Source organism: Micrasema longulum, unplaced genomic scaffold (genome assembly GCF_059751315.1).
Source record: "Micrasema longulum isolate JH-2025_06_02 unplaced genomic scaffold, ASM5975131v1 h1tg000662l, whole genome shotgun sequence".
NCBI classification, from domain to species: Eukaryota; Metazoa; Arthropoda; class Insecta; order Trichoptera; family Brachycentridae; genus Micrasema; species Micrasema longulum.
The window spans coordinates 1-288,358 of record NW_028277858.1 but is presented as its reverse complement, the minus strand read 5'-3'; the positions used below and the strand labels follow the sequence as shown (position 1 = coordinate 288,358).

The 288,358-nt window shown below is 32.0% G+C and overlaps 4 protein-coding genes across 8 annotated transcripts; 1 reads left to right on the top strand and 3 right to left on the bottom strand.

Moving 5' to 3' along the window:
• Positions 1-13,652: 13,652 nt before the first annotated feature.
• On the bottom strand, positions 13,653-78,069 carry LOC148279848 (ATP-binding cassette subfamily G member 4-like). Its single transcript, XM_088229299.1, is given in 13 exon segments — positions 13,653-15,314; positions 16,739-16,894; positions 17,482-17,582; positions 17,862-18,030; positions 18,921-19,108; positions 20,241-20,360; positions 24,853-25,091; positions 26,059-26,204; positions 31,715-31,808; positions 31,810-31,896; positions 37,209-37,332; positions 37,549-37,674; positions 77,341-78,069. Coding segments are annotated over 12 exon segments (1,878 nt in total). The 5' UTR covers positions 37,658-37,674; positions 77,341-78,069; the 3' UTR covers positions 13,653-14,969.
• A 14,358-nt stretch (positions 78,070-92,427) lies between these two features.
• LOC148279847 (ATP-binding cassette sub-family G member 4-like) lies at positions 92,428-191,905 on the bottom strand. Its single transcript, XM_088229296.1, has 9 exons — positions 190,646-191,905; positions 127,528-127,645; positions 108,386-108,572; positions 105,635-105,780; positions 101,221-101,459; positions 97,278-97,409; positions 96,193-96,603; positions 94,624-94,880; positions 92,428-93,335 (listed from the first exon to the last, which is right to left on the bottom strand). Exons 1-9 carry the CDS (start codon positions 191,001-191,003, stop codon positions 92,988-92,990), a joined length of 2,196 nt encoding a protein of 731 aa, XP_088085422.1. The 5' UTR covers positions 191,004-191,905; the 3' UTR covers positions 92,428-92,987.
• Positions 191,906-197,932: 6,027 nt separating this feature from the next.
• LOC148279846 (peroxisomal ATPase PEX6-like) lies at positions 197,933-210,231 on the top strand. 5 transcript variants are annotated; one of them, XR_015822768.1, is made up of 10 exons: positions 197,933-199,256; positions 199,345-199,589; positions 199,865-200,067; positions 200,522-200,579; positions 200,670-200,837; positions 201,113-201,259; positions 203,421-203,594; positions 206,056-206,203; positions 206,309-206,448; positions 209,876-210,231. XR_015822768.1 is itself a non-coding variant. In XM_088229292.1 (9 exons), exons 1-9 carry the CDS (start codon positions 198,104-198,106, stop codon positions 210,016-210,018), a joined length of 3,033 nt encoding a protein of 1,010 aa, XP_088085418.1. In that variant the 5' UTR covers positions 197,933-198,103; the 3' UTR covers positions 210,019-210,231. The 5 variants fall into 5 exon arrangements, 4 of the variants coding, with proteins under 4 accessions (XP_088085418.1, XP_088085421.1, XP_088085419.1 ...); XM_088229292.1 differs by having other exon boundaries at positions 199,865-200,579; XM_088229295.1 differs by lacking the exon at positions 200,522-200,579 and having other exon boundaries at positions 197,942-199,256.
• Positions 210,218-284,564, bottom strand: LOC148279845 (ATP-binding cassette sub-family G member 1). The gene is made up of 11 exons (XM_088229298.1): positions 284,149-284,564; positions 236,174-236,291; positions 229,272-229,470; positions 221,948-222,093; positions 215,342-215,580; positions 214,198-214,323; positions 213,928-214,115; positions 213,142-213,310; positions 212,937-213,037; positions 212,125-212,280; positions 210,218-211,701 (listed from the first exon to the last, which is right to left on the bottom strand). The coding sequence occupies exons 1-11, from the start codon at positions 284,414-284,416 to the stop codon at positions 211,354-211,356; spliced, it is 2,058 nt and encodes a 685-aa protein (XP_088085424.1). The 5' UTR covers positions 284,417-284,564; the 3' UTR covers positions 210,218-211,353.
• Between the last annotated feature and the right edge of the window lie 3,794 nt (positions 284,565-288,358).

Below are 288,358 nucleotides of genomic sequence, written 5' to 3'. Positions count from 1 at the left end.
TGAAAAGGTTGTGATTTAAATATGAATTTACACTGTTTTGTTTTTTTCTTGTAAACGCAACTTATCTTGCCTGCATTGTATTAATATGTAGGACATGTAGGTGCATTAATTTGTCTGGTTGTACAATTATTTTTAATGAATATAATTAATTGACAAATTAATTAATTACAATCAACTCGAATTTATAAAAATAAATTTATAAAATATTTTTTATTCAAAGTTTCGACAGCGGTATTACATTTATATTCGTGTCCAGGTAGATAAAGAACACAATTAAGTTTGTGAAATACAACCAGAAATCTCGTAAAAACCAGCGTATTTTGAACTCAGTGGCTACTCTTCGGTAAAAATCTAGAAAAAGGAAAAGTCCGAGTGGATATTAGTCCGGCTGACGGTCACAGTTAGAGCATTTACATATCATGACTGAAGTCCGCGGTTCGATTCCAGGTATTTACAAAGTGTTTTGTATTTTTTAGGTGGATTTAAACTGCAATATTTTGAAGTCGACTGGTACCTGAAGCCTTAAACTGATCATCTTATTATCATGTATATTCAAATGATACCTGGAATTATTATGAGTGCCTAATGCACTGTAAGGTCCAAATAAGGGTTTGTTTATGAGATTTTTTTTTAATCAATCTGATTTTATTTACTACATTTTTCATTTCAAATTCTCGTTGAATACTTAGCGAAAGGTTTTATTAATTATGTATTTAAAAATATGGCAAAATAAACAAATTTAAAGGAAATAAAATATAAAGGACGGATGTCGAAAAATCACCTTTTTGAGAACAAACGACTAGAAGTTTTCAAACCTCTGGGACATTTAAATAAAATTATAAATATAATGGAACCTGCTTAATGTAAATAGCCTAAACTGTTTTATGTTATTATCTAAAACGGTTCTCATTCACATTTGACTGACATCCATCCTTTATATCCTGTACCCTTCATTTAAAAACAGTTATCAGGGCCCGTGCTTTTGTAATACCTACGTTACATTAAGACATGTTCTTATACTATTGAATAACAAGCTGTTGTTTCCCCGTTTGTCTAACGACGCAATAATTCCTAGATCTTTAACTATCTAGATTCTAGAAACTATGTAGGTTGATGAGTCGCAAATTAATTACTTCCGTTACACCTACGTTTTGTGAAGGACATTTTAATTATTTAAAATCCGCTTTGAGGATGTGAGAGCACGTTACGTGCATCAATATATATCTAATGGCGGTAAACTTATCCCATTGCATTAAGAGGATAGGCGGTGGCTGAGAATTTTGATGAACAGGTATTTGATCATTTTTCGTCTGTCATTTGTCTCCCCATACTGTGCTACGCCTAGCTAAAAGAGATATTTGTTTAAGAAAGAAAATCAGAACGAAATATTTTGTCGGTTTCTTTTCAGTTTTTCAAAATGATTTTTCAAATTTGTACTCGTATACAGTGGTGTAGTCGGGCCGAAGCGCACCGGAGCGGCGCTCCGCCACTTTTTATCTGAGCAGAGCGGCCCTCGGGCTCTAGTCAGGAACAAATATTACTATTCAAAAATATGTCTACTTAAGTCTCTTCAAACAATTCGAAATAACAACAAACGTTTTTATTGCCGATAACTGTCAAACGTCTAAACATGTGTTCCCCCCTCCCCCTTCCCAGCCACTTCACTTCGAATACACCACTGCTCGTATACCGCACATCCGAAAAAGACAGATAACACGGGGACTTTTAAGGATTTTTGGGTGGTCCTAGTTACCATAAAAAAACAGTACATAAAAAAGGCAACAGGGATACGCTAATGATGCTTTTTTAATAATTTTTTTGAGAATGATTTTTTTATTAATTTTTATAATAAAACAATGCCTAGTAGAAGAAGGTCTGTGCTAAGGCAGACTAACATATATGTTTATTTATATCTCTCCATATACATACACACACACACGTGTGCTCCCTTATAAATATTCATACACATACACACATACATACACACCCATAAACATACATACACACATGTACATGTATATATACATACATATATATATATATATACACACATACATAAATACACATACTTACATACACATACATACACAAACATATACACAAACATATACATACACACCCCTACATACACGTATATACATATATATATATAAACACGGTTTTTCAAGGCCAGACCGCGAAACTTCAAAGGAACATTTGTCATAGTAAGCTAAAAAAAAATCCTTGTTATTTTATTCCAAAAAGTCATTTAAAAAAAATTAAAAATAATAAATGTTGTAATTCCTTCGTTTCTCGGACATGCAGTCCCTCCACAAACCCCTACCCCTCTCCTACCCAGCCGCTTCACTTGTCCGCATCTGGTGCGTATCGCTTCGTTGATCAAATACGTTTTCATCGCAATTTTTTTTTTGTCGGGGAAGGATAGGGGTTTGCGGGAGGGATGCTAGTCCGAGTAATTAAAGATTCACGCCATTATGATATCATTTTTTTAAGGACTTTTTGAAAAAAATTAATAAGGTTTTTTTTAAAGCTTACCATGAGAAATGTTCCTCTGAAGTTTCACGGTCTGGCCCTGAAAAACCGTGTATAAATGTACATAAATTTTATCCTTCTTGTCTTTGTATTGTAAAATATTTTAAAGTGTTTATTGTATAGTGTAAATATATAAAGTGTGTAAAATATCAGTGCTCCAGTGACATAATCCAAGGAGGAAGTACAGGAATACGTTTGCATGAAGAAAAGTCAGACTGCCTCTGCTCATGGCTGAATGAAACAATGACAATTAAATCTTGGCATTTACAGGGCGCATGATAATGGCCAGTTAAAATGATCAAATCAATTTTGTACTTATTTGAAAATCGCGAAGCAAAATTTCGCAGCCCGCCTAGGAATGGCTGGAGCAACTTTTAACACGATGCTTGCTGTCTGCAACTCTAGTCTTCGGGGGTACTCGGTCAGGTCGAAGTTCCGATTATATATTCGATTCTTGTATAATGACAGTGCTCCTTTATGGGCGCGAGTCTTGGCATCTATCTTACCAGGGCTTAAAACGCCAAGCTTCTGAGTTTTGAAAGTAAGTGCTTGTGAAGAATATTGGGTGTAAGGTGGTTCGATTTCAAAACTAAAACCATTGACATATTAATACACATAGACATGATGACACTTTACTCATGCCTAAACGGCCAGTCATGCCCAACGCGTATTTAGTCGTTCTTCGGCCGCCAGCTAGGCGTGGCGTTTAGAACTCAAACCAAAATGCCTGCTTGTGTCATGAAAGCGTGTAAAAACATTTCGGATAAACATTGTAAAAATAATTGTGTAACTTTTCATTTGTAAACATTTATTCATGAGTGATTAACAAAGCTTAAAACAATAATTTTTCAAACATAAATATTATTTTTTGTAAACGTCAAACTACGCTTAGCGGCGCAATCGCGAAACTCTTTTTAGTTACAGGGATTATACTACTAATAAGAATACTTTTTTTTTATATAATGAACGCGAGTTAACATTATTTTACAAAATCCTGTGAAATAAACAAATGGGTCAAAATTAAAAGGAATTTATTGAAAGAATCTGGTTGGGATCCACCATAAACTAATGTTTATTGTTTATATTAGGTACAAACTTTTTAACATACCCAAATGAGCATCCTCCAATTTTTATTAGCATATGCATGCTCGTTAAAATGCAGCCCTGGTATAAATAAATTAACTCGGTAATTATGGGAACGTTTTCGTGTCACTACTTTTAAAAATATTTTACATTAAATAGGATGATCTTCATGGATAAACATGATAAGGTTATAAGGCATGTCTAGATATCAGTTGCGAATGGTGATTTTATTTACAGGTAAGCTATAAAAAAATATCATATGTTTGTACCTACACAAAAGGTACATAGTATAATGTAAGTAATATTTACTATAAATTTATATTTTTCTGTGGTTCTGTGTGATACAACAACTGTCATCCATGAAATCAACTCAAACGACCTAACTTCATGATATGTTATATTTTATATAAATATTATCTTTTACTTTAATACATAACTCATTTAAAAATAAATAAAAAAGAGCAGCATGAGTTTAGTCGATATTAGGTATTCCATTGAAATGTTAACTGGACGAATTGTTCTAGAAATTAATAGTGCTAAAAACGGCCGCCTCGAGCGCCATATGTCACGCAATATGACGCATGAAAGTAATTATGGTCTTATGTCAAAAGTACCATCTCAAAGAAAAATAGCCCTTAAGAAAAAAATATTGAAATACTGTTTTCCAAATCAAGAATCTTCAAATAACTTGTGTAATCTCCGAATTTAATAATCTAAGAGAAAAAACCCGCACTGGGATTAAGACATTCAAAATATAGTAAACTTATTTGTATGAAAAGTAATCTAAAATAATCGGTTAGTTTCTTAGCTGGGCGCGCGTTTGTTGATATTAATATTCATATCAGGATAAAAATACAAACGGTGGAAATGATTTAAAATAAATAGTAATTATTTATTTGTTTTTCTGTAAATAAAGGTACAGTAAAACATTATTATGGTTAGTCAAAGATAATGGTAAGCTGCGCATAATCGCTTCTATACACGGTTCGCCCCTGCTATATATTATTATGTCAATGACTGAAACTGAATTTCTGAGAACGTACGCAGCAGCCTCCCATAACGAGCGTTTTGAGAATGCGGCGGTGGACCCGGCTTGGACCCATGTTGAGGATGTATCGGGGGAGCCTTAGTCCAAGTGTACTCTTCTTTACACTGCTATTGATGACGATCTTTCAGCAGAACTAAGGGACACGTTAATGACATGGGAGGAGGCGAGATTGCTGGCTGACGATAGCATCTCCAGGAGGCGTCTATTCATGCCCACACGCTTAGCTTAGAAGCAGTAGTGGAAAAAGGAAGAAAAATGTTCAAATTTTCGGATTTCACCCACTAGAAAATGCCTTAAAAGTTTTTAACTTCTTTTTAGACCAGTTTTGCCCATAAAACGTCATCTCTGTTTTAAAATTTACTTCGTGCGAAATTTGTTTACTAATGACATGACCTCTGCTGAATAAATAAGTAACGAAATCCTTGAAAAGTCATTAAATAATTGACGTAATGGACCAGATATTGTGACAATCTGTGCAGTCAGAGGAATAATATAATTTATGCACCTTGTCGAGAGCAGAGGTCGTCAAAATTCGGACCGTTGCTATTTTTTTCCATCTAGCTTCATCAAATTATATTTTTAACCATATCATTAAGATACGATGTACAATATACATTGAAAGCCCCACACACTTACCCGAATCTGTTTTAAATGTCTTGTAGCCTTTTTTCATATCCGCACATTGCAAAAACAACTTTTTTTTTAGCTGTAATGAACGGTAAATGTATTTTCCAAAAAATTTTTTTTAAAAGATTTGCGTATTTTTTTTTTTTTAATTAACATTTACAGCTTTCAATGCCCCGATCGCCGTCAGAGCAACCAATCAAGTATATACAGTCAATTTCTCTGTCACCCTCAATCAAATTTTCTCAATTCTGACGGCGATGGGGTATGTTAGTTCATTAGCTTGTTAGTAAACCAGAAGAAACAAGTCCGATCGGGAGAACCTGAACCGTTACCACCCCTCCACCAGCCAAATAATTCAAACCGATAAGGCCCAAAAAAATAAAATCATTGATCATAAATTTGCTCCATTCCTAACACCACCCTATTCAAGACGAAAACCTAGTATCAACCTATTCAAAATCTAGCATCCTAGTCAAGACCTATCAACTTAACTATCAACCGACCTATAAACCAACCAAACAACCAACCTTATTAACCACACGCAATATGAAAACCCAATCCTATCCAGGACAGCGTCCCCAATAACCCACCACGGCGGCGAAGGAGCAGCACAGCCCGACCCCCGACCGATACACGCCTCCCAGCCCTACTCATTAGTGTATTAGTAGTTAAACCCTCTTCCCTTTTACGGAAATAGACAACCCGTGACTTAAGTTCGGTTCTGCATTGCCGCCATGAAGATCATCCTATTTAAAATCCCGTTAGAGCCAAAAAATATATTTATAAAGAAACAATGCGCATTTAAATTCCCCGAAGGGCATCTCATTTTTCTACCCATGCGCCAGCAAATTTTGGAAGTTTACTAAAATTGTTTGGATTGTAGAAGAAATCGGAATTCTATGTCGGTCTCATTACCTCCATCAAGCCATCAAGCATTGTTTCTCTTTCCACGTCAAGAATAGAATGTGTTCAGCTGTCTACATGTCCAACCCGCACACGCAGTCAGGATTTTCACCAAGGGCGAATTCATAGAGTTTGCTTCTGAATTCGCCATGACCCGTTACTAGCTGCATTACGTAAATAGATTTCATCTCTCTGTGAATAAGATATACAATATAAAGACAAATATTTACATTTTTATTTATGGTTAATGTTAATAAAATATACTTATGTAAATTATTACAAAAAACAAAAACCTTACACAGCGCCAATTACGTACAACAATATTATGTTAATATGTACAGTAAAAATTTCTAACAACGACAACAATATTTTATGAGAATGCAGATGATATTATTTGTATTTGTGTTGTTGTGTTTGGAATGTGGAATGAGTGCATGTATGTCATACGACGTTTAACAATAAATTTTAATGATACGAACATAAGAAGTGGTAAAAAAAATAAAAATATTTTTATCTTAATGGATGGACGTTAATCCTGGCAAGATCAGATTACTGAAGTTGAAAAGTTTTATCGTACCCTGCACTCACTAAAGAGTCTGCAAAAGTCGTAAAAAAGTCGTTCAAAACGAAGTTATCATTATTCAGTACATACTTTTCTCGCTTATGTTATTTCTTTATGCTTTATTAAGTTAGTTCATAACGTTTTAAGAACAAATATAAACTTTGAATAACATTACAATTTTTCATCAAAATTTCTGAAAAACATAAATATTTTATCAAATTAATTTTTAATTTTAAAATGTTCTGATAACATAATATTTTATTTTCATGCCAATGCTGCTCTTATAAGTCATCTAGAGCGTTTGCGTTACATTCGCTTCATTTAATATGAAAAAAAAACCTAAATATTCTTATACCCGTATGCAGAGACAAAACTTAAGGTGAGGAAAGTACATTCTAATTTTAAATGCAGAGAATAACCCGAATGTGAAGACAATAGAATATACTTTCCTCACCTTAAGGTTTGTCTCTGCATACGGGTATTAGAGTAATACGCCAGAGGGCGAATTATTACTCGGAGATTATGTCTCTCCTTAATAATTTCACCTATGTAAGCAACGCCTGAAAATATTTTAAAATTTTGTGTACTTCTACGACCAGTTGGCTTTAACAACAATGTTTTGAGTTTGTTCAAAAACAACAGAGACGGAGAATATTTAAGAAAGGGAAATATGAAACTCTATTTATTCGTTTATTTCTTTTTCTATTTTATTTACAATATATTAATGTAAAATTGAATTGAGACAAAAATCCCAACTTCATGGAACCAAAGTAATTATTACCTTTCCGCACCTAATTGTGCATAGGGTACTGAATTGGTTTACCAATTGCAGCGTATTTTGAACATTTTTTGTTACGTTAATATAATATAATCAGACTTACGCTTTAGGTACCAGTTCAGGGACCATGAAATATTCTGTTGTGAAAACACCCTTTTAAATCAATCTTTCATGTCAACCATGTCGGGAATCGAACCCGAGACCTTTTGCTTGATAGGCAAACGCGCAGGCATTTATAGGGCTAATTCTATATCATTGCCTGATTTAAGTGACCACTTTACACACTGCGTTAAACTTACTATTCAGAGCCAGAGCTCTGTTTGAATATCCATATTATTTCAATAAATCCGTTCCTTGTCTACAAAAAATCTGACAAGTTCAACATATTGTTGAACCATGTAAAAAAAGGTTTTCTTTTTTGAAAAATGTATGTAGGTACCTAAACGCCATTATGAAAATGTTTTTTTGTTGCTTTATGCGCAGAATCACCCATGGCAATATAGGTACAGTGCGTTCAAACGTTTAATAGCCTAAGTTAATGTGTTACTATTTAGTTGGCTTCGTGGTGCAATGGTCAGCGCGTTTGCCTACCATGCAAGAGATCTCGAGTTCGATACCTGACATGGTTGACATGAAATATTTATTAAAAAAGTGTTTTCATACCAGAATAATTCATAGTCCCTGTACTGGTACCTGAAGCGTAAGACTGATCATCTTACCTTCGTGTAACAAAAATGATCAATATACACTGCGATTAGTGTACCAATGCAGTGCTGTATAGCATTTTCGTTTGCGTTAGTACGCACACTGTGATTTAATATTTTATTTGAAAAACTTCATGTTACGCACATTTACTCAAAGGCTATTAAAGATTTGAGTGGACTGTACTCTAGCTTGCTTCCTGGCTCATTGACTGAAATTTTATTATCTGGCCGTTTCTAAAATATGTTTCTCGACCTCTGCTCTAGAGTATGACCTCCCTCAGTAATAAAGTAAATAGTTATCTTGTTACTTGCTACTTACCATCCGAGTCATGGGCAGGCAGATTTACTGGCCTGTAAATGAATGTAATTAATATTTTACTTAAATTACGTATAATTATATTATGGTGATAGTAAATAATGTCTAATTAACTGGTGTGAAATACGCTCTGAGGTTTAATTGAAAAAAATTGGCGGTGTGCGACATCTGTTGGAAAAATCAATAAACTGTTTATACAACATTGAACAATTTTAAAAAAGGAATTTGTTAAGACATTTTATGAAAGAAGTGTTATAGTTTTTTGTGTTCAAATAATTCTTGGTTAAGATTCGCAATATTTATTTTATTGTAATATACGAGTATGTTTCAATAATATTTATAAGAATATTCAATTTTATTTTCTTATATTTCTTGGTTTGTATAACACGAGCTGAACCCGGCATGCTTTGCTATTCCTAGATTTGAGAACATACTTGTGTATATATTAAATGATCGAAACACAATCGAAAGTTTGAAATCAATAAACAATTGTATTTAATTCAAACTAGATATGTAGGTATACATAATTATTTTTGTGTTTCGGTTAACATAAATTGTGAGGATATGCGGTGACAGGGAATTTTGATAAATAGGTATTTAAAGATTGTTTTTATGTCACTGCCTTGCAGATGCCTCCCCAATAAAGTGCGAATAAAACAACTGCTTGTTGGACCTTTTATGCATAACGATAATAGACAAAATCGACGCTTCGTTGTCCCGTTTTCCGCACCTCAAACTTGAACCGATTTCGTTATTTTTTTAGACGGAATATCAGAATAAATATTTCTGTATTGGTGCGTCTTGCATTTTTCAAAAATAAGTATGATTTTTTACATTTTACATTTTTATATATTTTTTTTTTTTTGCACCACAACAGGCCAGGAGGCCTAATTACAGTGGTGAATTACATCACAGAGCACCCAGGCTTGAGAAAAATCACATTTTAATTTTTGTGTTCTCACCGGGAATCGAACCCGGAACCTTCCGTGCGTAAGTCGAGCGTCTTGACCACTACACCACGGAGGCCGCCGATATTTGAATACCATTCGTTTAAGAAACTGGTTCTGTTTTCTTAAATGGTGTAGCTTTCCGTTAATAAGAAAGAACCTAGGTACTTGTTTATGATTGAATTCCAAATCTAAAATTAAAGTAGTTACCTAAGTACTTTTTTATGTTTGAATTCCAAAACGTCAAATAAATATTTTTTGGAATATATAATTCTTTTTGCAAATTTCGAACTCTGCTCTACTCTTCGGCAGGGGTGCATTGTATTTAGGAAAGTGATTTTCAAAAATGTATCGAATGTCAGTTGACATTATTTCAATATTCCAAAAAATCCAGTAAAAAGAAATAAATGGGTAGAAATTTAAAGGAATTTAAGATCTAAAATATGTTAAAAACTCATTTGTCTTATCGTAGCTGCTCCAAATTTAACAATGTTTTAAGTATGTCCAAATGTTTACAGACAGGCTGGTTTTCCTCCTAGGGTTAGTTATTCAGATCTAAATTTGTTGCAACAGAGAGGAAAAATATTTTTGAGAAGATAAAATAAATAAAAAATAAATAAATGTTACAGTGTGTAAAGTGGCCACGTAAACCATCCAATGACAGGTCATAAGCCCTGTAAATGCCTAGACTTCCATATTCCCCTCTCAAAAATGTTTTTCCTCTCTGTTGCAACAAATTTGGCTCCAAATTTAACTTACTCCGTCCCCATTTAGATATCTTGAATACTAAATTTTGTGATAAAAAAAAAACTTTTTGATGCTTTATTATTATGTTTATTAAATTACATATTCTACCATATGTGTAGATGTGTTACAATTATTACTTTATTGTATTATTTTGTATTTATTTTTACCATCAATTAATTACCGAATTGAATTATAATATTACTGTAAATTATTCATAACATATTGCTATGTATTATTATATAAATTTTCTGCATTCCATTTTTCGACATGTATAAATGTTTATTATTTATATTTTTCTATTATTATTTTGTAAATTATTTTAATATGTTAATAAATGTTTTTGATTTATATATAGAAGAGTCCCGACTTAACACGGAATTCTCTAACAAGTCGGCCATAAAAAAAATATAATTGTGCTCTGTGATAAAATTGTGTATTTTGTGCATTAAATAAATAAATAAATAAAATAAAATAAATTCATTCTAAAATGAAACATTTATCAGTGTGTAATTATTTTTGTACCTTTTAATATGTTTACGTTATTATTAAATTTCGAATTGGTTATCCATGTTATAAAAATCTCTCACCTCCACTTTATTTCCTCACTCCCAATCTTCTTGCGGTACTATTTTTTCCTTTCTTGTATAAAGTGTGTTTGTTTGTGTTTCCTTCACGTCTAAATTGAGCAGTTGATTGATATATGTATCTGTAGGATTTTGGTAGTTGAGGGTTGGAGCTCCTACCCCAGTTAGAGATTGACAGAGAAGACATGAGATAGCTGTTTGGTGTTTATTTATTACATGGCGAATAAATAATGAATTATGTCGTACGAGTGTTACGGCGATTAGGAGTTGAAGAGACTGCAGTTGAACTGGACTGACTAACTGAACTGAACTTGTTGGGCTGACTGACGTTGACTGACTCCTGGGATCTCTTTATAGACCACGATCTTTTGTAGTTCATTTCTTAATTGTAGGGACGATGTGAATGTACTGCAGAACGATATTCTCGATTTTATGTGCAATACTGTTAAATTTACATTAGTATAGGTTGTATTGGATTCTATAGAAAATGATGACATTGCTTTCTTCGGTCATTGCACTATTTCAGGTGAAACGTTTTAGCACGTGTGTGTCATCGATTATGGCAGTGGCGTCTTTGATACCAAATTTATAGTGAAGCTCAGATTTTAAGGATAAGTATAACATGCGTAAATGTTAAGTAGGTACCTACAGTAAAAAACACAGTACGGACCATGTTTGTAGGCATCTTTTAGCATTTTTATATTGGCTTGTAGTTTTTTATCTTCATAATGTGTTGATATAATTCACTGGTGAATAGCAATGATTTCTTAGTGAGGCTCGGCCTCACTTGCTTCATATGCTCCTTCGTCCCTGGATTATGGGCTATGAAAAGGAGAGGTGAGAAGTAAAATAAGGTACTTATTTTTTATCCAGAATAAAAAAAAAAACTCTATGAAAAAAAAAATATATAGTTAATAAACCAAAAGCAACATGGTTTGAAAATGAATATGCGTTAAGGTGGGATGTCAAAACTAATAAATTATAGGTTAATTCTTTAAATTTATATAATTTACTTGGTTTTGGTTAGTTTGCTTAGTTTGGTTACCTTTTCATTTTTGTTCTGTAGTAGGATTTTGTATTTGTGAACAGAATAACGATACAACGTAACCAACAAATCAAAATAGTTCATCGGGAAAATTCTTATTAATAAAACAAATTCTAATTGATAAACCATACAAATAATTCACCATTACCTAAATTATTTCTCCCTAATACCACGTGAGAGAAGCCGCGTCTAAAGTTTTTTTCTCTTTATAGTTTAACATATTCTATAATTTTATTTTTTTAATTATTGTATTTACAAATCATATAACACAAAGTATTTTACAAATTATATATATATATATATATATATATATATATATATATATATATATATATATATATATATATTACATTCCCAGGAATTACTACAACTCAATTTGGGACTTAAATAATATTTACATAAAAAAAACACATATTAAGAAAAAGTATATTTTAATTATATTTTAACTATATTAAAATTATATTTGTGGATAATTTTAACTTCATGTATGTATTTTTTTTTAAAAATCTTTTTTTATTAATATTTAAACATTTGTTGTTTTTCCTTAATAAAAATAAAAATATCATATGCCCATATATTTTTTTTAAATCACTTATTTTATATATGAAGTGTTTATTTCTACGAAATACGTATTTTATGTCAGGTACTGCGATCCGTGTGTGTTAGTACATAAATTAATTAATACTGTAAATTAAATGAGATTAGGGTAAAAAATCTAGGTAATTAAAAACATAATTTATTATTAAGTATTCACTCCTTTGTATGACATTTGAACAAAATAAATATGTAGACCCATTTCACACGCACCGTCTAAACTCACACGGCCCGGTAGTTGTAGGGTGGGTTGACTTTTAATATTGTATGGATGGCAGCTACGTACACTACCAAATTCCACAATAGGTCGAATCTCTTTTTTTTTACAGAAACTTGTAGACAATTACAATAACTTTAAATGCCTTTATTCAAAATTTTAATGTCTCATGTAACAATTTTTCAGTTATAATTCATCATATCGTTCGGTATCGGTTTTGTTTGCTTACACACACACAAATGTTATTACGTTATGTTGAAAATGAATAGATCATCCAGAAATAAGCATTTGAGAGGTCAAAATACATTTGATAAAAAAATCCTCATTTGAATTTTCGACATGAACGACAATACGACTTTAACAATTATAGAAATTTGTTCAAAACTCTCGTATGAAATACATACGATTGTGTACGTTGTTTTTATCTATCTAACACGTACGGGTATTTGATTAGTTTAAAAATAAACCAATTTATTGCAAGTTATACATATGGTCATTTGAATAAATGCAGATTCCAAGTAAAAACCGTAAGTACTATACGGTCTTTTAAACTGATAAGGATCGAGTGGAGATTATTCGGTCTCATGGTGTACTGGTTAGTGCGTTTACTCGCCATTAAATAAATAAAATAAAAAAATAAAAAATGTCATGATACAATAAATATTAATCGACCCTATGTTGTTTTATGGTGTCTTTTTTAACTGTAGTCTGAAATGGGGCTCACACGAATTATTGTACAATGTAATAAAACCCAAAACAAGTCAATATTCTCCAAATAAAAAATGTTAAAATCTCTGCAGCTTGGATATAAAAGGGCCAATATTGAAAGTCGTAAATTGCAATTTTACATAAAGAGAAATAATACGGAATTTGTCAACCATCGTATGACATTATAATAAACAGTTTGAAACGAGTATCATGTTAATTACACCGGTTGGCAAGACAAAAAGAAATCGGACACTCTATTTTATATTATGTACATTTTATTTACAAATATGTATTTCTCAGTTTAAAAAAATAACTTAAAATATCTTCTTAAACAATATTAAGTGTCGTGATTTGATATTTACACTGTTACAAAGTAGACTAGGTTTTGAAATGATTTCCATTAAAATTATTTTCATACCGTTAAAGGCATTGGCAGGTTATTTACATAAAAAAATTTTTTTTCTAAAATAATTACGTCGAATATCGATTACTTGTACATATATACTTGTATATGGCTCTATATTCGGTAAGAGGTTAAACATATTTATTTTTAAGCACCTATGCATTCCCATTTACATTTAAATAACGTAATAATCCACAGGTGATAATCTAATTAGAAAATACGTATCTTCCCCGTTTTCGTAGTACATGCATTCTCCTCGAATGCAGCCCTGGTTTAATTAAATAAACTCGGTAGCTACGTGTACGTTTTCGTGTCACTACTTTTTTTAATATTTTACTCCATAGGGCAGCGCGTCTATGTGTATTAATAAGTCGATTCATTGAACGAACAATCCTTTGGAGGAAAACTAATCATAATGAGTATTCTATAAATAAATATGATACGAGTTCTTTCACAATAGTGAGCGCCGCTCTTCTTTGACGTAAGTTTTAAGTCTTATTTCGATGTATTTTTACTGTCTAGACTTTCAAACTCTGAATTTCAGAACCCCTTTCAGCGTACAATATACTAGCACTATGAAACCCCCCAGGTACATTACATCGCCGCCGCTCTTCTTTGACGTAAGTTTTGAGTTTGATTTCGATGTATTTTTACTGTCTAGACTTCCAAACTCTGAATCTCAGAACCCTGTACAGCGTACAATATACTATAGTCCTTAAAATATAGCTTGATTGAAAGAACAGCTGTCAAACTAACGTGCCCAGTGATGGAAAGTACTGATCACTGACTCAAATCGATTTTATCAGTTTTTTCATTGCAAACGTGAAACTCTGTTTCCGAAAATTGATATAAAAACGCAAAAACAAGCGTATTATAATGGGTTTAAGACAATTATTCACGAAAAAATAAGTCATTTTGTACTTTTTTTCATGAACAACATCAAATGATTTTTTTTTATTCGATAGTCAATTTGGTCAATTTGTCCCATCTCTAACATTTTTGCAAAATGATGTAACCTTGTAAAAACGTCGTTAATAATTAAGTTTATTTTACTTTTAAGGCTGATTTTATATAATTATGTAGATTTATATGTCAAGCATTTAAAAAAAAAAAATATTCATCGCCGCCGCTCTTCATGGACGTAAGTTTTAAGTTTAATTTCGATGTATTTTTACTGTCTAGACTTCCAAACTCTGAATTTCAGAACCCCGTACAGCGTACAATATACTAGAACTATGTAACCCCCCAGGAACATCACATCACTGGTGTAGCTGAACCTGACTCCGAGCTCTTCGAGGTATTTATTGGGTCTCACGAAGTGGCAGTAGGCGTCCGCGCAGTCCAGCAAGGGGCGGTCATGTCCGTACACTGCCTGCATTATGGCCTCGAACCCGTAGCCAAAGTAAGAGATGTAGGAGAGGTAGCTCATGTAGCTGGGGAGCTCGTCAAAGCGGATGAAGAACCCGGAGAACATGAGCATCGGGATGGTCATCGCTGGCAGAACGAACAGTGCCATCTAAAAATTAAATAGTTACATGAAAATATGACAAAGAAATTCAGCAATTTCATGTTTTTTACAACGTAGATAAAATATAACATTTCATATTGATGATACTGACAGAATGCATTAAGTTAACAGTATTTATGTATTTTTGATATTTTTAGATATAGGTGCGAGACGTTGATTTCAAATTTTATGCTTTGCTTAGAATCAAGAGTACTCTTTCAAAGCTTTAAAACAAATGAAAATTGGTCACCTTATCAAATCACTTTCTCAGATTCTATTGAGAGAATTCAGAATAAGTTTCTTAGAAGTATCAATTTTAAGGTGGGTTTTTCTAGTAATCAATTAAATTATAACAAAATCCTAGACTCTCTTAAATTAACTAAATTGCAAGAACGAAGAACATCGACCGATCTTACGACTTTATATTAAATAATAAACCAATGTTTGATACCCCTGATCAACTGAAGCTGATTTAATTATATGTGCCACCTAGGTTAAGCAGAACATCTACAATATTTTACTGTCAAAATTGTCGAACGGTAGCTCAATATAACTCATTTTTATTAGATTACAGAATACCGGAAATAAATATGCATCATATTTTGATATATTTAGTTTATCTCTGCCTAACTTAAAAAATAAAGTGACCAACATATCTTCATTAAAAAAAAGCAAATCGACTTCAGGAGATTGGGTTAGAATAGTTATAATTTGATTGATTAATGTATTTTGTTATTGTATAATTTCTTTGAAATATGTATGTATTTCACTTATAATATGTACAGTATGAGTATATTAATATCCCATACTCGATTTTTTTATATTTTTATTTTTAAGCACTCTTTATCCCACACATATGTAAATGGCAGAATTTCGTATATAAATAAATAAATAAATAAAATAAAATACATTTGTGTAAGAAATAATGTGCTGAAAGAATAAATAAGCTTTAAATGCGATTATCTCCGAACTTGTTTTAATGACTTAATACATTGTCAGTGAAGCCTCGATGTTCATATTCTTCAGACAAACGTATTCCCGTATTTTCTCCCTGGATTATGACACTAACACGATGTTTTTTTACACAGTATAGATAACTACCGCTGGCGAGTCCATGTAGGTTTTTTTTAAAAATAATAAATTGTCTTTTACAGGAGCAAGGACCATCCAAAAAACCTTAGAAGCGCCAAGTTTTATCTGCCGTCTTCGGACATACGGTATACGAATATAAAAACAAATTTTCTTTAAATCAGTTCAATTTGGGGTGCGGAAAATGGGAATACGAGACATAGATTTTATCGATTTTTTAGTAAGGAATAATCTTCGTAAATAAATATCGACTTTTACTTTATTCCGTCTCAATATGTACCGATGAAGATAGCGTTTATAATCGCGGCCCTGGTGTATTTTTTAAATTAGTATATTATGTTTACCTGGGGGTCAAAGGCAATTCCAGACACCAATCCCCACCCCTGGGATATAACAGTGAAGAGAACACAAACTGCCCAAACCATCCCAACTCTGCACGCCTCTGTTGGTTGTCCTGTCATCGTGTACGCCACAATCATGAATAACGTCGGACACAACAGCTAAAACAAATTTATATTACCATTGATAAAATGTGAAGCGATAAAATAAGACCCTTTGCACTGTGAGTTTGGCAAATCATATGGAGGGCTCGTCGGATATTATTGGGACTTAAGTTCTCGCTTTGTTTTCGTAAAACATTATGGTTTGTATATTTTTTTAAAGTAAAGAACATGTCATTGAAAGTATTGTCCATAGCTAGCGACTACTTTCTCACATCTTTCTGACAGCATACGCACCTTTTAAACAAATATTTCATGTCGACCTTCCCAGGCCCGTATTCCAATATGAAGTTAATATTTTCTTCAATTTTATGTTTTCAGTATGAAAAATAGAATATGTATACAATTTTTATTTCATATGTTCAGTTACAGGTTACTGGACGAAGATATCTTAAATTTACATGCAAATTTTCGTACAAAAATGTCGATTTTGCTTCATATCGTCTCGATGTGTACCGATGACGATAAGGTTTACAATAGTGGCCAAAGAATCAAACCCGGAACCTCAAGCATGGTAGGCGATCGCACTTACCACTACACTTCGGTCTTACCCCACCTAAGATATCAAATAATAAAACATTATTTACCTGTAAGGGAAGGTCGGAAATAATTTTAGCGAAGTAATAAGCTGGTATGGAGTACCAATTATTTAAAGATTCTCTTTGGAAAACTGCTGCCTCTTGTGGGACTGAAAAAAATTACAATGTTTTGTACAGTCAATTGAAAGCAGTATAGCATTAACTTATTTAAATTAATAACTCCTACCAAATGTTCAGAATTTTTTAAATATCTTAACTAAAGTTTGAAATCTTGATTCAAGACCCACTAATCTTAATGAGGAACTTCAGTGGTTTTAAACCGCGCCTAAGAATACAGTTTTTATATTCAATTTTTCGTTCCAACAAACTTCCTCATGGGAAGATAAGTGCATGGAATTTAATGTGTCAAAATAATTCATGATACTTACACGAAAGGACAGACGGCATAGCGTTGGCGAAGAAAATAAAGAGCAGGAGAAAGAAAAGAAACGCTGTGTTGCTGACAACCTTAGATGCTTCATTACCAATCTTGTAATATACAGCTCCTAGGACGATGCCAACCAGGATATGCATCAATACTCTCATCTGGGCGAATTGCTGCAATCAATCCGTAAAGGAAAACTTATGGATAAAAACAATAAATCATCACCATTATTTCTCTATCCACACCCAGTGGTACATAAGACACTGGATTGTAGCGTATCTGGATCAATTTTATTACATCGATGGGAAGATGACCAGACGTAAGGTCTAGGTGCCAGCCCAGGGACAACTAAACATTGCACTGTAAAACCACCATTTAATCCAATACTTCACGCCAGGAATCGAACCTAGGACCTCAATCATGGTAGGTGAAAGTACCAATCACTATACTACCAGGTGGATGTATATCAGTTTAAAATCATATTAAAGCAAATCAAAATGCCATGCTTTTAGTAGATACCCCTTGCGTGCACTGCTTAGGTAATGAAAATGTTTGATGTTGTGGGAGAAATAGTTGAAAAAAGAGGGAGGGGATGGAAGGAGGAGATGGAGGGAGGGGAGTGAGTTTAATAGGTATAAGGTGACCGTGACCGTGAGTTTAATATGTGACTATAAAAAAGTCTGCAATAAATTTAATAACATTTGGGAAAATGTTTGACCTGAATATTAATGCTTTTAATGTTAATAATATTTAATACTTTATTTAGCATCTTGAAAACGTCTTCTAAGGCTAATGTAAAAAGTTTTGGAGATATCGTGTTACCCTGTCTTGCGCCTTTTTTGATCTCGTTACGATCTTGATACTAATCTTGATACTTGATACGCGGACATAGTTTTAAAAATTGAGGTCGTGGGAGTCGCCAGATTTTTTTTACTCGTAAAAGGGTTACGTAAAACATTGATTTTGAGGGTTTTATCAATTCACATTATATGAGGGTGTGTGTGAGTGTGCGTTTATTTATTTGCGTGCTTGTGTCAGTATGTAATTACTTTTTAAATCTTACCACGTCTCTAAACGTACACGTAAAGGAACGCTTAAACAAAACGTAGAATTGTCTCCATGTCGATATTGCGTATGCGTGTGTGTGATTTTCATTTTCTATATTTATAATTTCACAATCGTTATTATCTTCGTCAAATTTCTTCTGGTATTCCGAGGATACGCCACTACTTGCATCTTGCATTGCAGAATCTGAAAGACAGAATGGTCTCAATAAATGTATTGAGAAGAAACGCGGTCTCGCTTTTCTTTGTACTAACATTTTCTCGTATTTTATTCCTATATTATAGCACTAAAACATTCTTTTGTTTTTTACCAAATATAGATATTTATCATTGGCGTGTCTCTACTGTTCTGTTTTTTGATAAATTGTTTATTATGGGAACTAGAACCATCCAAATACCCTTAAAAGCGCCCAGTTGTATTTGCTGTCTTCGGACGTACGGTACACAGATATGTTAACTATTTTTGAAAAACGCAAAAACTACTGACATAGATTTTAGATATATTTATTTGATGTTTTACACGGGGCAAAAACAAGTCAGCATTTTATGACTGTTTCTCGTGACACCACCGCCGCGCCCCCGCGCCCCGCCTCGAAACGTAAATATTTTCCAAAATTTAATGATCAACGTTCAACATTGAATATAACGAAATACTACAATAGGGGTGCAGAAAATGTATGTTTTAATTACCTTTTTAAATAATAATGAAATTAATAGACGGCTTTTCGTTATAAACTGAATGAATTACTTTTTATTTATTTTAAATTTACATGTACGTAAAATTTACACCAGCACATGATTATTTTTAAAAAATAAAGTGAAAATGTGTACTAAAAGTGTAAATTTAACACATGTCATTTATAATGACAAGAGAAAACAAAGTAAAATAATCACCAAGAGAGGAAGAGTCTAAAACTGGTAATCCTCAAATGGAAAAAAAACACCTGTCTTGATAGGCTGTTCAACGGGCCAAGGATAAATTTCCATCATCAAGGGCGAATATTTGGTCCTGCATTCAGGAAGAACAAATGGCACGTGTTGCCTTGTTCAGTTCATATAATGTTATGCTTTCAAAAATGTTGGGATTTGGGATTATATATTAACCCGTTCAGATATTTAAACTTCTATATTTTAAAAATTTAGTTTACATATTTGAACTAAACAGTTTATCTATTTTCAATTCTGCGATAATTTTAAATTTCTGACGTGTTTACTTAAGTAAAATACATAAACACATGGAAAATATTAATTTGATTTCAATATTATTTTGGATTAGCCAAAAAATAGGCTGAGATCAAATGATTATGGACTGAACTTACCCATTTCTATATTATGATTGTCCTCTGTACTGGACGTGCTTGATATGGAATTTTGCCTTTCAGCTAAGGTCATCAAGTAATTGAGATTACCTTCGAGCTGATGGCTAGCTACTTCGAGGGCTAAAAAATTAACGAAAGGAGATATTTATTAGACATTAATGAGATCGCTTAGGATTTTAATATATAGTACATAGGTAGATATTATACGTTAATATTTTGAGCGTTAAATACATTTTTTTAATACGCACATAATATTATAAAAAAAGTGTCTGCTTTGTAGTTTTCATCAACAAAGCCATATCCAACTTAAATTTTATGTTCTAATCATTTTTATACATAAAAAAAAATATTTATTGAAAAAGATTCTTGACAAAATAAGTAAAAAAACAATAAAAGTGTAAAAATTGCATTCAATTTTAATTAGTATGAATGTATTTTTATATTCTGTTTTTCCTTTTATATCCTACAAGTTTTTTTCTCTGATATACTCGTATAGTCAAAATTATATCAATTCTAATAAATAAATAACTATAACAGTGTATGTCGCTCTACAAGCACAAGAGTTAGTCTCTTTTTTTGGAGAGTTACAGCTATAATATTTACTAGGTGTATAATACTAGATTTGTATAGAATAAAAAAAACATCTACCATTTATGAAATATATTAATTAATAATAATAATAATAATAATAAATATACACAAAATGGTTAGTACATACATAGTTAACATTTCTACCTATCAAATAGAGTGAAAACTCGTGTTTAGTGAGGGAGTTCGTTTTACATTTATTTTTATACATATATAATACATAGTATCTATACACATGCTTTATACTTTATTTACATTTCATTTTTACTAGGTAAAACAGATTCCTTAAAATTATATATTATACTCTAAAAGATAAATAATTTTATACTGTATAGTGTTAAGGATAGGGTGAGTCTCATGTGTTTTTAAAAATTTAGATTAACATGTTTTAATATTTGATATTGATTTTAAGATTTTTGGAAGATCATTAAAGTTTTATTTTCCAACATGCGAATAATGATTTAAATCTGCAGTTGTATTGCATATTTGGAAATCTATAGTTTCGGGAAATTTGTAAATTAGTAGGTTTGTTTTCTTTGAAAGTTTGTACAATAGATGCTTTTTTGAAGTGTCATCAGATATGTAGGATCGGCTTATGTATAAAACCATATTTTTTGTTATTATTTCGGTGTTTTTGTTGATGTTTTACATCAACTGGTTTTAGCTATGGATGCACGTTCCTTATTTCGGGTTTGAGTGCTCAAACTTTGACAGTGTATAGCTACCATGATGGTTAAGCTGCAGCTGTCAAATTTATAAGTAATTTTAACTAATGTTAGGCAGTATTACTAGAAAAGTAACAGTGTTGAGTAATGCGTGCAAATCATCAAACATTACTATCAAAATGAGCGCTCAGTTTGAGATACGTTTGTTAGGAAAATCATATTCAGCGACAAGCTCCTTTTTCGATGAATGGCTAATTAAACAATCAAAAATATCACATTTGGGGAGATAACAATTAACAATCTACATGAGATCAATCAGTAGTGAATACATCCAGAAAAAGCGACTGGTTGGTGTGGATTTTGATTCAGTGCGGCGGGGTCATTGGCCCGTACTTTTTCCAAAACGTCAATGGCGAATGGTACAGGTTACCAATTATCAATTCGCCTTTTAAAAAAAATGGCACACGACAAATTTCACAGCATTGTTAATGGTTATCTCACGCATCGGCGACGTCAACTGACCACCGAGATCGTGTGATTTAAAGCCATTAGCCTGTTTCTTGCGGGGCTTTCTTAAATCAATGGTCTATGCGAATAAGCCACAGACGATTGATGTCTTAAAAAATGCCATCAATGATATCGAGTCCAATTTATGTGATCGAGAAGAATCGAGAGATGTGAGAAGAATAAAAGACCTCTCGGGTATGCACCGTCCAGCAGAGCCACGGCAGTCGTTTGGCCAATATCAGATTTCATTCATAATGTATTCGAATGTTATGACCGGCGCCCTGGCACAGTTGGTTGGACGGCCAACTGTAAAACTGGCGTTGCGGGTTCGGGTGCGAAGTGGAAAACCCTATAGTATGCTATAAAACACATTGACTATTTATCAGACCCTCGCTATGCTTGATAAAGCGTCGCGTCAGTTCGTTTTTGTCCAACAAACTAAAACACAAATCTGCAGAAATAGAGCTTTGAAGTTTTTTTTTTACGAAATAGGCATAAATAATGACCACAACTTAAGACATAACTTAAACAATTTTAAAAAAAAGTTTTTTTTTAAGAGAAAAGAAATATTAGCGTTCTTATAACTTACCCAAATATTTAAATTTTGGTGACCTTTTTCAACGAGTTGTAAATAACTCACTATTAGAAAACAGAAGACAAGTTGAGTAAAACCTCTGATCCGTGAGTCCGCAACACTAGCCACGGGACCACAACCCAATTTTTTCATTTTAATTTCATAAATAAATTCTTTCTCAGAGCTCCTGTACACTTAACACAATTTCATTTAAAATGGTCTGTTGGACAAAAACGAACTAAAGAAAGGGACGAAATAACTCCTTTATACTGCCGTCATAAGAAATAAAAGACGTAACTTATATATTTTTACAGTATGCTTTGGAATCAATAGATGCACCTTAAAATTTATACCAACATAGAGAAAAAACATTTTTCTAAAGGAATTATGGAGGTCTAGACATTTACAGAACTTTCATTGGCTGGTTTAAGTAGAACTGCATTGGGATTCCAATTGCAGCGTATATACTTTTTTGTTACATGGAATGTACGGTGAGCAGTATTATGCTTCAGGTACAAGTCTAAGAACAATGAAATATTGCAGTGTTAAACCACCATTTAAACTAATTTTTCTTGCTTACCCTGATAGCAATCGAACCAGGGACTTCAAGCACGGTTAGCGAACGCGCCAGCCGCTGCACTACGAGGCGGACGTTTTCAAAATCGTTTTTACGTTTCAAGTCGAAAACTTCCAGGGGTTTGGTTGTATTTTACACTCAGCCCTGTATTCTTTATCTGTCCGCCCACAGATTTGTTCGTTAGTTACATCTTTCTTTCTTCTATCGGCAGAATAATGAATTTATGAATACCTAATAATATGCTAATGTTGTCTGAGAACAATTCAGTTTATAGCTTGCTTATGTATACTCAATGGTTTATAGCCTTTTCGTAAAGGAGTGGCAAACCACTTCAAAAAGAATAAGGATTCCTACTATGGAAACATGACGTAAACAAAGCTTTGGCGACCCGTTTGGTGACCATTTTGGGATCATAATAATGTTGACAATATCATTATAATTATCGTATTCATAAAGTCCATTTTTGTATGATTTTGCGTCTCAACAATTCTGTGGCTTTAAATACATAAGGGCAATGTCGTAAATCGTAAAATTATGAGAGTAATTATTAAGCCAATTTGTGACGTTATGGTGAATTGTTGGACGTCTTTCAAAAACAAATGTTTTTAAAAAAACATTACAACATATGTATGTGTGCATAAAATAGTTCATTGTACATGTTTTTTTTAGTGACATTGATCGACCCTCTACAAAACGGTGACAAGAAAAATATAAAATCTGACATTGGCCGTTTGATATACAAGAGCCAGAGAAGATTATTTTGGTATTAAAAATCATATAATGACGCATTATATCGCATCTTCGCTAGAAAAGTGTCATAAGTAAATAAAATTAAATTTGAGAAAAAAAAAATAAGAACGTTATATTGATTTTAAAGCAAATACAACATTTACACCGTATTTAACAATAAACTGCTATATTACACGTAATTATTTTCAACTGAAATAAAACCCTCAAAATAACATACTTAACTGTAATTCATTGACATTAAACTATTACAAAAAACTGCCACACCACAAAACGTAACAGTTTTTTTACTCCATTTTCATAAGATTTTTAATTAAAAAGATCCGTCATATATCCAATGAGACAGTTTTATACTTGATTCTGATACCAATTTTAGCTAAACCGCCTTCGTGGTTTAATGGCTAAGACACATGACTCACGCACAGAAGATTCTGGGTTCGATTCCCAGTGAGAACGCAAAAAATACATGTGATTTTTCTCAAGTCATGGTGTTCTGTGCTGTAATTTACCACTTTAATTGGGCCTCCTTGCCTGTTGTGGTGAAAAAGAAAAAAAAAAAAAGTCATAATGCCAAATGGAACTGTTTTTTTACTTCTGTATTATTATCTTCTGTAATAATATCACTCACGAAGATCCCGAAAAACTATCCCAATCCAAAATGTAATACTTTTCTTCTACAACCTGTTGCATAAAATACACGTGCTTGAACTCGATCACAACCACAATCAAACGCCATAGATCTATAGTTCCTCCGGTCATTTATGTAGCAGTGAGTAGACCAAATAGAAAAACGACGATAAAAATCAGAATCTAACAACGTAATTAAACCTAAATGTTTTTTTTTTAGTTGTGACACTTTTCTAGCCGAGTTGCGATATTTTAATGGGAGTGAAAATTTATTTTAAAATTCTAAGATTATTTTTTAATTTTCGAAGGCTCGTATGTTGATATTACCAAAGTCTGCTCTGTTATAGTACTGTGGACAGTGGAAACCCGCGGACTGGAATACTGGCAGCATGTTCTTGACGCTGCCCCCATAGATGATCCTCCCGTCAGCCACTACGTGGATGTCGTCGAACATGTCGAATATTCTGGAAGATGGCTGGTGGATGACGCAGACGACGTTACGGCCCCCGCGGGCGAGGCTGCGCAGGTGGGAGACGATCTGGCACGAGGAGACGCTGTCCAGCCCGCTGCAATCAGAAACACAATTAAACTGGGTTTACGCGAGGACAATACAATAGACAGGACAATGTCGTCTCGTTTTAGCTTCGTGAATAGCCTCGGCCGCCCAGGACAGGGCAATAGGACGATAAAATAATTCAGCCGTAGTTCGTACATAAAGTTCGGTAATGAACTATCATCATTCCCTTTCCGCACCTAATGGTGCATAGGGAACTGCCATGGTACGCCAATTGCAGCTTATCTTGATCATTTTTGTTACATGAAGGTAAGATAATCAGTCTTACGCGTGATACTGACTGGAACTCCAAACAACCTGTTTTAAAAGGGCTAAAATGAGTTGCCCGAAATTCCCAGAAACGTCTCTTACATTTAGAAAAAAATGCTTGACATTAAATAAATAAGAACATGTTTAAAAGATGATTTGAAATCTGAAATTTTGGTTCTATACTAAATATTAAGTTTTATTTTTTTGAGTTTGTCAAATTTTTGTAGACAAGGACTTGTCATAAGCCCGGTAGAAAGATGTCTGGACTTCTATATTACCTTAAATGTTCCTCATCTCTGTTGTAATATGTTAAATATTAGGTGTAAACATCAGTTTTGTCCGTTTTACTCCAAATTTAAAAATGAGCACCCAAAAGTAAAACAAAATTGTTAAGTTCTTCGAAATAAAGTTTTCTGGTCTAAAAGATATTGTGTTCTTTCTCACACATCCTGCTGTTTGTGCTCATTTGAGGGAATAAAGCTGCCAAAACTGCTCGCGATATTTGTGCAGTGTGGGGTGAAGAAGCTATGAACTGATTTGTTGTAAAATAATAAAAGAGAATACATTATCGACTAATTTGTTGTTTTTTTTTTGTTTGTTCTTTTGATCTCTTTATTTAGAAAAAAAAACAGGCACAACTTATATTTACACACAATACAAAAAGGGTATTTTTTTTAGCAAGTGCGTTGTATATGAAATAGTTTGTTGACCTGGTAGGTTCATCAAACAGCATTATGGGAGGATTGGTGACGAGCTCCACTCCTATGGACAGCCTCTTCATCTCCCCTCCCGAGAGCTTGTCCACTCTGGTATCCAATGCTTTCTGAAGCCCAACGAGCTCAGCTATATCAGAAACCTGGAGATAAAAAAATAATGAACAATTGAATAAGGTAAAGTATTTTTTCCGTGTCCGAGCGAATGAAGAGTACAATTCCGTTTACAAACCCTGATAAAAATCCTGAAAAAGGAAATTAAGTGGAGATAAGTTTGCCTCGTATTGTAGGATGTGTTTGGCGTATTCGCCTATCATGTTTGAGGTCCCGGATTTAATTTTTGATGTCTTCGACATTATCATATTTGTTTAAAAGGTGCTTTTTCACTATCCCTAAACGGGCATTTGAAGTGTAAGACTTATCACCTTACCTACCTATAAGAGATGATCGAGATACGTTTCATTTGGAGTAGGTGCCAATGCAGTGACCTATGATCCAATCAGGTGCTGATAAGGATACAATGATGATAAGATAAAACCAGGTTATGGTTCCGTTATAAAGTCACGGACATGCGGATTATTTCGATATGGGGTCGTAATAACTGACCTCAATATGATAATCCGAACATATTTATGCTATTAAAAATCAGAAAAATCAGAGACATAAAAGTTTAGCAACCATATGACTAATATAGTATTTATATAATACGAGCTGAACCCGGCAATGCTTTGCTATTGCTAGATTTGAGGACATACTCGTATATATACATATTGCAACGGTAGGAAGTTATAGAAGGTTGCAGATAATTATTTGGTCCCAGTTGGGTGAAATTGTAAAGGTAGGTTATCACAACCTTAATGATCAAATTTATAAGATATAGAAGAATAATGAAGATAACCAAATAAAGTACCTACAAACAACTTACCATTCACCAGTTTCGCTCAATCGGCAAGAACATGAGAATTCTCCAAAAGAATAAGATTATGTTGTATAAATTTAATTTTATTAACGGCATCAAAAACATTATATAAAAAAAAACTTTACTGTAAAATGGAATAAATATGACTCAAAAATCTGGATGTTATGAAATAAACAACTCGTTAGTGAAATACAAAATTTTAATAAAAGAAGCAATCCTCTACAAATGTAAAAGGTTAGATATTATAAAAAATCAGAATTCTGCCTAGCTGGTGTGAATAAATGGTTGACAGTAAATTTATCTAAAAAAGTAAATATTCGTAGTAATAATAATTATAACAACTGAAATAGGTTCTTGATTGTTTTCTTCTCGCCGTAATATGGAATAATTTTGAATTTACGAAATAAAAATCCGCAGATAGAATTTGATATGCGACGTCTTCGGTTAATATGCTTGAAGTCATGATTGGCTCAGTTGATGAGTTCCCAGAAGATTGTTTGTCAACATTTGAATTCGGTAGATGATCGTCTGCTTCATTGCATTTGTTAATTTGTGTCTCGTGATGTTGAAGAAAACTTTAGAATCTGACACTGACTTTTCCAGGTATTTACGAATAAACTTCGTAACGATTTCGCATCCATTAAAATTATGGAGTAGATATAGCATATTGTAAAGTCTTTATCATATGACAAAGTAGAAAAAAGGTGTAGGAAAAATAAAAAAAAGGAGAAGAAGAAAGGGGAAGAAGGGAGAAAAAAAGGGAAACCTATATAAAATACAATCTCATTAGAATATGACATCTCTCTGTACAAGAATTGCGCTAATAAATTAAAAACAAATAGGCTAACGTTACGTTGAACGTTCCCTTTCTTGAAGGACTACATTTTTGAAATGTGTAGTTGCCTGCCCTTTGAGTTTTTCCGCGACAGCTGGACTGCTCGTCCCGAGATTTGAATGGAAAAGAAATTATTTCTAGAGCACGGGCTTCATATGGATGAGTTCCTACCGCGGCCGTCAGATGGCGCTAAATCAGGCAACATAAAATTATTTTCGGGTACTAAAATGTCTTCAAAAACGGGGTACGTTGGGCTTGTTTTTTACAACGTTACAATATATTTATATATATATTAAATGAACACAATCGAAAGTTTGACATCAACTATTGTATTTTGCTAAAATTAAATGTGTACATATACATTATTATTTTTCTGTTTCGGATTACATAAATTGTAAGGATATGCGGTGACGGGGAATTTCGATAAATAGGTATTTGAAAATTGCTTTCCTGTCACTATCTTGAAGATGCCTCCCCGATGATAGCATAGGCATAGGCGAAAAAGACAACATGCATTTCGCACCTTTAATGCCTAACAAAAATAGACAAAATCGACGTTTCGTCGTCCCATTTTCCGCACCTCAAAACTGAACCGATTTTGTTATTTATTAAAATCATCAGATTAGAATGATATTTTCCGTATCGGAGCTTTTTGTATTTTAAAAAATAGTTATCATATTTGTATACCGTGCGCCCGAAGACCGCATATAAAACTGGCCGTTTTTAGGGGTTTTTTATGGTTCTAGTTCCCATAATAAACTATTTATCAATAAAGCAAAACTGTTGAGACAAACCGATGATAAATATTTATAGTGCCATAACCCAGGGTGAAAATACGGAATACGTAAGTGTGAAGAAAAGTCAGACCACGTTTCCTCTCAAGATAAAACATTTTAAAGTCTAATTACAAAGTTTGCTTTATAATGCTTTTATGTAACCAAAGAAACTGGTTCGGATTTTTAAAATAAAACCATTGACCTATTAGTACACATAGAAGCACCCCGAGCTCTCTAAAATTATGACATTTAGCTCATGCCCAAACGCTCTGTCATGGCCAACGCGTATTTAGTTGTTCTTTGACCGCCAGCCGGTTTTGACATGAGCTTGATATTTCATTTGAAACCCAAATGCCTGATTGTGCATGAAAGCGTGTAAAAACTATTCGGAAGGAACTTTTTGTTTACAAGTAGGCATCTAAGTACTTGTTTGTGATTGAATTCCAAATCTAAAAATAATTGATATACAAATATTGAATTTAAGTTAGTACCTAAGTACTTATATATGTTTGAATTCCAAAACATTAAATAATCAATTTTAAAATGTAGAATTATATTTGTAAATGTCAAACTGTGCCCTTCTCACCTGTTGGTGTTGGAATGCACTTTAATTTGGAATGCGATTACCAAAAAATGTATTGAATGTCCGTTAATTTTATTTTAGTGTTACAAAATATCCATAAAAATACATAAATGTGTAGAAATTATAAGGAATTTAAGGAAATAATCTAATTGGGATCCATGAAAAACGAATGTTGTTTGTAAATATTCAAAAACAAACTTTTTTATACTAAAAAAAACATTCTTCCAATTTTTTTGTCTATGCATCCTCGGTGAATGCAGCCCAGCAGAATGCAGGTAAATGATGAAAAAAACATTTAGCCTCCTTGCTTTTTTTCTACTTAATAAGTTAAAGATTTTAAGAGCAATAAATATGGTAATGGCAAAGATCTACATTTCGATGAAAACGGCACGTAAATGGGTCCAGTAGTTATTCAGTATATCGAGGATACACATACAAACATTGTTATTCATATATATATATATGTATATATAAGATAGCGTTATTTTGATATGAGGTCAAAATAACTGACACCTAATTAATCATTCATCACGTCAATACAAGTCAATCAATTTAAACACGAGTAAATATGCATGTTGAATTAACTATCTTACATGCATAAAGACGATGTTTTTAATCGGGTTTCTAAACTATAAAAAGCAAAGGTGCATATTTTAAAGCGATAAAATTACTTTAAATAAATTTTATCATGAAGCTTCATTCCTTTATTTTATAAACTGCTACAATTTTTACATAAGTAATATTGACGGGATTGTACAACAACGACGCAAGTGATTTTCTTCAATGTTAATTTTTTTTTAGCACTTTATGTCACAACTTAGTAAGTACAAAAGTATACCATTTGATACTTGGGTTGGTTATATAAATATATTTTTTTAACCGGGAAAAAAGCCTTCATTTTTACTTTTTCAATATCAAATATAAAAAATAGTCAATGTCGCATTTTTCGTACATCCGTCGTTGTTCTACGATCCCGAAGAATATATTTAGGCAAAAAATACCAAAAAAGCGTAACGAAATATTTATTTTATTTATTTAACTTTTTGTACATAATGTTATTTGTACATTGGCGGGCTTATTACCAAATGGCAATTTCTTCCACCCAACCAATAAAATAAAAGTTTTTTTTTTATAATCTAAGTTACAGAACATATTCAATAGAAAAAAAAAGATTAAAAAGCTAAAGATATAAAAATAGAAATAAACGTATTTGTTTATAAATTACCTTAAATCAAAACTATTGCTCAATGGGAAAAAGGAAAAAAGAGGAAAGAGGGAAAAGGAAAGGAGGAGAGATTAAATACACACCGAAAAGCGGCAACCCTTGTGCTTGGTGTGGGAGGAATAATTTTCCCTTTTTGCTTAAATACTTAAATGGATAGGTATTGCGTTGACTAGATTATTTATTAATGAATTTGAGTGGTCTCGGTCATCAGCTAGCCAAAACATTGCATTAAATTTGTAGATGAATAATGTTCAAATAACATCGTATGTTCCTTATTTTCTAACATAAGTATTGCTATTTGAAAATGGCCCTAAAAGGAAAATCTTTAGCTAAATCATAAAACTACAAATTTTCAAATAATCATCCATCACAGGTAGTACGTCTGGTAATTTACACAGCATATGACATGTCATTTATATTTGCTATCATTTCCATATTCCTTCATAATGAGGTTCCTTTTTATGGATATCTTTCATTTTTTAGAATTGTACTTTCAAGCATAAAAAACCAGCTTCGTAATATTAATGGAAGCTACAAAATTTTAAACCAAAAATGCAGAATTTAAGTTCGAGCGAGTCAGATTTGAACTTTCAACTTAAAATAAAAAATCTAAAAAAGCAATTCCTCAAGTTTCTGGGTAATTTTAAAAACTGCGCTAGACTCTAAGCTTTACTAATAATAAAAAAAAAATAGAACTTAAAAAGCTACTATTCGCTAAAATGAGCCTTTAAAGATACTGAGGCGGAAAATTCCTCGGTCATTCTCACTTTGTGTCTACTGCTACTCGTGTCGCCATTTTACCTGTAACAGTTATTTTTTGTCAGTTTACTTAATTTTTATCATAATTATCCTTAGGATTTTTCCACCTCAGTATCTTTAAAGGCTGAAATCAGCAAATAATAGTCCATTACTTTATACTTTTTTGTAGTACCTATTATGAAAGCATAGAGTCGAGCGCAATTTTTAAAGTTACTCATAAACTAAGGAATTGCCTTTTTAGATTTTTAGTTTTAAGTTGAAAATTCAAGTCTGAATCGCTCGAATTAAATTCTGAATTTTAGGTTAAAACTATTGCAGCTTTTATTTAAACGAAAACGAAACGCTACGAAAAAAAACTACTAGAAATTAAAAAAAAAAACAAAAACCGATCCGGTCGAAAATTTTCAAAACCCCATTTAAAAAATCATAACTCGAAAACTACGCAAAATTGCTGAACGTACATGGAGGTGATTCGGATACCACTTCTCACTTCTTTGGCCACCCGTATAACTGTTAAATACTACTGATCAAACAACCGGCCTTATTGTTTTCTTACAATTTTTTGTTTCTGATGTCTCGGGATTTTGGCGGCCATCTTCAGTTCCGTAGCTATAGTCATGGTCTCCCTTGTGGTGAGGAGTGGAAGGATCCTGCCCTATGCAGCATGACTGCCACCGGAACTTCTCAGCGTTCCGCTTCTGCCCGTTTACCAGAACATTTCCCGTGACGCCCTTGGTTCTAGGAAAAACAAAAAGAATAAGAAATATTTTTTTTTATTTTTCCAAATCTAGAAATAGGGCACACACACGTGCTATAATTATAACAATCCACATATTGTCGGGATCGTAGAATAACGACGAATGTGCGATAAATGCGACATTGACTTTCTTTTATATTTGATATTTTTATTTATTTATTTATACTTTTACATTGTTTGTATTCTTTTTTATACAGAATAATGTTCCCTCACTGGGGTGTCGCGTGCCAAAGGAAATATTTTACAAAATGTGAAACATGCCTTAATTAGTTATTTAACAAATTAACATAATAATAATAATAAAAAAAACGTAGTTAATCCAATTAACCTAATAATCATTAACATGATAAACAATATAAAATAAATAATCATAAAAAACATAACCAATTTATATGGACCAATAGACCAAATTTCATAAACAGGACACACATTTTACCTCTTTGGCTTGATCCACTCATCGATCCGTGTGCAACCCACCTCCATTATCCATTTTCTTAATAGCAATTTTATATTGTGAGAACTTACTAATTGTCCTTATAGGTAATGGAAGTAGATTGTACACTTTAACCAAATAGTAGACCAATCCTGTTTGACCGAAGGTTGTATTTATTTCTTTATTTTTTTGCAGCATCAGGGTGGAGTATCTAGTAACTCTTGTATTTGTAACGAAAGGTGTGAAGGCTTTTTTTCAGATTTGAAAAAAAAAATACAACTAACCCAAATATAAAAAGGTGTAAATATGTTTGTACTTATTAAGTTGTGACATAAAGTGTCAAAAAAAATCATTAAACCGCTGTCACGTAAGTTGAAAAAAATCACATGCGTCGTTGTTCTACGATCCCGACGATAATTCAATTTATATATATTTATTCATTCAAAAATTACACTAGTTTAAATATTAATGAACTTATTAAAGCTTTTAGGCTATGCCCGTGTCAAGCCACAATAAAAATACATAGTAAAATGAATTAGATGAAATTATAATGACATGTGACGCAATAGATAAAATCTAGAATAAAGGTATAAGTAATAAATAATGAAATTCCAAAGAATACATGCAAAAAGGATAATCAGAAATAATTTTAAAATATAAATTATAAAAATTAAGAATCACACATAATCAAATATACAAAATAATGGTATCATTAAAATCAACAAAATATTAGTAAAATATAGTAGTATTTAAAAAAACAAAATACGAGTATCATTGAAATCAACAGAAAAAGAATATATATATAAAAACATAATTGAAGTAATAATTGAGATATGTTTTTTAAAAACAGTCAAACTATAATAAGAAATATAAGAAATAGGAGCAATAAATCATATGCCAAATAATAGTACGTACTAAATTAATTATACAAAAATACATAGTGAAAAAACATAAAAATATCAAGATATATAAAAAGGTAATAAAAGTAAAGTATGGAAGGAAAGCAGATTTGTAAATTTTTGCTAAATGCTAATCTCCAACTTAAAAAAAAATTGACAACCTCGTCCCGTTCTAAGTTGCTTAAAACAAATTCCTAATCTTCTGTTTGAATTTTGATATGTTTTTTCAGTATGGGAGTCTGATTTTCATCTTTTCTCTGATATTGTGATCATGTTCATGTTGGCTTTGATATATTTTTTTTAGTCAGTGTTACATATGGCAATGCACACTCCAAGCAGTCTTACGATTCAGGTGCCAGTCCAGGAGCATTAAATAGTGTAGGGTCTTGTCAGGAATCGAACCCGGGACTTCAAGCACGGTATGCGCCAAATACAATACGATGCGAATTTTCCACCACCAGATCTCCTTTTTTACGATTAAAGGATACATGAGATAAGTCGAGTCGAAAAGACTCCTCCAGGATTCTGGGTCTATTTCACACACAGATCTGTATTTTCATCTGCCTTGCACGGGCAGGTAGAAGCTTGCCTACTACATACCGCACACCGCATCTGAGAACTTAGTCTCCTTGGCGAGGCCCACGTACACGGAAATTTGCTCGTTGTAAAACGAGAAAAGATGCCCGAAGGATCTCTCTGAAATCTGGTAGCCTTAGCATCTTTGTGCTGAAAAAAGTATTGTAAAAGTACTTTTTCAATACAATACTTTGTAAGTATTGTATTGAAAAAAGAGGGAAGTGAATTCTTCACTGACTGGAATTAAATTGATTGACGGGCAGTTAGTAGCAAAATATTTTTTTATATTTAAGATTTTTTATATATAAAATAGTTAAATTCAAACGCTTCAATGGTCATTATATTTACACAAAACCACAGATAAACGCAAAAAATATTGGTGGAAAACAGAAATAAATCAAGCAAATAATTTTTTTGAATATTTTTTTTGGTGAGCTCAAAAAATGTGTGCTTGGTAACTCAATTGATTAGTAAAATAAAACCACGTAGGTAATTAATAAGCTTTGAAAATGAATTAATCGTAGTTTATTGCTTAATATTACATAACATAAAAACGTGCATAAAAAGACATTTATAAATGACGGATATTATTAAAATATTATCTTTTATGTAATTCATTTTGATAAAGCTGTCTACAGCCATAAGGTGTTTGCAAGTGAAAAAAAAACAGTTAGTTACAAATAAATAACAATTTCAGTTGTCGACCTCGTGGTGTAATGGTCAGCGCATTTGCCTACCATGCTAGAGGTCTTGGGTTCGATTCCCGACATGGTGATATAAAATATGATTTAAAAGGGTGTTTTTACACTAAATTATTTCATAGTCCTAGACTGGTGCCTGAAGCGTAAGAATAATCACTGATCACCTTACCTTAATGTAACAAAAATGATCAAGATACGTTGCGATTGTACCAATGCAGTTCCCTATGCACCATTAGGTGGCGGAAAGGGAATGATGATGATGAAATAACAATTCTAAATGTTATTTAATACTTGTAGATAACTACTTACCGACTTTTCTAGTCTATCGGTTTCGAGACGCACCCGTCTCTTCGTCAGGACACCAATCAAACTAACATGCAAACCCTTATACCTCTCCTCCCTCCCCCCATTTATCCTCCCTCTTTTTTCAACTTTTTCTCCCACAACATAAAATATTTTTATTAAATTATCAGTGTATGTAAGGGTATTGAATGCTTATTAAAATGCATTTTGTGATGGTTATATATTTTTTGCAACAACTATGGTAAAGGTGTATAATGGGTTTTGAATGCTGATTTAATTGGTGTCCTGACAAAGAGACGGGTGCGTCTCGTAACCGGAAGATATAGGGAAGTCGTTAAGTGGTTATATACACATATTGTAGACTAAGCCAACTGGTCCAAGAAGAATATTTTTTTTTTCTTTTGTAAATTAAAAAAAAAAAAAATTTCATAAATTCTGTACAGATCTACATTTAAGCATCTAGTAAATGTTATCACTGTAACTCTCCAAAATAACGAGACTAACTCTTGTGCTTGGAAAGTGACTTACACTCTTATAGTTGTTTATTTATTACAGTTTATATAATTTTAAATATACGAGTAAATGAGAAAAAATATAAAAACATAGGATATATAAAGAAAAAAACATAAAACAATAATACATTCATACTAAATAAAATTTAATGTAGTTTTTACACGTGTTCAAAAAATTTCTTTAGATTTACTTTAAATTTATTTATTGATATAATATTTTGAATAGCACATTGATAAGTATTTTCAGGCGTTTCCTCGTAGATGAAATAATTCGAATGAATCTCAGCCGAATCAATAAAGGTTTTTGTTATTTTATTTTGAAAAAAAAAAACAGATGGAAGAATTAATGAAATATGGACGTTAAAAAATAGGTGGAATGGTGAATGTAACACGGTGTGTTAAGTGATCATTTAAAACAATCAATGACATTAACATATTACAACAGAGATAAAGAACATTTAAGAGAACGTAATATAGAAGTCTAGGCATCTACAGGGCTTATGATCTGTCAATGGCTGGTTTAAGTGGCCACTTTACACACTGTGTAAAATTCACCATTCTGAACCATTGAACCATTGAAACCATTGAAACCATTGAAAAAATAACATTTTCAGGCGTTGCCTAGTATGTAGGTGAAATAATTCAATTTGATGAATCCTACCCGCATCAATAAAGTTTCAGTTCTTTAACTCCGCAAACATTAAAAGATGAAAGAATTGAAAGAATATAAATGTTCAAATATGGGCAGAATGGTGAATGTTACACAGTGTGTAAAGTGGCCACTTAAACCAGCCATTGACAGGTCATAAGGCCCTTAGATGCCTAGACTTCTATATTACCTTCTCTTAAATATTCTTCATCTCTGTTGTAATATGTTAATATAAACAGCTCCCCAGGGAGTTGAATCCAGTCCTCGTCTACAAAAATTTGGTCAAACTCAAAATATTGTTGAATCAATGACATGTCTTAAGCAGTGCAAATGCCAAGACTTCCATATTCCTTGAATATAATGTTCTTAGTTTTTACGGTTTTATGTGACTTTGTCAAAGAATTACTATTCTTATTTGGTAAATTAACTAGTTCTTTATTAATTGAGTATTATTAAAATTATTATAATAATATTATATTATGAACGCCCAGGGGGCTTTTATATGAATGGTACAAAATAAAATTCAAACGTTTCATGGTATAATAAGTCCATATACAGGTCTAATAAATATGTATCTAGTAAACAGTTTTTTAAATGTTGTTATTATTTTTAAAGTATCGAATTTCAATGTGCTAAATTAAGGTTAAAGATTGACATAAAAGTAGACAGGTACGTAATTGAATGTTTTTCAAAAATTACAACAGTTTTAGGCAAAAAGCTGAAGTATACCTACAGTAGGTATTATTTAAAAATAAGTAAGTAAAATACAAAAAGTCAAAGTGATTTTTATAGCATTCGAATAATGTTTTAAAGTTACTTTGATTGTATCGCCGCGAGCATTTTTAATCTAAAAACTGACAATGGAAAACGAAACACATCAATTTCTCCATTCTAGTTTCCAAGCCGGTGTAGTCTAAGGATTGGAGAATTTCCAATATAATTATGTCTTCCAGACGCCACAACAAAGGTGCACTGCATTCTTGTACATCTATTTAGTACTTTGATATATCAGTCTCGTAAATGGTAATATTATTAATTTAAATTTATTTCAACAGAGAGGGAAAAATTTTTGAGAAGGGAATATGGAAGTCTAGGCATTTACAGGGCTTATGACCTGGTTGAAATAAATTTAAATATGAACAACTCCCTAGGGAGGAAATCCAGCCAGTCTGCAAGCATTTGGACATAATCAAACATTGTAGTAATATTATTAAGCTTACTTGTAGCCTGCCAGGATGTTGAGAAGTGAAGTTTTTCCAGCTCCTGAGGGTCCAAGTATGGCAGACAGTCTTCCGGAGTAGAATGTTCCAGATACATCGTTGAGAATTATTTTATCTTTTTTTTCTAGAAAGACAGAAAGAAATAAAGAAAGAAAAAAACAATAATTTCTTATCGACCTCATTGGAAATTGAAATCGAACTCCGAGACTTCCCGCAGTGCGATTCTGAATACTCTCTAGGCCCTCTAGTTGATCTAAAGAGTAGACAGCGGATCCCAAGAGCGTTCAGAATCGCACTGCTGACTGCTAGCAACGCATTAAATAATTAAATAGATACTTACTGATATTGCATGTAACTCTGCTAATGATATTCTGAAAACTTAAGTTAAGGGGTGTGCTGTTAAACCGCGTCACATTTACTTCCTTCAAGCTCTCTTTCTGCTCTTCCATCGTGAGGACTTTGTTGCCTGTAAAAAATAAAACTGTAATTAGGTTTTTGAAAGAATTTATTGAGAGATAAAATCTAATAAGAGATATGATAGTATTTTAGAAATGTACGCCGATAAAGAGATCACGTACACGCATAGTACTGTGCAAATGAATTATAACAAAATATTTTAAATGAACGGTTTTTCGGTCACTAATTCAGTTTGTTTTAAAGCTGGAAACTTTTTTTTTAACTGTCAGTAAATTGGACATGTGTCAAATGGATACATTTTCTTTGTACACAAGAAGTTGTTTTTCATTATGAACATTAGATTTATTAAACGTAAGTGTTTTAATCTGTTGCCTAATTTGAAAGAGTTAAAAATATGGATATTTATTTTATTTTATTTTATTTTATTAGGTAATTCAACAAAGATACATACTAGAAAACATACAATTTAAAGCATTCGTCGAAATAATTTAACATGCATGCTTCAGTTATAGAATTACACAAAATAGATTTATGCGTTAAGTTGTAATACATATTTTTTAATATTTTTGTTTATACAGGATACAATGCAATAAAAAATAAGTTGTACGTGTGTACTTATTGAATAAGATTTATTCTTAAGAGATTATTCGCAAAAGCTGAGAGAGTATCATGAAAAATGACAATTTTATTGTTTCGGCAGTATATATTATATTCCCGACACATGCGGGCCATAGGTGTGTGGTATGTAGCATTATTTGAAAAACAAAGGCAGTTTAAATATTTCCCGATGGCTGAGTGTTCTCAATCCTGCATTTATTTGTATTTTATTTAGAAGGTAAGTATCTACTTTGTAGTTTAATATTTTATACAGAAATTTTATATCGAAAACAACGCGGCGTTTTATCAGAGAATTAAAATGAAAAAGAGTTAGAAGTTGCTCGTTATTTGAATTTGAACGTGGGTTAGAAATTTGGAACTTATACAAAAGGTACTTTAAGAACTTTTTTTGAACAGATTCTATTGAATTTATATGGTTTTGATATTGCGGACTCCATACACATGAGGTATACTCAAGATTACTGCGAATCAAACTCATATATAGACATATGACAGTTTTCGATTTTTTAAAGGGTTTGGTTACTCTCTTTAGGAACCCCAGTAGCTTAAGTGACTTGCGAGTTATGTAATCTATATGATGTTTAAAATTTAATTTTGTGTCAAAATAAACCCCGAGATCCTTAATAATGTTAACTCTACTTAATATTTGATCACTGCAAGAAAATGTATTATTACGCTTTCTGAGCACACTTCGTACTAGCAAATAGCGGAGTGTGGGATAAAAACCTATGAGTGCACTTGAAACAAAAAGTAAATAACCCTTTTTAAAAATGCTTTGGGGTTGCTTCTTCTATCATGCAAATGGACTACTTGTGTCAGTTGATGGAATGATAAAATTGAAACCACTAAATTGAAAGCCTATCAACAAGGTCTATCCTACTGGTAGAGGTATATTTTAACGAGATGCCACGCCTCGAAAAAAGTTTTTCACACAGAACCAAATTTCTTCACTGGGATGGCCAGATTACGGCACACTATAAATCCGATCAAAAACCACTGGGTCATCTGCAAAAAAAGGCAGTCTAAAATGAATTGTGTGGTGGTCCCGTAGCTGTTGTAGATCCACGGATCAGAGGTCCGAGGTTCGAACACCACTCTACCTCAACTTGATTTCCATTTCTAAAAGTGAGTTATTTACAACTCATTGAAAATGGCCACCATAATTGAAATATATGGATAAATTGTAAGAACGATAATATTTATTTTTATTTATTTAAAAAAAACTCCAACAAAAACCACTACAATTATTGCGGAAAATCGTGTTTGGTTTCACAATCATGGTGGAACAAAGGAATGGAAGCTACCAAAACCTGATAAGTTATATGCCCATAGGAGTAAAGGCCGTTGTCAAGGCAAAAGAAGGGCCCATCAATTATGAAAAAAATGAATGAGTGGTTTTAATGCTGTATTTTGTGTTTTTTTACTAATTGGGCAATTTTCGATGAAATGTACCCTGTGTTCCAATTTATTGGCACGGTACTGTTTTTGAAATACAGTTTAAGGACAGACCAGCGAAGTTTCTAAATAAAAATCATACATATTATTAAATTGAGTTACAACAAAAGGATGTGTTTATGTGTATTTGTATGAGAGTAAGTATAGTAAGTGTGATCGTATCGCAGCCAAAAATAAATAGTCTTAATTTATTTTTAAATAAATTAAGAGGCATGTAAAATATATCAATAGATGAAAAAAACATTATGGTTAGAGCAAGAACGATAGAAGAAAGAGTGTTGTGCATAGTTAGTGCTACAGACTGGCAGATGGAATAAATACTTATTTCTTGTCACGCGAAAGGGGACATTAAGATTAATTTTGGAGAGTAGGATAAAAGATTCTACTTTATTATTTAATAATTTATGTAAATAGCATAATTCAAATACAGTGCGTATATTTTCAAGGATAAAAAATACATTTTGTTTGGCGGATTGGCTGTAAGTACAAAGCGTTTTATTGTTTTTATAATCTAGGTATTTTAAAAATTTTCGTTGAACATTTTCAATCCTTTCTATGTTTTTTATGTATTGTGGGCTCCACACAACGGATGTTAACTCCAAATTGTATAAAGTTTTTTAAAAGGTATGGAAATTCTTAAAATGAAGCCCAGCATTTGGTAAGCTTTTTCAACAGTAGAATTTATATGAGACCCGAACAGCAATCTATTATCAAAAATAACTCCTAAGTCTAAATGTAGATATGCTCTTTAATATGTTTACACTCATGTTATTAGTTTCATTTTATTTTAAAATGTACTTTGTGCCGCTTAACATACAAATAAACAAATATAATGTAATGATGTACGATCACATACTCGTGACTCGTGAATATTATTTGAAAAGACAAATTACGTAGTCTGAAACACACCATAATTTACTGATTTCATCAATTCGAATTTCATCAGGACTTACTGTATCATTTTCATTAAAATGATTATGTTAACATATATTAATGTTTCTTATTTCTATTTATGCTTAGAGTAATAACACGCCACTGGCTAGTAGAGTCGCCCATATGAACTAAAACCATTAGATGATTATCTACCACGAAGTAAGCTACAGTTTAAGCAACACAACGGACTGTAGGTACTCAGGTCAAGAATTACAAGCGCCAACCGAAACCGCCCGTTACATGTTTATTGTTAAACTGAAAACCGAACCTAACATTTTAAACGTTTTTGTTTTATGCAATAGAGCAAGGCTGCTCAACCGCACAGCAGTCGCACAGCATTACTTTTTACCAATCCAGAGAGACAAAAGTCCAGAATTGAAATGTCCCTAATCACACGAAAGTATTTTTTTACAATACTCTCTTAACTACTGCACTTATTGAGTGCCAGAAGTCAGAGCAATTATGTATACGCGTAGCGACAAAAATACCTAAAGTTGAACTGTTGATAGCGGCGCGAAAAACCAAGCGTCAGTACGCTCGCGGTGTTTAACTAGTTTGCATGTGTTTCCGTTTCATTATGCTTTTTCCCCGATTTCGACATGGAATTGACGTATGGAGGTAAGTGCCTATAATCAACATATTTTTAATGAATAAGGTAAACATAATCTTAGTAATTATAGGTACATGAACTTAATGGAGAGTTTAGTTTGTTGCAAGGAAAGCTAAGTTCTAAATTTTATTTTATTTTGTCTTTACATCTAATGGAAAATTGGAGGCACATACACATTTTCTGAGATTTTATGCGATATCACAGTAAAAAAATATTTTGTCTGTAGGTGAACGCCCTAAACGAAAGGACTTGTTTGACATTTAGGGATCTGCATCTCCAATGAACCGGCTACGTGTTCCAGTTTTTTATGTCTCAAATAAACGAAAAAAATTATACTCAAGATGAGACTAAAATTTTAAGTATTTCTGTGAACGAATGTGAAAAAATTCGACAAAAATGGTAACTGAAACACAGACGAATAGATCAATTCCCTTCTTCATATGATTTATGGCTGAATGAAAAAATGAACTTGGCTTCTTTCGTATCCAGTTCTGGCATGAATTTAAATGACATCAGCAATTCTTTACACACTAGGATGGGTTAACCGGCAAAAACTTTTAGGGAGAGTTCTACTAAGTCAATATGAAGAAAAATAAAGCATTTAATTGGAAATTTGCACCAAATACCGATTAGTTCTTCACGTTCTTCCTGCACAAATTAGAACAATGTAGTGCATTCTGGATATTTGCTACCGTTTGGACAAAAGAAAATAGAAGGAAAGGTTTACACATGAAAAAAAATCTGTGAAGAGGAGATAAGGTGATATTTAAAAAAAATGAAAGGAGTAGGACTCGTAAAAGATAAACCTACCCCTGAATATGAAAATAGCAAAAATGGCAAAACTGTTCGACGCTTTTTTAATGATCATCAATCAACTGCCAAGATAATAGGATTAGATGAAAAACTGATTTACAGAATAAATATTATTCTTCCTACTTTGGCTTCGGGATATGAAATTAATGATAAAAAATTCGAAAAATATGGTAAAAAGACAAAAATGCCCTACATATATCTTTACGACTGGTACAGTATGCCAGTGATCTTGCATAAAATTTTGACACGAGGAACGGAAATTGTGAAAAACTTTTTAATACCTATATGGCAGGTGTCGGCAAAAGCGTCAGAGGCAAAAAACAAGGACATAGGGAGGGTCAGGCAGTACAATACCTTCAAGAAATCTAGAGTATGAACAAATTATGACTTGTTTCTCTACCTGATGGTGTTTTCAGATCCATATATATTTCATCTTTACAAAAAAAAAACACAACCATTCATTTCTTAATTCTAATATGTTGATCTTACTGAAGCAATTAATTTATAATAAAATATATTTTGTAAGCTATTAATGAGTTTTATTTATTATAAATAACGAAATACATAATTATTTATTATAGTTATAAATGTCTGAGCCTAAAATGACTTTTGTCCCTCTAGATTGCTCCAAAGTGATATTGTGAGTCGGGTCAAACGTATGACGGGACAGTTCCTACTTTAGCTACTTTGAAGACTTTTGTAATAAAAAATCCAATACGCGTTATGAAATAAAGTTGTTGTTTATTTAAATTATAACATAAAGAGCATCTTAAATCAAAATCTAAAGGAAGGTAATTGATTATATTAATGTGATTTCTAACATTGCGTTTGTTGCAATAATATTCTTATGTTAGGCACCACGTCTAGATGTTGACAATAAGAATTTTGATTTGATTGACAAAACGATTTTGTAATTTATGGAGTTCTCTACTGAATATTGGCAATATAGCTAATTATTTCAGTGAAACTGATTTTGAAGGGATCGATAAAAATTTGTACATTTTGTTTCTTACTCTCGAAGTGGGCCATTTAAAATTCGTAGGCGGGCCACAGTGTGGCCCGCGGGCCTGGGGTTGAGCAGCCTTGCAAGCTAAAGGGCTTTTCTTGTGAATTATTACTCTGAGTATTTATGCAAATAACATGTACAACATCATAATATTATTATAGTGAATAGCCTAAGTGTATTTTTATTTAAATTAATGTCTATACCAGGCAAAGCAAACGTCATTTTATTTTGTTCACTCACCTTTACGATCTTGGAACTTGTAAGCTTATTATAGAATCATAATCATTAAAACATGTTTCATTTTGCAATGGAGTGTAGTGAAGTCATACATAAATATAAGTTGACGAGTATCGTGTAAATATAATGCAATAGTTTGGTGATGGCGTTTCATGGTTATATTCAATGGTTCATCCAATGAAGATTTATTACATAAATACAAAATTACAATGAAAATAATAAAATAAAACTGCTACCTTAGTTTAAGTAAATTTCCATTAACCGAAGGCACAGTTGATTTTCAATACTTAATTTTATATGCATTTTATGATGGAGAGCTCTTTAATTGTGAAAACAATGGTATTTTTTTATATTTAAATTGTTTTACGCTGAAAGCCTTTTAATATAAATAGAGGAGATGTACATTTTTAGAGCATTTTTTAAAAAGTACGTTTTTTTTATTATTTTACTTTTTGTTTAAATGTTTTTATTATTACATTTTTTTTTAATTGTTATTATTATTTTTACCTAAGTATTTCAAGTATTAAAATCCCAAAGTGATTTTATAGAATAATGTATAAAACAACCGTGTAATACGAGTATGTATAAATATATTGTTATTATATAATTTCATAATGTCGTAATAGAACACTGTTATGTTAAATATATTTATGTTTATGTTTATAAAAGGCATTATTGCCGTGTACACATTAATAAATATATGACATTTGTGTGTTTTAAAAAAATATTTCGATAAAACTTTATGTTTTATAACTATGTTCTCAAAGATTTCTATGCAAATAATTAGAATTTTTTCCTTCGCTATTTCATATGCAGTACGTCTCCTCTATATAGAAAAGGAAACAACGGAGGCATCATTCACATTCGTATTTACCTTCATTAAAAAAAAATAATAAGAGAAATACTTTTGTTTTTATCATTTATTGAATTATTTAAATTTTCAGATAATTTTTCTAAAAGTCGTAAATAACTTGTGTTGGAAAAATGGAAATTGAGTTGTGGTAGAGTGGGATTCGAACCTTGGACTTTTGGTCCGTGAGTCTACAATACAACCACGAGACCACAACTTAAAATGTAATAAATGGTTTATACTTTATTCTCTCGAATAATATTATTTTATCGTTAAAAACAGTATTACCAATGGTAAATGTAGAAGGATGAAAGAAAACAGATTTCGATTGAATAAAAATATGCCGGGAAAACATAGAACCTTTAAAACACTCTCCTGGGTTGGTGTTCCGAACGCAATTATAGCGCGGTATAGCGCGTTTTTACGTACTAAATACGCGTTATAGCGCGCTGTACGTGCGTTCGGGATACCAGCCCATGGCCCCGATTACAATGGAAAGTTAACATATGGAGAGTTATCTTCGACTGTCTATAAAGGAAAATCGATAGTTGTGTACGAAAATGAGTATATTTGCATGAACATTTAAAGTGCTTTCATCTGTAACCTAACATGATAATTAAGATAAAGAAAAAAATGTATGCATATTCTGCTTTTCATACAGAAAACTTAATTTTACTTTGTAGATAAAATTGAAGATAAATATTAACTTCCATTTGTAATCGGGGCCCTGATTATGTTTTCTAAATTGAAATTTATTAAAATAAATGCAAATAGTAAGAGTTTTATTTATTTGTATAATTCCACAGTTTACTAGTCCGAATTTACTGGATATAACACAGAGACGTTTTAACTTTTCTTTATACAAACGTATTTCCTCCTTAAATTGTGGCACTAGAGCAGCGATTTTTTTACACTATATAAATATTTTCCATTGCCATTTATCTGTGGTCTCTATCGTTTATTATATTTTATTATTGTTTCTTATATAAATAATAATGTATAAATAATAAATCAGTATTTAAACGTTGTCTTCTTACCACTCTAATAATAAAAAACATTATTAACTTTTATTTTTATTAGATATTTATTAAATATTTATATTGGATATTTTTATTAGATATTTAGTTCCATTTTTAAGCATCTACACTTTTCACAATTTTAATGCACATAAATAATAACACCGACAGCGGAGGTCGTGGCTACAATAACGAATAACACAGAAATACGAACTAAGGAAAGATGTATGTACATATATGTATGTATGTTGTTTGCAAGTGTGTATCGTTATTTCTAATTGCCTATGCCAACGCAATATTTGCTAAACATGAATTGCAGCTAGTAAGGAGATAACGTGTCTATTTCTTATACGTCAGTGATCGAATACTACCGTGTTATTCAAAATTATTTAAACCCATTTCATACCGCTTTTTTTGCCAGCTCCGACAGCGCCCAGCGAATACGTTCTGGATAATCTCTAACGCTCTTTATTATAAATTATTCATACCTTGTGAAGTGAAACATAAACCTCATTTAAGTAAGTCACATCGTGTATAGTAATAATCATGACCATCATAAATAACTGTAATCAAATCGGGATACTCTTCCAACGGATCATATCCCGACAGTCCACATTCTGTCGGTCTTACGGGGGCGCAAATCGGCACAGAGGATATATGCTTCCGATGTTGGTTCCAATATGGAAGAAGTGAACACTCCTAGTGTACGGTCTATGGAGGTCAGTGCTTTTTCTTCTGGAGGTTCGTAATATAATAGACCATAAATCACCTCTACTAACAACTCTGGTCGACCGCGACCTGCGGAGCCGTATCACAGATCGCAGCTATTATATACCCTAGCCGTGATATGGTTACTGTGCTGTAGTGAACTCGGAATTAAAACGCAAAAACATGTTTCTTCGGCTGTGGAATGAATGCGGCTACCTACCGATTAGATATTTGTCATTCAATTAAAAGGGGTCACATTGCACATTTTTATCCTGCGAATTATTTCTTTCACTAAATATTTTGTCAGTTTTAATTTTCCAATGAGATGATTCAAAACGTACCCAAAAATTAAAGTGTCGGCAAGTTAAAAAAAAAAAATATTTTGTGGCAAACAATGTCTTGGACATTTTTTACTATGATGGCAAAAGTCTACGACTAACTATTCAAAACTTATTTTACGTTAAAAAACCGTAAAAATTATAAAATCATATACATATACTAGTTCAATAATCAAGAAAAACAACGCTAAAATATCTCCCAAATAAATGTTACTACCTGTCTGTTCACGTTCATACAAAAGAGTCGTTGCATTAGTAGTAATATTAGTAGTATTAGTGGAACATAATACTAAACATATATATATATATATATACATAAATGTCAAGAAGAAAATTCCTGTACTGAAGATAGCGTTCATAATCGAGGCACATGTGTATTTGATTGATCTCGAAATTGAGAGTACTGCGGTGAGGGGTGCAATGAAAGCTTTAAAAATTTCTATGTTTTGTTATTTTCGCGGTTTGATTGTAAAGAAATATATAAATTTTCAATTAATTAGTTTAAAAAAATTGATGGTGATTATGCGAAACTGAAGAAAGACAAGTCTTTATAAACCGTTTCGGGAAAGGGGTGTGTGCTTTCATATCGCCTCTTTGCAAGAACAACGTGTTATCTGCACGTTGTTTTTGCAAAAATCCAATTTAACAGAAAGATAAGTATAAAATCTACACCATTGTTTATTTTACTATGAATCTCTAATTAAGGTCCAGTGTAAAAATAAACATTCGCTTTGGTTTTATACTTTTTTAATGTTTAAAGGTCGCTTCCCGTAAAATTGCACTTTTTAAGATTGTTTTGCGTTGTTCTTGCAAAGAGGCGATATACTGTTTGTTTACCAAGTCGCCGACGGAAGAGATCATAAAAAAATGACCTTTTGATTACGTGTCGTGTACACCAAGGCCTGCATTGAATGAAAAAGTAATTATATAGATTTTGTACACAATTAATGTTTATTTACCAAATAAAATAAAATAAGTAAAAATTACAAGCCACTGGTGAAATCTGGTAAATCTTATTTAGTAGTAATAGGTTGGTTGAGGTGCTGACCGACTTTTAAGGAAAAGTTGATTTAAAAAAAAACTTTCCCGTCATTGAAATAAGTTGCAGATAATTAAATTTGCAATAATTCGTTTTTGGATGTATTTTTTACAGTTCAGAATAAAAATCAATTGTTTATTAATACCTCAAAATGTTATTCAATTACATTTACTTTAAGTACAAAACTTTTTACGCACAATTATACGATCAAAGATAATTCCATATCACGGTGTAGCGAGATTAGAGACTTAGGAGTTTTTCTTGATAATAGTTGCTGTTCGGGTCTCATATAAATTCTATTGTTGAAAAAGCTTACCAAATGCTGGGCTTCATTTTAAGAATTTCCGAACCTTTTAAAAAACCAAATACGTTAAAAACTTTATACAACACTTTTGTACGCAGTAATTTGGAGTTTACATCCGTTTTGTGGAGCCCACAATACATAATAAACATAGAAAGGATTGAAAATGTTCAACGATAATTTTTAGAATACCTAGATTATAAAAACAATAAAACGCTTTGTACTTACAGCCAATTTGCCAAACAAAATGGATTTTTTACTCTTAAGCTATTTACATAAATTTTTAAATAATAAAGTAGACTATTTTAACCTACTCTCCAAAATTAATCTTAATGTCCCCTTTCGCGTGACAAGAAATAAGCATTTATTCCATCTGCCAGTCTGTAGCACTAACTATGCACAACACTCTTTCCTCTATTGTTCTTGCTCTAACTATAATGTTTTTTTTCGTCTATTGATATATTTTACATACCCCTTAAATTATTTAAAAATAAATTAAGACTTATTATTTCTGGCTGCGATACGATCCTTCTTACTATTAAATGATGTACACTCCTGAACACTTACTCCCACACTAATACACATAAACACACATCTACACTTACATCTCTCATACAAATTGCGGGCCAACTGTTTGTGACACCTGATTTTTATAATCCGAATCATTTCTATCAAACTTATGTCATTCTTAGTTATATATTATGTAGGTGCATATTTACTGCACTTTGTGGTTACCTACCGTATTGTATAGGACTCGTCGCACATTATTCATTCGATGTGTATCAGTTAAATTTTAATATAAAATGCTTTTTTTTTCAGAATACGGTTTTGAAATTTAACATACTTTAAAAAAAAAATAAAAAATTTAAATCATTTCTTGATTTTAATTTTAACAAAAAGGTTTCTAACTTTTTACTAAGCTCTTTCTTTATTGTACCATTTTTAATACAATTACAAGTTTAAAATAATTATTTTTTATACTTACGCACCCACACACACGCACCCTCTCCCTCATTTATTCCCACACGCACATGTATCCTCTTCCTCATTCATTCACGCATACACACATTCACATACACATGAATACAAACGTCACACAAATACAATTACTTAACTTCTTTTCTTATATATTATGTGCCATTATATTTACAGTGGATTGTTTTAATTGGCTTTGGCATTGTTAAGATTTTACTACTTATTTTGTTTATGTAATAGCTGTAAAAATCCCAAATATTTTTTTTTTTTTAAATACACATAAACACATCCTTTTGTTGTAACACAATTTAATCATATGTATGATTTTTATTTAGAAACTTTGCTGGTCTGTCGTAAAACTGTATTTTTTTAAAAATGTTATTATGTCCTAGGTGAACCTAGGAAGATTTTTGTTCACGACCATCTGACTCCATCTAACAAGAAACTTTTTAAAGACTGTAAATTGTTGTGTAATTCTTTAAAGTTCAATTATATATGGGTGAGAAACTGTAACATTTATGTAAGAAAATCCGACGGTTCACCACGAATCCATATTAGAAACGAATCGGATTTTCTAAAACTAAAATTATCAAAACTCGCCGTATAGTGTTATATAATATATTGTATCACTATTTTATCTTTTTTTACATACAACTTTTTACGATACTTCCATTTGCACAATTGTTCTACACACACTTGCACAATCTACCACATACATTTTTATTATTATTAAAAAATCAAATATTCAATATTTCACACTATTTTATTGTCAGAAAACTGTATCCTTATAGTGTACTATCATTTGCACACTTGTCCTGTACACACTTGCACATTCTACTGCACACAATTTTATTATTAAAAAAACAAATATTCTATATCTCGCACTTTTTTATTGTCTTTAAACTGAATCATCATAGTTATGCGCCTTTACCAAGGAGTTTAGTCACATTATTTATGGAATTATCTAAAGGTATATATTTTTCTCAGTTATATTATGTTTATGAAAGGCGATAAATTACAAATTCTTTATCAAAATATAAGGGGAATTCGCTCTAAATTATCTCTTTTTTATCAGAATGTCTTAAGTAACTGTTATGATGTAATTATAATCACGGAGACTTGGCTACGCGAAGGAATCCTCGATTCCGAAATTTGCGACAGCAGGTACGATATTTTTCGCCGCGATCGTGATCGCGTGGAAAGTGGTAAGCTCGACGGTGGGGGTGTGATGATACTGGTACATCGGAGCCTCAGTGCACGAGCGCGTCCCGAGTGGTCGCGAGTGGGTTCGGAGTGCTTGTGGGTTACCATTCCTTCGGAGTCCTTGCGCTCCCGCATGGGTTCGGCTGCGTCTTCTTCAGCTTCTCGCAACTTACATATTTGCTCTTCGTATGCCCCTCCTGACAGCATCAACTATGTAAACAAGGGTAAGAACCAAGTTTTCCTATCTCAACATATATTGCGTTTAACTTCAATATTTGAAAGTGTTTTTGAACTTGGTGGCGATGATTATTATTTTGTTGCGGGTGATTTTAATCTATCCAATATTCAATGGATTTCTTTTGACTCCCCGGTTTATATCCATAAAGGGTCAGCCGAGTTACAGGAATCAGCCAGGAACTTGATCGAATTACTCATAAAAAATAACTTTCGTCAATACAATTTGAATAAGAACTCTAAAAATAATATTCTCGACCTTGTTTTTAGTAATTTTGCATCGGAAGTAAGTCGCTCAATTTCTCCTTTAGTAAAGGAAGATGTTTTCCACCCCTCGTTAGAAATTTTCATTAATGATATTTTTACTGTCCCTCTTAAGGAAAACAGTTTACCAATTAGAAGGTTTCGGAAAGGAAACTACGATCTGATTAATGAAAAGTTTTTACAAATTAACTGGATTCAACAATTCCTCGGCTTATCGTTGGAAGATACCGTCTCCAGGTTTTATGATTTAATTAATGATTTGATCGTAACACACATTCCTCTCGACACACGTAGTCGCAAACGTTCATATCCTACTTGGTTTAGTGATTCTTTGTTAAAATTAATTAAAGAAAAAAAGAAAGTTCATGCCAAATGGAAAAAGTTTGGTAACCTTCTCGATTACGATGAGTTTGCTCTGTTGCGTCATCGACAAAAAATACTTCAGGAAGATTGTTTTCAAAAATATGTTGTATCTTTACAAAATAACATCAAATCCAACCCCAAGCAACTCTGGTCATATATAAAAGAACGTCGAGGTGGCTCTGCTTACCCTAAATCCTTCGAGTATAAAGATCAGAAATATAACAGTGGTCAGTCTATTTGTCAAGGATTCAATGATTTCTTCAGTTCGGTCTTCAGCAAACCTTGCACTTCATATTCTGTAGAAAATCTTGCACCACCATATTGTGATGACGGTAGTTTAATAGATAAAATTGAAACTACTGAAAGGGAGGTACACAAGTTCTTGTCTACACTCGACGTAAATGGAGGTGCTGGAAGTGACGGAGTACCTCCATATTTTATTGTAAAATGTGCAAAATCATTGTGTATCCCTCTCAATAAAATAATTAATTTATCTCTCAAGCAAGGATATTTTCCCCTGAAATGGAAAGAAGCTCATATCTTACCAATACACAAAAAAAGTTAAAAAATAAAATTTCTAATTATAGAGGTATTTCCATACTCAATACTTTCAGCAAAGTGTGCGAAAAAATAGTTTATTCTCGGATTTATCCAATCATAGTAAAAGGAATACCTCCCCAACAACATGGGTTTCTGAAAGGCAAATCTACTATCTCCAATTTGATAGAATTTATAGATTATGTTTTTCATTGTATGGACAAACTTGAGCAGGTTGATGTAATTTATACAGACTTCGAAAAAGCTTTCGACCGAGTGGATCATATCATTCTTATGAGAAAACTTTTAAACTTGGGTGTAAAAGGAGACGTTCATAGATGGATCTTATCTTATCTCAGCAATAGAAGCCAAGCTGTTGTTCTTGGTGGTTTTCGATCTGAGTTTGCTGATATTTCCTCCGGAGTACCCCAGGGTTCACATTTGGGACCATTGTTTTACAATGCGTATCTCTATGATATTTATGTTGTATTTATGAACGCAAGATTTTTGATGTACGCAGATGATAAAAAAATATACTTCAAAGTTAAGAATCCCCTTGACTGTCTTAAACTTCAAGTTGATCTAAACCGTTTGACAGAATACTATTTGAAAAATCGTATTAACGTCAATGTATCAAAGTGTTTGCTTATTTCTTTTTCGCGAGGTCGACATCCAATCCCATATCATTATATATTATCAAACCAACCTGTTCAGAGAGTTGATACCGTACGCGATCTGGGTGTTATTCTTGATAGCAAACTTACATTTGAGAATCACTTCGATGACATACTGACCCGTGCACATAGAAACCTTGGTTTTGTACTTCGTACATGTCAGGTATTTAATGATATCGCGTGTATTAAAATGGTCTACTTTGCTCATGTTCGCAGTTTGCTCGAGTATGCCTCTTCTGTTTGGTCTCCACAATATGTCACACATAAAGAAAAGTTTGAGAAAATTCAATGGACATTTCTTAGACATCTTAACTGGAGATGCAGGTATACCGATCTCAATTATATGTCTTCCTGCAAAAAGCACCACTTGCTTACTTTAGAAGATCGCCGTCTACTGTTGGACATGGGGGTGCTTCATGACATACTCAGTGGACGCCTTGATAGTCCGGCTCTTTTGTCAGAGTTATCATTAAATGTCCCCGGCTACCGCACCCGTCACACGTCGATCTCTCTATTTCATGTGCCAGCAGTTCGTACGAACTATGCCCAGAACTCTCCACTTATACGTTTTGCTAGTGAATATAATTTGAACTTTCCCCTTATTGATCCATTTGATTGTAAAAAAATAACATTTAAAATGCGCGTCTTAAAACATTCTTTTTTGTCTTATACTTAGTTTCAATAATAAAGTTTTATTTTATTTTATTAAATTTTATCTCTATTTCTTAATATTTTATATATATTTATATTTTCGATACCTGACACCCTCTTTCCAATATAACACCCACACACCCACCCTCTCACTCACTTACACTCACACAAACACACTAGTATGTATTGTACGTGTATTTAATGTATTTCTGTGGATATCTGTCATTGGTTTTATTCTCTGTATATGTTATTTGTTATATTTGTATTACATGTATTACTGTTGATATCCCCAATAAATAAAATAAAATAAAAAAATAAAAAAAATAAATAAAATGTCATTGTCGACTGTTTGTTTCTTTAAAATAAATAAAATAAAATAAAATAAATAAAAAAATATGTAAAAAAAAGTAAGACATAAATTTGTAATATATTTATTACGACGCGGCACTGGAAAAAACATCAACCGACCTGTCTTAAGTATCGTTTACATTTCGACAACACCATAGATATGACAATAATGTCTTGTCCCAGCTCCGCGAACAGCCTCGACTGCGCAGTACAGAACGTTGGGACAATACGAAAATTCGGCCGCAGTTCAAGAGCGCTGCGGAAATGAACACACGACGGCATTTATTACGAGCTAGTTTACGAAAAATACTATTTATTTTATACCAAGATGTATTGGAAATATTAAAGAATTGATTCTTTTCTGCTACCATTTTCTGCAGAAAAAAAATGCCGGAACTACGTGCGCGCGTCGATTAAATCGCTATTGTCATAAGGTCCTGCCGTACGAATTCACACGAGGACTATGCGGCTATGCGCGGTGGTGGGGGTAATTATTGTTCCGCAGAGATAGCAATGGCGTATTTGATACCAAATTTCTAGTGAAGCTCAGATTTTAAGGATAAGTGTAATATGCGTAAATGTTAAGTAGGTACCTATAGTAAATAACGCAGTACGGACTATGTTTGTAGGCAGCTTTGCGCATTTTTTTATTGGTTGCTAGTTTTTTATCTTCATAATGCGTTGATATAATGCGAATTAAAATACATATTAGGTACTGGTGAATAGCAATGATTTCTTAGTGAGGCTCAGCCTCACTTGCTTCATATGCTCCTTCGTCCCTGAGAGATAGCCTCTTCGTACATCTCGGTGAAAATGTTTTGTCCTACATTCACATGGACAATGGTCGAGTTCTGAGACAAAACAATATTGTACATTTTCAACGTGCTAACGGCCTTTTAGTGATAACCGCTTGGGCTTAATTCTGGTGACCTTGAAAGATGAACCGAGAGCGGGTCACCCTTTAAACGAGAGTCATAATTATCAAATTATGGTGAGGATAATATATTCAATTAATTCGCCTGCTTTTTTATGTCATTCAAAAATAAAACATTTAAATTAAATCGAACCTTTTCATCAAGAATCTTTCAAATTCATACATAAAATAGCCATAGATGTAATTGTAGAGAAATAAATAAAACTATAAAAATAAAGCAACAGTCAAGGTCACAATATCAAAATATCAGGTTTTATGATTTAATTAATGATTTGATCGTAACACACATTCCTCTCGACACACGTAGTCGCAAACGTTCATATCCTACTTGGTTTAGTGATTCTTTGTTAAAATTAATTAAAGAAAAAAAGAAAGTTCATGCCAAATGGAAAAAGTTTGGTAACCTTCTCGATTACGATGAGTTTGCTCTGTTGCGTCATCGACAAAAAATACTTCAGGAAGATTGTTTTCAAAAATATGTTGTATCTTTACAAAATAACATCAAATCCAACCCCAAGCAACTCTGGTCATATATAAAAGAACGTCGAGGTGGCTCTGCTTACCCTAAATCCTTCGAGTATAAAGATCAGAAATATAACAGTGGTCAGTCTATTTGTCAAGGATTCAATGATTTCTTCAGTTCGGTCTTCAGCAAACCTTGCACTTCATATTCTGTAGAAAATCTTGCACCACCATATTGTGATGACGGTAGTTTAATAGATAAAATTGAAACTACTGAAAGGGAGGTACACAAGTTCTTGTCTACACTCGACGTAAATGGAGGTGCTGGAAGTGACGGAGTACCTCCATATTTTATTGTAAAATGTGCAAAATCATTGTGTATCCCTCTCAATAAAATAATTAATTTATCTCTCAAGCAAGGATATTTTCCCCTGAAATGGAAAGAAGCTCATATCTTACCAATACACAAAAAAAGTTAAAAAATAAAATTTCTAATTATAGAGGTATTTCCATACTCAATACTTTCAGCAAAGTGTGCGAAAAAATAGTTTATTCTCGGATTTATCCAATCATAGTAAAAGGAATACCTCCCCAACAACATGGGTTTCTGAAAGGCAAATCTACTATCTCCAATTTGATAGAATTTATAGATTATGTTTTTCATTGTATGGACAAACTTGAGCAGGTTGATGTAATTTATACAGACTTCGAAAAAGCTTTCGACCGAGTGGATCATATCATTCTTATGAGAAAACTTTTAAACTTGGGTGTAAAAGGAGACGTTCATAGATGGATCTTATCTTATCTCAGCAATAGAAGCCAAGCTGTTGTTCTTGGTGGTTTTCGATCTGAGTTTGCTGATATTTCCTCCGGAGTACCCCAGGGTTCACATTTGGGACCATTGTTTTACAATGCGTATCTCTATGATATTTATGTTGTATTTATGAACGCAAGATTTTTGATGTACGCAGATGATAAAAAAATATACTTCAAAGTTAAGAATCCCCTTGACTGTCTTAAACTTCAAGTTGATCTAAACCGTTTGACAGAATACTATTTGAAAAATCGTATTAACGTCAATGTATCAAAGTGTTTGCTTATTTCTTTTTCGCGAGGTCGACATCCAATCCCATATCATTATATATTATCAAACCAACCTGTTCAGAGAGTTGATACCGTACGCGATCTGGGTGTTATTCTTGATAGCAAACTTACATTTGAGAATCACTTCGATGACATACTGACCCGTGCACATAGAAACCTTGGTTTTGTACTTCGTACATGTCAGGTATTTAATGATATCGCGTGTATTAAAATGGTCTACTTTGCTCATGTTCGCAGTTTGCTCGAGTATGCCTCTTCTGTTTGGTCTCCACAATATGTCACACATAAAGAAAAGTTTGAGAAAATTCAATGGACATTTCTTAGACATCTTAACTGGAGATGCAGGTATACCGATCTCAATTATATGTCTTCCTGCAAAAAGCACCACTTGCTTACTTTAGAAGATCGCCGTCTACTGTTGGACATGGGGGTGCTTCATGACATACTCAGTGGACGCCTTGATAGTCCGGCTCTTTTGTCAGAGTTATCATTAAATGTCCCCGGCTACCGCACCCGTCACACGTCGATCTCTCTATTTCATGTGCCAGCAGTTCGTACGAACTATGCCCAGAACTCTCCACTTATACGTTTTGCTAGTGAATATAATTTGAACTTTCCCCTTATTGATCCATTTGATTGTAAAAAAATAACATTTAAAATGCGCGTCTTAAAACATTCTTTTTTGTCTTATACTTAGTTTCAATAATAAAGTTTTATTTTATTTTATTAAATTTTATCTCTATTTCTTAATATTTTATATATATTTATATTTTCGATACCTGACACCCTCTTTCCAATATAACACCCACACACCCACCCTCTCACTCACTTACACTCACACAAACACACTAGTATGTATTGTACGTGTATTTAATGTATTTCTGTGGATATCTGTCATTGGTTTTATTCTCTGTATATGTTATTTGTTATATTTGTATTACATGTATTACTGTTGATATCCCCAATAAATAAAATAAAATAAAAAATAAAAAAAATAAATAAAATGTCATTGTCGACTGTTTGTTTCTTTAAAATAAATAAAATAAAATAAAATAAATAAAAAAATATGTAAAAAAAAGTAAGACATAAATTTGTAATATATTTATTACGACGCGGCACTGGAAAAAACATCAACCGACCTGTCTTAAGTATCGTTTACATTTCGACAACACCATAGATATGACAATAATGTCTTGTCCCAGCTCCGCGAACAGCCTCGACTGCGCAGTACAGAACGTTGGGACAATACGAAAATTCGGCCGCAGTTCAAGAGCGCTGCGGAAATGAACACACGACGGCATTTATTACGAGCTAGTTTACGAAAAATACTATTTATTTTATACCAAGATGTATTGGAAATATTAAAGAATTGATTCTTTTCTGCTACCATTTTCTGCAGAAAAAAATGCCGGAACTACGTGCGCGCGTCGATTAAATCGCTATTGTCATAAGGTCCTGCCGTACGAATTCACACGAGGACTATGCGGCTATGCGCGGTGGTGGGGGTAATTATTGTTCCGCAGAGATAGCAATGGCGTATTTGATACCAAATTTCTAGTGAAGCTCAGATTTTAAGGATAAGTGTAATATGCGTAAATGTTAAGTAGGTACCTATAGTAAATAACGCAGTACGGACTATGTTTGTAGGCAGCTTTGCGCATTTTTTTATTGGTTGCTAGTTTTTTATCTTCATAATGCGTTGATATAATGCGAATTAAAATACATATTAGGTACTGGTGAATAGCAATGATTTCTTAGTGAGGCTCAGCCTCACTTGCTTCATATGCTCCTTCGTCCCTGAGAGATAGCCTCTTCGTACATCTCGGTGAAAATGTTTTGTCCTACATTCACATGGACAATGGTCGAGTTCTGAGACAAAACAATATTGTACATTTTCAACGTGCTAACGGCCTTTTAGTGATAACCGCTTGGGCTTAATTCTGGTGACCTTGAAAGATGAACCGAGAGCGGGTCACCCTTTAAACGAGAGTCATAATTATCAAATTATGGTGAGGATAATATATTCAATTAATTCGCCTGCTTTTTTATGTCATTCAAAAATAAAACATTTAAATTAAATCGAACCTTTTCATCAAGAATCTTTCAAATTCATACATAAAATAGCCATAGATGTAATTGTAGAGAAATAAATAAAACTATAAAAATAAAGCAACAGTCAAGGTCACAATATCAAAATATCAGAACAATATCACATACAACATTTTGAAACCAGGCAAAGGACAGTCGATAGTCTAGAGTAATAAATCAAGGACTAAAATGATACAATAAAGTGTCAGGACAAATCAATTAAAATACCCGGAAACCTTTACAGAAGATGTTAAAAATATCATCATAAACAATAGAGTATTTATTGTATAAAATAGAAATTATTATTATTTGCTAAATTCTTGTAATCCCCAAGGGCTAAGAGATTTTTAAAAATAAAATAAAAACATTCTTTAAAAGTTGTGAATTTGTGACTAAACCTTTTTTTTCAGTTTTTGGTGCTGTAGAACAGTGTTTATTTAATAATTAAAAAATATATATTTTTATAATATTTATAGTTGTTATTTTAGTTATCCACTTAGTCTAAAGACTTTCCGGTGACGAACATTAAAGCAGGTTTGTTCTACTTACATGTATATAATATGTATCAACATTCAATAATTATTTACATTTACATAATTTAAGGGCCGGGCCTGTTTTATAAAAATCCGTTAATAGGTTTTATGGAATTTTTAACTAATACCGACCGATTATTGCGTTTTATAAACGTTCATAGTCTTACCAGCCGGTAAAATAGTGGATAAATGGTAACTACCCGATTTTGGCGGTTTAAATGTATTGCGATCCGTTATAAGACCGCCGATGCCATATTCTAACCCGACAGATATTTTGAAACATTGGCATTTGATAATTGAAGACCTCGTTCTAAATATTATACATAAAATGTCCAAAATGTTCAAAAACGATATTATTGGATTTTATTATTCTCTGTCTATGAGTTCATACACCCGTTATTTCCAAATAGTTTTAAAAAACATAGGTACCTTTAAAAATTCGGTGTTTGTGTGAAAATAGCAAATTTCCACATTTATTTGTTTGAAAACAGCAGTTGTTCACATCGATTTGTATGAATGAACAAAAAATACCCTTTAATTGGTTATGTTTTTTATGATTATTTTAGTTTTTTATGTTTTTATGTCAAAAATAAATATGTACGCAAAAGAGTGTGTGTTTAATGGTGGAGATACATTTTTGAGTTTACCTATTTTTGACCATTAGATTTAGTGTTCAATTACTATAGATGTCCTATGACTATAGCACTCTCTCTTGCGATAATTTTCGCGGCACGAAGTCCAGCGCGGCGGAGTATCAGTTTCGACAGTGTTTATTTATTTATTTACTTCTTCTTCTTTCTGTGCCATATCAGGTCTCCCCGACGTTGGCGATCACTCTAGAGTAGGCATTCCGGTCCTGCGCCAACTGGAACAGCGCCTCGACCCCACGCACTCCCGTCCAGTCGCGGATGTTTCTCAGCCAGGACATCTGTCGCCTTCCAACCCCACGCTTTCCCTCGATCTTTCCCATCATAATAAGCTGTAGAAGCGTATATTTGCTTCCGCGCATAATATGGCCCAGATATGCGAGTTTTCTCTGTTTTATTGAGGACAGTAGTTCTTTTTCGGCACTGGCTCGTCTCAACACCTCCACGTTGGTCACTAAATCTGTCCACGGGATTTTCAGCATTCTCCGGTGAAGCCACATTTCAAAAGCCTCTAATCGGTTCATGGAGTTCACCTTGAGAGTCCATGTTTCAACCCCGTAGAGCAGTATTGACCACACATAGCACTTGACCATCCTCTGTCTCAGTTTTAAATTAAGGCTATCACTGCAGAAGAATGATTTCATGCCATTGAATGCTGATCGTGCTATTTCTATTCTGCATCTAATTTCCTTATCCGGATCCAGATCAGAAGTGATTTGACTGCCGAGGTATTTAAAGTTAGTCACTCTCTCTATTGTTTGACCATTTATTCGCAATACAGCATTATTGTGAGGGTTTCGGCTAAACACTATCATCTTTGTTTTGGCCACATTGATGTTCAAGCCCATTACTCTACCAGCTTCGTCAATTTTATTAAGAAGTTCCTGAAGGACACATGCGTTGTCAGCCAGGATAACGGTATCGTCAGCATATCGGATGTTATTGACAATTTCGCCGTTAATTCTTATTCCCTTTCTGACATCAGAGAGAGCATTCTTAAATATCTTGTTCGAGTATAAGTTAAAAAGTAAGGGCGATAATATGCAGCCTTGTCTCACTCCACGCTTAATTGCAATATCTCTCGTTACATTGTGACCTAATCTTATCACAGCTGTCTGCTGCCAGTAAAGGTTCTTTATGAAATTAACATCCTTGTCATCCAGCTGGCATTCCTGTAACAGTTTCAGTAATTCTGAATGCTTTACTCTGTCGAATGCCTTCTCGTAGTCAATAAAGCAAGCAAAAACGTCTTTTCGCTGATCTCGACATTTTTGTAGAAGGACATTCATTCCAAATAGTGCTTCACGTGTACCAAAAGCTTTCCTAAATCCAAACTGGGCATTGTCCAAATCCTGTTCACATTTGCCTCTTATTCGAGCATGAATAATTTTAAGGAGTATTTTGAGCATATGGCTCATAAGACTAATGAGTCGATAATCACTACATTTTTTGGGATGCTGTTTTTTAGGTAGTGTGATAAATATTGACTGGAGCCATTCTGATGGAATTCTTCCTGTGTCATAAATTTTATTATAAAGTTTAATGATTTGATCAATGTTTTCTTCATGGATAAGTTTTATCATTTCTATAGGGATTTCATCATTTACATATACAATTAATATACACATGAGGGCGGGTATATTGTCTTGAGGCAATTTTTTCCTTCCTAATTTTGTGTTCTCCCGACTAGACTGACGTCCGCCATATGCATTTTTTGAAAAACACGCAAAAGAGTGTGTGTTTAATGGTGGAGATAAATTTTTGAGTTGACTTATTTTTGACCATTAGATTTAGAATGTCCAATTAATATAGCACCCACCCTAGTATACTTTAAAAAAATATGAGAAAAAAAATTGTAAAAAAAACTAAAAAACATAACTAATTCAAAATTTATTTTTTCTTCGATGGAACTAAATACTCGTATATTTATTTATTTATTTACTTAAGTTAGTTAATATTACATTGTATATTAACTAATATATTTACAATTATAACAAATACTTATTAAATATTTCTTACATAACTACATTATTACAATAAACATAACATTTTTTTTTTTAATCCGTAAGTTTTCTTTCATTCTTCATACTTTCAGGCATCTCATCATACAGTTTTAACCCTTTATACATTAAGCTATTTTGTGATTTTGTTTTTTTCTTAAGTGGTAGTCTTATCCTATTTCTATTTCTTGTCCTATATTTATGTTCATTTCTATTTAATATAATTTCACTTATAAAATACTTTGGCATGAGATTATTAAACACTTTATATATAAATACAAATACATTATACAATAGTTTTTTCTTTATTCCTATCCAGTTCAATTGTTTTCTCATTTTTTCAACACTATTATATTTGCTTTTTTTCAGTATAATTCTCATTGCTCTATTTTGTAGTATTTCAAACTTGTTTATGTCTCCCTCGTTAGCTAAATATAATATAGTAGAGCAATAGTCCCAATGAGGGGCAATTATTGTTTTGTATATAAGTTCTGCACTCTTTTTATTTATTTTTTTTCGAATTCTTCCTAGGAAGAAAATCTTTTTTGAAATTTTCTTATGTATATATTCAAAGTGTGATGTTAAATTTAATCTGGAGTCAAGAATAATTCCTAAGTATTTCATTTCATCAACCCTTTCAATAATTTTACCATCAATATTTACATTCATTGTTATGCCATGTGCTTTATTACCTATTTCCATATATTTTGTTTTACTAACATTTAATTTCAATTTATTTATCTTTAGCCATGACGATATGTTCTGTAGATCTTCATTCAATTTATTAATTGAGTCTTCATAGTTTTCTCCCGCTATATATATAAGGGTATCATCTGCAAATAGTCGTACTTTGCAGTGCTTTATTATCTGTGTGATGTACATTAAAAGCTCAAAATCGACTATTTGTGGATTACGACATTATACGTAGGAGGGGTCGATATATACAAATCATTAACAAAATATGATTGAATTTCGTATAAAATACGTGACCGTCAGTAAACAAAATTGGTTTATAAAGCACACAGTCATCGGTTATCGTTAGACAGTTGATTGTTTGTAGAGGTTACGGAAGTTTGATAAATACAGTTTATAAAACTGGCCCTGAGACGGAGTAGGCCAAAGGTGGGCGTGACGCGTAACTATGCATGCTATTAAATAATGTAGAAATTAGTCGTGATTCATTGTAATAAAATTTTGATTAAAAGGATTATACGAATAATTTGTTTTATTCTGATTTTTTTTAAAAAAGTTAAATTTTGAAGATTACAAGAAGGTGTTTATTGTTCGACATAGGTAATTAACGATTAACATTGTAATGATTGTGTAATCTTATCTAACTGAAGTGGCTTTAAATATAATCTCGTAATAGGGAAGTTTAGTGCTACCAGAAAATGTATTGTGGACATATTAAAAAAAAATTGTTTTGCACACAGTGCTATGTTGGTATAACATATAGAAATTATTGTAAAAGAACATAAACCTAACGTAACAAGCAGAAATTACAGCACGTTATGGTAGTAGATTTATGTTTGTTTAAAATGCTAATTATTATTAATTTATTTATTTTATTTTAGTTTATTTTTGTGCACACAGTGCTATGTTGGTATAATTAAATGATATTATTACAAAAAATACATAAACCTAACACAGCACTAATTACGTACACAGCACAATCTATATTTATATTTTTTATTGTCATATTTATGATTTGGAGTTCGACGACTCAGCTCTCCGCTTCAAATGGAAGCTGAGTCACTAGTATCTATGTATATATATATATTTAAAATATAATTTAATTTCTAACAAGGACAACAAAATGTGATGAGAATATGTCTAACACGTGACTCCATTTGTGTTGGTATCTCCATAGTTTTGAATAAGGAGTGTAGTTTATGAAGTGATTTGTGTGAAATGTGGTGTTTTATTTCATTTTATTTTTTTTCAAAAAGAGGCTTAATATGTATATCAATGATACAAGTGACTCAGCTTCCATTTGTAGCGAAGAGCTGAGTCGTCGAACTCCAAATCATAAATATGACAAATACGAAAAATGTACGTCAGTTAAAATAGTCTAAAATCAACTATTTTTAAATACCTTGCCAATGTCGTAATCATTCACAAACTATTTCACCAGTAATATGCAGAATGGCGAATGTTCCACAGTGTGTAATGTGCTTAAACAAGCCAACGACAGGCCGTAAAGCTAGGGTTTCCTAGGACAGCGGTGCCCGTATCTTAACGGCCGTAGTGAACGGTGATGCGGTGGATAGCCGTCGTAACGTCGACTAGAGAGTGGTTTTCTAGGGAAACGGTGTTAAATGGTGTTGGTAACACCGTTTTCTTAGGAAACCACTTTCTAGTCACCGTTACGACGGTTATCCACCGCATCACCGTTCACTACGGCCGTTAAAATACGGGCACCGCTGTCCTAGGAAACCCTAGCTTAAGCCCTGTAAATAGCTCCATAGCTCCCTTTCAAAGAGTTTCTCTGCATCTTAAATTTATTTCTGTAGCTAAGGTATCGGATCCAAATATAGGGCCCACTTCAAATTTATTTCAAATAAAACACTTTGTAATTTTTTACAACGTACGGGTTTAATATAATAACACTACCAGTTTCGGGTTTTCTGAATTACCCATCATCAGGTGTAATAGACCAGTCTTCATTGGACTTATTTTACTGTTTCTTAACGAAAGAGTATATTCTTTCTTTGTAGTTTTTCTTTTTCGGCCTCATCTTCTCCCTCCGTGAGGCAAAATTGAGCCAGTTTATCTAAAGAGTTTGATCAGCTTATTCGCTGCACTTTAAGTAATGCCACACTTTTCTGTTATCTGCCGTTACACTGTCTAAACATACTGAGTCACGTCAGTATGTTTAAAAAGTGTATCGTTATAAACTTCTATTGTAACGTTAGAACGAACTTCTATTGAGATATCCATTACTCATACACATCTAAACTGTCACTTAACACTATAGAAAACAATCGAAAATCTCAGATGTTATACTAGAAATTCGAAACGCTCTAAAATTTGTAAATAACTTCACCAACGATACGACCATGTGTACAATTTGAGTTTAGAGTGTCAGTGACAGCTTGTAATACTGTTTTTACAACGAAACCTGAAGTAAATTCAAACCAGCATGAAAAAATTCATTTTTTCACATTTATTTGCACAAGGGAGTATCTACATAAATTATTATATCGACGCAGGAAAGGAAAAGCGACACGTAGCAACCTTAAAGAAGAGCCATTTTTTGTAATTAATGGAGAATCATGTATTTCAAAATATTATTTCAATCATGTAAGAATCACGCCAAAAGAATACGTATGTATTAGATTTTTTTATTAAATAAAAAAAAAACTTTAGTTGGCTCTTCTGTAAAGTTTCTGCATGTCGCTTGGTAAGTTTTTTTTTCTGCGTCGATATGAAGTTTGATAAAAAAATACACGTAATATTTTAATTTTTTAATATGTAATCGCAGTAGCCTATTTTTTTCCTAGATCGGTACGGATCTTTTAATAATAATTCTGTCAATGTTTGGCCTTTTTGGATGAGTAGTTAATTGTTGACAGGCAATCTAGTAACATGCGTTTTGGTGAGTTCAGCGAATTTTTAAGATTATTCTGGAACAAAAATAATTGCTCACGCGTAGTGGCGTTTTCGCGACAAAAAACAGACCACATTGATCCGCCAACCACTGTATTCACCAGACTTACATCCCTGTGACTTTTTCCTGTTTCTAAAGACTATGAAAGGACGACGTTTCGCGACGATATAGACCGAATCGCTGACGGATCTGAAGACCATACAAAAAAGTGCGTTCCAGGGGGTGGTATTATGAACGAAAAGACGCGCGTAGAAAAGGCATATTTAACGCGTATTTACGTACTAAATGCACGCTAACAGAGCGATCTCTTTGAGCGCAGTTCCGTTCAGAATACAAGCCTAAAAATGTTCAGAGGATTGTTAAAACGCTGGCATAGGTTTAATGTATTATCCGATAGTGATTACTTTGATGAAGATAGTATGAATATTATATATAAAGCTTTATTGACCTGACAAGTGTGTTTGATAAGGTATTGCTTGAATCATGTCATCAAAATATTAACAGCAAAAGGAATATCGCTAGCTGTCACTGAAACCATCCAAGGCATTAACACTGGCAGCTAAATCAAAATAAAAGTCGATGGCAAAATGTCTAATGAAATCCAAGCAGCCAGTGGCATAAGACAGGGTGAGATTCGTGAGTCCTTTTCTATTAAATTTAATTGGACAAGATCATAGAAGAAGTGACAAATTTAAGTCTAGGTTACAAAATAGGAGATTAGGTCATCAACATGACATGCTACGCAGACGATGAAACCATAGTGGCAGAGTCAGAAGATGATTTACAAAGCATGTTACATAAGTTTCATCTAGTATCTCAGAAATTTAACATTAACATCTCAGTCAGCAAAACAAAAAGATTAACAATATCTAAGTACCCTTAGAGATGCAAACTGATGAAATATGATGAGTCAGTGGTCATGTCTTTTAAATATTTAGGTCTTGAAATCTCGAGCCACAGCAACCTATACTCCGAAGTGAGGGAACAAACTAATAAAACCTCGGCAATATCTGGATGCTTAAAAAATATCGTATGGCACAATGAACCCACGCAGATTAAAAGTAAGGTCCGTATATACAAAACGTGTGTCAGACCAATCATGGCGTATGCAGTAGAGACGAGGGCAGATACAGTGAGAACAAAAAATCTGCTCAGAACGTCAGAGATGAAAGTACTATAAGCAATAGCAGGAAAAACTCTAAAGGACAGAATCCTGAATCAAGAAATTAGGCCGACTTGCGATACCCAAGACATAGTACGTTGCAGCAAGGCATAGAAAGGAGAATATTCTGGAGATATCACGTCGATAGAATGGACAGCTCCAGAATCCTCTTTACCGTGGCCCATGAAAGCCCAGCTGGTCGCTATCTACCCGGAAGACGACCAAAGAGATGGAAAGACAGCAAGAACTTTAGTCTCAGGAATCACCCTACAGCCAATAATAGATCAACCGATCTAAACAAAGGAAAAGAAAAAGTATTGAAGAAGAAATATTGAGGAATAAAAAAAGGTATTTTTCAATATGAAAAGGTACACAGCTAAAACGAGCTCATAGAATTTCTTCGGTTTTCGATTATTTTAAAGCCGTCTTCTTTTTGTTCTCCATTAAAATTGTTTTTTTTTATGACTCCTTTTTTGCCGTGTGACCTTCATTCTACATAATTTCCGTGATTTTTAAAAAACCAAACAGCGTTTATTATTGATACTAACTTATAATTAACACAACCAGTTGACCTCCGAAGGTACAAAAAAATACCATGTGGTTAGTATAAAAATTAAATAAATCATTCTAATAATAGGATTAAAAAATCATTAAATTTTTAAAAGAATATTAGCATAATATGGAAATATCATTTTTTTTATATTTTAAAGTAATAAAGGTCTATGAAATACTGTCCAGTAAAAAAAATAATTTCGCTAATAATTAGTATTGGTAGCATAAAAAATATTTTCAAATTTTGAATTCCCGCAAAAACGGTCAATCACGTCACGATTCATGTTTATTTGTTCCCGACCATCCAAACTTGTTTAGAACATTGTCACGAATCTTGACGTCACATCTATCAAGGCCAAAAATGTCTTGTTTTCCAGAGTCATGTTTAAAAAAAGAATATTTCTTAAATTAATGTATGAAAACATTTCTTCATAATATCCATATTGATTTTGAAAATACAATTAATTTTTCTAAATCCATTTCATATATTTTTATCGGTATTTGTAGTACGCGATATTTCCCTATTTATAGTAGGGCCAATATAATAGGTCACATTTGACCCTTCATCAAAATTCAACAACATAACCTTGTAAAGGCGGTAATAAAATATTATTCATTTTTTCGAATTTAGGACTGCACAATTGCTTAACTTTTTTCAATTACGATTACATATTTATTGTAATAATGACAAATGAAGGTAATTTTACGATTTACTTTCAGTAATAAACCATTTTAAACATAATAAACTTTTTCTGTTCTAAACGTCGTTACAATGTTGCATCAGTGAAACTTTTTTCTTTTTAAACACTAGGGATGTTACCCAGAAAAATCGAATGTTGATAATTTTGTTAAATTATGTACTTATCTCATTCTGTTTCTTAAATTTAAGATAGAAAATAATAATGATACAGGGAATCGACTTACGATTTTTAAAATAAAATTACAGTACCTATAAGTACTTTTTCATAGTAACTGAATTCAATTCACATATATTATGTTTGAAGTCCGAATCGATTCATTCACTTTAATCGATGTTTTTAAGCAGGTCACCTCACTATGAAGCTAAAACCGACAAATGTCAAAACCTATTAAATTGGCCCTACTATAGTTTCATATAATTAACTGGAGTCCTTTTAATAGTATGTTATAAATTAATGAATTCTAAAAAAAGGCACTGACTAAAACCATCTCTTTTAAAATAAATAACATCTGAACTTATTACGTACCGCAAAACCGTCCAATTTTGCCCTGGATGGATATTTTGCCCAAACAGTCTAATCTATGATCAACCTTTAAAAAAACATATTTCCATTTGATTTCGGTAAATTTAAGTCTTCTGTAAAGTTGATACAAGTTGGATGATATTTTTTTTCTTTCCAGGGTCGATTATATAATATTTATAAAAAATCTGTATATACTATTGCTTCAGGGCCGTCCAAAGAAATCTGACTTTATTGTCTTATACCCGATCTTTTTTTTCATTTATTTTTTATATTGAAAACATATTTTACATAATTTCATATAATATTCCCAAAGAGTTTCTGTAAAAAAATTCATTTAGGGACATGCAGATTACAATATTTATTTACAAACGTATTTCTGTTTTAAAACTATAATACAATTTTCAAAAGCAGAATAGAAATTAAGATACACTACAAATTAAAAAAGTATCAAAAGTTCCAAAAATTACAAAATTTACATAATGCAATCTATAAAAGAATAAATAAAAAACAAAAATTAAAGAGTTTAATAGTTGCATGTATGTATGTACATAATGCAAGCTAAATGAGTATGAGATAAAATGTTAAAAATATACAAAATTATAAGAATGAAAAAGTTTTTAGCATTACTAACGTTCTTTATATATATTCTCAATTCTCAAAAGTATTTCAAATTACATATGCAAGCTTAACCAATAAAATAATAAATTCTTTATGTCTGTGTGAGGCAAATGAAGAATACAGTTATGTGTGTGAAGTAGAATCAGAACCCTGGACGAGTGTTTTCAACTCGATGGCTACTCTCAGGTAAAAATCTTAAAAAAGTAAATTTATATAGTAGGGGTAAATCCACCTCATAGTGTAGTGGCTGACGCGTTCTTCCATTTTGCTTGAGGTCCCAGGTTCCACGTGAAATACTCTTTAGGTGGTTGTAAACTTTAATATTTAATTATCCCTGAACTGGGCCCTGAAGCCAGCTGATCAACGTGTAACAAAAATTATAAACATACGCCGCGATTAGAGTACCAATGTCCCCAGTCCCCTACGCACCATTGGAATGGAACAGGTAAACCCATTAAACCGATAATTTCAAATTTTGTGTCCTGCCGACCCTCCTACAACACGGTAGATAGGGTCATAAAAAACACCATGTTATGTGAAATCGTGTTGTATGCTCAAGAGTGTATACATCTGTAGAGGGATAACAAAACATTTGACCAATCCAATGCATGTTGCCTGTTATAGCGGACTCATTTTTTAAAATATGTTTTGAATGCGAGAAAGGGAGACAAAAAAAATCTGTGGGTACGGTCCTCATTTTTTGTTTTGTAGTCCATTTTAGAATTTTACGATGCTCATTTTTTACGTACGCGGGCGGTATTGCTTCGAACTGTCAAACGCTCTGTCGGTATTTTGATGATTGTTTAACGTATTTAGTGCTAATTACATCAAAATTCATTATGCCGACTTGTGCCATGAAAGGATGTTCAAATAGAACTGGAAAAGGGAGAAAACGCTTCATTTATCACAGGTATTTACAAATATTATAAATTTTCCCATTAATACGTTTTTTGGTAGTTTTCAATATAAATGCACCATTATTTTTTTACTATCATTTGAGCAATTATTATAGCATGTATGGATGTATATACTCTATAAGATGTATATACTCTAAGGTTGTATGAGACTCTGATGCAGTACAAAAAGGGGGGTGTTCCAAAAAAAATAAATACTGGTTTTTGTTATCAAAATTTTCATATTTATGTGTTAATCAGTAAAAATAACCTTTTCCATTAAATTCAACATTTTCATTGCATAAATGAGGGCATTGGAAGCAAAGATAGCAACCTCAAAAAAAAAAAAAATGTTATGAAGTCATTCTGTAGTTTATCAACTTTATTTTTATAAAAATCATCAGTTGAGTTGCAAATGCAGTTTAAAATCATACTTCTGATGGTTGAAAATAGTGTTAAGCAAATATAGCAATATCCATCAGCTATTTTATTCGACCAATGACAGGCTTGAGATTTTAATTTTTTAAATGGCCGTGCCATACGAATATTAAGAAAGTTTTTGGAATTCGTGTTTCTATTAAAGCTAATTTATTAGTATCTTAAAGTTTAAGTTAAGTGAAAATAAAATTTCTAACATAAAGACTCTCTTTGGCATTATTGTAGCAGTTTTAATTATTTTTCTCGAAAACACCAAAACAGGAGTTTGCTATCTTTGCTTCCAATGCCCTCAAATGTTCTAGTAGGCAATTTTTTCCACCAAATACAAGTTTCGTCCCATTAAAAACTTGATTTGGCGTGTATTTATGCTATTAATTTTTTTTTTCTGGAAAAGTCCTGGCAGCTTCATGGTCATCCGACGCAGATTTCTTTTATTTCCTTATGTCATGGATCGCAGAACGATTTTTGAATTTTTTAAACCACCCTTTGCGTGCCACGAAATCTGGACTGACAGAAGACTCCATTTTCTGTAAGGTGTTTGTAAATTTTCGGACCTTTATGTTCAATAATATTCCTATACGATGCCTCTTTTTACAGCAATTGTCGATCCAAATTCTAAATGACTTTGTCCAATTTTTAAGTATCAGGCATAGAAAGCGTTCCGTTAATATATTTATTAATTTTAATCAACCACAAATACCAATGGAGTATTAGAAAAACTATCATTATTTGGTGTAAAAATAACGATAATTAAAAACTTACGACTCTTTGCCCCTATAACAAATTTATCTCAGTAAAACATTTTCGTAAAAAAAAAAACAGGTTACGCGATATTGCGGTATCACCGACGATATATTACGTAAATAAATAAAATAATCAATTTATAATTTCAAACATAGAAAAAAAAGTTAAAAGTCATTATATCCTGTTCATTTATCTTATTTAAGATAATTTATAATAAGTTGTAACTGAAAAATAAAGTATTTAAACGAGATAATAAGTACTTGACTGTAAAAAAATTCGCATGCAAAAAATAAAAATTCCCGAATTTATTCTCTACCCCCACGAGAAGATTTAGTATAGTACCCCTGGGGTACTGAGTGGAGGGTGAGTGCTCTCAAGTCTATTGCTAAATTTCCTACTCCCTGGTCTCAAAGTATCGGGCTATTAGGAGGTGGTAAGCGCCCTCATATTTTCAGGTTTAATTTAATTTTTTAAGTTTTATTTATTCAGAAAAACAACAGCAATACAAAAAAATATATACAACATTATAAAAAAAAAAACATTAAATAAAGCCAAATCAGTTTTCCACATAAATACAATCATAAAAATCCAGTTAGTTAGTTTTTATGTGTGAGGATGCGTGGGTAAGTGAGTGGAGTGTGGTTTTGGTAGGTATGTGAATATATGTGTGAGTGTATATGGGTGTGAGGGTGGGTTTATGGACAGAGTGAATGTGTGTTTGATATGAGTGAATAGAAACAATTAAAATTATGATGTAAATTTTTTTTTTTTTTCATATAATAGTTTTTTAATTCTTGTTTTAAAAGTGAGTTTACTGCAGTTTAAAATGTCTATGTTATTGAAAAATATATTATAATTACGCGCCAAACGAATCAGAGGAGAGTTCTGTGCATAGGTGCGAACTGTAGGTACATGGAAAAGAGATAGATTCGTGTGACGGGTGCGGTAGCCAGGTTCAGAAACCAGAACAGGACTATCAAGACGTCCATTAAGAATGTCATGTAAAGTCACCATCTGGTTTCTGAGTTGGCCCTTAACGTACCTGGCTACCGCACCCGTCACACGAATCTATCTCTTTTCCATGTACCCACAGTTCGCACAAACTATGCTCAGAACTCTCCTCTGATTCGCTTGACGCGTAATTATAATTTATTTTTCAATAACATAGACATATTTAATTACAGTAAACTCACTTTTAAAACCAAAATTAAAAAAACTATTATTTGAAAAAAATTATGTTTCGTTATAAAAAAAAATATATTTATATTTTTACATTATAATTTTAAATTGTTTCTATTCACTCATATCAAATACACACTTACCCTGTCCTTAAACCTACCCTCACACCCATATACAATCACACACATATTCACATACCTACCAAAACCACACTCCACTTTTTTACACACGCATCCTCACACACAAAAAAAAACTCGCACACTTGCACTTCTATAAATTATATTTAACTGAACTGGATTTTTATAATTGTATTTATGTGAAAAACTGATTTGGCTTTATTTTATGTTTTTTTTATTATGTTGTGTATATTTCTTTGTATTGCTGTTGTTTTTCTTAATAAACAAAATAAAATAAATAAATAAATATCTAATACCAAACGACGATCCTCAAGACTAAGTATATTATGTTTATGACAACAAGTTTTATAGTTAAGGTCCGTAAATCTGGATTCAACCCTCCTAAGGCCTCGGTCCCCCGACGATGCGACTTCTTTTGTGATATAAAGCTTCAAATTCGGCGCGTCCGCATCTTGTTAGATCCGACACTGAACCCATAACAGCAAACTATTGAGTTTTGAGAATAGGAATAATAATGAATAATGAAACACATTTCTTTTTTAAAAGGAATAACCCGATAAGCTTCTATTTTAGGGCCTTGTCATTGTTGGATTTTGCTTGCCAACGGCGGGAATCGAACCTGCGACGTCAGCTGCATAGTTGACTGTGTAACCAACTGCACCGCGGCGTCTGTCTTTGGCATAGAAGACGTATGAATGTAGAAAGAGCGAGTTCTATGTGTACAGACAGCGCGTTATGGCGTTCTATCCTCTCTGTCTACCCCTACGGGGAAATAGCGTCATGGCTTTTTTTTAAAATAAGATATCGGGCGTAGCAACCTTAGGACGCGACACTATGGTGATACGATGGTGCCTACTTTACGAGGCATCAGTTTCTCGTGATCCAGGACTCCACAGCTGACGGATAGTTCTCCATCGGTAGTTCACGCCTGAACTACGGGACGCTAATCTGACATGCGAGAGAACACCATGATTGGCCGCAGACAGAGGGCCAGGAGAGGTTTTGTGGATTCCATGTGCTCCACCTAGGAGCGGACATGGATTAATTAAGTAATCACGTGTAATCAGTAATCCGTCTTTGTTGATAAGTGGCAATTTCATTGTTTAAGCATTTTAATGCAACAAGCGAGTTTTGAATGCCCAGACATTACGGAAACGAATTTTATTGGATGATTTTATATCAGTTTTATTCAAAAAATACTATTGTGAATTTGTAGGTAAATAAATTAATAATGTAGGTGATAACGTGCGATCCTTGAATCTTTTTATCAATCGGAAGATGTTTTTGTTATATTACATTATATATCAGAGAGATCGATGATATTATATCTATGAAACAAAGGTTTATTGATTATCTAATATATTATTTTCCTAAAAATGATTAATTGTGTATATCATGTACACGCCCGTTTCACACGTATCGTGCAAATCCACTCGGTCCGATAAAATTAGGGTGGGTGGATACATATTTATTATTTTCCGTTTTGGTTTCATTTTTTTAGGTTTAACTCGCGGGTGAAAATGAATTGTTAATTGTTCTAAGAAATTTGCGGTGCTGCGCAGATTCAATTCGCTTTTTATGGATATCTTAGATGGGAGATCATATTATGTTATAATTAAACTCTAATACGCTCCTGACTCAGGATTTACGAAGAATAAATTCAATAGCTGGGTTTTTTTTTTTTTTTATAACCCCTTACGGATTATTACATTTATTTTACATAAAATAATATATACATTTTTCATTTATACTCTGTTGTTCAAAATAATATTTTTTACATCTTTTGAAAAGTTTGTCTGAGTCTTTTGTTTAGTTTTGTCTGGTAGTTTATTGTATAATTTCAGTCCCTGGTTATGAACCTAGAATAAGACTAATGTAGTCTTGATTGTCCTTGTCTTGTTTTAGAAAGTTGTATATGGTATTTGTCTGGTATTCTCGTATTATGTCCATGTTGACTAAAATTTTGTATAAGTTTTAGTTCTTCGTCTACAATTACATTAGTGGCTAATTTATGGATAAATTTTAATGATTCTAGTTGAAAGAGTTCAGTTATATTTAATTGCTTAGTTTGTTTAAAAAGTTCTCTAGTTGCAGTTAAATAGGGAAGGTCATATACTAACTTTAATATTTTATTTTGTTGTCTTTGTAGTCTGTTTGTCATTTTGATATCCTGCTCCCCATAGTAGATGCGTATAACATATTTTAGTTTTTACATAGGCTTCATACATTAGAATTTTTTCCGTTTTTGGAATAAAATTTTTGATTTTTAAAAAAAGACTCGATAATGTCGCCACTTTGCTAATTAAATTGTTGATATGAATTGTCCATGTTAATTGTCTGTCTATTGTTAGTTAGTAAGTCGTTCATTATTTATGTAAGCATCTACTTTATGACATTTTTTTCTAGTTTCAAAATGGATAATATTGCATTTTTTTTCATTAAGTGTAATTAAGTTTGTGTTTGTCCATTCAGTCAACATAGTTAGGTCTTGGTTTATGTCATTGTTTGTTAATACGTCTGTTTGAATAATTTTGATATTCTTTGAATGAATCCGAAGGTTTTGGAAGATTTTTTTGTTATATAATGATAGTATGTACCAGTAAGTCTGGAATCTGGTAAGTAAGTCTGGAATCTAGTAGAATCTCGTACGCCTGGAATCTAGTGTGATACCAAGATCTCTCGAAGCTGATAATTGAAATAATTGATGACTTAAATGGATAAGGATGTATCTTTATTAACAGCCAAAGTTCTAATATTAAAATGGTTAATTATTCTTTTAAAAAAATGTAATGAAAATGACAATCTTCAAAACAATATTTTAATACTTTTTTGAAATCTGGGATTTGGAACAATAAAGGCAACTAGATTTTCGATTGTTTTTAAAAAATATTTTTATTTAAAAAAAAAAAAAGAAGTAAATACTTAATTGTTACAGTAGTTTAAAAAACCCATTTTTAATTTTTACTTATGCCAAATTAAGTTTTACATCCGTCGTGCAATATGCACATTTTCAATGAGTCAGCCAGATGCATAAATTAATTGCATTGATAAAAGACTTAGGGTCAAATTAAAATATAACTCAAAAAGAAACACTTAAATTAAAAATTACAAATAACTATCTCTGTGCTTAAAAATTTGCTAAGCATTTGAGGGACCACAATGAACAATAATGAACATGCTTTATTACAATATTTGAGTTTTTCCAAATGTTCGTAGACAAAAGACTGGATTTCACCCCCTCGGGGGTCATTAAGATTAACAAATTACAACAGGGATGGAGAATATCTTAAATAAGGGAATGTGGAATTCAAGGCATTTACAGTGCTTATGACCTGTCATTGGCTGGTTTAAGTGGCCACTTTACACACTGTGTAACATTCACCATTTTGCCTATGTTTGAACATCCATATTTCTTCATTTCTTCCATTTGTTGATTTTAGTAAAGTTAAAGAGCTGAAACCTTTATTGTTGTGAAGAGATTCATCTGGCTGAATTATTTCACATACTAGGCAACGCCTGAAAAAAAACTTCTTCTTGGACTAGTTGGTTTCATTACAATATTTGAGTTTGTCCAAATGTTCGTAGACAAAAGACTGGATTTCACCCCCTCGGGGGTCATTAAGATTAACAAATTACAACAGGGATGGATAATACCTTAAATAAAGGAATATGGAAGTCAAGGCATTTACAGGGCGTATGACCTGTCATTGTGTCACACTGTGTAACATTCACCATTTCGCCTATGTTTGAACATCCATATTTCTTCAATTCTTCCTTCCTTCAAATCTTCAATCTAGGCAAAGCATCAATCAACATCTTGCTCCTATAATTAAAAATATTTGAAATATATATAAAGACTGTTGTCAGTAAAGCCAAGGATATTTAAACCCAGGCAGAATGGTGAATGTTACACGGTTTCTAATGTAGCCAATGACCGGTAATGAGTCCTGTAAATGCCTAGATTCCCATGTTCCCTTCTCTAAAATATTTTCCCTCAGATGGTAACAAATTTAGATTAATCATTTTGTTTGTAAGACAAATTTCTAAGGCTGACTTGCGGTAGTGTTTGTCGGACACGAGCGTAATGTATCTGTTAGTAAGATGATGCAATACTTTTTTATATACTTTTATCAAATTGTGATTTCTTTTAATCCAGTATCATTTCGCTTCAATATTCACAATTTAAGACTGATACCCTTTTAGGCCGATTATTTTTCTTTCGATAACGACCAAGATAACGCTACAAATGATGTTTTACAATCTAGTTACCTATGCACTATTAAATTAAGGTAAATGAAAATATGAGAAATAAGACGAAGGATTTTTAAAAAATATAAATTACTCGTATTAAAAACAATTTCGACATGAAATATAATAATAATATAATACATGTAAACTGTTTTTTTTAATTTGCTCGTTTTGATTCAACCAAGCGTAGGTATTTATTATAGATAATTTATATGACCCATCTTTGTGAAAATTACCTCAAGGGCGCCGTACAATAAATATCCCAACACGTCTTGCAGCTACATAGCGTATGGACGGTTAGGATTCTAGTTTCTCGTTTCCAATTTTGATTTAATAACTAGCTACAAATAGGTAACAGCGGGCTATGCGGCTACAGAGCGCATGGACGGTATGAAATTTAGCCCCCATTTACACGATTTAAAAGTGGTCTTTTTGTGTTTTTATTTTTATAAAATCGGGTACAATTATCAATGCAGAACGTTTTGTAATTCAACTCTTTTGAGCTGAATTACAAAACGTTCTGCAGCTACAGAGCGCAAAGATGGTTAGGATTGACGTTGACCTGTCGTTGACGGTTGGAAATCATTCTTAAAATTTAAGTATGAAATAATTTTATAGTGAATGACATTGACAAACATGGACGAATGGAATTCTAAATATATTGTGTGTTAATATAAGTTGTGTCCTTTTTTTCTAAATTTAAAAATGAGCACTAAAATTTAAATCGAAATGATAAAGCTCATTCGAAAGAATTTTTTTGTTTGATTATGATTAAGCCCTCAAAATAGAAGGTCAAGTAGACGAAAGAGACCATTTTATTTTCGACGCCTCCTTCTGTTCGCGTTCAATCGAGGGAAAGAAGCTGCCGAAGATGTTCGCAATATTTGCGCAGTATACGGTGAAGATATCATGAGTTATTGACTAATTTGCTGTATTTTTTTTTGTTGAGTCCTTTTTGTAATCAAGAACAAAAAAAGTTTTGAGCAAATTGAGGTTACGTGTATTTGGTATTTTTTTTACCGAATGTACATTTATAAAAAAAGAGTAAATATTTTAGATGTATTTATTAGAGTAAATTGTTTAGAAGGATTACAATTGAACGCAGTTGTGCAGAAAGCAGGCCAGTCCACAATTTTGAAAAAATGATGTATAGTTGTTATCGTATTCAGGAAGGTCAATTCCATGTTCTGCTTAAAACAACCAGGCCGCGTTTTTATGAAAAAACTGAAATAATCACTTTCTGAAAATTTCATGATATCGAAATGTCATTAAAATGAATGTCACATCATACATTCAAAGTTTTCATGAGATTTCATTCTATATTAGATCTGGCTGTTTTCTACGAAATAAATATTTCTCCATACTTAAAAAAATCATCGAAATTTTAATAAACCATTTATTTTTAAATAAAAGATTAACTGAATCTTTTCAATTAAGTACCCTAATATAAACATAAAATACATAATATAAACAATACGTAATGACATAACAAACATCTGAATTTTACTAGGGCTGGCTGTTTTCTGTTAAATGCACATCTTAGGTTGTGTAGTCAGCAAGACTTTAAAAATCATTCAATCTTGTCATGTACATAATAAAATTATTTTTTGTAGTATAAAAAAAACGAATGCATGCACTATTAATCATTTGTCAAAGTAAAAAACATTCGATTATTCACTATTTTCACAAAAGTGCTATTATCTCAGTTTCACTTTTTTATGGCTGGCTGCTTTCTGCATAACTACGTTCAATTATTTATTAGATGGCATTGAAAGAAAACAGCTTCTTTTTTTTGCTAGATACTGCATTTTTGCTTGGAACGGCAGCCTTGTCCTCTTTATTTGAAAAAATGGACACAACTTATGTTAACACCTAATGAGTGGAGTAATAAGTTTTTCAAGTGTTAAAAATAAGATTTTCTATCATTATGTAAGTACATAAATAATAAATATTGTAAATAATTCACATACCTATTTATATTTAGTACACAAGTCACATCTACACAATCTTACGAGTTCACTGTACTTGTGTATAATAGCTTAGTCGCAATAAATTGTACTTTCACTTTTACTTTTGCTGAGTTTGGGCTAATAGACGAACAATCACATCAAAATATGTCCAATCAACGTTAAAAAATAAATATCACGTAATATACTGTTTGACAAATCAAGAAATATAACTTATTTCACACACTATGATTTTTAATTATTGCTTATCGGAGTATGTAGAAAAATAATAGATAAATAATTAAATCACAGATAAAATATTGCACATAAACTATTGAGTAATTCAATAAATCGACTTTCGGCTTAAATTATATTACTAATAAAGAATCATTTCATTTTTAATATACACGTCACTTGGGATCAATTATTACTCAATTGAAAATGCCCACCTTAACTCGCCGTTTTTTATTACCACTCGAAAGAGAAATGGAAAAGAAAAGTGGAAAATCGCAAATCTAACACTTTATCTCCGTAGAAGTGTTGCCTGCTCTCGTGGCCACATGGCAATGTTTTCTTTGTTGTGTATCAGCAAGCGAGGACGGCGCGAATTTAATTAATTGAGAACGGCTTGTGATCGGTCTCAATGGCTAGATCTAACTGGTGTGTAGACAGTGAGCACTGAGCACTGGGCACTAGGTTACAGCCAGAGCGGGCGTATGGCTCGCTCACGATGATCGCTTCAATTCGCTTACTAGTTAGGGTCAAGTAACATTCTTCTTAAGACTGTTTTTGGTGCGTTATCTCAAATTGATATATTTGTTTCATATCACATCGCATCGTAACAACTACAAATGTATCCTGGAGTTGATAATTATGTCTACACAGTTTCATTTATTTACGGACATAGTGCAGTAACTAGGCAAGATTGACGTGAAATTTTATAATACCAAAACTCAAGACTCGGTAAAAAAATAAGATGGACTTCAAATTGATGATTCACAGTTTGTTTTTCCAGATACAGAACCAATTTACAAATTAAGCTATTAGAAACTATTCATTTTTTTGAAGTAGGTATAACTCAACTTCATTTATTTTAAAACATTTAAGTTTGTAAGTAAAAATTCTTGATGGAAGTTCATTTTAATTTATTATATAAATAAAAGACGAGTTTTACTTTAATCCACAAATTTGGAAAGACGAGTAATACTTTAATCCACAAATTTGGAAAGACGAGTGATACTTTAATCCACAAATTTGTAATATCCAGTGACCGGTTTCATCGCTTTCGCGACATCTTCGAGACTGGTATCTTTATTAAGGCGTTCAATTTATTTATACAGAACAGGGGTAAGGATAGATAATTCAAAGTTATATGAGAGTAAATTAAATAAAGTTACTTTTATCTTAAGGATCCTTATCAATTTTTTTTCGGGTTAACTAATGGGTTGATATAATGCTATTTTAATGAGTTTAAGTATTTTATTTTATTACTTAAACTCATTAAAATAGCATTATATCCAAATTTGTGGATTAAAGTATCACTCGTCTTTTATTTATATAATAAATTCATTTATTTTAACTAGAAAATGTTTTATATAATTTTACGATTTCATTTTTAAATAAATGTATTTTTTTACTTGTAAAATGTAAGAAAATGGTATTTTATTTTTAATATTTAAAGCATTAACTTTGTGGTCAAATATTTTACTAATTCGCAAATCACCTAATCAAATTTAATCGCGATTTAAATAAAGATATTTGTGTAAAAATCAAACATACAAATAATAAAGGATTGAAAGTAAATCATACGGAAATATTTCACATTCGGAAGTGTTTAAAAATAATGTCCCTTTAATCAATAATTAAACAACTTATCAATATAGCCCGTTATACAATGTTCCATTGTAATGGTCACTCTTTTAACTTATTATATTATTACCTATTAAACTTACGCCCCTCCCTTCATCCCCTCGCTCTTTTTAAGCTATTTTTCCCAAAGCATCAAACATTTTCATAACCTTATAAGTGCATGTAAGGGTTGCCTACTAAAAGCATGGCATGTTGGTTTTATATTTTTGTGCAACAACTATGGTGAAGTTGTATAGTGGGCTTTGCATGTTGGTTTAATTGGTGTTCTGACGAAGAGATGGCTGTCATTTAACGAATCAATTATGATTGATTTACTCCTGTACATATTTTTTTAATTAACGTTCTGTATTTTTTTCCTTCTGTAATACTGTAAATAGGTAAAACTGTCAGCGCATTTGCCTGTCATGCAAGAGATCTCGGATTCGATTCGCGACATTTAAAAAAAAAAATTGTACTTCAAATGTTTTTTCACTGTGTGTTCTTTAGATACAGAACCAATAAATATGATGGTTTGCCATGTATTTTTTTATTATATTTTTTGGATTTGTATCTCAATAAATGTTATATAAACATATTGTGAGTAAATTAGTAATTAGTTGACGAAAAGTATTTATTTACAAAGGTGATTTTACACAAGTATATTTCATGGTTATTTAGCGTTTATTTTGTAAAACTCCATATTTGTACTTTTAATAGAAAAATCTTTGGTCTCGAGGTGTAGTGGTCAGCGCGTTTGCCTACCATGTAAGAGGTTTCGGGTTCGATTCCCGACACAGTTGACATGAAATATTCATTTAAAAAATGAGTTTTTACACTTGAATATTTCATAGTCCCAGGACTGGAATCTGAAGCGTAAGACTGATCTTCTTACATTCGATTCGAGTCTACTGAACACTTTATTTAATTTTTACAATATAAAAACCAAAATTTCCGTGACAATTGTTTCGCCTTATTAGGGTATTTTCAAACGAATTTCTATTTCAAACGAAACATTCGTTTAAAAATACCTAAACAAGGCGAATGAGGAACTTCAGCCCTACGGGAAATTAGATTAAAAAAATGTTTTCTTACGCGGGGTAAAAATTAGAGCATTAAATTGTACGGCAAAGTTTTTTGAAAATGTACAGAAAAAATAATAAAAAATATTTTGATAAAAACGCACTACTTTAAATGACGTCACTGGTTCATGTGAATCAACCTATGATCTGAGAGCTATGGAAGATTTGGTCGCTTCTGGGCCTATAGGAAGAACTGAATGAGAATAAGCGGAAATGAACCTCTGACGTTACACGCGGAGTTATTTCAGAAATACAAAACTTTGAAAAATCGTAGCGCCGATAATACGATATATAAAAATTAAAAAAATATATTTTGGACTTGGTTTAATAGTCTATTAACAAATAAAAAAATTAAAACTGGCGTTTTGCATAGACTTCGTGGTCTGCTTCCTCACTCTGTTTTGTTTGCCGTCTATTACGCTATGATACATTCTCACCTATCCTATTTATGCTGTATTTGGGGTTTCGCTAACAAAAACCAGATTTCTGAGATTCAAGTTCTTCAAAACCGAGCTCTGAGAAGCATTCTTGGTTTGAAATGGGATTCCCATGTCAAGGATATTTATCGTAACACAAAAATACTTCCTTTCAAGGTAATGGCACTGTATGACATCACTAACACTATTTCAAACATCATAAACTTTTCTGCTCACACAAATTTAAAACTTACATTTAATCATGAAATTCACAACTATAATACACGACATGCAAAAAATCTTCACATTTCTAAATTTTGTTCCACGAAGTTCGGCAAAAGGTCTCTGGATTACATTGGTCGTATACAATTTAATAAACTGCCTGATGACCTTAAAAAGGAAATGTCGAGTGGTAAATCTCAAAGACCAGAAATGAAGACCTATTTCTTGAATCTTTTTGAAAGTGATAGTTTTTAGCTCAGTTTCTGTGAATAGTCTATATATTGTGTTTTAGGTTTAAATGTTTTTCTTTTCTTTTTTTAATATTAAGTTCACAGAATGTTTAAATGTTTTTATTTTCTTTTTTAATATTAATTTCACAGAATGTTTAAATGTTTTTCTTTTCTTTTTTAATATTAAGTTCACAGATTGTTTGAATGTTTTTATTTTCTTCTTTAATATTAAGTTCACAGATTGTTTAAATGTTTTCTTTCCTTTTTTAATATTAAGTTCATAGATTGTTAAAATTTGTTAAAATTTTTATTGTTTAAATGTATACTATGTATTGTTACAAGAAATGTACTATTTTTTTTATGTACCGTCCCAAATGAGTTTTCTCGTACAACTCCTGGGAATATAATATCATGATATTCATGTCTTATATGTTTTATAATAAATAAAAAAAAAAAAAAAAAAAAAAAACTACTGAACTTCCTCATTGTCACAGAAAGTATTTAGTAAACTCAAATCAGTGATTGATTTTTATATAAAAGTATATTTCATAGTCCCTGGACCAGTGCCTGCAGCGTAAGACCTTGATGTAACAAAAAATATTAAGATACGGTGCAGTTGGTGAACCGATGCATTTCCCTATGCACCATTAAGTGCGGAAAGGGAATAATAAATGAATTTATATTTTTGTTCATATACTCACTCAATGCAAAGTTATTTTCATATTCCCTTTGTAATAAATAAAATAAAAAAATGTAATGTACCACGGCATTTCAATCATGTTTAATTTTTTAATTATAAATGGCCTATTCTCCAATTTATAAATTTTTAATATTATCGGTATTTTTTCAAATTTATATTGTCATTGGAATGTTTTCCAATTTATATTTATGTTTCATTTCTCAATTACTAATGCTATATTTTATAATTTGTTTTATGCTTCAATTTTTATTATAATCGGTATGTTTTCTAATTTATGATAATTACGTCGCATTTTTATCTATTAATGGTTTATTTTCTAATTTATATTTATGCTTCAATTTTTATTATTATCAGTATGTTTGCAAATTTACATTAATGTTTCATTTTCTAATTAATAATGGTATATTTTCTAATTTATACATTTTTATTATTATGACCTGCGTGTTTTCTATTTTATATTTATTTTGTTTTGTTTGTGTTATTATTATTATTTGAATTTATTAAGCATCATTTAATGAAATAAAAAAAAACACATGTAAAAAAGAAGGTCCTAGCTAACTAGGAAATTCCTGAATTAAGGAATTCAGGAATTTCCTAGTTAGCTAGGGACCGACTAGTTGGGACCTGAAACAAAGAATCTCTCTACATTTTAACACTGTGAAATACTTAAATAAATTAAAATCATTTTTGGATTGTACATTATACATATTTGTTTATTTACTTATTTACTTGAACATTGCAGTATGTATTGCTTTACAGGATGTAAAAGTGTAGAACCTAACACGTGTAGAACCTAACACATGCGAACTGTAAATATACATGAGTAAGAAACATACATGAGTTGATAAATATCAAACGCCAGTATGTTCACCCAATTTTTTTAAATATTTGTTCTACAAAATGTAGAGAAAAAAATATGATCATTTCAGTTTTGTTCAAATAAAAACGTCCTCAATTCTATTGAATATATTTTATTAATATTATTTTATTATATTTTATTAAACATTGTCAAAAAACTAAGTTTTAATTCAGAAGCTCGTAGGTCCACATAGAGTCTTTGGTGGATCGTTGTGGACATACCTGCGTTTGAAATTTTTAAACTCATATTTTATAATTAATAAAGAAATATTTAAAACACACTATGAATACTAAAAAGGAGTAAATAAAATTAGTATTAATTTGTTTGAATTTGATCTTCATTAAACTATAAGTCACTTGTCATAATGCGCTTTCGATTTTGCAACTTTGTGTATACTATGTACTCTGTTTTCTCGTTTTTATTTATCATCATCATCATCATTTCCCTTCCGCAACTAATGTTTAATAGGGCACTGCATTGGTACACCAATCGCAGCGTATCTTGATAATTTTTTCGTTACATGAAGGTAAGATGATCAGTCTTACGCTTCAGGTACCAGTCCCGGGACTATGAAATGAGGGCATTGGAAGCAAAGATAGAAAATTCTCGTTTTGGTGTCTTCGAGAAAAATAACAAAAACTGCTACACTAATGCCAAAGAGTCTTAATGTCAGAAATGTTATTTTCATTGAACTTAAACTTTAAGATACTAATAAATTAGCTTAAATAGAAACACGAATTCTAAAAACTTTCTTAATATTTGTATGGCACGGCCATTTCGAAAATTTAAATCTCAAGCCTGTCATTGGTCGAATAAATTCGCTGATGGATATTGCTATGCTTGCAAACACTATTTTCAAAGCATCAGAAGTATGATTTTAAACTACATTTGTAACTCAACTCATGATTTTTATATAAAAAAAAGTTTATAAACTACAGAATGACATCATAACCAAGTAAAAAAATTTTTGGAGGTTGCTATCTTTGCTTCCAATTCCTTCAAATATTCTGGTGTGAAAAACACCTTTACGTAAATATTTCATATCAACCATGTCGGGAATCGAACCCGAGACCTCTCGCATGGTAGGCATCGCTGACCACGAGCCCGACCAATTTAAAAAATATATATTATATATTTTATTATATTCCTTTATTTTATACATACATATTTATATTTATGAAACAGAACGATACAAAAAACACTGACAGAACCTGTTTCTGCTAGGAAAAACGCTCAATATACATAGGGTTTGGGTTTGGCAAGCCCGAAAGATTAATACGCTTAAATTTAAAACCAGTTCCTATTTGGGCAAATGCCTGTTGCGTATGTGTATGTTTATCGAATATGTTTCGCAAAAATATAAATAAAATTAAAAGAAAGATAAAAACATCTACCTGCACAAAAAATAGAAAATGAAAAAGAGAATAAATGTCTACAATTTTCTGATTCCTTGCTTCCAATGTCTGTCAATCAATTGTTGTTTTTTTAAATAATGTTATATATGTTGTGTTGTGTTGTCTATTAGTTCTTATCGTGTTACTCAAAGTTGAGGTCATGAGTCGTGAGTTCTTCTCGGAAGTCTGATTACCTTTAGCCCTAACGCGGCGCAAATCGCGCGATTCGAAACCGCCGCGCGGTTCCGCCACGTTTTTTATTTACATTTAAAGGCCGTTTACACGTAAACGATACAATATTGTTTTGTGCCAGGTCTCGACCATTGTCCGAGTGAAAACAGTGATTTGTAGGACAAAACATTGTTCCGAGACATCGCCGCCGAGTTAGACGGGCAGGCTATCTCCACGGAACAATGATTACTCCAACCGCGGCTCGTGGCCATCGAGTCGCTCCTAAAAAAAATTCTTCCGAAAATTCCGGCAGAAAACATTTTTTAAATTATTTTGTTTTTACAATTCCGATAAATCTAGGTATAAAATTAATAATATTTTTCATGAATTCGCTCGTAATAAATGCCGGGAGGAATCATTTTCAGTGCTCGCGTATAGGGTTACTATTTCAAAATGAAGAGATGCCTGCACAGGGTGCCTAAAATGCCATATTTTTTTGAAAAATGTGTCTTAGTTAGAAAATCTGAGATGACTCAATTAAAAATGCCTGTCTCAAAACAATGCCGGGCGGCCGCAGGCTAGACCTTAAAATGCCTGTCAAATGGGGAAAACGCCTGTCATATGGTAACCCCCTTCTCGCGTGTGAACTGCGGCCGATTTTTCGTATTGTCCCAGCGTTCCGCCCTGCGCGGTCGAGGCTGTTCACGGAGCGGGGGCATGGCGATAATGTCATATCTATTGTATTCTCCACATGTAAACGGTCCAGTGATCACGCGGTTTCCGTCCTCCGCGGTTCAAATCGCGTGCTCGAAACCGCGCTGTTTACGCCGTATCTGAGTCTGGACAGAGGATTATAGTCTGTTTTAAATTGGATGCATTATAACGCATGTTTTTTTGTCGTGACAGTTTTTTTTACATTTATACTCAAATAACGAATAGTGGAACCCCTACAACAACGTTTGCAAATTATATAAATAAACAAAATATATCTAACAGCAACTAAAGAACTGTTTAAACAAACTAAACAATTAAATATAACTGAACTCTTTAAACTAGAATCCTTAAAATTTATTCATAAATAAGCCACTGGTGTAATTGTAGACGAAGAATTAAAACTTGAAAAAAACTGTAGTAAACATGAACACAATACGAGAATATCAGGAAAATATCTTATACAACCTTCTAAAATGAGATTTTCGATTTTCCGTTTAGCGTGTTTTCATACGTACGGGGTTCTCTTTTTAAATGTCAGCTCAACTCACCAACAACAACTCGTGACGTCACGGGCGGTGTAATTTCAAAATAACGAAACATTAAATATTTTAAAAAATAAAACCACTGAACTTTCTCATTGTTAAAGCACGAATTAAATAATAAATTCGGCAGAATAAATGCTCGGGAGCAAGAAGCACGCGTCGAGCAGGTCTCTATTGTCCTATGGTTCTGTTCGTGTTTACACGAAGAGAATGCGGGCGAGCGCGGTGGTGGGGGTAGTCATTGCCCTGCGGAGATAGCCTGCCTGCCTATGACAATGTCTCGTAACAATGTCCTCTTCTATAAATTGCTATTTACACGAGAACAACAGGTCGCATCTTGGGATAGAACAATATTGTATTGTCTACATGTAAACAATACCTCAGACACGCGTGTGGCCGGCATTGCTCTGAGATAGGCAATTCTGAATTTCAAACATTAATTCTGTCTATTGAGAAAGAAGATGTATCAGTTGTAGAAATAAACATTAATTAAAAGCAACTTTAAACGCCCTCAAATCAATGATATTTTTTTTATATTGCTGCCGGGTTACTCAACAATTAATTAATTAGAAATTCTTTGGAAGAATAGACCAAAGATTTATCCTTCCCATGGCTGTAGAATTTCTTTAAAAGCTGAATAACTGTTGATAGTCACACTGTAACATTGGGTGAAAAATCTATGAAATTTAAATTCATCCAGAATGCGTGTGGACAAATCTATGGCACACACAATGTGTACAGTTTGTAAAGTCTGTAAAGAAAGGTATAAAACGGTAAAAATCAGAACTAGGTACAACTTATTTTCTAGCAACACTTATTTGTCACTTTTTACAAGTATTTTTCTTCATGTACCTACCTACATTTAAACTTTAACTTATATAAATAGTTATGTATTTATTCAGATTAATTTATTAGAGAGAACCAGATTTCTGGAGGCATTAATCTTCCCATCGACATCTATAACGTAAGATTTTCCTAGTGCTGTGGGTGTTTTCTGTGAATTAAGAAATGCCGTTCTTGTGATCAACACTATTTTCAGAAGGTGATTATTAGTTTTTTTTTAATCGCAGCGGCCTGGCTGTTTTTAGCAGAACATAGAATCAACCTTACTCCTCCGGATACCAACCATATCTCATTTTTTAAAAATTGTGGACTGGCTGCTTTCTGCATGACCATGTTCAATTTACACGCACAAAAAGTTAAACAAATATTTTAAAAGTAGAAGGTCCTGAAATAGGTAAGTATATAAATAAAAAAAATGTTATTTACAAAGGTATTATAAAAATGTATTCATAATAATCTAAATGGTTATAAATAATTACATTTTGAGACTTGTGGAATATACAAATCACTTAAAGATATTTTCTTAGGATATAAAAAGATTTAGACCTATGGTAGATTACAGTTAAATGAATACAAAATGGTCCTCCATGGCAATACTTAAAACATACTCCACAATATAATAATGTAATATTAAAATAATTATCCATATAATATGCCTACATAAACATGAATCACATGCACAAATATAGTCATAATAATATTATTTAAAAAAATGGTTAATCTCCCAATTAAAATGTGGTAAATAATATAATACGCTGCACAAGAAATAGTTGAAAAAATAACAAAATCTTTCCACAATTTCTAAGCCGATACATTTTTTGGTAAAAGAAGCCCCTTGAAATATTTATAATTTATTTTATTTTTTTCCAAAACCCGCCAATAAAATAGTTATTTAAATGTTTTGACTTTTAATCATAATATTATTTATGTTATAATTTAAGAAACTACATGGGTTCTAAATAAATTCTTGAACAGCTAGGACCCGACGACATCTTTATACAAGCCTGTATCGATAGCAAATCTAGTGAAATAAGAAATGATGTCAGCCATTTGCTCAACCAATGAAAAAAAAATTGAGAAATTTAAAATATATTATAACTTTCAGATTCATTGGTAATAATTTTTTAAAACTATTAAAGTACATTTTGAGCCAACAAGATTTCTATGGCCCCTACTCCTCTGTCAAGACCCTTTTTTTATCTCTCAGATTGGTGTTACGTTAGATTCTAAAAAAAGCAGCACCGAAACAATTTTTTAAATATATTTTTTAATGTTACCAGCTAACATTTTTTCATACCACAACAGGTCAAGAGGCCATTGCAGAAGGCAATTACGACAGAGAACATCCAAGCCTGAGTAAAATCACATTTTAATTATTGTGATTGCACCGGGAACCGAACCCGGAACCCCTTGAGGCATGGGTAATGGTACAGTGGTGCAAAGACTCGCTAAATAAACAGATGCAGTGAAAATAATCATAGGCTAATCAGAGTATTTTCAACAAAAACTAGTGGTGCCTGAAATTATGCAAATGGGGGTTTTAGAAATATTTATTTCATATTTTGTTTTGAAATAAATATTATAGTAATATTAAATTAAATGTGAGAAATGTTTAGAAACCTGTTAATTTTTTTTTAATGTGAAGACAAAACATATTGTTTACTAGGCAGATTGTAAAGGTATAAATGTTAATTATTACATATTTTTGTGATTCTCTTATACTATTTATTGCTAAATTCCATTTTTGGATACTTACGAAAAATTAAAAAGGATACAACAAAAAGCACTGGTTAAAAATGTTTATAAAAAAAAATATTATTTAATTTATAAAATGCCAGCCAAGACGAGGCCATTTTGAGTATTCTGCGTAAATATCAGGTTGTGGAAAAAGTAATTTCGTATTTTGCACCCTTTTTTTTCAACTAAGTATATCTCGTTGGTCACATCGGATTATACGATACGGGGTTGTAAAGGTGTGAGTGCATACTACAAACGCTTTTTTGACAGTATTGCGCTTGGTCAGTTCAGTCGTGAACTATCATGCGTCGAGTATGGAGGTCTCAAAGGAAGAAATTCGCCATATTTAACATTTTTACCAAAAATTTTTTTTTTATGACCAAAAAATTTGCAATGTATACGGGGTCGATACTCTTTCGGTTTGTGCTGCACAACAGTGGTTCGAGCAATTTCGTTCTGGTGTAGTGGAGGGTGAATTTCGATGTTTGGGTGCCACACGAGCTGACGCAAAAAAACCTCATGGACCGAATTTCCATCTGCAAATCGCTGCTGAATCGCAACAAAATCGACCCATTTCCGAAACAAATGGTGACTGATGATGAAAAATGGGTCACTTATGACAATGTCAAGCGACAGAGATCGTGGTCGAAAGCCAACAAAGCGGCCTAGACCGTGGCCAAGCCAGCACTGACGGCCAGGAAGGTGTTGCTGTGTGTTTGGTGGGATTGGCAGGGAATACTCTACTATGAGCTGCTCCCCTATAGTCAAACACTCTCATCTGCCCTCTACTGGGAACAACTCGACCGTTTGAAGCTGGCGATCGAACAAAAGTGGCCAGCATTGGTGAATAGGAGAGGAATCATGTTTCATCAGGACAATGCCAGGCCGCACACATCTTTGATGACACGCCACAAGCTCCAGGAGCTCGGATGGGAAGTTCTTATGCATCCACCCTATAGTCCAGACCTGGCACCAAGTACTACCACCTGTTCCCGTCTATGGCCAATGCGCTTGAAGTTACAAATTTGGCCTCAATAGAGACCTGTGAAAATTGGTTGTCTAGGTTTTTTGCCAATAGGGACAAAGGCTTTAACGAGAGGGGCATTATGAAGTTGGATTCTCATTGGCAACAAGTTATCGAACAGAACGGCGCATATTTGACTTAAATCGGATGATTGTAACACTTTCTATAAGGCATAGAAATAAAGCGAAAAATACGAAATGACTTTTTCCCCAACCTAAAATTATACTTTATGTTTTACAATTGCCAGAAAAGAATAAAAGGTGATATAACTGCAATTACAGTGCACTATCCTGACATGCGATTTCTCCATAGAAACCAATTTTATCAGCATGTTTTGGGATATCAATGAAATCAAAATCCATACATAATATTTGTAATATAATCGTATCAGCATTTTCAATATTAACATACATTATGTAGTATTTTATCAATTAAAGATTATGTGATATGCAAACATCTTTTTTTAAGAAGTATTTGCGTTCTTACCGTTTGCCCAAATATTTCAATTTTGGGGGGCATTTTCAACGAGTCGGAAATAACTCACTATTAGAAAATAGGAATCAAGTTGTGGTAGAGTGAGGCTTGGACCTCTGTTCTGTGAGTCTGCAACATCAGTCATGGGACCACAACCTGGTTATATATACCTATACTTTTTTCAATAGGATTAAAGTTTCGGACTATATTTTGATAATGGTGATGTATTTAAAATTTCAGCATGGGAAATTAAAATATTTTGTGATGAGTATTAAAGTGACAATACTAAAAATTTATTTCAAAATTATTATTAATTATTATGAATAAAACAAAGGAACATCGTAGTAATAAATTTGATATCACTCCATTCACTGGTGACTATTCCGATATTATTTTGCAGAGCGAGACATTTATTTGATTTTTTACTACATTTCGATGCCATGTACAACAGTGAAACAACATTCCCAGAAATAAAACAATAAATGTCCAAAGCAAATAGAAAACCATATTAAAGTTTAATCATACATTTTTCATCAAGATTCATTAAAAAATATATAAATTCTTCAGTAAGTATCCAAAAATAAATTTTACAGCAGTCTTACATCTATTCTTAAGATTTAAAATATCAATCAGTTTGATACGTGTATCTTTATTTTAGATATCCTCAAATTTACACTTCACAGCCATTTATTGATTCAAAAGCCATAAAATATTGTATAATAAGAAAAAAAATGAAAAAATTAATACCTCACCCAAATATAGAGCTCCGTCAACCAATTTATATTCAACACCATTACCTTGCAAAATTTAGAAAAAGGAATTTCCCTTAAACCATTATCATCGTGATGAAAAGGGAATAATGCATTAGGAATTTTAAACACAAATACCAGGATAGTAAAAATTAAATCTAAGCATTGGCACTTAATAAATTCGTAGAATTAGAAAAAAATATTGTGAAAAAGTTACAAATTATGCATTAGAACTTCTGTATTTAGATAAGCTAGGACGGAATCATTATTCAAATGCTTAGATATATACTACAATTTTATTTTTGTATTGCTTGAATTACTTTTGAGCAAATACTTAGCTCCTTAGTTATAATGATTATAAAGTAGTTATAAGATGGCACATGTATCTTTTTCATATTTGTTCAATATTTTATTATTAACAACATAACCAGTTATATTTATACTAATATTATCTTCACTACTCAGACTCAATACTATAAAATGATTACAAATCTTTTTCATCATTAATCACCGGGTGACATTTATTTCCAGTAAGATTATTCATTACAGAAACGGCACTGTACAATATAGCCATTCCAATAATTGCTAAGATTCACTGTTTCGATCAACTAAAAAAGTGATTAGTAACTATTCTTTAAAAAAAATCTAAACCTTTTTCAAACAGTATGATTTCATAAATATGAACAATTGGGTTATTTCACTAATAGGTAGGTAAAGTTTACACTATAAGTGTAAAAATTAAAAATCAACATCATTTTTCATTTCAATCTACAATCGGTCTGAAATTGCACATCTACATAAAAATATTTTCAATGTATTATTGTTTTCAACATTGAAATTTTATTTAAATAATAAAACATTCTGTGGAATAACTACACCTTTAATTTGTTGGTAATTGAAAGAAGCTGAGATAACTACTTGTTGACAAAATAAATTATTTTACCTTAATTAAATAACAACTCCTATAAAAATATATTAAACTGATAATGGTGGTAATATAATTTATGTGACAATGCAAAATTGCATTCACTTTACATGTATACAAACTGTATTGAGGTTAAAGGATTCAAATTTTATAAAAACAATTTTCTAATAAAAGGTATTAGGAAAAAAAATTAAAGGGTTTAAAATATATCGTAGGTATAAAACCCTCCAAATAACAACATTTTAGAAAACAAATTAAAAATGCAGTTATACGTCATTATTTTTCGAGCTATATCAACTGATAAAATTTTATAAATACTCCGAGGTTTAGTTTCAAAGTTAGCATGAATAAAAACCAAATAAAAGTTTTATTTTTTAAATGTTTTCTGGTGAAAACCATTAATTCCATTTCTTATATATTTTTCACAAGATCTTATTCATTAAAACAATTTAAAAGAACTAAGATAGTTTCATGAGTATGGATCATGTCCAAAATATGTTGAAAAGACTTTTGTCGAGTCAAACATTAAAACTGATTTTTCTTAGTATGGTCAATAATGTATTTAGGGGGTTTTATCAGTAAATCAACGATATGCAATTTAGCAAATAAGATAAATAAAATTAAAATAAATTGATTTCTATTTTTCAAAAAATCTAGAGTGAGAAACAAAGAAAATAATTAATAAATATGAAGAAATAAATTCCAAACAGTCACATAGTATAACTTTTAACGATACAAAAAGCTTTAAATTTAAAGAAATTTTCAATATTTGTAAATGTAGTTCACGTTTTAAAAAAAAAAAAGATTTATTTAAAAAGAACATGTATTTACTTGTAACTATGAACTGTGTTAGAATGTTATAACTAATACAACACAAAAATATGTCTACGTGAGTTGCATGCAAAGATAAATGATATACTGATTTGTTCAGAATGAACAATTATATGTACACTTTCGTGTTACGAACTCTTTGTTAAGCGAAGAATATTCAAATGACTAATGTTTTACATCAATTTTACTCAGTACAAAATACTTATCACAATAAGAATTTATTTATATAAAATATACAAACACATAGTGTAATAATTGTTTGTCATTAAAATGTAAAATTATTAAAAAATATGAACTAAAATATTGCAATGCAAAAAATATTGAAGTTAGGGATTCTTAGAGCCATATTTACATTTTTTGGAATAACAAGATGAGTCGATTTCTTCAATTTTCATGCCGTTTAGATGCAAAATGAGTTTTTCTGTGTTATTCTGCCGTGTGTCGTTCGCACTCTCTTCCATCAACCATATTTGAATCAACCCTGGTACGACAGACACTGTAAAGGGATCGGAAAAGGTGCGGACGATACACGGCATAATAACCCAGAAAAACTCATGAGAAACAAGATGAGTATTGCATGATGAATCATTTTCAAATGGAACACTTATTATAAAATAAGTATAACGTGGTCATTTATGAGTATAGAAAAAAAAAGAAATACAGAGGTTTAAATAACTTATCACATGCGATTTTGAGATCAGAATGAATATGACATGATTAGTTATAAATAATATAATCATTTTCCGATATCGGAAATGCAAAATCACTAAATAAATAATATCCTTTTATGTCTTCGAATAATAAAACTCCTTTACTAAATTAACTATAACCAAACAGTTCAACAGTAAAACAAATATAATTTAACCACAAAAAGTAAACTAAACACAACGTATCACGGTCAATAAATTAAAAATTATCGTGATCTATGTTTTATTCTATAATTTAAAACAAAATATGTCATAAATCTAATTACAAAATACAGTGCACTGAGAGCTATAACCGAGAAAGTATAATTGGCATCTTCCATATCAACTTCATGGAGAAATTTCTGTGGATATCGGTAGTGACAATACTGCGCATTGCATAATAACTTTTCACGATTATAGCCGAAAATGCTAAGCATTGTGCCTTCCAGTCCATACTTTAGGTAAGATATGTGAAACAGCCACTGCAGAGAAGGGTGAGCGTCGTGTAGATGTACGAAGAATCCCGAGAATATTGTGAATGGCAACATAAACAGTGGACCAAATATGACACCAGTCTGGAAATTACAAATAAGAGATTAGTATATTACGTAGGGTGTTTTTGAAAATATATTAAACATTGAAAGTGGATGTTTACGATTTTAATGATACAACTGTCGATGCATAGAAAAAAAGTTTTGTTTCATAATATTGGGGTTTAAAATGAGCACATACAAAACGGTACGCAGTTGGCGTCACGTCACTTGGATGTCACATGTCACGCCTGCTGAATACGCTTCTAGCAAACATTGCGTGCAAGTATTGTGCGGAAATTGTACTACATTCCGTTTGTTCCATAAACAAATGAAACACGTTAATTACCCTATAAAAAAACCACTGCTCGCCACTGCTAGTTATATAATAATAATAAATACATGAAACCATTTGAGATATTGTTTAATAAAGGCACTAATTTTTTGATTGATAATCGACCTTGGAAAAAAACGTTGCTTAAAACTAAAAAAAAGGATAAAAATAACATAGAAGAAAAAATACTATGAAAAACATAACATATTTTTTTGATGATTTTTATTTATTTATATTTATTTATTCATATTTTTTCCATTATAAACTATGATTCATAATTTAAAAAAATATTTTTGTTTTGGGATATGCGTATTGGCTGTGTTAAAGGCGTATTTCATTTTATAAAAATGTTTATTGTTTTACTGTCGTCATGTACAGTAGGGTAAGCAGATATTTTTTTTTCAGAATTTCGAAATAAAAGGGGTCTAAAATGTTGCCTTTTGAATTACTCGGAATGCAAAAAATATTTTTTTTAATTTTCGATACAACTTTTGGCCCTCAACCAGAGCTTGAAGTTTTCGAAAAAGTAATTTTTTTTCTCTAAACCGGCTGTCATTTCGTATTTAAGTAAGAAAATCAGTCCAATAAAATTTTATAATATGCATCGAACCCTCAGAGTAATAATGCGCATTAATTTCTAGGCCTCTTGATAATAGTTGGTTTAAAACTAATCTCACTGTTCTGGAGACAATTTATTGCAAACATTTTTTTTTTGAGAATAAGCGACAGATGGAATATAAAATAATTTATAAAATCAACTTTAGTATCATATTTTTTTTAGGAATGTTTGTTAAAAGAGTACTTTTTTATTTTTAAATATTTTATTAGATTCATGTATCAGGTGTAAAAATTAATTATAAATCCTAATCTCAATAAGTTAAGATAATTTAATTTGGCAAGGTCACATACAAAAAAAGGTGATAAAAATTGCTGAGCATAAATCACGATTAATTTAGTACATGTTTCAGATGCTCAATATGTATTTGAAATATAAAATACCTGAATGTTGAATATGGCTCCATTCAAGACTCCGATACTTTGCCCAACGAAGGAGACCAGGATAAACATGAAGGCGTAATAAGAAAATCTGAAAAGTTCAAATGGTTGGCCTGTCATGAGGTACGTAATGACTGCAAACATGAGGGTGCACAGTAACTGTATCGGGGCATCGGTGAGAGTACTGGAGATGTAGTAAGCCTTCAGAGAATACCATCTGTTGAAATGTTCTCGTGTGATTATTGGTAACTCCAAAGGAACTAAAAAAAAAAGTATTTGATAAAACAAAATCAAAATACAATAAATATTTTTAATGTTTAAAATTGTCGTAAAAGGGGGTTTTTCAAAAATAGATAGGCCCACAAAGAAATAAATCTATACCTACTAAATAACAGATCATATTATAAACAAATAATATTTTCATTACATTTTGACACAAATTCACCGAAGGAATGTTATTTTATCCTTTGCACTCAAAAACAATACTAACACATGAGTAATATGGCAAAATGCCACTACTTTGGTTACTTCAATGCCATTAATACTTTTATTTGTTTTATTATATTCTTTTAACAAATATTAATTCTTCATTATTATTGAAAACTTTGATCGCGCCACTATAAAGACATTGGAGTACAAAGGCTTAAAATAAAGGAATGAATTATTTTTGAATTGGTGTTAATTTTGTAGAACTCCATATTATAATTATAATTTTAAGATCAAACACCAATTTGAGTGTAAATAAAATCTTTTTTTCTTCTTCACATAGGATTCATAGAATCACTTATAAGCATCAATTTTATTTTTAAACACAAAAACAAAAAAATCAGACGATTATTTCGCCTTGTTAGGGCATTTTCAAACGAATGTGAATATCGAATGAAGTGAAGATCCTTATATATTTATGTAATTCTAGGTATTTGAAAATTGTCTGGATTTTTCTTTTTGTGTTTGAAATAAAATAAACAATTTTAAGTAGGCTCAAATCGGTGTTTGATTTTAATATTAAAATTATAAAGGAAATAATGCAAATTACATACAATAGATTGATCATTCAGACCGTATTCAGTGTGGCAGCAAGGTCGATTATGGGAGCAAAAAAATATTATCACATCTCTCAACATCTTCGAGATTTGAACTGGTTAAAAAGTCCAGAGAGAATAAAATATAAGCTTTGCGGGACAGTATTCAAATCCCTATGAAATAGCATAAAGATTCCTAATTGACCTCTGTATGAGGGAAAATACATGTCGAAGAAAATCTATTCTTAGGTCAGCGTTTGATCCAGGCAGAGGAAAACTTGTCAAATTCCGGCATTGCCCAAACACTAGGTTCGGAGATTGGCCCCTCTGCCTGGAACCTGTTGCCTTAACACTTGCGAATCATCGACAGTTCCAGTCAGTTCAAATCTCAACTGAAATCACACTTTTTTAGTTTATCATACCTTCAATGAAAAAATCAGATAGTATAATATGTAGTGTTAGCTTAGTTCGAATGTATGTTTTTCTCTAGGTTAGTGGGACAGGTTATGGTAAAATATACAGGTTAAGTTATCATGAATTTTGGACTTACATGTAAGCATCATCGAGTTGAAAGCGGTGAACATCAAAAACATGATCGAGAAAAAGAGAAAATTAAAATTATCTAATGTGTATTGAGCATCTTTTCCTATTTGAAAGTATAATATCCCTGTTGTGACTGCAATGGAAAAGTGAATGAGCAATCTCATATTTGTCAACACTCTGTCCCGTGAAAACATTTTCACATTTCTCGATATGAGAACCACAAGTTGGGTTAAGAAGGATGTTGGGTAATTGTTTCCATCCTTGCAATATGCTGTTGGATTTATCACTAAACTACGTGTTGAGGGTTTCTTTGGTAAAGGTGATTGGTGATTCCCGTGTGCCATTGGTGTGATACACGGAATAATAGATAAGAATGGAGCTCGTATAGGAGTCATTAATCCATTAGACATTAAGTTCTCTGGAACAAATGAAGAAACATTTATTTTATTTATTTTATTAACATAAACGGCAAATCTGCCTTTTACAAATATTTATAATATTAACATATTTGGCTTAATTTCATCGATCAATTGTTTTTTATAAAAGAGTTCAAGTAGTTAATACAGGGTGTTCTTTAAACCCTGTCACATCCGAAACCACAATGTGATCAGAATGGGCAAAAAGACATATTAGCATATTTAAAAAAATATTTAGAACAAAGAATTTTATTTAAAATCAAATATTTAAAAATACAAATGGTTGCTTACTTCTGCAGGGGAGAAGTAAGGGAAGTGCGGCACAGTATCAGACTTCCCCCTCCTCGTTTCACCCCTGCAGAAGTAAGCACCCATTTGCTTTTTTTTATATTTTATTTTTTTAAATTTTATTCGTTCTAAAAAAATATTTTAATGTGCCAATGTGTCTTCTTGCTCATACTGATCATCGTGGTTTCGGATGTGACAGGGTTTAAAGAACACCCTGTATACTGAACAATTTGAGTAATATAACTTGGTTGAAATGCCCACAAAATATTAAAGATAATAAAAATATTTTGCAAACATTATTTAATTTTCAATATAAACCATATGCGCTTTAATTGGTTTTTAAAATGTTGTTTGTTAAATAAGTACTTACATTAAATACTTTACATACCTATTCGCATAATTGAATTAATTTGTGCAGTTTCCATAGATTTCTTTCTCCAGTCATTGTTTTTTCCATTATCACATTTTCCTACAAGGTGGTTAATATGAGGTCCATACTCTCCAGTAGATAATTCTAGAACTAAACAAACATACAAATATTATTATTTACATTAAATTATCATGTTTTCAAATTTTCAGTAACATTTTTGATAATATCTTGCCCAAAAAGCGTCCGTATCTATCAGAAAAATAATTGAAATTTCAGTTGATTATTTTATTGATTTAGATAGTAAAGGTTGGTGTAAAAATTATTTGAGGTTATATTATAAGGAGCGTGATTTTATATTAGTGAATTTCAATTATGTTTTGTCGTAGTGCATTTAAAAAATTTCATATTTGTTCATATCGGCAGTTTAGCAGCTATCTGCTTTCTATTCGCATTAACTTGTCATTCGCAAGTTATACTACCTTATATTTACAATTTGCATTACGTAATGGGTTGAACATAAACAAACCCTGAAGTAATGCTGACTACAATTGTCTGTTGACTACAAATAAAACATCTATGTACTTTATATAAAACACCCATATTCCTTATCAGATAGTAAAATAAAACAGATAATTAGAGATACCCCTTAAGGTAATAACACGCCTAGGGCTAATAGAGTCGCTTATACTGAGAAATACCTACCTATGATTATTAACAACGAAGTTAGCTACAGATTACAGCGATACAACGGGCCGTAGATACTCGGATCGAGAATTGCAAGCGCAAACTGAAACAGTCCATGACACTGAGAAATATGCGCATAATTCAGTAGGAAGCTAGCTTTTTCATTCTTAGTATTATTTTGCAAAATGCAAGCTGTAACAACATTATTAATATGTGGTAAAATATTTCAGGCAGGAATCAAATAAAAAATACTAGTAAATGTATAATAGTTTTTATCTTTACCTACATGTTTGGGTAATCAGTGTGGACATTGCACATTTTTTTTGCCAATAAATTGTTAGTACATGTATTAAACAGTTAGCGACAATATTCGATATCACCTGAAAACTATCAGAGATATTTAAAAAATGACAAGTAGGTGTCACATAATATCATCCGTGTATTTTGGTACCTGATATGAAACAATGTGCCAATCAAAAGATAATGGGTATAATTTTATTGATACCACTGCTTTATATTTGTAAGTAGTAAAATATCTAAAAATACATAACCAAATATTCTGAAATTAATGCAAATCAATTCTAATCTATAGGACTAGAGTTCGCTCCGAGTAGAGAGCTCTCCGAGTTTAAACACAAATTAGTACATGTTTACAATACCAGGTTTACTAGTATGGAAGGGCTAGCTATTCCTAAATATTGCAATCAATATGGCAAAAGGACACTGCAATACATAAAAGAATGCCTAAGATATGTACTGTAACGTGTTACCAAACTACTACTACTACCATCACGCCATTTCATCACTTAGGCAGAGAGAATGGACCGCCACACACGTCTATCCTGGCATACATTCCTAGCTTCTTCCACATTCATACATCTTGTCATACATGCCCTTCGGTTCTGTCTGCTTTTGACATGACCTGACTTAAGATTTTGGATTATCTGATCATACCACGTCTTTCTTGGTCGTCCTCGTCTCACATTACCGTTCATTTTCGCCATATATACTTGTTTTACCATTCTTTCGTCGTCCATTCGTTCAACGTGACCAAACCATCTCAGAGACCAAACAATATTAAGAATGGTACGTTGAATAAAGGAGTGAGACGTAGAGAAATTGTGGTTGATGGAAAAAACTTTAAGTCAAAAATTAACTAAAATTTTAATGTAGGTTAAGATATGATATTAAAAATAAAAATAAGAACCTGCTGATGAATTGCATTTTCCCAATTCAGCAGGACTTTTAATTGTAAGATGATTTTTGTAAATATTAAAAAAAAAAAAAAAATGTATTTTTATAAAATCTTTATACTCACTCCAAACATATTTGATTTCAAAACTGCTGTGAAAATTTAAAGGAATAGTTTTTTTTTTTTTTTTTCATTAATAATTTTCATAAAAGGTGCATTTTTTTATTTAATTCTATACAGATCTACTTTTATACATCTAGTATATTACAGGAGATGAGGAAGTAAAGTGTCTTTTTTTATTTGTAAATAGAATATTAAACTAAGCCAAAAAAAAATATTTTTTTTTTTTATATATCGTATTATCAGCGCTATGATTTTTGAAAGTTTTGTATTTCTGAAATAACTCCGCGTATGACGTCAGAGGTTGTTCTCTGCAGTTCTTCCGATTGGTTCGTTTACGGTGACCAAACCGGATATCCTTCAAAGCTCTCATATCATTGGATCTCTTCTCCATCCACCAAGAAGTTCAAAACGACCTATTTAGCCAGAAAGGCAATAGCATCAGTTTTCTGGGACGGGGGTTTTTTTGTTTGATATTATGCCTTAAGGGATTACCATTAATGCAGACGCATACTGCAATGCCCTAAAAAAATCAAAAGAGCTGTACAGAACCACAGAAGGAAAATGCTGACCCGGGGAGTAATCCTCCTGCGTGACAACGCCAGGTCCTACACCGCTCGAGCTACACAGGAGCCGTTGACATCGTTTGGATGGGATATTGGCACCCACCCCCTCTAACCATCCGACTTGGCGCCTTCGGACTATCGCCTTTTCAATAAACTTAAAGAGTTTTTAGGTGGGAAACGTTTTCCCAACGATCACAGGTCAAAGAAGCAGTAGGGAAGGACCTGAAACAGCTGGCGGCGGATTTATATGACACTGGTATACAAAAACTGGTGCCCCAACTACAGAAATGTTTCTATCTCGACGGCGATTACGTTGAAAAATAGTTTAATATATTTGTGAATTATCCTGCGAATTTCAATTGAATACAAGCATTTTTTAAACCTACATACTAGTTTTAACCTTATTTTGTGGATGACGCTCGTAGTTTCATATATGTAGTTGAAAAATATCATTGATAGTATACAGGCTTTCTTCCCAATTTTTTTTCCTTTATTCAGGAAACATGTTTGCATGTGCAGATGTTTCTAATTTTCATAAAATAGTTTTAAAAAAAGCATTATCTAATAGATTAATTAATGATAAATTTATATATTTATGAATTTCAATGAAGAATATTTTGGTAAACAATTGTGAATTTAATGAAATGTGCAAAAGTATTCCACTAATTAAAAAAAGGTTTAAAAGTCGATTCATTTCATAATAATATAAACATGCCATAAATTTAAATATTAAGTAATAGTCGATACTGTTTTTATAAGCAACAAAAAATGTGTTAATTTAATTTTACCAAATAACAACTATTCTGTCATATCAAATATACCACACTATTATAATTTCATAGGTAGTACCGTCATATCAAAGATATGTAGATGTGATCATATCATCACGGGATACCGCAGTGACGGAACATTATTTTAATGCAGAAAAATAAACACAAAAATTGTAAAAGAATAAATAAATATTATGTAGCAATTGATTCCGGAAAGATTATCAAACGTAAGATTATTAAGTTAAAAAAACTTGTCCAGAATTCTGGTTTTATCTCAAACAGAACCATATTCTTCATCCGCCTGGACATCAACAAAAAAATAAAAAAAATAAAAAATAAATAAAATAAAATAAAAAATAAAAATAAAAAAATAAAAAAAATAAAAATAAAAATATATATGTAAAAAATTTTTTTTTTTTTAAAAATCATAAAATTTTACAGCATATAAACATAGTTCATTATTAGTCAAAAACTAAAAAGTAATTTTTAATTTTCAGCCAAGTTTTAGCATACATAAATAAAATAAAGAATTAGAATTTGGTATGAAAATACTTTTAAAAAAATGAATATACATGTGTAAAAATTAAACAAAATATGGAAAAATCAATACTACACAATAATCTACTTACAATAATCTGCGGGGTTGTGATAAGGCGGACAGCAGAAACCGAGTTCCCTGAGATAGGGGATAAGGTTGGCTACGCTGCCCTGGTACACACACTTCCCTTCAGCCAAGGCATACATGTGGTCGAACATCTCCAGCAGAAGTGCAGAGGGCTGGTGGATAGTACAGATCACAGTTCTACCCTCCGAAGCCAGCTTGCGTAGTAACGCAATACAGTGCTTCGAAGTAGAGCTATCTAAACCACTAAAATGGAAATATCAAACATTTATTTTTTAGATCAACAGATTTACTATTCCTAGTTTTCAACAGAGATGAAGGAATATTAGGGAATATGGATGTCTAAGCATTTTTTTTATCTATCTTGATAAACTACTAACATTATTTTTTTAAAAAGGAATAACCCTGCTAAGCCTCTCTCTTAGAGGCTTGTCAGCAGATGGGAAAGAGGGGATATGGAAGGAGGTAATGAAAAATTCACCACAACATCCAGATCAATTGAGAAAAAAATCTTTCATGGATTTTTTTCTTGCAACTGGCGGGAATCGAACCCGCGACACCAGTTTCACTGTCGGCCGTCTAACCAACTGCGCCACGACGCCTCTTATTAAAACTAGAGATGCCACGAATATTCGGCTACTTTTTGGTATTTGACCTATTCGGCTCTTTTATTAAATATTTGCCATTCGGCCAAATGCTGCATACTAATTGACCGAATACCAAATTATGAAAAAAAACATACATATTACGCAAAAATGTATCTATTTTAATAACAAATTATTAGTTTAATACTTAAAATCTGTCAGCGGTAAGTAGTGATAATGAAAACTTTTTTTCAGCATTTGTTGGTGACAAACGATTGCGCTTTTTCTCATAAATAATACCTCGCGAGATCTTGCTGCTACACATCAAACACACAGCCAGTTTATTATCTTCACAACATATCTCATAATATTCCCAAATACGCATTTTTTTCTTAAATAGTGCTATGGTGTACAAAGAACAGTAACACAATGTGATGTCAAATAACGCGTGTCACGACATAATCTACTCGCAAATAACAAATATGCCCGCCCCGTCACCCCCGCACGCACCACAATGAGACAGGTCGTAAACTGTCACGCGCGAAATGCGCACATCTTTTGCCGAACGTTCATAAAGAAAATCATTTATTTGCCTTTCTGTAAAAGATTTATTGTTTTTTGCTATGAGAAATATAAAATATTTAATTTTACACTTGACGGAACTATTCTTTGTGTTTTAATCCTTTAAAGCTGGCAAACCACAAAATAAACATAAATATAATCTTGTTATTCCTTCAGTGCACCATTCATTTTTACAGTTTTTTGCACCATCGAAGAGGACCTTTTAAATATCAGTTTTTTGCTTTCCAAATTTGTTTTAAGGAAATGGTCAAGGCGTCTGAACTATAATTGTATAATATAATAAACATCAATAGAATCAATATATTTTATAATGAGAATTGAGATCTAATATCTAACTGTTAATATAATATATTCTTAGAGAGCTTCTTTTAAATTAAATGGGTAAGATTTTATTATTATTTTATTTGTTTCAACATTTTACATGAAATACAGATATTCTGGAAGCACTCCAAATTACTTCCAAAAAAATAATCATTTTCAACTTAAGATTTGCACAAGAAAGTTAATGATGCTAAAATAATATTACAAATTAAAAAGATACTGTGGTAAAAAAATAGGGTGAAATTTTACATTTAAAACGCGGGCTGTTCGATTCTGGGAAATCATTTTTTTTGAGGTTGATTAAAAGTTAATTTAATGATTTTTAAAATGTCTTTAAAAAATCTAATAAATTTTAAAAAGTCTATAAAGTCTAACGATACCTAAAACACAATTAGCCCCGCCCCCACCCCACCATAAACACAATAACCCGCTCCTCTCTCCTTATCGACACCCACTAATCTGTTCACTGTTTCTTTTACATATGTATGTTTAGTTATTATATAACCCTGAAGAGGGCAACGTGTACGAGGGCGGATTGATAATGAAGCTACCTAGCGCTAGATGGCAGCACAAACACAAAAAAGATTTATTTTTTCCAAATTGCGATCTGTCAAAGGGCAACTGTTAAAATGTCGCCCAAATTCATCGATTAGTTTATTTGTTGTAGTCGTTTGAAGTAAACAAATTTTGTGTTTCTTGAAAAATGGAAAAAAGCGAATTTCGTGCGGTGATTAAACACTATTATTTGAAAGGGAAAACGGCGAAAGAGACAAAAGAAAAGATCGATAAACATTACCGTGAGTCTGCTCCGTCAGATTACATGGTAAAATATTGGATTGCTGAATTTAAACGCGGCCGAACAAGCACTGCAACAATGCCATCAACAGGAAGGCTAAAAGAGGTGGTCACTGAAGAAAATATCAAGAAAATCCTCGATATAGTAATGAATTATTGCCGAGTGAAGTTGCGTGAGATTTTTGAAATGGTAATCATCTCATATGTGTGTTTAACATTTTGCATGAACATTTGCATATGAAAAAGCTATATAAAGTTAGCCACTGTTTTCCCGAAATCGTATTATTCAAATGGTATAAAAAAGTTGGAATATCGTCTTACTAAGTGTGTCGAAGTAAAAGGAGACTATGTTGAGAAATAAATGGTTTTTTCCTGCTTAGATGGCTTCATTTTCAATCCGCCCTCGTAGTTGCCGAAACTAGTCAGTTGCGTCAATAAAAAGTGGTTCATAAAACAAAGTTATTTTATTTATATCTCAAAAAAGCATTACATTTCGTTCGCGGAATGTAATTTCTGATGCAGAAACGTTGAGAATGTTGCAGAAGGCCTTCGGTGACCAGGTTATGTCACAAAAAAATGTTTACAAGTGGTATAAATACTCGTAATTCAAAGACGGCAGAGAAAGCATCGAAGACAAAAACCACCCTGGACGAACACCAACATCAACTAATGAATAACACGTTAAGCAAATCAAAGATTTAGTGCTCAAAATAATCGATTGACATTTGGAGACCTCGCTGATACTGTTAATTTTGTAAATAATAACATTTGGATCAGTCCAGACCATTTTGAAAGATGTTTTGTGCCTGAAAAGAGTAAAATCTCGTTTGATGCCAAAGACTCGATTTTTTGGAAAAACAGTGTCGCGTTGAAGTCTGTGAAACAATGCTTTCGCACTTTCAAGAAGGGATGAAATTCATGATAACTGGAGATGTTATTTGAGCGTTACGTGAAGCTATTCGCAAAGAGAGACCAGAATTATGGGACAGACAATTCTAGGTTTTTGCACCACGATAATGCACCTGCACACTGCATTGGTGCCTTCAACTCATATCGTTCCACAACCATCGTATTCGCCCGATTTTGCACCTTGTGACTTCTGGCTATTCCCTAAGCTTAAGATACCGCACCGGGGACACCGCTTTGACACGATTAAAGAAATAAAAACTGAATCGCTGCGTGCTTTAAAGGCCATTCTGAAAATCTACTTTAACAATTGTTTTGAGGATTGGAAAAACGGGAGGGGAGTTCTTCAAAGGCGATGAAATAGATTTAGAAGAATAAATAAAGATTTCTAAAGTTATAAACAATTTCACATTATTTTTTTACCACAGTGTTTTTAACATAACTAGAGTGAGCCATAAACTAACTACTGTATTGCAGCATTTAACCTTTAAGAATTGCGGTCCCGCGGCTAGTGTTGCGAACTCACGTATCAGAGGGCCGAACCCCACTCTACCCCAACTTGATTCACATTTTCTAGTAGTAAGTTATTTACAATTAGTTGAAAATGGTCCCAAAATTAAAAAAATTGGTTGTATCATAAGAACTCAAACATTTCTTTTTAAAAAACCCTTGTTATCACATTACTATAGTTGTATTATATATTATAATGTGCAACTGTGTGACCAATATTCAAAAGTAGATATATTTTGAATATTATGTATTACATTTACATTTCTAGTAATATTATAAGTTTTGTATGATTAGTTATTTTATGGTATGTATAATTTTTATGTGACAACATTTACAATAACAATATTATGTGGAAGCCTCTAATTGGACTTTATGATATGTATTTATGGTATAATTGATTCTTATAAATGTATAAATGTCGGCTGGCTTTCCAATGAAATAAACTAAAAATAAAATAAAATGAAGTCTACATAGAATACAAGACTTGATACATCTATCTTTTTTTTTAAATAATAGTTTATTATTTTGCTATAACAACCCTTAATTACTGTACTACAATTCACATAAATTATGAAAAATATATTATTAAACAGAATACATATGTGTTGAATTTCCGTTTTAAAAAAGTACTTGTATTTAAAAATATATCTTTTTTTGCTGCAGCACCATTTGAAGGGTGATTTTTAGCGCAATATTTTAAGAGTTAAAATCAAATCAAATTACCTAGTTGGTTCATCAAAAAACATCACAGGTGGGTTACTGACTAGTTCTAAGGCAATAGCTAATCTTTTTTTTTGTCCTCCGGATAGAAGGCCCGTTCTCGTTGTCCTTGCATTATAAAGTCCAAGGGCTTCTACTATTTGCTTAATCTGTAAAAAAAAAACAGTAAATAATATTATGTAAAATTATTGTGTAATCAGATTAAAGATATATAAATGAATAATTCATAGAATAACATGTATAAAAGTCTTGTTTTTGTACTTAAAATTTCTATAACGAAGGGGTTTAGGTGTAAAAATGTCGAGAACTGTACAGTATCCAAGGCAGAGGATTAGTTTAGTATAATCGACAAAGTTAAGGAAGGGGTGTTGAGTTTGTGATGTAAATGTTGATGTATGCAGAAAAGGAGGAAGACCGAAAAAGACTTGGAATGACCAAATCCGACAGATGTTTAAATATGGACATGTCAAAAGTCGGAATAATCTGCAAGCATGATAAGATGTATGAATGCAGAGGAAGCGAGGTACGTGTGTAAAGACAGATTAATGTGGCATTCTAGATGGTGTGTCTGTTTGATTAAAAAAAAAATTTAACAATAATTCAAACAGTAAGCAATAAAGGTATGATAGATCTCTGTAAAAGTAATTCTTAGAAGGAAAATATCATTCAATTTTAATAACCATAATGAGTTGAGTATTTCACAAAAGACAAGAAAAATCATAATGAAAATATATGGAGGCTAAAAATGTACAGTGTTCCTGGACTGGCACCTGAAGCGCAAGACTGATCACCTTACCTTCATGTAACAGATGATCGAACTATGCTAAATTTGGTTTACTAATGCAGTTTCCTATGCACCACTAGGTGCGGAAAGGGGAATGAAGATAACGATGAACATGTGTATTTGATTATACGCCATAGTAAAAATATTAATAATTAAGATAAACACGATCGAAATATTTGAGGTGTTCCTTTCTTATTCTTCTTTCCTTCCTATCCGGTCTCCTCTCTTCATAGTAAGGTGTAGATTTTTAGTTAATTTTTGTTTCAAATTCTGTATAAAATTCTAGAGTTTATGTAGTTGTAATTTTCTGAAACTGATCTATTTGGGTGAGTACAAAAAAATTGCCTTAAATGTTTATAAATTGTACATGTATATATATATCTTCTTCTTCTTTTCCACATCCGCTCCTAAGTGGAGCATGTGGACATCACCAGTTGCCTCCAGGAGACCCTATCGCCAGCCAGCACTTTCGCTTCTTTCCATATCAATCTAGCGCCCCTAAATTCCACAGAATAAAGTCTAAAGATCGTCATTGACGGCCTTCCAGGACGGCGTGAGCCCGCAGTTTAAAGAAGAGGCAACTTGGGTTTAGGTTCTCCTGAGGCATGCGCAGCACGTGTCCAAGCCAGGTCCACCGCCGCATCCTCAAGACGCTCGTTATAGAAGGCTGCTGCGTCCGTTCTCGGACTTCAATGTTAGTTATAAAATCGAACCACCTTATACCTTATATTCTTCTCAAGCACTTACTCTCGAAACTCAGAAGTTTGGTGTTTTGAGCTTTAGTAAGGTGCCAAGATTCGCACCTATATAGGAGTACTGGCATTATACAAGAGTTGAATAATCGGCATTTCGTTTTGACCGAGTATAGACAAGTATAGAGTATATACATATAGTGTTTAATAATAAATCAAATGCTGGAAAAGTAGGTACACTGAGATATTATATATAGAGATGACACTCCATAAATATCCGAGATAAATAAAGTCGTCCCCAAAGGAAGGGGAATGACCAGCGGAGGGAGCAAGTATCGCACGTCATATCACATCGACTTTGGCAAGCAAAACACGTAGTACAGAAAAAAGCACTGACTGCTTACATAAGTAGGTCTACTGTAAGTTCTATTTAGTGTGTCGCTCCCTTCCGCATACACGTCGGCTTTGTTTATCGTTTCACTATACGCCTGACAACTGAGCAAGACAGAGACAGGAGAAAGATCACGACTAGTAACATATTGATAAAACGTTTTTCAACATTCAAATAGGTTTTTGAAACAAGTATTGATTAAGATCAAAACATTACTTACCGGTGAAAGGTTAAACCATCGCTTTTTCTATCTTTTCTAGGTCGATTCGTGCAGTATTTTAGCGTACATATATAGGCGTTTTAGTAATTGCGAGGAGACAAAAGTAGCAGGCGAATGCTCGCAACAGACTAAAGTCCGTTATATCAAACATATAATACAGATCTCCTTTTTGTTCTGCAAGTTCTAGAACCAACTATCACATGCACTCGCCTATCCCTAGGCTCCATAGATATGGCAATCAGTATGAGGACAAGGCTGACATATTTGGTTCTGGACTTGATAGTTATAAAACGAGTCTGATTTCTTTTTTTTTCTCGCAATATTATTCTTAAACTTTTCTTTATTTTTAAACATGTTTTTCCTTTTTTTGTTTTTTCATATTTATGTATATATTTCGTTAATATTTTTGGTTGCTTATGTGTATTTACCTACTTGTTACTTTTGTTATATTTTTGCAATTTTTTAATTTTTTGTCATGTTTTTATATATGTATTTTTTTTTTCATATTTATGTTCAATATATGTTAAAGGCAATTTATGCCGTTTATGTAAAATAAATAAATATGCCAATCGGTCGCAGGTTGAGGGACCATACCTCAATGGAAAACTATAAGATTTTGTTATACAGATCTCTTTTTTTTTACATAATAATTACTAATAAGACTTACTCTTCTTTGTTTTTCTTTATGACTGACTTCGGAGCCTAACTTCAGATTAGCAGCGGTGTTCATAGCCTCCTGTACAGTCAGCAGTGGCTGCAGCTGGTCATCTTGCATGATATAACAAGCCTGCCGTCGAAACAGTCTTATGTCTCTCTCTTCCCCATTTGTTGCTATGGAGCCACTGTAAGAAGACCTACAAAAATAATTTTATAATGTCACTAAGCAAGCTATGAATGAGGACGTAAATGAATAAAAAGTCTGCTATTTTGTGAAAGAGCTAGTTAGAACTAGTGAATAATTGATATGTACAGTAGAGCCGCGCTGATCCGGACGGATGGGGCGGGGGCGTTCACGAAGGAGCCATTTCACCCGCACCGCGCTAAGCAGTATGTTGACAATAATCGACCTTTTAGCTTCATTTCGAACGCGCAGCCTTCCTACATATATGTTTAATTACCATTAAAGTATTGCAGACCACAGTCCGGACGCCTTGGTAATTCGCCAAGGTTCTGTTTTTTGCCCGTGCGGATTGTCGAGGCCCTACTGTATATATTTAGTTTTTTTATTTTAAAGTAGAATACCCCATTAACTCTCTTTTTGAAGAGCTTTGTTAGCAGATGGGAAAGAGATGGTATGCAATGAATTTAAAAATGCGCAACACCCATATTAATTGAGAAAAATATTTCTTGGTTTTTTTCTTGCAGCTGGCGGGAATCGAACCCGCGACACCAGTTTCAAAGTTGGCTGTCTAACCAACTAATCCACGTTTTTTTTTAGAATTAAAATCAGCATAATATCATGTTCACTGTTATTAAACTCAAGTGGATACCTTGAGGACTATATAAAAATAAAAACACTTTGGTTTGAGACCATGTGAATGAATAAACTCTTAAAAGACTAAGATAAATAATTCCTAGCGCGCGGTGATGTAACATCGTGTTACCACAAGCAAAAGACGGAATATTCTTAAGTTTAAACATTCAAAAAAAAACATGAAGAGATACTGTTTAATCATTCCTTCTCCATAATTTATAAAAATATAATTTGGCCCTGTTATAGCAAAATAAATAAAAAATCATTAATAAGCCGCTCGTTTTACATGCGTGCATCCCCCATCACTGTCAATAACCGACTGAATCTGTTTCTCTGTCATCCTTGTTATAAGTTCTGTCTTCGTGCTCTCTCTTATAAATTTTTATTTCTGTATTGGCGGACATTCATTCTTTGCGTGGCAACGATAAATATTTTTTGTATTAAATCCAGCATAGTTATACAAATTAAACTTTCCAAATCCGGTGTGAAAACGTCTATTTAAAGATAACGAAAAATACAACTTCATCATTAAAAAAAATAAGAGAGATATAATTATTAGTTCCAAAATTAGTTTTACGTAATGCGAATAGAGTAGGGTAGATTTTATTAAGAAACATAATAAATAAATTCATTTAACATATTGTAGTAGGTTACATTATTTCGCTAACAAATGTTTTTTTATGCAGTTGTATTATGGACCAAGGGGTCTCATAAATTTTGTGAAATCTGACCGGGGTCCTAAACACGTGTTATCGGCGACAAAGTCGGAGCTGAAATGAACTAGAGGCGGGATGCAACCGGAGATATAGTTGGCTCTTTTTGGCACATGCCGTTTACGTAAACGATCGATACCGTGGACAAAGACGACGCAAATTTTTACTATTTACGTAAACATATGATGACTTCTCATTGGCTAAGAATGCACCAATAACAGACAGCGCTTTACAAAATGATGCAATCGTTGCGATGGAGCTGAGTATTTGTGTGTTCTCACAGTTAGTAAATTTGAAATAATTGCGTAAATAATACGGAAATACTTTGGCCCGGTAAATGATAAGATGACATTGTCTTTCCTGGACAGGAATAATGTATTGTAATTTTATTTTGATGTAACATTTATATGTTTTAGCTAGATACACTAGGGTAGTAGCATTGACTCGTAGAATTTATTTGGAATTTTTATTATTTAAATAATTTTAGGAATATTGTATAGAATAAAAATGAAGCATAAAAAAGGGAGTGTCCTAAAAAATTGGCGCGCCCAGATGCAGTAAAATAGGGAATGACCACAGGGATCAAGGGTAATTATTTAAGCTTAGGTTTCTGAGAGAGAGGGAACAAGAAGCCGCAAGAAAGAGACGAACGGAGATCGCCCAAAGAAGAAATTCGAGACACCTTCTAGAGATTCTACAGTGATTCACCGCTTTATTTTTTAACAATCTGTTCTTTGTTATAATAAAGTGCTTGAGTTTAAAAAGTTCATCAGTTGTTTGACTTGAGAAGGAAAAGCGACTCCCTCACCTGAAAGTTCTGTCTGTGCTGGTTTTCACGTACCACTGCTGGTTTGAGCACAAACATAATATATCAAGTCTTGTATCGTATAGACTAAAAAAAATGACACAACTTTTCTTTTATAGTGCCCCACGAGGGTTAATAGCACTACTACATAATTTTGGAAGGCAAAGATCCGCACTTGTGGAAGAGCAGGATTGAACTTTGAACCTCTAATAGAGTCAGTGACTAGTTTCCATCACATTGTCAAATACCTACCACGTAGAATTTATACAAAAGCTAAGAGAATTTAAATAAATCACACATATTGCCGTTAAACAATAACATCATTCTCGTAATTATGTACAACCAATATGTACACACTGATGAATACAGAAAAAACGACAGGATAATATGAAATACCTAACGTTGAATCAATGACAGCATGATGATTAAATGATTAAAATAAAAACAGATCAGATGTCATTTATATCTTTATTGAACAGACCAAAACATTATAATATTAAAAGTGATAGGTTTTGAATTGAGATAAATGACGAGGGTGATTAATTTCGATTGCAACAATGTTTCATTTGGTCCGATATTTGGTAGAAATAATCTTATCTAACACTTGATAATCAAATTATTTGTTGTATTTTTACTATTTAAATACAATAATTTATTGACGATAATAAATCTACTTCACTGAGAAACATGATTACTACCGGGTGAAATAACTAGAAGGAATTTGTGATGTGAAAAAAATGAAAAGAAAACAGTCCGCCAAAAAATGCCGCTGGTTTAAGTGGCCACTTTACACACTGTGTAACATTCAACATTCTGCCTATGTTTGAACATCCAAATTTCCTCAACTCTTCCATCTGTTGACTTTTGTGAAGTAAAAGAGATTTCTGGTTTTCGGGAATCCAACTCACCAATCAGCAGAACTCACCGACGAGAACTTGTGACGTCATGGGCGGAGTCATTTAAAAATTACAAAACTTTAAAAAATCATAGCGCCGATAATACGATACCTACGTTACCTACCATACGGTACCTAAAAATATTTTGAAAAAAAAATCCCCATTGTACGATTTTTTAATATGCCTTTCTATGTTTTTGATTGTTTTAAATTGTATAAATGTTTTAAATAAACAAATAGTACTTACTACATATACATACCCATTCTATGTATATACTTTTCCATCGTATTTGTATAATTCTTTTGTATGAGGTTCTTCCTCGTGCTTTTATCGTATAATTTCGTAAAATTATTATTTTACCTTAGAATATATACGGATGTATACTAAGCCATTACCGTAAAAAACATAAACATAATTTATATAGTTTTTCACACCTAACCTCATATAAAACGAAAAATATTACATTTAAATATTACTACATAAGAGGTCTAATGTAATTTCAAACAAAAAACTGGTGCGTAGATTTTCACGGTCACCGTTGTAAATAATTTTGATTTATTTTGAAAAAAACAACAGCATTACAGAAAATATTTAAATCTTATTAGTTTTCTGCTTATATTTATTTTTTTACATACTATGAATTATACAAGCGCCGTTAATGATGCCTGTGGGGAGGATAATTGGTATGTTGAACAGCCAACCGAGAAAGGTGGATCTTTTCCATGCTGGAATTACCAGTTTTAGACTCTTCCTCTCTAGCTATGTATCATAATGTGTATTGGTGACTTATTCGTCTTTGTTCACTCTTTGGACTATATATTAGACCAATAATTTATTGCGCTTTTTTACTTTTAAACAATAAATAAATAATTACTAAATAAATAACTAGAAATTCAACACAAAAAAAGAAAACTAAAATAATAGGTATGGCGTGCATATTTTAGGTACATATCTTCTATATTCTATCTATAATAATAATAATAATAATAATAATAATATTTGGCTGATTTATATAGCGCCATTTTTGTAAAAAATCACCTCAAGGGCGCTTTACAATTGTATATCTAAACTTACATTCTAACTAAACTTAAGTGATATATTATATTTCCCGATTTAAAATTGAGGGTATGATAGACTAAAGAAGTGGGATTTTAGTTGGGATCTAAACTGACTGGGACTGTCGATGATTCGTAAGTTTGAAGGCAATTGGTTCCAGGCAGAGGGGCCGGCGGCGGCAAATGCACGATCTCTGTCTATCTATCTACCTATCTACATATATATAAAAGAATCGCCGTGTTGTGTCTCGCAAAAACTCGAAAATGGCTTGACAGATTTACGTGCGGTTTGTTGCGAAATTTTATAATTTACGTACTTGAGGTTTACAAATAATAACATCTTCAATATATTGAGTAGAAAAAAAGTTAGAAGCATTTATATGTTTTCATCGATTTTCTAGGGTTGCATTCGAGTGAAATGCATATTCCGCAAAAATTGTAGTATGTTGTTTTTTTGTCAATTAAAAAAGTTTGTATTTTAACGTTTACAAACATATTTTTTTTCAATGGATACTGAATTGATTAATTTCCCAACAATTTATCAATTTCTACATAGTAACATATTTTTAATGGATTTTTAGAAATGTTTAAAAAAAATTAACCGACATTCGAGACATTTTTGAAAAGCGGACTCTGCACCACTGCCGGTAAGTACCGTAGAGTTTGACATTTGCAAAAATAATTCTTTATTTGAAAAATTATTAGTTCATATTTTAGAATTCAACCACAAACCAGTACCGAGGTACCTACCTTTGTAATTAAATCCAATATTTTAATATTTAAAATGTATGGTTTTGGAATTCAATCATAAACAAGTACTTAGATACCTACATATCAATGGAAAGTATATTTTCTTTTATCCGGAAAGTTTTTGCACGTTTTCAAGATACAGTCATTTTTCTTTTATTATTATTTATTTATTTATTTATTCACGGACTTATACAGTCCATTCCAACAATGGTTAACTCATTTTCTTATACTTAATACAGGTACAAATAAAATAAAATACAACGAAATATATTTAAAGCTAGGACAAAAAAAACTACCTCAAGACAAGATCTGGTCTATCTTAGTTCATTCTTTTCTTTTGGTTTCGAATTAAATGTCAAAGTCACGTCGAAACACAGCTTAAAGACGATTAAAAAATTACTAAATTCGCGTTGGGCAAAGGTTGAGTGCCATAATTTTAGAGGGCTCAGGGTAAATCGCGCTCTGAATTTTCTTCATCAACACGCATTCACGTATTATCTCCATAGATTTTCACAAGAGTAGTGATTTTTGCACGATTTTTATTTGAGCGCGATGAGGCCTCTTAACCAATCACACGTGGATATAAAACAAACAAAAAAACCTTATTACGAATAAATAAATAGCTTTAAAACGTCCAAAATAAATAACGTGTGTAATTATTTACGAAAAAAATGTTTGTGCAACCAGCTAAAAGCAGGCAAACTAACGTTCAGGCGGGACAACGTCTGTCGGGTCCGCTTGTGTTATATATTTTAGTAAGTAAAGTATACGTTTGTGAACAAGTTAATTTATAAAAATATTAGAAAATAAAAATATAATACAAAGAATGTGGATTGTGGTCTCACTGCTATGCGGATGATACACAGATTAGTTTTTATTGTAAATCAGGCGAGAGAAATGTGCTTGTTAATTTAATTCATGGATGCATTGAGAAAATAGGAAACTGGATGGCTGAAAATAGACTAACATTAAACCCATCTAAAACGGAACAACTATGGATGGCTTCAGCCAGACGACATAATTTGATTCAGGATACGGCACTACCCGATGTAAGGAGTACCGCTTTACCCACCGTTCAACTACTGGGAGTCTTCCTTAATTCTGACCTTTCTCTTAACGCTCAAATAAGTAGAACGATAAGTTTATGCTTTTACCAGCTGAGACAGATTAAATGCATACACAAAAATTTGCCGGTTGATGCCACTCGTCAATTAATAAATGCGTTTGTAGTGTCTAGAGTCGATTATTGTAATGGTATCTACGCAGGTCTACCGATGAATAAAATGACTCGCCTACAGTCTGTATTGAATGCCGCAGCGAGACCTATTTTTGGAATTCTAAGTTCAGTCATATCACTCCACTACTTCGGGAATTACTCTGGCTACGATTTCCACAGAGGGTGGAATACAAACTCTGTTGGCTTATGTATAAGTCACTGCACAACTCTGCTCCGGAATATCTAAGGGAACTTTGCATTCCAATTGAACTAGCTGACGGACGTATTACGCTTAGAACAGCTACATCTACGTCAAGAGGAAAAGTTATTATACCCATACGCAAACAGCGCACTAAATTCGGCGAACGCGCATTTGCGGTCGCAGACCCCACGGCATGGAATGCTCTCCCAGCAGAGGTGCGAAACTGTGAGAATAAAGTGATGTTTCGGAAAAAAACTTATAACCCCTGTTTTTCTCTAAATCATTTGAATAAATCCAGAGCATGAGATAGCAAAGTCAATTGTTTTGCTTAAATTAAAAATTCACAAAGTTAAAATGAAATTTATTTATTTATATAATCACTTTGTAAAGCGCTCTTGAGGTATTATTTTACGAAAATGGCGCTATATAAATGGCACTATAAAATTAATAATAAGAATTACGATTTTTAATGGAGGTTCTAGCAGTGCGCTGGTATACTTTTATACTTAAACAATATAAATCTAGGTATACAGGTGTTCTTTAAACCCTGTTACATCCGTAACCACGATGATCAGTATGAGCAAGAAGACATATTGGCACATTAAAATATTTTTTTAGAACGAATAAAATTTAAAAAAATAAAATATCAAAAAAAAACAAATGGTTGCTTACTTCTGCAGGGGTGAAATGAGGAGGGGGAAGGGGGAGTCTGATACTGTGCCGCGCTCCCCTTACTTCTCCCCTGCAGAAGTAAGCAACAATTTGTTTTTTTTAAATATTCGATTTTTTTTTTAAATCTTTGTTCTAAATATTTTTTTTAAATATGCTATAATGTTTTTTTGCTCATACTGATCATCGTGGTTTCGGATGTGACAGGGTTTAAAGAACACCCTGTATTGACAAAGACTTGATTATAAGTTAAAGATGGTGTCAGTTATGGTTCTTCTAGACTCTCAGGTGTTAAGTTTATGATATCTTCCAGATTTTTGATAATTACTCAAATTTGACGTTAGTTTAGGTGCTTTAAAACAGTGTTTTCCAACATGAGGGCTTGTTATGTCTGTGGCTTGGGCCTAAAAGAGGCAATGTTGTAAATCACAACATTACAGGAGAGTATTTTTACGGCTATTCTGTGATGTTATAATAAACTGTTTGAAGTGTCCAAAACTATTATCAATAAAAAAACACAATCACATATGTGTGTACATCAAATTTTTAAACACGTATATTTTTTTTAATTCACATCAACCCTATACAAAATGTTGGCGAGGGAAAAACAAAATCCGACACTAGCCCTTTTAGACACAAGATACAGATAGATCTATTATATTATAGCCGCAAGCAAGGGTTGGGGTTATAATATAACGTTTTCAGCGTTCGGAGGTTATTAAAAGGCTTACATATTCTTATTATGAAGCCGAGTGATTTATACGCTTCATTCACTGTTTTGTCAATGTGCTGTCCATATGTCAACTCACTATCCAAATATACTCCAAAATTACGAGTGCAATCAACTTCAGTGATTTGAGTGCCGTAATAAAATAAAAATATGGCTCGACTATTTTATTTCTAGTAAAAGTAACTTTGTAGCATTTAGATACATTAAGACAGAGGCAATTTTCATTGCAGTATTTAACAAATCTATTAAGTCATATGCATACAAGGAAATCAAATCAAATTGAAAACAGTTAATAATGTCATTTATATAAATATTAAAGAGAAGCGGTCCTAAAATGGATCCCTGGGTAACTCCATAAGGAGAGCACTTGCACAACGAAACAAACCCTCCAACTACTACCGCTTGAAACCTTTTATCAAAAAACATCTATAAAAATCGCCGTAAATACCGATTAGTTGTAATTTTTCTTTCAATACCCGGTGGCAGACTTTATCAAAAGCCTAAGAGAAGTATGTGCGCCTTAAAGTATATTTAGAATAAAACAGCATTTATCGATATTATTCCGGCCCGATTACCTTTCTGTCCCATCCTTACCTTGAACCAGCCTTATGATACCTACCTTATATCAATATAGAAGATACAAGATTAGAAGATTTGGAACAAAACAAACACAATTTCGTCATTACATCACAGCACCTACATAAGAATTCTTGAAATCGTTGTGCGTCGGCGTCGTTGAGAAAGTTATCATCATAAATCGTTAAATAATTCAAAATGAACTTTCATCATCCAGTGCACCAATACTGAAGAAAATCCTTACCGCATCAAAGGTAGGTCCATTCCCGTGTTCCTTTCCTTTATTCAAATACTTCAACTTTGCACAAGATTAAATGATATTAGTTTTTATATTACACAGTCCGCTTATCGTTAGCAACATCTACTTGCGTTCTTTTATCAATATTTTTATGAACATGGTCCGGTCCGTAAAATGTACAAGATTGTATCGTCTTTTTTGGGAGAACCCGTATATGTAGGTTGGATTTGTTCCGACGTTTCGGCTACCATTGAAGAAGCCATCTTCACCCAAAAAAAAATACATATTGAAAACTAGTTTAAGAGTTCGTTAAAAATAAGATTATTTTAATGAAATGTTTGCCTTTAAGTTTGCGCATTTTTCCCGCGCTAACAAAATAATAAATATTATAATATTTTAAGTGTTTATATTTTGATTACTGCAGTGTGCAAGCGGTTGGGTTTATTGCTCGAAATTATATACGTATGTTTTTAAACGGCTTCATCATCGCGATGTTTTCTATAAACATGAAACATTTTATGATTTTATTTGCTTTATACAAAATGCAACATTACTCAATTCCCATTTCCTGAATAAGTAGACTTGGTGGCTTCGTGAAGCTAAAACGCACTGCATGCATTTATTTACAGACAAATCAACAAATAAAAATAACAATTAATTTATTGTTAAGGATTGAAAAACGGTCATTTTATTTATTTATTTTTACAAACTTCTACTTATTTTAGCTCGTATTAAAAAAAGTATTAAAAAGTAGAAAAAAAACATACATATTTTAACTCGTAACGTTTAGCATAACAAAATAACAAGATTAAAATATAAAAAAATTAGCATAATGCATTATTTTATAATGGTACTTAGCGTCAAAGACAGTAAGTACACATAGTGAATAATTAGGAAAAATCGTCATTTAATAAATTATAAAAATCTGCATTTCAATGCTTGTATGAAGTAACAATTTTAGGTGAGGTATTTTTTATTTCCATTGTATAGAAGGTTAAAAACTATCGATTTTATTTACGTATATTACATATAGTTGCATGAATTTGGTCAACATAATCGGCCTTATAAAGATCCAAAAATATTCTAACCGTTATTCCGTTTTCATTTATTAATTTTAATATTTCATTTATGAACTATTAAAATTGGTTGAACGTCTTTTTCTAAATTCTGAGAAATATAACGAAAATTCGTATATCCTTTTAAATACAATGTTTTAATTTTTTTTTAGAATAGTAGCGAAATAGGTATATAATTATTGAGTTCTGATTTTGAACTTTTTTTATGTATGGGAACTATTATAGATTTTTTTTAATAACTTGAGAATTCACCTGTAGAAAACAATAGATAAATAAATAATAATAAGTACATAGTGGGGAAGAAAGTATCTCTGAATAATGTTTAATTATTTTGATCGGTATTTTGTCATATCCGTCTCTTTTTGTGCTTTTAAGGTCTAATATCGTTTTGCATATTTCAACTTTAGAGGAATAAATATAGAATGATTATTGAAATGTTTAGGAATACTTTACGCAAGCGTGCTTTTTTTGGTTTTGTAGTTAATAATATATAGAAAATAATTGCCCCATTAATATGATTTATTTTCTTGGAATAAAAAAATATTCCGAATTATGTTGGATTACATTATTTAAAGGGGATGTAAAGAAATAGTTGAAATTTTCAGCTATAATTTTAGGATTTGATGTTAATTTATAATATATATGTTTTTGGAAAAAGACGTGTAAGGGTAATAATGTTTCTTTGTGCTTACATTAACTTTAATTATTTTCCAAGACATTTTGATTTTATGTTTAGCACCATTAATCGTTTGCCCATTGTAGTTTCTTTTCGCCAATTGTTTGATTTTTGCAAGAATAAGTTTATATTCATTACTTTGTTTTTTTTTAAAAGATATACTGTTACTTTAAAAAATATGTTTTGTTCATTTTAAACTGATAATTTTGTTTCTACGTAAGGATATAAAGGATGAGTGTCAATCCTTTATGTCCGGTACTCTCTTTACATTGTGTAAATAGCAATATTTTTCAATGTGTGATGACTTTTAAAAATATTTTTACAATTAAAAGTAGGTATTTACATTTTTTTTACAGTATACATAGGAGGTAAAACAGAGTATTCAAAAAATAAAGAATAATGACATAGCAATGAACTACATATCAACAATAGTTATTTAAATTTCTTATCAATTTTCGATTGGGGCCAGTTGCATCATGAAAAGTTAATTGAAATAAAGTTTAAAGTTAAATAATTGTTGCATTTTCCTCAAAATGGGAAAATTAAGCGGCTTTTTCTAACCTTTTTCAAGCAACTAATTTTGTCCATTTTGACAAAAACGCAACCACTATTCAACTTTAAAAATTATTCAACTTAACTTTTCATGACACAACTGGGACTTTAACAAATCAATTCATCATTAAATATTTCAATAAAAAAACATATCGTTTGTGTTTACGTAATGTTTGTAATTGTAAGTGGTCATGGATTGTTATATATACGATATTGAGGTAAAATATTTTATTTTATTTTTTATTATTTTACAATGTTTCACTCGGTAAATGATGTTTTAATAAAAAGTAATTATTATTGCAAACAACCATGTTGTTAATCGTTTGTTAAATACCAACTATGTTCTTTTTCTTTATTTATTTTAAACCCAAAGTTTTCTATTCTGTTATTTTTTATTTTACTGATGTTATGTTTTATTTTTTAAAGGTCGATTACACTTATACAATACAATATTATTCTGTCCCAGACCCAGGACTCGACCATTCTCCATGTGTAAACAGCAATTTGTAGAACAGGACATTCGAGACATTGTCCCGGAGATAGACGGGCAGGCTATCTCTGCGTAACAACGATTACCCCCTTCACCGCGCGCGGCCGCATTGTCCTCGTGTGAACGCACACGGACAGGACCTTATGACAATAGCGATTTGCCCGGCGCATGCGTGTCGCTCCCGCGCATTTTTTCTGCCGAAAATGGAGGCAGAAGAAATATTTTTTATTATTTAGTTTGTTTTTTAACAATTCCAATACATCTTGAAATAAAATAAATAATAATTTTTATTAGCTCGCTTGTATTGAACGTCGTCGTATTCATTTTTGCAGCGCTCACGTGTGAACTGCGGCCGAATTTTCGTATTGACTCAGCGTTCTATCCTGCGCGGTCGAAGCTGTTCACGGAGCTGGGATAAGACAATACTGTCCCGTCTTGTATTGTCCACGTGTAAACAATACTTTACTGTTGATTTCAATTTGAACACTTTTTTGTTCTTTTTTATAATCATTAAATTATTTAGTTTAAATTATTTTTCAGAATTTTATATATCATATTATGTTGTAATTTGTTCATTGGTGTGATTATAATTTTTGTAATACAATTTTGTAAAAGGTTCGTAACAACAACATTCCCTTGAACGTAAGTCAGTAATTACGTTGATTGGTTTTTAATTTACGATTCAAATCAACCCCTAACGACAATGTTTTAAACCAGGTTAACGAAACCGAGCTGTCGCAGATTTGATACATTGATTCGGGGGTTAATCAAAGATCTTCAACCCTTTGAGTTTAATGTACATACAAAATGAACGAGTTATTTCCGAGTACATTTCCTAAGTGAGTCCCTGTCTTAAAGTATATTATTCAAATAACTCGTCATGGGATTTTCGGTACGCGTGTACTGAGTTTGCACCCGACCCCAACCATCCGGTTTCTGATGAATTTGACGTGAATCATCTGATCGGGTGCACGCGTACTGAATGCACTGAGTAACTCTTTGTTTAAAACGAGTTATACACCATAGTTAAGCCGTGTTCACACCGGTCGTATAAATCCACACGACACGATACAATTAGGATGGATTGATGTTTACTGTATTATTTTGTATTTTGTAAATTTATTTAGAGGCTACTCTCGGGTGAAAATCCTGCAAAATGAAATCGAGCGGAGGTTAGACGGCTTCGTGGTATACTGATAAGTGCGTTTGCTTGCAATTAAATAAATTTTAAAAAATAGTATACAATAAAAATCAATCCACCTTATGTAATTTTATCGCACCGTGTAGATTTTTAACACCGCATAGTATGAAATTGGCTTTACTTATACTATGTCTCATAAAAATGTCTACAGAGGTGGACTTTTGGTGGTAAGGAAAAATTAAAACAATAAAAATACAATTTTTAATCTAAAATAATTTTGGTTACTACGCTGTGCCTGTATTAATTTGTTTGACGTCAATTCCCTCGTTTTTAAACTTGAATTTTCTTTAAGCGAACCAAGGATTTGCACCATATTTTACTATGTCTTCAATTCGTGTCCGGGCGGATGAAGAATACAGTTCAAGCGGAGGCAATACGGTTGGCTAGGCCATATACTGCGGATGCCTCCTGAGAGCCTTAACCACGCTTGCCTACTTTAAAAGGCATCAGGTTCTCGACGTCCTCGACGTTTGCTGCTGACAGTTCGTCGGCAGTTCATTTCAGAACTTCGGGGTGAGAACCTGACTTGGGAGGACGCAAAATAATTGGCACCCGACAAAGATGCATGGAGGCTCTTTGTGGATACCATATGCTCCAACTAGGGGGCGGACATGGAATTATAAACAATGAAATGTTTGAGTAGGTAAATAAAATAAACATGAGAAATACCGTAAAAAATAATAAATTCAATTCAGTGAGAACACAAAAAAACGTGGTTACATTATTTAACATGTAAATATGAAAAATATTAAAATAATTCTAGGCGCTCAGTCTAAATGACTGTGGATCTCTAAAATCTGGAGGTTCAATTATTGTATATATTTATATTTAAAGTTAAATAAGCTAGACTATAAAGGCCTTACTTATCAACCTAGGAATAGTGGTAGAATAAGGATGGTAATACCATCTTTATTTTACCAATACTATACAATAAGGATGGTATGAATCCGTATTATATAAATATACCTAGTTTATGAGTAAAGCCCTAAATGTATAATGAATCAGTAAAAAAAATCCATATTAATTATTGAGACCGCAGTTAAACCAAAGTACGCGATGTGGTGGAAAGGGTTGGGTTAGTTGGTTGAAGTGGAAACGGGGAGGCCATGTCGCTCGAGTGGACCAACACGGGCTGATTATGACAAGCGATGCGAGGGAAATTTCAGATTTAGTGCCGCGGTTTAAGATACATTATCAAATAATGTTTCAGCCTTTGGTCTCGGGGGGTGGTTTATGAGCGTACATTTTCCGGCCATACCTAAAAGAGACCATTAACCCGGCTTCTGGAAGACTGAGTCACCTTCTCAATTCTCACTGGAGTAATTCTCATTCAGCGCGTCCACGTCGCGGGGTGGGCACCTTTCACTTCAGTAGATCGAAGCGTTTGACGGCTAAGTTAAGGTGAGGAGCCAGTATTGCGGGGTATAACGCGATCCCTCGCCCAGGGCTACGGGTGAAGACCTGAACGGCTGTGATGGCGGAGATGAGTGCATCAGTACGGTGGAACAGGCGGAAGGACAAATCTTCTCTCCCGGGCATACTTCGGGCTATGGGGTGTTGGAAGACAGCGGCGTTGTGTTGAGGAAGTCCCAGTAAGCAATAGGGATCACAGTCTCGGTGTCAGATGGCAACCAGCAGCAAAACAGATAACAAACAAGAAATCTCCTAGTCGGACGTGTAGGCAGAGGACTAGAAGGACTGGCAGGGACATGCAGCCAGGAGGAGGAAGAAGAAGATTAAATAATGTTTTAAATCGTATTTTATTTTTTTATGTGACAGCGTGGAACGAGACTAAAAACTGTTTCTCTGTTAATTTGCAGGTTCGCGGCTTCACATGTTATCAAACAAACATGGAAATAATATAGATTTTATTTTATTTTATTTTATTTGGGAAATCAACAGTTCTACATACATATTTATAGTAAACAAACAGATATAGTGTATATACTCACAACTAATAACAGATTTCCACAAAGTATACAAAGTTAGTAAAGAAAATATATTACATATTAAATAAATACTTATAAGTTAATACATATAAAAATGTTATTTTTATGTACTCGTTAATATTTTTCAATAATCAAAGAATTTTTTTATATTTTTTTAAGAACAGTAAGTTATTGTAAATTGGGCGGGATTAGGACAAGAATGCTTGAAGAGAGGATAAGGAGGGGAAGGGGGATGTACATATTTATTTTTATAATGTCTACTAAGTTACATAATGCATTTTTAGTGGAAATTTTAAATCTGACAGAGTGATGTTTATTTATTCAATCTATCCTTATACAAATTAAGATCGATATTTTTTAAGCATTTCTTGTTCAAATTAATAATTAGTAAGATAGATTAATACATAGTAGACACAACACATAATTATCTACTATGTGTTGTGTCTACTATCTCTGGGGCTAAAACACAATATAATGCCTCTGTTAATTCAAACCATTTTATTTTTATTTTCTGTTATTTTGTTGAACATGTTTTAATTTCAGGTTTAATTGTTGATGATTTCTTTTGTTATTCCTGTATTTGCCACTGCTTTTATTTATTTATATTTTTTTGTAGATATAGAAGTGTTTTATATTTTGTTATATTTTAATTTTAAATGTTTTGTTAAAGGCATAAGCCGTAAGCCAATTTACATTATTCGAATCACTGTGACTTTTTAAATTTTACTTACCTACCTACGCTTATATAATACCTAGATAAATTTCAAACCGTTTTGATTTTTTATACACATTTACTTATGTACCTACCTACTTTTATGCCGCATATATCTATTTCTTCAGTTATATTATTTATATAATGTCACGCAAGACTTTTTATTTTTAATTGTTGTTTATTAGATAAGTACGTAGATATTACTTGTTATTTATTTATTAGTTTATACATAAAACTATTTAATTTGAATTTCATAGTCATATAAAAGCCTTCTAGGCGTATATAGATAATAAATCATGTTTTTTTTATTATTCATCAAAAGTTAATATGATATCAAAAGCACACAAAAAATAATGGAAAACCCCGCTAAACCGTGAGACCTTGTCAGCAGGCTTTTATTCTTAGAAGGTTGTAAAAAACAGCTACATTTTCTAAAATTACATGTAATTTTCTAAAAGTTATGTAAAAATGAATACTTCAAAAATTGCATGTAAAAAATAAAAAGGTCAATAAAAGGGCAAGTATAATAATATCAATACATGGTATTACTGCAAATCAGCCATTCACAATTTTTTACAAAAATGTGAGATCAAAGCTTTCCTGTGCTTGGTATTTTATTGAAAATGTTTGAAAAAATAAATAATAGAATAAAGATTGTAACTATCGCATGCCATCTGAATCCTCCCCTGTTTGGAAGACAGGAACGGCAACATCCGTCATGTCTGTCTCCCTCTCCACGGCGAGTCGTGAGTTCGCTCAGTACACGAGCACCGAGAAGCGGAGAGGGAAGAGAATGCACCGCGATGGCCCAAATACGTAACGTTCAAGAGGAAGGGCGTTAGGTACACGTGCACTCAGGTTGCACCCAGACATGACCGAGCGGGCTGTAGAACTCTATATTGACGCAAACTATAATACTAAACAGTGGCCAAGCTTAGGAACAGCGAAACTATTACATCACTGTATTGTATACAAGCTGTCAAACAAAGCGAATCAATGAATTAATCGAATTGCGCACCCGTGATGTATTAATTTATGCTTACTTTGACCCATACGTACAAGAACTTGTTTAGCTGTATTTAAAAAATACATTAATTCATTTATATGTTACAAACTCCATGTTAAGAATAGTAAATATAAACACTGCAACAGTAAAAAGTATGATAATACGCGTTTACCTGCGTACAATTTTTTTTATTAGAGAAAAAAGTTCAGAAAAGTTTTTTTTATAAATATAGCTTAACCTTCCTCGTACAAATTCTTCGGTTATTTAGTCAAATCTTAAAAATTAAAACGTGTTTTAAAAAAGTAATTACCGGTAAAATGCAAATTTTACGATATCTTTACAAAAAGTTGAATTCCTTCCATATTGTTCTAGAAGACTTTTTATGGTGATGGTATTTTTTTACTACAATACTTGGTGTTGACTACAATTGAGAAAACTGCATAAAGTATTTATTGCTTTTTAAAAATCTTAAAATTCTATGTGTAGGTATGCATTTGAGTTGATAAATATCAAACGCAGGTATGTCCACAACGATCCACCTCGGTGTCCACGTGGACCTACTAGCTTCTGAATTGAAACAGAGTGTTATGGAGTGTTTTATTGTAATAATGAGGACACGTTTTAATTTAAACAGTACTGAAATGATTTTTTTTTCTCTACATTTTGTAGATTTTTTTTTTAATTGGGTGGACATACTGACGTTTGATATTTATCAATTTGATTATTTTTATTGATATTTATCAAATAAGTCATTTCAAATTACATATTTTCTCATTTTCCTTCATTTCTTTCCTTATTTTCTCCGTCCAAACTCCAACTTGATCCCATACTTTAGGCATGTTGTATGTAGGTATATGATAAAGAATATTTATTTAAGTTATACGTATTACACGTATAATCTCTATCTGTCCACTAACAAACAGATGTCATAAAAAAACGGTAAGTACTAATCTTAAAATGAATTTAAAAGGGTGTTTTTACACTAGAATATTTCTGACTGGTATCTAAATCGTAAGACCGATTATCTTACCTTCATGTAACAAAAATAATCTATATACACTGCTATTGGTGTACTAACTCAGGGCCCTATGCACCATTAGGTGCAGAAAGGGAATGATGATGATGATGAAGTACAAACCTTGACCAACTTACACCAGTCTGTTTTTGGTTGGTTGGATGTTAAGATATACTGTTTATAGGAATAAGCCCGCCTATGTATATAGTTTTTTTACAAAAAGTTTAAAATCAATAAACAAAAATAATATAAATATAAATAAGCTTTCAAATACAATTTAGTATAAATACAAAAGCAGATATTTTACTTGGGTTGTTCAAATGATGTATTTTTATTTCCTGCATCCATAAAACTACTTCATATTGCTGAGATCTTTGTTAAAAAATAATGACCATTGCATTATTCATCTTACCGAGAAACGCGGCAGCCGGCTACAAAGGCTCGTTGACAGAGGCCATTGTATATGTATCGCAGGAACTTAGAGCGTATTTTGCAAATTAATTTATACACAGCGAAACGAAACTACATTTCGTTTAGTAAAAATGAGAAAAAATGTTGTAGAAGTTAATAGTTAAGCCCTACAAATTAGACCAGAATCTTTATATATACAATTCTTCTGTACGTGTGATGTCACTGAACTCCTCCTAAACGGCTTTACCGATTTACGTGCGAGTTTCAGCGAAATGTAGATCTTTGCGCTACGCGCGTTCGTAGATATTAAAATTTTCAATCGAATTTTGTAAAAAAATTAGTTAGAAGCATAAATTATTTTTTCATCGGTCTCCCAGGGTTGCATTCGACGAGAACGCATATAGAAAAAGAAATGGAAGGATGTAGTTTTTTCTGTTTACAAAAAAAATGTTTTTGAATGTTTACAAACAGCATTCGCTTTTTATGGATCCCAATCACATTCTTTCCTTACATTCCTTATAATTTCTTCCCATTCATTTCTTTTTACTGGATTTTTGGTAATACTAAAATAATATGCTAAAATAATATAAGTCTGTTTATGTCATTTTGATATCCTGTTCCCCGTTGTAGTTGCGTATAACATATTTAAGTTTGAATATTGATAATTTTTACTTTTGGAATTCAATCATAACCCTAGGTACCTACTTATCAATGAAAAGTCTTTTTACAAGCTAATAGCAGGCAAGCCAACGTTCGGGCAGGACAACGTCTGTCAAGTCCGCTAGTATTTTATAAAAAGGCCTTTATGTATAATACTTGTAACTCATTAATCACGTATTTTAGAATCTCACAGTGGCCTAGTTTATACACAAAAAAAAAATATATATTTGAAAAAGACAACAATTTAAGTATCCTAGGCAGAAATCGTCACAACGGTTAGCGCGTTTGCTAACCATCCAAGAGGTTTCCCGACATCATTGACATGAAATATTAATTTAAAAAGTGTTTTTGCACTGAAATATTTCAGAGTCCCTGGACTCTGAAGCGTTATGCTGATCATCTTACCTTAATGTAACAAAAAATATAAAAATACGATGCGGTTGGTTTACCAATGATACAGAAATTAGAATAAATCATACCCTCATGGTGTCTGCGGATTTTCTCGGAAACGGATAAGAAATATTGTTTTTTTTTTTTTTAATATAAAATTATTACAGATTTTTAAAACTTAAAAACTAACCCGGACATTTTTTTAAAAATAACTACTTCAAAATTTGTATTAATTTATATTATATGTTAGCAGAAATGAAGAGTAGACACCGAAGGTTTTTTTTAAAGTTTTCTTTTTGTTTGTGAAATACGAAATTATTTACAATACGCATTCTTAATAAACTTACAAGTATCCCGCAAGGATGTCCATTAGGGTGCTCTTCCCTGCTCCGGAGGGTCCCATAATGGCGGTCAGTTCTCCAGCTCGCATTTCCCCGGATATATCCTGAAGGATGTGCCGGATTCCTGTTGAAAATAAATAGCTGAGTTAATACCAGCGCACCAAAATAATATACTAAGAAAATGCTGTAAACAAGGTTTTGTTGGATCGTTGGACGCATGCTCTTCATTGTCAAAATAGTTTTAGATCAAAATAGTAGTGGAAGGTAGGAAATAAATGTTTCCATAAGTCAAATTTATCCGCTTCTGTCTTTAGAAGTTCAGTAAATCTTTCTGAAGACGCCTGTCGCTGTGTTTCAAAAGAGCGTATTTCATTTTCTATGGAATGTTTTCAAGTGTCTCGAAAGCACAAGATGTTATTTATTAAAAGTATTATTTCAATATAATATAAGAATTAAAACTCGTGTAAATTGTAGCTTCAGAAATTATTATAAATAAAAGCAAAGTATGTTTTCCTCTATTGGTTTTATTGGGATTAGAATTACTTATATTTCAGTGCGCAATTCTAGAGTCTAATTCTACATAACATAACTATTTTCAAGTTCATTTACAAGTTCATTTACGTATGCAGTTTACACACAGAGATGTTTCAGTGATTCCAGAGAAAAAAACAACTTTATCTTTTCGTCACTACAGACGTCCTCGTATAATTTTCATAATATTTTAATTATATTCAATATTTTATAACAAAATATTATAATTCATTCATATTGGCCTGTTATGTGAGAAAAACTAGTTAAAAATAAAATAATGTGACTGCAAATGAAATATTTTACATACATAAAATAATAATACGATATTTTAGCCATGGGGCTGATTTACCTGACATACACATAATCACGTCATAGAAAAACAAGAGGTGTTTTACAAATAATTAAATCAGAGATTTTCTTGACGTTAAACTGTGATTTACGAGTATTAAACGATTGTACTACAGTGAACACTTGGTTAGAAAATTACACGCGAATCTAAAAAATTATAAAATATTAATTTTTATTCAGGTAATTTAATTATAAAATAGTTATAAACAAAGAGATTAAAAGACTTTGAGTTCAGTGGCGTGATCTTCTTAAAATTATTTATTATATTGTAAAGAAAAGTACACCGCAAGACAAATAAATTTACGAGTTCTCAAAAAAAACTAAAATTGACATATAATGAATTATTCTTGATATTTAATTAGTTTTTTTTATATTGTTTGACATATGTGATGACTACTCGTTATTTCAAGGTTAAAATAAAAAATCTTACTCATGAATTGTACTTAGAAATTGCCATTATATATCAGGTATCAGATTACCCGAACCTTAGAGACCCATAACGGTTCATTTATGGTCGAGTGTTTGTGATGGAATAATAAAAGACATGTTATTTTTTAATTCATATTTAAGAAGTAGGTTCTTATCGCTTTATTTTAAATTAAAGTATTTTACATTTAAACATATTTATAACATTTAAAAATATTTAGTACTTAGTGAATTCACCTTTATTTTTTATAACATGTAAAATTCTATTATTTAGAGAAGCGTAAAGCGAATCTAAAATTTCTGATGTTATTTCTTCTTCCCAAACTTGAATTAAGTTTTTTTTTAATTCCTCAATGTTTTTTGATTTTTTTTTCCCGACTTTTTTTTTCATAATCGCCCATAAATTTTCTATCGGGTTCAAATCAGGGCTATTCCCGGGCCACGTCAACGATTTTAAGCCAATTTTCTCCTTGAATTCATTGATCTATAAAAAAACAATAAATTATTTATCATGTGGTCACAAAATGCATTTAAAAATATATATATTTGTACTCAGAGTGCGGGCTCTATGGCACGGCGCAGAATCGTCCTGAAAAATCGGGTCCGCGGTATACTGCGTAATGTCCTCGATTGTTGGAATAATATGTTTTTTTAACACTTTTTTGTACTGAATGGCATTCATCGTACCCTGTAAAAAATTTAGAGGTCCTAAACCGTATGCTGTCATGCACCCCCAAATCATCACGTAGGGTGAATGTTTAACGGTTCGAGTGACGCACGACGGATGATATCTTTCCCCACGTTTTCGTCGAACTATCTTTCTGCCGTCTGGACCAAAAAGGTTGAATTTTGATTCATCAGAGAAAACAACATTTTGCCAATCCTCCAAGGTCCAATTCTGGTGCTCTTTCGCCCAATCCAGTCTAGCCTTCTTCATTTTGTCCGTGAGTAATGGTTTCTTTGCGGGACTCCGTGCTTGGAAACCATGCTCCAACAGCCGCCTGGACACTGTTTTTACTGAAAATGTTGATGTGCTGGTAGACTGCACCTCTGCGTGTATTTCAGGTGCCGTTAAAAATCGATCGCGCATAATAATTTTTTTTATTAAGCGATCATCTCGGGCAGATGTCACGCGCCCCCGTCCGCTTCCTTTTTTCCGTTCTATGGATCCAGTTTCTTGGATTTTTTAAAATAAAAACCTCACTGCACCTTCTGAATACCCAACTCGACGAGATATTTCACAATTAGATATGTTTTCTTGCGACAATGTGATTATTTTGGATTTTATCGCAATCGACATTTGCTTTGCACTTTCCATGATTGTTGTGTTATGTTCACTCAAACGCGGGTAAAACAAGACTGTTGAGACATTTTAAAATGTAAATATTGTAGAAAGGTGACACATAGTGTCCTTAATTTATTAAACAAAAGAAAGAGGTATCGATAAAGGATTTCTTAGAAAAAGGGTTCAGTAAAGTCAAGGGGCGCGGTAGCAGGTAAACTCGTAATTTTTTTTGTCTTGCGGTGTATATATAAAATTGATTCTAGAATTATCCTCGCTACGATAACCTGTTCTAAGGAAGACTGTTTGTAGTGTTTTTTTTGTTCACGTCACTCAATTTTTAAAAAATGCTTTCTGTGCTAATACACCGGAGCCAGATTCTTCTTCTATCTTCTCGTAAATACTTATTTATTTATTTGACAGACTTATGCAGTCCTACAGGCACTAATAAAATAAAATACAATTAAATCAAATTAAAGCTAGGACAAAAAAAAATACTGCCTCAAGACAAGATCCGGTCTATCTTAGTGAATTTTTAAATTTTTAAATCTATATGGACTTACATCAAAAAAGTATTGTTAACTTTTTAATATTAAAAGTAAAGTTGAGAATAACAAGATAATGATTTTAAAAAATAATACAACATTAGTATTTTTTAAAATATAAGTATTTTGAGCAATAAAATAAAAATAATAAAAAAACTTAAATAAACTAAACAATACCTTTATTTAGTGAATTTATCATCATCGGTTGGTTAGAAGAAGTTGCCATTTGGCAATAAATCCACCAATGTACAATTTAAATTATGTCTCACATGTTAAATAAATAAGTTAATATTATAATTTTTGTAAAAGGAATTTTTGCCGTATGTATGTTAATAAAATATAAATATATTACATTTATTAAACTGCTAAACGATACCTCAAGTCCAATTTCGGAAAAAATGGCGATCAAGCGAGTAATCGAAATTTGAATAATGCCGATTGTTAAAACAATTGTGAAAATTATTTTCAATGTTAAAATATGCTCACAGTCAGAGTTTATCCAACTTTGAGCTTGCACCATTGTCATATTGTGCGTCTTATGTCTATGTATGAACATTGTCAGCGTTAGCGCAGCCTTCATACTCATACTCATACTGCTGAGGGCAGACTGCAGACGGTGAAGGCAGCACAGACGGGGCCTGAAGGCGGAAGGCGGAAGGTTACTCACGGTTATTCGTTAAACCCAGCCAGGAAGAAATAAACATAGGACCTGGGACCAGATAGACGAGAATTATCGACAGTTCAGTAGACACTCCCTTTATCTTTCGAAAATTAAACTATTTCCCATACCAGTATGAAAGCGATAAGGTGCATGTGTAACGTGCTTATCGTTATCCAAAGGAATCAGCTAAATTAAAGTAATATTATTCATATAGAGTCAACGTAAATTCACTCATTTACTAGAAGACGGAGTAATGTACTTGAAACTCGCGACAATGAGATGTTTTGGTTTTAAGTGATCATTTTTTTCCGTCCTTAATCAGGATATAATGACTATACTCCTTAAAATGTAAGATGATTAGAATGACAGCTGTCAAACTCAAATCAATAGTGATGGGAAATTACTGATCACCGATCATGTACCGATCAAATCGATTTTATCAGTTTTTTCATGCAAACATGAAACTCTGTTTCTGTTTGATTTTAAAAAACACAAAAAGAAGCCTATTATAGTGTGTTGAATACAATTATTCACCAAAAATAAGACATTTATACTTTTTTCGTGAACATTATAAAACGATATTTTTTATTCGATCAATTTACATTGATCAATTTGTCCCATCTCTAACGTTTTTGCAAAATGATATAATCTTGTAAGAACGTCGTTAATAATTAGGTTTATTTTAGTTTTTTTTAAGTTTTAAATCTGATTTTATGTATTTATGTTGATTTATATGTCAAGAATTGTATTAAAAAAATGAATCAACTTACCAAATACGAATGATTTTTCGTGTGTCAATATAAATCACTTCTTAGACGTTACTACAAAGTTATGTCGTCAGTTTTTCTGACAACTGTCATTCTAATCATCTTACATTTTAAGGACTATAATTAATATAATTTTACATTCATTGTGACTTCAAGGCCCTTAATTCACATAAGCTACATGATATATTATATTAATATGGATCTTTTATAAAATCAGATGTCATTGGTACCTAATGTTCGACGTAAAGTGGGTATTGATATGTAGTATGTGGTGATGAAGTGGCAATTATAACAATATAAATATAATATAATACATACGAAAGTTATCGATAAGATAAGAGACTTGTAAAGAGAACGTAAAATAAATAATATAATAATATATTATCTGACAACAGAACTATCTCTTTCCTTATCAAAAACAATAGATTTTATGCTGAACTCAGACAACAGCGATGAATGTTTGAAAACGTTAGAAGTTAGAATAAAACATAGTAATATGTAGACATTTATATTTTGTTAAAAAAATCATTAAATTAAATCTCAAGACCCGAGATTAATTATAACAAAAAATAAGTTAAATAAATTATAATTTATTTTATTGTCTTTAAAGCAATAATCATTAAAGGTAATACATATATTATACGCCAACGTTTTTTACAATCTTCATAGCACTTCTCGTAGGCCTATTTCGGAATGTATTTCAGCTCCCTCTGCGAATTTTCTTTCACCTCAATTGAGTCGAACTGCTTTCCGCAAAGTGGTAATTTGAGTTTAGGTAACGGGAAATAGTCGCACGGAGCCAAACCAGGTGAATACAGTGGTAAGAACCGACTTTTACGTTGTTTTTGGCCAAATAATCGCGTACAAGGAGACATGTGTAAAACGGCGCCTTATCGTGATGCAAAAAACCATGAGCTATCTTTCAGTATATCTGGCCATTTTGACGAATATTCTCCCTCGCTTTTCTTTTCTTTTTGACCGTCTGGCCTGTTGGAAGGAACTCTGAGTGCACAACACCATGATAATCGAAGAAAACAGTAAACATCTTTGATTTTTGAGCGACTTTGGCATGTTCTGTTTGGTTTTGGATCAGTAAGCAAGCGCCACTCCGAAAAATGTCGACTTGTTTCCGCGTCATAGTCATACACCCACGTCTTATTACCCGTAATGTATCGTCCAAAGAAAGGATTCTTCGGCGACGGATTTTAGTCGATCTTTTGAAACAGAATTAAATAAAATTCAATGATTGACTTGTTTACACTGCTGTCATAACAAACAACATAACAGATCGCGCTTAAAATTAACATGTTTGTCTATGAGGGTCCTAACCTTAAGAGGAGAAAAAAATTTCTCTAAAATACTATTTGCGTTCTTATATTTACCCAAATATTTAATTTTGAGGGCCATTTTCAACGAGTTGTAAAAAACTCACTATTCGAAAATGGGAATCAAGTTGGTAGAGTAGGATTCGAACCACGGACCTTTGGTCCGTGAATCCGAGACACTAGCCACGAGACCACAACCCGATCTAAAACCTTGAGCGCGATTATTTTAAATTACGAATTCCGGGTCATACTTGAACATAACAGTACATGTTACATTTACACGAGAAAGAGGTATACATGTTTCTTTAGTTCATATTTATTTCTGGTCTATTGTTACCATAGTAACAACACTAGCAGACAGCTATCGCTGATTTTTTTACGTACTTTCAAAATGTGAAAAACTTACTTAAAATAAAAATAAAAATCTACATTAGATAAATAGGATTATATTTACGATAGTAGGAATACTAAATATAATAAATGAGAAATAGCGAAAAATAACACCCATTCTTGTGACGTATTAGGCTGTCAGTGATGTCACAGAACTTGTACCACCTCTGTGTTTTTTCATTAGTAAATTGTATACGTTCATTTATATTAAACCATAGTGCATGTATGACAAAAAATAACTAGAAGGAAAAATTTCACATATTTTATTATATTTTTAATTTTAGATTGATTTATAGTGGAGTGGTTACTTAGCACAGAAGTGAAGTTTTTAGTTACTTTTTCAGGATAACCTGAAAACAAACAGTAAAAAAGGCCTAGAAATTGCATGGTTTAAAATTAGGCAATTTATTTTATAGTAACATTACATTTGAAAACAAAAATATGACTGTTGGAGAAAATACACTTAAATAAAATAAAAGAGTTTTTATTGATGAGTCAGCTTTGTTTTTAAAGTTGTAATGTAACGTGACACCTGTGCCCGATGAAAAGTAATACGGCGCATTTGAAAGAAAAATAATATATATGAGTACGATAAACATGAGCCAAATATCAATATAAATAAAATAATAATTACACGACCTCAAAACAGAAAGAATGTGCACAGTGCACACGCAGACACAAGACACCTGGGCCCCGATTTTTGTGTACGAAAATGAGTATATTTGCACAAACGTTCAAAGTATCTTCGTCAGTAACCTATAATTTAACATGTTTAGAAGAAAATATTGTATGCATATCCTGCTTTTCATACATAAAACTTTTTACTTTGTAGATAAAATTGAAGATAAATGTTAACTTCCCATTGTAATCGGGCCCTGCTAGTTGTAAGAATACATATTATTATGTTGAATTATAATTTTTAAAAAAATAAAAAAAATAATTAAAAATATATTTATAGATGGCAACCATGAAGTTTCGCATAAATAAATTGTCTATATTTTTATGAATGTATGTATGTGTATGCGCATGGGTGTATGTATGTGTGTGTGTATATATGTGTATGTATGTATGTATATGTATCAAAATGTGTATACGAATAAGTTTATATTTTATTTGTCTGTGCTCTCAATTAATTTGTTAACTATTATAATATATTATAATGTAATTGCCTAGCTTGGAACGGGGTATGTGCCCTTGTTAGCTGGGCAAAGTGAACGTAAAATTGTATTCTGATAAAGAGTGTAAATAAATAAATAAATAATCCGATAGATTATTCGTATTCTCTATCGGGTACAGTCTTGCACCGTGTTCAAGAAATAAGAGATCGTGATGTAGTTCTGGACTCAAAAATGACCTTTCAATCACATATTAATAAAATTATTGAAAAAGCCTATAAAATGTTAGGTTTTATAATACGTGTATCGAAGCCCTTTAAAAACGAGTTAACAATAACTTACTCGCATGGTTGGATAGTGGATACCTCCAGCGAAAAGTGAAGTGTTTGATTTTACCCCTTAATAAATTGTACACATAAAAAAATGTACATAAGTTGTGTTTCCCATTTTGTATTTTTACTGCTTTGTATTTAAAATAGTATTTTGTTACGTTGTCTTCTTTCTAAATGGGTCTGATCTTTTTTTGTCTCTGGTATTATGACTTGACGATGTATATGATTTTAAATAAAATTAAAAACGTACGAAAAAAAAACCAGAAAATTTGATTGTTATCACAAAAAACAACTGCAGAAGTATTTATAAATTAACATAATGAATACATTATTTAAAAAAAATATTTATGATTTTTAAACACTGTTTGGGTTATAAATACATATACGGTAGGTGAAATCATAAAACCTAAACCATCTTTTGGTTTTATAAAACCACCACGTAAAATTGACTGTCAAGAATTTAAGCGTAATAATACGTTTTCTCGGGTGATATTCATACTTATAATTCCTCTAAATTAGGCAAAATAACAAATTAAAACACTTTGATTAAATAAATCTTCAGTTTATAATGTAAAACAACTTCTTGTGCATTGCAAATGTATTCATTTGACACTTGACACATATAGTTTTAAAAAATTCCAGCGCTAAAAAAATCTGAGGTAATGTTTATTTAAAATATTTCGCTAGTTCCAATTGATCCGCACGGCATTGTAGACAGAAAATAAAACCGATTGCAAAAAAATAATCGAAAGTAAATTAATATGTTAAGATATTCTAACATCAAATGACGATTTTTGAATTTGACAACTGACCAATGTGACCGATGACCATGCGTACGTAATAATAAAAACAAATCACGCGTCGGATAATTTTCTTTGCCAATGTTATGTATGACATTACGACTAAGAAACGACAGAATAACACTGTCACTGTCACAGTGTCAGATGTACTTGTACTTGGTTCTATGTCAGGAGGTGTATCGAATGACAATATTATGATTTACATAATGCCACAACAAGGTACTTCCATATATTACATTATTTATTCCGACCTTAGACAATAGTGGGCACCTGTGAGCTTAGTCGCTTAGCCAAGTATAATGCTTGTTAAAATGTGAATACTTTGTGATGATTACAATGGTCTGGTAACATACCCAAAATACATATTTCATTAAATTAATTGATTTTGTTTCTAGTTTTTTAAAATCACTACCCTCTAAGTGCTATTTACTGCCTTAGTTAGAAGTAATTTAGAATTCAATTGGACAATTTGGTCACCCTGTTACAATGTTCATATTTGAAAGTTAGAAAGAGTACAACGTAAATTCCTTAGATTCGTCAATTACAAACTTAATATACCCACTGAAAATATTGATTACGATAATTTATTATGTACACTAAATACGAGTATGTCAACTCTTTGTAAAAGAAGAATTATAAATGATTTATTAAATTTATATAAAATAGCATTGGACGTCCCGGAATTAACTAGTGTTATCAGCTTAAAAGTACCTGTTCGAAAAACTCAGCAGCTAACGTTATTTTTTTAATATCCTGGCAGTCATAATTATTATTACAATTCACCAATACCTAGACTACACCGGCCAGCGGCTAGGTAACGAGTATGGTGAAGTTGATATATTTCGTCTGTCTTTATATAAATATAGGTTAAGCATTCAAAAGGTTATAAATTAATTTGTATAAAATTTCTTAATATTGTTCTTTATTTACTATTTTTTTTTCTCATGTATCTCTATAATAAAGTATAAACTTATGTGTATGTATATGAATGTGCATGTATGTGTATGTGTATGTATATATATATGTACATGCATGTGTGTGTGTGTGTATGTGTGCATATGCATGTGTATGTATGTGTGTATGTTTTCATATGTAAATTTATTCAATATTTTTCTATATACCCATATACCTATGTTGGTACATTTCCTTATTTTTACTTATTATTGTATATTTTAGTTTTTTATGTTATCTTTAATTTTAACTAAATTTACATACTTACGTTTCTCTGCTGCACTTGAAAGTAATTTCTAATATATGTAAAAGCCCGTAGGGCGTGTAAATTAATAAATAAATAAATAAAATACATTTTTTGAAGAAATATTTGCGTTCTCATGACAGCAATTTTAAATACAAAAACAAGACTTTGGATACATGTTATTCTATTAATGATTTATACATAAAATTAAGAATAGTCCAAAAAACGGCATACGCACATCAAACAGAAGGCGACTCAGCTACTCATAAATGAGTAGGTTTACGTTTTGACCCATTCGTTTCTTTGTAGACGTCGCTCAGTATGCAACTCCCGATTTAAATTCAACTATGCCGTTTGTATCGTTTCAAAGTGCAGAAATACTGCTGGTATCTTAAAGAAACGGGATGGTATCACATTTCACGTGTAATTAGCAAATGCATGTGTAAGTAGCATATGCATTACTTAAAAATTGAATTATTTTTCCATCTGTCAGATTGCCTAAGAAAACGAAATGAACCTTTCGTTAGTGTGCTAGGGTAGTTAATTTTTTACCCTACTTTGCACATCTAATCAGAGAACTAATGAAAATTGGACCTCGGATTTAACAACGCCGTGGCGGGCATTTGACCGATTTGATTTATAAAAATATCCGTTTTTATGTCAAATATATATTTTTTTTATATTTTAAGTTCAAAACTCATTGATTCAATTACTCTTATTAAATAACCCTTTACTTATCTACTGTGTTGTGTCAATCACAGTTTCCGCGTGCACAATAAAATTTTAGAGAAATTAACAGATTGCTTTTTTTACCTTACATTTGTGTAATAATTATATGTTTTCCCATCGTGCAACATTACGCGGCAATTTAACGTATGCGCAACTTAGCTTACTTAAGAAGCTTAAGGTATGTTTCGATTGCTTCTACAGCCTAAAGTGGTGAGAATTTTAGTTTGCGCCTGCGCGCATTGCGCGTTCAGTACGGCACTGGAACGGAAATTATATTTGGTTCCATGGTTCTTTGCTTGAGATCGATACGCAGCCAGCCAGTAGCAAGCACGCGCCGATAAGTACGCGCATGACAGCGCTGACGGATGGATGTGCCAGGGGGTTATGCTGCTTTTTAACATTTTTTATTGGGCAATAGTAAAACTCCTCTGCAATATGTCGCGATTATTAATAAAATTATTATTGCATTATTTGTCTGTAATAATCTAAATGTTAGGTATTATGACTGATAATCAATTTATCAATCATGATATTTTGTGAACATTATTTAGCAAAATTTAGAAGAAACAATGGTTCTGTGCGTTCTATGAACGGACCGCGCATATTACCTAACGAATGAGGAAAGTGAGTGCTGGTTTCAGATTTCGCACTTTAACGTATGAAATTGAAATAAAACACATAGTTAACTGTTTTTACATATGATTTATATATTTTATATTCATGTCCCAACTTGCTGTCGAGATTTACAAATGAGTTTTTTGTGATTGTTTTATGAGGATGCAATTTAAAATTTGCATATTTAATTAAAAACCAATGTAAATTCTTAAAGATAATAATAACACAATTTCGACAATATTTCATAAGGTGTTAAGTCCATGGAATTATAATATTCCAGAAACAGCGTACGCGCATCAAAGCCGACTAAACTACTGGTAAATGAGTAGTTTTGCGTTTTGGCTAATAGATACTCCATAGACGACGCTTAGTACGAAACTGCTGATATGAATTCAATTATGCCGTGTTGTGTCATTTGTAAGTGCCAAAATACTGCTGGAATTAAAAGGGAATAGGGAGGGATCACATTTCAACTGAAACAAATAATATTATTTAAGAATTCGTTTATTTTACCGTCTGTCAGATTGTTAAATAAAATGAGGTAGACATTTTGTTCGTATTGCCAGGGTAGTCGATTTTTTTACCCAGCTTTCTATTAATAAACAATAGAATAATTTTAAACGGTATTAATTTACTTAATTACTAAATGATTTTTTTACGTTTGCTTAATAAAAGTACCCGTTTTTAAATCCAGTCAGTGAAATATATTTTTGTGGTAAAACATAACATTACAAGAAATGATCTTATATTTGTGTTATGGTAATATATGGTCTGATAACATTACGCGGTCACTTCACGCACGCGCGCAGGCGGGATGTCAGACTTTGGACACAGTGCGATGTATGCAAACATAATTATACGCGCCTTCTGGTGTTTATAAATCTATGGTTAACTACATTTAGACTGAAATATGCGTTTTATATCGGACTGTGTTCGGGCGGATGAAGAATACAGTTCTATGAGTGAAATAGAACAAAAATCCTGGACTTGATGGCTATTCTCAGGTAGAAATCCTGAACAAGGAAATCGAGAAGAAAAGTAAGTCCGCCTCGTAGTGTAATGGTTGGCGAGTTCGCCTACTATGATTTTGGTCCCGGGTTTGATTCCTGGGAGGGTCAACAATAAATATTTGTTTATATTGTAATAATATTACTAAATATTGCCGTGATTAATTAGAAAAATATCCCATGTTGAGTATAGGAAAATAAATATAAACAATGATACGGTGGTTTTGCTCTGCACTATTTCACTGTTCATGGACCTGAAGCGTAAGACTGATTACCAAACCTTCCTGTACCACATGATCGAGATACACTACATGTAGTTTACTAATGCTCGTTGCACTATTAGACGGGGATTAAGGTTTGATAAAAGGTAATGATGATATCAGAATATCGTATAATATTTCAACTAATGTTAGGAAATACAAATAAATAATATCGTATATTTATTACGGTTGCCGTATAATTTTACCAATATTTATAAAAAATATTACCGTATTTTATCATTATCACATTGCAGCTGTAAAATGTATATATCAACCGAGGGAAGATTCGGTTGTAAATTTAAGAATTTTACTTAAAATCTAATCAATGAGGAAGTTCAATTTTTTTTTTTGATAAATTTTTATGTATCCTATTATAAGCATCATGATTTTTTAAAGTTTTGTAATTTTAAAATCACTCCGCACGTAATGTCACAAATTCTCGTCGGAGAGTTCTGCTGATTGGTATGTTGGCTTTCCGGAAATCGGAAATCTTTGACAACATCTATCATTGGTTTACTCGGGTAAACATGTGACCTAGTTCAAATTTTGTAATTATTTTTTTTTTTTATTAATAAATTTCATAAAAGGTACATGTTTTGTAAAATTCTATACAGATTTACTTTTTTGCATCTAGTAAATGTTATCACTGTAACTCTCAACAAAAAAAAACAGACTCTTGTGCTTGGAGAGTGACTTACACTGTTGTAGTTGTATATTTATAAGAGTTTATATAATTTTAAATATACGAGTACATGAAAAAAAAAATAGGATATAAAAAGAAAAAAACATAAAACAATAATATATTCATACTAATTAAAATTTAATGTAGTTTTTACACGTGTTCAAAAATTTTTTTTAGATTTACTTTTAATTTATTTATTGATATATTATTTTGAATAGTATTTAGTTTATTGGGGAGATTATTATAATTTTTACACCTTTGAAGACAAAGCTATTTTGACCATGACTTGTGTGGAACATATGAATTTTAATATTATCTCGGTATCTGAATGACTTATTCATCTCAAATCACATAGTTCATTCTGATTAAAGGCATTTTTATTAATCATTTCATATATATTCGAGAAACTTCGTAATACAATTGAATTAAAGCTCTAATTTTTACTTCGCGTGAGAAAACATTTTTATATTCAATTTCCCGTAGCACTGAACATTCTAATTTAAAAAATATATAAGTGGTAAAATATGAATTTTATATTAATTTGTAGACAAGGACTGGATTCAACTCCCTGGAAAATTTGGAATACGATTTAAATGCAAATGTTAAATAACTTCAATTAACGTTATATTCCAAGAAATTTGTAGTGAAATCATGAAGCTGTTTTTTTTTAATTCAGTGATAGACTTAAGTGTTAGTTTTTCAAATATTTATTTAATGATAAAAGTAATTTTGCGTTATTTGCATTGTCTTGATATCACTGGCATTTATATCACCGAGTGTCCATTATTACGATTGTTTGCATGTTTTAATTTTTATTTAACGAATAATAAGAAGTTTTCTAAAACAAACTGAAATCGATATTTTTTCTACATATTTGTTTTGCGAGCGACATGATTCGAACTTATTAATAAAAGCTTCTAGGCGGGGCCTACAAAAAATATTTTGCCTAAATACTTTAAAAAAATAAAGAAGATTCGTAATACAAAAGGGCAGAAAGAAAGGTTATTATGTCATCTTTATGAATTATTTAAGAAATATTTAACAAATACATTTTTTTAAATCACCATAATAATTTTAAAATTTTAACTTTACGAATACTAATGAATAAAGTGCGTATGTGTACTCGATAAAAAAAAGATTAGCTTCCTATAAAAAACTATTATAATAATTATTTTTAATAAAATTACGGAAAACGCACGAAGGGGCATTAATTTGATATATCGAGTTATATATATTAGTTTGATATATTTGATATACTAAATTCGATGAACTAAAAAACGAACTTAAATCAGAAATGTCATTGATTAAGTGTTCCATGAACCAAATGAGTGATGAAATGACAGAATTAACAAAGAAAATCTCCCAGTTTGAAATAAAAATCACTAAAGTGGATACACTTGAGGAAGAAATCACATACCTAAGAAATAAAATTACTAAGATTGAAGTGGAAGCCAACAATAGAGACCAATTTTCTCGACAAAATAACATAATAATTAGTGGAATACCCGAAAATGTTAAAGAAAACCTTATCAACCTAACTACAAAAATAAGCGAAGTCATCGGTTGCAGTCTACTAAAATCAGACATAGACTTTGTCACTAGAATCAGCCCTAAAAAGCTCGATTCAGATGGAGAAACTAGAAGAAATAAACCAAGAAATATTCTATTAAAACTAACAAAAAGATATTTAAAGGAAGATCTTCTATCAGGTGTTAAAGCCAAGAAAGGAATAACTACCTCGGATCTTAACATCTCTGGTGAACAACGTAAAATTTACTTTTCTGACCATCTGACCCCTATTAACCAACAATTATTGAAGGAAGCGAAAACGTTTTCAAGAGAAAAAAACATAAAATTTTGTTGGGTAAAAAATTCCAAAATATTTATTCGACTAAACGATACTTCTCCATTACATTTAATTACGAAATCTTCAGATATGGAGAAAATAAAACTATAAAAAGGAAATTCCCCTCTTTTTTCCAAAAATATAATGTTATACATGGATCCTCATTCTTGATTAATTTCATTATCATATTATGTATATTATTATCGTCAAACGATAATGATAGTGTTCATCACACATATATTTTCACTTTATTAATTATTTTTTATATCCAATACTCATATTTCATGCACCTATGTGGAACATTTCGAATTATTCCTCATAACGAAGTGATTACAACCTTATTATTTTTATTGATTCTCATATTTTGTATAATATTACTATTCCTAACTGAAAAGGTCATCTTGATTTCTTTTCAATTGTTTGTTCTACACTATTATTTTGTATCTCAAAGGGCACGACTCTAAAATTATATTACCAAAATGTTCGTGGACTACGAACTAAAACTAATCTTCTTTTCAACTCAATTTTAAATAATGAATATGATGTGATAGTACTGACAGAAACATGGCTATGCAGTAGCATCAGCAACCGAGAAATATTTGATGATAGGTATACCGTTTTTAGGAGAGATAGAAATTATGCAGAAACAGGTCAAAAATTTGGTGGCGGCGTGATTATAGCTGTCCGAAAGATTCTTTTACCAGACAGTCATTTAAATTGGTCAACTATAAATGAAGATTTATGGGTTTCAATTCCAACTGATTCCAAACATAATATATTCATATGTTCTACATACTTACCCCACTGTCGTTATCATCTTGAAGATATAAAACGCCACTTTGAGAATGTTTCTAGTATTATGTACAAATATCCTGGTGATTTATTCATTCTACTAGGAGACTATAATGTACCTAATATAAATTGGAAATCTAATTCTGAGGTTAATTACCTTTCTCCGTGTGAATTTAACGATTCACTTAGCACTAATTTAATTGATAAAATAAACTTTTTGAATCTCAAGCAATTTAATTCCCAAAATAATAGTAATAATCGCATACTTGATCTCATTTTAAGTAACAGTGACCTGTGCAATGTAATAACCTGCGACGATCCTCTCGTTACAGAAGATGTTCATCACAAATCACTTTGTATTGATATCACTGCAAGAATAGAATCAAATGACGCAAAAAGTGGTTCTAGACTTAAATTTTCATATCATTCGGCAAATTATATAGCAATAAATGAACTACTCTCGGAAGTAAATTGGAACGATAAATTTGAGGGACTAGATATAGAAAAAGCGACATCAGTATTTTACTCCATACTTAATGATGCAGTGACTTTATTTGTACCAACTAAGACGGTGAAATCTTGTGAAAAATTTCCAAATTGGTATTCCGCATCACTAATAAAAATAATAAATGAAAAACTTAAATACCATAAAAAATAGAAAACTTATAAAAACCTTGCAGACTATAAAACATTTTCTCTTCTCCGTTCACGCCAGAAACAAGAAGCCAAAAATTGTTATGACCAATACATTGATCAAACTGAATTAGCTATTCAGAAAAATCCTAAACAATTTTGGTCATTCGTTAAATCGAAAAAATCTCTAAGTTATTATCCAACTGAAATGTTTCTTCATGATACAAAGAGTGATAACGTGCAAAGCAGTTGCGAGTTATTTTCTACCTTCTTTCAGTCTGTTTTTATTAATAACGACATTGATTTACCTATTGTGGACTCTAGAAATGTCATTGACATTCAAACTGTAACATTTAATTCTAAATTAGTTCTTAAATATTTAAATGATCTAGATCCTTCAAAAGGAGCAGGACCTGACGGATTTCCTACGTTTTTCATAAAAAGATGTGCAACGCAATTGGCATGTCCGTTGTCATATCTTTATAACCTATCATTAAAAGAAGGTAAATTTCCAATGTGCTGGAAGAAATCTCACGTTACTCCTGTCCATAAAACTGGTGATCTACACAATATTGAAAATTATAGACCCATATCTAAAATTTCAATTTTTAGCAAATTAATGGAAAAAATCATCACTGAACAAATTTCTCCAGCGGTGAAGCACTTCATTGATCCAAACCAACACGGTTTCTTTAAAATGCGAAATGTTTCTACTAATCTTGCTGAATTTACAGATAGGGTTCTAAACGTAATGGGCAGCCGACATCAGGTCGACGCTCAGTATACAGATTTTAGCAAGGCTTTTGATAAAATCAGTCACAAAATCCTTCTTCACAAATTAAAATGTTATGGCTTTCACGGTAATCTACTACGTTGGATTGAATCTTATTTAAAGTATCGCCTCCAATCAGTTGCACTATTAAACTATCAGTCTTCATTTAAACAATGCTATTCCGGTGTACCCCAGGGATCCCACTTGGGTCCATTATTGTTTATTCTTTATATTAATGATATGGGTAACGTCTTTAAATTTTCCGAATACAAAATATTTGCCGATGACACAAAAATATACAAGAAAGTTACTTCCCTGCAAGATTGTCTTGATATGCAAGAAGATCTTGAAAACTTCTCTACTTACTGTGTAAATAATCAGCTCATATTAAATCCGCTTAAATGCAAAACAATTACCTTTACGAGAATAAAAAATCCGATAGATTATTCGTATTCTCTATCGGGTACAGTCTTGCACCGTGTCCAAGAAATACGAGATCTAGGTGTAGTTCTGGACTCAAAAATGACATTTCAATCACATATTGATAAAATTATTGAAAAAGCATATAAAATGTTAGGTTTTATTATACGAGTATCTAAGCCTTTTAAAAATGATCTAACAATAAAAAATCTTTATTATAGTTATGTAAGAACCCATCTTGAATTTGCGTCTATCGTTTGGAATCCACAATACATTACTTATATTGACAGGCTGGAGAAAGTACAAAACAAATTTTTAAAACATTTGAATTTCCGATGCTCTCTTATATTTCCAAATCATGACTTATCTGGACGTTTTCACAAACTGATTAACCTCGAAAAAAGGAGAACATTAATGGACCTCACATTCCTCTATAAAATTATTAACAGTCTAGCTGATTCGTCCCAGCTCCTCAATAAAATTCAAATTAACTGTCCATCACGTGCCCTACGAAATCACCCAACCTTTAGAATACCTAGTGTCAATACGAACTATTGCCAGAATTCGTTTTTACACAGATCATGTTCCACTTTTAACAGCTTTTTTAACCATATAGATATATATCATACAGGATTACAATTATTTAAAAATAGTGTATTGAAAACTTTTGAATAAAACTCCGGTTGGTCCCTTTTTCTCTTATATCACTCAAATTACATACATTCATATTATTATTATAAATTAAATTTCTCTTTTGAAATTTTGTATTACTTCTAAAATCGCTTTAATGAAATTTTATCGACTTCTCTTGGTTTAAAATCTTCTCCTTATATTGCTTTTTCAAATTTTAAATGATTACTTGCCATACTTGTTATTCCTTCTTTATTTTTTCTTTTTTCTCTGCTGCCATTGGCATGTTTTTATACTTGTTATACTTTTAAACTACTTTTAATTACTTATATTATATATGTTAATAAAATCAATATATTGCTGCTCCTACTATAATGTGTCATTAATTTTGAAGATGTTTTTTAAATTGACCTAAATTTAAATTTACTGTCTTATATTTCACTTAAAGATTCTTCTCATCGTTTCTTTGAATCCCTTAAAATAAATATGTGTTTATGTTTTTCCTTTTTTAAAAAAAAAAAATGTTATTACTATTTTATTTTATTTTTACATCTGAGTATGTTTTTCATTCTTTAATTCCATTCTTAATTCTTAATTACTCTTACAAGTTTTCTTCATTTTTAATATTATTTCCATTTGTAAATACTCACTACAAACTACAAACCTTAAAATATATTTTTTTTTCACTTAAATTAAAATTTTTAAACAACTTTCATTTATGTTTTCTTTTTCCTTCTCTTTTTTATACTTTCATAATTAACATTAGATTTAATTGCTTTTTAATATGGAAACTTCACTGGTCCATTAGAATTAAGTCCAATTGTGTAAAATATTAAACTTTGTAACTGTACTGTATGTTTCCTGAATAAAAGAAAATAAATAAATAAATAAAAATATCATATGGGCTCGTATTCCATATACGAGTACGTACTCGTATCTGCAAAAAATAATTTTGCAAGATATTATTTTTTTTATCTACTCATAATAACAAAAAATGGTATGATGTGATAAGTCTACACTGTTTGCGTGTCTACATAAAAAAAATTAGGTCAAAACTGCTTAGAAACAAAAACAAACAAAAGAAAAGATAAAAATAATTAACAGATGTTTTAGACAACAAAATATTGACAGTGGAGCCGCGACATTAAATTTCATAACATAACTACAAAAATGATTTGTTTATAAAATTTCTGATTTGTACCTACTACTTTTTACGTATATTGGTATCACACATAACTGGTATATATATATATATATATATACAATACAAATATATATCTAGATATATTAACTATATTGTACTGTGCAGAAAAAATACGCGTGATTAAGATTGACGTCATACCCTGCACATTATACAGAATACGATAAATATCGCGTCTATGGGAAAAAAATTGGAATACTGTATTTTGAATATTATTTTTTATACTTGTATAAATTATTAAATTAGAATAAAAAAGTATATAGATCATAAAACAATTCATTATTCTCTAATTGTGTTACTCATTAACTAACTTGATTACATTTTTTTTTTTAAAGGAATAACCCGCTAAGCCTCTATTTTGAGACTTGTCAGCAGGTGGGATAGAGGGGATATGGATGGAGGTAGTGAAAAATACACCACAAAACCCAGACCAATTGAGAAAAAATCTTTCTTGGATTTTTTTCTTGTAACTGGCGGGAATCGAACCCGCGACGCCAGTTTTACAGTTGGCCGTCTTACCAACTGCGCCACGGCGGCGGCGCCTGTCTCAATTATAGAGCTTAAATTCTCAAATAAATTGCACGAATCCTTTTAATATCGCTTTGATATCCCTTATATCCGTTCAAAATTTAAGTTTTTTATTTTAATCCTTTATAAAAAACTATTCTGAATACATTGTCTAATGATTTTAGTGGTAAGATAGCTTTAATCTTACGGTGCTATTCTAAACCGCTCTCGCGGCCGTAGAAAACACTTTTATCTCGCTTATTCAGATTGCAGAATCTTCTGGACAAACATCTAATATTGCGGTTACTTATATGCTCTAATATATTAAATACTACGATAAATTATATAGGTAGTAGATAGTAGGTATATAATATCAATGAATAAGTTCAGTGCAACCGGAAATTGGATATAAATTATGTAAAATTAGAGCATTTAATTGTATGGCGATGTTTCTCGAAAACGTATGAAAAAATTAATAAAGATAATTTTGAAAAAATGAACTACTTGGAACGGCGTCACTAGCTTTCCGAAATCAACCAATAACAGACTGTTATGATACTTTTCCGGTTACCGTGAAGCCAACGCACCGATCAGGACAGCTCACCGTGAGGAACTTGAGACGTCACAGGCGGAGTAATTAGAAAATCACAAAACTTTAAAAACACATAGCGCTGATAATACCATACATATAAATATTTTTAAAAACCAATAAACTTCCTCATTACTTAATTTACGTTACCTGTAGCTCAATCACAAATAACTATCGACGTGCTTAAAAACATGCTAAGCATTTGAGCGAGCACAATGAACAATAATGAACGTGCTTAAGTTATCGCAGTCATAAGTCAACGCGTGTGTAATCTGAGTCAACGCTCGTGTCGTTTGTTTTTTGTTTTCCTTGTACATAAATACAGTTCATTGGCGAAAAATCGGCGTTTACCATTAAAAAAATATACAATATATTGCATTTTCAAAATAGTAAGGAGTATCTTAAACAAATAAGTGAAAAAATAATTACAATTAGTATGGCGATTGCCTTTCTTGACATTTGGCTTGCCAAATGCAATGAATAGCGTAATAAATAATAAATAAATAAAAATAGAATTTTTTGAATATTTTCCATATTAACACCGGTGAAATTCAAATATGTGATTGCGGAGCAGGATTATACGTCGCGAAAAGTAAATATTTTGACATTTAATATTAGGTGTTCATGGATGTTCTATTGTGATTGCGAATACGATAAACAACCACGGTGAGAATTTGTTATCACGTCGCTTATTAGCACGTCGATAATTATTTGTGATTGAGCTTCTGTAAGCGTTAGATCGATCAATGCACCCTGATAGAAGACATGATCGTAAGGAAGTACGTTGATAGCACTTCAAAAAACAAGTATATTATTTGTATACAGGGTGTTTATTAAACCCTGTCACATCCGAAACCACGATGATCAGTATGAGCAAGAAGACATATTGGAACATTAAAAGAATTTTTTAGAACAAATAAAATTTTAAAATATAACAAATCAAAAAAAGCAAATGGTTGCTTACTTCTGCAGGGGCGAAACGAGGAAGGGGGAGGGGGGAGTCTGAAACACCGACAATCGCACGACCGCGCTCCCCTCCAGAAGTAAGCAACCATTTGTTGTTTTTTAATGTTTTATTTTTAAAAAGAATTCTTTGTTTTAAATATTTTTTCAATATGCTAATATGTCTTCTTGCCCATACTGATCATCGTGGTTTCGGATGTGACCGGGTTTAAAGAACAACCTGTATAGGTACATGTATAATATTATGTGTATCGTAAATGACGATCCGGAGGCCGCAACACTACCACGGTAAAACAACATATAGATATATATTTGATAAAATACAAATCTTGAAACAAAATGACTTGCAAAAAAAACGAATAAATCTCTTTTTATAATTTTCGCAAATTCGTATCAGTAAAAAAAAAATTTTTTTAAGTATGATAACAAGATTCCCATTATGGCAGATGGTATGAAATTCTTGGAATATTTTTATGTAGAGGTTATCGAAATCTTACTTAAGGTCAGATAACTGGGAAGCACAATTATCATTTTATGTAGGTACTATCTAGTAATTATTTCAAAAAGTTTTTTTCTCGAAATAATAGGCGAAGAGTACACTGAACTGATCACCCCCCTTCGATATACACAACATACATATTTGATAAATACAAATCTAGAAACAAAATGACTTGCAATAAAAATGAATAAACCTCTATTTATAAATAGGTGCGAAGGTTTTCACGGTCCCTGTTATCAATGTGTTTCTTTTTTGGGTAATACCGTGTGTGTTGGATTTGTTCCTCTAACAATCCTTCTAAGGTGACCAGATTTGACATAAGTGTCAGTTTTGAATCCGAGCGGATAGATGCAGAGGTTGGACTGGCTAGATGCTGCCCTATTACCATACAGCACCTAACCGTAAAAACGTTGCCACCATAAAAAATAAATGAAGTTATTAAATTTTTATCCCTTTTTTACTATCTTCAGAACGTATCGAGATGTCTTGGTAATTAATTGTCAAAAGTCATATAAAAATCATGTTCAAGAGAGTATTACTTGCTTTAATTGGATTCATTTGATATTAGAAGTGGCCTCTTTTTATCACAGAAGCCTATGTAAAATATGAATGAGAACTTTTTTAACAACAATGTTTGAGTATGTCCAAATGCTCGCAGACCGGCTGGATCTCCTCCCTAGGGGGTATTTCATTTTTAAATTTATTTCAAAGAGAGGGTGAAATAAATTTAAATATGAATGACTTCCTAGGGAGGAGATCCAGCCGGTCTGCAAGCATTTGGACATACCAAACATTGTTGAATTACCACCTGGTAAAAGAAGAAGTATAAAAATTGGAAAATTGTTTTCAGGCGTTGCCTAGTAGGTGATTTGGTTCAGCCGGATGAATCTCACCCACGTAATAAAGATTTCAGGTCTTTTACTTCACAAAAGTCAACAGATGGAAGAGTTGAGGAAATGTGGATGTTCAAACATAGGTAGAATGGTGAATGTTACACAGTGTGTAAAGTGGCCACTTAAACCAGCCAATGACAGGTTATAAGCCCTGTAAATGCCTAGACTTCCATATTCCCTTCTTAAAAATGTTTTCCCTCTCTGTTGAAATAAATTCAAATATGGAGAACTTTTTTAATTAAGTAAGGAACGCGCCAACGCGGAGTAAAGATTCGGAGTCACTTATTGGTTTAATTCGATCATACGACCTCAGAGATGACAGGCCGGTAGGCATACCGAGGTAGATAGAGATAGTACAGAAGTTAAGTATACCGTCTCGGTTTATACCGATGAAGATAGCAATTGTAAATGCCCCCTGAATCCGAGGTGGTATAACGATGGCATAGGCAAGCGGTTTTCTGTCATATTTTTAAAGTTGTAAATAGATATTATGCAATCTATACAATTTCGGAAACATGCGACCTTTCTTAAGTTTTTTTTAAAAATAAATATTTCCTTTTTTTTATTTACCCGAATATTTCAATTTTAGAGGCATTAACTAATTATTAGAAAATGGGAAACAAGTTATGGCAGAGCGGGATTCGAATCTCAGACCTTTAATCCGTGAGTCCGCGACAATAGCCACGGGACTACAACCCGGTTTAATTTTTTTAAGAGATTTTTTTTTAATGTTCTTTCAGATGTGTCTGAGGAAAATGATAATAAATTTTATTCAGAAAACATATTTAATTAAGAATTATTAAAATTAAACATTGTTACATTTTATTGTATTAATTTATTTATTATACTATGGTACTCTATATTTTTGTGTATGCACATTAGCACAAGGCAATCCAACGTACTTATGGTCGATACGATCGTGGATTTTATCGATAGCGATACTGAGTACCTAGTGCGCGAGCACAACAACAATGAAAAAAAAAAACAAAATGCAGATAAAACACAAAAGTAGATAAATAATACTACCACACAAACTGTCATCTGACTGGCTACTAGATATCGCACATCCGACAAAATATAGTCATAAATAAAACAAAAAAAACAGAATTTCCAGGGGTGGTATTCCAAACGCTCTTGCGGCCATATTATCTCGTATATTTAAATGCAAAATACACGAGAAAAACTATTTTCTTTAAATGATGTTAGTCGATAAATCGAATGTGACGGTTTTTGAAAGAAATGAAAGTATGACGAAATGTGAAATCACTGCGAATGGAGTTATACTAAAACAAGTAGAGGAATTTGTGTTTTTGGGAAGTACGTTTACTAGGGATGGCATGACTGAGAAAGATATTGAAAGGGGGGTGAGTGCCGGAAACAGGGTGAACGGTGCACTCAAATCAACCTTGGCAAATAAATGCGTGTCTCAAGAGGCAAAATTAGCAGTTCACAACGGAGTCCTGGTCCCGACCCTGATGTATGAAAGCGAAGTATGGACTTGGAAAAACAGGGTTAAAAGTGGGCTGAATGCTGTCGAAATGCGATCTTTCAGGCGAATGAGTGGTAAAACTATGTACGACAGATGCACAAATGTTGAGATCCGTACACTATGTAAGGCCGAGACAAGCATTATCGACAAAATCAAGAAAGAAGCTCTGCGCCGGTTTGGACATGTAGATGGAATGGACAGTAAAAGGACGGCTAAGAATATTTACAATGTTAATGTTGATGGATGCAGAAATAGAGGAAGACCGAGAAAGACATGGCATGACCAAATCCAACAAATACTTGAAGATGGACATGTCAAAAGTCGCAATAATCGGCGCGCGTGCATGAGAAGATGTATGAATGTAGAAGCATAGCTAGAGTGTTAACTCAAGACAAGATCTGGACTTTTTTGATTTAAGTTTACAACGATTTAAACGAGAACTAAATAAATAGTCCAGATCTTGTCTTGATGTCCCTTATGTTAGTCAATGCTTCTTTTCTTTTTTTTAATGTTTTAAACTATTCTTTTATTGTAATATTTAAACCAGAGGTTCCCAAACTTTTTTGTGTCGAAGACCCCTTGCCATGTTTTTTGGTTTTTGATAGACCTACTTACCTGATATTGATTTTTTATAAATTTCTAACTGTAGTGAAGTTTAGTGTTAAAAACTTAAAGTTAAAACAAATGTTAAGTTTTGTACATTTATTAATTGAATTTAAATTAAAACTACTCAAAATAAAATTTTGTATCTGTTATATAAAATAAACGTAACATAAAATAAACTAAGCAATGAGTAAATGTTTTTAGTGGGAAGGATGAACCTGATGCTTTAATAATACATAATCAACATTTGGCGTCAATTTTGTCAGGTTTAATCTTAAATCTCCTCGGCCAGTCTGTTTCTTTTTTTCGTTAGGAGATTGGTAACAGCGCTGAACCCCCTTTCCACTAGGTATGACGATGGAAAGGAAATTAAAAATTTGCTCACTTTATTCCATAATACAGGATAAGTAACAGGTATGTTTTTTTGCAACCAGAAGTACTATCAGTGTATGTTGAGATCCACTATCGTGGACCCCCATTTTCATTTCATGAACCCCCAAATTTTGTTTTCGTTGACGTAGACCCCTTGCAAGTTGTGGGGTCGATAAAGACCACTTTGGGAATCACTGATTTAAACCCTTTAAATTGTATACATGGACAGTGTCCGTTAATAAATAAATAAATAGAGTGATGTGGCGTTCTATCCTCTCTGCCTACCCTTACGGGGAAACGGCGTGATGGTTTGTTGTTGTTGTTGTCAGTAGAATGACCATTTTTACGGGAATTCAAAATTTAAAAATATTTTTTATGCTACCAATAAGCAACGAAAAATGATTTTTTTACTAAACAGTGTTTCATGTACCGTTATTACTTTTAAAATGTTTAAAAAAACGTGATATTTCAGTCTACACACATGCGTTTCCAGAAATTCTCCAGCAGCCAGTGGGCCACATGGTGACGGTATCTACTTACTGTCTACAAAAGATTCTCTTCGGACATCTATCTCCCTTTGTTAACCATGGAGTTGATACAGTGCTTTATTTATTTAGTTTTTAATTGCTTACTTCTTGACATGAACCCTAGACAAACTTACTACTATGCTCTATTTTTTGTAAATTTATTGATATCATTCTAACTTTGCTAGAATTTCACTCGTCCATGCGCTTTGTAGCTGCGCGATGATTGGTTATCTAGCTTTCATATATCAACTTTAAAATACCTAAATTTTGTAAATGGGGTCTAGAATTCCAATCGTCTATGCGCTTAGTAGCTGCAAGACGAGTTGTAATCTTACTCCTTTTTACTATTCATATTATTTTTAGTATCATTAATACACTAAATTTATTTGTCAATTTTTCAAATGTGTAAATGGGGGCTAAATTTCTAACTGTCTATACGCTCTGTAGCTGCAAGACGTCCTGTAATCTAGCTCCTATCTTTTATAATTTTTGACTGATCTTAATTGAAAACGAGGAACTAGAATCCCAACCATCCGTGCGCTCTGTAGCTGCAAGACGTACTGGGATATTTATTAATTGTACAGCGCCCTTGAGGTGATTTTCACAAAAATGGCGCTATATAAATTATCCAACTATATATATATATGTATATGTATTACGTTTTATTTTTTAGCATATAAGAGTTTTTTTAAATAATTTATTCAGTTATTAGTTAGTTAGTTATTTATTTATTTATTATTTTTAACGACAAAACAATTTTTTTAGTTACGACTCTTTTTTATCGGGTGTGCGATATATCAGTGAGGTTAGAAGTTAGAACCAGACCTTTGTGCCTTTGTCCGTGTTTAAAAACCACGTATTCATTATCTTTGGGCTCTATCGCCAATGATTCACCACATTTTCATAAAACGAGTTTTAGCATAGTGTAAGTACTACAGAAAAGCCGTATACCCACGTATCTGACGTGTTGATGGAATAATATTGAAGAGAAAATTTAAAAAAAAATCTTTTTTGACCACACCAGGCCAGGAGGCGCAATCACAGTGGTGAATTACAGCACAAAACACCTAGGCTTAAGAAACATCGCGTTAAATTTTTGTGTTCTCACTGGGAATCGAACCCGGAACCTTCCACCTCCAAGAACCTCCGCGAAGACCGCCAATGCCGCACATGTCATACATATACAAATACCTTTACGATAATTAAATTACAATAAACTACAAATTCAAAATCACAATTTTTCTACCATTTTAAGATTGACAGATTTACATAATTAAATAATAAAACCTATAACGTAACATTGGTTTCGCCATCATAACCGCTACGCGCGCTGTATCGTAGAACTGGATATATTTAAAAATATATATAGAATAAATAAGATTTTTTAGTGATCTTTATATAATACTAGCGGACCCGACGGACATTGTCCTGCCCGAACGTTTGCTTGCCTGCTATTAGCTTGGAAAAATACTTTTCATTGTTAAGTGGGTATCTAGGTACTTGTTTATGATTGAATTCCAAAATTAAAAATTATTCATATTTAAATGTTGAATTTATGTAGGTACCTAGGTACTTGTTTATGGTTAAATTTCAAAACATAAAATAATTGATTTTCAAATATGGAATTCATTTGCGAATATCAAACTCGGCTTTTCCCACAACAAGGGTGCACTTTATACGTGAATGCGATTTTCAAAAATGTTTTGAATGTCAGTGAATATTATTTTAGTATTACGAAAAATCTAGTAAAAAGAAATAAGTGGGAAGGAATGTAAGGAAAGATCTGATCTGATTGGGATCCATAAAAAGCGAATGTTGTTTGTAAACATTCAAAAACAATTAAAGTAGGCCTGGTAGGCCGATGAAAAAAAGATTCATGCTTCTTACTTTTTTTTAACACATTCGATTGAAAATTTGAATATCTACGAACGCGCGCAGCGCAAAGATCTACATTTTGCTGAAAACCGCACGTGAATAGGTTAAGCCGTTTCGAAGAAGTTCAGTGACATATCTCCTAAACGGCGGGACCGATTTTGAAAAAAAAATGTGTGTCTTTGAGTGGCCCACCTTCGCCTTCTTTCTCTCCCTCGCTCACACACACACACACACAAATTCTTATTCTATGCCTACTGGTTTATGTATAATGTATTTTTGTGGATATCTGTTATTGGATTTATTTTTTCGTTTGTACGCGCATATTTGCTTATTGCTGTTGATATCCCAAACAAATAAAATAAAATAATAATGGGTCTAAGACAAAGAAAGTATCTCCAAAGATTTTATCGCTCTTTCGGAACATTTAGTAATCAAGGAATGCTTTAAAAATATTGGATAATTTAACTATGACGATAAAAGCAAGGCACAAAAGAAATAATGGATAGCTATCAGAGAAGAAAGCCCACATACTAACCTATATAATGAAAGATAAAATTGTCAATGTGGATTGCGCCGTCGACAAAGCACTACACGACAATAATATCAGACGGAAATATAAAATTAACAAAGTAAATACGGGTGAGTATGATACGCTGCTTTGTATTATGTGTCATTCTTAGTCATCTTCCAGGGTTGCATTTGACCAAAATGCCTATTCCGAAAAATTCGGAAAATGTTGTTTTTTTGTATATTAAAAAAGTTTGTATTTTAACGTTTCCAATAATTTCCTTACAATTTCTTAATTTTTACAAGTTACCTTATTTTTAATGGATTTTAAGTAATGTTTAAATAATTTAAACAGACATTTGATACATTTAAAAAAACGGATTCTTACACAGAATGCACCACTGTTGGTAAGAAGCGCAGAGTTTGACATTTGCAAAAGAATTCTATATTTGAAAATTACCTATTTTATGTTTCGGAATTCAACTGTCAACAAGTACCTAGGTACCTAATTAAATTCAATATTTGAATATTAATAATTTTTAGTTTTGGAATTCAATAATAAAAAAGTACTTAGGTACCTACTAATCAATTAAAAGTCTTAGCAAGCTTTTACGACACAATCAAGCATTTTTATTTTTATTTATTTTGGTTTCTAGCGATTAAAGAATGACAAAGTTTGCGGTGGGCATGGGTTGAGTGTCATAATTAAAGAGGGCTCAGGGTAAATCGCGCCCTGAATTTTCTCCATTAATACGGATTCCCGTATTTTCTCCCTGGATTATTGCACTAAAGCACTGATTTTCGCACAATTTTAATATGAGCACTACGAGGACTCTTATCCAATCACATGCGGAGATAAAACGAAAAACCAACCCTTATTACGAATATATAAATACCCCAAAATAGTCCAAAATAAATTACGTGCGTCCTTATTTACGAAAAAAAAATTTTTTTGTTACATGAAAGGTAAGGCGATCAGTCTTACGCTGAAGAGGAAAGGCGGTCTGACTATTCTTTGTACAAATATATTTCCGTATTTTTTCCCTGGATTATAGCACTAGAACAGCGATTTTTTACACATCTCGTGTATTTACATACAAAATACACGAGAAAAACTGTTTTCTCGTGCCACGAGAGTGGTTCAGGATAGCACCCCTGGTGAACTCCATGTCCTGTGGAGAGGGGAAAGTCGTGAAGGGTGAAGGCACATGCGAACGCAATCTTCGTCCAAAGATGTTATACACATCATTTAATTTCATTCACATGGATGACCAGAATCTGATACAAACATAGAATGTTAAGGATCTGGGCGTTAGCTTTGTGAGCACCCTGACATTTCATGAACAAATAGAGACAATCAGTGGTTATGCATTGAAGATGTAAAGATTTGTTCTACGTACTGCCAAGATTTTCTAAAATACCTGCGTACTGAGAACTCTTTACAACTCCTTGGTGCGAAGTAGACTCGAGAGTGGCTCGATGATTTGGGGGCTACAAGAACTGAAGTACTCTCTTATGATAGAGAAAATCCAAAATAAGTTTCTGAGATATCTCTACACGAGAGAGTGCGGGTATTATCCTCGGCTCTACCCGACCGAGTTTCTCCAGGTTATGCTTGGCTACAACAGTTTATAGACTAGAAGGAATGTGTATTTGACTACACATTTTTATCGATTGTTGCGCGGTATGATCGATAATTCTGAGATAATGATGAGCATTGGTTTGTATATTCCCTGATAAATACCTAAGACAGCGTCAGCATAGATTGTTTCATATTCCGATATACAGAACCAACCTGCCTATGGTTATGCCTGTTGGAAGGTCTACCGCTATGCTAAACAACATCGCTCTGGATATTGATCTGTTTCATGTGTCCGAAGGGGTTTTCCGGAGCAGGATTCTCCTACTACTTTGACATGAGTCTCATTTATGTATTTTATCTTTTTTATAATATGTACGCATTGAATATATGTTTGTAATGTATATGTTGTATTTAAATAAATTAATTGAATTTAATTTAATTTTGTTCTCAATGTCTCCATCTTTATCTAAGGTTTAAGCCATCTTGTTTTTGTAAATAATCTGAAATAAAAACAATGGGGTGCGAATATTTGCCAAAAGAATATAATATTCTGTACTCGGAAATTAATAACCCCAAAATGAAACAATGACATGTAGGAAAATATGAAATAGTATTATGAAAACAAAACATAGGTGCCCAGTACCTACAGACACGTTTTAAAATAAATTATAGTATTACCGTAAAAATAATTCATAAAAAAATGTGTAAAAATGACAGGCGCTGTGGCGCAGTTGGTTAGACGGCTATCTGTGAAACTGGCGTCGCGGGTTCGATTCTCGCCAGTTGCTAGAAAAAAATCCAAGAATTTTTTTTTTCTCAATTGGTCTGGGTGTTGTGGTGTATTTTTCATTACCTCCTTCCATATCCCCTCTATCCCACCTGCTGACAAGCCTAAAAATAGAGACTTAGCGGGTTATTCCTTTAAAAAAAAAAATTTTTAATTACTGTAAAAATAATTCATATTTCCCTCTAGTTTGCAATAAAGAATAAAAGACATTTTTATATTTATTTGACGAATATTCGGTTTATAAAAATACAAAATGAAAAGTGTACTTATTAACACACAATCTTCAAAGTCGACATAAATGTTAAAAGGAGCTAATTATTTATCATTATTAAGTTTTTTGCTGTATTTTATAACAACAATATTTTGGGTTGAGTCCAATTTTTGTAGACAAGGTCTGGATTCAACTCCCTGGGGAGCTGTTAATTATTACATATTACAAGAGAGACGAAAAACATTTTAGAGAAGAAAACATAGAAGTCTAGGCATAGTCTAATATAAATCTAAATTTTAAATGACGTAATCTGCCGGTCGAAAACTAATTATATTTTAGTTACATAAAACTTATAAGTATACTTTTCAATAGAAATACCTTAAAAAATGTGTTTTTACATCCAATGCATTTTTTTTTATTGCGCGATTTTTAAAAAACATCGTTTTAGAATGGCAAAATTGTAGGATTTCCTCATTTTTTGTGCGTTTTACTAGACTACAGTCCTTATTTGCATAACTTATGTAAACATAAAGGAAATTTTCCGATGCACTAAATGATAAAAAATAACATTTCTATACTATATTTTGTTGTTTATTATTGAGAATTTAAAAAAAACGTAATATGAATTATTAATACCACTTTTACGTACGTCAGCAATTAAGTTATCTTATATTTTGTTTAAAGCGAATAAATAAAATAAGCTGTAAAAAACGAATATTAAAAGAACCAAGATTAAAATATTATTTTTTTTAATTTTTAGTATAGGTGCAATGACGTTGACTACTTCAAGTTTAAAGATCGAAGGCTTATTTATTTTTTGTTAGCACGCTAAGCAATTTATAATAATAAAATATATCGATACATGCTCGATTTTATTTTATTATTATGAGAAAAAAATTCTGGTACCTGAAATGAATTTGAAACAAAGCTAAACAAAAACATTAAGAAAACAAAATTATATACGGCATATCGAAATCTAAACCCCACTCCGCATAAATGGCAATTATCATGAATTTTTTTATTAGCTAAAAAAAATATTTTAAAAATCACAAGATAATCGGTACTATTTTTATTAAAATCTATTGAAATAAGGGAGATATAAAGTGTCAAAGTTTAGTTATTTGAATATAGATAAAAACAAACCATCCGTGACGTCACAAAATATGACGTCATCGGATGTGGAGACAGTTTTTACGTAAAAATCTATGATTTCAAGGAAAGTAAATGGAATGACTTCGCTCCGTTTCGAGCTTCATAATAGGGAAATTTAAATTAAATAATTGATAAAGATGACATAATAATTTTGCTTTCTGATCAAATGAAATTATCAGTTAATTAATGTATTGTTTATAAGAATTTGTTAATTAGCTGACATTATTATCGTATTAGAATGAAAGATTATTGAGACTTTTTGTGAATTGTGGAAACTTATCTTTCACAGTTTTAAAAAAAGATATTTTACCTAATGACTTCGAATTTATTAATTTTATTCCAGTAAAGCAATTCTTGTATCAGTTAATCAATTTCTTACGAAGACGGAAAATTAATATTGGCCATATTCAACAGTGATCGACAAGATTTTACAAGAAGTGCAACAAATTGAAGTGTTTGAGATTCTTCTATAAGCATTTCGTCACAATTATCTGATTTACTATACTGATTTACCGTTCGAATACGAAGCCTCAAATATGGCTCATTTTTAAAAGAAAACATTTAAGGAGAAAATAAATTTTATTTTATAAAGACTCGTTCATATGAGTCATAATATTTTTATGTAAATCGCATTACCAACGGAACAAAATGGCTTTTCTGGAACATCAAATATTGTAAACGAAATTTGTAAATGAAATTATTTATTATTAACTAGGACCTTTATAAACACTAAAAAAGTATTTAAATCCTGTATATCGCTAGCCCAAAGCAACAGTGAGATATCTCTGAAGAACCTATTCTCAGATAATTGGACTTTGAGGTGAGCGAAGGGTCTGACGGAATTTAACTATTTACTATATTTTCACATAAGTAGTTAACCTTCGAACTTCAATATTTTATTATTTGAAAACGTTAATTTATTTTAGTTACTAACATATCTGCATGTGTAGGTATCTCGAAATCGAAAATTTCGGGATTATTTCACTGTTGCTTTGGGCTAGCGATATGAACAGTATGTTTAATCCGACATTACTCCCAAATGATAATACCCTATCATTATTTTTAAGAACAAAAACTATTTTTTCATGCGACATTAAAATGTAGTTCATATAAACATTTTTCCTCTCTGAAAGAAACGGATATTTTACAATACATATTTGTAAGTTGGTTCTGTTACTGAGAGTACATAATATCATAAATTAATAGTTATTTGTACTATACCACAATGTTAGGATTCCATATGGGTATGAGAATGCGGAAGATAAATCTCATACTCAGTATAATTAATTCAGGAATTTAATTTATACTTAAAGGAAAATTATTTCATTCTTTGGATACTTGCAATAATGCACCATATTTAAATCACACTTTTGATTACAATAGGAAGAAGGTAAGAGATGTATCGATGCTTTTAAATATAGTAAAACTGTCACAAAAATACGTAGCACAAATTACGTTACCGTCAAACAATATTATTTATTTTGATTTTAATTCAGTATTCATGTGAAAAAAAAAAGAAAGAAAATCCGGGTGGAAAATTTGAATTCACTGAGAGGACAATAAAAAATCGATAATTTCTTACCTTCCTATTGTAATACAAGTCCAAGGCCGCTATTACAAACGCCATATTCATCGGTACATATCGAGACGGTATATTTATGGACGAAATGTGTATATTTGCATTAAAATTTAAAGTTCTTCCTCGGCACCCTGTAATTGAACATGTTTAGAAAAAAAAATATTTATTATATTTTTCATACAGAAACCTTAATTTTATTTATTTTATTGAGTAAACAAACAGTATGTACAGAAATATTGTCCATTTCTTTGTATATAAGTGTAGAACCACTCATGCACACGCCAAAAAAATTGTTTACACTTAAGACAATAATTTAAATTATGTTAAATATAACAAATGAAAACTATGTATATGATAATGAAATTAATTAAATTCCGCTTCTCTCAATACTTCTATGATTTATTACTTAAATTTACATACATTGTCATACAAAATGTCAGTCTCGGTAAATCTATTGTTGTGTTGCTCGCATATTTAAAGTATTGTAGATTGTTTCAAATAGTTTGTTGACGCGTTGTCTGTGTAAAACAGAAAGTCTTGTTAATTAATTTATATAAAAAAACTGGTCTAACATTATTCTTCGATTTTTAAGAGAGTTTATTCGGGTTTATGACGGGTCTAGAACCCCTCGATACGTTTATCTACGCATTAAAAGTGTCAAAAATTTTGTTCCACCGAGTAATTTTTCCTTTATTTATGATTTATTAAATATTTTTATCGTTTTGAGGCTGGCACTTTTTTTCTTAAAAGCCTATTAAAAATATGAGAGGAAATAAGTAAATTTTGAAGTCGAATTAAATTCCGACATAACTGTCACTTTAATTAAACGAACGCCTAGATGTGAAAATAATGTCGCTAGATTCTGTCTTATTAACAAATGAGTATCTAGGCGTCAGACACAGATTATATGGGTCAGAAAGTTACCACTCTAAAAAAAATATTTAGTTATCATATTTTTTTCATCTGTTTTACTATCTTTCCGAGCGTATGTATGGAGACGTTAAAGGAGCCGGCATTGTAGTTGATCGGCAGATACATACAGACGATCGTTAAGTTTGGTGATATCCAAAAGTTATACAAAATTCATGTTCAAGCGAGCATTTTTTGCTTGAATTGGGATTTATTAGAGTTTATAATCGGTTTGAAGTAAGCAGTTTTTATTACAGAAGCCTATTTAAACTATAAATAAGAACTATTTGAAATGTTTATGACGTAAGGAACGCGGACTAATTGTTTGCGGTCATTCCATTGGCTTGTTTCGATCATATGATGTCGATATGACAAGTAGGTAGAACACACCGAGGTAAGATACAGATAGTGCAGAAGTTAAGTATACCGTCTCGATATATACAGGTGGAGATAGCGATCATAATCAAGGCGCAGGGACCTCGGGCATGATAGGAACGCGCGCCAGCCAACCAATTCACAACGGGGCGGATTTATCTCCACCGATTTCCTTTTTCAGGATTTTCACCTCAGATTATAAAAATTACCTAAAATAATCATATCCGTTATTATTATTTGTTGAATACAGTAATCGTACCTACTACCTATTTGTGTAACCTATCTTATTGGTAAGAAATTGTATAAATAACATATTATTTATCTAGGTCATATTTCAATTTAAACAGTCTGCTAACCTAAATCAACTAAATCCATAGATAATAACGGAAAGGTCAATAATTATCTTATATCGTTTGATATTAAATTTTAAAAGAATATTTTACATTTTAGAGAATTCCGTCAAGTCAGTTTATCAACGTTAAGTAAAGATTGGTCGGGGGTGCAATTAAAAATGCTTCTTCTTCGGTACATACCGAGACGGCATACGAGTATTTAACTTTTCTACTATTTTTACCTTCTTCGGTATGGACATGTCGGTTCGCGTTTTCATTACGTCATATTATCGAATTCAACCAATAAGTGACGCTGAACTCCGCGTTCGATGCTAAATAAAAAATAAGGTATTACTCTATCGTATTTTAAACAGGCTTCTGTTATTGTAATAACCTGTGAGGTTAGGCTTTTTAAAAAAAACTTTAAAACGATTAAAAATTCAAATAAACCGCAATTAAAGCAAACATTTTTCGCTTGAACATGATTTTCACATGACGTTTGACAATTGCTAATACGGTTGGTTAAATTTTCGTCTCTATGTACCTACTGAAGTATTATAAAGCCGGCTTTGTCGACATCTCGATAAATAAGAAAAAATGTAGAATTTAAAAAAAACCTTCTATCCTTCTTTGTCATTTGCTCTCTGAAGCCATTTCTTCCTCCCCACAGTGGCTGTATCGCAGTGGCGAGCCGTGATTTATTTTATAGGTAATCTATTTAAAATGTTCATTTATTTGTACTACATATAAGTACTTACATACCATGTAAGTAATGTTATTATAAATTACTTCTTTTTCTGTGGTTCTGTGAAAATCAACTCAAACAACAATTATTACTAACCACGCGATATACGTAGCTTTAATCTACACTATTTTAATAGAATACTAAACTTGTACAAAAGTTTATTAACACATACCACAATGACATTCAGCAGATATTTCCATTATGATCTGTCATTGATAGTACTGTCGAGACTTGAGCACTGGCCGATTTCTTTTAAAATGAATAATGCCTAAAACGGCCACTGCGAACGCCACCTGTCCTATGTGATAAATATGTCAACTGTATCCCATCAAAGAAAAATAGTCCTTCGGAAATAATGTTCGAAATACTAGTTTCCAAATAGAGAATCTTCTAAAAATATTTGTAATCTGCAAGTTTGTTTTAGTACTAAAAAAGCCGACTTGGGTCAAAGACGAAAAATACAGTGTACTTTTTTGTATGGAAGAATAAGCTGAGGTAATCGGCTAGTTTTATCGTTCAGTGAGAATGGACTGGGCGCTGGCGCTGGGCGCACTTCATAGATATTTTTTTGTAGAAAGATATAAACGGTGATTTATAATAAATAACAATTACTTTATATATTTTCCCATAAACATGGTTACTATAAATTATTATAATTTATAGTCAAATATAATGGTAAGCTGTGCATAATCGCTTACTTTGACGATTCGCCCCTGCTGTATCGTCGACGCCTCTCTTATTTTCAGAAGGTCTCCACTTCAGAACTCAAGAAATCTATCTTGTGACGTCTTGCCTTGTAACATACCCTGCCCATTGCCTCTATAACTTCGCTACACGATCTATGACATCCACCACTCTGTTATTCTATCTCTTAGGCTTCAACAATGGACCTCTCCATGGATCGCTGCGTGCATTTGAGTTTCTTTCTTTTGTTAGACGTGCAGATTACTATTTTTCTGAGGGACTAAACTTCTCGTTGAAAGTACATTATACAACTAAAATACATGTCCAATCAATCAGGTAATCGCCGCTTATTTGACTCCTTTGATTGAAATAAATTAATTTTAGGTGCTATCCTGTTTACCTGTTAAATTACCGTTTTGTACAAATATATATATATATTAAATTAACCGAAATATTGTCGCAACAGAAAAATTAAATGCTATAAGGGACAGTGTGTAAACTTTTCAGTAAAGAGGATAAAGTTTAAATTATCGTATTTCTCGTGTATGTAAATACCTATTTTCGTTAAACAATTAACAAAAACCTATTCTTTGGAAATATTTTTTATTTAAAAAAATAAATACCGTTGACCTAGAAATTGCATCTCAAATGAAGTACCCAAATTTCACGTCGCTACGGCTTACCGTTTCAGAGGGATTGTGACGGACAAAAAAAAACATGATACATACATCTGCACACATGTATTTTCGGTTTTATAATACATTTACTTAGATGATATATATTTGTACTAATTAAAATCCGTAGTTTTATAATATGGTGCATACAAACAGCCTCCATGCAGCTCGCAAGCGAATACATAGATCTGAGGCAAAAAAATATTAGAATTAGGAATTCCTACGCAAACGAATATTAGCCACGTTCAAATTGGCCAGTCTGTTTAGGTAAGCAGCTTATAAATATTATATCTCTAAATAACACCGTGAATCTTAAATTCAATTGATTATATTCAAATTTCAAGTGTGGGAAACATGTTTTTTTAATTCTCCTACAGAATTCCAATTTTATTTTTTTATGCCACGGTGTTGGGTATTTATTCAATAAAAGCATTATATCATCAATATATATAATTTAAGCATTAGTACGCAAACCAGTAGACTGATAAATTTAATTCCTAAACAATACGAGACCACTTATAGCCTGCATCACGTGGTCAATTACATAATGTATTTGTTTATAAATTATAAAATACACCATATTATTAAATATATTTACTGCATTACATTTCCAGGAGTTACTAAAACTCAACTTTATAAGTGCAAACTAAATAAAGCCATCTGTTTATTTCCTCTGTAATATCTGGATTCTGGATACATTCCATGAAATCTTCATGAGAGTATATCGAGGCTTTACATTAAGTCATTAAAACGAGTTCCGGGATAATCGCATTTAAAGCTTTTTTATTATTTCAAAGCATTATTTTTCCCAAAATTTTCTTTTATATTAATTTGTTTAAAAGCTTTAAAAGAGTTATCTTTATTCTAGACATAAAATAAAAAATCAACATCTTGCATCTATATTTGAAAATATTTGAAATATATATTTATATATAAATACTGCTGACTCAATGCATTCTGACAGTATAGCCTCGATATATTTCAAATATATTTAAACCATTTTTGTTACATAGTAGGTAAGGTGATTCAGTCTAACGCTTCCGGTTCAGGGACTATAAAATATTGTTTTGTGGAAACAAATCTTTTACATAGACTGTGTCAGGATTTGAAACTTAGAACTCAGGGAATTGAAAATACTCGCCGGATAGTGAATTCATTTTTAAAAGATCCTCCAAATAAACAAACGAAATGCGTGACATTCGGGTGATCCAACAGGGGTCAGTTTTTCAATCCAAATTATCAATATCTCTTGCTCTCCTTTTTAAAAAACTCTTACGTTTAATGTTTTCCAATAAATACAATGTAAAAGAAGCAAGACTATTACATTACGTATTGTTTTAAGTTAGTAAGTACACGTACAATGCGTAATGTTAAGACAATAATATACTAGACCAAAAGAGAGATTTAATAAATTCTTATGGGTGAGTAATGATGTGATATTATTGTTGTTTTAAACTTCGTGGTGTAGTGATCAGCGTGCTTGCCAACCACGCGAGAGGTCTCGGGTTCGATTCCCAACATGGTTGACATAAACCATTTATTTAAATTATAAACCGGGTTGTGGTCCCGTGGCAGTATTGTGGACTCACGGACTAAAGGTCCCAGGTTCAAATCCCACTCTACCACAACTCGATTTCCATTTTTCTAGCACAAGTTATTTACGACTTTTAGGAAATGGTCTGAAAATTTAAATATTTTAGTAAATAATAAGAACTCTAGTATTTCTCTTTTAAAAAAATAAATAAATTTAAGACGTTTTTACACTAGAATATTTCAAAGTCCCTGGATTGGCACATGAAGCGTAAGACTGACCACCTCACCTTCATGTAATAAAAATGATCGAGATGCGCTCCGATTGGTGTACCAATGTAGTGCCCTATACACTATTGGGTGCAGAAATGGAATAATGGTGATGATTATTGTAATTCGTCAGTGTCCGGGCGGATAAAACATAGTTCTCTATGTAAAATTGAATAAGATTCTTAAACAATAAAACTCTATGGCTACTCTTACTTTAAAACCCTTTAAAAAGAAATCGACTGCACAAAAGTCCACCTCGTAGTGTAAAGGTTGACACGTTCGCCTATCGTGATTGAGGCCACTGCGAGAGGTGACTTTTTTATAAAGAAGCTACAGTTAGCTAAGTTTTTGTTAATTTGTCCCTACATAAGTAATATAAAATGGCAAAAATGATAGAACATCATCATTTTGCTTCTGTTGAGGATAAAATACTTATTTTTCATGAAAACTTTTACCGATAAAACCTATCGATATATTCATCACTCTTTTTGACACGAGTTTGTCTTGTCAGATGACTACATGCACGACTGTCGTTAAAAACAGTAAGTAACATAAAATGCAAAAGTGTAGTGAGTACTTTAATTTTTGCAAAAATATTTTTATCACCCGTTCTGCTTAATTGTCAAAATATAAAAACAATATGAAAATATTCCAAAATTTTAAATGGCGGTATATTTTTTCTCGATACGTCAAAGATGGCGCGTTCTACGTTAAATCAGGTGAATAAAATATCTGGTGGTCATATGTTGAGCGTATTTTGTAAAGAGAAAATAGTATTTTTTCAAAAAGAAAGTCTAAGTAATATTTTAATGTTCATGATATAAAATAAAGTGACTTTTTTGTACAAAGAAATAAGTTGCTGTAATCGGCTAGTTCCTTAATTTACTAGGAACGGGCTGGACACGCTTTATAGATACTTGCATTTATTTTTTGAGTGAAATACAATCGCTGGCGATGTTTTTTTTCTCCATAAATACTATTAGTACAAAGTATTATTTTTGATAAAAAAATATAATAGTAAGCTGTTTTGGCGTAAGTATAGCCTGTGAGCTCGCCAATACATGACAGATGACATTAACATAACCATAGAAAAACATAGCAGTTGAGCTCTCAGAAGTAAAGCAACGTGAATGCAGCAATGCTTGAACTACATGTCAATAATATTCTAATAATAAATAATATTATTTGGCCATTTAAAGCACACCTTGGTTTAATTACTAATAGTATTTTATCGGTTAGGTAGGTGTATTTAAAAAAAATGTTGCGTACCTGAAAAAAGCACAAACAATTATGTTTTTGTAAATGATGTCAGTAGCGACACTAAGAGAGTGGCTTTGTGACGTTTTGACATTTTTTATAAGAAATTCATGGCGTAGCCGAAATACTGTTATAAAAACGAGGATGTTTTTGTTGATTGACGTTAGCAGGCGCTACCCAGGGGCGACTTTGTGGCGTGAGAAATTATTTAAAAAAAGAGATTTATGGCGTAGCCGAAATATTGTAATTAAAACGAGGATGTTTTTGTTGATTGACGTTAGCAGGCGCTACCCAGAGGCGACTTCATGACGTGATGAAATTATTAATTTAAATATTTTTTTTCATTTTACATAGCGTAGCCGAGATAAGAAATTGCGTGGTGTTTCGAAATTTAACCGTGTAGGTAGCCGCCTAGTTACAATATTATTTTTGTATTTGTATAACTCCTGTTTTATAATGTTTATGTATTTATCGCTATAATAATTAAACTTTTAACCGCTATCCGTTTTTTAAATTATGTTTGTAACACTCAGTAATATTTATTTTTCAAGTATTCAATGTTATTTTTGCATTTTAATATAATATTGTTAATATAAAGCGTATTTTTATTTATTTACTAAACTGTTTTTATTACAAAAAATAAAAATGCATATTTCTCTATGTATTTTTCTGTTATAAACAATATATTAAAATAATACACATCAAATTTCTATTGTCTGTTGATTTTATTTGCAATCTTCTTTTTTTCGATGGTTTAAACTCTAGGAAATTCAAAGACAATAAAATTTTTACTGTCATATATTGGCGAGCTCACACGCTATACATAGCCCGCTGTTTTTTTTTTCATAAATACTATCAGTACAAAGCATTATTTTTGATAACAAAATATAATAGTAAGCTGTGCATAATCTCTTAAACGGATCATTCGCCATTGGTTAGAAGCCCCGGTTGAATTCCTGGGATGGTCAACATGAAACAATTATTTAAAGCGTCGTATCATCCTGTAATATTATATAATTATTAAACTAGCACCTGAAGCGTAGGACCGATCGCCTCACTTTTTAGTAAATGGTTGCGATTAGCTGCATTTATGTCATCTTACAGCGCCTTATATTCCATCAGGTGCGGATAAGGCTTTGAAGATGATAACTTTTGTAAAAAAAATACGTTCGAAATCAACAGTATGTCACTGTTTTTTAATTTTAAATGTGTATTTATTTATTTATACTTTATTAAGTTAGTACATCTTAGGAACATTTAATAACATTACAATTTTTAATTAAAATTTCTCAAGAACGTATTTTTTCAAACTAATTTTAAATATTTTGATCCTTTCTCTATCGAAAGGAGTAGAAACTCTCACCTGCATAAATACACAGAAAAAAACTAAGCGATATGGCGTTCTATACTCCCTGCCTACTGTTTTGTAGAAACATTATGATGACAATATACTAAATTAGTTGTTAGAGCCTTATTTAGTAATAGTACGTATTCGTAGACATTATTAAATATTGATATTATTTAATAAACAAAAATGTAGGTATGTAGTTATTGCAAAACAACGGAGAAAAAACAACGTTTATTGATTATTTGAAAATTACAGTTTTTATCATTTAATTTATTTAAAGTCATTAGAATAATTTTTATTTCGATATTACACACTTAGCTAAATCTGTAAAACTGACCCAAGTCTTCCTTATCTTGGTTTGCATGCAGGTATCTAGTCTTTTATTTAGTAAAACAGGACTTATTTATTAGTTCGCAACAAAAAATGAACCGTCACGCCGTTTCCCCGTAAGGGTAGACAGAGATGATAGAACGCCACACCACTCTGACTGCCTACATATTATGTATTAACAAGTGTATAACTAATAATAAATTGTTTTCTAATAAACAAAAAATAATAACATCATTGTCCCCATTATTTCCTTATCCGCACTCTGTTATGCATAGGGCACCGAATCGGTAATATAATTGCAGCGTAACTTCATCATTCTTGTTACACGGGAGTAGAGTGATGGAAAAGGAAATCGAGTGCAGATAAGTATAGATAAGACTGGATATAAATAGTGTAGTGGTTGGCAGGTCCGCCTACCACGCTTGAAGTGCCAAGTTCGATTCCTGGCAGATTGGATTTATAATAATATAATATAAATTTTAGTGGACATTCTAGACTGCAATATTCTTCTGTTTTATTAGTGTCGATTTATTTGTCTCGGTTGTCCTCGTCTCGTTTCGGAATGTTGTATGCGATATTTTTCTGATATTTATTTATTTGACGGACCTATGCAATCTATTCTAACGATGACAAATACACTTTCATATAATAAATACAGGCACTAATAAAATAAAATACAACTAAATAAAATTAAAGCTATGACAAAAAATTAAAAATTACTACCTCAAGACAAGATTGCATATTCTCGATTATGTCCATGTTTATTTCCATTTTTTTTAAGTTTTAGTTATTTGTTTACAATGATATCAGTGGATAACCTATGCATCAATTTCAAAGATTCTAGTTGAAAAAAAAAATATTCAATTGTTTAGTTTTTTTAGATTCATTAGTTGGTGCTAAAAAGGGAGGTCATGTAGTTTCAATATTTTATTTTGCTGTCGTTGTAGTCTGTTTATTTCATCTAGGTAATGCATATTGTTATTATACATAATATCTCTACGCATCGTGTTCACGTTCACACTATTATGGTTATGGTACAAACGTGATAATTCATTATCATTACCAGCAAGCAACAAGCGTGTATCAACTGCTGTACACAGTACCTACCTAGATTCATAATATACACACCTACACAATATAGTACGTGGCATTTAGTATTAACCAAAGTGAATAATATGTTGTACATTTATAGTTCACAGAATTGCAACATATTATGAGGGTATAGATTACATTACACTCGTAATTGCGCATCGGAGAAACGTGAACGGTGCAAATCTCGAAGGTTTGTTTGAACGTCCACTGGGTGTTTATTTACTTAATCAACTGAATCAATGATCGTAGATGCAACATGTTGACCATTAAAATACACTAGTCATTACTTATATCGCTTTGGCAATGGCATTAATATAAATAGATAAAATCGATCTGATCGATTCATACTAATATTTTTAATGCGAAAGTGAGTTTGTTTGTGTTTTTTTAACGTCTCAACGGAGCGGTTACGTTGGCATATTTTTTTGCACAGGAATAGTCGGATAGGTGAGAAGTAAAAAAAGATACTTATTTTTTATCCGGAATAAAAAATAATTACAATGAAGAAAATACATCATTTATCAACAATGAGACGGTAAGGTGGATGTCAAAAATAATATATTTGAAATGTATTCTTTAAATTTCTATAATTGCCCTTTTTTTACATATATATACGCCTTCACTCGTTTATTATCTATGGTTAGTTTGGTTTGATTTTGTAGCAGAATTTTGGATTTGTGCACAGAATAACGATGTAACGTCACCATAGACTAACGGATCATCGTATTTTTTTCATAGCGATAGTTGGAAGACCAAGCTACCTTCAATCTCGATAAAATATATCATTCCACAGAGAAAATTCTTATTGATAAACGATACAACTAATTCAGTACCTAAAACACCTCACCACTACTACGACATGATATTAGTACTACGTGAGCGAACCCGCGGGTAAATGTAAGTATTTATGTAAAAGTAAAACTTAAAGAATATTTCAATTAACTTGTCATTTTCTACACCTCTACATAATGGATTGCCAAAAAAACATTTAAATGAAAAACAATTTCATAATTTTTATTATATGGTTTCAATTAGGGATGTAACGATACATAATTTTGCCGATACGATGCCGATACCGATCATCAGAGTAAATAATCGGCGATACCGATACCGATATCGGTGGCTTATTAAACATAAAAAAAAAGCAAATAAATAATGAATAATTGTCTTCATTCTGCATAAAAGTTACCTATATTTATTAGAGACTGAACCTTGAGAAGGTTGTAAACAAAAATGTTAAATTAAAATTCGATGAAAACATTTATTTGTATGGAATAATCAAGAATATTATCAAGCAATCAAAGCGCTAATTAAGAAAGTAATTATCATTTAATTACACAAAGTGGTAAAATAAACCGATACACAAGATCAGTAATTAAAGTTAAGTTTTGGTGGATTTTTGTTAAGAAAACAAAGGTTGTTCAAATTATTAGCAGACAATCTGTTACGCGAACCATTTTGTATGAGACCTGCAGTTGAAAAGAGACGCTCTGAGGCAACTGAGCTCAGTTAATAAGACAAGTATTATAGCTTTTCAAAAACTTAATATCGGCTGTATATAATCGGCGATGCCGATATCGGCCGATATATTGGTATCGGAATCGTTACATCCCTAGTTTCAATCTTCCCGTGGCGCAAATGCTATCTCTTTAAAGCATGTTTTTCATGACATTGTGGAAGATTTCTAGTGTTATTTCGGCAATTTCTATTCGGATGTTGTCCGTGAGCATCGGGATTGTTGTTGGTTTGCTGGTATACACCTTTCCAATCAAGTACCCACATGGGGGGAAATCGCGAGCGGTCGAATCGGGGGACGTGGGGGTCGGCCGAACTTCGAGATTATTCGGCCGGGAAAAGTTTTTGCACCTTTTTTGGCGTAGCATGAGCTGTGCGTGACTTGGCGCAATCCTGTTGGAACCACAAATCGCACAAATGCCGCAGGGCCAATTGATCCAATTCGGGCACGAGAAAGATTTCCAACATGTCATGATAATTTTCCTAAGAAAGTTTATTAGTCGGTGCAAGAAATATTATTTAACTACGTAAGTAAGAATAATACAGTTGTGAATCTTTAATAATATTTTTATTTTATTTTTTATTTTAGTTTATTAACATAAACGGCAAATCTGCCTTTTACAAACATTTCTAATATTAACAAATTTGGCTTAATATTTATATATATATATATTTTTTAAAACATGAATTTCCTTATACCCAAGATTTATAAAAAAAATAAAAATTAAACCAAAAATTATACAAGATTTATATTTAAAAAATTATACAGCATATTCAGTAGAAAGTTTAAATAATAAATAATACAGTAAAACAACAAGAAAATCATAAGTTCTGCTTCACACAGCTAAGCAAAGTGAACAAAAAACTGTATATATACATATATTATGAAATGCATGAATAAATAAATATAATTACCATTCGCCATCTTTGAAAAACTTCAAAAGGTTTGTTCTATAGGAACAATACCCTACACTAAATATATCAGATACGTGGGAATAACAATGTTAAAACTTACGTTAGTGTGGTGTTTCAAAAGACTTAAATTTATTTTATTCTAAAGTTCATTATTATCGTCCGTCCAAATTGACACGGCACGATAAAATTAGGATGGATTGACATCCGTTAGTCTATGGCGACGTAATATCGTTATTCTGTTTTAATATATATTAATTTTTCCACTGAGAATTTTTCCGATGCAGGGATTTTTTTTAGGGATGAAAAGTAGCTCGTGACACTTCACAGCTCTGCGGCTATCCCTATGCAAGAAATCACTTCAAACAGTCACTTCGTTGCGATGTGAAATAATAATTCGTTTTGCCGCTAAGAATTTATACCGACTGATATTTCTTTCAGGATGAAAAGTTGGCTATTTCATTTTTTCGCTCTCCAATTGTCCCTATGCAAAAAATCACGTCAATCGGTCGCTCCGTTGCGATGTGAAGGAAACACAAACAAACAGACAAACACACTTTCGCATTATTTATAATATTAACATGGATTTTTAATTATTATATCTAGTGGCTACATTCAGGTCGAAATCCTGCAAAAAGTAAACGGAGTGGCGATAAGTTGGCCTCATATTGTTATGGTTAGTGCGTTTACCAGGCAAGCTTCTTCTTCGTCTTCAGTCTAATTCTCACCACTGCTGGAAATAGGGCTCTTACACACGTTTTCACTCCTTTTTTATCCATGATCTACCAGCTATCGAGGCAATGTGATCGGCCCATTTTTTGTGGCCTTCCAACACCACTTTTGTTTGCCCATTGTCTCCACTTTATTATTCTGGGTGTCTACCCGTCATAATTTAGTCTCGCCGAGTGTCCTGCCCACTGCCATTTTTATTTTGGTGCACAATCCATGATATCTCGGACTCCGGTTCGGCGCATCATTTCTTCATTTCTTATCTCTTGGACACACGCCGATGCACTGCCAGGCATTAGATAAATAAAATTGGGTTGTGGTCCCGTGACTAGTGACTAGGACTTACGGCTCAAAGGTCCGTGGTTCGAATCCCACTCTACCCCAACTTAATTCCCATCTTCCAATAGTGAGTAATTTAGTTAAAATGGCCCTCAAAATGAAATATTTGGGTAAATCATAAGAACGCAAAAATAGGATAATAATAAAAAATATATTCTTCTTAGTCGTTTGCTCTTGGCAGAGCAGTCGTGGTAACATTGGCAGGGGGGAAGTACATCGTTACAATCCGTCTCCATCCGCTACTATCTTCAGCGCTTCTGGAGGCCTCCTGAAGAGGGAGGCCGGTCGCTTCTGTCACCGAGTCTGTCCATCTGGAAGGACTTCTTCCGCGAGATCGAGTTCCCCTTACTCGTCTTTGTACCACTATTTTTTTCCATATTGTCTTTTCGTCTCGTAACGTGGCCTAAGACCGTGCCGACCGAAGCTGTGGCCGAAAAATATATAACAATTATGGACAGACTAAATCATGATCTTAATAGTGTATCACTGTGGCTAAAAATTAATAAATTAAAATTAAATGTTAACAAAACTAAATATATGAATATAGGAAACAAAAGAATAGAAATTACACCATCAATTGTAATAGAAAATGAAAAACTTAATGAAGTCACTGAAATTAAATATTTAGGTGTAATGTTGGATTCAAAACTTACATTTCACCAAAACGCTAAGATGGTAATAAATAAGATTGCAAAAAAAATATCAATTTTGGGAAGGATCAGAAGATTTATTGATAAGGACTCCTGCAAAACTATTTACAAAACAATTATTGAACCACACGTTAACTACTGTAGTAGCATTTTATTTTTATCAAACAAAGAAAATATAGATAAACTAACTGTATTACAAAATAAAGCCTTTAGAATCATTTTGAAAAAACACAGATATACGAGGGTAAAGTCGATGGTAAATGAAATGAAATTATTAACATATAAACAAAGAATATTTTACAATACAATGATATTTGTTCATAAAATTATAAACTCTAATAAAAAAACAGAATTTTGGAAAAAAATTGATCGGAACCAGCATGAACACAATCACAATACTAGAGAAAAGAACAAAATTAGACTTCCATTTAGGAAAAAGGCAAAGTCACAAAATTCAATTTTATTTAAAGCAATTAAAAAGTATTACGAAATGGAAAAAAATATTTATGAAGAAAAAAACATATCAAAATTTAAAATAATGGTCAAGACATATGTGAAAAACAATTTATAAATTAAATATATTTGCAATGTTATTATTAGAACACACATAACAATATGTATGATATGTGTGCCCTATTTTAAGATTTGAATAAAAAAAATAAAAAAAAATAATACTTCTTAAAAATCTCTAAAAAAAAAAGAAGTATAAAAATTGGCAAATAATTTTCAGGCGTTGCCTAGTAAGTATGTAAAATAATTCAATCAGATGAATCTCTTCGCAACAAGAAAGTTTTCAGCTCTTTAACTTCACTAAAATCAACAGACGGAAGAATTGAAGAAATATGGATGTTTACACATACCCAAAACGGTGAATATTACACAGTGTGTAAAGTGGCCACTTAAACCAGCCAGTGACAAGTCATTAGCGCCTAGACTTCCATATTCCCATCTCTAAAATGTTCTCCATCCATGTTGTAATGTTCGATAAACAATATATTACAATAAAATAAAGATCAATTCATCCTACGTAATTTGATCATGCCGCGTGGTATTTTAATATCATATGAAACGGGCATAAGACTGTTATTTTTGTGTGGTAAAATATGGAAATAATAGAAAAATGTGCAAAATAAATGGAGATTTTCGCCAGAGGATACTAAAAATACAAAATTAGTTGAATAATAAAATCCATTAATTAAATGACACGTGAAATAAAAGCCTCCAAAAACTGGATCTATTACGGCCCACAGAGGTTAGCCTTTATTTCGAGGACATAATGGAGACTGTATCTCCTCACTGACACAGTGAAGATAAAGCATTCAATTTTGGTTGTAAGTTGTAAATGAGGATTCGTTTCCAACCAGTTTAAAGAAAATCTGATTTAGTGTTGCAATCGGCATTCCGATTCGTTCTTCCGCGATATTGCTCGGTCGGGGTCGCATAAAACAATAATACATCATAGACACGTTCAAGTAAACAACTCGATTGTATAATAATTCAAAAGTTCTAGAAACTTGGTTGAATTGACAACATTTTGAAAATGTTTATGGACAAGTGAGGGTATCAAACAAACTAAGAAATCTCCGCCAAAAACGAAGAATTAGTCATTGATGCCAAATTAAACTAATACATAAAAACCCACCTACCTAAATAATAGCGCAATTCAAAACCGTCTCTAAATCTTGCAAAAACAGATTTCAATTGTACTACTTGACAACGCAAACTTGGCATTCCTCGTTGAATTGGTGAAGCATAATTACAAATCTCACAATTCTCTTTTCGAAGTTTTTTGCAAATATCTCAGTGACTCCTTCAGTGGAGATTTCCAAGTTTGCTTCTAATACCCTCACTTGTCAATAAACATTTTCAAAACGTTGTCAATTCGACCAAGTAAACTTACCTAACCTAACCCCTCTCTAGAGAAGATTTAGAATACCACCCCAGATGTTTTTTTCGCTCGGTTATCGAAATTTATTAATTATTGAAATGAATTAGTATTAGTTAGTTAGTTAGTTAATTAGTAATAAAATTTAAAGTTAAGTTTCATTTATAAAATTTTCATTTTATTAATACACGTGTAAATAAATCTTGACTTGAGTCAAAATAAAATTATACTTAAAACGTTAAAATTATTTATAAATTAATGTTAACCCTTCAAAATTGCTAAAAAATTCATCTGCAAGCGGTGCAGTAACGTCGTGTTACATTAAGCAAAAGACAAGATAATCTGAAAGACCGGTACCTTAACACACTTAGTATTATTACTTAATGTTATTAAATATTTATATATAACCACTTACCGACTTTTCTGTCTACCGGTTTCGAGACGTACCCGCCTCTTCGTCAGGACACTAATTAAACCAACTCTAATTTTAACCGCGTGAAAAAACATTTATTATATTTTATTTCCCGTAGCACTGAACTTCCTGATTAGATTATTTAAAGAAACATAAATTACACGAATAATCAATGTACGAGATTACTATATTTACTTTGTGGTAAATTACGTAATTAATAAAACATTTTTTTTAGCGTTTAATTTCATGTAATTATTTCCATCTCATACGAGATCAGGAGCTCAATCACAGATAACTATCGACATGCTAAAAAACGTGCTAAGTATTTGAGCGATCACCACGAACAATCATGAACACGCTGAAGTTAAAGCGGTCGCGTTGCAAAACGAAATTCAACTTCGGTCAGTTCAAGAGGATTGGTTGAATCTCGCACAGGAACTTATCTATGGCGTTTTGCAACGCGACCGCTTTAACTTCAGCGTGTTCATGATTGTTCGTGGTGATTGCTCAAATACTTAGCACGTTTTTTAGCATGTCGATAGCCATCTGTGATTGAGCTCCAGGGCTGGTATTCCAAACGCTCTCGCGGCCGTATTATCTCGTGTATTTACATACGACTCGTTTACAGACTGTATTGAATGCCGCAGCGAGACTTATTTTTGGAATCTCTAAGTTCAGTCATATCACTCCACTACTTCGGGAATTGCACTGGCTACGCACACAGAGGGTGGAATACAAACTCTGTTGGCTTATGTATAAGCTGACAGACGTCTGACGCTTAGATCAGCTACAGCTACGTCGAAAGGAAAAGTTATTATACGCAAACAGCGCACTAAATTCGGCGAACGTGCATTTGCGGTCGCAGGCCCTACGGCATGGAATGCTTTCCCAGCAGGAGTCCGAAACTGTGAGAGTGAAGTGATGTTTCGGAAGAAGCTGAAAACCCACTTGTTCTCTAAATCATTTGAATAAATTCTTAGCATGTGGTGACAAAGTACATTATTTTTCTTAAATTAAAAAGTCAAAATTAAATTTATATATTTTTATAATCACTTTGTAAAGCGACCTTGAGGTATTATATTGCGAAAATGGCGCTATATAAGTTATCCATAATTTTTATTATTATTATTATTATAAAATACACGAGAAAAACGGTTTTCTCGTGCCGCGAGAGTGGTTCAGAATAGCACCCCAGGTATAAACTTGAGTTATAATAAATAACATTGGTTTGCAATAACTACAAATGCTCGTCTTGTTCTTGTGAGCGGACACATCATGTATTATTTGCTTCTGCGATGTTCAGAGGACAGTGCAACTTGCAACTACACTGAGCCATTTAACTAAATCATTGTTCAGCTAATAATAAAGTGACTTGTCACAGTGCATACACAGAGGATACATTGTACAGTGTGTAATTGATACTGTAGATTATTTGATACTCTTATCATAGATTAGAATGTGTTCTAAACTCTCGTCAAATTATTACTTCGTGATCACAAAAATATCAGCGAGATAAATGACTACTTTTTTCACAGTTGTATTTATTCATTAAAACAGAACATAAGAGGGGGTTAAAAGCAAAAAAGCCACTGTCAATCGTAATCACTATTTTTGGGAAAAACAACAAAACCAGTAGAAAAAGACATTCTGGAACTAATCCGCTTCGTAAATTCATTCGTATTATGTGAGAGGGAGCGAGAACGGAATACGGTTTTGATTGAGTTAAAGTGAGATGGATATATGACGAACGAACGAATTTAAGAAACAAAATTGTCAAAGAATAAAGGGGTTGATTCTTTCAAGTTCAATGTGCACATTGAAATGGAAGCATGCCTATTTAAAATACAAAAACAAAAATACTGACAGAAATGACTTAAATTGCTTTACATGGAACTAGTGACCGACCGAAACATGATTTTCAGCAGAAGCCAAAACCAAATTTCGGTTTCTGTTCTAGTTTCGGCCGAAACCGAAACTTATTCAAATAAGTTAAAATTCGCTTCAAAACGCCCAAAATTAGGCGTTATTATTGTTCAACCTTACGAGTTCTTTAAAATAATATTCTTCTTCTTCACGTGTCATGTCGGGTTCCCCCGACGTTGACGATCACTTGGGAGAAAGCTTCCCTATCCTGAGCAGTGCGAAACAGCTCCTCCACAGCTCTAATCCTGGTCCATGCTCGGATGTTTCGAAGCCAGGAAAGCTGTTTTCTTTCGACCCCTCTACATCCCTCGATCTTCCCCTTCATGACAAGCTGAAGTATGGCATATTTATCACCTCTCAACACATGGCCAAAATATGAAATCTTACGGAGCTTAACAGTGGTGAATAGTTCTCTATTAGTATTGGCTCTACGTAATACTTCATTGTTGGTTATCATATCGGTCCAAGATATTCTTAACATTCTATGGTGGATCCACATTTTAAATGCTTCAAGGCGGTTTATAATATTAACCTTTTGAGTCCACGCCTCAACACCGTACAGTAAGACATACCATAGATAACATTTGACCATTCGTTGTCTCAGCTTAAGGTTTATATTGTCGTCAGAAAGAAGATTTTTCATTTCGTTAAATCCTGTTCGGGCTGCTTCTATTCTGCATTTTATATGCTCAATGTCGGGGTCTAGATTTTCTGTGATGATACTGCCTAAGTACCTAAACTGTTTCACTCTCTCAATATTGATACCTTTAAGTTGGAGATTTACATTTAGGTGACTCTCGGCTAAAAACCATAAGTTTAGTTTTGTTTCCATTAATATTTAAACCAAAACGTTCACCGATGGAGTTAATCTTATCAAGCAGTTCTTGAAGGTCTTGTATATTGTCCGCAATTAAACGGTGTCATCTGCATATCTAATATTATTGATAGCTACACCGTTTACCTTCACACCGAGATTTGTACCAATCGGAGCTTCTTTGAAGACTAAGTCAGAGTACAGGTTAAACAAAGTAGGCGAGATAACACAACCCTGTCGGACACCTCGCGGAATGGGAATACCTTGTGAAGTATTTCCATTTTACAATTTAATAATAGCAGTCTTTAAAATAATAATAAAGTAAAATAAAAGGCATAAATTTACTGAGAATTTAATTATTTTTAGCGCTTTTTAGTTCGTTGTTTCGTTATACATATAACTTATACATCCTGACAGCAGGTTTCGGCTGAGACGAAGTTTCGACCAATTTTTGTCCGAAACCGAAACCGCGGCCGAAACTCGTTTTATTGGCGGTCACTACATGGAACGGATAGAGCCTGATAAACGAAAATAAATATTTTGGCTAGCAAAGTTAATTTCTTGCTCAATTTTTTGGTATTGACTTCCTGTGTTACGTAAAAAAAATTCAAAATATTCTAGAAAAGGGATCACGAAATCGGTGAAAACAAACTTATTTTGATACAAACACAAATCTGTTTTCCCGTGAGTTATACCTACTAGAAGCGTAGAAACTAGAACATTCTGTGAACTTTTATCCCTGGTAAATTAATATTGGTAAGTAGGGGAGGGTGGGGCATGATGGGGCCTTTAAGGTAATACGTCAATAAAACGCGTTTCTTTTTTTAAATCCTTTAAAAAAAGTTTATTTTTATAAACTTTGATCTTTAATCTAACAAACGTGTTACAAAAAAACTAAAAATAGGATAAAAAAACTAGTGAAATAAATTAATTCAAAACAGTCGTAATTATCCCGTCTTGCCCCACTGGTGGGGAAAGATGGGGTACCGCCTACTGCGGTTCGCAACTAGGACAGACAAGGATGGTGTTTCGTTTTTTTTCGTCTACTCCAGCGCATGAACAGTGTGCCCAGCTCTGGCACATTTGACACGCTATCCAGCCTTTATTTGACTCAACGTATGACCCTCTACAAAACAGGCACTGTGTATCATCTTCATCATTTATGGAAGAAGAGTTACGTCTTGATCGTTTCGATAGCTACTTCATTTTCATTAAAAACTGTATGTTTAGGACCCAAAAGAACCTTCACCTTATCTATCATGTTATTATTTTGCCTGGCCAACATAACTTTTCGCTCCAAAGTAGTTTGAGGAATTGAATAAAATCTTGCAGCTAGTTTATATCCTTTTCTCCCTTCTAAAATGTCTTCTTTATCTCGATTCATGCATTCCTTTGACCGACTCCCCCTCTTGATCTTTCAAACGTAGTTTCGGACCATATTCTGCTTACACAAAGAAAATAAAAACTGTTACTACATTGTGTTCAAGTAATGAGGTAAGATGGGGTACCGATACCCTGTCTTGCCCCTTTTACTATGCTTGTTAACAACGCTTATTGTTTACGAAATACAATTTCTCTGGAAATAATTGATGAACTTACTGTAAATTACAATACTTTGAGCTTGTAAAGCGACCATCAGCCAGGTAAAATCACGATATGCTTCCTTTAATGTCACAAGCAGCAAAACTCGATAAAATAGCATAAAATTTGAGAAAAACACGTTTAGTATCGCTGCGTATCGGAGCGTGCACACATGTCCGCTGCAATTGCATCATTGGTGGGGGGTCTAAGATCAGCATCAAATGGCGTAATGTGCTCGGAGCTACTAGGCAGATTTCGGCTTTTATCGCAGGGCCCCATCTTGCCCCACTACCCCATCATGCCCCACCTTTTCCTAGTAAGTTAACAAAAAAGTCCTTCGAATATGAATAAACATAAAATTAAATAATTATAAATAAACATGAGTACTTTTTTTCACTATTTGTACGTCAGATTATTATGAAATTCTTAATGTTGCTATCAATAATGTTAGTCAGTACAATGTATTTGCAAAATTAATAAAATCGCAGATAGTTGAATCAACACACGATTAAGTTCGCGGAATACAACACTATGAACCAAACCTTGATAATAGATAATATTATTTATAACATTACGACAACAAGCAATTTCGCAATAACTTATTACATAAATTAGCGTGTTTTAATAAGTATCTATGTAGTACCAAACAAATTATGTTTTTAATTTTTACAAATAATATTTTTTCACAGTCGCATAGCGTCTAATTCTTGAAGCTGATTAATTAACCTCGTGGTCAAACATTTAAATGAATTTTATTAAATATTTGCATAAAACCACATACCGAATTTTCTATGTCTACCGGTTTCGAGATGCACCTTCCTTTGATCAATAATCAAACAACCTTTCAATATAGCCGGTTATACTATGTTCCATTGTAATGGTCACCCTGTACCTATTAAACTCACGCCCCTCCCTTAACCCCCTTCCAATTTTTTAAACTTTTTCTCCAACATAAAATATTTTCATAACCTAATCAGTGCGTGTAATGGTCGCTTATTAAAATGCATGTCATGTTGGTTTTATATTTGTATGCAACAACTATGGTGAAGGTGTATAGTGGGTTTTGCATGTTGGTTTAATTGATGTCCTGACAAAGAGACGGGTGCGTCTAGAAACCGGTAGACAAAGAAAAGTCGGTAAGTGGTTATACATGGTGTTCTTTAAACCCCGTCACATCCGAAACCACGATGATCCGTATGGGCAAGAAGACATCATAGCATATTTCAAAAATATTTAGAACGAACAATTTTTGAAAAAAGAAAATGTTAGAAAAAACAAATGGTTGCGTACTTCTGCAGGGGAGAAGCGAGGGGGGCGCCGCCGCGCGGTTGACGGTATATCAGACTGTCCCCCCCCTCCTCGTTTCTCCCCTGCAGAAGTAAGCAACCATTTGTTTTTTATAATATTTTATTTTTGTAAATTTTATTCGTTTTAAAAACGTATTTTAATGTGCCAATATGTCTTCTTGCTCATACTGATCATCGTGGTTTCGGATGTGACAGGGTTTAAAGAACACCTGTATACAAATATAGAATGACATTTAGTATTTTTTTGTTAGTTACAAATTCGCACATAGTGGGAATTGAAAAATGTAGTCCTAAAAAATACTAAGCAGCTTTTCACTGACTTTTTTGTTATAATTATCACAAGTACCTACTTATAAGGATAATACTATGAAATACACAAAATGAAAAAAAACATGAATATTTAATTTACTGTAATTATATTAGAAATAAGTTAGTATGGCAACTTCCTACACAAATATTGCTGTTGCTACACTTACCTAGAAAGTTACTTTTAGAAGGTTTGTTTTCGCAATCATTGCTTACTTAAGTAGGTACATATATAAACTGGTATTTATTGATTCATTATTTGGTTTATCTTTCTAAAATTTTTAACATAACTTCAAAGTCTAAGTCTCAAATAAGTTGATTTTCTCACAAGAAACGATATAAGTATAAAAGGTACATAACTTTTTAAAAGTTGAATGAACATTTCCAGCTGAGAATTGTTTATTCATTTATTACTAGCGGACCCGACAGACGTTATCCTGCCCGAACGTTGGCAAAAGACTTTTCATTGATAAGTAGGTACCTAGGTACTTGTTTGTGATTAAATTCCAAAACTAAAAATGGTTTATATTAAAATATTGAATTCAAGTAGGTACCTAGGTACTTGTTTATGGTCGAATTCAAAAACATTTTTTTTTTCAAATATGGCATTTTTTTTGCAAACGTCAAACTCCGGTCTTCTCAACAGCGAAGGGGTGTACTTATGTAGAAATACGATTTTTAAAAATGTTTTGAATATAATATGTATTATTTAAGTATTACCAAAAATTTAGTAAAAATAAATAAATGGGTTGAAATTATAAGGAATTTAAGGAAAGAATCTGAGATCCACAAAAAACAAATGCTGTTTGTAAACATTCAAAAACAAACTTTTTTTATACACAAAAAACCAACATTTTTCCAATATTTTTGTAAATGCATTCTTCTCGAATGCAACCCTGGTAGATCGATGAATAAAACATTTATGCTACTTATTTTTTTTTACATATTAGATTGGAGATTTTAATATCTACGAAAACGCACAACGCAAAGATCTATATTTCTCTAAAAACCGCACGTAAATCGGTTAAGCCGTTTAGGAGGAGTACGGTAACATCACACGTACAGAGGAATTATATATATATATAAAGATAAACGCCCATAGGGGTTTAACACGACAGTTACTAAATTTAAATTCGAGCGTTTCATGATATAACAAGTGTAACAAAATATGTATCTAATAAACAATTTTTTTTTTTTTTTTATTAGATTGTTTACTTTTTTTATTTATTTAGATAAACGCCCAATGGGCATTTTTAAGGACATATTTATGCATAGAAGGAAATTAGAAAGACACAATGGTATATAGTAGAATTGGTGGGAGTGGAAGCGGGAGAGGTGTTTATAATTTAATTTGATTCAGTGATTGTTTGAAAGAAGACCACTTATTATCAAAGAAATCAAGACTGGTATGTTTGTTGGCAGACTTAAGAACTCTGGCCACAGGGGAATGAAAACCATAGTTAGTTCTATGGTTGTCGATATGAAAGAGTAAGTTTTGTCTGAGGTTTCTGGTAGGGATATTTAATTTTATCGAGCTCGGTAGTTCAGGCGCATCAAAGAGTGAGTTGAGAATTTTAAATAGGACTAAAAGGTCGGATTTATTTCGACGGTCTTGAAGAGAAGACATATATTTAAGCTAGTTTCTAATTCATTTTACGTATATTGGTCTCTGGATAAGCCCAATCTCCAGCCTATCTTTCTTTTATTTATCAAAAGCAGACAAAAATTAACATATAAATTATCAAGTCCTACTGAACTGCACAAAATGCAGTTCGTCAGCAGGTGCTTATAGTTAAGTTCTAATATATAAACATAATATTATCTCTTAAATTCTATAAACATATAAAAACTCTTATTACTATGGAAAAAAAGAAAAATATGTACATTAAAAATAAAAAATTGTCCAAATAAAAAAAAAACACAAAAAAACTTCAATATGAAAAAACACGTTCTAAAAGCCAGATTCTCAGCAGACGTCTCTCTCTTGAGCCAGTTTTTTTTTTTTAAATATATTTAATGGGAGCATATTATACATTTTTGGTATATTGTACTCTAAAAATCGATGTTGAACTGATTCAATATTATTTATGTGAACATCATATTACGGAGACCAGATAACAGAGGAATACTCTAGGTGCGGGCGAACTAGGGAACAGAAGAGAGTTTTAAGGGTATTGATATTTTTGAAGTCAGTTGTGCTTCTGTTAATAAATTCGAGGAGTTTTAAGGAATTATTGATAACATGTTAATGATACATTTAATACAAATCATTACAATATAATTAAACAAATCGTTTGATTTTTATTTACATTATGGCACTCTGTTCCTTTTCCCTATGGTCAACAAAATTATAATTCTCTCATTTTAAAAAATGCATTTTTATTTAAATGCAAAAATATTGTATAATACTTTAAAAACTTGTCAGTGGTTAGGTAAAGGCTAACAACGGGGAGTGTCAAAAGAAGCTTTGTTTCGCTTTGAAGTAGAAAACCTGTTTACAAGTCACAATCATAGGACTACTGGTACTTTGTCCCTCGGTGCACTCAAATGATTCAATTAAGCGGCTTTTGTGTTATAACTTATAACATATTATATTTATTATTAAACTTATCTTCATACTAGTATGCAGGTGCTATACATTCAACATTCAACCATATTGCCCAACTGTACACAGGATTATATGCCCACGTGCCGGTACCTATCATTTGAACGTAAATATGCAGAAAGCAGCCAGTCCACAATTTTGAGAAAATGATATTTTGATGTCCTCGAATTCAGGAAGGTCAATCCTATGTTCTGCTTAAAACAGTCAGGCCGCTTTCATATAAAAAAAAACTATAAAAATCACCTTCTGAAAATTTCGTGATGTCAAAATATCATGAAATTAATGTCACCTCATACATTCAGAGTTTGTATGAGGTTTCATTCAATATTATATCTGTCTGTCATTAAAATCATTGAATCTGGTCATATACAGGGTGTACTTTAAACCCTGTCACATCTGCAACCACGATGATCAGTATAGGCAAGAAGACATATAAGCATATTAAAAAACATATTTAGAACGAAGAAAATTTAAAAAAAAAACAAATGGTTGCTTTCTTCTGCAGGGGAGAAGCGAGGGGGGCGTGGCCGTGCGGTTGACGGTATATCAGACTCCCCCCTCCTCGTTTCTCCCTTGCAGAAGCAAGCAACCATTTGTTTTTTTTTCTATATTTTATTTTTTAAGATTTTAGTGGTTCTAAAAATTAATTTTAATGTGCCAATATGTCTTCTTGCTCATACTGATCATCGTGGTTCCGGATGTGACAGGGTTTAAAGATCACCATGTATATACTCGTACATATTTAAATTATTTTTTGCATTATAAAAAAAACGAATGCATGAATTATTTATCATTTGCCAAAGTAAAAAACATTCCAACTCTTGTGTAGATTTGATTATTCTCTATTTTCACAAAAGTGCTATTATCTCAGTTTCACTTTTATATGGCTGGCTGCTTTCTGCATAACTACGTTCATTTCTATCCATCGGGATACTTTCTTTATCACTGGACTGGACAATAAAACCTTCCTTCGGGAAAGTAATTATTTTATTATCAACAGAGTACGCAATATTATATTCCTGAAGATATAATGACAATATTATAATCATAGCCCGTATTTAAACCGGAAGTTCATATTATGAACATTCCATTTGTTACACAGATATAAAATTCATTTTAAAAAATGTTTATTTACAGGTCACCAACGAGGGCACATTAAATGTTCATTCTTATTCTTAGTGGTGGGGGTCAGTGGTATTCAAGCTTCTGACGTCACTGCGACCTGTGAAGATCTATCCGTGAATAGTTCTTGCCCTCCAAGCCCAGGTCTATAAAGAGCCTGGATTTTTTTTTTATGGGAGTTGCATTATTTTTTACCTTGCTTATAAAAAACAAGGTATATATTTCAAAAAGAGGATTTTTCTGATTACTTTATTTTAGCTTAACTTTAACTGTTTGCGATCAGGAAGGATATTCTAATGTGGGCCAATCAGGAACTTCTCAGCATTCGCTTATGTGGAGAGGAAACCACTTAAAACTCTTCAAAAGAAGCCGGCATATTGATTGTTATCAATTTTTAATAATTATTTTTTGCCAACTTTGTGCATCATCAAAAGGCCTTCAAAAAAGAGCCTGGCTCCTGTGTGGAGGGCGAGAGTAGAATTTATACTTCGCTAAATCTCCCTGTCGAAGCCCAGATCCGTCGGGCTTTTAGGTAGGGGGCAAGGTCTTTAACCTAGCCAGACCGAAGGGGGGGATTCGAATCCCCCATGGACCGATTTTAATTCGATAACTCAAGTATTATTAAAGCTATTTGCCGTACATTTTTTGTAATCGTGAAATTATTATAAAGAAGCATTTCCCTGTTTTTGTTTTTAAATTTTGAAATAGTTGTTTTTTTTATTTTTTTAAATATTAACACAAAAAAAGACGTTAATAATACAAGGGTCAATTTCACTTTATGTACATAAGCATTCGGCAAACTAAGTAAAATGAATAAAATACACGAATGAGTAAACTATGTGTACGCGAAAACATGAATAAACTATTGCACGGTCAATAACACTTCCAACGTTTTATTTTCCTGACGCCATATACAAGTAGGCGCTGGGGTCGTTTGGTCCCCCCGTTTTGATCATGTGTAATTTTTGGATGCTAAGTGAGGGAAAGGTTAATATCCTCCGGTTTAACCAGTGGCCCAAAGGATGAGGCTCCTTTTATGATGTAAATCATCACATTCTCATAGAATCGCTTTACACCTACATCTAGAGGTTGAGGAAAGGTTCATTTTAGCAAGGTATTTGTTCAATCTGCCGTGCTCTGTAAGAGCTCTAGTGATAGCTTGATTTCGTTATATTTTCATACAAATATACACATTTTCGTACAGAAAATTCGGTTCACTTAATAGACAATTCAAGAAAACTGTCCTAACCCCTCCCACTGTAATCGGCGCCCAGGGCTAAATATCATCTATTTTTACATTTTTCAAGTAATAAAGGTCTATGAAATACAGTCCAGTAAAAAAATATTTCGCTAATTATTAGTAGCATAAAAGATATTTTTTAATTAGTAATTTTTAATTCCCGCAAAAGCGGACATTCCTTCGGCGACGCCCCTCATACGTCACGATTCATGTTTATTTGTTCCTCGCCATTGAATTTTGTTTCGAACATTATCACGAATCTTGAAGTCACAACAACCAAGGTCAAACACGTCGCGTTTTTCTACGAACGTATTTTTATTGCATTTCTTTTTTTACATTTATGTATGAAAACGTTTCTCCACAATATCCATGAAACATTTTGAAAATACAATTAATTATTCTAAATCCATTTCATATATTTTAATCGGTATTCGTAGAATGTGATATTTCCCTTTTGTCTTTAAAGTAAAATCTTATATTTTGCATGAAATTGTGCATTTTCGTATAAAAACTTTAAGTATCTCCGCCGGTAACCAGTAATTGAACATATTTGAAATAAAAAAATCATACAAATACGTTAATACATTTTCATATAGAAAATTCGATCATACTGACAATTGAAGATAAATCTGTTAAATTTCGATCGCAATCGCCTCCCTGGACCTATATTACAATGGGAATTTTACATTATTTGTCTTCAATTTTATCTACAAAATGAAATAAAGTTTTCTGCGTGAAAAATAGAATATGTATATACGGTTTTTTTTTTAAACACGATTAATTACAGGCAACTGACAAAGGTATTTTCAAATTTCATACAAATATACACATTTTCATACATACATATCGATTTTTCTTTATACCGTCTCGATATGTACCGATGAAGATCTTACAATTATCGAGACTATCTACAATTAAAGCCAGGTTACTGACAAAAATACTTCATTTTTATACACATTTTCGTACAGAAAATTCGATTTAACTTTATAGACAGCTGAAGATAACTCTGTTAACTTCATATTGTAATCGGGTCCTTGAAATACCCTATTATTCAGTGTTCATAATCATAATATTGAACGGTCCCGCAATAGGAACCACGTAGAAAAATCACTAAAATACGATATAATTGAAGGAATCGTGTGTTAGAAATACTACATTGTAAAACGAGGCTCGCACAGAGACATGCATATTTTATAGGCCCAAAAATTTTTTTTTTTTTTTACTGATAATTTTCATTGATTACAAACTTTCAAAATTTTCCTTCTTTTAAAAAACATGCACTATCCTGAATTCAAACTAAAGACACGAACTCTTTTTTTCTATGATTTATTTTGTTGCCCTTTAATAATAAGGAATATTTTTGTGTTCTTTTAAATATATTTATTTCCTTTATCAATTACTATAAAAAAATACCGTATTATCTTTTGCAGAATATCTTATTTCTTTCTTATGTTACACAAAAATATTATAACTACTGTAGTAGCATTTTATTTTTATCAAACAAAGAAAACATAGATAAACTAACTGTATTACAAAATAAAGCCTTTAGAATCATTTTGAAAAAAAACAGATATACGAGGGTAAAGTCGATGGTAAATGAAATGAAATTATTAACATATAAACAAAGAATATTTTACAATACAATGATATTTGTTCATAAAATTATAAACTCTAATAAAAAAACAGAATTTAGGAAAAAAATTGATCGGAACCAGCATGAACACGATCACAATACTAGAGAAAAGAACAAAATTAGACTTCCATTTAGGAAAAAGGCAAAGTCACGAAATTCAATTTTATTTAAAGCAATTAAAAAGTATTACGAAATGGAAAAAAATATTTATGAAGAAAAAAACATTTCAAAATTTAAAATAATGGTCAAGACATATGTGATAAACAATTTATAAATTAAATATATTTGCAATGTTATTATTAGAACACACATAACAATATGTATGATATGTGTGCCCTACTTTAAGATTTAAATAATAAATAATAATAATAATAATAACTGTCCATTATTTAGGTATTATAGGAGCAAAAATTCATTAACATTTTCTTGTATACCCACCGAACAGGCCATGCCTTTGTGGGATGGATTTTTTGTTTACTATTTTTACTATTAATATGTATTTCAATGTTATGTAATTATGCTTTATTTTTTTAATACTCTGTTTTATCATTTATGTTTATTGTAAAAAAACAAAAAAATTCAAATATTTTTTTTTCTTTTTAAATTAACACAAAATCTTTTTTCTTTTTTTTTCCTCTCCTCTTCCTCCACTATCGACTCGATAGTGGAGGAAGTCGATACATCGCAAATACTTGCACGGCAATATCAACACCGGATATCGGACAAGGTCGTGTTAGTCAATTTATTGGCAGGATTTTATAGGAAAATACTTTTAATGAGGTTTGACATGGGTACATAAGATCCATACTATTGTTTCTCTCGCGGTAAATCAATAAATGAACAAAATAATGTATTTATTTGCAATACCGGCGACGGTTCATAGTCGTACGTAAGTAATCCATGTTCGTATCTTTTTTTTTTTTTTAAACGAAATATTTGCGTTCTTATGATTTACCCAAATATTTAATTTTGAGGGCCATTTTCAACGAGTTGTATATAACTCACTATTAGAAAATGGAATCAAGTTGGGGTAGAGTGGGATTCGAACCACGGACCTTTGGTCCGTGAGGCCGAGACACTAGCCACGGGACCGCAGCCCGATATAAAAAATGATGGATTACTCGAACAAAATAGACAAATGTCACACGGAAATTATTAGAACTTACCCGTGCGGAATATTCCAGTAGTGACAGAGTAGGAGACCTTACTAAAGCTGAGGTCCACAGTGCGGGGGGTCCTCGTCGAGAAGGCCTCCCCGGGGACGAACGGGGTCTCCAGCGGCACCACGCCGCATCCCTTCAGGGGCTCCAGCTTCTGGGCCGCCGGTCTCTTGCTGGACAGGCTCTTGAAGCTGCCGTCGCTCAGGGCTTGGGAGAGCTCCCCGCTGCGAGAGTCGCACTGCGCGTCCAGGCGGCTCTCGCTGCTGAACACTCCCCCCGGGGCCGGCCCTTGCCGCTCGAGTTCCACGGGGCCGGCACTCCGGTTCCTGCGGTGAGAGGTATCCTGGACCCCCGCGGAGAGCATGTCGGGCGCATCCAGATACCCTCCACTTAGTAACAGTAAGGCCTAGCCAATACAGTATCTCCAACTTAACCGACGACTCGTAAAACTGTCATTAATATTTTTATCAATTCATTTTTAGAACGGTATTCGTACGAACAACTTCTTTATTCCTTTTATTTATTATTTAATACATAAAAAAACACGTTTTTATTTCATACTCTTACCGAATATAATCACGCGATCGTTTATCATAGGGTAATTTAATATTTGTTTAGAATGTTTACTTTAAATTTAATAAAAGGGACGTTTCATTACTGGTAAACGATAATTATTAAATTAATTCTTATCAGTACCTTCGCGTTCTATCGCGGGATCGACACAATGATATCTCGAAATAATAACCGATCGTGAAATCTAGACTTTGATGACAATCAAACACCAGAAATAAAGGGATACTTTCACATTTAACAAAACGACTCGATTTTACTTCGGATTTCGGAGGCGACGATAACTCCGGTCCTCCCTTTACTGTAAACTCGCTCGTTCTGGGTTCTGGCAAGAAAGGCGAGAGATAGAATTCCGAAGAGTTCTTTGTTCTGTCGCGTCCTTGTGTGTAAACACTAAACACAGACACCGTACATCGTCTATCGGTATTCTGCGCCCCAGCACTCCAAACCCCTCGCAACTGACAGAACGACTGATGAAAAAACTTGCGATAGCGAACGCTGAACGCTGAACGCACTTTACTCCCAACAGCTGAGCGCCGCCAGCGCTAGCAGTGGTCGTAGCCTGTAACGCTGGCTCATTGGCTGTCACTTTCATGCGCCTTTGTTTACAATCCGATCAATATTTACGTAAACATGTTGCAATTTTACACTCAATTTATTGCATGCTTACATCGTGCGAAGGATGCGATCAAACTCGTAACTGTTTTATTAAAACAGTCTTATTTTACGAATACGAAGGGATGGACATTATGCATTTATTAGTATCGCTTAGTTCTGTATTCAAACTGAAAGTATCTAGGTCAGCTGGTTACATAATACACCAATAGTATTTAGGTACCTATTTATAATGCAATTGGTAGATAAACGACATTAAATCAATAAAATACTACTTATAATATTGCAGTACAGTGAGATTTAAAAATATTTGTCGGATTTTATCAAATAAAATATAGGTACACTCTCAGAGTAATAATGCGCGATCCGCTTAGAGAGATGCCATTTTGCACATACAACAAAGCTTTGCACATTTTTGTGTGGTTTTTGGTTTAATAACAGACGTGAAACGGACGGTTTCGTAGCTGCGCGTGCAATTCTCGACCCGAGTGCCCACGTCCCATTGTTTTGTTACAAACTATAGCTAACTTCGTAATTGATCATCCTAGAATGGGCGGCTCCATAAGCGGTAGAGCGTTATTACTCTGAGGGAACACTGCACTACACCTTTTTTTAAACTAAGTAATACAGGTTAAACAATTTTAAAATAACTGGTAAATCAAAGAAAATTCCATTCATGCGTTATCGTGACGATTTATTATTATATCTCTTCATGCAGATGACAACAACTTGGGGATCGGGGACATTCAAAAACTATTTTACAGAATAAATTCAGTAATATCTCAACGGGGAAGAAGAAGCAGGCAGGCAAGATAAAATAGTACACTAATCATTGCTTACGTTTGTTTTGTTTTTAAAAACAGTACCTACCCGCAAAGTGTAAGTTACCGAATACTCCTTTACTTTAATCAATCTTTACTGAATCGGGTTGAGGTCCCGTAGCCAGTGTTGGGGCCAAAACTAAATTGATCAATATTTCGTTTATAAATAATATATTTTGTAACGAACGCATTCAAATTACTGACAACTTCGTGCCAAAGATTTGGCGGGAAAATAATGCCTTACAAAGAGCACTTTTATTGTTTAATTTTGTATACCGACTAGTAATTTCGAATGTTGTTGTTCTGCTTTGCAACATGTTCATTTCTTTCAAAAGTGTCGTATATCGTGAATTATTGTTTTATGCCCTTTTAAATATTTTCTACTGATGTTGAGATATTTATTTTGCTGTGTATACTTTGGACCCTTGTATTGTTTATGTAATATTTCAAAGAACCGGTCATTTGTCCTATACTTAAGTATTGAGATTCTAAATTATTAAGAAAATAAAACTTTGTTATTAGTGTTACACAATTTTATAATTTTACAAGAACACGACTACAGTTTCGGGAGAGCACTCCTCCCATCGACGGGTGATATAAAACTAATATAGTAAACACAGAATATTGTTCACAATGTCATAGTTTTATTTTCATAATAATTTATAATGAAGTGTTTATTGTTGTTGTTCATAGTTTTATTTTCATAATAATTTACAATTAAAAATATTAAGATTCTAGTTTGGTTTATTGTTTTTGTTTTAGGATGTCACATATAATTTAATTTATTGAGGAAGAGAAATCTCGTAATTCTTTGAAAAGGTCTCAGAAATATTTAGTTTTGCGCTTGAATTTCAGTGTTATTTTTTATAGAATGCAATTGAAATATGTTTGGTAAGCTTGTGAGAGAGTAACAAGTTTTTAGTCTTCATCTTGGAGTCTGCAAGTGCCCTTGTAGAGTTGCTGATGGAAAGTCAGACCGTAGCAGGCGAGGAATGTACGCATCCTCGAGTGTTACGTGTATTAGGTAAATGTGTTTACCTATGTAATCATTTAAAGAAACTGCTGTTATCTTTTAGAACAGTTGCAATAATTATTATTTCTGTGCCATTGATTAATGAGCCTCTAGAGACGATGACGGAAGGTCCGAAGTGACAGGCGATGCTTGTACGCATCCTCGAGTGTTATGAATTACGAGTGTGAGGGTGTGATTACCCTGTGGTTTTATTTGAGCTGATTTGTGTGTTTAATGACTATGTGCCCGTCCAACTTTTCAGACTGTTTTCAATTGTGATTTATTTGACATTGCGGAATTTGGATAGTAAATAGTATTTTGAAGAAACTGTGTCTTTTTCCTCATTTGCATGTCACCCGAGATTGGCGAGACCGTCGAAGCGAGAACCCTGCACTAGCTAGCGTGAACAGCTAGTATTGCGGACTCACGGATCAGAGGTCCGAGATTCGAATTCCACTGTACCCTAACTTCATTTCCATTTTCTAACAGTGAGTTATTTACGACTCCTTGAAAATGGTCACCAAAATCGAAATATTTCGGTAAATTATAGGAACGCTAGTATTATGAGACAGGTATAATGACGGAATATAAATCAAAGCCAGAAAAACGACAAAGAATAAAGGTGAGTTCGATTTATGTGATTTATTTCGAATACAAATGACGAGGAGTCGTGGAGGATGAATTAAGGAAAGTGGTAGTGTAAAATTGCATTTGATTCGGTGACGATAAATAAAGAGAAAAAAGTAGACAAAACGTATATTCTGCATTATTCTAAATCAAGCTTGTTAGTTCGTTTCTGTACCTATTATACGAAGTGTTAAATTTGTATAGACCCTTCTTGTTAAATGTTTCACAAAAAAGAGGGATGGTAGAATGTTTCCTATGATCAGTTTTAATGTTAGGAATATACGAAATATCACAGTCTAATTTGTCTGGAGGAGACACACAGTAAGCAATTATATTAATTAGTTATGGCGAATCAAACATATCAATTTTGTTTTATTTTATTAGGTAAACAAACAGTATGTACACAAATATTGCCAATTTCTTTGTATATTAGTGTAAGAAACTCATGCACACACCGAAAAAATTGTTTACACTTAATACAATAATTTAAATTATGTTCAATATAGTAAATGTAAAAGTATAAATGTATACAATAATAAAGTTAAATATCTGCTTCTCTCAAAATTTCTATATTTTTTTTTACCTAAATTTACATACATTGTCACAAAAAATATCAGCCTCGGTAAATATCGACATATTTCACGACAGTGGGCCTTCCCTTAGGAAAGCACTTTCTAACTTTCAATTTTTCTTTTTACATTTTGTTATATTATTTTAATAACATTACTATCTACTGTAATTTGTGATCTATTATTGTATTTAGAATGAATTGGGTCTTTTTTCTGTAATGTTCTAAATATCTGAATAAATAAATGAAATGAAATGAAATATATTGTTATATACAAATGATATAGATAAATCCGTTAATTTATAAACGTCGTAACATGATATTTTTTATAAAAACACCAAAATAGACGTCTGATATCCATGGGCTCATACGACGCAACTAAAAATTCAGAAAAATGTGGTACCTATATAATAATATTACCTACTCAATTTCAGCTATATTGTCTCATCGGTCAAGTTGTCTTTTTACCATCAATGCAATAAATAATAGAGATAAACGGATATACAGTTACTATTCGGTATCCGGCCGGATATGCCGTATACGCCGTTTATGCCGATGCCTTATTGATCCGGCCATGATCCGGCTTAGGAGCTCACCGAAAATCCGGTATCCGGCCAAACCACTATCCGTTTCACTTACAAATAGCCCCTTTATTATAAGTAGGTATTTTTATTTTTATTTTTATTAGTAGAACCTTATTAGAATATTATTAGTAAAAAAAGTCATCCATATTTACCTTAAAAAATACGTATTTTTTCAATATTAATAAAATTATAAATAAAAAAACTAATTATAAACATTGTGTGTTTATTTTTTAATATGAAAAAGTTAATTTCAACTAATTAGATTATTTAATACCTCTGTTCGAAAATTGATTATTTGTTGTCATATCTTATATGATCATTATTTTATCTATACAAGGTTATCTAGTCTTAACCTTATCAAAGGATAATATTTAATAATGATGTACTAAAGTGATATTGTACCCACAATGCATCATATAATTTAAATCACTTACCATAAGATTTCATTCTTGTTTTATACACATTTATTATAAATTAAGTTTTATTACAGTTACCTGTTTATTAATCTCGCCCATAATTAATTGCAGAGAAAATATATCTAAAAAAATAGACGATTTAGCTTCCAATTCGAATCAAAATTATACTACCGTCAAACGGGGTTATTCTGTTTAGTTTCAGTAGCATTTTTTGTTTTGTGTTTTATAAATATTGTTTTTTGTATTAGTTAGTCTATAGGTAAATTGTTATATATTTTATGCGCACTTTTCTTAGCACATCTCAATATCAAAAGATATCATCAATTATATTTATATGAACTTATTTCGCATTTCACATGACAAAATAAAAAAATATGTGAAAATAAACAGTGAAATATATTTTTTTAAAGTAGCTACTTACCCAATAATTGAACCCACCAATACAAAAAGTAATAAAAACAACACTACAAAAAAAATGTACTAAAACTAAGCAGAATAACCCCGTTTGATTTTGCTGTTGTAGATAAAATAAAACAGATTTTTTAAATCAGACTTCTGATTTTAGACAAGAGTTAATTTAAATTGACATTTTGGATGACTGTAATATTTCACTGTCTCCGGACTCCGGACGGAAGAGTAAGAATTATTATCTTACCTTTATGTAGCAAATGATCGAGATAAGCTGCATTTCGTCGCTTCAGTTCGTTTTTATCCAACAAATCAAAAAAAAAACTTTCATAAATAGAGCTTCAAAGTTTTTTCTACGAAATAGGCGTAAATAATGACCACAATGTTTAAAAAACCCCTTAAACAATTATTTTTTTAAAATCGTTGGAATTTTATAAACTTATGTACACTTAACTCAATTTCGTTAAAAATGGCTTGTTAGACAAAAACGAACTACAGCGACGATTTGGTGTTATAATGTTGTACACCTATTCGCCATCGGGTGTGGATAGGTATGATGATGATTTTGGACGACACTTTGAGTTTGAGCAGTTGTTGTCTCAGTTATATATTATGCATATTGCAGATTCAGAAAAAAAGCTTTAATTTACATTGGAGAAGAAAATACAGCCATTCACAAATGTAAGTGCTACCAACTAAGAAATTAATTTAAAATCGTAAAAACATTTTTCGTCTACTGTCTGTTACTAAATTTCGCTATCGCTCTGGTACTGAAAGGGTTAAATCTAATAAATTGAAAAAATAAACACGTAGGAATCTACTGGCAACACCAATGTTGCCAATTTAGCGACTTTGTCGCTAGATTAAGCGACATTTTGACATTGAAAACCACTTATTTATTTTTTTGGCTACAAATAAATTCCAGCGACTTTTAAGCAAGCTGTCAAAAGTTAAAGTAAAAATTGAATCAAATTTTACTCCCAAAAATATAGAAAGGAATAGGAAGACAGGCGTTTCAAGTTTATTTTATTAAAATGAAATATTTTTGTCATTAATATGACATGTAATTACTTATAACGAAATGATATTAAGTGACATTACTGACTTTTTATAAAAATAACAATTATTTTGTTTTATTTTACCCATATAATGTATTTATACTCTTTTGTTATAATGCACATGGCTATAGAGATGCCTTTTCACTATTTTGCAAAGAAAAAGCGTTCCGTATTTTTTTTTGTGAATATAATACGAGTATATGGTGACTGTTTTTTAAATTTATCACAATGAAATATTTAAAAATTTTAAAAAAATTAACTGAGGTAATAATAAATTACTCTTTACTACTTTTTTTATCAGTAGCACCGAGAATATACATTTTTTAACATCTAATTTCCTTAACTTATGGCATTACCTACTTATATCTGTTTAATTTCTATTAAATAAAAACTTGAACATATTTTCATATTTTAATTATTATCAAAAAGGATTAATTATACTTGAAGGTAATTGTGCAAACTCCACCAAAAATTCTTGCCCCCCCCCCCTCCCCCTCACCAACATCTACCACCACAATCCTTCGCCACCACCCCCCTCCGTCATACATCTTAAGATCTAGCGACTTCTAGCGACTTTTAAACCTCCGTTTAGCGACATTTGCTCGTGACGAGTTGGCAACACTAAGATTGTTTTGTATTTTATTGGAAAGTCGCTGTCATTATTTGAGCGTGATTTGAACTTTGATTTCTAAGATTTTTAACGAAATGCACAATCTAGTGGAACATTTTACTTCCAATTACTTGTATTTATAATTAACAACTAGTGTGATATTTTTTACTGAATTATGATTTATGTACAAACCAAGATGTTAAAGACCGCTAGATTCATATTGAAAATCATTTATCCAAGTTACAATACTTGTGGATTTCTCATACATTTATTTATAAAATACTGTGCTGAAATGTGTTTAAAAAGAAAATACACCTATCAGTATTTTCGTGGATTCAAATTTAAGGTTATACCAGAAGAACTGCATGGCAAGTTAGTGAGTTCATCTAACGATTTTGACAGCAGTGATATGCATCATCAAATTATCGTGCCTAAATTTCTGTATGACACATTGTACGGGGAAAATATATTTTATAGAGACGGGAATTCGTTATGGGTATCTCTTCGAGTTCCTGATGTAAAGAAAATGTTTAAGGGCATCGTAGAAAAACAAAATGATATTAAAAAAATAAAGAATTATCTGGCGATCAGTTCTGCATCTTCTAACATGTTAGAAAAATTAAAAAGAAACAGTTTCCCTTTCACCATCGCCAGCGCATTGAGCCTAGCAAACATACATAATGAACGGATTGTTCAAATTGTTCCACAGCCTGACATTGCATGCGATTATATATATTTAACGGAAACACATCTTTATAATATAAATAATATCTTGGGTGCTAAATATTTATCCGAAGAGTTTGGATTGCAGTTTGCTCATATTGAATCTCAAAATTTAGCTCCCGTCGTTGCCTCGCAAATGGTTATACAGATGGTCAACTCATCTCCGTATATCGGAACTGATCTCTTGGATGTTATGTTGAGTACTTATTTCAAAACCCCGAGATTTTTGCATCAACATGATTATTTTGGCATCACCGTTAATGAAGAATTCACCGGACACCTGTACATGAAGTACTTCGGAGTGTTAAAACATATACCTAAAATTTATTTTAAATGTTTGCATCTGAAATCTAAGATTACTACACCTTCGCGTAAAACGCAGACAACCGTAAATACTGGGTGTTTTGTTGTCAAAGGAGAAACAGAACTACGCCAAGAGCAACACTTTAATTCTTTTATACCTCGTAAGAGATTTATTTCAGTAAATAAAGAAGATACTAAGATGCTCACTCACCAAAAATATATTCAATCTTGTCCGTTTGGTCTGTCAAAATATTTACAAGAAATGCTGCTAGCACTTAAACCATTTGTCCTTGATAAAAAAGGTAAATATTCTTAGTACCTATTTAATTTTATTGTTTATCTCCAAATATTTTATTTAGTTTTGATACATTTTTCTTGCATTTATTTTAGTAAATTTACTTCAAAATGAGTTGAAATGTGTTGTCCAACCTGTGTTCCTTCTCCGTGGAGAGCTAGGAGCGGGATGTCGGTTATTATCTTTACGGCTTGCTGAACATCTCGGTCTCAACTACTGTTTTGAAACATGTCGACGTATTATGTCCTCGACTGCTAAACAAACAGAAGCAAAAATTGATGCGTTGCTTCAAAAAGCTAAAAGTATCTCACCTGTGCTGATTCACTTATGTGAATTTGATGTAAGTAAAATTAGTGGCATTTAAAAATTTTAACGTAAATTGTTGCATTTTAATCACTCTGAAAAGGTGACCTTTGAAGCTGCATTTTTAAATATCACACATTGTATAAAAATACAGATGTTTTTCATTTACTCATGCGCTTTGAAGGAATGACCAAAAGTTGTAACATAACCTAATTATTGCGGAAATTAATATAAATTTTCCCCTGGAAATGACTATAATATTTAACATTTTCTCAAGTGCATCTACTTTACAAATGTTTATATATTTTTTAGATTTTAGGTATAGACCCAGAAAAAAATGAAGACTCCCGAATTGTCGATAGTTTTGTAAAAAAATTGAAAGATTTATATGAAAATTTTACAAAGTTTCCTATAATTCTAATAGCTAGTTGTGATACTTCCGTGGAACTCAAAAGCAACCTTCGCCGGATATTTTTAGATGAGTTCAAAATTGCCAGTCCCAATAAACAAGAAAGGTTAGAAATTCTTACATGGCTCTCCATCTCAAAGAATATTATATTTTGCAATGAAGATTTTCATGAATATAGTCATCAGAAAAACGACAAAATTATAGTCTTAAATACAAATAATCATATAAAAGTATCTGAAAGATTACAAAAGGAAAAAGATACCTTTTTGAGAACAAAATCAAAAGGTGTTGGTAAGAAATCAAAATCCAAAGAAATCGATAATTTGATTCCGCAAAATGAAATTGCTATTTTAGAAAGTACTGTACCTCAAAGTAATATACAATTAAATCCAGTAAATGAATTACTTCACGACAATGCTGTTGACATGCTCAATAAAATTTCTTCTAAAACGGATAGTTTTGTATATGGTGATTTAGATACATTAACAAACTTAGCTCTTATTAATGGTTATACCTCTCAAAAGACTGAATCTAACCAACTTATCAATGCTGATCAGCAGAATGTTCGATCACTGAAGATGGGACCTGTTCGGGAAAAAGATTTTGATGATGCTCTAGGTAAATTTAACCCTAGAAATGAAAATGCTGATTTTATATTTTGTATCCAAATGTAAATTTTCAATAGTACTGTTTATTTATATGTTGCAGAAACTATGCGCCTTATACAAAGCAAGAAATTAGGTACTTTAAAGATTCCAAATGTTAATTGGGAGGATATTGGTGGTCTCAAAGAATTGAAGAAGGAAATATTCCGTACTATTGAACTGCCTTTAAAGTTTCCCCATTTATTGGCCAACAGTGGTTTAAAACGATCAGGTAAAAAGATTTTCCTTACAGTTTATTTCATCAATAAATGTTTCATACGAAAATCTGTTAGATAATTGCTTGTATGGGATTCAGTATATGTAGCACTCGTATTTGAATTAGAAAATTCCAGGTTTTGATTACTGATGTGCATCATATTCATTTGAGTATTGTTGGTAATTATAGAAAAAAAAAACAGATTGTTTCGCACTTTAGCTTGGAAAACAAGAGATACATTTTATTTTCATGACTGAAGGATTATTATAAACCGTGATGTAATTATGCAGGTTTGTTGTTGTGGGGTCCACCTGGATGTGGAAAAACTCTTGTTGCTCGAGCTATTTCTTCTCAACTCCGTGCAGCTTTCCTCAGTGTCAAAGGACCAGAACTGCTAGATATGTACGTGGGACAATCTGAGAGGAACATGCGAGATAGTAAGTAACTTTTTAAAAGTCAATACATGATATTTGTAAAATATATTTTTCAGTTGGAAAATATTTGCAATCTCATTATATTGACTTTCTTCAAGTGTCTCATTATAAAAGAAATGTGTTGTAGTAAAGTGATACCTTCACCTGACATTTAAAACAAAATTTTTATTTTATTAATACAGCTAAACTTGGTTATTACGAGGAAGACGGGACTGACTAAATTTGTTCGTTACAGGCATAACTCGTTATACCAGAGGAAGGTTTTTTAAAATCCAATTGCCATTGCATATTGTCACTATTGAAAATAATGATAAATTACTATAAATCATATTTCAACCATATTTTTGATACTTTGTCAATGTTGTCGGCGAAAACACCAATTAGATACTTAGACACTTGCAGTGTCATAAACGTAAACCGATCCCAATGCCCAGCGCATCGGTACTAAGTTAGTCCCCCATTTGGATTTTATTACGCAGATTCTTATTTTGAAAATTATGTTTTTAAACAATTGGAGAGTTTGCTCAACTGTAGACAATATTTTTGTTCAATATGTCTGAAAAGAAGCTTATTATAAAAGTTAATAAATGTATGGAGAAAACCACAAACTAGAATGTCAACTAATGTTTTATTTTATTTTATTTTATTTGGGATTTTTACAGCTATTACAAAAAAAATAGTAGAAATATATTAACTATACTAGAGCCAACTAAAAAAATCCACTGTAAATCTAATAATACATAAGATATAAGAAAAGTTTCCTCATTATATCTGAGATTTTACTATTTCCGTGATCATTATCATACCAAGTTTGACTGTATACCATATAAAATATTTTTTTTTACAAAATTTGAAGTCCTCACTAGAGAAACCTGTTCTAAAGAGAACTGTACACTGTACAGTGTTGATTTAAAAAAAAAAAAATATTTCACATACCATTAAAATATTTTTCTTATTTCTTCTACCCTAATTTTCTTCAGCCAGATTTTGATTTCTCTTTTGAAATATTATTTGTTATGTTCTTCTTCTTATCTTTCCTCTCTCCAATAGAGGTTGGAAATCGTTGCAGCAATTATTTATTGACAGCTGCCCTGAACAAGGACCGAGTGCTGCGATGGAACCAGTCACGCAAGTTCTTTAGCCAAGAGATGAGCCTTCTACCTGCACTGCGTCTTCCTTCAATCCTTCCTTGTAGAAAGTTATATTATTTTTCGTCTCTTCTCACATGCCCAAAGTACTCAATATTTCTTTTCTTTATGGCCTTCAGTACCTCTTTATCCTTTTTCATCCGTCGGAGAACGTCATCATTTTTGGATTCTGTCCTCCCAGGAGAATATATCTATTTTGAAGTGTAAAAAAAGTACCAAGAAGACATAACATCGTACAATGCGCATTAGGAGGTCTATATTGAAGTTTCTACTGCAAAGGAGATCACGCATTCTGAAAAAGCAGTCTTGCGCCATCTCTATTCTGACTTTTGTTCGTATTTGTTATCAGTTAACTTAATTTTATGTGGAAGCATATTAATGGCAGAAAAATAATCCTTGGACCTTTGACCAAATTTTTATATATACATTAGTTGATTACAGAGACACAGTTTATAGTGACACATCCAGGAACGACTAATTCCTGTGAAATGTTGTGTTTAAGGGAGGAATATTGACAATGATATTATTTCTTGCCCTTGTTTCATGTTCATGAGCATGACAATGTCAATCTCCAAATTTGTCTAGTAGAATAATTTTAGCTTGTATTGCAAATACATTGCATCCAAAGTCGTCTAGTTTCTAGATAAAAAATATTTTTTTATTTAATACTATTCAAAATTGTTTTAATAAGGAAGTTCAGTACTACGGGAAATTCTATGGAAAAATATTTTCTTACACATGTAAAGATTAGGGCATTTAATTGTATGGCGGAGTTTTTCAAAACTGTATGGAAAATTTTTATAAAAATAAGTTTTGATAAAGATCAACAGCTGTTTTGAATAGCCAATCAATTATGTGTTAGTTTAGATTTCCAGTTTCCAGGAAGCTATGTTTATGTCAGCTAAAATCACCGACAACATGTGACGTCACGGGCGGATTAAGTCTCGATTTCTCTGCGTACTATTTTTGAAAGTATTGCGTTTCATAAATATAAAAAATATTGTATTTAATTTCAGTGTTTGCTATGGCCAGAGCATCGGCTCCGTGTGTCATATTCCTGGACGAGGCGGAGGCAGCAGCGGGGGCCAGAGGAGCTTCAGGAGATGCCGGGGGAGCTGCAGATCGCCTGGTAAGCCAACTCCTGGCAGAACTGGATGGAGTAGCAGCAGCACAGGGCGATTCACAAACTGGTAATTTATAATTTTTATTTATAAATATACAGTTTTTTTACTGTTTCATCCCACAAGGCTTAACTTTATTTTGTAGGGTTTAATTTCTTTTGGTATTTCTTTTTTATTTATCTTATTATTTAATGTATGTGTATCTTTTTTTTCTCCTAGTTTAGTTTGCCGTATTAAGAATAAGATGAATATTGTAATTACCTAAGTAATAATGCGCAGCTGGCTTATAGAGATGCCATTTGCATAGAATAAAAGAGTTGCAAATTTTTGGTTAGCCACAACTTCTTTTTGCTAGCGGTCATTATTGTTTGGTTTGACAAAAGACGCGCAATAGATGCTTTCATCACTGTGCTTGCCTTTGCTCATAAATAGAGTGTAAATTTCCTTATTGTAATAATACTAGAAGAATTATAGAAATATAAATAGGAATAACCCTGCAATGAAGAGTTTGGCTCATTGTTTTGCTGCAAACTGTAGCTAACTTGGTACATAATTGATAATCCTAGATCAATTTTTGTGCATAAAAGCGGCTTTATAAGCGGTGGCATGTTATCACTCTGAGGTAAATTACCTTTATGTTTTTTTTTAAAGGATCTTCACCGACAAGCCATGTAATTTGGCTTGGAGAGTCTGGTCACTAACAATAATTTGTTATTTATTAAAAAAAAATATTAGGTCATCACGCAAATTGATTGATGTACACGGTTTTTCAGGGTCACACCGTGAAACTTTAGAGGAACATTATTTACGATGTGCTTTTAAAAATTAATAAGATATTTTGGAAAACTCACATTTTTTTATTTAAAAAAAAATTACATTGAAAACGCATTTGAATAACGAAATCTAATACACCAAACGCGGACTACGGAAGCGGTTGGGTAGGGGAGGGGTAAGGGTTTGTAGAAAAGATGCCAGACGCAAAGAATGTTCTCTATTTTCAAATTATAATAATAATTTTTTTCTAAAAAAAAATAGTTTTTTAAAAAAAAAGTATTAGGATTTTTAAAAAGTTTACTATGAAGAATGTCTCTGAAGTTTTGCGGTCTGAAAGTTTCTGAGTAGAAAAAACAACCCGTTTGATTTTATTCAATAAATAAAATAAACTTCTACACATTTAATAAATAAAATAATGAATGTTCTAATAATTAAGATTTGTTTTTTTATATTTTTATTTACTATATAAAATATTTTATATAAAAATGTAATTTAAGAGTCCTTCTCACTAGGGAAACCTGTTTTGAGGAGGACTGTACATTATTGTACTGTATTCCTATTCTTTTTATGAAGAATGGGTGTCAGTGCGACCTGTATTGATCTGTTTTTATGGATCACCGTTAATTAGTTCTCGTCCTCCAAGTCTATGTCTTTAATGATCCTGGTTACCGAGTGGAGGGCGAGTGTTCTCACATTGCTAAATCTCCCCCTCCAACCCTAGATCCTTAAAGTAACTAGCTATTAGGTAGGGGGCGAGCGCTCTAACATCTTTAGATTTAACCAGTTGCCCCCGAGGATAGGACTTTTGTGTAATAAATACATAAGTACAGGTAATTGTACTAAAAAATTAAGATTTCTCTTCTAACAATTTACTGAAATATTAATATTTTTTTATTTGAAACCACATTCCAAAATTTTACAAAATTACTGTAGAAAACGGGAAGCAAACCTTTTGACATCGGATCTGGATTTGAAATAGAATTGTACAATGGGAAAATTATTTTTGGCAGAGGATCAAAAATACCGCTGGAGTACTAGAAACACTTTTGTTTTATAATTATTTAGGGTAAAAATAGCAATAATATAAAACTAACGCTTTTTAGTCCCTATAATGAATTTATTGCATTAAAATTAACATCAATTAACATTTAACATTTTTGTAAAAAATACAGGTTACGTCGTATTGCAGTATCACCGACGATATGTAATTTATTATACTGAGTTTAAAGCTTTCATAACTAAAAATAGTTTAAAAAGTTCTTCTAGCTGTTCATTATTAAAAATGTTGTTTATTTTACGTTTTTTTTTAAATGCTATGTAAATGCAAGATACATTATGACTACACTGGAACTTGATTTTACACAGGGGATACACACAGTACCGTGTAAACAAGTATACTAAAAAAAAACAATGGTGGATAGGTTTGCTTGTAGAAAAATCTTTTTGGAATAAAAAAAAATATTGTTTACTACTAATTGCATCTTAATTTTAAAAATAAATAAAACTTGGCAACGAAGTACTTTGAAAATTCGTAATAAAGAATATTCACTATCTACGATATGTAGGGAATTCCAAAAATTAATAGTATAATTATATTACTATTATGCATCGTCAAATTGATGTTCAAATTTTATTGTTTTAATTTTTGTACGGTAATTATTTCAAAACCGTGTATAAAGAGGTTCCAGTGAAGATGGTTTTAATAATTTGCTAACCTGTAAAGGTTTACATACATTAAAATGAACTCTGTTTTTAGGTCCTGTAATAGTGATAGCAGCAACCAACCGTCCAGACCTTGTGGAACCTGCTCTATTGCGCCCGGGGCGACTAGACAAACTTCTCTACGTTGGACCTTATCAAGGAAATAGCGACAAAGTCAGAGTTCTTATAGCTTCTTGTAGAGGGTAAGAATCTTATAAGACTTAAAAAGATTTTAATATACCCAAGGATTTTTTTAATGAATAAAATTAACAGCTTAAAGGTTGAACTATTGAATGTATGTTTTTCAGGTTTAACTTGTCAAACTGTGTAAATCTAGAGAATGTATCGGATTTACTTCCTGATAAATGTACCGGAGCAGACTTGGCATCCATTGTGAATAAAGCGAGAAAAAGTGCTCTTACCAGAACCATCCAAACTGCCGAGACAGGTACTTTTTTCCTACTACATAGTTATAAGAAACATACATAGCTGAGGCTAAGTTCATCATGCCATGTTCTGATTATGAAAGTTATCAGATAGACATGAATTATCCCAATATTCCCCTTCTTACTTGCATACTAATCCTGCTAAATTCTCCTAGACTTCTAATCCTGAAACTCCTATTAGAAACCTTACAATTCATTTTACATATTTGTCTTTGATGTCATTCTATTAAAACATGACATTGGAAAAATTGGTACTCACTTGAAAAACAATAACACCATCCATGATTGATTCATAAACTAGCCCGAAAGAGTACTATTTCTGTATATTCCCGTCATCATTTAGCATTAAGTCTTGAAGCAAGAATTGTCTTCTAAATTGTGTTAAGACAGCAAATTTGTATTTTGAATGTTTTTTTTATGGCCATATTAAAATTACTGAATGGATTATATCGCACCTTTAAAACGAAAACGACTTAACTCAAAAAAAGGTTGAAATGAGTTAAGGTCATAAAACGACTTCAATGAACATTATCCATCTTTCTGCATTTAAAAAAAGCAACATTCGGGTGGGAATAGGACAAAACCGTTACATCGGTCTCTTTTTTACTCAGATAATTTAGATTCCGTGTCAGTACGGAAGTGACGCTATTAGTGTTGTGTTAACATTGCTGTGTGAAGGACACAACGCAGACAAACATACAGTGACCGAAAGCCGATTGAGTCGATTTTATTCCGATACAAATGGCAAGTTTACCTTATTTTTAAAAACATTAAAATGACCCATTTAGCCAACTTACCGATAATCTTAGTGACTTATTTAAGTTTACGTCATTTTATTATTTAAATTATTTATTTATTTATCATATATACGGCCTAAGCCAATTACAACAGTTACATGAAGAAACATAAATGCAAGAAACTGAACAAAAATAACATAAAACTATTTAGCAAAGACAAACAAGGGCAAAACAATAATTGTATACAATATATTCATAAAAACGAAAGACCTAAGACTTCGAGCTAAACCATGCCAATCCAACTTCATCCCACACTGTTAGTCGCGAAGAGATCTACGAAAAGCCGGAAGATCCATCCCAAAGAATTCCAAGTCGTGTGATGAATTGACTAATCTATACATTCTGGACATTGGGGCATAAAAACCAAAGTTGCTCTTAGAAGATTTTATAAACAGCAGATTTTGACTTCTGGTGACACGGTTGGGAACATGAAAAGAAATTGATTGCAACAGAGATGGGACATCACTCAAAGCATTAAGTATTTTGAAAATGCGTATAAGGTCCATCTCAGTTCTACGTCTCTCCAATGAAGATAGATTAAGAGATTGCTCTATTTCAAAATAGGGATAATTATTACCCCTTTGTAATCCGAGCAACCATGCCACTTTTCTTAGAAAACGGTGTTGGACAGACTCGATATGGTCAATATGAGTCCTGTAGAATGGAGACCAAATAGGAGAAGCGTATCTAGATGGGGTCGAACTAGTGAGCAATAAAGAGTTTTGATGGTATTAATATTTTTGAAGTCCGCCGTTACTCTATTGATAAAACCGAGAAGTTTGAGAGATTTGTTTACAATATTATCAATGTGTTCACGATATGAGAGTTTACTATCTAAAGTAATGCCAAGATCAAAGGATCTTGGCATTACTTTAGATAGGATCAATAAAGATTGACAAAAAGGGAAGTATTTTTTAGTTTGTAGTTGAATTGTATAGGTTTTTTTCGTCGCGAGAAAGATATTATTTTACATTTGTCAATGTTAAGTTGAAGACAATTGATGACTTATTTACGTTTATGTATTATAATATATTTTTTTTATTATGCTTTTTATTATGGTATAATTTTTAACTCAAAATTTGGTGCTTACTTAAAAAAATAATAAAACAACCATCGAAAGAATACGGCGGTGTCACAAATTACATTATTCTTTTGCAATTTCCCAAAAAGTTGATTTTTTGAGTTGAGTCTTTTTCATCCTTAAGGTGACATTATGTAGATAAATAAATAATATTATATGTTCTAAATTAAATTTGCGATCCATCTATATCACATTATTTCTAGACGTATTTGATATTTTATGCCCTTAAAACATAGTGGTTTATTTTATTTATGTATCATTTTTTAATGCAGATATGTGTATATGATTATGTACTTGTGGGAGGTATAGTGAGCGGTGATAGCAGGGTGGCCCGCGGTCATTCGGGTGAATATAAAAATATTTAAGCGAGTGACCGTGGATCATCTTGCTGTCGCTTCTTGCTGAGCCGCCTGCGGGTGCGATACCCTACCGTTATCGCACCATAATGATACAACTTGCATCTATCTGGGTACGGGTTTACCTACATAGATAGATGTAACAAAAATAATAATATTGGAAATATACATAGAACATAATGTAGTCTTAGGGATTACATGTAAATATTTTTTTATGTAATTACGCATTGTATTAATACGTAAATGTGTTTTTTTTTTTTTAATACCCATAAATATTATTATTATATCCATATTACAAGTGCCCCGGCTCAACACGGATTTTCTAGCGAGTTGGAGCAAGTTCACAGACATGGGTCGTTCCTGATTGTGTCGCTTTAAACTGTGTCTCTGTCCTTAACAAATGTATGCATAATGTAATTAATAAATAAATAAATAAATAAAAATATTGACCACCATTAATTCGTTGGGTAATTTCTACAACTAGGTAACTTTAAAATCTTAGTTTTTGAGTAAACCACTAAAAACACTTCAACTTCAAAAACGTCAACAGATGGAAAAGTCGAAAGAATAGATGTTCATGTTAAAATATATATATAAATATATACATATATGTATGTATATAGACAGAACGGTCAATGTGGCCACTTAAACCAGCCAATGACAGGTCATAAGCCCTGTGGAAGTCTAGACTTCTATATTCCCTACTGTAAAATGTTCTTCATGTCTGTTGTAATATTTATTTATTTTATTAGGTAAACAAACAGTATGTACACAAATATTGACAATTTCTTTGTATATTAGTGTAAGAAACTCATGCACACACCAAAAAAATTGTTTACACTTAATACAATAATTTTAATTATGTTCAAAATAATAAATGTAAAAGAAACGAAATTAAAAAATATGTATATAATAATAATAATAAAGTTGAATATCTGCTTCTCTCAAAATTTCTAAAATTTTTGACCTAAATTTACATATCTTCCTCCATGAATGCTACAGATAGGCAAGTGCGTGAGTTGGGCGAGGGCGTGAATGATTAAAATCATATTATGATGACTTGTCTATTTGTGGAGACGGATAAAAAAAATGTGTTTTTAGTGGGTAACTCACAAATGTTGATTTTGAAGTTACCTAGTTTGTAGTAATTACCCCGCAAATTAGTAGTAAAAATGTGTTACAACATTTGTTTCAGGAGGAAAAGATCCTTCTCTTCTTTCGGAAGAAAATATCGTGATTACCGATGAAGATTTTCAGAAAGCAATAACGAGTTTTGTACCATCAATTTCAAAGCAAGAAATGGATCACTACGAATCCTTAAGACATAAACTCTCATAAAAAATAAGAGGATGTTCTCATTTAGAGTTAACATATTGATCGCCACTCTGCCAAGGGCGAAGAGTGGGGAATGAAGTTTTATTTACTGCGAAATCGCATAAATGAAATCACTCGATGATTATTCCATGTCTTTTGTAATGCAAAGGTACATTATTGTGTAATTGTTTCAAGTAAACCCAAAATAACAAAATAAAATATGTTTTTGTTTTCTAATATCAGCTTTTATTTCTTAATAAAGGTTAAGAGCATCATTTCAATTAACATTAAAACATAAATTAACAAAATCTAAAACAATACAAGTATTGGCTTTTTTTAAGGCAAGATCAATAAATTACACATTAATTGGGTTTACGATAATATATGCATATAAATATCAATTTTTGGTATTAATATTTGTATTAAACATATTTGTTTTCCATAATGTATACCACAGTGAACAATTTAATAGGTTCATAAACCTCTACCTAACAAAATAATATAATGTTTTATTATATTTATAGTATAACTAATAATAGTATGATGAAAAATCCAAAATATAAAATTAAAGCATTATCTAAATTTAATTATCAATTTAATCATGGTTACTAAATATTGGTATGGTTTTGTTATCTTTGGAAATAATACAATTATATACGATATTTTATTATTCCTATAAAACTTGTTTCTCCTGGGACCAAAAATATCTTCCGATTTTTAGAGATTCCTTGTACCAAAAACATGAATAAAAATTAAAACATGACCTTGAAATTGAAATAAAACTAATATAAATCTCGTTGAAAAAAAAACTAGGTAAGTACATACATATTGTACAAGTCTGCATGTTCTTGAATTTTTGTTGTTTTGGAAAAAAAAACTAAATTTGATTAAAATAAATTTGCAAGAGATTTATACCACTTCCGTAATCTAATTAAACATCTTATTTGGAACATTAGTAATTTGAGCTACTGTCCTATGCTCTGTTAGTATTTAATTATCTCTCATAATTAGAACACACTCATAATTCTACTTTTTTCTTACACAATACTAAATGTGCTCTAATTGAAATATTGTGTTACAATAGCAAAACCTGTGCCCTAATAGCTTCTTTGAAATTTTGATAAATACAAGTCAGTCATTTTTACTTAGTTCCCCAATTTGAGACATTGTTTAAACTCGTGAATTTTCTGAGTAAAGCAAAGAGTAAAAAGATTTGATCAATACTGTGTATTTAAATTTATGTTTATTTAAACCGTTATTTTACAGAGAATCTTTTCTTTCGTGTATCATTCCTTTTATCAGTCTTAGATTCTTCGTAATGCATTGCCAACAAATTTAATATATAATACTCATTTATTTTTATCTTCTATTGAGTCTACACCACAGTGCTCCGGCTGTAGCCACATGCATAAATATACCAAATCCTACGACTATGCCTAAATTACCCCATATGTTAACATCTACAATATCCATTTCTGTGAGGAACTTTTGTGGCGTAACATAGTGGCAGTACTTCAAGCCGTCACCGTCGCAGTCCAGTTTATCTCGGGACAGCCCATAGACACTGTACACCAAGCTGTGGAACCCCGCCCTGAAGTAGGAGACATGAAACATCCAGCGAAAGATGGCCGGAGTATCCATGAGACGAATGCAGAATCCAAACACCGAAAATAGAACTGCTACAACAGGTCCGATGAATACAGCTATCTGGAATTTGCACATAGATATTTGAATTATAAAAAAACGTTAATAATTTTGAAACCAAAAAGCAGCTTTTATTTTATTTTTAGGGTACAAAATTAAGACCTCGAGTCTGTCTTAATAGGCATGTACACAAACAACAAACTAATTCTATAAATAATTTAGTTTTTTATTGATGTATATTTTTATTGTTCTGGAATATTAGATTATCATGAATTAAATCTCGTAACCGAAAAATGGCAATAGTTGATAAGATTGTAGATCTGTCATCTAAAAACAATGTTACGTTAAATACAGCTTTAAATTGAAAGAAAATTTATTACCTTGTGAAATTCCTTAAAAAAAGTATTTTCAATCAAAAAGTCTTCATTTTCATACATTATTTTCTTAAAGAATCGAAACATTTGAAAATTGAAATTGGAACATTACCTTTACTGGGGTAGTGGCCCCAACAAAGTATCCCCAGGACTGAGCGCATAAACTTGTAGTAATTGCAATCAAGAAAAAGTAATATAAACGGAAATCCACTAAAAGGTTTCCCGTCATTACATAACTTATGGATATATAGAAAACGCAGCACGTTATCTGAAAGCAATCATAAAAAAAAACAATTAATCAAACATAAATCAAGCACTTATTTGTGTAGCTTTTTTTTTAAGAATCTGTATTTTAATATTTTTTTTTTTAAATCTCAAAAAACGTAATACAATTATTTTTATGACTTTAAATAAAACATTTGCAGAGAAACATTAGAATGGCGTTCTATCCTCTTTGCTGACACCTATGGGAAAATGGCGTGATGGTTTGTTAATATTTAAGTGAAAAGAGTACCTTATGAGCACACAGTTTATAAAAACAGGAATCTCTTTTATAAAATAACTTTTTCAATATTATTAATATTTAAAGCATTAATTTTGCGGTCAAACATTTTATCAAATGTTACTAAATAATCGCAAATTACCATTTACCGACTTTTTGTGTCTACCGGTTTCAAGACATATCCGTCTCTTCGTCAGGACACTAAACAAACACACAAATCCCACTTTACTTCCATGATGTAGACATAGAAAAGTCGGTAAGTGGTTAGATACATTTATTTAGTAACATTCAATAACTTATTCCAAATTCCTTAGTACATTTTTAATAAATATAAATATCTGCTTTTTTATTGATATGGTTAGTCGTGTTAAATGAGCGTTTATAACAGTAATACCAAACATAAAAAATATAAAAATAATTACCTGAAATGGTATTTCTAATGCCAGTGTAGCTATAATATAAGGGCCTAAATTGTACCACTTGTTAAAATGTTCCCGTTTTAACTTTTCCATCTCTAATGGAACTAAAAGAAAAAGAAAAAAAACTTAGCTGTATTTTCTAATTACTTAAGTAAGCAATAATAAAATGGTATCATATAATTTTATGATTTTGATGTAAAATGCTTACACTGTAATGTCACAGACATTTTCCCGGTGTAAACAACAAGCAGTAATGTCCCATAGAGATAGACATAGTTGGCTAAAACTTTTTCTGCATTGTTTCCGACACCAATATATAAATATCCAAATAGGAAACCTATTAAAATGTGAGCGACTAATCTCCACATCATCATTTGCTGTAACATAAAAATAATTATGACACAATAAATTAATTTCAGAATATTAAATTAAATTAACGATACACAAATAAGCATGTAGAACTTGGCTTATCTTTTTTTCATAAGAGGCAATAACTACTTATTTACTGTACCTTAGAGGAAAAAAAAGGAAGTCCACTTTTTGCCGTTTTGAAGTTAAAAATGCAGAAATTATCGCAATAAGATATTTTAAATGTGAATACGAGTAAAACACTGAAGTCCACTTTCATCATAAAAACGTTTTTCTAAGTTGAAATAAAAATCTGAAGTCTACTTTGTATTAATGCAAAAAAAAAACATCAGTAGCCCCAGACACGCTTTTTTAATATGTACATTAATATAAAAAAAAACATTATTTTACATCAAAAGTTCGTTAGAGATTGAAATTACCTCACTTGGTTCAAAAGTTATTATGTTTTAGAAATTGCACAATCACAAAATCTTGTTTCCTGAACATTTCGTTCAATATGCCTCCCGTGGTTGTTCATCTAAGGAACAGATCTAAGGCGTCTAAGTACCTATTAATTTAGTAGTTTTACAGAATAGTTTGACCATACTTAAATTCTGAAATGTTTTAAAGATTTTGTATAACTTACATAGTTTCGTCGTGCAATCAAGAAATTCCTCTTTAACAAAAGCCACGTTTGTCGAAATTGATTAGCAGGTGGACTTATGTTTTCTATCATTGAATTTGAATTCATCGAGCAACTACTCACGCTGGTGTCTGTCAAGGCAATAGACACCCTTAGGCCACCCTCGGTGTGAATTGCTTCTGCGCATAAACCTTAAAGTGAATAATGACGTTAAACGTTGATAGATAATTAAAATACATTAGGAGTAAATTTATAAAATGTTCCAGCACTAACCATTATTATTTCTCTGGATAATGGATTCTCTAAAAGCGAGAGATTTGCTTTCTTCATCAGCACTTGAAGCAGCAATAGCTAATTTTGCTAGATCCACATTGTGTTCACCAATTGCTACTTCTATAACTAAAAAAACAATTATATTTCTATTAAATTTCTTAGATTTTCACGGCTGTTCAGATAGAAAAACTGTTTTTCTGGGTTATTATGCTGTGTGTCATCAGGGTTGATCAACCCTGATGATCGATGCTATAATGCAAGAGTGTGAACGGCGTAGGGAATGCAATTGAAGTTTCGAATTGCATTAAATATATCTACAATGACATACCTACTGTGAAATATTTGAGATTGCCAAAATTTTTATTTACAAATACCGGACTAACCATTGAGAGATTGTTATTATCAATTAATTACCCATTTATTGTTGTAAATTATAATGTTCATTTTTACTGCTACACAGTGTTTAAGTGATCATTTCAATTAGCATCAATAACAACAAAAATTAAGTCCCGGAAATGCTTCGACCGCCATATTATGTTGTTGAAAACATATTATTTGTCTTTGTATGTTTAATATTATATTGACTTATCTTTAGATTAAAATGCTCGATTAATAGTATTTGAAGAGACCCATTTGTAAATAGATGGAGGTTCTAATTGGTTGAATACACAATGGAAGTGTACCTACTATTTCATAGAATCAATTATGTTTTATGATTATACAAGTACGAATTTACACTTGTCACATAAATATTATTATTGTTATGTAAATCATCATTTTATTTTATTTAACAGAGATGGATATTGTTTTTGAGTTGTCCTAGTCCCCATAATAAACTATTTATCATAAAAACAAAATGATAGGAACGCACCAATAATAAATATCTATAGTGTGTAAAAAATTACTGCTCAAGTGCTATAATCCAGGGAGAAAATACGGGACTACGTTTGTATAAAGAAAAGTCAGACCGGGTTTCCTCTTAAATAGGGTCTCCATCTTTCCATCTCGATATGTCTATATTGTCTATGTCAATACTGATTAGATCTTTTAAGAGATTATTATAAATCCAGTTAGTGCTTATCCACAAATATGTTTTTGGCATACGTGTCTATAGATAGAATATCATTTATTTTTATCTACTTACGGAAATCAGCGGGATTGTGAAATGGTGGGCACGTCAGTCCTTGAGATTTGAGGAAGGAAACCAGTTGTGTAGCAGGACCTCTGTAGATGCAGCAACCATCAGCCAAGGCGTAGAGTTTGTCGAACATGTCGAACAGCAGAGCTGATGGCTGGTGGATGGTACAGACTATTGTTCTACCTTCCTGGGAGAGTCTCTTCAGAAGGGAAACACACTGAGAGCAGGAGAGACTGTCTAGACCCCTAAAAATTTATAATATTTGTGCTTGATTAAGTTTTTTATTTAGCTATAATATTTGGACACTTTATTACACCTTGCTAATAATAAAACTTAATAATTTTTACTTAAACAAAAATAATGTAACAATGTTTTGAGTATGTCCAAATGCTTGCAGACTGGCTGGATTTCCTCCCTAAGGAGTTGTTCATATTCTGTTGCAACAAATTGAAAAATAATGTATTTCAACTAGTGCTACCATGCAGGAAGCTGTAACATATTCAGATGATTTAGCTTTTGAGATCAATGTTGTTTATTTTTACAATTTTTATTTTAAACTTTGCCCAGGTTACAAGGATACATGCCCCGTTGTAAGCTAAGCAATTATATTTTAATATATGGGTATTAATTTACATATAAATTTATTTAAATAACAAAAAACAGAAGAAGAAAAAATGCACATTTACATGTAAAACAATACACAAATTACATAATATTGTAGTAGAATTTCAGTTAACAATTTTATTTGATTTAAAAAAAAATATTTTCACCAGTTAGTATGAAATTTCAATTCAACTCTCGAGCTCTCCACGACCAACGTCTTGAAAGAGTGAGGTCAACACTTTCTTCAGCTTAACAACACTACCACTTTTCCACATTAGGGAAATATCACTTTTTTACATTTTTATCTAATTATTAGTAGCATAAAAAATATTTTTTAATTTGTAATTTTGAATTCCCACAAAAACGGTCATTCCATTGGCCACTCCCCTAATACGTCACGATTCATGTTGATTTGTTCCTGGCCATTGAAATTTGTTTAGAACATTATCACGAATATTGAAGTCACAACAAGTCGCGTTTTTCTACGAACGTATTTTTACAGATTTTTTTTTTACATTTATGTATGAAAACATTTCTCTACAATATCCCTATTGATTTTTAAAATACAATTAACTATTCTAAATCCATTTCATATATTTTAATCGGTATTCGCGGTACGTGATAATTCCCTATTTCGGCAAAAACGTAGCTTTGTAAACGGTTTATCGGAAGTAGAAAGTGTATAACTTACTAAAATAACAGAACGATCTTAAGGTACAAGAGTAGTCAGTCAGATAAGACCAGACCCGTAAGGCTGAATTTCCTGGCAAATACATAATAGGCTGTCGCCAACTATTACTTGGTTATAATAGAACAATAGAAACCTTTTATCTAGGATTGTTAGTGTTTATATTAATTTCCAATTAGCATATCCGTGTTGTAATATTTATAAGCATTAACCCTTTCAGACTTGAATATAAAATTAAATATAGAACCTGTGGATATACAAAAATACATATATATGTACTCAATGAACGATTTGTTTTTTTTAAATTATAACATTTATTTTATACATATATAATATACATCATCATTCCCATTCCGCATATGGTGCATAGAGCACTGAATTGATACACCAATCGCAGCGTAACTTGTCAATTTTTTTGTTACATTAAGGTAAGGTGGTAAGCTTCAGTCCAGGGACTATGAAATATTTTAGTGTAAAAACACCTTTTTCAAATAAATATTTCATGTCAACCACGCCGGGAATCGAACCCGAGACCTCTTGCATAGTAGGTAAACGTACTGACCACTACTACACTGGCCTGAATTCAGCTGTCAAACTAAAAAAACGAACTTTTGTACGTAATGCCGACTACCAACATAAACAGGAAAAACATAAAGACATGATTATAGATACCGGCAAATAAAAAATAAACTGATCGCTTTTTGATTTTGGTGGGTGTGGGAGTAAATAATTCTTAGATTTTGTATATATTTGAATATTATACACCCTGTATGAAAGGGCTAAGGAAATGGTAGTTATATTATGGGTACTATTGCAACGTTTTAAAATGCATGAATATTTATGATTTATTTAAATGTCTGTCGGTAGATATCGGAGGCAAAGGTGGACAGCATTATGTAATAATATAATATATGATAGTTCCAGATTACTTAGATCTGCTTTTAAGGATATCCAGTTCACCCCTGACCATGAATACAATTTATTGCATTTTAGCAGCGAATTACAAATTACTAGAGCAATTTACTTATAGGCTTAATAATAATAATTAATTGCTCAATAATCAAATAACCATACACAATAAATAGGTATTTTAACTTAAACATAAATACATCTAATAATACGATCATTTAGTTGTAGGTATGGCGAAACTTCTATAAAATGTAAAGTTTAAAATTAAGTACATTTTCAACACACATTTTATACTGTCATCGTATTATCGTTAAACTTGTGACGTCTTCTAAGGTTTTTGGTTGGTCCTAGTTCCCATAATAAACTTTGGGGAACTTCAGCCCTACGGGAAATTGGATACAAAAAATGTTTTCTTACGCGCGGTAAAAAGTAGAGTATTAAATTATACGGCAAAGTTGAACTTGAAAATGAACGAAAAAAATAATAATAGATATTTTAATAAAAACGAACTACTTTGAATGACGTCACTAGTTCATATGAATCGACCAATGATAAGAAATGTGTGGAAGATTTCCGGTTTACTTACCGTCAACGGACCAATTAACAGAACTGAGCGAGAAGCGGAAGAGAATTTGAGACGTCACACGCGTAGAAATTTCAGAAATACAAAACTTTAAAAAAATCATAGTGCATCAAATACGGCACATAAAATTATTAAAAACTGGTTAGTTCAATAGTTTATTAACAAATAAAAAAATAGTAAAAAATCACTGAACTTCCTCATTTATCAAAAAAACAAAACAATAGGGACACGCTAATGGTAAATATCGATAGTATGTAAAAAATCACCGCTCTAGTGCCATAATCCAGAGAGAAAATAGGGAAATACGTTTGCATGAAGAAATGTCCGACCGCGTATCTTCTTGAAACGAAACAACATAAATTAATTCCAAATTCTAGAATACTTTTGTGACGCGTTTCGTCTTACAAGGATATTTTCATATTGTCAAACTGACTCTGCGTTATACATAATAAAATCTATGGAGTAATAGGTACCCCATTAAATACATAATATACAATTGGACTATTATTTATCACTTGAATTCGGATACTTTGCTGAGTAAAAAAGAGAAAGAGGCTTTTCTTGTAGGATGAAATACCTAGGTAAAAGTATCAAAACTTTACGTTACGTCATTTATTCAATATGAAATAAATTTTACGAATTTTCCGCCGATTAAATAAACAAACACGCCAAAAGAAATATTTATGATAAATCTAAGATAGATATATATAAATAAATCATTAAAAATTTTGGGATTCATCCATAGTACAACGAAACCATTTAAAAACCATCAATCTTCTATAAAATTATACAACTCTCTAGTAAGAAGTCAAATGGAATACAGATCAACCATTTGGTATCCACATTACAATAAATATATGTGTGTTGGAATCTGCACAAAAAAAAATAAATTAAACTTTCATCACATAAATGTCAATTGAGTTCCACACTAAATAGTTACGAAAAGAGACTTCAACACTTAAACTTCAGAAACTAGAAGAAATGTAAATTTAAGGACTTGTTATATTTGTAAAAGATTGTAAATGGTAAATTGGAAAGTTCAAGCTGTTTAAGTACTATAAAAATTAGTGTTCCTAATGGTCAAATCTTAAGCAACCCAAAAACATTCCACATAGATCCATTTAAGAATAATGTGTCCTTCTTCAATCCAGTGTCAAGAATGTGCAGATTATATAACACCATTGAAAACGTAGAGATCGACATTTTTGACGCTGGATTGTTTAGGTTTAAGAAGTGTATACAAAATGTGTTTTTATATGGATATATTAATTTTTTACGTTTAATTTTGACGGATTACATTGCTGGTTTTGTTTCGATACGTATTTTATTCATTGTTTTTATTCGTATTTTATGAATTGTTTTTATTAGTTTTATATTAAAGAATGATTTTTTAAAAATAATATTAATTTTTATAAGTTTTATTGTTAATTTTATTTAAATACGTATTTTATTCATGTTTATTTTATTATTAATTTGTACAATTTTTGCATTTTTTTTCTATTTTTAAAATAATTTATATTCAATTTAATAATTTATTTTGCTCATTTTATATAAATATGTATTTGGTTAGTGTTTACAAGTAATTGATGAAAATTAAGTAGTGTCTATTTTTTCAATTGTTTCAATATTTATGTGTATTATGTATTATTTTTCATTGTTTGGAAACCAAATAAATAATAAATATTGGCAGGGGATAGTGAAATTATTATTACTCAATCAAATAAATTATAGTACGATAGTTCGACTTCTTGAGTGAGCGATCAGCGGTCATTACCAAGGCGGCTTCATTTCGACCTCTCGATATATTATTTAATCGTACATAAATCGCATTACTTAGATTATAATAGCAGCTCTAGAAATATATTATTAATTAAATCAGCACGAATATCTATCGTGTTCGAGTTATTAACAAATATACTACATTTATTGTTGTTATTTAATTTAGGTAAACTACTCGAGACGCGAGACGCAACAAAAAATATTAATGGCATGATTCGACTGATTTCTTGAATCCTAAAAAAGTAGAAGTCACGTCCGTATAAAAAATACTTTTAAGATCCGGTTATCAGGAGGGCATTATTAGGGAAAACCCAATATTCAGTTGCTTTTTCAATGTAGGTTTTGTTACAAAAATATGTTGTTTTATTGTTAGTGTCCGTGGGTGTATAAATTGCGTAAGAACAATGAACTTTGTAACTTTTTGTAAACAATATGGGGAAATTTCACGTTTTTTTTTAATAATTATAAATTAATAATGGTCTACGAAATACCGTCCAGTAACAAAAAATATTTTTTGTACTTATTCTTCTTCCAAGTCGGTCCCTCAATGCTGAGGATCGTGATCACCATGAACACTTCTGATTTGTGTGTTCCACTCCAGTCTGTCCTTGGCCCGACGAACTGACTCATCAAATTTTAACCCCGTAGCCACCTTTATTTGTCAGTCCATATATTTGGGATTTTACCCCGGATTCTCCTATCTTCAACTCGGCCAGACATTATTGCCTTTTCTAGATCGTCTGGCTCACGTCTAGCAATATGTCCAAAGAAAGACAGTATCCTTTTCAAACACACCACTGATAGACGAGTTGTAATATGGAGCTCTTCCAGTATCGATGTATTCGTCCTTCTGGCTGTCCAAGGCACTTGCAACACCACATCTCGAATGCATCGATCCTCTTCCTCTCGTAGGCACGCATTGTCCACGTTTCAGTCCGTTTCAGCGTTGTAAGTATTAGTAAGCTTTAAATTCCCGCGAAAATGGTTCTTTGCAATGGCCACGCTCCTAATACGTCAAGATCCGGTTAAATTTTGACCATTGTGAACGTTTAAATTTAAATAGAATGTCACGAATTTTGACGTCACAATTTATTTATTTATTTGACAATTGTAGTCTGCTTTACTTTACGGGCTGTTTAACCCATCAAGTAATGCAGACTAAAGCAAATAGCTGTTAAACTGCCGATGAGAAAAATAGGTCCATATTATCCGCAGAAGCCGTATTCAGCAAGCGAATTGCACTGTTAATGGGTGAATTCTAACTTGTATTTGGGTGTGTAAAACAGTGCATGAGATCAGGCTCTAGTATAATTCATCAGCATCCCCTTTCCGTACCTAATGGTGCATAGGGAACTGCATTAGTACACCAATCGCAGCGTATCTTGATCATTTTTGTTATATAAGGTGATCAGTCTTACGCTTCAGGTACCAGTCCAGGGACTATGAAATATTCTAGTGTAAAAACACCTTTTTAAATAATATTTCATATCAACCATGTCGGGAATCGAACCCGAAACCTCTTGCATAGTAGGCAAATGCGCTGACCATTACACCACGAGGCCGACAATTAACTAGTATAATTTTTGGGAACATACAAACTGATCTCTTTCAGTATATTTGGATTATATATACTTCCAGAAATCAGCTTATAGAAATGATTCCCAAGAAAAATTTGACGACGAGATTCGAGGTTGTTGTAATCCAGCATTCCTGCTAGAAATACTGCTTTTCTTTTTCAAGGATGTGGTTTGATTCAGAAGGATCCCAAATTATGAAACAGTATTCTAGTATGCTGCGGACTAGTGTATCATATAATGTGTGATTGCAGTAGTATTATTAAATTGTCAAGGTCAAACATGTCGTGTTTTCGTTGAGAGGTATTTTTTTGCAATTTAAAAAAAATAATTGTGAACTCTTTTCCACTATATCCATTTTATCAGTATTCGTAGTATGTAATATTTCCCCATTGACAGGTTTAGCGTCTATCGCCGACTGTTGCATGATACAAGGTACGTAATGAATACGGAAAGGTAGAATTTAGTTGACTTACGTGGTTGGTTCATCCAGAAAAAGAACAGGAGGATTGGAGAGAAGTTCCAAGGCTATAGCCAGCCTCTTGCGCTGTCCCCCAGAAAGGTTTCCAGTTAGAGTCCCATAGCATTCATCCAATCCAAGTACCGATAGCGTCTCCTTTACCTGCAAAATAAAAAAAGCGTAACTATGTAAGCGTAAATAATTTTAAAGATTAAATATTAAATACCACTGGATGGCTGCATCACAAATCAGTACCTACCTATTACCAATAGTTATTTATTTATTTATATATACGCCCAATGGGCATTTTAGTTAAGTTATGGAAAGAGAGAATGGAAACATGGCTAGAGATAATTTATAATGTCACAGGAATCTGTTTTGATACAATTATACCTACAACTAACGAGATTACGATTTAGTTTTTTTATACATTTAAACGCTCTCAGCGAGCTTTAAAATAAAATAATATAAATATACATATACCTATATTTAGAAACCGGTTAAGTTATATATTTTTTTTCAATTCAATTCAATTCAATTAATTTATTTTCAATATAACATATACATTACAAACATATATTTAATACGTAGGTACATATTATTAAAAAGAAAAATATACATGAAAGAGACTCATGTCAAAGTAGTGGGAGAATCCTGCTCCGGAAAGCCCCTTCGGATACATCGAACAGATCAATATCCAGAGCGATGTTGTTCAGCATAGCGGTAGCCCTTCCAACAGGCATAACCGAGTCTACTTCGCACCAAGGAGTTGTAAAGAGTTCTCAGTACGCGGGTATTTTCGAAAACCCTGGCAGTACGCAGAACAAATCCTAACATCTTCAATGCATTACCACTGATTGTCTCTATGTTTTCATGAAATGTCAGAGTGCTCACAAATTTGTAAACTGCGAAGTGATATACTTTACAAAATAAAGAATAATAAAATGAAAAAAAAAACATAATATAAAAGAACATTTTAGTAATATTTATATTTTATACAAAATAGGAAGGAATAGAAAACAACACATGAACTCATCATCATAATCATCATTTCCCTATCCGCATCCAGTGGTGCATAGGGCACTGCATTGGAACTTCAATTGCAGCGTATCTGGAGCATTTTTGTAACATGGAAGATAAAGTGATCGGTCTTACGTTTCCGGTGCCAGTCTAGGAACAATGAAATATTGTAGTGTGAGCTACCTTTAAAATCAATATTTGTCCACCTTGCCTGAAATCTAACCCAGGACCTCAAGCATGGTAGTCGAACGCGAGTACCACAACCGAGATTGATTTTTCTGACTTTTTGGATTTTCCCCCGATAATAGCTATCGAGAAGAAAACACTCGTCCAAAACCTGTTAAGAAGAACTGGATTACAAGTTGAAAACCCTAGGGAACTTCAGCCCTACGCGAAATTGGATACAAAAAATGTTTCTTGCGCGCGGTAAAAATTAGACCATTAAATTGTACGGCAAAGTTTTTTCAAAATGTACGAAAAAAATAATAAAAACAAACTTCTTTGAACGATGTCAATAGTTCATATGAATCTACTAATGATAAGAGAGCAGTGAAAGATATCCGGTTTACCTACCGACACCGGACCAATCGGCAGAACTGACCGATAATAAGCGGAAGAGAGCCTCTGACGTCACATGTGGAGTAATTTCAGAAATACAAATCTTGAAAAAATCATAGCGCCGATAAATAAAAATGAAAAAAAAATTTTTTTTGGCTTAGTCTATTAACAAATAAAAAAATAATAAAAAAAACCACTGAACTTCCTTATTATCTTCAAATAAAGTAAAATCTATTTTTTTGTACGAAAATGTATTTATTTGTTAACATATACAACAGAGATGAAGAACATTTAACAGAAGGTAATATAGAAGTCTAGGCATCTACAGGGCTTATGACCTGCCAACGGCTGGTTTAATAGTAAGTGGCCACTTTACACACCGTGTAACATTCACCATTCTGCCCATATTTGAACATCTATATTCCTTCAATTCTTTCTTCTGTTGATGTTTGTGAAGTTAAAGAGCTGAAACCTTTATTTATGCGGGTAAGATTCATCTAATTGAATTATTTCACCTACATACTAGGAAACGCCTGAAAATGTTATTTTTTCAATTTCTATACTTCTTCATGGACCAGGTGGATTTATCAACAATATTTTGAGTTTGTCCAAACTTTTGTAGACACTTAAACCAGCCATTGACAGGTCATAAGCCCTGTAGATACCTAGACTTCTATATTACCTTCTGTTGAATGTTCTTCATCTCTGCTGTAATTAATTAATCAGGGAGTTGAATCCAGTCTTTGTATACAAAAGTTTGGACAAACTCAAAATATTGTTGTATTTATTTGTATTTAAAAAAATAAGTGTCTTCGTCGGAAACGTGTAATTGAACACGTCTAAAAATATATTTTATATAGATATTCAATTATATATTCATTGTGATTCCCGCCAGTTACAAGAAAAAAATCCAAGAAAGATTTTTTCTCAATTCTCCTGTCTGATGGCAAAACGATGCATCTATAGTTGCATCGTTTTGCTGTAATACGGCTCAAAATATTCTACTCTCTGAGATCTATCATATGGTAAATAAGATTATTTTTTATTAAGCTTCCTAGCCGATTGGCAACTTGGTGTAACTATGGAAAATTTCTGATTTAATTGCCATAAAACATTTGAAAAGCGATTATCTCAGTTCGACCTTTTTTGAGATGCATCGTTTTGCAATTGGTCTGGGTGTTGTGGTATATTTTTCATAACTTCCTTCCATATCCTATTTACCACCTGCTGACAAACCCTTACAAACGAGGCTTAGCGGGTTATTACTTTAAAAAATGTTTTATTTTTTTTAACACAGAAAATTCAATTTTACTCACAGACGTAATACATACATTTTTACATACTCCTTTTGTAATACGGCCCGTGCTTTCTCCAAATATTCCTAATATTTTCCTCCTGAGTATTTACTTATTTAAAGGTTATCGACGTGTAATAGAAGCATTTAGGGTAAATTAAAAATTCACATGGGTTAGTTAAAAAGTGACAAAACAAATCTTTGGTGATACTATAAATGTAATTTTTTAGCAAGGGATCGTAAAAAGCGTTTTGTTAATATATTACTTACGATTTTAATCAACCAAAAATACCGCGGAGTATCAGAAAAACTACCATTATTTAGATAAAAAATAATAGCAATTAAAAACTTAACGGCTCTTAGTCTCTATAATGAATTGAACGTAGTATGCAGAAAGCAGCCAGCCATAGAAAAATGAAACAGAGATAATAGCACTTTTTTGAAAAGAGTGAATAATCAAATCTACAAAACAGTAGGAATGTTTTTTACTTTGACAAATGATAAATAATACAAAGATTCGTTTTTTATATTACAAATAAGAACTTAATAGTGTTGTGTATTTGACTAGTTTTTAAGATTAAGGTCTGGCTGTTCACACAACCTAAGATGTGAATTTTGCAGACAACTGCCGGCCTTAGTATGACTCTGATGTATCTTGTGTCATTATGCATTGTTTTTTTCTTTTTTTTTCTTTTATTCAGGAAACATACAGTACAATTACATTGTTTAATAGTTTACACAGTTAGACTTAACTCTAATGGACCAGTGAAGTTTCCATATAATATTATAATCATATCTACGGTTATCAATTAAATACAAAAAAGAGAAGGAAAAAAATAAATAAATGTAAGTAGTTTAAAAATTAAAATCAAAGTAAAAAAGTTATTGAAAAGTTTGTAGCTAGTATTTGTATTGAATATATTATTTTATATTTATATTGGGGTACTTAATTGTTATTGTTATTACAACTTTAAAAGTAATTTAGTTACGTGTTAAAGGAATTTTGGTGATTTTTTGAAGTGTGGCTGACAACACAATCTAAAATATGCATTTTGCTGAAAACAGCCAGAACTTATATTGAATGAGACCCCATTCAAACTTTGAATGTATTAGTATTTTTTTACCACAGGTGTTTTTAAATGGCTAAGAGAATTAGATTTCTGGAGGCGTTAATTTTCCCATCGGCATCTATACCATAAGATTTTTCTAGTGCTGTGGGTGTTTTCTGCAAATAGAGATAGGCCGTTTTTGTGATTAACACTATTTTCAGAAGGTGATTATTACAGTTTTTTGTATGAAAGCAGCCTGGATGTTTTTAGCGAAATATTGAATTTACCTTACTGCACCCGATAACACCAATATCTCATTTTTCAATTTCAAAATTTTTCTTAACTGTCAATTGTTCTCTCTTTATTGAATATTGTTATGCTTTCTTTATTGTCAATAGGAACAAAGACGAATGGGAAAGAAAGAACATGGAATCAAAGCGTAGGATCGGTCCAGTTTTTCTTAATCGCAATGATTCACCAAAGTTGAATTCTTATATTATCAGTGATGATATTATGTGGACTATCTGGTATCTAGGACTCATCATACTAACAATGTGCAATACAACGTGCCCGAGGTAAACTTTATTATGCCAGCAATTGACTCACTCAGCCATCCATTTGTTTGATAAAGAAAAAAAACACGTGCCACTTTATGCAGGAATATCGGTGTGATAATGGAAACCACGTATATGATTTACAGTCAGAAGATAATAATAATATTATTACAAAAACGTTTTTCATAAGGCATAAGAAACCTGCCGATTCATTGAGCAAAAGTTTTTTCAACAATGTTTGAGTATGTCCAAATGCTTGCAGACTGGCTGGATTTGGAGGAAATGTGGATGTTCAAACATGGGCAGAATGGTGAATGTTACACAATGTGTAAAGTGGCCATTTAAACTAGCCAATGACAGGTCATAAGCCCTTTAAATGCCTTGACTTCCATATTCCCTTCTCAAAAATGTTTTCCCTCTCTGTTGAAATAAATATCAAAAGTTTTTTTATTTTATACATAAATTTCATACTAGACAAAATGGCATAAAAAACTCTGACAAATTTTGCTTGTACTTGGAGTGGGCTCAGTATGTGAAGGGTCGGCAAGCCGAGCAAGCCGGCATACAATTTGTTAAGATTATCAAGGCCCTGATTACAATGGGAAGTTAACAGAGTTATATTCGACTGTCTATAAAGAAAGGCCGATATGTGTACGAAAATGAGTATATTTGCATAAACATTTAAAGTTGTAGTCGGTAACCTATAATTGAATATGTTTAGAAGAAAAAATTGTGTGCATATTCTGCTTGTCATATAGAAAACTTAATTTTACTTTGTAGATAAAATTGAAGTTAACAGAGTTATCTTCGACTGCCTAATAAGAAAAAAACGATATTTGTATACGAAAATGAGTATATTTGCATGAACATTTAACGTATTTTCGTCGGTAACCTATAATTAAACATGTTTCGAAGAAAAAATTGTGAGCAAATTTTTCTTTTTATACAGAAAACTTAATTTTACTATGCAGATAAAATAGAAGATAAATGTTAACTTCCCATTGTAAATCGGGGCCCAGGCGTCGCGTCATATAAATCCACACGGCGCGGTAAAATTAGAGTATATTTATTTTTAATGTAGGTACCTATTTTTTTTATAAATCCTAAGTTATTTTAACGTGGCGTGTGTTTTTTTTACGATGGAATGAAATCACGAATCAGCCTAAAGGCAGGTTACATTGTTATGTCGTGTTGTGGTCCGGTGTGTTGAGTATATAGATACAGAAGTGGTATGCGCCAGATAGCTGGCGCATACCACTTCTGTGTATTTCATATGGTTAGAATCACACTGTTCTCGCGAGGTGTGTCGTGAGTCGTGACTTGTGACGCTATGACAGAACAGTGTGATTCTTACCACATTTTAATTTATTTTATCAACAAAGTTTATCAATTTTTTACATTTTCATATACCAGTACATGTTATAATTTTATGTTCAACGTTTATACCTCTCTAATGTGGATATACAGGGTGTTATTTAAACCCTGTGACATCCGAAACCAGGACTATCTGTATGGGCAAGAAGACATATTAGCATATATAAAAAAAAAATTAGAACGAAGAAAATAAAAATAAAAACAAATGGTTGCTAGCTCCTGCAGGGGAGAAGCGAGGGGGGCGCGGTCGCGCGGTTGATGGTTTATCAGACTTCCCCTCTCCTCTCCTAGTTTCTCCCCTGAAGAAGTAAGCAACCATTTGTTTTTTTAAAATATTTTATTTTTTAAGAATTTAGTCGTGCTAAAAATTATTTTAATGTGCCAATATGCCTTCTTGCTCATACTGATTATCGTGGTTTCGGATGTGACAGGGTTTAAAGAACACCGTGTATAAAGTACATGGAAGCGGTATGCGCTAGACAGCTCCCCAATTCACCGCTCCACAGCACGACATTACAATGTATTTATTTAACTTTTTGTACATAATGTAAATTGCACATTAGCGGACTTATTCCCAAATGGTAATTTCTTTCAACCAACCAATAAAATAAAAGTTAAACAATGTAACCCTGCCTAAAGATTCTACGTGGGTCGCGTGCCTTATATGCATGTATTATAATCTTATTAATGTAATAACTAATAAAAAACTCAAATCAATGAATACGTCACACGAACTCTCGTAAAATAATTGAACGTTTAAACACATAATCGTTTTCCACAGAACACACTTTTCCAGTGTGATTATAGTGGAAATATAAACATTTAATGCAAAACAATTAGATTAAAGAAAACGTCATCAAGTCACACCATCATTATATTATGTATTCTTTAGAATTATAACACATTATTTTTTCTGCTCCACTTCGAAAATAACCCGGTAATATTTTTTATGACAAAATAAGACGCCAAAAAAGAAGAATCGATCGCCAAATATCGAACGGTGATCCAATATATAAAACACAAGCTTCATTTCATAACTTAGGATTGTTGTAATGATCTGCAATTTGAATATACAACATCTTTACTAAATAAGATAGATACCTAAGTTCTCGTGGGCAGAAAAGTATCAAGTTGCTCTCAATTATGAGAGCAACGTAATAAAAATTAAATAAGAGAGATGATATTGATTTAATTAGGAAAAACAAAAAAAAAAAAAAAGAAATTCTATAAATAAATAAGTTCATGTTTTTCACAAATAGAAATATGATAGTGTCACATAGTAATGATCAAAAATGATACAAGAAAATAAGAATGCTGCAAGAAGGTTTAGGATGGAAAGATAAAGCAAAGAAGAAGAAGAGCTATTTTAACCCCGCGACTCGTAAATAATAAAAAATCCGCAACACGAATGATACCCCTCCCCTATATTTCCGTTGCCTCTACTATACCAGAGATAGCGCATAGGGGTGTGCCCCTCCCGTCCAAACTCACCTGAATATGTTTCTCTTTATCACTGAGGGTGAAGCCAAGCTTGAGGTGGGCGGCCACGGTCATGGCCTCTCCCGCCGTGAGGTGCGGCCGCATCTCGTCCTCCTGCTGGATGTAGCGGGACAGGCGCTGGAAGCGCTGCGGCGCCGCCCTGGAGCGCTCCCTCCCGTTCACGTACACCTTCCCCGATACTCCGGTGGACCTGAAACCAAATCACGTGGTCAAAGTCGACACATCATCATCGTCAGGATTACATGGTTGATTTCGATCCAGGGTATTATTGGAAAAACATTGAATAATTCAATTTTGAGACGGGTTGTGGTCACGTGGGTAGCAGGCGCGTTACGCCTATACATACTGTGGATGCGGCGCATCCCTTAAATATTTAAAAATAATAATTTCTATTTTATTATTAAGGCTTATAAATATTTTTTTTTAATCTACAAATATTTCTAAAATTATCATTATTGTAATGAGGATAGTAATCTAAATATTATGCTATCCCATTGAATCATATATACATTTATTGTATTTTTGCATGTGCATAAATATTGTGTATGTATGTGTGTATATATGTATATGTATTTGTATGTATATGTGTGTATATATGTATGTATGTATGTGTATATGTATGTATGTATGTATGTAGTATGTATGCTTTATATTTATATATTTAATTGTATTTTTACATTTAATGTAAACTGTACTTTTTTCTTTTCTTCTCTTTTGGGCTATAACTGTTTTTCTATTTCTTCAATATTATTTTTATTTATAGGAAATATATTTGAAAACCATATTTGCCGCAACAAATCGGTTTCTTAGAACAGGTATTTGCCCATATAGGAACCGATTGCAACATTAGACATACTAATATTTCTGGCTTACCGACCCTTCATATACTGAGCCTACTCCTAGTACAAGCAGAATTTGCCAGAGTGTTTTTGTGCTATTTTTGTAACAATGTATGTATAAACTTATAAATAAATAAATTATCATTACAATGTTAATCACATTTTCAGTATACATTCCTACCATGCGCGGTCCGTTCATAAAACGCATGGAACCATTAGTTCCCCTTCTTTTTTGCAAATAATGTTTATAAAATAGCATATTTAATAAATTAATTATCAGTCATAATACCTAACATTTAAATTACTATTAACAAACTATGTAATAATAATTTGATTAATAATCGAGATAAATTGTGAAGGAATTTTACTATCGCCTTATAAAAATATGTTAAAAACACCGTAACATACATCCATTTACCAGCGCCGTCATGCGCGTACTGATCGACGAGTGCTTGCTACCGGCTGGCTAGTATCGATTTAAAGAACGATCGCGGTGGAAGCAAATTCGAAATTCCGTTCCAGCGCCGCACTGAACGCGCAGTCCAGGCGCAGGCGCAGACTTCATTTCTCACTAGGCAATGGAAGCAGTCGAAACAAACCAATACATTATTTTCCATGTAGTGTAGCGCGCCGCGCAGCACAGAGATGCGATTTTGGTATTCTGGCGCTGGACATAATAGTTTAATTATTATTTTATGGTAGAGTAGAAATACAAGGTAAAATCTAGAATTTAATTCAAACATAACATCGATATAATGCTCATTTGTTATAAGAAAAAAGTTTATAATCTACTACATATGTTGATTTTTTGAGTTCAAATAATGACAAATTCTTTTTTGTTGAAAAATCATGTTTTTTAACAAGATAATATTTATTTTGGTTTCACTGCATTTTAGTCAAATAAAATATAATGCCATAAAATACTTCGCAGTTTTTTATTATACTATATAAAGTGAAGTTGGTTGATTTGTAATTACAATTTATTATTAGATATGTAAAATTATTGTTTTTATTTCTAATCATATGTATAATGTATTGAGTTTGTCTTTAATTTCTTAAGGGCAGTGTATATTATAATGTACCAATTACTTATATATTAATTGCTTCCCTAATTAAAAACCCCACCGCACGCCTCTGATTCCTACCTACGTATGCGTATTTCCTATATCGACATACTGAATATCAAGGTACCTTGGTCTTGATAGTATTCGTTAGATACGCTGGAATCTGGATACTGCTCTTCATTTTGAGTCCAGTCCTATTACAAATGTTCGAATTTAAGGTTCATAACGATGTCATATTGTTCTACGAGACTCATAGAGATAAGAGCATCCAACTCGTGTAATGCAAAGAAAACATGACTCTTATAATGTATATCGTAACGTTTTAAATAGCGTATTATTGAAATTTGGCCGAAGCGGTCAAAATTGACAGAAAATCAGGTTATCAGTCTTTGAACAGATGGTTCTGGAAGCCAAAAAATAATTTTGTCAAGATTTTGCTAGAACTCCCGTAGGCTAGTGCTAAAATAAGATTAAGATATGCTCGAATAGCATTGCAACTAATTACTTTCAGCGTTTTCAAATGTTGAGATAAAATCGTTTTTTAACAACAAACGTTATGCCTCCCTTTGGAGAAAATTCTGGCTACGCCGTTGTCTGCGTTGCAATTTATGGCACGTGAAGATTCGTTCAAGCGTAGTGACAATTATTATTCGTAATTAAATCTTTTTCCATAGGAAGTCGCATTATCTGGTGACCTATTTATGACAAATATCAGACTGAAAGTTTATATTAATCAGAATGTGATAATGACGAACACATGATGTATTGCACATTACACAGTTATGAACAATGAAACAATTATTAAGCTTCATTCGAGTGATAAAATAGGCAAGTCAAGATATTACTATATTTCACAAAGTAATGTGCAAACTAAATGGCACAGTCATGTTTTTTTTAAACGGCTTATTTATTATATGAAATTTAAACACTTATGCATAGACTGCACGGATACATTAAAATAATCAAGTATGTTTACGACACCACAAAATGCGCCGGTGTATTTTATAAAATTTATCCGGTAGAAATTTTAATAATACCTACGCTTAAAGACGACAGTTTATGTGGGAAACAAGAGGAGTATTGATATAGTCTTACTCTGAGGAATAGTAATGGAAAAACAGCATTTCATCATTTTTATAACTAGCGTTAAAATTGATTTTAATTTACAAATTGGTGCATTTAAATTGTAACTTTATTATTAATGCACAAAAAGTAAACTTTTTAAAGTTATATTTTAGAAGTTTTGGGTAATTTTTTTTAGTGGGTATTTAGAAGGACGATGTACATTACATTACTCAATTTGGACTAGGTGGTAATGGAAGATGGAGAGAGATGTTTACAGTTGAATTTCATTCAGTGATCGCATGAAAGAAAACAAGAAAGCAAAAAAAAATTGTTATCAAAGAAATCCAAACTGGGATATTTGTTGGAAAACCTTAGAATTCTATGGAAGGAGGCCTCCGTCACTGTCCGTGAACTGGTCAAGATGCTTGTCACGCACGGAAGGTTCCGGGTTCGATTCCCAGCGAGGATACAAAAAATTAAGGTGATTCTTCTCAACCCTGGTGTTCTGTGCTGTAAGTAGTTGACCACTGTATTTGACCTTCTAGCCTGTTGTGCAAAAAAAGTTAAACCCGTAATTAGTTTTATGGTTTTCAGTATGAAAGAGTAAATTTTGCCTTGGGTTTCTTGTTGGGATATTTAATTTAAGGATAATTGAATAAAAGCCATGAAAACTTATTAAGATCATGCTTTCAGAATAGCATATCAAAACAGACTACGATTTAATTAGACCTCGATTTTTCTCAATGGACCATGAACTGTTTCAAGGGTCATAAGATTCAATAAATTTAAATAAGGTCACCACCATATTTACGGAAAACAAATGACTTTATCACAGAACATGTGTGTAAAACGCACCTTTACTCGCCGTAACAAGATAAAAGAAAATTATAAATCCCTTTTATATTATTGATTTATATAACACTTTTGATTGGCTCTTTATTGCTATGAAGAAATCCCTTCCAATCAATCAAATAACAGTGTCAGAGTTGCTTATTTTTTGCCTTGCGGATTATGTACAAGGCTTACATTTACCGCAAAAGGTATGTTCCTTCTAATTACTCCAAGAAGGCCTTGTTAAGGAACTTCTCACAATATTCTCATTCTTACAGTCAATAATGACAACATAGATTCTTTTTTGTCTCTTTAAATTAGTTTCATGACTACGGAAGGCAGAAAGGCAGTATAGAAAACGGGTCCAGAGAAGAAAGAGCAGCAATGTTTGAGTATGTCGAAATGCTTGCAGACTGGCTGGATTTCCTCCCAGGGAGTTATTCATAATAATAATAATAATTATGGATAACTTATATAGCGCCATTTTCGTAATATAATACCTCAAGGGCGCTTTACAAAGTGATTATATAAAGATATAAATTTAATTTTAACTTTTTAATTTAAGAAAAATAATGTACTTTTTCATATTACTTTTCCACCACATGCTAAGAATTTATTTAAATGATTTAGAAAACAAGTGGGTTTTAAGTTTCTTCCGAAACATCACTTCACTCTCACAGTTTCGGATTTTTGCTGGGAGAGCATTCCATGCCGTAGGGCCTGCGACCGCAAATGCACGTTCGCCGAATTTAGTGCGCTGTTTGCGTAGAGGTATAATAACTTTTCCTTTCGAAGTAGATGTAGCTGATCTAAGCGTAAGACGTCTGTCAGCTAGTTCATCTGGAATGCAGAGTTCCCTTAAATATTCTGGAGCAGAGTTGTGCAGTGACTTATACATAAGCCAACAGAGTTTGTATTCCACCCTCTGTGGAAAACGTATTCAGTGCAATTCCCGAAGTAGTGGAGTGATATGACTGAATTTAGAGATTCCAAAAATAAGTCTCGCTGCGGCATTTAGTACAGCCTGTAGGCAAGTCATTTTATTCATCGGTAGACCTGCGTAGATACCATTACAATAATCGACTCTAGACACTACAAACGCATTTATTAATTGACGGGCGGCATCAACTGGCAAATTTTTGTGTATGCATTTAATCCGTCTCAGCTGGTAAAAGCAAGAACTTATCGTTCTACTAATTTGAGCGTCAAGAGAAAGGTCAGAATTAAGGATGACTCCCGGTAGTTTAACGGTGGGTAAAGCGGTACTCCTTACATCGGGTAGTGCCGTAACCTGGATCAAATTCTGTCGTCTGGCTGAAGCAATCCATAGTTATTCCGTTTTAGATGGATTATGTGTTAGTCTATTTTCAGCCATCCAGTTTCCTATTTTCTCAATGCATCCATTAATCAAATCAACAAGCACATTTCTCTCTCATATTAATATTCATATTAAACATCCACATTTCTTCAACCCTTCCATCTGTCGACTTTTGTGAAGTAAATATAATATAATAAAGGTTCCAGCTCCTTTACTTCACAAAAGTCAACAGATGGAAGAGTTGAGGAAATGTGGATGTTTAAACATGGGCAGAATGGTGAATGTTACACAGCGTGTAGAGTGGCCACTTAAACCAGCCAATGACAGGCCATAAGCCCTGTAAATTATTACACAAGAATTGTTTATTTCTTTTACGTAATGGGAAACGTTAATGTAAATATATGTATTTGATTAATGTAAAAAATTGTATTTAGTTGTAATATTGTATTTTTATTTGTTATTAGTAAAAAAAAAAAAAGGAAAATGGTTAGACTTCCATATTCCCTTATCAACAATGTTTTTCCTCTCTGTTGAAATAAATTTAAATAAGAAAGAGCAGTTTGATTAGGGGTCCAATAAAATACAGTTCTAAAAAATACTTTAGCTGAATAGCTCGACTGATACTGCAATTATTATTAATGTTATTGTCTGGTGCTTTTTTTTTTACATAGTTTTTTCTCGTTGTTACTGAGACTAAAACCACACATAAAATAATAGGAAATACCTACGTACGTACGTACTAATGTACTATATTGTAAGTGTGTATTAATGACTACATATTATTATAATGCCTTTTGTGACCACGATGCTCCTCGGTTTTTGTTATTCTTGTCACAATAGCATTCTTTAAAAGAAAACTTCACAAACGGCTGTGAAACACATTATCGACGTTTTCATACACAGTAAACCGGCATTACTTCATTAAATATCAGAGGTTTGAAAAACGATAAACTTCTTGAAAAAACATACGTAGCAAAAAAAGAAACTGATTTTAGCAATTTAAAATGTTTTTAAAGACAGTAATTGTTGAAATATAAAACTGTTAAAAAACTAACCACATTTAACATTTTAAAAAATAGTTTACGTTTATATCTGTATAGATAGATTTATAAATATTTTTCAATAACATTCATCATTTCTAGAAACGAAGATAGAATGGTGAATGTGATAGGTGAAATAAACGAGAATGAGGATGTTCAGTGCTACGGGAAATTAGATATAAACCTGTTTTCTTACATGCGGGAAAAATTATTTAATTGTACCGGGAATTTTCTCGAAAATGTATAAAAAAATTAATAAAAATAAATTCCTTTGAACTAAGTCATAATTTTTTTTTTCATTTTTCCAAATCATCCAATCAACTAGAGTCTAGTTGATTGGATGATTTTAGTTACTGAGAGTTGTTATGTGTTGTGATAGATTTCCGGTTTCTGGGAAACTCACCAGGCAGAACAACTCACCGATGACAACCCCTAACGTCACGGGTGGAGTAATTCCAAAACTTTAAAAAATAGTAATACGATACATAAAAATTATTTATTTATTTTTTTTGCTTAGCTTGATTTATTAACAAATAAATAAATAAAAACATTGAACTTCCTCGTTAGTTGAAGTGATAATGTATGGCGTACAAAAATGATTAAAATGAATATAGATTACAATTTTTGGAATAATGTTTTAATATGTAAACCTGTCGAAAAGAGAAAGTGATGAAGAAAGAAAACAAGGGTTGTTTTAACCTAAACCTGAATAAAAATACAATAATAGCAAACTTACGTGAGCCCTGCTAGAATATTGAGGAGTGTACTCTTCCCAGCCCCCGATGGTCCCATAATGGCGGTAAGTTCTCCTGACTTGAAGCGACCATCTACGCCGTGTAATATTTCTTTCTGATCTGCAAGAAAAAAAACTAATCAATTTCTGTTTAAGCAAAATAAAACAATTCGTAAAAGCAGACGCATTCGAGAAAAGGCGAATAGATGAGGATATGGAATTAAATAATCGAACAAAAAACGGAAATTGAACACAGATTCTTTGAGTCGACTTTGACAAATGATTAAATTGCATAAACTGAACCTCTAAAAGACAACGTTTGTAGAAATTTGAGGGTGCAAAAGAAAAATAAGTCTTTTGAAGAAGATGAATTTTAAATGTTTGAATTTTTCTGCAAATTTTTTCTTACCACTTCAATGCTTTTCTTTTAAATAGGTCCAGATATTTCTTGTCATAAAATAAAAGGGACATTGTTATCGAGTATGGTGATATCCTGCAGTTCTTTGGACATATTTCCAGGAGGAACTTTGATGGTTTGGAGAAAACTATTCTCCTGGGAAGTTCCGAAGGGCCAAGGTCGCGTGGACGTCAACCGACAAGATGGAGCGAGCGGCTTGGTCACTAAATTATCAGAACTATCACTGACAAATGGCCACAGAACAGCAAAACACCGTTCCAGATGGAAGGAGACTGTCCACAGATAGATAAGTAAAGTAAATAGCAACGAGTTAAAAACTCTAGTCCATAAACGGACAGCTTAAATGACTAGACAGGAAGCTGAGCAAAATGTCTCATACAGAGTATAACTGTGCGTTGAAAGTATTTTTTTTCTTTTCTTTTTATGTTAAAATGTATATTACGAAAGACAAAATAACAGTGTGATTGATGCGAGAGTTCTTCTTCTTTTTTTCCACATCCGCCCCTAAGTGGAGCATGTGGACATCACCAGTTGCCTCCAGGAGACCCTATCGCCAGCCAGCACGCTCGCTTTCTTCCACGTCAATCCAGCGCCCCTTAGTTCCACTGAATAAAGTAGAAATAACGCCATCGCCGGCCTTGCAGGACGGCGTGAGCCCGCAGGTTTAAAAAAGAGGCAACTCGGGTTAAGATTCTCTAGAGGCATGCGTAGCGCGTGTCCAAGTCGGGTCCACCGCCGCATCCCGAAGACGCTCGTTATAGGAGGCTGCTGCGTCCGTTCTCGGACTTCAATGTTAGTTATAAAACCGAACCACCTTATACCTAAAATTCTCCTCAAACACTTACTCCCAAAACTCAGAAGTTTGGTGTTCTGAGCTTTGGTAAGGTGCCAGATTCGAACCCATATAGGAGTACATTTCTGTGTTTACAAAATAATGTAATTTGTAACGTTTCTATGGGCCAGTGAAGTGGCTACATTTAAAAACTATGAATTAGGTATTTATATTAATATTTTTCAACTAAACAGAACGGACATAAATGACCGAATACGCGGATAATATATAAACATATTTATTTATTATTAATAAACGAACCATTATCCATTAGTTGAGGTAAACTAAATACATTGTAATAAAGTAGAAATTACAAATATACGAGATGAAACAAAAGAAACAGAGCTTTGACAAAACATTCAACGACACGATTATTTACATTGAAATATTAGGACCTACAGTACATTCACGCAGACTGGACCGCTGGGCACCTGCAAACCACGAGCCCCCTGCGTGATATCGCACGATTGGCCCATTTTACAATACGGCATGATAAAATACAATACGGTGGATTAATATTTATTGTTTTACAATTATTTACTTATTTAATGCATGGCAAACGCAATAACCTGTGCACCACGAGATTGACTGATCTCCAGTCGATTTTCTTTTGCAGGATTTTTACCCGAGAGTACTCGCTAAATATAAATAATAATTTTGATGAAATTATTATAAAAAAATCTCTTTTGTTATGTTTTACTATATTCATCATTAGAATCGGGTTGTGTTCCCGTGGCTAGTGTTACGGACTCGCGGATCATATGCCCGAGGTTCGAACCCCACTGTATCCCAACTTGATTTCCATTTTCTAATAGTAAGTCATTTACAACTCGTTGAAAATGGTCACTAAAATTTAAATATTCGGGTAAATTATAAGAACGCTAATATTTAATTATTTAAAAAATAATATTTCTTTTTGTAAAAAAAAAAAACAAAAAATATAAATATTAGCAAATTTAAATAGGTACTAACGAATCTAATAAATTTCAATTCACTTTAATTTTACCGTGCCGTTTAAATTAAGATGATATGTTTGAAATAAGCTATTCTTCGTCGGGTATCATGCGGCTGGTTTGTTTATTTGGAAATTCTCGTAATAATGAACAGACTTTAAAAACACCATAACGTTAAAAATTATACACAATAATATTATTCATTTAAAATCTTCCCGACCTTCAGTTTGCCTTCCACAGGGTTGCCATCAATTAAAACATTCACAAAAAGATCTACGCTTGTTAAAAAAATCAACTAAAAAGATAGTCATTGATAATAATAGGGCCACAGAAAGGTGACCGAGGAAGGTTAATCGTTGACAAAATCAGTAAAGTGGACCTAATGGGAAAATAATTCAAGGCGAATGGCCCTTTTCAAACATCAAACTGTCACATTTAACACTGTGGATGTAATAATAATTTCAATCAAAGTATTTCAATACCCTCCTTGATTTTTAGAGATGTATAATTTTAATTAAATATTCATTCATTCTTTCATTTTATTTTAAACATTTTCCTACGGAGGCTTTGGCTATATTTCTGATTACGTCCTTACCGAAACATAACATTCTGATGATATTGTTTGAATTAAACCATGGCCCCGATTACAATGTAGTTTTTTTATGCAAATATGCTTTCCAATGTTTTTCTTCTCGAAAAATGGAATATTCGAAAAGTATTTTTTTTTAACATCTCAAATCATAAAATACTTAATTTTTTATACAGATATACACTTTTTCGTACATAAAATACAATTTTACTTTATAGAAAGTTGAAAATAGCTCTGTTAACTTCCCATTGTAATCGGGGTACTGGTTTGCTAAACAAAAATGCCGATTTCCCCCACAAAAATCTACCCTTCACGATAAAAATAACATTGAATGGATTGATTCTTATTGATTTATAATTAATTAAAAAATATATTTTTTTAATTTAATGGCAGGTAAACATACTAACCAGTACACCATGAGCCGACTAATCTCCACACGATTTTCCGTTGCAAATTTTTTACTTGAGAGTAGAAACTAAATAATATAAAAATATCCACCCACCCTAATTGAACCGTATTGTGTGGATTTGAAGGATACGTGTGAAACGGGCCAAGTAGTCACTCAGTTTGAAATGTAATTAATAATGCATTATACAAAATGTAATAAAAAGACAGTAACAGTATACTTATGTTTATCAATTTTTTTTATTTTTTTTTAAATTTATGTTTATTAAAAATCTTTTTTCTGACAAATTTCAAGCAAATATGTTCATCCGGAACGTGTCCTTAAACGAGTTTTATTTTATGACAAATTATAATTTTATCATATGAGTCTACAGTCTCTATCCTAAAAAGTTTTCGATGGATTTATAGATTAATCACTTTATTTATTATCAAGGTGGAATTTTAGAATAATGAGTCTTAGCAAGATAGAATAACATGAATTATTGTTTAGCCGCTCCGATGATTTACATAAAATTATTTCTTTAACATGTCCGCTATAATATTTTTTTTTTTAATTAATAAATTTCATAAAAGGCAAATGTTTTAAAATATATATATACAGATCTATTTTTATACATCTAGTAAATGTTATCACTGTAACTCTCCAAAAACGGAGACTTACTCTTGTGCTTGGAGAGTGACTTACACTGTTGTAGTTGTTTTAAAAACATAAACGTTTTCTTTTAAATTAATGTATAACATTATCTTTTATGAATACAATAGAGTTAACACGAATTTATTACCAATGTATAACCTACTACAATTATTTCAATAACTCATGTTGGACAAATCAATTAGTTCCACAATCAAAGAAAAAAGCTTGTTCTGTAATTAAACATTAGTAATATTATTGATGTATTTATTAATAATTAGTTTACGATGTACTATTCTTTTGGTTATAATGTACGAAGTCCCGAGTTTGGTATCTGACAAGGTCGATGTTAAAATATTTATTTAAAAAATTGTGTGTTTACTAAAATATTTCATAGGTCCTTGATTTACTTTATCAATGCAGTGCCCTACGCACCGCGGGGTGCGGATAGGTAAATGATAATGATGACTTTTTTTCGGTGCAACTGACCGTTATAAAGAAGTGATTAAAATGCTTTTTATAATATTTTTTTATTTATTAATAAACTCAAAAAAGCAAATATTTTTTTGTATTTTTTTATATAGCATTCTCATCGCTATGATTTTTTTAGAGTTTTGTATTTTCGAAATTACTCCGCCCGTGACGTTCAATAGTTCTCGTCAGTAAGTTATAGTGAAATTTAAAAGTAGAGCCCTGTAGCTATCAAAATATATTAAACGTTGAAAAACAAGGCTTCCCGGAAATCGGAAATCTATCGCAACACATGTCAACGCTTTAGTTTGGTTTTTGGTTGGTTTGGGAGGTAAAAAGAAATTGCCTTATGACAAAATGCCCGCCCTCATATGTATGTAAATGAAGTGTTAAATACTTAGGACTAACAATAGACAGACAATTAACATGGACAATTCATATCAACAATTTAATTAGCAAAGTGGCGACATTATCGAGTCTTTTTTTAAAAATCAAAAATTTTGTTCCAAAAACGGAAAAATTCTAATGTATGAAGCCTATGTAAAAACTAAAATTTGTTATACGCAACTACTATGAGGAGCAGGATATCAAAATGACATAAACAGACTACAAAGACAACAAAATAAAATATTAAAGTTAGTATATGACCTTCCCTATTTCACTGCAACTAGAGAACTTTTTAAACAAACTAAGCAATTAAATATAACTGAACTCTTTCAACTAGAGTCATTAAAATTTATCCATAAATTAGCCACTAATTTAATTGTAGACGAAGAACTAAAACTTGTAAAAAATTGTAGTCAACATGGACATAATACGAGAATATCAGACAGATACCATACACAACTTTCTAAAACAAGACAAGGACAATCAAGACTAATGAACCAGGGACTGAAACTATACAATAAACTACCAGACAAAACTAAACAAAAGACTCAGACAAACTTTTCAAAAGACGTTAAAAATATTATTTTGAACAACAGAGTGTGAATGAAAAATGTATATATTATTCTATGTAAAATGAATGTAATAATCCGTAAGGGTTTATAAATAAATTTTCAAATAAAAAAAATAAAAAAAGAATAAATATATATATAGTTGGATAATTTATTAAGCGCCATTTTTGTGAAAATCACCTCAAGGGCGCTGTACAATTAATAAATATCCCAGTACGTCTTGCAGCTATAGAGCGCATGGACGGTTGGGATTCTAGTTCCTCGTTTTCAATTAAGATCAATAAAAATTATAACAGATAGGAGCTAGATTACAGGACGTCTTGCAGCTACAAAGCGCATAGACAGTTAGAAATTTAGCCCCCATTTACACATTTTAAAAATTGACAAATAAATTTAATGTATCAATGATATTAAAAAAAAAAAAAATATGAATAGTAAAAAGGAGTAAGATTACAACACGTCTTGCAGCTATTAAGCGCATAGACGATTGGAATTCTAGACCCCATTTACAAAATTTAGGTATTTTTTAAGTTGATATATGAAAGCTAGATAACCAATCATCGTGCAGCTACAAAGCGCATGGACGAGTGGAATTCCGGCAAAGTTAAAACAATATCAATAAATTTATAAAAAAATAGAGCATAGTAGTAAATTGGTCATGTGTTCATGCCAAGAAGTAAGCAATAAAAAACTAAATAAATCAAACACTGTTTCAACTCCATGGTTAACAAAGGGATATAGATGTCCGAAGAGAAGCTTTTGTAGACAGTAGGTAGATACCGTCGCCATGTACCGCTGTAATTGATCAATTGATTCACAAAAACTTGTGACGTACTTCAAAGTGGTTCATTTTTTTTCATACATTTGTGAGAAACTTCGCCGAACAATTAAATGCTATAATTTTTACCGCGTGTGAAAAAACATTTTTTACATCCAATTTCCCGTAGCACTTAACTTCCTCATTAGCGGAAATATTAGATTTCTTTTTTAAAGTTATTTTCACCATCGCAGCTTCTGAGCAATACGAGTTTCCAATTATTGCGGTTAGACGTCACAATTTACCTGCTAATGTACATATACACAGGTGCGAGCAAGCCCAGGTCGGTGTAGGTTGCAGGTTGCAGGTTGCAGGTTACAGGTGTGGGTTATATGCACTTTGACATGCATAAATTACTTTCCAGTTTCTAAACCAACGATTGCACAAGTTGATTATATTTAATACAAACATCGTAATCATTTAACTTAATTAAAATCAAAACAAACAAACAAACAAACCATCACACCGTTTCCCCGTAAGGGTAGGCAGAGAGGATAGAACGCCACAACACTCTATCTTTGCATACATATCTCGCTTCCTCTACATTCATACATCTTCTCATGCACGCGCGCCGATTATTCCGACTTTTGACATGTCCATCTTTAAGTATTTGTTGGATTTGGTCATGCCATGTCTCTCTCGGTCTTCCTCTATTTCTGCATCTATCAACATTCGCATTGTAAATATTCTTAGCCGTTCTCTCGCTGTCCTTTCGTTCTACTTTTGATACACTTGGGCCGCAATTATGAACGCTATCTTCATCGGTACATATCGAGACGGTATACAGGGTGTTCACTAAACCCTGTCACATCCGAAACCACCATGATCAGTATGAGCTAAAAAACATATTGGCACATTAAAATAATATTTAGAACGAATAAAATTTACAAAAATAAAATATCAATCAAAACAACTGGTTGCTTACTTCTGCAGGGGAGAAACGAGGAGGGGGGAGGGGGAGTCTGATACACTGTTAACCGCTCGGTCACGCCTCACCCTCGCTTCTCCCCTGCAGAAGTCGGCAACCATTTGTTTTTTTAAATATTTTATTTAAAAAAATCAATCCTTTCTATGTTTGTTATGTATTATAGTATTATAAATATATTTTTTAGTTATTTTATATATTTAAATGCAGGTAAACGCGCTAAACGATACACCATGAAGCTGAGTACTCTCCACTCGTTTTCCTTTTGGAAAATTATTACCCGCCAGTAAAAAGTAAATATGATGCATTGATGCTCAAAAACCCCTGACTCTGTCAAAGTCATTAAAAAGAGTTTCAAATACCTAGGAGTATATGCTACAGAAAATGGCAGTTTTTAAAAAGAACTGGGAGTGTGGCTAGTAACAGCGGTCGCCACATTCAACAGTATAAAGGCTGTTGAATGTGGCGATCCGACTTTAGTCAGTGAAAAAAAAAATGTCGCCTATATAACGCCTGCATAACACCTATTATTTACCATTTTGTTAGTACAATTCGGTTGTCAGATGGCAGAAGGGACCATCTGTATTTTTGTCTATGTTTTTGTTTACAAAAGTTTTAATCAATATTTCATTAAATACACGCAGCAAAAAAATAAATAACAGCGTCATTTAGAATGGTAATTTATGATTGAAAAGCAAAACTAATATATTTTAGTTTGTGGATTAAAGTCTTGAAATTGAGACGTATTTCAGCTCTCCTGAACATTTTTGAAAATTACAGATGGTTCCTTCTGCCATCTGACTGAAAGACAGTTTTATTCGATTTACTCCTAAAATATAAGTCAAGACTTAAAATATGTTCCGGATATATTTGTTATTTTTTTAAATAGGAACCGAATGATGCATTTAGTTTTGTGAAATTACAACTTTGAATTTTCAGTATCTTGTCCAGCCTCTTGTATAGGGACAAACCACTGTGCGCCGGGTGGGTTTTTACTGTGGCGTGAAAACGACCATGCGATGCAGGTGAATTTCTAAAAATGTCGTTAATTTATTTAATAATTTAAATAATTGATGATTTACGTTTTTGCTATTGTAGGGCGTAGGGTGGATAACACAGTCGCAATAATATAGGATTAATGTAAAACATGCGTAGTTATAAATATTAATTACTAATCAACTGTTGCTTAAGATTTTTTTGCACGAACAATAGAAACAAAACCATTCAAATAAAACGTAGTTAATTATGTTATTATAATTTATTGATTTGCCCATACATATAATTAATGACCCGTTGTCATGCTTATTACAATGAATTATACAGTAAAATTAACATATTGAAGTAAACTGGTGTGATGTGGATCTAGGAATGTTGTTACAAGAACTTACAACTGTCAATTTTTTTTTATACTACGCATAAATGTTTTGACTGGATCTACCACAACTCCTCACCTAGATATTATGACGAACCTGCATTGCAATATTCATCTCGTCATTTTTCCATGTCTGCTCCTAATACGGTCTTTTCAAGTTTTTAAAAATTGTGTTTAAATAAACAAAACATTATCGATGATAACAGTATTATTTTTTCCGTGCAAAGTAGAATAAATTTAAAATTAAAAATAATCTGAACAAGAGACGTTTTGCGTCCCATGAATATGAAAGTACATTCCTCTACATACCCGAAAGCGTTTTAAAGCTCGTGGGTGTTTCTATCAGATTCACTCATAAAAAAAGTTATGTTTTTTGTCAATAAACGAGTTACTCACTTAAAATTTACATAAACAGCGATTTAAATTTAATTTAACTCTGATATTTTCACTGCTCTTTTCACTGCGAGTTTGGAAAATTATATGAGGGCCTTTGTCGGACAATATCATTCATCCTCATGCAAACACGAATGGTAGCAAAAATATATTTGGCTTTAAAAATATATTATATGGCTGATATATTTGGTTCTGGACTTGAAAAGTAAAAAACGAGTCTGATTTCTTTTTTTCTCTCGCAATATAATTCTTAAACTTTTCTTTATATTTAATAATGTTTTCTTTTTTTGCTATTTCATAATTATGAATTTATTTCTATAATATTTTTGTTTGCTTGTGTGTATTTATCTACTTGTTACTATTGTTATAGTTATGCAATCTTGTTATGTATTTATATATGTATTTTTTTTTCATATTTATGTTTAATATATGTTAAAGGCAATTTATGCCGTTTATGTAAAAAAAAAAAAAAGGTAGTTACTTGTATCACAATAGCCTGTCATAAATCCGACGCTCTGTATACAAGTCAACAAAAGATAATTCCGACAATCATGAATGTAGCACTGCTAAATAAGAGGTTGTTAACTACATCAATTTAATCAAAGTGAAATGATTGTTAGTAGGTAGGTATCTCCGTGGTGTAGTGGTCAAGACGCTTGAGTCACACACGGAAGGTTCCGGGTTCGATTCCCGATGAGAACACAAAAATTAAATGTGATTTTCTTCAAGCCTGAGTGTTCTGTGATGTAATTCACCATTGTCATTGGGCCTCCGGCCTGTTGTGGTGCAAAAAAAATATATTTGTATATATAAAAAGTATTTAAGTACTACGTCTGACAATTTCAACACCAAGAGTTAGCAACACTAATTCCCTTTGACGGGAAAGGATGGCACAAAATATTAGTTCATTTTACACCCAGAGACAATGAGCTCACAAAATACACAAAATCGTCCCATGGAATAAACAGCACGTTTTACGTTTCCGCGCCATATTTTGAAGCGCACTCAGCGGGCGTATTCAATATATTTTGAACGTTATTCCCAATTTGGGAAAATACCCTATTGGAGCACACGGTGTCCAAAAACAACTCCCCAGGCCTCTATGTCGGCTGCCAGCTAAATATTAAATATTTTTTAAAATTTTATTTGGGAAATCAACAGTTCTTCATACATATTTAAGTAAACAGATATAGTGTATTAACTCAGAACTAATAACAGATTTCCACAAAGTATACAAAGTTAGTAAAGAAAATATATTACATATCAAAAAAATACTTGTAAGTTTATATATATAAAAATTTTATTTTCATGTACTCGTAAATATTTTTCAATAATCAAAGATTTTTTTAATATATTTTTTTAAGAACAGTAAGTTACTGTAAATTGGGCGGGATTAGGACAAGAATGCTTGAAGAAAGGATAAGGAGAGGAAGGGATATGTACATATTTATTATTATAATGTCTACTAAGTTACAAATGCATTTCTAGTGTTAATTTTAAATCTGAAAGAGTGATGTTTGTGTAATCTTCAAATTTTATATTGTACACTGAAAAAGTCTTACGAAAAAAAGCATTTATGTACGTACAGAAAAAAACTTAAAGTAACACACGGTGAGATCTTGCTCATTCATTTTAACCAGGTACTACTAACTACGTATTAATTATTTACTAACTTAGTAGGTTTCAAAGATTTCTATAGAAATTGACCAAAGAAAGAAAGTTTTAAGATGAATATAAAAAATAATTTCAAAAAGATCATCCATAAACCATCTGATAAGTACATCTTAATGACACAGTGTTAGTCACTTTAACACTGAAAAAATCATTCGTCATCTTTTTGTTAAACACGAGACGAGAAATTGGTATTCAAAAGAACTATATTATAATATATATTAATTAGTATCACTTGTGATTAAATAATGAAAGCGTTGCTTTTCAATTCATAAAAAAAACGACGTACAATGATTCATCATTACTGGTGAAGACGCAGATGGTACATTCGAAACTTTAGAAGATTTTGTTTACTTATTGATTTATATTATTAATACAAAATCCAGTGGCATTAACTACGTAAGTAAATTTAAAAGAAAATTTGAACTACTCGACTAACACCAATGCAAGGAGAAAGCACTCATACGCATTTCGTCGTGAACGTAGAACAACGACGCATGTGCAAAAAATGCTATTTTTACTTTCTTTTATATTTGATCTTGAAAAGGCTTTCTTAAAGGCTTTATATTCTAGGTTTTAAAAAAATTAATATGCATAACTAACCCAAGTTTCGAATGATATACTTTTGTACTTATCAAGTTGTGACATAAAGTGTAAAAAATATAATTTAAACAGCTCTCATGTTAAGTTGAAGAAAATCACAAACATCATTGTCCTACGATCATGACGATTTAGTTTGAATTAATAATGGGATAATTGGATGGGGATGTGCAAATGACACACTGATCAAGCAAACAATAATTGCACAAAAAGCTCTAATAAAAATTATCTTAAGAGTCCCAATCAGAACTAGCTCCCTCGGTATATTTGAAAATATTAATGTAAAATCTATAAAACAACTTTATGTAAAAGCTCTGTTACTATACGCACGTAATCATTATTCTCTACCTTCCGTTACAAATACAAGAGTTACTAGATACTCCACCCTGATGCTGCAAAAAAATAAAAAAATAGATACAACCTTCGGTCAAAGAGGATTGGTCTACTACTCGGTTAAAGTGTACAATCTACTTCCATGATCCATAAGGACAATTAGTAAGTTATCACAATATAAAATTGCCATAAGAAATGGATAGTGGAGATGGGTTGCACACGGATATATGAAATTTGTTTTATTGGTCTTTATAAATTGGTTATGTTTTTTATGATTATTTTAGTTTATATTGTTTATTATGTTAATGATAATTAGGTTAATTGGATTAATTACGTTTTTTTTATAGTTACTATTATGTTAACTTTGTTGAATAGCTAATTTAAGGCATGTTTCACATTTTGGAAAATGTTTCCCTCGGCACGGGACACAGTGAGGGAACATTATTCTGTATAAAAAAAGAATACAAACAATGTAAAAGTATAAATAAATAAAATAATAAGCGAGTGAAAGAGAGCAATCAGTAACAAAAAAGGGTAGAGATTTAGAGATATCTCATTGTCTACAAAGATTATCAGAAAAAATATTGTTGACAAAGTAGAGACCTAATTGGTAAACTGAAAATAATACATAATTAAAATAGAGATGTATGTATGTAGAAGAAAAGACATATTAAAATGAGTTGGACTTCAAGAGTTAAATTGAATGATGAAATTAACTTTGTTGCTCCAAAACTGTATAACGCACGCGTACTGCGAGGAATCCGTACCCACTGACAATTAAACTCTATTTCAAAAGAAAAACAAACTCGTAAGAACAATTGATAAATATAAAACACTTTTTATTTTATTATAGTTTTATGCTGTGACGTGTCATATTTTTAATTAAAATTAATTTAATGCTCATATTAATTCTACAATACAAAATAAAGTATGGCACAGCGCATACCTATGCGAGATTTTTTTGGTCGTTTTTGTGCATAAAAAAAGGGTTTAAAACGTATATAAATAAACTTAAAAACGTGTAAAAAATGTTGACCTGAAATGTTGATAAAGTAAACAAAAAAAAAAAAAAACCGTATAAAAAACAAACAAATGTAGGCATGTACAGGACGATCAAGGGCAAGTACGGAATAAACACAATAACGTCATGTTAAACCTTCGCTTTGTGCTGATCTTAATGCCCACCATTATAATCTTACTGGAAAGCCCATGATGTGTAGGCAAGCAGACATAAAACTATAAACTGAATTTATCCAATAAACGCATCGCGTGTATTCGGAGAAAATGTAATGGCAATGTAAATAATAATTATTGATTGGCGCAAGACTTTCGGTTCTGCAGAAGTATGCAAGGTTACTAATCGAACCAGACAATGTAAAGCCGTGAACCGAATAGGAAATCGGATAACCACCCAAACGTAACCGCTTTAGCAGCTACGGTAATCTCTAATAACTAAAACCGAAAGCCAAGAACTACTGTGGAGTTTGCCAAGCGTGATGGAAGCACTTTTCCAACAGGATTGCACCATTCGATAAGGCGGTCATTCGATGGAAAGTGGAATGTCTGGAACTAAGATGGTTCAACTAAACAAGTCATTCCACCAGAGTTACTTGTAGCTACCACAATTGCCAATTGGGTACTCATTGCATACATTGACATACGCCCTTTGTATTTAAGAATTGCAAACATCTTGCGGTTACTGGCACTTTAGCAGGGACGTACGAGTACATAACCTACAAATAATAAATATAATACATGACATCATTTCAAAAGCATTCGTAATGTCGAAAAATATTTGTAGGTTCTATCAAATTCAAAATTGTACACATCTTGCTGCAGTATGTCGCAGAAATAATTCATTGCAGCCAATTAACTAAAACAATTTAAAAAATAATAATAACGCGATAAGCCTCTATTTTAGAGGCTTGTCAGCGAGTGGGAAAAAAGTATTTGGAAGGAAGTTATGTAAAATATACAACACCCACATACCGAAACAATCGGGATTTTTTTTTCACAATTTCACAGTTAGCCGTCTAACCAACTGCGCCACGGTGTATGCAAACTTTAATAATATTATGTTATGCCTTATTTTATTAATTTAAAAAAAATATATATTTGAACCCCTGTATTTAGTAGCCTTACGTGTCAAGTACAAGGCTAAGGTACTCGAAAAAAATCATTTTTGTCTGTCTTGGAAATAAGATGTTCGATCACTGATTTTGGTTTATTACCTTTATGAGTCCAATCACCATTGTTGCAAAGTTCAAGAATAATGGCGCGTGATAACTACTTTTAACATCAGTGTGGATATCTGTTAAGGATATTCCATCTTTCCTGCATTCTACTTCAAGATTATGGCGTTGTAAACTGAAAAATGGGCACTGAAATAACAGATGTTCGATACACTGTGAAGAAATATCATCGCGCTGGTTAGAAAGACCCTTAAACGCCGGAAACTCGAAGACAAACTTGGTTTGAAGTGATTTGTAAGGCATCTTTAAAAACCTCGTAAGTTCTACTACATAAATTTAATATAATATTAAGATTTATTTAGTTCTGTCTAACCCAAAAACTTCAACACATCTTTACGAAAGTTCAAATTTGATGGTTATTAATATATCATGTAACCGTTTTGGCTCTATCTCCATGTTCAAATCACAATAATTTTATGTTGTTTTTCTTAAACCTGGATGCTATATATGTATGTAATACGATGGGATCCCGTCACACTGGGAAAATACATGAGCAGCTACAGCACGCCCCTGCCATCTAGTCACCAAGATTAATTTAGAAATGAATCAAGGTTTAATCATTCAGACTTAAGGCAAAACAACTTTTAAACCTACAGAAGACGAATCAAAAGTGTCTTTTATTACTCGTTTTAACTCAATCACCACATTCTGCCCCAGATGTTTTCATCAGTTGGCTTTTTTTCTATTCACAACCTTGTAATTGGTTGTATGCATTATTTTGTAAGCGTTAATTATAATTCCCAGATGATTTGATCTTCGTTTGAAAGGTGAGGAGAAAGCCGTTAAATAAGCGTACGAAACGGTATAAACATAGCATCGTGATAACATAAAGTTATTAATTTGGGAAGATGAATACGAGAAATCACGCTCATACCCACTGCCTACTGGCTTACATTAATATCTGAATGTAACAATGATTATGATTCTTTTCAGAACGATTTTCACGAGGCTAACTTGTGAATTGTGAGTCAGATAACCTAAAGTCAAACATAAAATAATATTATGTAGGTATTTACACCGCGTCGTTCGTTTCCATCCGTGAAATAAGTAAACAAAGATGTGACAGTCGAGAGCAAGGCATAAACATATTTGATTAATAAGCTTAGCTTTTTAGTAAACAAATAAATTAGACAATGAACATATCTTAACTTAAATATAAAATTTTAATTTGAAGCACTAACTTTGTGTTTATTCATTATAACAAAATAAATATAACAAAACTTTGTTATTAATCATTATTTTTTTATTGTTTCTATCTACACAAGTTTCTTTATCAAGGTATAATAGGAAAATATCACTTGTTTTTTTTTGTATTTTTAAAGTAATAAAGGTCTATGAAATACTGTCCAGTAAAGAAATATTTTTTTGCTAACTATTAGCGGCATAAAAAATATTTTTAAATTTTGAATTTTGAATTCCCGCAAAAATGGTCATTCCTTTGGCCGCGCTCCTAATACGTTACGATTTATGTTTATTTGTTCCCGCCCATTTGAATTTGTTCAGAACATTGTCACGAATTTTGACGTCACAACTACCAAGGCCAAACATGTTGCGTTTTCATAGCAACGTATTTTAATTAAATTTCTCTTTTTCATTTATGTATGAAAACATTTATCCACAATATCCATATTGATTTCAAAAATACAATTAATTATTCTTAATCTATTTTATATATTTTTATCGGTATTCGTAGTGTGTGATATTTCCCTATTAAATAACTAAATTAGTTTTATTATTAGCTAGTAAATTAGTATCTTTGAAACCGGTCGGTAGAAAAAAAAAAAAACTGGTTAAAAACAAAGTAATTTTATATTTATTTTATTAAATCTTAACTTATTATTTATGTTCAAAGCATTAACTTTGTGGTCAAATATTTTGATTAATGTTAGTAAATATAAGTACATAACCACTTACCGACTTTTTATGTGTACCGGTTTCGAGACGTACCCGTCTCTTCGTCAGGACAAAATACTTAAATACACTTTAACCTTTACCGTCACCGGGATATAAATAGTATTTACAAAAAAATATATAAATTACATGCAGAGTTAAACGGAATATTATTTTAATTTTTTTTTTTTTTTTTTGTTTTTTTACAATAAACATAAGTGATAAAACAGAGTTTTCAAAAAAAAAGCATAATAACATAGCAATGAAATACATATTAATAGTAAAAATAGTAAACAAAGGTGAAAGTGTGTTTTAGTGTTTGCATGTTGGTGTAGTGAGTGTCCTGACGAAGATACGTGTACGTCTCGAAACCGGTAGACATAAAAAGTCAGTAAGTGGTTATGTACTTATATTTACTAACAATTATATCTTAACTTGATTATTTATCAAATACATGTTTTTCTTATGACGGTTCAGACATGCCGTTACATTATTCAAAGTAAATTTATGAAAATTATAATAGTGTTATCATAATAAAGAATAACAAAAGGGCATTTAAAAAAATGAAATAACTGCATTCGTATAAACGATTAGCGAATAATTACAAAACGCCTCGTTCAATAATAAATGTATGCAAATATGATTAAAATAACAACATAACGTGACGAAAAACGCAGATAACGACCTATTCAGAGGATGACATGACACCCATTCTCGGCTTTGATAAATAATTCCGATACAAAAGACAGTAATTGAATGCATAATAATATAATACAAGGGTAAACAAGCTGTAATTAAGTACCAATAGTAAAGAAGCCAACGAGTGTACTTGACCCTTTTTATTTATAGGATTTATCGTTGATTCTAAGTCCGGAGGGCGTCTGGACCTCTAGTTCCCGTTTCATGAAATTCTTAGGACATTTGTATGGTGCAGACTAGCTACTAGCTACTAGATACTCAAGACCAGTAACGGCTGAAAGGGTTAAAATAGGGGAGGGTTATTTTTTTAAATAAATGGGTACATATGCATTTTATAATTATTTTCACCTATGTCTATATACATGTTTCTAACGTGATACACTTATATTTTTATTATTTAACTAGCGGACCCGACAGACGTTGTCCTGCCCGAACGTTTGCTTGCCTGCTATTACCATGGAAAAAAGATTGATAAGTAGGTACCTAGGTACTTGTTTATGGTTAAATTCCAAAACATGATATAATTAACAAATTACAACAGGGATGGAGAATACCTTAAATAAAGGAATATGGAAATCTAGGCATTTACATGACTTATGACCTGTCATTGGCTGGCTAGACTTCCATATTCCCTTATTTAAGGTATTCTCCATCCCTGTTGTAATTTGTTAATCTTAATGACTCCCGAGGGGATGAAATCCAGTCTTTTGTCTACGAAAATTTGGACAAACTCAAATTTGGTAATAAAATAATTCATTTTCAAATATAGAATTCTTTTCGCAAATGTCAAACTCGGCTCTTCTCACCAAGAGGGATGCACTTTATTCATGAATGCGATTTAAAAAAATGTATTTAATGTCAGTTAATATTATAAAAAAATCAGAAAAAAGAAATAAACGGGAAAAAAATATAAAGAATGTAAGGAAAGAATCTGATATCCATAGAAAGTGAATTTTGTTTGTAAACATTCAAAAACAAACTTTTTTAATCACGAAAAAACAACATCATTCATTTTTTTGTATATGCATTCTCGCCAAATGCAACCCTGGTAAGTCAATGAAAAAAAGATTTATGCTTCTAACTTTTTCGATTCGAAAAAAGATTCGAGTGAAAATTTTAATATCTACACGCGCAGCGCAAAGATCTACATTTCGCTGAAAGCCGCACGTAAATCGGTTAAGCCATTTAGGAAAAGTTCAATGACATCACACCTACAAAATAATTATATGTATAAAGATGGAAAATTGAAGATAACCTGTTAACTTCCCTTATAATTTCGGTCCTGGGTTCCGATTACAATGTGAAGTCAACGGAGTTATCTTCAATTTTCTAGATAGTAAAATACAGTAGGAAAACGTGTGCATTTGTGAGTATCTAAATATTTTCCTTGGTAACCTGTAATTGAAAATGTTTTAAAATAAATTTTATGTGAAAATTTTATTTTACTTTACAGTCAATTGAAGATAACTCATTGTAATACGGGCTTAGAGGTATTCTAGTTAAGCAAGGTATACGTCATTATATCAATCTTTAATCATATGCTTGCAATTTTGATTTGGTGCAACCGGATTGTGGTCTTGTGGTAGTGTTGTGGGCTCACGGATCAAAGGTCCGAGGTTGAAATACCACTCTACCTAAACTCAATTCCCACCTTTCCAGCACAAGTTATTTCCGACTTTTAAGAAATAATCTGAACATCAAAATGTTTAGGTAATAATGGTATTTTATTATTTTTAAATTTATCATAATATTTTTAGTATATTTTACTTGTGCATTTAAAAAAAATATATTTTGTCAAACAAGAATCGCATTTGAAATTAAATTTACTATATGTATGTGTTACGTTATATAAGAAAATCTGTTTAGAAAAGGAACTTTATTCCACTGTTAAGTCACACGTCACACATTCATATAATGTATATGGTCACAATATAGTAGGTAAACACAAGAAATAAATTATATAAAAAAATGGCTTAATTCACACAGGCCGTATAAATCCGTATGGCACGATGAAATTAAAGTGGATTGATTTTAATTGTATGATTATCTCGATTTTATTTATTGGGTGAATTGATTTGCTTGACCTGTGCCAAAATGATTGCTGTGATTGGTACTCACAGGTAAAAGTACCGCAAAAGGAAATTGAGTGCGGATTAGTCGGCCTCATGGTGTACTGGTTTGTGCGTTTGGAATGTTAAAAAAATATAATACAAGGTATTTTTACCATGCCCTGGGAATTTGTACGATTCTTTAGAAATAGGCCAATGAGTATAATTGGATACTGTGGCATACATTACCCGCAAGCTATTGTTTTGAGATCAAAAGTTCAATGGACGCTAGGAAGATGCACCAATAATATGCATTATCGTTATTAATAAATAGCTGAGTTAAACACCTCCGTAATTACGCATTTAAACAGTAATTTACGATGTCCGCTAGCAGAAGGTTAGGCTGGAAAACAGAACACGCAACAAACTTCCGCCCTAAGCTCTAGATTTTCATAATGCTTAGAAATTTGCACAATCGCTCAGATGTGCAGAATCTTTTTTTATATATTAAGTGTTAACATAAGTTCTGTCCGTGTTTTTCTAAATGAAGAGAAAACAAGATACAACAAAAAAAAAATACAACAAATAAGTCAATAATGCATTCTCCTTCATTATTGTACCACTAAATAGAATAATCGGCATCTTCACCGTAAACTGCGCAAATATCTCGAGCAGCTTTATTCCCTCGATTGAACGCGAATAGAATACGGTATCGAAAATGTTCACCTTGGTCCACATGACATTCCATTTTGAAGGCTTGTAATCGAATGAAATAATATCTGAACACAATATCTTATAGAGCAGAAGTTTTTCCTTCGAATGACTCTAATGACGAATAACCTTTACCATTTTGTTTTACTTTTGTTGTTCATTTTTAAATTAGGAAAAAATGGAAAAACCTATATTGACACCTATCTCGTTTTTTGTCGAAATTGAGCTATAAATATTTTAATAAAAATTAAGATATATTTATGGAATAAATGAGCATCATACTGTCTTCAAATATTTTTTTAAAAAACTCAGCAAAATACATTAGGATTTAAAAAATTTTTTTTTTAAAAAGCGTTACAAAAATTAACAAATTCGAGATACTCCTTTTTGAAAGATGGACGACGATATATCATACATACTTACATATATACGTTATAAGCGTATTTTTAAATTGATTTAATAATACGTATTTATAAAAAAAAATTGTTTTATATTTACACTTTATTTGATAATTGTTATTCTTACCGCGACATATCGGTTCTTTATAACAGGTATTGCCCATACAGGAACCGATAGAACCGAACGCCGTACAGTATTCTACTACACCACACAGCACAGGTATAATGTTGTATTGTAATATTGCACCTGTGAGTTAAAATATATATATATAAATAAATAAATAACCGCAAAGCGCATTGTGCAATATGCTAAAACCACAAACTGCCGAGTGTTTAACAAGCAAAGTATCAATAATTGAATATAATTAATAATAGACGGAGAAAATTTATTGTCGCTGCTTGGTTGTTAAAATTAAAATGCTTATTTTTCCAAGGCAAATAAATCTTAGAAAATTTATTATATGCGTAATATCTTGGTCTCATAATATATATTTTTTTATTTAACTTAAATTCATTATCGGCCGCTAGTCGGAGTAAATTTGAAATGCTACATAAAATAAAACAAATATTAAAATCATATATTTGATATTTTACATATCTTTAGAACACTTACCTTCTTCCAACCACATTATATATTTTTCTTCATCATTAAGTAAAACGTTACAGAAGTATTTGTTTGGTAATAGATACATCTATAATCTATGTGTAAAAGCTCGGGGGACCACTGGTTAAACCCGAAGATGCTAAAGAGCTCGCCCCCTACCTAGTACCCCGATACTTTACGGATCTGGGCTTGGAGGCCGAAAACTATTCGCGGGGACTCGTCACAATAGATCTTCACAGGTCGCAGTGACGTCAGGAGCTTGAATAGCACTGACCCCCACCATTAAGAATAAGAGTGAAAATGTGTACAGGCTTTATCAGCCTGCTGTATTTAAAGAAATATATGAAAATAAAACTAATTTATTTACAAGTAATTCAAATAGATCAAGTCAAAGAAGGAATCGTGTGTTAGAAATACCACATTGTAAAACGAGGCTCGCACAAGAGACATGTATATTTTATAGAGCCAAAAATTTTAAATATTTTTTTTACTGATAATATTTCATTGATTCCAAACTTTCTGAATTTTCCTTCTTTTAAAAAACATGCACTATCCTGGATTCAAACTAAAGATATGAACTCTTTTTTTCTATGATATATTTTGTTGCCCTTTAATAATAAGGATTATTTTTGTGTTTTTTATAAATATTTTTTATTTCTTTAATAACTATAAAAAGATACCATATTATCTTTAACAGAATATTTTATTTTTCCTTCTTATGTTACACAAAAATATTAAAACCGTCCATTATTTATTATAGGAGCAAAAATTCATTAGCATTTTCTTGTATACCCACAAACAGGCCATGCCTTTGTGGGATTTTTTGTTTACTATTTTTACTATTAATATGTATTTCATTGCTATGTAATTATGCTTTATTTTTTTTAATACTCTCTTATATCACTTATGTTTATTGTAAAAAACAAAAAAATAAAATAAAAAAATAAAAAAAATAGTACTTTTTACGACTAATTTTCATCGTTGTTTTTGATTGATTAGAAGATATAACTTTTAGGAAAAAGCCCGTCAAAGTAAATAAAAACAAACAAATTATTTAATTATATTTTAAGTACATACTACGAAGGTACCAGGTTCATAAAAATCTTTGTGTAAAGTGAGGTCCCTAGAAGGCGCAGTGCCTTTTTAGGTATCCTACCTTATTAAAGTAAAAACCTTATTAGGGCCTCTTGACCCAACTAAATAAACTATTTTATGTAACCTTAAATAAACGCCTGAAACATGACTATATATATCTCAAAAATCATGACCTCTCTGTATTTTACTGATTTAAAAAATATACAGAGTGTTCTTTAAACCCTGTCACATCCGAAACCACGATGATCAGTAAGGGCAAGAAGACATATTAGCATATTTAAAACAATATTTAGAACGCAGAATTAAAAAAAAATAAAAAAAACAAATGGTTGGTTACTTCGGCAGGGGAGAAGCGAGGGGATATGACCATGTGGTTGACGGTGTATCAGACTCCCCCCTCCCCTCTTCTCACTTCTCCCTTGCAGAAGTAAGCAACCATTTGTTTGTTTAATTTTTTTTTTTTGTAAATTTTATTCGTTCTAAAAATTTATTTTAATGTGCCAATATATATTGGCCTTGGTATACTGATCGTCGTGGTTTCGGATGTGACATGGTTTAAAGAACAGCCTGTATATTTTTATACCTCTTCTTTTCTTGGTTCCTCTTTCTCTCTGTTTTCAAACTCTTCACCTGATTCCACATTCCTCATTCTTTAATATGTATAACATGATGTACTTTTATTTAAGTTAATAAATGCAAGCCTTATCTCCTCATTAAAAAAACAGCTGTTATTTTTTATTAATTTGATTTTTTCATGTATGTATCTTTTGATATATATTTTCGTTTTTTTGAACAAATTTTTGGCTGGAAGATATTGCTTTTAGCAATAAGTCCGACAAAGTTAAATAAAAAAAATAAGGTTTAAATAATAATAATATAAAATAATAATAAGTACTGGATAAGAGAAACTGAAAAATGGGGCATTGGAATTATAACTAGAAGCAAGTCTTTATCGCTACACTTGACATTACGAGTATAATATAATATTCATCTTAATAGTTTACTCGCATTCGCATATCTTTATAATAATACACATAAATGATAATGTATTACATAACGAATGTTATGATGCTCGCGCGACTGGACAATGTCATAACATTGGTTGAGGGGATTCCGACCTTGACAGAGCGAGTCATACGGTCATTTACATAATATTATTTCGTGGTTTACTATTGTGTTACTTTTGGTCAAACGCGCATGGAACACTCGTGTTCATTCATAAGTAAGAACCAAATTGAAGTCAACAAATAATTGTGATTTTATTTTAAATACTAAATATAAATTAGAATAGAACTTAATATGATGTTTATATTGTATTTTATAACTTTATGTACCTAGCTGCTTTAAACCTTTAAACTCCATTTCTTTATTATGTTTGTATTTTATTTGTTTTTCTATTTTTATTACTTTTTTAAAAAATATCTAGCTTCTACAGGTTTTTTTTTCTAAAACTAGCCATACTTATTAACACATTCCTGTATTTTATTTCTTTATATTGTATTTTTTGAAATTTATGTTATTTATACACTCGTCTTTTTTTATTTTATTTTTATACCAACTAGAATTTTGAACACTGTTCCTATCTTTTATCTCTTTATACTGCATTTTTAAAATTTATTATGTTTATATACTCATCTTCTTTTTTATACTAACTTTACTTCTAAACACTGTTCTATCCCATATTGCTTTATATTGTACTTTTTGTTTATATACTCATGTTTTATGTAACTTCCATGTATGTTAAAATCTCATGGGCGTGAAAAATTAAATAAAAAAAAAAAAACCGCCAATTACTTTACACTACCTACTGTTGATCACAACCGAACGAAAAAAAGCCAGTAAGGGGTTCCATTTCAGTGATCAGACAATGTTTCCAACAGTTTCAATTGATAAATAAGGGGCCCATATTAGATACAATGGGAAATTAACGGAATTTTAATTTTTTTATTTTAAATTTTAAAGCAGGGCATACATAAACATATTTTTGTGTGCTTTAATAACAACAATAAACATTATTTTTTTATGTTGTTTAACACATATTTCTTGACTTTCTGTTTGAATTTGGATTATTTTCTTCATAAATGTTTTTTCCCATATCGTAATACTTTCTTACATCATTTATTTACTTATATATACGCCCAGTAGGCGTTTTTAAGGACATATGCATACATAGAAAATTATTAACAAGAAAGTAGAACGACACAATGGTATATAGTAGACTTGATGGGAGTGGAAGCGGGAGTCATCATCATTCCCTTTCCGCATCTAATGGTGCATAGGGCAATGCATTGACACACTAATCGCAGCGCATCTTGATCATTTTTGTCACATGAAGGTAAGATCTTCAGCCTCACGTTTCAGGTACCAGTTCAGGGACTATGAAATATTTTTAGTGTAAAACCACCCTTTTAAGTAAATATTTCATATCAACCATGTCAGGAATCGAACCCAGACCTCTTTCATGGCAGGCAAATGCGCTGACCATTACACCACGAAGCGGATTTTTTTTTACTGCCTTATATAAAACAGAATTTCGTTATTTATCAGTTTTTCTAAACGGAGTCTGTGGTTTCAAATCGGCATGATGGTTTTATATTTTCGCAACAACCATCGTAAAGGTGTATAGTGGGTTTTGCATGTAAGTTTTATTAGAGTCCTGACGAAGAGACAGGTATGTCTCTAAACCGGTAGACATAGAAAAATCGGTAAGTGATTACATACAAATATTTTATGACATTTAGTAAAGTGTTTCGATCACAAAGTTAATGCTTTAAATATTAATAGAATCATCTTTCATTGTTTAAAATAAAAATTTGAAGTATCTTCGTCGGTAACTTGTAATTGATTTATAAGATTAAATTATATGATTTTTAAATTGTTTACGGAAAATTCGAAAAAATAGTCTGCGACCGATGACACCCGATTTAGCAAAAGACAAATTTTCAATTGTAGATGTGTACAATATAACAATTATCGGTCTCACCGATTTACGTTTACGTTACACCAACACGCTAACCACTACTCCACGAGGCGGAAAGAATTAAAATTACTAGATGTTCTATGTGCGTACACAATCTTTATACTATTCTACTATATAAAGTCATGTTTAAATATGCGTGAGAACATTTTAATGCTACATTGTCTATGGTCTATATTTGGAGTAAAACCGTCATCGGCTTTGTTCAATTCAAGGTTCTTTCCTATGTAAATAATGTAACCGTTGAAAATGTAATACGATAAGTCTTAGTATTTTTATACATATCAACGGAAAAACGGTTAAATAACCGATGCGCCGAGTCAATTTTTAAAAAAATAATTGAAAATTGTTATACATTTTGAATCGATTTCAAAACAATGAAAGGAAGCCTTAAGTACAATTATTTACTAAAATAATTTAAATAATTATATATCCAAAAATGTGTATATTTGTGTTTTTTTTTCGATACATTTTATAATATTTAAATTTGTTGCAACAGAGTGGGAAAACATTTTTGAGAAGGTAGTAAGGAAGTCTAGGCAGTTACAGGGTTTATGACCTGTCGTTGGCTGATTTAAGTGTCCACTTCACACACTGTGTAACGTTTACCATTCTGCCTTTGAAAGTTTCCTGAAAGAATTCTAAAAGTTTTCACATCCACATTTTCTTAACTCTTCAATCTGTTGACTTCCAGCCAGTTGAATCCAGCCAGTCTGCAAACATGTGGACATACTCAAAACATCGTTCAATTATTGGTTTAGACGCCCAACTGAGAAACTGGCGTCGCGGGTTCGATTCCCGCCAGTTAAAGAAAAGTTGATGATAAATTTTTTTTTCAATTGGTCTGGGTGTTGTGTGTGGTGTATTTTTTTAACTTCCTTCCATATCCTCTCTATTCCACTTGATAACGAGCCTCTAAAATAGAAGCTCAGCAGGTAACTCCTTTAATATATAAATAAATTGAGTCCGACAATGTTTGATTATGTCCAAATGCTTGCAGACTGGTTCAGCCGGATGAATCTCACCCACGTGATAAAGGTTTCAGCTCTTTTACTTCACAAAAGTCAACAGATGGAAGATTTGAGGAAATGTGGATGTTCAAACATGGGCATAATGGTGAATGTTACACAGTGTGTAAAGTGGCCACTTAAACCAGCCAATGATAGGTCATAAGCCCTGTAAATGCCTAGACTTTCATATCCCCTTCTCAAAAATTTAAAAATTGAGTCCGATTTACTTAAAATAATAAAGCTCAAATTCCTATCCGCTAATTTAGTCGATTGTTTAACATAGCACAGTACTATATAATAACATGGGGCGGATTAATTCATATTTAAAAATAATAACTAAATCTAAATATAAAGTGAATTTGAAGCACTAACTTTGTGGTTATTCCTTATAATAAAATAAATAAAACAACTTTGTTTTTAACCACTAATTTTTATTATCACCGACCGATTTCAAAGCAAACAAGCTTCTTCGTCAAGGTTACGTAGTAACTTCCAAATTTTTTTTAAAAGCACTCAGTTATATCTGCTGTTTTCAGACGTACGGTATAAAACTATTATAACTAATATAAAAAAAAAACGAAAAACGTACCGACACAGAAAATTTTATTTCGATATTCATTTAAAAAAAACTAAATCGGTTTAGTTTTGGGGTGCTGAAAACGGAACAACGAAACGTCGATTTTAGTTAGGCATAATCAGTCCGACGTGCAGTTGTCTTTTTAGTAGAATATCGGGGAGGTACTTGTGAGAGAGTGACAGAAAAACAATGTTCAAATACCTTTTTATCAAAATTGTCTGGCACTGCATATACATTATCTTCTCAAACTGCTTGTTTGATAATTTGTTCCGCAACGCTCCACATACAATATGTATGTATTATATACATATGTACATGCTTAATGCGAACAATGTAATTTATGATTCACATAGCATTGTCACTTTTTCAGTTACATTATGTAAATACGAATGATAAGCATTTAGTACTGAGTAATATTTGAACGATGATACGAAATATTTTTTTTTGTTGTAATTCTAACAAAAGATTACTCACAAGCAGCTAGCTTAACGGATATGACTTCGCCCCAACCCATACACTATTAATATTGTGCAATTCAAAAATAGATATTTACTATTACCCGACGTTAGATTCTTTAAAATGTTTTCTTAAACATTATCAAAATATTAACATTTAATTGTACGCCAAAACTTTATAATGCACTAAAAAAAAGACACACTTTTAATGCAAGTTGTATATATTATATGTCACCGCCAAATAGTTAAATCAGTAACTCATCTGAGCGGCCAGGCTGTCCATTGAATGCCGACAATTGACTGAATGGTTAGGTAGTTCGTTGAATGAATTGAGATAGCTCAAGGTTCAACGTGTTGGCTGGTTGAAAGCTAGCCCTTTGAAAACGGCCGAACCAAAAGCCACCGGGTAAGGTTGAGTGTAATAACGAAAAAAAAAGTTTTTTCATTTAATTTATTCAGTTGAGGATTAATCATTAAGCTTAGTAAGGGATTAATGTAAGTAAAAAATCTGTTTTATTTTATTATAAAACTTAATCCAAACTATCCAAACCTGACTAAATGATGAGTGGAATCCGGATTCTGAAATAAAGACCAGAATTGAAATCGCGAGATCAACCATTTTAAAATGAAGAAACTCTTGTGCACCCGAGATCTGAGACTAAGCACAAGATGGAGAGCAATAAAAGCTTATGTATAGCAAGTATTGCTGTATAGAGTGGCGGGTCGGACTCTTAAAATTTCAACGATTAACAAAATTGAGGCCTTCGAACTTTGGTTATGCAGAAAAATGCTTCAAATCTCATGGATTGATCGTGTCTCCAATGAAGCGGTTTTGAGTATTACGAACAAAGAGAGGGAGTTACTGACCACTGTCAAAAGAAGAAAAGCCTCATACTTGGGTCACATATTTCGCAATGAGAAGTATGCCCTTCTTCAACTTATTATGGAAGGAAAGATAAAGGGCAGGCGAGGTATTAGACGGAAAAGAGCATCGTGGCTCAGAAATCTCAGACAGTGGTTCGGTGTGCCGGATGCATCAGCGCTGATTAGACTAGCTCAGGATCATAATGAATTCAGAATGCTGGTCGCCAACCCTCGGTAGGAGAGGCAAAAAAAAAGAAGAAGATCCAAATCTAATCTACCTTCAGATAACAACATATGCCAGCATTTAATGAACAGCCCAGCCGCTCAGTTGAGTAGCCGATTGAAGTATTTGGCGGCGACATATACAGCGGTTTCGTTTATCCCTATTCCGTATATTAGGGAAAGTATTTTTGTAAAAAACCCTTTTTCATAATTTCTCTATCCGCATCTCGTGGTGCATAGAACACTGCGTTTGTACTATAAATGCAGGAAATCTGGATCCTTTTCGTTACATAGAAGATCAATCGTACGCTTTAAATGCCAGTTCGAAGACAGTAAAATATTGCAGAGTAGAACCATCTTTAAATTAATATTTCACGTCCACTCTGCTAGAAATCGAACCCGGGACCTCAAAAATGGTAGGCGAACACGCCAACCACTCTTTTATCAATTTGTTTTATTTTATTAAGTTAGTTGATAATATCTGAAGAACTAATATCAACTTTTAATAACATCACAATTTTATATGTAAATTTCTTAAGAACGTATTTTCTTTAAATTAATTTGAAATATTTGAAGGCTTTCTATTTATTTTATTTCTCCAGGTAACTTTTTACATAGTTTTAATCCCATGTATAATGAGCTTTTGAGTAGAATTGAATTTTATTTAAGTCTATTTTTATTTTTCAAAAGATGGCAGTGGGAGTCATACACAAGTTATGTTGTCGCGATTCTTTGAGAGAACTTTTTAAAGAAATAAACATGACAGTGTAAAGTCGATATATTTATAAAAACATTATGTATGTGCGTGAAAATATATCTCTCTTTCTCGAAAATAGAAACTAATATAGTTATAATACTAGAAACAAAAATAAATTAGAATTTCCAAAATTAAAACTAAGTAAGGTTAGCACATAGTTTGCGGGAGAGTGTATGCTTCTACAACGGAATACCCGATAATGTCCTAAATATGACTGATAATAAATTCAAAACTCACATATAAAGCGTGCTTCAGAAAAAGGCTTAATACAGATTAAATGAGTACACAGTAAACAATAGTGTATAAAACTGACAATGTGATTTTATTTGTCCAATTTTCAACACCGGACCGCTTAACCTTGTACTTCAATGCTCGCGTGGCCTACTACAGTAGGTCAAAATAGTGTAAGTTTTTTTTAAATAAAAAAGATAATAATAATCTCCTGTACAAAACAATCAAAACTCTGCCTGTTCGAGGACTACTAAACATAACCATAATACACGCTTCACGTCTAATGATGGCTTGGTAGTACCAAAAGTATGTAATAAATATGGAAATAGAACTCTCAAATATTTAGTACCTAGAATTTTTAATTTATTACCAAAAGAACTTAAATTTAACTCACATTGTAACAAGAGCAAAATAAGAGAGTGGCTACTCGATCAAGAGTTTATATATGAATAGTAGCTTAGGTGTAAATATTTTAATTTTTCATATATTTTCTTGTATTTAAAAAATAAATTTATATATTATTATTTGTATAAACATGTTTATTCTGATCTTTCCAGCTGTTAATTTTTATCTGTTATTCATTGTTTTTATAAATGTAAATAATATTATTAAGTCAGTATAAATATAATCTTCACCAACAAGCTACAAAAAGTGGCTTGGTGGGATTTTAGTTTTAGTAAAAATATAACATGTGAATTTTTTTTTAAATTGTAAAAATGTATAATTGTGCTATTAAAAAAAAAAAAATAAATATAAAAAAATATCTATCATAAAATGTGTTTTTATTTAAATTATTATTCCGTTCGACTATTTAAATATAAAATACGAAAATGAGCCTGATTTAGCGTTGATGCCACGATAATAAGGCTTAAATTCCTGTGCGCGAGTATAAGGGACAGATGCATTCAATCAATTTTAGAGTATTAATATAATAGATGATTATATTTTAATGTTTAATTATTTAAACATGACAATCCCTTTTTTTTGTTTTTATATTGACTTAAGAGTAAAATGTATATGTATCTCTACATTGTTTTTTTCTTCTTCTCTTAGTGCCCTGTCAGGTATCCCCAAAGTTGGCAATCACTCTGGCAAAAGTCTCCCTGTCCTGTGCTGTCCGGAAAATCTGCTCCAGAGTCCTGAAGCCAGTCCAGTCTCGTATATTTCGCAGCCAGGACATCTGTCTTCATCAAGCCCCTCTGTGACTCCCGCTGAATGGGTATTGCATCTGATATTTCGTTTCCGCGTCTGATTTCAGCTGTTTGGTACCAGTATTGGTTTTGGAAAAACAATTGATCTTTGGTGTCTATATTACACTCCCTCTACATTTCCACCAAATTATAATGTTTTACCCTGTCTCATAATCTATAAAACATGCAAAAATCTCTTTTCTCTGCAATCTCGGCACTTCTGCAACAAAACATTGATAGCTAATAAAGCCTCTCTTGTACCGAAGGCATTTCTAAATTCAAACTACGTATCATCCAGATCTTGTTCGCATTTATTCCGAATTCTCGCATGTATAATTTTTTTTATTATTAATAAATAAACAAAAACTATTCGAGACGGACTTATCTTCAATTGTTTCTCTCTTCAGAATTATCAAGTCGTAAACGCTTGTCCAGGGTCTGGTTCTATTTCAAACACAGAACTTTAGTGAATTAAAAAAAATGTATTTGAAAAAGTAACTTTTACATTATACATAATTTTAACTCAACACTTTCCGACGCAAAGTGGCATGGCGCGGCCGGGCGACTGCGGACTTGTTCGCGCATAATCCAATTACCAAATCTTCATGAGAAACTCAAAATTTATAGGATCTGCAAGAAAATCATTAAAAGTGGTTTATAATATATTTGCGACGGTTTTTTACTGGTTTCGTTAAAAAATATATTTCTTAATTACATACATTTAGTAAATAAAAAACTCCTTTCTGTTTGTGATTTATAGTATATAAGTTAAATGTATGCACTTAGGTATAGCTAATACTGGTATCACAGCAATCGAATCTTGTTTTAAACGATTTCAAATTACCACACTATTTAGCACAGAATTTACAATTAAAATGTTTGTAAAAATATGTGAACTTAATGAGAATGTTAAAAAATAATTGACGACCTTAATAATATTGCAAATAACGAACCTTTTTATATGCCCTTTTGTCAATATTTATGTTGAATTAGTCAGCATAGCGTTCGTCGCTATGAATGCATAATTATATGCACCGACTAAACCGCAAATCGTAATCCTAAGGCTCGATACACACACCCATTTTTCTAGCGTATAGTGATGCGGGGCATTGAGAGCATCATAAATCGCACAATCAATGTATAAATTACAGTACAACTGAAAAATGCTAAAACTTAAAGAAGATTTAATTAATGCTTACGAAAGATTTTTTAAAAATTACTTTAAATAACAAAGTCTAAAAAGGCATCGAAACGTTGTTTTCGTGTTGTTTCCTAATACAAGACTATTACAACTCAAAAGTACACAAATATATAATAGTTGATCATAAATTTTTTTTTAATCAAGACGCTTTTTGAATTTTTATGGTAAAAAGTTTTTATAAACTTGTGATGTTCATTTATCAGGTAAATATGAATTTTTAAACCCTTTTCAATGATCTTAAAGCTGCCATTTTTTTAGTTGTAGTTACATTGGGAGTGCGAAATATTATATATATTAATTGATTTTTTGGTTAATTTTAATCAAAAAGCGTTAATTTTTTGTAATACTAAAATAATAAAGGTCTATTCAAGTAGCTTTCAGTACGTAACTATTGCAAAAACGAAAATCTAAACCAAGGATGTTTCAATCTGTTGACTGAACAATTAGAATTTATTGAATGTACATACAGAAGAAATATGTTCAGCACTAATTCTTTTTAAAAAAACGCATACTCGCTTAAATAAGTTTATTCCCCTACATAAATATAATGATATACGAAGAATGATAATTAATATGTTTTTAAATAGGCGCGAAGGTTTTCACAATCACTGTTATCAATATGTTTCTTTTTTGGGTGTTAGATGTTTGGGCCAGTCAGTTTACCCTAAATATGGCTCCTGGAATGGTAGCCAAAACGTCGGAACAAATCCAACACACACGGTATCCCCCCAAAAAGAAACATATTTGTGTTTTTTGAAAGTATATTGAAATAAATAAAAAAGTAATGTATATATAAATACATAATATCTATTATGCGCATACATTGGGTTTACTGCAAACCAATTTTTTTTGGCGTATTGTACCGAGTGTTGTTCGGATCTTTTTCCGACGTGACGTTTCGCATTTCAGCAACCGCTATCAGGGTTGATGCTTTAGATGGACTTTTTTGAAAGCCCCCTCCACTTAGAGGCCTTGTGTCCTCTATTCAGATACGCATATTGCAAAAAACCACTTTCAAGCTTTAACCCTTTATATGACACATATCTTGTGTTGATTTATGCCTTGCAAAACTAATAAAATATTTTAAAGACAATGAACAGATTTCATTTGAAAAAACTGAGTGAAAGATAGATTTACCAGGGTACTTTTTTACGATACCTTAGTGACATAAGACTTATTGTATATACGAAATATTAGAAAGTAAAACACCTCAATTCTGGTAAGTCATCATAAACGTTAAGCTACAACAGTTGTCGAGTTTACGAAAAATATAACAAAACGGGTTGCATGAAAAAAAGTAACAACATGCGACCAAAAAAATATTTAACCAATTTTTTAAACTTTACAAAACCTATCTTAGTGTAACTGGCCCTAAATAGATTTTGAAGTTTGAACAGATTGACAAAATATGCACATACATATATTATAGTATAGTTTGTATAATGTATACATAGTACAGTGAAACTAGTAACTTGTATGCATCGGGCTTAAGTTTACATTAACACGCAAATTGATTTTAACCGAACGAAAGTAAAACCAAAGCGTGTTAATAGATGCTAGTTATAAACCGGTATTAATCATTTTAGAATAATGTATTACGTGCCGAATGGTGGTTTCTGAATTTGACCTGTTTTCAGTCATTATAAAATAGCTATGGTTTTTAGTACGGTGTCTGACTGACCTTAAGGTTTGCGAGAGAGCGGGGAGTGTTGGTTTTACTAAACTTTAAGTTACTGTGCATTTTATTATTTATTTATTTGACTGATAGCGGCGTGATAGTTTGTTGCTGTTGATGCTGTAAATAAATCGACAATAACTTGAGTGTTTGCACATTTTTTTTTTGCGCCAATCAACCAATTTATTATTAGAGCCCTAATAAATAGGTATTAATGATTTATAATACATTGAATTAAATTAACCTAAACAATCTTAGAATCGATATAAATTTACAATAGGTATAGTCATGGCATGGTCTAGGCAGACATGGACTGTGTGTAGCGTGTCATCTCAAGTCAGGAGTGATAACACAGTCGCTTCTTGAATGTTGCTGTACGAACACATCGACAGTACTGTTTAGAGACATTTTGTTAACTGTTCTGAGGATTCTTGGCAGAGGAGAAAAGATTCCGACGTTGGTTCTAAAATTTCCCACGGCAAATAGAGCATTTTTTTTTTTTAATCATTATATTACATACACAAAATTTTAATTTATGCAAACTGGCTTTGACTGCCTAACTAGGGTTATTTACTCCGTTCTAAGACAGTCAAAAAATTCAAAAAACAGTAATCAATATATAGAAACAGTTATAAAGATACAGGACAAAGTGAAAAACATAGTAAAAAATGGAGCAAAAACATGGTAAAAAATGAAGAAAAAACATAGTAAAAATGTAGTAGAAACATAGTAAAATTGTAGTATAAACATGGTAAAAATGTAGTAAAAACATAATAAAAACAAAGTAATAAATGTAGTGAAAACATAGTAAAAAACCATTAAAATATATAAATATGTCTATAAAAATATTTTGAAACTCAGTAAAATGCGAAATAAAAACAGAATACATAGTAAGAAACATATTTAAAGTCATAGTAAAAAAATGAATGTACATATGTGTATAGCAAAAAGCATATTTAAAAAAAAAACAGCAAAATACCGAGTAGAAAGAGAAAAAAAAAATTGGTACGCAAGTTACGGTGAGGTAAATCAAGGTCGATCTGAGCAAGGATATCATGGGCATCTATGTAGTTAGATATTATTTTGTGCAAGATATTAAACCGGCCAAAACCCCCCTGAATTCTAAACTGAAAATGTGAAAGTGTTCTAGACGATCATAATAGTTTATTATAAGAGTATTTAATCCATTTCTAAATATTAACGATTTCTTAAATTCACGTTGAACCGATTTAATCCGCGACGAATCTCATAATTAAGAGACCATATTATAGAACTAAATTCAAGCAAGCTACGAACAAATGATTTATACAGTGTGCAACAGAGATGAAAAACATTTAAGAGAAGCTAATATAGAATTCTAGGCTTCAAGGGCTTATGACCTGTCAATGGCTGGTTTAAGTGGCCACTTTACACACTGTGTAACATTCACCATTCTGCCCATATTCGAACATCTATGTTTCTTCAATTCTTTCATCTGTTGATGAGATTCATCTTATTGAATTATTTCACCTACATACTAGACAACGCCTGAAAATCTTATTTTTTTCAATTTCTATACTTCTTCATGGACCAGGTGGATATGTTGTAATATGTTAAACAGCTCCCCAGGGAGTTGAATCTAGTCCTTGTCTACAAAAAATTGAACAAACTAAAATATTGTTGATGCAGTGTAATTGCAATTTTTGGGAATTTGGCATGGCTTAGATATTCGAATCTACAGATTTTGTATGCTCTCTTTGAGATGTAATCAATTTTGAATTTAAGTCTGTTACCCCAAGATCTGACAAAAAGTACTGGATTTTATTCCCTATAGATTGACATTTGTCTACGTGCATTTGGACAAGCTCAGAATATTGTAGATTTTTCTGTCTTTGTTAAAAGATATCCAATATCTTAAAAATCCCTTTATAACGAAAGTACGTTATCTTTGTCAATAGATTAGGTATTGAGGTATATTTGATTTACATTATGAAATAATACATACAAAGTATTCAAGTGGCAATGGACACTGGATACATACAATATATTTTAAAGCTTTATGTTACAAGGAGCTACGTAGAGTTACCTTCTCGGATTAAAAATAAGGAAAGACGGCTTAAGCCCGAGTGAGGTGAGGATATTTCCTCTCAGTGCTACACATCTGTTATTTCAATGTCCGATTTACAATTTGCAATGTAAATTTAAATCTGAATGAGAGGAAACAAATACTTCGGATAGTCAGATATGCGAAAATATTCATAAAAACAGAAAATTCTTATAATCACATGAAGATACGTTATTTATTTATTATATATACGGCCTAAGCCAATTACAACAGTTACATGAAGAAACATAAATGCAAGAAACTGAACAAAAAGAACATAAAACTATTTAGCAAAGACAAACAAGGGCAAAACAATTATGATATACAATATATTCATAAAAACGAAAGACCTAAGACTTCGAGCTAAACCATGCCAATTCAACTTCATCCCACGCTGTTTAGTCGCGAAGAGATCTACGAAAAGCCAGAAGATCTATCCCAAAGAATTCCAAGTCATGTGATGAATTGACTAATCTATACATTCTGGACATTGGGGCATAAAAACCAAAGTTGCTCTTAGAAGATTTTATAAATGGCAGATTTTGACTTCTGGTGACACGGTTGGGAACATGAAAAGAAATTGATTGCAACAGAGATGGGACATCACTTAAAGCATTAAGTATTTTGAAAATGCATATAAGGTCCATCACAGTTCTACGTCTCTCCAATGAAGACAGATTAAGAGATTGCTCTATTTCAAAATAGGAATAATTACCCCTTTGTAATCCGAGCAACCACGCCACTTTTCTTAGAAAACGGTGTTGGACAGACTCGATATGGTCAATATGAGTCCTGTAGAATGGAGACCAAATAGGAGAAGCGTATTCTAGATGGGGTCGAACTAGTGAACAATAAAGAGTGAACAATTTAAGTTAGCAAAACAAATAATTTATGATAAATTGAGTTTCCCTACTGACATTTCTGGTGGAACTGAATTTTATACAATTAATAATGTATTTAAATTTAACAAAATTCTATTTTTAATTTTCATCAGTGAGCGGGTTCGTCGTGAACGACATCGTCAGACTGGTGAAAGATTAAACAAATTCTTATATATGTTATATACATACATACATACAAGTGAAAGCAGGGGTTGTCAAACATGATTCTATATGATTATGGGAATGAACAACTTTAAATTAAACGAATTTAAATACAACGAATGAATAATCATTACTTCTTTATTGTAATCCACAAAATAAATTGAAATAAGTAAGATATTGATTGCTTAAAACAACAGTGAGATAAACCAGAAATTTCCTGTTATGTTATATACGATATATTAGTATATAAAATAAATTAATTTTCTTTAAATAATAAAATATTGAAGTTAGATAGTTGACTTTATAAAAATATAGTATTCATAATGTATAGTACTTCAAATAATTTCATTTCAGACAGATCCTTTGCACACCTTGAAGTCCTATTATCTTAGAATATGTTCTTCAGAGATATCTCACTGTCGCTTTAGGCAAAAATTAAAAAAAATAAATTAAATGGGTGCTTTTGCGAAATCGTTAAGACGGTTTGTTTTACTGATACTGTAATCTATCAAGTACCTACCTAGTGAAAAAAGTTTTTTAGAAATAAAAAAAACTATTCATATTCTTAAGATATTAATAGAATATCAGCAAGAAAATTAACCATCGCTACGATCATAAAATAATCAATAATCAAAGCGTTTATGTTTTAGGTTTTGCGAAAAAATATGTGCATTGCGCAATGCAAACGGAGATTGAGTCGACGAACACCAATCAAGTTTATTATAAAAATTTGTCCTTCAATTATATGTCCATCTGTCTAAGAAATGTACCATATTCCATACCAACAGATCTGATAAAGTTGCTTTTATAGACTTAATCGCAAAAAAGAGTAGGGATAAATCGCTGCAGTGCTCAGACGTTATTAATTTACAGTAAATGGTTAATTGTAATTAGAATGGTGTGTGAATAAGTAATTGATATTAACCTCTAAATGCGAATAGATAATTTTATCAATAATGCAAATATTATGTTTATGAGACAGGTCTAGATTGCACATTATTTGACTCCGGTTTTGACCTTCGAGACATGATAAATTATGATAGGATGACTATCCGGAATAAGTTATACTCGTAGCTATATTTTAATAACTGGACCGTTTTTATTTGAATGACCTACAACCATCTGAAAAGGTCATTTTCATCAGCCCTTGTACATCGTGATTGACAATAATTTTAATTCTCCGTTATGGTTTACACATACAATGCTCACGCGTAGGTACTCGGGCATTTTGCCTTTAACGATTGAGGTCGATCGTTGACTTTTTTACCGCCCGCTTTTTCCTTGTTATTTTTATAAAGAAAAAGTTATAATTAAGTAATAATAGGATACAGATCATACGAAAAAAATAATGGCACAGAAAAGTGCCAAAGAAACTTAATCTCGAGGAAGAAGCCCTACAAAATAGATTCACTAAGTGATATAAGCGACGGGCTTCTCTCTACAGGAGGCTTCCAAAAATTCTAAAGACAGATGGAGAAGGAACGTCACGACTTGCTTACCAATAAAAAAAACGAAAAAATTAAACAGAGGACGAGCTATGTAGCGAAGCTTTATGATAAAATAAAATTTCAGATAATATGCGTTATTAAACTACTCCGAAGGGTGTATTCAATTGAATGAAAACAGTAGTTTAATGTGCAAATCGTTTCCTGAAAATGATAGCAGGTAGTTGAAGGTTGAGGATTATATTTAATTCAACGTAATAATTCGCATTTAGATTCAGTGTCAATAGATCAAAATAGCGACACAGAACTGATACTAATCGACTATAATCAAAAGTTCAAATGTCAAATATGCAATACTAAATAAACTGATATTACTGGTATTAATAAATAATAATATTTAAAATTAACACTAATGATGGATCTACGTAAAAAGATGATAACTTTAAATGTCCACTTTACATACTAAAATAAGGGCCAATAAAATATCATTATCCATACTTAAAATGGATTGCGTATTCAACTTATTTTATAACTCGTATTTAAATGTAAAAGGGGACTTTTTGTAACCATTTAAATCAGTCATGGGTAACCATTTCATTTAAAAAAACATGTAGGGTTCAGGGTCAGCGAACACTGTATAAAAATAAATCTCAGCAATTCAAACAAAATTAAAAAGACACATGCATCTTCTCATGCACTATATTTAACATTACACTCTGTGGCCCGTTAAAAGCTGTACCTTTTTACTATTGAATATTACTATATTATCGGGTTGTGGTCCCGTGGCCAGTGTCTCGGACTCACGGAACAAAGGTCCGTGGTTCGAATCCCACTCTACCCCAACTTGATTCCATTTTATAATAGTGAGTTATTTGCAACTCGTTGACAATGGCCCTCGAAATTAAATATTTGGGTAAATCATAAGAACGCAAATATTTCTTTTATTAATAATAAAAATAACAAAATCTTTTGAAAATAAAACGCAATTTATTAAAAACTGTTTTCGCGAAAAATCACCTAAAGTTTGATGATATTATTAATTATCTAGGTATTATGAAAATAAGCTTACATAAAGCAGACACTACTACGATGTTTTGAGTTTATGAAACTAATTTCGGTATTTTATTTTATTTTATTTGGGAAATCAACAGTTCTACATACATATTTATAGTAAACAAACAGGTATAGTGTATAAACTCAGAACTAATAACAGATTTCCACAAAGTATACAAAGTAGGTAAAGAAAATATAATACATATCAAATAAATACATATAAGTTTATACTTATAATATAATTATGTTATTTTCATGTAGTTGTAAATATTTTTCAATAATCAAATATTTTTTAAATATATTTTTTAAGAACAGTAAGTTATTGTAAATTGGGCGGGATTAGGACAAGAATGCTTGAAAATAGGATAAGGAGGGGAAGGGAGATGTACATATTTATTATTATAATGTCTACTAAGTTACATAATGCATTTTTAGTGTTAACTTATTGGTACCTGAAACAGGTAGTACTGTCTACAAATCCTGGCTGGCACATGTATTGTTATTAAACTAAATAGTTCTGTACAATCAACTATTCCTGTCATAATTTTGAAAAGCAGTAGTTGGTCCGCACACACTCTGCGGTATTGTAGAGAAGTAATTCCATGGAAGGTGGAGGCAGTGAGAGTTGATACATAAGAAATACCGGTTTTGTATTAGGTACTTTATATTAGGGCCTTTGGATTATCAAAGTGTTTACTCATTCGAATTATGAAACCTAACATGCTCAATGCTTTGGGGGTAATTTTATTGATATGCGATTCAAAAAGTAGTTTTGAGTCTAAAACAATCCCAAGATCTTTAATTTCGTATGATTAAAACTCAAAAATTTCAGCGGGCCGCGGCCGGATCAAAACGTCTCACGGACCGGATCCAGCCAGCAGGCCGCGTGTTACCGATATGTGATCTAAAAATTATTCTAAAGATTTACTGAGATCAACGAATACGATTATTCATATTTGAAAATGTGTACTTTACCTTATCACGGCTCTTCAGTCATAAAAAAAACAATACGCATGGGTTGCCCTCAGAAATCGGTTTTGGGTCCAACCTTTTGGAACGGAATCTTCGACGCCCTGTTAAGACTGCCATTTCCAGAAGGTTGCGCGGTAGTTGCTTATGCTGATGACGTTTTTTTGTTGCTCTCAGGTAATAACAGGAGATAATTAGAATGAAATTGTAGCTAAGCAATAAGTTTATTGACATCATGGGGAAAACTAACATTTTTACCGCATAAGACAATGGGATGTTGAAAAGCGGGCTTGACGGGGAAAGAAACCCAACAATTAAGATTAAGATAAATGGCGTCGGGGTACGTTTTCATGAAAGTATCGGGTATCTAGGCGTAACTCTGAACAGAAAGGAATATTTTTTTACTTAGATAGATAATAAGATTTAGAGCAAGGCCATGCCCCATATCATAGGGGGATCTACTTCGTTCAACTGACATCCGCAGCTAGAGTGTGGTACCATCGCGCGAATATTGGATATATCCAAAGTGCTCTTTTGAGTTGGCAGAGACCACCACTGCTTACTGTCACAGGAGCATATAGGACTGTATCGACGGCGGCTCTTCCAATCTTTGCGGGTGAACTCCCAGCCAATTCAGAGGTGATGGAGTATTTTGCGGTAAAAAAAATTTAAAAAAGGTAACTGCGTGAAGATGATAAAATATTGCTGTTGTAGGGATGAAGACTCGACGAATGGAAAATTAAATGGGATTCAGAGGCAACAGGAAAATGTAATTACTCTTATTTTCCCGGCCATTCATTGCATAATGGAATTTAACTATCTTAACACGAGTCACTACATGATACAGCTAGTTGAGGGTCATGACGAATTCTGGGGAAAAATCTATAAGTTTTCCCTTGCTGAAAGTCTGGAAAGAGATTTACAATTCTTGACGTGTAAAGAGAGACTGCTCGATGGCTTGACTGGGGTAATGAAGCTGACATGGAATTCCAATTTCTTTTGCAATCCGGACAATTGCTGTGGGAAATTTTAGACCCACCCTCGGATTCTTTTCCCTCCTACAGCAACATTTAAGAAGCAAGCGGTGTTATCACTCCTGACTTAAGATGACACACTTTTCATGTCTGCTTAGAGCATGCTATGACTTTACCCATTGTACATTTAAATAGATTCTAAGATTGTTTAGGTTAAGTTAATCTATTGTTTTATACATCATTAATGATAATCTATTAGAGCTCTCATAAGCCTGTTGATTGGCTTAAAAAAAAGTACTAGCTTAAATAAATAAATTAAAACCGCATATCGGCTACGTACTTTGAATTGAACTGCGCCAAATCAAATCCTTGATTAATTTTACGCATTAATTCTTATCTTTAAAATAAAAATATCTCTTAAACGTAACCTAGAAATATAAACGATGATGCAAATCTACCAGTCAGCTAAAAACTGCGCGTTGATCGGACGAAGAGCATAAAGCGTGTCGTGCTAGAAGTCTGCCTTTCAAATAAATTATAAAATACGATTATTCAAGTTTTTATTTTCTTTCTGATGATAGTAATACTTCCAATTTTTTTAACGGACATGAAATAATTTTCATTAACAATTTAAAATGATGAAACTTATCGTAACATAGACGGATTATTAAAAAATAAAATGTTATTGGCTGGTTTTAGTAGAAGAAATTTGAATGTAAAATTCATTTTAGTAATTTGAAGATAATTCATTAAATAAAAAAGAGATCAAAACATAATCGTAAATTTTTGTATTTAAAAAGAAACATCATTTAAAACCACAAAAAAATTGTGATATTTTTCTTGAATTCTAGATTAATTTATGTCTTCAATAAACAATCGTTCAAAAAAATCAAAATAGTTATTATAAAATATTAAAGTTCAAACCTTTTTTGTGTTATTACTTTGTTTTAAAGAATATTTTGGTGGTAGATATTTAATTTATATAAGTAGTATGTTTTTAGTAAAATTTGAATGCCGTCAAATAGTCAATATGAACTATTGCTTCTTCTCGTTTTTGACTTTTGTCTTCTAAAACATTACATTTTCTCTATTATTTTTTTATCATTACATAATCTCTAACCATTACGTCTTCCATGGCGCCGTTTATTATTAATGAAATATTTTTTACATTAGCAATATTAAATATTTTCACGGTATGTAACTTAAAATAAATTATATTTGTGATTTTAATGTGTTTCAATATATTTTATCACATTTTTTACATTTAAATGTAAAAATTCAATAAACCTATTAAAGGTATTGAAGTTTATGGAGACCTGAAATGTGTTAGATTTTTGTAAGGTTGACAGTAATCGTAAAATACCGAAATCAGAAGATTAAATTAAAACATTAAGTGTTTACTCAATGCCAAAAAATGATCTTGTAATCATAAATTAATCTGTAAGCAATAATTCCGCTTATTATGATATCAATAAATCAACCATTTATGGTATTTACGCATAGTATATTGACATTGACTGGATCAATACAGGTACTCGTCCTATGGTTTCTGTATTACTAGTAACTATTCTCGTAACGGATATTACCTACACATTCCACCAGAGGGGCAACTACAAAGGCTATCTTCATCGGTACATACCGAGTCGGTATACTTAACTTCTGTACTATCTCTATCTACCTCGGTAAGTTCTACTGAGTTGTCATGTCGATGTCATATGATCGAATCCAACCAATAAATAATGCCGAAATGAGATAGGAAAACATTATTTTTGCAGATTTTCTGAATTGTGATTTTCCACTGTGATTGTGGGTTCTTAAACTAGCCAATAACAAGTCATAAGCCTTCCATATTCCTTTTCTAGAAAATGTTTTCTCTATTTTAGCAAATTTATATATAAATTCATTAATATACACATTTTAAAGCAAGAAATTCAATATTTTACTTTACGGACAACTGAAGGCAACTCTGTTAACTTCCCACTAAAATCGGAACCCAGAAATTAAAATATTAAGCAAAGCAAAAGAAAAACTCAATTCGTTTCTCACTTTAGTATTTTTTTTTTAATCCGCTAAATCAAAATATATAAAAAAACACCCTCAAATTTTACTTTACAAGCCTATTTGGCCTATAATATTTTTTATCGTCTAACAGGCATTTCCAGATGAGTCATGTAAATAAAGTTATACTAAAAAAGAAGTTATTCCTAATTCAATTAGGCGACTCCATTTTGAAATTTAATCACATATCCGATTAACAATCATCACACATAAATTTTCAATTCAAAATACAGAAAACACTGGAATTTTAAATAGCTCACTCACTCATTCCCTTTCCGCACCTAATGGTGCATAGGGCACTGCATTGGAACACCAATCGCAGCGTATATTGATTATTTTTGTTGCACAAAGATAAGATGATCATTTCGCTTCAGGTGCCAGTCCAGGGACTATGAAATATTCTAGCGTAAAAAAAACAACTTTTTTAAAAAATATTTTCATGTCAAACATGTCGGGAATCGAACACAAGACCTCTTGCATGGTAGGCAAACGCGCTGACCACTACACCACGAGGCCGACAAGCTAGCATTTAAAAAAAAAATTCGTTTGAAATAAACATTAGGAGTGAAAATAATAATTACCTCATAATAGGGATATATCACTTTTTTTTAAAAGTAATAAAGGTCTATGAAATACTGTTCCGTAAAAATAAATGTTGGCTAATTATTAATAGCATAAAAAATATTTTTTAATTTATATTCCATTGGCCACGCCCCTAATACGTCACGGTTCATGTTATTTGTTCCTGCCCATTCAAATTTTTTTAGAACATTGTTACAAATCTTGACGTCACAACTGCTAAGGACAAACATGTTGCGTTTTTCTAGCAATGAATTTATATTAAGTTTATTTTTTACATTTATGTATGAAAACCATTCTCAACAATATCCATATTGATTTTAAAAATACAAATAATTATTCTAAATCATTTTCATATATTCTTATCGGTATTCGAGGTATGTGATATTTACCTATCATGAAAATACTTGTCCTAGTATTTTATTATTTAATTGAATTTTATTTTATTTTTCGTAAGCCATTTCTTGCTTGGAAACATGATGGCACAGACGTGACATAATCGCTTAACAAAGCAGATAGGAAGAACATGTATTTATAATAATAAAGATAGGAAACAGGCGTAAAATTAGAATTCAAAATAAAACAAATTCACGCTTGGCGATGCAGAATGATACTCCCATTTGAAGGTTAATGGCAATCATTTGTGTCAGAATCAGACGCCATTTTGCAATTGGATGAATTAAAATAGGTCCATTCTCTATTCTAGGGCCGAGTGCTAGGCAACAGTTTTCCATTTTTTCAAGAAACCATGGTCAGCAGTCATGAAGCATTTGCTAAGAATATAGTTCTGTGATGTTAATTATTAATTTATTTTATTTTATAAATTTATCGCATTAAGTATTTATTTATTAATTCATTCAAAATTACACTCGTTCAATATGAACTTATTAAGGCTTTTAAGGCTGTGCCTGTGTTAATCCATAATAATTTACAATAAAAATAAATAGTAAAATGAATTAATTTACATTATAATGACATGTAATGCAATTGGATAACAATCCAGAAAAACAAGGAATAAATAATAAAATTCCAATGAAAACGATGTGAAAAAAAAACAGATATTAATTTTAAAACATAAATTATACAAATTTAGATTCATAAATAATCAAATATACAAAATAATAATATCATGAAGTCAATAGAAAAAAATACAAAAACATAATTGAAAAGATAATTGAGATATGGTTTCTAGAAACTCACTCTGTATTATAGTAAGAAATGACAACAACAACAACAAACCATTACGCCGTTTCCCCGTAAGGGTAGACAGAGAGGATAGAACGCCACATCACTCTATCTTTGCATACAGATCTCGCATCTTCTACATTCATAGATCTTCTCATGCAACCGCGCCGATTATTCCGACTTTTGCCATGTCCATCTTCAAGTATTTGTTGGATTTGGTCATGCCATGTCTTTTTTGGTCTTTCTCTATTTCTGCATCCATCAACATTCGCATTGTAAATATTTTTAGCCGTTCTTTCGATGTCCATTCATACATGTCCAAACCAGCGCAGAGCTCCTTTCTCGTACGAAATGAGAGTAATAAATAATATGCCAAATAACAGTGAGTACTTAATTAAATAATACAAAATACATAATGAAAAAACACGAAAATTTCAAAATATCTTAAGCAAATAAAAATATGGAAGGAAAGCAGATTAGTCAGTTTTCGCTAATTTCGAACTTTAAAAAGATTGACAACCTCGTCCCTATCGATGTACAGAAACCAATAGCAAACATAAAAAAAAGAAATCGGCACTTGTGGAGTTCTATAGTATGGAATTCTATTCTATTTCATTTATCGTGGGTATTCTAAGCTTCTTCTACTTTCATACATCTTCTCATGCACGCGCGCCGATTATTCCGACATTTGACATGTCCTTTTTCAAGTATTTGTTGGATTTGGTCATGCCATGTCTTTCACGGTCTACCTCTATTTCTGCATCCATCAACATTCGCATTGTAAATATTCTTAGCCGTTCTTTCGCTGTCCATTCGTTCTACATGTCCAAACCAGCGCAGAGCTCCTTTCTTAATTTTGTCGATAATGCTTGTATCAGCCTTATATACGATACGGATCTCAACATTTATGCATCTATCGTACATAGTTTTACCACACATTCGCCTGAGAAATCTCATTTCGACAGCAGTCAGCCTACTTTCATCCCTGTTTTTATCCAAGTTTAAGTCCAAGTATCGCTCCCATACATCAGGGTCGGGACCAGGTCTTCGTTGTGAACTGCTAATTCTGCCTCTTGCGACAAACATTTATTTGCCAAGGTTGATTTAAGTGCTCCGTTCACTCTGTTCCCAGCACTCACCCTCCTTTCAATATCTTTCACAGTCATTCCATCCCTAGTAAACATACTTCCCAGATACACAAATTCCTCTACTTGTTTTAGTATAACTCCATTCACAGTGATTTCACATTTAATCATACTTTCCTTTCTTTTAAAAAACCATCACATTCCATTTATCGACATTCATCAGCAAATCGCTTTCCTTGCATACATCTGATTTTTATTTATTTATTCACACTCTTTATCAAAATACAATTCCATGTTCACTTTGCCCAGCTAACAAGGTAACAGCTACATACCCCGTTCCAAGCTAGGCAATTACATTTTAATATAATATAATAGTTAACAAATTAATATAGAGCACAGACAAACAAAATTTAAACTTATTCGGATACCCATTTTGATTCATATACATACAGACATACACATATATACACACACATATATATATATATATATATATATATATATATATATATATATATACACATATATACACATGTACATACACACACACGTGCATACACCCATGCGCATACACATACATACATTCATAAAAACATAGACAATTTATTTATGCGAAACTTCATGGTTGTCATCTATAAATGTTTTTTTTTAAAATTATTCCTTATTTACTGTTATATTGTTGAAAAAATACTCTACAATCTGCAAAAATGCCCTAAGTCGTATATTCACTATCAGGCGAGATATTTTCTGTAATAAGTCAATATAACATAAATCCGTTCAGGGAAAATGCACCAAAGGACAAGGGAAGCCGTACTGGTGGGCCATCAATAACAATATTTCGGATGTATTCAGCGGAACTTATGGAGCAGTACTGACTTGAGAAAGGGTGAGATTGTTGGTCGGCGACATGATATTCTGGAGATGTCTAGTAAGTGATGTCTACATGCTTGACTCAGGGGCAAACGTGGCAATTATTATTTTCTTTCTTTTCTCTTTTTACTAATTAATGATTATTTTACCTAATGTAATAGGTACTGTACATAAGATAAAATGCTTACATAACTTTTTTAATTAAAGAAAAAAAAACATTCCACACAAAGTGACTATAGTAGGTACAATGTGACTTCAATTTGAATTCCTTACTGTGGTATTATGTATCAGCGAAAATGCACTAATTCATGTCAATCCATTATTATTTTCAAAAAAAAATGTTCTGAAAGCTCAGTTATTAATTATTAAACTATTGAATAAAATGTAGTAAATAAATCAATTTACCATTTTTTTAAGTTGGCTTAGAAATGTTTTGTATAAAAAAATTGATTTCGTTACAAACTTTAAGCTTCAATTATCTCAGAAGTAGTAATTTTGACTAAGCGCTTTTTCGCAGAATCCCCACATTACTTATAAACCCGGTATAAAGTTACACCAGGGTGGTAAAATAAGGATGGAAATACAATCCATATTGAACCACTGTTATAAGGATGATATTCTCATCCGTATTCTTAGGCGTAACTTTATACCAAGTTTATGAGTAAGGCTTAATAAATACGGAGCGTCGTTTTATTATCAGTTTATAAGTTATTCGTGTTTTTTACACCACAACAGAGTAGCAGACCCATTTACATTGGTAAATAACAACAAAGAAGATACAGGCTTAAGAAAAACCACGATTCAATTTTATGTTCTAGGTGTAGTTTTTTTGTGCCTGAACGGATGAAGTAGTTCCATGAATCTCAATTTCCATGTATTCAAAACGGTACGCATATATGCTGCAATTGTAATTTCAATATAGTGCCCTATGCACCACCGCGTGCGTATCAGGAAATAATAAAGAAAGTTAGTTTTTTAGATCTTAATTTGTTGCAACAGAGAGAAAATATTTTTGCATTTACAGGGATTATGACCTGTCATTGGCTGGCTTAAGCGGCCACTTTACACACTGTGTAACATTCACTATTCTGCCAATGTTTTAACTTCCACATTTCTTCAACTCCTCTAGCTGAAACCTTTATCATGCGGGTGAGATTCATCGGTTTGTACCATTCCACCTACTAGGCAACGCCTTAAACTTTTTTCAATTTATATACTTCTTCTTATACCAGTAAGTTAAATCAACGATGCTTTGCGTATGACCAAATGATTGTAGACAGGCCGGATTTCTTCTTGCAACAGATCTGTTACAAATTTAGATCTAAATTTGTTTCAAAGTTTTTGTTGGATTTAAATATTGTAAAGGATTTTCTATATTTTGTAGGTGCTGTTCACATTTGTCCGCTTCACGGTCTAATGGTCTGCGCGTTCTCCTACCATGCTCGGGTTCAATTCACGAGATAGTTGACACCAAAGATTGATTAAACCCTTTCACCCCGGGTGTTCATACATTTTTTTCTACAATTCAATATCTCCATTTTTTGTGTACTTCGGTTATGGGTATTACACAAAAAGGGTAGTTTTTAATTTTGGCAGCTGGTTTCTGGCTGGTTTGTTTTATTTGGAGCGAATTCCTGTCGTCCTTACAAATGAAATGTATGGGTAGTTTTAAACATATTTTTAGTCAAATAAAAATAATTTGAATGAATAAGCACGTTGAAAGATAATTACACATTTTAAATGAATTTTGTCAGTCGATTATCAGTTTAAGACCCACTGTTTATAAAAATAGTTTCTAAAGAATAAAAGATAAAAAAATATTTAAAATATTGTAATTTTTTTTATAATTCTCTCAGTACACTCGTAATACAAAATATGTTAAATATCCACAGTAAATAATTCAGGTCTAAAAGGGTTGAAATACTGTTTTTGTCAATTCCTAATATATTTCGTTATCTTTGGACTAAGACTGATTATCCTACCTTTATGTAATAAAACATGTAGTAAGATATGCAGTTTGTCGTACCAATGCAGTGCTCTATGCACCATTAGGTGTGGAAATTTGATAATTGATTATGAGATAAAAAAAGTTAGAAAACTTATTTACCTATTTGTTAAGCTATGAAATATTCTCTCTACAAAAATATTAAAACTGTTTACTACGCAATCATAGACTATTCTGCAGTATGGAGACGCGTTATATGGAGGTAGAGGCGTTATTATTAATTACTTATGAACAAAATATTTGTAATTTTTAGGTACTTATTTTGTAAATAATTTTAAAAATAAATAAAATTTAAAAAATGAAACTGCTGTGTTATAATATGTATATACGTACATACTTTTTATATTTTTACTAAATGTGTATTTTTTGTAGGGTGTACATTAAAAAATAAATAAATAAAAACTTACTGCATCTGAGTTTGGAGAATGAGTACTGCCGCACTGAGAATTTGATGTCCTTGAACTCCAAGTCAACTGGTTTCCTCTTCGGGAAGCGGTACTCCTTCAGAGTCTGCTGGTTGAGATGGAAGTGGTTGTTGTTCGGCAGATCCAGGTCCTTAGGTCCGCTGCCGACCCCGCCCCCGCCCTCAGAGGTGGTCAGCGAGTCGCTAGACTTGCTACAGCATGCCAGGGTCCCGTCCTGCCCCTTGCTCGGAGAACTGGGTGACTTCTCCATAGCCGATCAGTCTATTGTCCACTTCACTATTCCACTAACACATCGGAGTGACTAAACAAATTCATCTAAACGTGTTCGTTTCAATCAGTGACTTAAGTTTTAAAAACAATGGTTTTAGAAAATGTCGCGTGTAATATTTTCAGCAGCTGAAATAGAAAAAAAGAAAATTAAAGTACAGTCCATAATTCGGATCTTTAATGACCTCTGTTTTATGCATGCATAACCATAAATGTTCATATAAATCACTCATGTGTGTCTATTAAACATTCGAACGCAATGTACCTTCTTAATTGGATATCTGCTTTTTTTGTATATTTACATACTACGTAAACAAAACAGTAATTGCCTTTTATTGATAGTAAATTAATTTACTGGTTCAATTTTTATATTTGAATCTGGTTGTGGTCCCGTGGCTAGTGTTGTGGACTCATAGATCAGAGGTCTGAGGTTCGAACCCTACTCTTCCCCTATGTTCTCATTTTCTAAAAGCGAGTTATTTACAACACGTTGAAAATGCTCCCAAAATTTAAATAAATCTGGGTAAATCGTAAGAACGCAAACATTTATTTAAGAAAAATATGTACTCGTATGTAGGTTTATATTATTTTCAATCAATTTCATATAATTCTAAAAACATGTGTGTGTATTATTTAGTTTTTCATAGTGTTTACATTGTTTTCTAAATGTATTTAGCTTTTTACATTTATCTCTGTAAGACCCCCTGACAAGGCGGGTCAGGTGTTTTTTCTACTTTTATTAACATGTATATATTCTAATGAGTAAAGTTTAAAAAAATAATTTGATTATTTTATATTTAAAACGTTTTTGGAAAGAATTTGATTCTACTCACTGCGTTTAAGCACTTTTATTTCAAACATCAACAGATAAAAAAAGCTATTATAGAAAAACGAATGTTCAAACAAAGACAAAATGGTGAATGTTACACAGCGTGTAACATTTAACGACGCCTCGATATCCAGTCCCATTTTGAAAAAAAACTCAGATTACAATTATTGAATTTTTTTTTTGTACCAAACCAAAAAGTAAAATAAAAACGCAGTCGATTGATTTTCGAGCCTTTACAAAAAAAAAATCAAATTAACCGTCAGGCGCTGGCAGAGAGGATAAAACGCCACTTTACTCTGACTAAGCATACATACCTCTCCTCTACATTTATACATATTATCATGCACGCACGCCGATTATTCCGACTTTTGACGTATCTATCTTCAAGTATTTGTTGGATTTAGTCAAGCCGCGACTTTCTCGGTCTTTCTCGTTTTCTGCATTCATCAACATTTGCATCGTAAATCGTTTTAGCCTTTCTGTCACTGTCCATTCGCTCTACATGTCAAATCCAACGCAGCAATCCTTCCTTGATTTTGTAGATAATGCACAGATCTCAATATTTGTGCACCTATCGTGCATAGTATTAACACATATTCGCTGAGAGATCGCATTTCGACAGCGTCTTTACAAAATGCATTTTATACATGCATATAATTTAATAAAAAAATACAATACAAGTCATTGATGGAGCGTTATATTTATTATTGATTACATAATGATTACTCCAAGCTCATGGCTATATCAACAGTGGCGTATCGAGTTTGAAAAACAATTAAATAAAATGATAAAATATTATTTTTCAGGTCGTGTATTTTATTGGCATTATTCTTTTTTTATTATATAATTTTGTGATTAATATTTAATTTTTGGCTATATGACCAGCCCGGCCCCATTTCTGGTTGGCAGCCCTATGGACCACATCGGCGATCTTTGTTCTCGCTCTAATCTATGTATTGGTTTTTCTGTCTCTCAACGAAATACCCAGCATTCTCCTTTCCATGGCTCTCTGTGTCACTGATAATTTGTGTAAAAATATTTTCGTGAACACAAAAGTTTTACAGCCATATGTCAGTACAGACTCTAGGTGGATCAAAAAAGTTCTGGAATGGCGACCCAGAACGGGTAGAAGAAGTGTCGGCAGGCCTCAGACAAAGTTGTCTGATGACATAAGACGTGCAGTTGCAGGAAGTGGTTGGATGCGTTTGGCTCAGGATAGCGAAATATGGAGACTAAAGGCCTATGTTCACCATTGGACAAGAGACGGCTGATGATAATGATGATGATTTAATTTTTATTTTATGCACTAGATGTTTTTCTTCCAGTTAAATAAACGTCTTTCTCTTAAATTAATTTATTCAATGATATTTTACGCATTACAATGATGTTTTGAATTGATTGGTATTAATCTGCTGAACGTGATTAAAAAATAAACGATGTCACAATTACGAAAGATGTTGATGTTATTTTAATGAAAAGAAGACACAAATAAATTTGTATGCACAGGTGATATTTTCTGGTAACTACAATTAACAAATTATGACTTATGAGAAATGCAATTCATTTCAAAATAATTTCATGAAAATATCAAATTATTTTTTATTTGTAAGATACGTATTTATTTTTATCAAGATCCAACATTTTTTTAATTTCGTCAAATGCATTAAATACATTATAATACAAACGACCGTCTCTTGATCTGGTGTTTTCCGATGACTAACTTGATAGTTGAGCGGCAACTGATAATATACTGCCAATACATGACCATCATTCAACACTTAAGATACTATGTAGATCAAAGATGAGCCATATATTCATTTTAAAGTTGAGGATTAATTTCCAATTTCAATTTTTTTACGGTTAATCGAATTTTTCTACTTTCACTTTGCTTTTTATGCAGGGTGTTCTTTAAACCCTGTCACATCCGAAACCTCGATGATCAGTATGGGCAAGAAGACATATTAGCATATTTAAAAAATATTTAGAACAAAGAAAATTTTAAAAAATAAAATATTTAAAAAAACAAATGGTTGCTTACTTCTGCAGGGCAGAAGTGAGCGGAACGCGGTGCAGTATCAGACTCCCCACTCCCTCCTAGTCATTTCACCCCTGCAGAAGTAAGCAACCTTTTGATTTTTTTGATATTTTTTTCGTTCTAAAAAAATATTTTAATGTGCCAATATGTCTTCTTGCTCATACTGATCATCGTGGTTTCGGATGTGACAGGGTTTAAAGAATACCCTGTAGATTCATTTTATGTAAATGCCCCATGGGCATAAATAAATACAACATAATTATTTATCATTAGAACCTTCAGCTCCCTTTATTTTGATTTTCTTTTATTTTTTTACTAGAAATTTATTTATTTGTAAACCCTTACGGATTACATTTTTTAAAAATTTATTACAAAAAAATAATAACGTATCCTAACTCTATGGGGCCAAGAGCCTTGAGTTGAGTTGGGATACAACATAATGGAAAGTGGAAGCATGAACATAATTAAATAATAGCAAAAACAATAAATTATTACATAAACATATATTTTAATAAATACCTGGACAATACTCTCAACAAAAACACATTAAAATTAACAAAATAATCGTCAAAATAATACATTCATTAAACTAAAATAAAAAATCAATTGATATTCTGTTAATGATAATATTTTAACTATTTTTGTTAAGGTTGTCTTTTGTTTGGTTTTGTTGGGTAATTTGTTGTATAATTTCAGTCCCTGCAGCTCAATCACAAATGACTATCGACGTGCTAAAAAACGTGAAAAATTAGCGGGGTGATCAAACGAAGTATTAGAGCGATCACCGTGTAGTTAACGTATGCGCGGTCACAATGCAAACATCCTGAAAGTTATCGATCGGGATTATTATATTATTTAATATTGTCATACTTTAACTGAGCTTGGCAACACCTAGTCGGTTTAAATGTCAAAATTCAAAATATATACGTTTCGCAACGCATAATCCGTAAATATTTGAATTTTACGGTGTAAATATGGAAAATATTCCTAAACTGTAAGTAAAATAAATTTATTTTATTTTTTGTTTACATTTATCATACTATTTATTTCGTTTGAATCAA

Coding starts and splice junctions, on each gene's coding strand:
- LOC148279847 (XM_088229296.1), bottom strand. CDS start 191,003: ATGCTCTCCGCGGGGGTCCAGGATACCTCTCACCGCAGGAACCGGAGT. Junction 97,410..101,220: donor TCACAACCCCGCAGATTATT/GTAAGTAGATTA, acceptor ATGTTTGTTTAG/TTCTAGAATTATCTACTGGA. Junction 96,604..97,277: donor TAATTCAATTATGCGAATAG/GTATGTAAAGTA, acceptor CATTTGTTCCAG/AGAACTTAATGTCTAATGGA.
- LOC148279846 (XM_088229292.1), top strand. CDS start 198,104: ATGATTTATGTACAAACCAAGATGTTAAAGACCGCTAGATTCATATTG. Junction 200,580..200,669: donor AGATTTTGATGATGCTCTAG/GTAAATTTAACC, acceptor TATATGTTGCAG/AAACTATGCGCCTTATACAA. Junction 206,449..209,875: donor CATCCAAACTGCCGAGACAG/GTACTTTTTTCC, acceptor CATTTGTTTCAG/GAGGAAAAGATCCTTCTCTT.
- LOC148279845 (XM_088229298.1), bottom strand. CDS start 284,416: ATGGAGAAGTCACCCAGTTCTCCGAGCAAGGGGCAGGACGGGACCCTG. Junction 213,311..213,927: donor TGATTGCACGACGAAACTAT/GTAAGTTATACA, acceptor TTTATGTTACAG/CAAATGATGATGTGGAGATT. Junction 211,702..212,124: donor GGGCCACTACCCCAGTAAAG/GTAATGTTCCAA, acceptor TGCAAATTCCAG/ATAGCTGTATTCATCGGACC.